Source organism: Maniola jurtina, chromosome 10, assembly GCF_905333055.1.
Source record: "Maniola jurtina chromosome 10, ilManJurt1.1, whole genome shotgun sequence".
NCBI classification, from domain to species: domain Eukaryota; kingdom Metazoa; phylum Arthropoda; class Insecta; order Lepidoptera; family Nymphalidae; genus Maniola; species Maniola jurtina.
This window is the reverse complement of record NC_060038.1, coordinates 3,188,313-3,424,381: the sequence shown is the minus strand read 5'-3', so window position 1 is coordinate 3,424,381 and position 236,069 is coordinate 3,188,313. Positions and strand designations below refer to the sequence as shown.

General features: G+C 36.0%; 1 protein-coding gene and 1 long non-coding RNA gene across 3 annotated transcripts; one reads left to right on the top strand and one right to left on the bottom strand.

The window, feature by feature from the left end:
• The first annotated feature begins 626 nt into the window (after positions 1–626).
• On the top strand, positions 627–235,344 carry LOC123869026 (C3 and PZP-like alpha-2-macroglobulin domain-containing protein 8). Of its 2 annotated transcripts, none has more exons than XM_045911747.1 (25): positions 627–822; positions 86,463–86,566; positions 113,092–113,273; positions 133,318–133,503; positions 142,128–142,253; positions 149,287–149,510; positions 153,419–153,574; positions 177,923–178,051; positions 178,406–178,560; positions 190,468–190,585; positions 192,762–192,901; positions 194,552–194,743; positions 203,307–203,535; positions 210,891–211,041; positions 226,015–226,173; positions 226,843–227,040; positions 227,603–227,828; positions 228,304–228,592; positions 229,043–229,551; positions 229,713–229,858; positions 230,371–230,563; positions 231,029–231,185; positions 231,601–231,752; positions 231,901–232,060; positions 232,344–235,344. In XM_045911747.1, the coding sequence occupies exons 2-25, from the start codon at positions 86,502–86,504 to the stop codon at positions 233,871–233,873; spliced, it is 5,772 nt and encodes a 1,923-aa protein (XP_045767703.1). In that variant the 5' UTR covers positions 627–822; positions 86,463–86,501; the 3' UTR covers positions 233,874–235,344. The 2 variants fall into 2 exon arrangements, with proteins under 2 accessions (XP_045767703.1, XP_045767704.1); XM_045911748.1 differs by lacking the exon at positions 627–822 and adding an exon at positions 42,853–42,871.
• LOC123869032 lies at positions 107,254–108,014 on the bottom strand. The gene is made up of 2 exons (XR_006796805.1): positions 107,757–108,014; positions 107,254–107,463 (listed from the first exon to the last, which is right to left on the bottom strand). It is a non-coding gene; the product is annotated as an uncharacterized LOC123869032 (long non-coding RNA).
• Positions 235,345–236,069: the final 725 nt, after the last annotated feature.

Below are 236,069 nucleotides of genomic sequence, written 5' to 3'. Positions count from 1 at the left end.
GGACTGTTTATCTCCTTCCTATGATTTTAAAGGCTACGGAACTGGAGTGTGCTCTACTTCGAATTTGCGTTTTAAAATATTGCACTTGTGTCTTACAAATGAAATGGTTGCGTATCAAACTTGTACGGATTATTTCATGTTTGCACTTTTCATTCACTCGATAATCTAGTTTATTTCTTAAATTGTGCCACATAATATTATCACGTCTTATAACTAAAAGTAATTTATCCCGGCTCCCCTTAGTCAATAAAGCCAACAATCCTCAAGCAGAAGAAGCCCGGAATAATCTAGCCCAACCTGGAATAGTAATTTAGTTTCATATGAGTCTAGCACAATCTGCTTCAGCCTGATCCAATGGAAACCAATCTGCTCAATCCAACTGAGATCCACTAGATTTTTCTTCTTAGTAGTCAGCTCATCAATATAAAATTATACATGCTCCATTAATTCTGTTTAAAGACATGCGAAAAAAAATTAGAACTTTTACAAATGCAAAAACGAGAAATGTTACGCAACATACGCATTAACTCTACCAAAGCGAAGCATACTCCAGGCAGCACAGCATCGCTTCGATTGGCCGCGGATCCCCGCGTAGCTCGTAGCAACGTGAGGCTGTCGTACGGTAGACCTGCTACGGAGCAGACGTCTACGCCGTAGCGCATCCAGAGACCTTGACACGATTTAGCCCCGCCTGATACGAATTAGCAATCGCGAATTTAGCGTAATTATCAATAAAAATTATGACATTTAGCAATTATGATAAAACTGTAGTTCAATAGTGCTTGTTTTAGTGTTTGTGGACTTTTGCAACCGTGATATAAGGTGAGTGTTATAAAATATTTGTTTTCGCATAAGAAATCGATTAATTATAAGACGGGGTGTCTTCGAGAGGATCTAATTTTATTATACGCAAGTAAAGATTGATTGAACGTATTTGTATGAGTTCCAAAAATATTATTGGTGTCAATTTACTTGATTTCCTCTTATGTCATTCTATAATTTCGTTCCTAATCCACATTACGATATTTTTGTGAATTTATTATTATCAATACAAATAAGAATTTTAGCTACTTTTAATATAATGCATAAATATAGGAAAATAATATGAATTATGTAAGCAAGTCGTATACGATCATAAGGCGAACGTTTGTTAATTTAACCTTTCGTTAACATAACAGTTTTAATGAAGGGAAAAAGTAATGCATAAAATTTCACGGTCAAGTAGTGCACTCATACATGAACATGAATGCAGAATTATTCGTAAACTAGCTGATATCCGTGAATTCATCCGCATGCATTTAAATTTTTAAAATCCCGTGGGATCTCTTAGATTTTCCGGAATAGAAAGTAACCTTTGTATGTATAATGTCATTCTTCAGGTCTTTAGCTACATCAATGCAAACAATCAGGCCAATCCGTTGCTCCGTTGTAGGGAGATTGAAGGAAAACCAACAAACAAACACTCTTTCGCATAATAATTTATATTATTTTACTATAATTTAGATTATTAACTTTCAGAGAAAATATTCATTCGTAGATTACTTTCATATCGAGAAACAATGACTCGCTGCAGTCGTCTCGATGAGGCTAAAGATTTAATTTATTTTATTAAAGGTACATAATTTGTACTTGTAATCTTGTGACGCAAAAGATACAATATTTTAATATTATAATATTTAAAATACAATACAATACAAAAGTTTGAAATACAATATTTTAATATAATATTTGAACAGGTTAAATAAAAAATATACACAGAAAATGTAGCCGCGAACTCTTTCGGAATACGGATTTAACCTTTTGTTAAACATTTGCAAGAGTAATAAAGGAATGCAGCAAAAATGGTAACATATTTAAACATGTACGGAGAGGAATGTTTGTACTAGGAAAAGGGTCAAGGTAAGTTCTGTTTATTGCCGGGATATAGTTTTGAAATGGAGTGTATTTTATGCTAAAATATGCCGTAAGAGGGATCTTTTGTAAGGCTAAACCTCATTTAGAAAATGTAAATTCTAATATTTTTACTGAAGTATAATATTATGACATTATTGTATAGTAATTAGATAAGGCTAGCTTTAAGTTTTATTGTAATATTTTCAATAAAAAAAAAAAGTTCCTTGATGTATGTTATGACATGCTTTATACCCTTGAATGATTATTATACACTTCAATAGTTAACATATACGGAGAGGAATGTTTGCTAGAGGGGAAAATGGTCAAGGTAAATGCTGTTTCCTGCCGGGATGTAGTTTGATAATGAAGTGTGCTTTATGCTAGAATGGACCGAGAGGGGAATCTCTTGTTGAGCTAAACCTCATTTAGAAAATGTATATTGTAATATTGAAGTACATGTATATGTTTTATTGAAGTACATGTATGTCTAACATGCTTTATACACTTCGAAAGATAACAAGTTAGACTAAGCAATATATTGTAGTGGATTCAGGAGGCGCAATATTGTGGCGCGTGGAAGTCCTTACGAGACACCTATGACCAGCAATGGACGTCTATCGATTGTTGATGATGACAATGATGATATTGTAGGGAATAGTTTTTCTTATTACGACTTTTGTCTTTGATTGTGAAAGTCTTTGATTTTTCGGGATAAAAAGAAACCTATATCAGTTTCCAGGTCTTTACTATATCTGTACAAAAAATCACGCTGATCCGTTGCTCCGTTGTGACGCGATTGGAAAATAAACCAACAAACGACCACACTTTCGCATGGCCACATGGGTAGAAATGTTAAGTTCTAATAACCAAACATGAAATTATTATTATCATAATGTAATAATAATGTTGATAGCATAGTTGATATTATGTTATTATGAATTAGGATCTTAAGGAAAATGAAACAACTTTTTTTATACATACGTAAAAGTATCGTCCCGCAAGTTTACGTAATCAGAGAGAGCTGCGTGATCATTTGGAGAAAAACAAAAGGAAATATAGAAGGTCATATCTGGAGAGGAAATTGTTTTTGTAGCGCTCCCAACGTTTCTTATTTCATATGAGCTGTCGGTTCTTGTATAAAGAGTCTCAATAAAGGAAAATATATTCTTAACGACTTGTTTGTCTAATATATCCGAATTTCATATTTCTATGGTGGTATTACGTACATAATATATTTTGGGATATAAAACCATTTATTTATGAGCCTATATTGGTCGTTCACAATATGTTCATATATAATTTGTGTAATATTTATGTGTATGTTTGAATAATCTGCACGCCCGAAGTCCACCAATCCGTGACTGACCAGATGGTGCACTAATTTTTTTATTGTATGATAGGCTTGCGCTTGACGACAATCACACTTTAAAGAAAGCAATGATGAGGTCTAAGTTGGAGCACACTTGCCTTAAAGATGCCTTTTCACTCTTGCCTTGGAGGTATATACGTGGCAGGAAACACGGACGCCGGAAGGGTATATGGCCCAATCAGTTCTCATATCGATACAAGTTCTTAGTAGTGGATCGGCAATGGGTTGAGATGATGATGATGAGTATTATGTTTTCATAGAAAAGAAAGTAGGAATATCAAATTAAAATGTGACTGATAAATCTCTAAGTAATCTAGAAATACTTTCTTTAAAACTAATTTTTTATCTACGTTAAAAAAATGATGTGTGAGGCTGCCAAATTTAAATTCAATGTTTCATAATTTTTCTTCCACTAAAAAGAAGAGGAAAAAAACTTCGTGACCCTTTTAGTTAGAAAAATGGTAGGCAAGTAGCAAATCTTTTATTAAAACCAAACTCCCCGAACGTAAGTCTTTTGACCCAACGTAAAAAATTCACGATCATTCGGGAATAAACTTCGACCGATAAAGATATGGGACTTGCGCGAAAGGCCTTTGTTTGCCCTGACCCTAAGTAAGTTTGTAAGTTTTGTTTTCCTTACCAATTTAGAATAATAATGATGTGTATTTAGTACGCAAACTAAAACTAAAACAGAGCCTCGATAGCTCAACGGTTGAGGAGCGGACTGAATTTCGATGGTCGGCGGTTCAAACCCCACCCGTTGCACTATTGTCGTACCCACTCCTGGCACCAGCTTTACGCTTAATTGGAGGGGAAAGGGAGTATTAGTCATGATTAGCATGGCTAATATTCTTATTTAAAAAAAAATCTACTTAGTTCGTTCAACAGAATTTCACGAACTTTATCAATTGTATATTATATTCTGACTGAACTTATCAAAACGTGAATTCTAATATTTATCAAAATTATGGTACCAATAGTATGGTATCAATCAATACGCATAAAGTAGGCTTGTGAAAAACTTGTTTTTTATACATGCTGCCTCCTGAAACACAGTTTTCACTTCATCAGGAGGCAGGGCCTCACACCAAAGTCTGTAAATAATGTTCTGTTCAGATAATAAAGATTTATTTATTTATTTATTTATTTATAATTTTATACGGTTTTGAAATATGAACTCAAACGCAAAGGCATGCCTCTGAGATAACCGAGGATTGATACTGACAGATTTAGCACCAATGCATCTACTTAAATAAGCTTAAAAAACCATTTCGTTTTCGACTATGTGCTATGTACCTTGGATTATTTCAGACATAATATTGCTCATTGTAACTTTGGAAATTTTTGTCATGTTGAAGGAAAGACCTATCCCCATGCGTTGGTATGATCAGATCCGCAGCAGCGCCGCACTCTAAGACTCTACTAAATAGATCCAGATGGTAGAACATTGCGCGAGAAAAGGTATTTCGTGGCAAGGACCACGACCCTCAGCAATGAGGAATATGATTCAAGGAGAGAGAGAGAATTCGATTTCTATGAATTAACTTTGCTTTTGAATTTGGCTGCTTACTACATCAAACTTTTTTCATACCAAAATTATAGTTCGATAAAACTTGACCCACACCACATCATCTTGATAAATTGAATCAAAATTATCTGCTGAGGTACTTTAATTATCACACTAATATTATAAAGGCGAAAGTTTGTATGTGTGTGTGTGTGTGTGTATGTTTGTTACTCCTTCACGCATAAACTACTAAACCGATTTGGCTGAAATTTGGAATGGAGATAGATAATATCCTGGATTAGCACATAGGCTACTTTTTGTCCCGGAAAATCAAAAAGATCCCACGGGATTTTGAAAAACCTAAATCCTCGCGGGCGAAGTCGCAGGCATCGGCTAGTAATTATTATTAATGGTACATCAGAACATTGCAATGGATGAAAAAATGTGGCGTGAATAAACATGATCGTAATAATTAGTCCCGTGGTTTTTGCTAATAAATTATTGAAAGCTTTGAATTTTAATAAATTAGCGATTCATTAACCAAATCAACTGTTCATGTCTACTTCAATTTTGTAAAATTGAAGTAGACCTGAACATGAAGATGGAGGACTACAATTTTTACCCGACTGCGGCAATGCCAAAAGAAAGGGTTATGATTTTAGCAGTCTATGTATGTGTGTATGTATGTATGTATGTGGGTATGTATGTGGGTATGTATATTTGTATCCAGATTCTTTGTGTTTCACCGTAGCGCCTAAACTACTGGGCTGATTTTGATGAATGAGGTGTCAATCGATTCGTCGTAAAGATCCGGGTGGTGTAAGCTACATTTTATATGAAAAAAACTTGATCTAACGGGTAACATCCGTGAGAAAAGTGGGGGTCTCCAAAAATTTTTTTTGCTATTGTATCGAGTGGGATGTCAAATGAAAGAGGAAAAAAAATTGAGTTCATAATTGTAAATGTACTACAACATCAAAATATACCAAGCGACAGAAAAACAATTTTACTATAATATTTCAGCGTTTATTAAGACGATCGCAGTAGGGTTTTAGTTTTCAACTTTATTTAAAGTATAATAATGTTTGGAGGACTACAATTTTAATGGAATATTTTTAGAACGAGGATATTTGCTACAACGAATTGGACCACGAGAGCATAGTCCTCGTGCTGTAATCAGCTGAAGTACCATAGTGAGCATGAAAAATAAATCGTTAGTAATACGGCACGCCTGACATAGAGCTGCTACGGTTTCCCGTAGCTTGCTTCAATATTACATGCCATGAAACCAAGTTGTATAATACTAAACTAGCTATCCGCTCTGGCTTTCCATGGGTAGCTCATACACAGCGCACGCTTAGAAGCTCTGAAATGGGATGATTATTTTCGAATTAATTCGTAACTCGATGATACCCGCAACTTCGTCCCGTAGATTTAGGTCTTTTAATAATCCCGTGGGAACTCTTTGATTATCCGGGATAAACAACTGCCTATCTCAATTCCGGGATGCAAGTTACCTCTGAACTAAATTTCATCCAAATCGGTTATACTGTTGAGTCGTGAAAAGCTAGCACACAGTCAGACGGGTAGACAGACCGAGAGACGTAGACACACTTTCGCATTTATCATATTAGCAGGTAGGCAGGTAGCTTATTTTCATAAAATGTTCATATATTATAGCATGTAATCTACTTAGATATCCCTCTTTCTATTGATGAAAATCCGTAAAGTAGGTAGTTTCTGAGATTAGTCCTAACAAACACGAACTCAGCACGGTGGCAGACTAATCTATACATATAATAAAATTGTAGAAAAGTGGTGTCTGTACAATCGAAATATATAAAAAAAAAGTAATAGGGGTTGTTATTATATCGATGCCGAACCCGAAATTGTAATTAAATTTTTTTTTTGTCTGTTTGTCTGTGTGTTTGTGCACGCTAATATCAGAAACGGCTTATTCGATTTAGATACGGTTTTCATTAATATATTGTAGTAAGCTTCACTTAACATTTAATGTTTATTTCATGTCAATCGGTTCATAAATAAAAAACTTATGTCAATTTAAAGAATCACGGCGAACATTTTTAACGTACAGAGTACGAACTACACGCCTCGCGCCTGAGCGTCCGTAGCTATATAAAGCGCACTGATTCCACGCGAACGAAGTCGCGGGCACAGCTAGTTTATAATATGTAGTGATGATTAGTAGGTATTTGTCGCTTCTTACACCTTAGTAACATAATCAATCTCTAGTTTCACAATCCCAACCACAGTAGGTATACTAAAATGACTCAAACGAATTATAACTTTTGAGAAACGTTCATGTTAGATAGGTATCTCAAAATTATGAAATACGAACTTAACAAAGCAAATTATTTGAATGAACTGCTGAAAAGTTTAAGTACGATCTCTATGAATGCTTATAATACTTTGCCGGAAAGGCCATTGTGGTCACCGAAATATTACAATGAAATTAGTTTCCATTTTGTTTTAATGAACCGTTAATGTTTGTAGGTGCAAAATAAAATTTATCTTTTTACATGCCAAGATTATATGAACGATCGATGTCTAATTATTCTCTCAAGAGTTAACTGTTAAGAGTAAGCAGTTTTTCCTATTTATTTTAAACAGTAATTTACAGATTTGATGTAGGTGCTTGGATCTTTTTAGGAAACAATTGGCTCAGATTCTGTCTAATAGGCACAAGACTCAACCGTGTGTGAATCGAGTTCTTTCAACGTTAGCGTTATAAAATCTCATACTAAACATATAGAATACTTAAGTGTTTGGAATTACGTTATTTCTACAAAGAAAATGGCGCACATAAAACCTCAGAGACGACTTAGAAACGGCCCTCAAAGGGAACAAAAGCACTTAATTAATCTTTTTTAAGGACATGAAAGCGGATGAAGGAAGTATGCGATGTACTGAGAGCAAAATTGCCGCGAGCGGACCAAGCGGCGCAAAATTATTTCCCAAGAGTGCTTGGTTGTAAGCCTTCTTATTGGGAAACTGCACGAAAGCTGTCATTTACATTGTTAGAGCAGCAAGCGTTTTGATTGGCTGAATTGATGACATTTTTGCTGCAACAGTGCATTTTAGCCAATAGTGAGTAAAAAGTTATAAAGCTTCAGAGGTGATTGTGATCGTTTGTAGCTGTAAAGCTATACCTAATAATAAAATCCCTTACATTTGAGAAAAATTTGACGTATAATTTCTGTCTCCTGTATAACATTTTTTAAATCATTGCATGCAGTACTTGAGAAGAAATCCTAGCACGCTCCCTAATGCTTTCCATACTACTCGTTCTCATATGAATATTAACCAATCAAACTGGATGAAATTTTGGGAAGCGACCCGTGCACCCACCGGCTTTGCCCACTTGTGGGTGCAAGGGAAATTTGTATTTACCACCCACTGCGTTAGGGTTGGAACTAAATATAAAATTATGTCGATATTTATATTATCTATAAATAAATACGAAATAGTTGGCCGCAGGCATGTATTGGTTATTCTCGCTAGCTTTTCTTGTAAATAAGCAAGCTCAAGCTCGTTGTTACAGTTCCATTGACATTTCAATTTCACGACGAAACCAATAGCCAATCGCAAAATGGAAATCGCTAGTGAGAAAATGGAATGAGTAAGTTTTTAAAACTCAGAAAACTAACCTAAGTTTTCGCTTGTGATAACTTTTTCAGTACTAGTGTAACTAATGGTTAAATTGTGAGCGGGATTGCTAAAAGGCTTCATTTTGAGTTAAGGGTCGATTCACATTGATGGAGAGTTGAGGCGAAGCGTCTTTTTTATTTCGGTGAAAAGAGTATTAAGTTATGAAGATTCATAAGATTGAGATTAAATGTCAACAGTCTATGTAAAATTTTAGATTTTCGCTTTGATGGGCTTAGCATCAATGTGAATCGATCATAAGGCCCCATACACACCCAAACGCGAATGCTTCAAAATGTCTCATCAGAGTATCGTGTGAAAACAAAAAGCATATTATGGAGAACTCTTAGACGTGCATCTGAAAGTTCTCCATAAAGGTGTGTAAGTTTGCCAACCATCACTTGCCCAGCTTGTGGAATATGCCTAAGCCCTTCTAATTTTGAGAAGAGACCTGTGTTCAGTAGTGGGCCGGCGATGGGTTGATCATGATGACGTTTCTATTTTTTTTGTCTTTTGTAACTTGGGCCACCGCCGTTTGGAGCGTGTCTTGGTAACAATAGCGCTAGATAGCAAACAATTACTGCGTTTCCGTATACGGACCCTAATCTGGGTCGTCATTTGTACAGCATTATTCTCGTGCTGTAACATAACCGTCGAATTTGCCAGATCAGGGGCTTGGTTTGCCTTTTGTTTGGACGGAGCATTGAGATGATCAATTATGGAGTAGCAAATCTCATACATTACCTAAACGTAAAATAAGCTAACTTGTGATTATACTTGTAATAATTGTAATTGACTATTAGGTATAGTCATGACTATATTATACAAGATTACTATCTTACAAATTCCAATAATTCTATTAAAACCAAAAGAAAACGATTAATTTCCTTATCAATCACTTTTATAGACAAGTATCGGGTTGCAGTTTTAAAACATGTTTGCAAGTGTCGTTTTACCCAGAAGCCGCACCAGTATCTACTTTTATAGTTTATGCCACTACGTGCATGCGTCTCAAATAAAATAATTAAAATACAAAGTGCTTTTAAAATACAAATTGCTTATCTGAAGTTTTATTATATATGCTTGCATTGGAGATTTATCCATACTAATATTATAGATACGAAAGTGTGTCTGTCTGTCTGTTTGTCTATCTGTCTGTCTGTCACCTTTTCACGGCCCAACAGTTTAACCTATTCTGACGAAATTTGGTATAGGGTTAGCTTATATCCCGGGGACGGACATAGGCTACTTTTTATCCTGCAAAATCAAAGAGTTCCCACGGGATTCCTAAAAACCCATTCGCTTAACCGATTTGTATGAAATTTGGTACCAACGTAGCTTCTGTCCTTGTAATTGACATGGGCAACTTTTTATCCCGGAAAATCAAACAGTTCCCACGGGATCTTTAAAAACCTAAATCCACGCGGACGAAGTTGCGGACATTCTCTAGTGCTCTAATAAAAGAGTATCTCGATGGCACAGTATAGTCTGAGAAACGTTACGCTTCTAATGAGTTCCTGCCGGTTCCTGTTCTTTTCAAAGAGGTGCTTAGTAGAGGAGATTATGGGTGTTATCCGTTTACTAATGTATTGAGGAGATGGAGATAAAGTTGAGAGCATACTCAGCTTGATTTATTATTTAGGAGAGGCGATTTTTTTTATTACAATTCGTTTAGACCTAAGGACTTCCTTTTTTAATTTCCTTAGGTAGGTATTGTAAAGGTTATTATAGTTTTTGCTAAAATTCTTTCAACTTATGAAATTCATTGAACCTTTATTCGATGAATGTTAAAAGAAATCAGTTTATAATCTCGATAGTCTTATCAATATATATATTATGAGCGCTGCCTGTTCTGAAGTTTTAAAATATCTTTGCTTAAAAAAATAACTACACGTTTCTTTTCAGGGTTCCGCACCTCAAAATTACAAACGGAACCTTTATAGGATCTTTTTGTTGTCCGTCTGTCTGTCTGACCGCCTGTCCCTTTTTTAGTTTGAGTGGTATACGCTAAAGAAATAGATCAATTGAAATAAATATGTATCAGATTCACAAGAAATTCCTTTTTTGTTGGGTTTTCAGCTGTTGGTCCCTAAGTCAAAAAAATGTGCTTATAAAAATATAAAGCAAAATCACGTTTTAATAATATTTAATTCCTTGCGCAAACAAAGAGCGCCATCAAAAGATTAGGAAAGGAAAGACTGAGCGAGATTTTCAATTTACTAACAATTATGAGAAAGTCATGACTTGCGAGAATGAAATAAGTAGACGGACAGAATGCTTATTTTTCATTCTTAAAAACATTCATATTCTTGCTGAAGTTTTTCTTTCGTGTCCCGATTTTCCATTTGCCTGCTTAAGCTCAAATTAAGTAAAACCTTTTAGGAATAACTTTGTATCGATAAACATGAAACATACCATAATAAGGCCTATAAATGGACTTTCAGTCACGCGCTCCACACGAACGTAGTTTTACTCTCATTTAAATACAAGCAACCAACATTAAAACTACCAGAGCAAAACTTTGAATCGTGTTAGGTAAGTATCGGGCAGTTTGTTGCCTCGGACAGTCGTGATGAAGCTTATTCTAATAGGTATCATTAATACCTATGGAAAAAACCGGCCAAATGCGAGTCAGACTCACACACCGAGGGTTCCGTACTCGGGTATTTTTCCACATTTTGCTCGATAGATCAAAATGTGGCAAAATTAGAATGTACCTACACTCTACAGGTAGAGAGTACCAAGTGAGGTTACATAATATGAAAGGGTTCATATTATGATACCCCATATAGTAACCAAGTGAGGTATTGTATCATATGAAAGGGTTCATATGATACCCCATATAGTTATCTTAGTTTGAAAATTAAAAGTATTAATTGTTCATGAACAAATTTTAATTTGTTTTTGTTATGTAACCACAAATACATGGTTTTCGGTGCTATAAGACTTACCTACCTGCTTGGTGAACACGACTTTAAACACCGCTGACTTCAGGCGATGCACGACCGTGGCATGTGGAGGTCCCTATAATAAACCTATGTCCAGCTGTGGACGTCTGTCGGTTGATAATAATGATGACGATTACTCAAAGGACCGCCGTGGGCATTAAACATAGCCTACTTACATAGTATGTTAGATATGGTAACTTTAGCTACCTAAGTTCCGCTGAAAACTAGGTCTGGTAGAGCTGTGGGTAAATCTTTAGCAAGATAAGGCTGGGGGAAATGACACCAAGAGGGTCGTTAGTAGATACTACAATTAGTTGCCAAGTTACAGGTTACTGGGTCGACTACTTTTACTTGGGCCTTTGGGAGGACTTGGCTACGTGTTTATATTCAGACTACCGCTCATGCTTTGCCTGTCTGAGAATAAAATAGGAATTCAAAATCATACTTCATACTAATATAATGCTAAAGTGTTTTTCTATGTTCGTTTGTCCTTCAATCACGCCGCAACGGTGGAACGGGTCGGCGTGATTTTTTGCATAAGTTTGATTAAGGACCAGAAGAGTGACATTGGCTATATTTTCACGGGGTTTCAAAAACGTAAATCCACGTGGACAAAGTCGCGGGCATCAGCTAGTAATAACATACCTATTTGGTAGCTTATTCAATCAATTACAAACGAAAGAGTCAGTCTAAAGCATGGTATCGACTAGCTGATGCCTTCATTCGTGTCGATTCGGATTTTTAATATCCCATGGGAACACTTGGATTTTGCTGGGATAAAATGAAACAATGAAACCTATGTCACTCTTCAGGTCTTGAAATATACCTATGCAAAAAATCTCATCGTTTCGTTGCTCCGTACTCCATTTGGGCTTTGCCGCAGTCGGATAAAAAGTATCCTATGCCCGTCTTCGTAGCTCATGCGCTTAACAGATTTTGACGAGGTAGCTTATATCCTGGAGACAGACAAAGACTTTTTTATCCTGGAAAATTTAAGAGTGCCTAGGGGATTAAAAAAAGACTAAATCAACGCGAATGAAGTCACTAACATCATCTAGTAATGAGAAAAATATTACAGTGACTAATTCGACAACACATAGACCAGTAAACCTAGAAACTTGAAATTTTGCATTTAGGTTTGTTCTATATAAGTGCTCTAAGAACTTTTTTTAGGAAATTCTAAAGAGATCCTTAAAATATCTAAATCCCTGAGTGGATTTTGCATATAACAGCCAATGTAGTCTTTAATATGGCTAATATTCTTTAAAAATATACTTACTTCATTCTATATAATAGTATAATAGACATCAGAGCATTAAGAAGCAGTGCTCTTTGACTTTGCTCTTCGCATTTTGTTTTGATAAAAATATAAAATTCTCAAAGCAATTCAGGTAGAAATTCTGCTATAAATTCTTATAACCACGCTATGTTAAAGAGCTTCGTCCTTTTTGTTCTGCTATTTGGAAGCAAGAAAGCTTTCTTTGAAACTCTTATCTTATTACTGTATATGATTGAAAAATATTCTTATTGATATACTTATTATACTAACACATTATTTCAGTATATTTCGTCCACGTGGACTTAGGTTTTTAAAATCCCGTGGAAACTCTTTGATTTTTCGCCATAAAAATAGCCTATATTCATACCCACGATGCAAGCAATCTCTTCACCATATTGATGACGTACGCAACTTTGAGCACGTGAATTTAAATGTTGAAAACCTCGTGGAAACTCTTTGATTTTCCGGGACAAAAAGTAGTACAGCCTATGTTTTTCCCCGGGATACAAGCTAACTCTGTTGGCCAATAACGACGTATAGCCCGTGGAAAAGTAGACAGACATACTTTCGTATTTATAATTTTAGTATGGTTATTAGTGTGGATATGGATTATTATTAATTGCTATATGTAACCTGTTTCAAAGGCCAATAATATCCGTAATATACACTCCAGTAGACATATTACCAAGTGAAGCGATTTCCCGCACTAATACGGCCTTGTGAAGAGGGTTGCTCCTTTCATGTTACCCGAGCGTCACCTGTGGGTGGCTAATTGGATTCTTTATATGATAATGTTCTGACGGTGCCCTGTAAATGTACATTATCCATTATAAGTTGACCGTATTCAGATTGTTTATGTTATTGCATATGGATAAAAAAATGCATCAAATAAAAACCAATGAACTTGGACATGACTTTCACAGTTCGAAAGCAATTAAAAATTAATGATCAAATTATTATTTCAGGCATACAATTCATATTATGTATAGTTGAGAAACAATCACTTAAATTATTTAAGTACTTACTAATAGCTTAACTTAATATTATCCTGTAGGTACAGAACAATTAGAAGGATTTTAGAATAAACTATTTCAACATCTTGATGCAAATTGCCACTGAAGAAAGACTTTGTCAAGCCTGCCCTATATAGAGCTTAGGTTTACCTAGCGGGTCTACCTAAACTAGATTAGACACACTGACTAGACTAGACGACTGACTGAATAGTTCGTCTATTCTAGTCTAGACTAGACTAGAACTAGTCTGGTCTAGTCTAGACTGTTCAACTCAAAAAATCTACAGAACACGTCATAAAAAATGTAATAAAAAGTTAGAAGGAATTATCGTGTTTTTAATATAAGTAATTTAAAACACAGTTACTAAAATTTAACTCCTGTATAGACACAGATAATCGAATAAGGCCCATCCATGGGTCAGAAAAAGAGGTGAGGTTTTTGAATTGAAATATTTTTGATCTAGGAATGCGATTTTGTCTTTCTATTGCTCAAGTACCGGTTCACAAAACAGGCTCTACACCTGAGTAAAGTACCTATTCAAATCATAACCCTTTCAGAAGTAGAAAGTGTGATGTGAACATTTCCATTGTATTTAATAATGACAGAGATCATCTTACGTTGGTCGGCAATATGAATGACCCTTCCGCCCGCCTTGATTAAAGCGCCCTTTGTACACCTTTTAATAGAAATAAATACATAATATAACATATTACAGTATAAGAAGCAGTGGATAGTTTTGGCCACAGGGTTTTTGCAGAATCTTTTACAAATACAAATAACATATTTGAGTCACACACATACCTACTTTTGATACTACCTAATAACTAACTGGACCCTAAAAGGGCCCAGTTACTACGATACTAGAGTTACGATACTAGACCCTTTTAGGGTCCAGTTTAAGAAATTAGCTCTAGTATCGCCTAATTTGTGAGTTATAGTCGATAGCTATATAGAGCTAATTTCTTAAACTGGACCCTTTCAAGTAAAGATTTTTATATAAATCTGTGAGGATAATACTACCATTGGCGCAATTAAACTGCCATAAGCCTACTTTGTCGTATTAGTTTACAAATTGCGAAAAACCAAATAAAATTTGATTTTCGCGGGCAGACCCGTGTGGATAGTTATAACTGAGTGCAGTTAAATGTTGCGACAGAGTCAGAGTAAAGGTGTAGAGACCAATCAATTCATTAAAATTCTATTCAACCAATCCCCTCGATCTGAAAACCCTAAACCAACACGATTCTCCAATTTAATATTAACCACGTTCTCACACTTCCACCCCCCTTATACGAACATACACGTGTACGGAATACAAAATTATACGTGACGGAGTTAAAAACTCTTAATTACGGCTAATTACGTTAGATCTTACATTACTTCTTATGATCAACTTGGCATATAGATTACCTTATTCCATCTCTTGTAAGGACTGTAGAAATAACTAAAGGACTGTTGGACTAATACTTGCTTCCCACGGCGCGTGATATTGCGGACGGACGCGGACCAGTCCGCACCAACGTACTATGGGAAGATTATCGTCCGTAATAGCGCAGATACGTCCGTCGCAGTGCGTTCGATCCGTGACGAGACCGTAACTTCAGAATGGCTTTGAATCTCAAGACTTACACAGACTGACACGCATCGTTGGAAGAGCCTTGTGCGCGGTGCTTGGATGTCCGTGGTCGTTGCGTGATAACCCGTAAAATTACGCACCGTGGGAATCAGGCATAAAGGTGTCCACGCACTCGAACTGAACTGCAGTTGAACTGCGCGTCGCGTCAGCGCCCCGCACGATATTCTCTCCAGCCTTAAGAAACCTAAAAACGAGCACTTAATTAAGGTGCATGAGACGGGCCTGCCCGCGAAATTCAAATTTAATTTGGTTTTTGTAAACTAATACGATAAAGTAGGCTTATGGCACTTTAATTGTACCAATGGCAGTATTATCCTCGCAGGTTTATATAAAAATCTTCACTTGAAAGGGTCCAGTTTAAGAAATTAGCTATATTATCGACTAATTTGTGTGTAACTCATGTCAAACTCATTATTTTTACTCGTTCGGCGGAACGAATTCGAGACGTCACATACTCGTAGTTACATAATATAACTATTTCGCGACATCATCTTGTACTACAATATAACAATATTGCGATATCATCTAGTAGGTTCCATAATGTTATAACAATTCAGAACGCGCATAACACAAAGTTTTGAAACACTGACTTCCTAAATAGCGTTCCTCTCAAATTTTCATAGTTCATACTCAAATCTTTATCGCAAACTTCAAAAGATTTGTCATAAAGTAGTAAAGTTAGTTCCCTATTTTCGTCCAGAAATATAGTAAACGGAGTGGAAATAACGACTTTTGTGTAACACGTTGAAGGATATTAAGATAAAAGTTTTAGAGTTCAAGTACGTCTATTAGACACTATTATGTTTCTGAGATGTCGTTATACTTACCTACTTTATTACTGGAAATAAATTTTAAACATTACAAATAACTAGATGATGCCCGCGATTTTGTCCACGTGGCTTTAGTTTTTTAAAAGATCCTCTCTCTTGAAACCCTTCATTTTCTTGAATAAAATTAGCATATGCCTCCAGGAAGCAAGCTATCTCTGTACCAAATAGGTGATGCCTGCGACTTCGTTTTCAGAATCGAGGTGATTTTTTGCACGAGTATATAAATAAAAGACCTGGGCGTCTATTTTTTATCCCGGAAAATCAAAGCAGTCCCACGCAATTTTTGAAAACCTTAATACACGCGGACAAAGTTACGGGAATCAGTTTATAAAAAACTAGCCGATGCCCGCGACTCTGCCCGTGTGGATTTAAGTTTTTCGAAATCCCGTGGGAACTCTTTGATTTTCGGCAATAAAAAGTAGCCTATGTGCTAATCCAGAATATTATCTATCTCCATTCCAAATTTAAGCTAAATCCGTCTAGTAGGTTTTGCGTGAAGGAGTAACAGACATACACACACACACATATACACATACACATAAACTTTATAATATGAGTGTGATGATAAAGCCTTTCCAATTATTTTAAACATACAAAAATGTATATTTCTTTCAAGCAACAAAAAATATGTATTGAAGTTAACTTTTTAAAATAACATTCTCTTTACAAAACCCTTTCACCCTTTATGCGCGAAAAAAATTAATTTCCCTCTTTTGTTTTCACAAAAACTTCCACCAAAGGCAATCCCTTGGGCAACCCCAAAAAAAAAATTGACTTTAAACCAGCCAAATTAAAAGGTGCGTCTATAATTCCTTATAATTAATCCGGACACACGCAGCATCGCTAATTGAAATTGGATGTCCTTTTTGGATTTATTTTTTAAATCAAATGGATTTATGCTGACGGGTCTATAGAAATTCGACGCTATTACTGAAACAAAATTGTTTCGTACGCACAAATTTAAATCATTGGGCTTTATATTTTCGTCATATGGCCTACGCTCTCTCGCAACATATCCTGAATCTCGCTAACGAAGATTTCTCAACGAAGATCTATTTACACATGTTACGACATAGTACAACGTGGACCTGATCCTCAGGCGTGATTATTTTCCAGGAGTATATTTTCCTATTACTCCGGTTGAACGCACAAAACATCGCAAACCTAGACCTAACGGGCAATACGAAGAACGAAAATTTTACTCGCCTCCTAGATACTTTACTTACTTCATAATTTACTTGATGAACTAAACGATGTTCTGTTTAATTTGGTACTAGTCTAATTAGGTTTTTTTTTTTTTTTAAATTATATAGACTAGCGCTTGGCTGCAATCAGACCTGCTAGCAAGTGATGATGCAGCCTAAGATGGAGCGCGCTTGCCTAAGATTGAGATCTAGCATAACAGTCTAATTTAATAGAAAATTATTACAATTTATTCCAAAAAAGAAGCAGTGGAAGAAAAGAATTAATCAGTAGATACATCATGTACAAAAAGAGAAATTGACTTACTGATATTAACGTATAGTTCAAACCTTGACATTTTACACATACATTTTCTATTCGTACTAAGAAATCATTTTCGCAAATTCCATCCGAATGAAGTCGGGACTGATCAGCTAATTTATTATAACGTTTTCTAACATAATTATACAACGTCCCTGACCCTTAGGGTATGATGGTGGGTGTCACGTCAAAACTTTTGTCATTTATAATCCTTATAATCCTCATAGCAAAACCATCAACTAAATATTTTATTTATTTATTTATTTATTCAAAGGTACACACAACAGGTTGTAACTAAAAATGGTCCAAACATAAAAACAAAAGATCCTAATCTAAGTGACAACCCCTAATAGGTGTACACAGCAATACTATACCTAAATAAAATATACATTACACAAGATATACACAGAATTTTTAACATGAAGGCTTAATAAAAATTTACAATAATATTTACAATATAAAGTGGTTACTACATGAGATTAAGTATTTAAATGACAATTTATTTTGATTTTAACGCAGATTTTTGTTGGACGTTTATTGAATAAGACACACTTTTAGAACAATACTAACCCTTGTATTCATTTAATAATATATTTTGTAGTAAATTAAATTATATTTCAATTTTAAATGTTTGTAGTTTTTATTACAGTACCTATAAGAATTTTGGTTTTTATTATTTATTATTTTTTTTATTTTATAAGATAATAAAAATTTATATATACTTATTGAAATATTATGTAAGATGCAAAGTAGGTAGCGGTTTCTTCTTCTAATGTAGCAATATTTCTTTATTTTTAATCTAGAAGTTTGCTATTAAACGGAAAGTTGTACAATATTTTAGTCCGTTTGGATGGAACTCTTGAGCCTAGTTTAAAGAAAAACTTTTCACAAGGAAAATTCAAGATGCAAAAGCTGAAATTAAAAACTTTATTAAGAAAATATTACAATACAACTTAAAGCTAGCCTTATCTAATTACTATACAAATCATGCGTGGGATGGTACCAATAATACTGGCTGCATTTCCACGCTTGACAGCCAGGCTGATCCGTTGCGCAAAAAATGAGCCAGCCCTTCTGTCACCCGATGAGGCTATTAAACGCGGTGAAATGTCTTGTAATTTTTTTCAGCAGAAATTAAACTTTTGTGATACGATATTACCAGTTGTATTAACTAATCTGGACATACCCAGATCCGCTAGTTAAAATTGAATGTTCAAATGGATATACGTGACCGATTGAATCAGATCAATGAGTTTTGATTAGAGGTTGCTAAAATTAATTCGTATTTCAATCATGAATTTAGTAAATGTTTCTACCCTTCAAAACTGACACAGAAATATGCAAATTAGTTTCATAGATGGAGTCATTTTTTTCTCAACCGACATTTGATGCTAAGTAGGCTATATAACGCCTAGGTATCTTATTGATTCACGTCACAGATAGTCTAACATTTGACAGATGTCGATTTTGCATCAAAACCGAGAGCACACTGAGAGTTTCCTCACTCTAGTTCGCTCTGCTCGAGTTCTGTATTATTTAAATAGCCGAACCACTTTGCTACGATGGCGTAGATCCCCGAGAGGGTTTTAAGAAATTTCTCACGAGCGAAGCTGGGATGGTTCAGTTTATTTTTAATAAAATGCGTTTTTTATGAGATTAGCGCTTTCATACAGACATACGGGGTGGACTGATTATTATCCCCCGCCCCAAGAAGTGGGGTGTTATAAGTTTGACGTGTGTATCTGTGTATCTGTCTGTGGCATCGTAGCTTCTAAACGAATGAACCGATTTTAAATTAGTGTTTTTGTTGGAACGGTGGCTTGATCGAGAGTGTTCTTAGCTATAATGGAAGAAAATCTGTTCAGCCGTTTGAAAGTTATCAGCCCTTTTCTAGTTTTATTATAGAGGTTTTTGTGTCGGGGATTTTTCAAATTTTGAGTTAGTAATAAAATGAGTTTTAAATTTATGAGATTAGCGCTTACATACAGACATACATGGCGGACTGATTTTGTACTATGTAATCATCGTAGCATAGCTAGTTAAAATCGGTGTCCCCATGGATTTATTTTTAATCAGTCCGCGACCCATTTCGTTGGATCCAGATTCCTGAAATTAAATTGCGTTTCAGGCAGCAATGGAAACGGTTCGGCTTAAATTTTTTTTTAAATGTTTCGATTTGATATAGTTGTACAATATCGTAGCCGTGATAGCCTAGTAGTTAAGACGTCCTCCTCCTGTTCGGGAGGTCCAGGGTTCGATCCCGGGCACGCACCTCTGAATTTTCGGAGCTATGTGCGTTTTAAGCAATAAAATATCACTTGCTTTATCGGTGCAGTAAAAAATCGTGATGAAACCTGCATTCCTGTATAATTTTTTCAAAGGTGTGTTAAGCCTGCCAAACCGCATTTGGCCAGGATGGGGGACTGTGTCCAAGCCATCATTCTGAGAAAAGACCCATGAGGCTGCCGATGGGTTGATCGTGATGATGATCAACTACCTGCCAGATGTCTGTTATTTATTCGTGGTCATGGTCTTGCGGTCAGGTCATTGATTTATCATTACCGTGAATCAGACTAGGTCACGGAAATGTGTCAAAGTCAAATCATTCATTCAAAGTAGGTAACTACCATTGTTCACTATTTGATTGTCCATTATTGAAATTGTAAGATAATCGTTATTTTTACGTTATTCATTACGTAAACTTAAAACTAAAGCTACGAGGGTTCCGAACGCACCCAGGTCTGAGAAGAACCCACAACGAACTCAGTTTAAACGGAAAGTTACAGGTGCGTGGGTGCCTGCGATCATGCCTCGGACTCCCTGCATAGAAGACCGAAGTCTTATTTACTATCACACTATACACGGGTATACCCCGATTGCCATGACGACCTGTCGCGTACGATATTCTTACTCTGTGACACTATTCTGTCACTATTTGGTGGAATTCTGTTGCTAGACCCAATGACGTGATACATGTCACTTAGTATGGAACACGGCCTCCCGATAGACCGATAAATTTATTCATAGTCACAGTCAGAGACCGCAATTTATTCCCTTATTCGGCAGATCCCGGTCATCCACATTAGCATAACTAAGGGTTCGATACAAAAATTCTCTCCGTCCAATTCCAGTGGGAGTGGTTTAAGTGAGAGGCTATTAGCGGGAAATTGCTTTATTAATATGCAAATTAAGTTTGACGTTTAATTAAGGGTGGAATATAAATAAGAATTTTGTTTGGACAGCTACAATATTGAACGTCTATTTTATGGAAATTTCAGAATTAAATTATTGGTTTCATAAACTTCATTTTGTTTCAAGTTGGATCGAAATACGGCTAGATAGATACATAAATTTAAGTTTTACCACACTTGTGAGATTAAATTACTAAAGAAAACACTTAGAAAGTAAAGAGAATTACTAACGTAAGGAACATTGTAACATTCAATGAAATTTCTTAATTTAATGTAGGACATTTTGTGCCACTTGTGATAGGACTAACCACCGGGCTACTATCACATAAGCATAAAAAGTACAGTTCAGTTTTCAATGGATGTACTAGAATCGAGCAGATGCTCCATGGTTTTGGAGATAAATCACTAAATCACTTACGCTTTTGACTTGGCTGAGATTGAGCTTTTGATATGAAGCCGCTTACGCTTTTGACTTGACCGTGCATGTTTGTGACTCCTTTGACCCCCCAGCTACGAACGGAAGATTTATAGAGGTCACAATCTATTCTTTACAGCATCGAGCTGATCGGCTGCGTATTTATTCACGACCGCCTCTAAATGGGTCACCCGTTCACATTACCCTTGCCCCATCTATACTAATAAATAAAATTGGAGTGTCTGTCTGTAATTTCGAAATAACTACCTCATATTAAGCTCATATGGTTATTTGAACGATACTATAACCGAATCACACGTTTTTAAAATTTTTGTCTGTCTGTCTGTCTGTCTGTTTGAAAAGGCTAATCTTTGGAACGGCTGAACCGATTTTGACGGGATTTTTACAGAGAAGTAGAGGATTGACCAGGGTGTAACATAGGCTACTTTTTTAACCGACTTTCAAAAAGGGAGTTGTGTTTTTCTACCTATGCACACCGAAATCTCCGAGATTTCTGAACCGATTTGCGTCGTTTCTTTTTTAATCGATAGAGGAACTTTGCGACATTGTTTCATAAAAAATTTGGATTCCAACTCCTCAATCCTGATGCTGCAGGGGATCTGACCGATCCACGCGGGCGAAGCTGCGGGCATCAGCTAGTCAATAATAATGTCTGCTTAGCGATGCGGTGCGCGTACCAGTTGGAATCAATTGTGGCTTGCCTTATTTCTGCTAAGATTTGCACCCTCGCGTAATTGATATTCTATGAAAGACGTACGATACCTACGTTTCCTTTTGCTTCGTTTTAGCTTTCATTTTTAACCCCCGGCCCAAAAAGAGGGGTGTTATAAGTTTGACGTGTGTATCTGTGTGTCTGTGTATCTGTGTATCTGTCTGTGGCATCGTAGCGCCTAAACGAATGAACCGATTTTAATTTAGTTTTTTTTGTTTGAAAGGTGGCTTGATCGAGAGTGTTCTTAGCTATAATCTAAAAAAATTGGTTCAGCCGTTTAAGAGTTATCAGCTCTTTTCTAGTTTTCTTGTAGAAAAGAAGGTTAGATAACCGTTAGATTCATAATATTATGTCAATTGACAAATGTCAAGCTGTCAAGATGGACGTTGCCTAAATACATAATTATTTATTTGAAAATGATGTTTTGGAAAACTCAAATACTTTGGATCGTCGGGGGTGTTATAAATTTTTAATTTACACTTGTTATCTAAATTCTTACTATCCACAGCGAAGAAGTTCTCTATATTTTCTTTAAAAAAATATAAATTGGATTTAATGTTCTACGATCCGTTGAAGAATTGACCAAAAAATGTGACTGTCAACATTGACTGTATCAGTTTTTAACCCCCGACCCAAAAAGAGGGATAAGTTTGACGTGTGTATCTGTGTATCTGTCTGTAGCATCGTAGCTACTAAACGAATGAACCGATTTTAATTTAGTTTTTATGTTTGAAAGGTGTCTTGATCGAGAGTGTTCTTAGCTATAAACGAAGAAAATCGGTTCAGCCGTTTGAAAGCTATCAGTTTATTTCCTAGTTTTCTTATATAGGTTTTTGTGTCGGGTGTATTTTAAATTTTGAGTTATTACACAGCATTTTGGCATGTAAAACTCAATAGCATATTATCATTTGGTAGTACATATACCTATGCACTTCCAGTATTTCAATCCAGAATGATCACAAGCCATAACATCAAAGCTTTAGATTAGACTTGATTTACTGCCTTTCGCACTGCTTTTGCTAATTGGTTACCTGTTATGTATCTACAATTTGATACATAATAATTTATCCTTGTTCTGGGCACTTACTTATCAGGAAACCATGGAAGAAAAGTTTCTTATCACATTGTTCCCTATTTTCCTTTGATTAAAGCTTTGATCATTCCCCAATCCCCGTTTCCTGTTTGGTAACTTCAAAGAAACGTTCGCAAAAGCCATTTGGGATGTACGCGGGTGGCCGTGACAGCTAGTTGTATAGTACGAGATCCCCATTAAGGTCGACCTTCACCCATCTGAAAATAAATTAACCAAATGGTTACTACTTAGTGGTTTTTTATATCAATTACTAGCTGACGCCCGCGACTTTGTCCGCGTGGATTTAAGTTTTTCGAAATCCCGTGGGATCTCTTTGGTTTTCCGGGATAAAAAGTAGCTTATGTGCTAATCCAGGATATTATCTATATCCATTCTGAATTTCAGTCAAATCCGTCCAGTGGTTTTTGCATGAAGGAATAACAAACATACACATACACACAAACTTTCGCCTTTATAATATTTAGTGTGATTGTCACCATTTTAAAGTTATTTATTCAAAAAAGGCAGCATGGTACCTTGTGCCGGGCACATAGTTCGATAGACGTTGGGGTCCCAAGGTGCTGAAATGGCGACCTCGTTGGTAGACCCCGCCACTAGGTGGACAGATGAAATCAGACCGGTTGTAGGGAGCAAATGCGCTGGATTCAGGCAGTGTAAGACCGTAGCGTGTGGAAACCCCTACGAGAGACCTGTGTCTAGCAGTGGACATCTATCGGTTGACAATGATGATAATGATTATAGGTATACTTTTGTTTACCTTAGTTTACTTTAAAACAAGTAGCTTCTCGCTGAAATGCGTAAGAGGCGACCAATACGCGGCTATCAGAGCCAACTGACAATGAAATCGTAATACGAGTGAGAAATCTAACTCTAGAATATCTAAAGCGCCGCACAATTCACGTCACTTACGCGTTTCTCCAACAAGATTTCTGCTATTTGCTTATCTTTTTAGCAAACGAAAGAGAAACGGGTTATAGAGTACAATGCTCAAAGCTTGACACCTTAAGCTAATGACATAGTAGTTTCAGAGATTAGCAATGCGTAGTACCTAACTATTTTTGCGCGGAAGCTCCATTTTTCTTTTAGCTTTAATCTATGTCGTTGTTTCCCTTTGTGGTTTAGATAAGACACATCACTCCTTCAGAGAGGAATAATCTTCATATTAAATTCATGTGTTTCACGAAACCACTCTAGATTATTGCCAGCACTGGCGTAGGTATTTTTCCTCCGAAGATTTCTTACAAGCATAAATTTTTTTACCGTCAGTTTCTGGATTTTTTATTGCTGACAGATCGCTCTTAGGCTCGAAGCATATAGGCGTAGGAAACCAAGCTAACTGACGCGTCTTTTCTAAAATGTTTCAAAGTAGGTATACTTACTGAATTTTATCTCCATTATGTAGTGTTATGTAGATAATTTTGTAAAACAAAATAAAAAATGCGCTGGTTGCGCGAGGATTTTTTTCGTAGAAATCTGTACTCAAGTACGGGTATAGAAAAGATGTTCGGAATCAGTGGGTTTAATGTGGAGTGTACAAAGTACTAAGTAGTAAAAGCTTGTTTGAATTAAAAATATTTTTGTTCTGTTTTATTCCTGCTACAGTTAATAAAGTTAAGGTTTAATTTACGTCGGCACGTTTTAGAAACGAAGCGTCGCTTTCTTTTGACTCTCCCGCGATGTGTCTTGAGCCTAATGCAAAAGTCACACACATTGTTGCCTTTTTGTATATTTTATTTAATAAACATACCTGTTTCACAAAAAATAATAAACTTACTCGCTTTTGTTTCCTCGTACAGAATATCTACGTAGAGCAAGTACAAGTTTCGTAACAAAGCGAAATTACGCCATCAAAATTCACTTTGCTTATTCATATCCAATGCATTATGATTTCAGCTCACTAAACTTTGGCTCGAGCGCACGAAACACCGAGTCACTTTGAAGGTATTCCATTAATCTCGACATCGCTGGAATAATTCATACATCCATTAAAATTGCCATGAATACGCGAATGAGCCAATATAAATTAATCAAACATCGCACAATCGTACACGGTGATTGTACGGGTAATAACTGTTTAGTGAAGCTAATGAAATGGCATCATATTAACTATATATTTATAACATTTATAAACAAAAATTTAATGAGGTGTTTCAAATGTTTTGTCTTAGTAGTGCATGTGACGAAATTTGTACGAAAAGAAAGATCATCCCACCATCTCTGGCCATACTTCTGTGCTAAGCATCAGGAAACCGCTGTTCGTCTGATAAAAATTGTTTAATTTTTTTTGTAACCCATTCTTCCTTTACTCTTGCTCTTTTCTTTATAGCTTACACTTTTTCCCCTCCGTTTTTGCTTTCCTCTTCATAGTTAAACATCTGTGGTACAAAGTTGTTTTTGTAGAATGTTGCGTTTCTAAAAGTTTCTTGCTAGCAATTCTCAATAGAAATTGTTTTCCAAACCAAAGGTAGAAGGGCCATAAATTGAAATGTTTTATTTTTGAAGTTTTCTGTTTTCGCAATCTTTGTTTCTCTGGAGAACTGTAAAATTCATAAAAAAATTATTGAAATAACTAATAGTGAATATTAAAGTTGGTACACCTGAGACAGAAAAAGTGCAATAATTTAAAAATTCCCTTAGTAAAACTGCAACGATATTATTATGAAAAATATCAAAAGAGGAGCGGCGTCAGATCTCTAGCGGCCATAATAACAGTATTGTTTACAGTGGACGTGCATTGAACAAAGGGAGAGTGAGCGTTGCTAAACATGCCCCTTGGCACTGTGAAATAAAGGTGGTTGGAAAACTCACGGTTATTCAGTAGACTTGTGGGACTATTAAGGTAGTTTAAATGATAAACGAACTTATCTCTACATGTACAAATAAAAATTATAAAAAAATATTTATACTTCGACTGAAAGACGCTGTCTTTCAAAAAACTTGTAATATTACAGTGTTATACAAACCTAATGCAAAATTCAAATGGATTTTCTTTATTAGGTTTTTATTTACAAAACAAAAATGTCATCCAAACCACTGTAACGAGGCAGGGTGCCCAGAACGCTGGCTGCGTTACCTTGTTGAATGGCCAGACTAATATGCTGACCGAGGTAACTGATAGACCCCGTCACCAGTGGACTCCACGAGACGGGGATTGTAGGTCCTTAAAAAAGGATCTGACATCCTCGCCCCACAAACGTCTCCACTCCAAAAGGCACAAATATTAAAAAAATATTTTCTATATTTTCATATTTGCGCCTCTTGGTCTTTATAATTCAAATTGGGTACCATTGTAAAATTTTTGATTGTCGATTGTGGTAGATAATGTTGAGTAAATCACATCTCAGCTTTGTTGTTAGGATGGTAACTGGTCATGGTCTACACCTTCCATCAAACCAGACCAAAGCTAGTTTAGAAATTAAACTTCCCAAAACGACACTGGTCTTTAAACTGGGCACTTCCCACTCATTCACCAATGTGCCAGGGAAGTCCTTCAAAACAATTAATTTGGTACTCGTATCTTGATACAGAAAACAAAGACGGAAACAAATAATTTGTGCCTCTTCCAAAGACCAGATGGAATATCGACAACATAGTTACGAAAATCAACATACCTACTGAAATACTCATTCGAGTATTATGCAGATATACAATTTCAGGGCGATCTTCGAAAAATACAAGCTATTCTACCAAAGCAAGACCAAACTACAGTTTTTAGTAAGAATATATATAGCAGCAGTTTTACTATTGCGAAATAAATTCGAACTCCCTCCAAGCTTTGGTAAGAAAGCTATAATAAAAATTCACACTTGTATATACATTTGGCAATGGTAAGCTGGCATCGTTTTAGCGAACTTTCTAGATATATGTATTGCAAATTGAAATGGTGCGACCACATTAAACGAATACATGCATGCAGTACAGTATTGACGCAGTATACCCAGATGTATAAATATAATCAACCGCAGACCAAAAACATAATGCTAGTTGGGTTTATGTACATTGTATTATTTTTACCTTCCAATTTGGATTTTAAGTTTATTATTATGCCTGGAATTATTTTGGTTTGAATACTGGTTCAAAGGTTTTTGTGCATTTAACACTTGTAAGATTAGTTTAGTGGTGGCAGTTGAAAAGGTTGTCGCTCCAAATAGTACGGCAAAGAATAACTAAATAATTTTCCAGCTCCAATTTACCTGCAATTTGCTATTTTTGTAATAAATTTATCGTGGCTTCTAGATACATGATGATATTATGGAAATTGCGACTTTGTACTGGAAAGCACAGCAATGACAGATTGCCTACCAGGTTATACAATATCAAACGTGTCGCAAAGAGCCGCTCAATACAAGCGGCGCAAAATCGCGGCAATTGGAAATCCTACATGAAACCTATGTCCAGCAGTCGTTTTACGTCTATTCGTTAGCTGCGATGTTGTGACTTAAGATGTGGTTCAAGATCTCCCTTTATGTGGCCCCAGCTTAACATACTCGAAGATATAGTTGAGGTAATATTACGGTACATTAAGCAGGGTGCAGACATGTTATTGTGAGGTGAATATCATTCCGTTTTATGAGCTGGGAAGCTCGGTGCATTTCATTGCATGTTTCACTTGCTTTGAGAGGTTTATTTTTGAAGAAAAGCCTTTTGTGAAGAAATTCTTTTTGTGTCTAGACTCTTGAATAGTTTCATGATTCGCTTAAAATTTGTAAAGGGTAATTTAGAGAGATGACAAAGAAAATTATTGACATGCTTGGTTCAAAGTTTAAAATAAAGAAAATAACAAGTGAAATCCTCAGCTGAATTTTCGTGAGCTTTTCCCCAGACCAGAGCTTTAATTTTCAGTTAATAAAAATAGTTATCGTTAGCAAAAACGTTCTAAAAGGAAAAATATTATTTTAAAGATCAAAGGAGCTCGAATTGATAATATTATTTCTGACTTAGAATACGATGAACCTGTTTTATGCATCAAACTGAATTTCATTAAACTTAAGAAATTAACTAAACTAGCTGGTACTCACAACTTCGTCCCAATGCATTTAGGGTCCTAAAGTCTAAAAAAATCTAAAAATCCTATTGGAACTGAGAATGCTTTGATTTTTTGAAATATTAAATTATCCTATGACCGTCTCCAGGATACAAGCTATTTCTATTATAAAACTTTAGCGGTGGAGCTTGAAAAGGAAATAGACAGACAGACAACTTTCTAACATATATTATTACAAGCTCATGCCCAGACTTCGTTTGCGTGGATTTAGTTTTTTTAAATCCCGAGGGAACTCTTTTTGATTTTTCGGGATAAAAAGTAGCATAATATGTCATTCTCCAGGTATTTATACATCTATATACATCTAAAAAATTACACGTTGCGGCGTGGTTGAAAGACAAACCAACAAACAAACACACTTTCGCATTTATAATAATACTTGGATTTAGGTTTTAAAAGATCCCGTGGGAACTGTTTGATTTTTCGGGATAAAATGCCTATGTCAATTACAGGGACGCAAGCTACTTCGGTACCAAATTTCATACAAATCGGTTAAGCGGATAGATTGTTAGGAATCCCGTGAGAACTCCTTGATTTTTCGGGATAAAAGTATACAAGCTAACCGGGATATAAGCTAACCCTGTACCGAATTTCGTCAGAATCAGTTAAACTGTTGGGCCGTGAATAGGTAGCAGACAGACAGACAGACAGACACACTTTCACATTTATAATATTAGTATGGATATTATGGAACGGATGTACAGTGAAGTGTAGATGTACCGTACCAAAAGTTTGACAATTTCGTTGAATATTAAACCTTCTTATTCGCAAGCACTAATGGAAATATGAAAGTTAGTGTTTGCCGAGCAATCCATACAAATAACGTAGACCGCTCTACAGAAGTAGTTTGTTCACTTAACTTTGTTTACTTATTAGGGGCTTTTTACATTATTCGGTAGGATCTCGTTTATCCGACATCGTTTAGATATCGTATGATTTAGCGCCAAGATTTGATCGCATCGATCGCACCGAGGAAATTTTGATATCGTCAGCGATTCTTAAACAGCGCAACCGATGCTGCTGACGTCACTCGTATTTTCAGTAATAAAAATGTGCTTCTGGTGGCTCTTGCAGCTTTCGCCATTCTCCCGCTACCTATGGTGTTGCAGGTTACCTTTAGCCTAGGTCAATAATTTTAGATGCACAAGAAACCAAAAGCTTAATTTGCCATAATATTATTAACGTGAAAATTTGTATGTATGGATGGATGTATGGATGTATGGATGTTTAATACTCTTTCACGCTAAAACAACGGGACAGATTTGCCTGGAATTTGGAATGGAGATAGGTTACACTCTGGATTAACACAAAGGCTACTTTTTGTCCCGAAAAATCGATGAATTTCCACGGGATTTTTAAAAACCTATATCCACGGGAAGGAAGTCGCGGGCATCAGATAGTTTGCTATAATCCGCTAACCAGAAAAACCACTCGACATACATTTCGCCCCGACACCGGAGCATCCTCAGGAGATGTAGACCTTACAATTCCTAATTGCTAATTTTTTAGGTGCAACGCCTAGAGATGGAATAGATTGGCTGAGAGGTGGCTGTTTTCTCATCAACATAAAGTAACACGACTGTTAAATAACCATAACCGAGAATCTAGATTTACTTACCTACTTTTTGAGTCAAACTAGGTACGTACCTACTCCGAGATACAATGCCTCACCTAAAAAAATCTTATTCTTATCTTCATCGGTTAACCTTTTACAAGGACGGGTGAAAGGTACCTAATTACAGCCATTTATTACCGATGTTGTATTAGAATCCCATTTCAAACACTCTTGATTACTTCGAAATTTATATTCCCCTTGCGTATATCCTTGTCTCCGGTTTAGCGAGCTTTATAATTTTGCCAGCAACTGAAAATCCAATCGGAATCCCGAATGAACTTTCAGAGAAAAATTTAAAAACATCAGTGTCGAATAAAACATTACTTATTAACTAGCAAGCTATTTCATCGTGGGGGGCCGTTAACATTTTAAAGGAATCCGCAAAACTAGCTGATGCAAAAAGTAGCAAAAGTAGTAAAATGTGTTAATCCAGGGCAAAAGTAGTAAAATTAGGTAAGTAGCAAAAGTAGTAAAATGTGTTAATCTATCTCCATTCCTTTCAGTCAAATTCGTCAAGTAGTTTTTGCATGATTGAGTAACAAACATCCACACTTTCACATTGATAATATTATCAGGATTAGGATTAGGAATTAAGATTTAGGATTAGGATTATAAAAATTTCAATATTTTGTATTGATAAACCCGTTTGAACCATCTATTTGAGGAAATCTTTCCAGAACTCGTGAGTAACAAATGAGGAGGATTATTTCATCGCGTTTATAAAGCTCGTGGAATTATTTTGTAGCAATTAAGCCTTTGAATATATTTTAGACGAAAATGAAAGGAACTCTTGAAAAAACAATAACGAAGCTTTTATGAAAATTACTCACCAAAATTCTACTAAAAGTCAGTAAAATCCTCTCTCGCAAATTGCTTGGTAATAAAAATAATAGCATTTCATGAAATATAATATTAAAACCTACCTCAAAAACTAACAAGTCTTTTAGTAAAGCCTTCAAGATTCTTGCAGGTTACCGACTAGAAGTTAGAGATAAAGAATTAGAATTTATTTTTCAAATAAAATCCATACTAATATTATAAATGCGAAAGTGTGTCTGTCTGTCTGTTTGTCTGTCTGTCTGTCTGTCTGTCTGTCTGTCTGTCTGTCTGTCTGTCTGTCTGTCTGTCTGCTACGTTTTCACGGCCCAACCGCTGAACCGATTTTAATGAAATTTGGTACAGACTTGGAATACATTCCGGGGAAGGACATCCCCGGAACTTCTCCCCGGAATCCAAGGCTACTTTTATCCCGGAAATCAAAGAGTTCCCATGGGATCTAAAAAAATCGAAATCCACGCGGGCGAAGCCGCGGGCATCCCCTAGTAAGTAATATTTATAACATAATGGAAGCACATAGTTCGAAGAACCATAGACGTTGTGGTCCCAATATGCTAGGTGGTAGTTTCATTCATCACTATTCACGCACGGGCAAGCGCAGCGTTGGCAGAATCCTCATTGTTGGACAGTCAATATAGAATAAGTCGGAGCGGCCGCTGGATTCCGGCGGCTCAAGACCGTGCGTCACGTGGAAGTCCCTACAAGGGGCCTGTGCCTAGCTGTAGAAATAAACGACGACGACTTTTTTTTGAGTGCAAATTTCACCGGGTGAATTTAAAATTTCTTCTGAAATAGGAAGGTATGCTAGCTTCCTTTTCTTTGATTTTCTTGGACAAAGAGCAGGTGATGAATTCTTTGATTTTCCAGAGTAAAAAGAAGCCTCTTGTCTCTACGGGATGCAAGCTATCTCTGTACAAAATTTCGTTCAAATCAGTTAAATGGACGGGCTTTTAAAAATCCCGTGGGAACTCTTGGATTTACCGGGACAGAAAGTAGCCTAAGTTCGTCTCGGGGACGCAAGCTATCTTGAACCTATATAAAGAGTGCATTTTCAAGAGCGCGTCACCAGCTATCTCTGAATCTTTGGCAAAATCAGTTATAGTCCGTACCAAATGACTTCTCACGCGCTATTTTAAATCTATGGGTCAAATGTTATGTCAAAAGTACGGTTCAAGGAGTACAATAAGGATTAAAATTTTACTTTTGACATGACATATTTTGATACATAAAGTTAAAATAACGCGTGAGAACTAATTTTTTACTCATTATTAGACGGATGGGCCGTGAAACGGTAATAAACAGGACATTGGACAGGGAGACAGAGGAATGGACATTTATTATCTTTCGCATTTATAATATTAGATGGGTGGAAGAACAAGTAGAGAGTAGAGACACCGGAGCTAAAATTCCCGGGTTCTAACGGCATGGTAACGTCCATTCGCATCAAAGAAGTGTTTCAACTCTTTGAAGATAGGTCTTCCGTGTGTTCAAATTGAATCAAACAAAAATTATGATCCCAGAAGAATTCTAGGAAAGACACAACCGTTTGAATAGGGATTCTGGGCGCGTATACAACAAAGCGTCAACCTTTGCCAATATTCCTCAAAGTTCCAACTATTTGATGAAGTTTGGATGACTCAATTATGGACTAGCGTTTGTTTTCATGTCGTGTGCAATAAGGTTCAAAATTGATTGCATATTTTGATGGAATTGACTCCAGTAACCATTGATAGCCAACTTTAACTGTAAATAAATAAGGTCGGTTTTTCTCTAAACGGGACTGTGAATTTTGTCTTTGACTATTTAATTACCTTGGGAACGCGTTTGAAATATTTGAATGAGTTTGGTTGGATCTGAACACTGAAGGTCTTTCGTCGAGAGCTTTTGAACGTGAGACGAATTTATTTCGTATATTTTTGTTAATTTAGCATAAAGTAGCTACTTTTTCGTCATCATGAATTTCAATTTAAACTAGTTTAAACTATTTGGTTACACAGGTCTCCTCTCAGAATGAGAAGGGGTAAGGCCATAGTCCATCAGGCTGGCTAAGTGTGGATTAGCCGACTCCTGACACCTTTGAGAACTTTATGGAGAACTCCCAGGCATACATGTGTACTCATGATGTTTTCCTTCAGCAAGTGATATTTAATTTCTTAAAATGCACATAGCTTCGAAAAGTTAGATGTGCATGCTAGGGATCGAACCCCCAACCTTTAGAATAGGAAGCGGACGTCTTAACCAACAGGCTAACTAGAGAATAACAAGAGATACTTACAGAAGGAAAAATTGGGCACCCATAGCACTGTGCCTATGCCTTGTACAACACACTAATCGCTTCCAGTTTAGTTTGAAAAAATAGTTTGTGTTCAAAAATATATTACTTGCATTTCCTTTTTCTCATTCTAAAGGAATGCTGCATAGTTATCGAGATAGAATCCGTAGCAATTGTAAAAGAAAGAAATTCTCATTCTCAAGAAAATGGGGGTTTAGCATTGAAAGAACAAAAACGCGTCTATTTCTTGCATGAATACAAACAAACACGGCCAGGTTGTACTTCTAGGTAAAATATCAATAAGGATTTGCTCGAAAACTGAAAAATTTAAATCTGATCCGAGATTGCTTTGGCTTCAATCTAGAAAAATCCATCATACCGGATATGGTATATTTTTATTCTTTTTGCTTTCAAGCTTATGCTGACTGCAGTAGAGTACCTAGTTGATTTTTAGAGTTCCGTACTCGAAGGGTGCCAACGTGACCATCCGTCCGTCCGCCCGTCTGTCTGTCAGCGGACTATACCTCATGTAACCTAATAGGTAGAGAGCTGAACTTTTCACAGATTACCTTCATAACAAAAAATAATAATAAACCAAGATAGCGTAATTCAAAATGGCTGCCATGCAAACCAGAATAAAATAAAAGTACATACGTCCTAGTGTTACATCTTGTAATGGTACGAAATCTTTCGGTCGCAAGTCCAACTCGCACTTGACCGTTTTTTATTTTATTCATATATTATGATGTATTCCAAACTAAAGTACACATCAAAAAATATTAATTAGTAAGCATCGCATTTTAAGGTAATGAACTAACTAAAACTAAATTCTCAAAGGCGTAGCACTAGCTAAAGGACTAGCGTAGGTACGCTCTCAGAAATAGGCAAAGCTAAGTAAAACTGTTGCCAAAACAGATATACCTACATGCAAGGTTGCCGTGTTATGAATATAGAGTTCACACAAGAGTCTAGTTGGAAGTTGTGCTAATTTATTAGCAACGCTGTTAGCCTAACTTCTGAAACATCATAAATGTTCAAATTTGTTAGATTAAAATCAACTTTGCCAAACAAGTTTAGTTTGCCGATTCATCACACAAATGCTGAGTACAGATTCTTGACAAAATTCTAAGAAAGTCAACACGAAATTACTCTAAAGTAGATAACCCATGGATTTGGAATAGCTAGATGCCGTACTATCTTCTACCTAACCCTGCCTATTTTTCCCTACAAATGATGATGTCACGCGAGTCATTGTGATGATCACAACACGCAATCACAAGTTTCAATGTTCCTACATTTGACGCTAGGTAGCCTATGAAGTGCCTAATTTTCTTTGATTTCACGTCACCCATAGCCAAATATTTAACATACCTAGGTATCGTCGATTCAGGGTCAAACTGGGAGTTCCCTCACTCTAACCAATAGGCTTTTTTTAAAGAATATTAGGCATGCTAATCATGACTAGTACTCCCCTTTCCCCTCCAATTAAGATGAAAATAGCGCAAAGGGTGGGGTTTGAACCGCCGACTTTTCGGAATTCAGTCCGCTCCTCAACCGTTGAGCTATCGAGGCTCAAAGACAGGAGATATTGACACGGTTCAAACGGGCCCTCCTAGACGGATAGCTTGCGATATCTTTGACTAGTTACTCCAACTCCGTGAGTTAACTATAAAAAAAAATGAAAACTTAAAGTTAAAATAGAAACCGGTATTGTAAGGTTGTTGAAGAACAAGTTTATCGTGTAAATACAACAATTTTCCGTAATTGTTCAGAAAATGTTGTGTGATTGCCTCGTGATTACGTAACACGTCCCCAAAGAAAGCAAAACTACTGAAGTGAAAAAACAAATGTATCGGAAAAATCTCTACATGTACGGACTAACCTAAATTCTAGGGCAGGGCTTGGATCATGGCGCAATTGCTTAGAAACAGCGATAACTAGAGATCAGAATAAGGTTTCGTATTTTCTCTTTTATTTTGTTGGATTTGCCCCTGGTATTACTTAAGAGGGATCTCTCCGTCCCTCGCACCATACAAACGTAGTTCGTCTCTCATTGGAATACCGGGTGGTTGGTTCCGGTAACGAATATCTATGCCTTTGGTTTTCCAGATTTCCGTTAAAATATTCGGTTTCAAAATTACGCGGTCTGAAAAATTCACATACAAATATTTGAGCCCCTGTAATTTTAAAACTACATTTTTTTAGAAAAACCTAAAATACCACAGGCACATATATAAGTTTCTAGAATATGTCTGCAAAATTTCATGGATTTTGATTGCTTAATATTCATATAAAATTGGGACTACGATTGTATGGAGTAAGTGACGGAGAGAGCCCTGTTAAAGATAGTACGTAATATAAAGATATATATTTAAAGATAAAGTATCACACTTAATATTATAAAGGAGAAAGTTTGTATGTGTGTGTGTGTGTGTATGTTTGTTACTCCTTCACGCAAACACTACTGGACGGATTGGGCTGAAATTTAGAATGGAGATAGATTATACCCTGGATTAGCACATAGGCTACTATTTATCCCGGAAAATCAAAGAGTTCCCACGGGAATTTTAAAAAACTACATCCACGCGAACGAAGTCGCGGGTATCAGCTACTAATATACTAATATGTAATACTTGAGTTAGGTATGCTTCTCTATTGTTGAAGCTTGTTGCAACTAATTATTCTACGGCCATTTTTAAATTTCACAATTTTATCAACATCAAAATTGAAATACCTAGAACTGCTGTTAAAATTGTATCTTTTTATAACTAAGTTTCATTTTGTAAGTAAATATCATTACCAACCAGTTCGTACCTATTCAATTACTCTTATTTTCTAGACCTATCCAGCTCAGCAGCAGTTTTAGCTGCTTTCCTTTTTATAAAAATGTTTGTGCTAATAACTGGAACGAACGAACGCGTGTAAAGTTATGAGGTAAGGAGGAACGAAAATTCTTGTAAGTAAACAGTCACTAATCTAGAATAATGATTCTCATGCAGCACAATCGGCTGACATCACCATATGTATGATAACCACTATTGAGAACTGTACAGAGGGCCTAACATACGCCCCACGAGCACATTTTGTCTACGCATTTTCACGTGTTTATTCATAAAGATAACAGATCTTCTCTCAGAAAGAGAAAGACCAACAAGATTAAATTAAAAATGTATAACACCCCCGACAAGTGAAGGTTACAGTAACTAGAAAAGAACTGATAACTTTCAAACGGGTGAGCCGATTTTCTTGGATTATAGCTAAGAACACTCTTGATCAAGCCACCTTCAAACAAAAAAAAACTAAATTAAAATCGGTTCATTAGTTTAGGAGCTACGATGCCACAGACAGATACACAGATACATAAATAAAACTTATAACACCCCTTTTTTTGGGTAGGGTGTTAATACAATTAGCAATTATCGGCAACGAGACCTTGAAGTGTTTCCAACCAGGCCAACGCGCTCATATAAATTTTCACTTCAAAACTCAATTAGATCTGCTTCAGATTTCCGCTTTCAGCTTTTGCCTCGCATCACACATTTGGCGTTCTATTGTTTGGCAGGGTACAAATCCCTCGAGTAGGCTTACAAGCGATGCATTGTTGCATTCGAGACGCTGCAATTGTAAAGATCGTGAACCTCATGCTTCCGTAGCGAAGCGTTTGTGTGCCATTTAGGTTACTTTATCGTTCAGCCATTGTTGTTATATTATAAGGAAGTTGGGCAATTTGTCACCCGTTTCATTTAAAGCTCTTTAACGGTTTAACAAGATAAAGTTCAATACTAGAATTATTACTCACTTTGTATTAAAAAAGTGTTAGGTTATTTTTAGGGTTTCGTTCCTCAAAAGAAAAAACGGAACCCTTATCACAGTGTTGTCTGTCTGCCTGTCCGTCCGTCCGTCATGTCTGTCAAGAAAACCTATAGGGAATTTCCCGTTGGCAGGTAAATTTGGCAGGTAGGTAGGTCTTATAGTACAAGTAAAGAAATAAATCCGAAAACCGTGAATTTGGGGTTACATCATTAAAAAAATTAAAATTTTCAAAGTCAGATAACTATACCAAGTGAGGTATCATATTATGAAAGGGCTTTACAACATTATTTTAAGGTACATTTTAAAACAGATCTTTATTTATTTTTAGGCATAATAGTTTTTCATTTATCTTGCAAAATCTCGAAAAAAATACCCGCGTACGGAACCCTTTGTGCGCGAGTCCGACTCGCACTTGGCCGGTTTTTTATTTTTAAACATTTTATTTACGGAGGCACCTTATGGTACGCGATAGGTCGAGATGGCAATTGGGGTACGAGGCGGGGGACGCCCCAAACACCCGCATGTCACCCGCTTTTCCCATCGGCATCGGGCGCGTGGTCCGTGCGGATATGCGTTGCGACCCCCAATTGCGATCTCGACCTGTCCCGTACTATACTTATTAGCTTTCATCCATACTAATATTATAAATGCGAAAGTGTGTCTGTCTGTCTGTCTGTCTGCTACGTTTTCACGGCCCAACCGCTGAACCGATTTTGATGAAAGGTACAGACATGGGCTACATCCCGGGGAAGGACATAGGCTACTTTTTATCCCGGAAAATCAAAGAGTTCCTGCGGAATTTAAAAAACCGAAATCCAGGCGGGCGAAGCCGCGGGCATCCCCTAGTTCTGTATAAATATGCCCACAGCCCAATAAACCTCTTTATTGATTAACGAGTAGGTATTTATTTTGATGTGTCAATTCGCATTTATAACATTACTTATTATTGGCTCAATTTAAATCCCGTATCATTGATTCTCTTTTAACCGCTTCGATCAAAGGGAAGGGACCCCAGTAAATCTTTCTTTCTAATAGCACTCGTGCGAACGGATAAATAAATCCTTTATCGTTAGGTCTTTTTATATTGGATGTTGAAAGCAGATTTTATAATGCTCTTATGAAGCTTTTGCGAATAATTAAGTAAGCATACCTTTTATTTTAGAGTTTATTAATCTTTTCGATCTCTTAATCTTTTCCATAAAACGCATCTAATCTAATAATAGCATCAAGAAATGCTCGGAATGCATTCTAGTGCAACTTGCACGTCACGTCGACGTTACCATGACAAAATCTTCACGCCAGTGCCAACAACAACCGTACTTAATTTTTCAACCGTTTTTGTGACAGTTGCAATACAGTGTGATAGCAATCACATTATAATGGCTGAGATCAAGCTAAGAATCACTGTGAGAAAAAACTCAGAAAAAACTTAGCCACGTATTCTTATTACGTGTTTTACTACCAATATTTACATAGAATAGAATAAAATAGAATAGAATAAATTAATATTCAAGTAAACTTTTACAAGTGCTTTTGAATAGTCAAAATAAAATAGGTACCACTGGTTTGGTACCATAATATGAATAGCATCTCGTTATCAACTAGGCACTCAAATCCAAGCCCTTAACATCCACTAGATTGTATAAACAAATCGCTTACGAATATTTCACCGGAAGCAAGCGAGCTTTTCAGAAAAAACAATAAAGGGGCCTCTTCTGAAAATCGCCCTCAAAAGAGCTGGCCCAATTTATAGAAAGCTCTCTCGCAAATTGCCCCGTAATAAAGAATAATAACAACTTTATTAATCCTCTTCGCGCAAGTCGTTCCGCGAGAGCCTTCAACACTCTATTATATTGGTGATTTGAAAAGGACTGACTACCTATTATTTTATATATTTTCGTAAGGGTGCTCCGTAATTTTGTCGACTTTTACAAGCTTGAGAATCAATTAACTCTTCAAGTGCTTCAGGTTTGTCATTTTAAAGTAAAACTTTGTCTTTTTAACCCCCGACCCAAAAAGAGGGGTGTTATAAGTTTGACGTGTGTATCTGTGTATCTGTCTGTGGCATCGTAGCTCCTAAACTATTGAACCGATTTTAATTTAGTTTTTTTTTTGTTTGAAAGGTGGCTTGATCGAGCGTGTTCTTAGCTATCATCCAAGAAAATCGGTTCAGATGTTTGAAAGTTATCAGCTCTTTTCTAGTTACAACCTTCACTTGTCGGGGGTGTTATAAATTTTTAATTTATACTTGTTTTTAGTAGTAGCTAAAGCATTGTTACTTTAATAGTGTGAACATAATGTAAATTGTTTTTACTTAATTAGTTGTGGTTCACCAAAGTCGTCATACTAAGCAATTAATTAATTGATTGTGGTCATATTGTGGTACGAAGCCATAAGCTGCATTATTGTCTGCGGGGATTCTGTTACTTTTTATCTTCTTCTCTTTTATAATATTCTTTGCCTATTCTATTTTTATTATTTGTCTGGTTAGAGCTGAATCAGTATAAAACACTTAATCAGTGTCAGAGGTATATGATAACTTTCTCTTATTACAAGTGTAATTTAAAAATTTATAACACCCCCGACCAGTGAAGGTTACAGTAACTAGAAAAGAGCTGATAACTTTCAAACGGCTGAACCGATTTTCTTGGGTCATAGCTAAGAACACTCTCGATCAAGCAACCTTTCAAACAAAAAAAACTACATTAAAATCGGTTCATTAGTTTAGGAGCTACGATGCCACAGACAGATACATGGATACACACGTCAAACTTATAACACCCCTCGTTTTGGGTCGGGGGTTTAAAATAACTACCTAGTACCGAATAAATTCAATACGAAAGGATCGAACCTTTCAAAATTCAAAAGCACTTGTTAAATAAAATCTACCTATTTGAATAATATAACTATGATATAGAAACTCTATTTAGATAAGATCAAGAAGTGGTTATTAAATATGAACGAATGTTATCCTTATTAGGGTCGAAGGTTTATGTCGGTCTTGAAGACCCCGGATGATACAAAATTGGACGACTTAACCCGACTCACGGGAACGACCGGATTTTACGCTTAAAATAAGTACACCCTTATTTGTCAGGCGCGTATTCTTTTCTGATAGAGCCTAAAGCCTATAAGCCCACCTTAAAATCGAAATCAACCCCAAATCCTTTCCGCTCCAACTTTTTGCCGAACATTCAAATACAGGCGTTCAGGAATAAATCGGATAAGGGTGGATCAATTATGTTCAGGTTCAAAAAGAATAATTTTGTTAAATGACTGTATACTCGTAAATTGGATTCAGATATAACCATACTATTGTTTAATTTTTATTACAAGTGTAAACATTTATAACACCTCCGACAAGTGAAGGTTACAGTAGCTAGAAAAGAGCTGATAACTTTCAAACGGCTGAACCAACTTTCTTGGATTATAGCTAAGAACACTCTCGATCAAGCCACCTTTCAAAGAAAAATAAACTAAATTAGAATCGATTCATTAGTTTAGGAGCTACGATGCCACAGACAAACTTATAACACGCCTCTTTTCGGATCTATTCAATATTAAAGTATTAACAAAAACTGAATACACAAAAGATGTCTGGGTATTACGGCTGAAACAATATTGCACTTCCCCTTTTTTCAATCCACAAAGCTTAACGAATCCTTTAAACCTATAGATTTTTTTCAAGTCAATTGCATTTAAAAGGAATCTGAGTGTAGTTCCAATCATAAGAATAAATAGAGTTTTATTCAAACTCAAACCGGAGGGGCGTCAGTACATTCCATTTTGAACCTTATGTATCATTTAACTCATGAATGCTAAAGGTGAAAATCCAATACATATATTTGGGGCCAACGTTGCCAAGTAATAAACGCAAGGGTGCAGAGCACCTTTAATCAGAGTGTTTCGCTTCAGGAAGGACGGTTGCATAATTCATGATATGGTCGGCCACACAGACCGAAGCATTTGCTGGAAATTCACTCTTATTTTAATTGATATAAGGGTTATTTAAAAAGTGTAGGTGCCGCCATTTACCCTTCATGTTAATGTCAGTTCGTGGAATGAGAATTTTCAAAATATTTACGAAGTTTTGTTTTTGTAAAAAAGACATTTCAATAATAACGTTTGCATTCAGTTCATTTATGCGTAACTTCGTTTATGGTGATTGTTTGTTTATTTCAAGAGAATCTCTGTGTTCTCTGTACTTGGAAAAAAATGGTTTTCAAACGTTCAAGTGTATTGCTATGATATTTATTTGTATTAAAAAAATTGTGACTGGTACAATCTGCTAGTAACATTGAGAAAATACAATTTCGGAAAAATTTAACGGCTTGATGAATAAATATACTTATAAATAATTTAACACCATCCAAGTGACGTCACAAGTAATAATTACGTAAAATGTAATCTTTCAGTATCAGTTCAGCCATTCAGCGTTTTTCCATAATTCAAATTGCTAATACTAAATCACGTTAGGTACGGTCCATTGACAAATTGCCAATATTGTATAGAGTATCAATTCGGTTTATGCAATGTTTATATATATCAGGAGCAATTTATAACCAAATTATGCCAAAGTGTTTCGAACACGAATTCGTAATTACATGCATTATTATTCGCCAACGAATAAACTCCTTGCGTAGACAATAGCTGCTGCATATAAATGAGAATTTTGAACTGAATATTTATAAACATTTTTAGGGTTCAAGAAGAAAAGCGACAACTTTTCTCATTTTTAATTTTACTGGAAACCCCAACAATTTACTGTAGGTACGTATATAAAAAGCTTACTTTCACTAGAACTAATTTTACTATAGGTAAGTATCATCAGTTTTTCGAAAAAAGATGCAGACAGTGTCAGAAAAATATAAAGGTGGGGCAAATCGAAAAACAAGTAGGTACTTATCTACCTAGCTCGTAAATTATTTTTTAGGTTTTGAACTTTAGATTTGCAAAAGAGTATCCTGGCGTTTTTAGTTATGACATAGGTATTTGAGCAATAATGTCGAATTATTAATATAATTTTCTCACACAATAGATTTAGATCAACAAGCAGACCCGCCCTGGTAAAGTAGTACGGAACCATCTAGATGTATTGAACTCGCACTTGACCATTCCTTTTTTCATACACCGTCTGAAATGAAAATCTATTCACCCCTAGCGTGGTGCAGACACAATTATGGCTTTGTCGTAACCCGCGCTTCATACGTTTAAATTGTATGAAATAAAAAGTGAGTGCCAATTTCGTGGGTTAAATGCAAAGACCTTTCCAGATGAGTCCTTCAAGAATTTTCCTACGTGAAAAATTCGTTAATCGGGAGGTTATATCGTTCCTTAAAGCAGAACCGGGCTTACCACATTAATTTGCCGATTCTGCTGTAAATTGATCAAGTGATCAATTCGATTATACGAACATGTAATATATCAATGTATACATGATGTGATGTCATAATTTTTACACGTTATTAATACTTAATGCATGTTAGTTTATAAAAAATAAAAAAATAAATGAACGCTATAATTGCACCTAAGCCACACTTATTTATTGGCAGTTTTTTTGGAGAATTCCTTCGTTAAAAGTGCAATAATTGACCAATCCAAGCTTCACACGGGTAGAATCAAAAATCATACACAGATTTGGTATTCGGTTGTATTTTTCTATTCTATTTTTATTGTGGCTTTTACCTTAGAAGATGGTCAGAAAAGCGTCTGGATATAAAAAAAAAATACCTATTTGCGAGCAATAATTCTACAAAAAATTGTTTTCATGCTAATATGGTGAACTTTAAAAGAAACAATAGCCATATTATTTATTTATTTATTTATTTTATTTTACTTCTAATTGAACGGCAGAGCCACTTACACGAACTAGATGATTAATTATTATACAAATACAAAAAGAATAAATAAATAAAAATAAAAGGTAAAGATATTAGTAAAGATATTATATTATTGAGAAAACAATACTATACCTAATAATATGTTTCTTCCATATTTTAGTATAGTAGGTAGTACATAGCTACTGTTAATTAGGTATGTTTATCTACTCTTTTTGAATTCATAATCAGAATTTTAATGAGATATGAGTGTTTTGTAACATAGCGAATTACCTTGGTATTTACGTAGCTATTTTAATACATACTTGCTAAAGCATACCTCTAATATCTTCATTTTCTGTTTCAGGTACGAGTAAATTCCGCAGCCATTCCCACCAGTGAGCTGCTTTTATTTTACTCTCATTCGTTATTAAATCGCATATTCATTTCATAGTCCTCTCAGTTCGCTAATATTACTCTACTTTACCATATTACTTAGTTAACATACTGTGAATATTTAAACAGCTTAAAACGTAACTTTGTTCAAATAGAAATTTTGCTATTAGTACCCTGTGGTCCTACTACTGGCCTGGTAGTTTGTTTGCATAGAAATTAGCTGATGACCGCTACTTTTTCGGATCTAGATTTTAAAACTTCCGGGGGGTCTCGAAGAATAAAAAGTAACTCAAATTAATAATATTAATATTAAGAATAATAAGTGTCACTCTCAAGGTCTTTAACCATCTATCCAAAAATCACGTGGATTCGTTGTTCCGCTGCGACATGACCTTCGTTCTCTTATCACACTAATATTATAAAGACGAAAGTTTGTATGTGTGTGTGTGTGTGTGTGTGTGTGTATGTTTGTTACTCCTTCACGCAAAAACTACTGGACGGATTTGGCTGAAATTTGGAATGGAGATAGATAATATCCAGGATTAGCACATAGGCTACTTTTTATCCCGGAAAATCAAAGAGTTCCCACGGGATTTCAAAAAACCTACATCCACGCGGACGAAGTCGCGGGCATCATCTAGTATCTTATATACTTACTCTGCAGTGCCACTGTAGCCAGACGTTTCTAATTTTCTGAGAAACAAAATGTGTGGGATAGATTAGTGTAACTTGCAGTAGAGTGCAGAGTAGAGTAGACGCATATCTGATAGGTTTTGCCGTGGGCTATTTTGTTTTTCAGACAATAAGGAAGGTCTGGCGGCATTGGGATCTTGGACCATTGCAGATTTTCTCAAACGTGGGCCACGTTCCATAGCTCGCCTGAGTGATTTTGAATTTGTGGATCAGGACGCTTGTACAGCGCCATAAATTAGGACGCAAAGAACACATTGGCTTATGTACTTACTCAGCAATCCATCCGTAGACATTCAATGGTGGCTCTTAGTTTTCACCATTTTTTTTCTTTAACATTATCTAATGCAATATTTCCACGTAAGTTGTGCATTAAATTGAACAAACTTTGTTTACTCATACACATTGGGCATTTCGCCAAAAGTGTGCATGTGTACCAGTTTGTAATTGTTTAGGAAGTAGCTGAAAATTTATTGCTCAACATTAATTACATTTGGTTTCATTCGTACTAACTTTTTGTTTCATTCAATTTTAGTATGTAGAGACAATGTTGACGACTTTTCTGATGGCTTCAGAACGCACTGGCTCATGCTTAGAGATTGTTGGTCAATGTGTACACGCTACTTCTGAATTACGCCAAGCTCCTATGATGTTTGAATGAAAACCAACCTACAAGACGGCGAACGCTGGCTGGACGCTGAAAATAAAAGCCAAGTCGGCCTGCCTGTACCTACCCTTTTGCAATAATATGTAGGTACTATATACCTAATGCATTAATATGTAGGTACCTATACTAGTTTTCGACATGTTATGTCCTCACAAAAGCTTATTATTTGCATTAGGTAAATAAATAAAACTCACTATGATAACCAAATATTAGTTCTTGAAAATTGGATCCATAAACCAAATCATATCTCATAAATTATTTCAAACTGCTAACAAAATAGATGATAGAACAACAAACACAGAATTTTAATCAAAATAAATATTGTTATGGTATCCATTGCAATTGCACGTTATTCCCAAGTTTCCCCGGGCATATAATATCATAATTGTTGATTGAATCCGTTTTAACATTCCGTACGGTGCAGACGGAACCCTATTGCTAAGCCTCCACTGTCCGTTCAGTCTGACTTGACTGTACTGGTGGTATGTGATGATGTAGTCTGAGATGGAAGCGGGCTAACCTGGGAGGGCTATGCCATTTTTTACTAAGCCCATACCGCTTTGGTTTCTATACACAGCCTCGTACCGGAACGCTATTTTTTTTTAAATTCATTATAGGCAAACGCTTGACAACAATCACACCTGATGGAAAGTGATGATGTGACCTAAGATGGAACGCGTTAGATAGAACATGCTTATTCACTTTTTGTTTTAAAGATACCCGGATCATAATTGGTAGGATCGTTTGGCGGTACGGCTTTGCCGATAGGGTGGTAACTAGCCACGGCCGACGTCGCTCACCAGACCAGACCTGAGATTTAGAAATTTTAAACCCCTGTCGGGAATCGAAGCCTGGACCTCTCACTAATAAGACCACAGCGCTTACCACTGCACTAGTCGGCATTTATAATATTAGTAGTATTGTATCTATCCATTGTAATTACATGCCGTTCCCAGGTGACGCGGTATCCCAGAGCATACATATTTATCGAAACCTTCCCGATTGCCGGGAATATATTTTACGGAAAGCAATACCCCCAGCTGAATTCATAAACAAAGCCTTTTGAAGCCCGATATTGTGCGAGAGTGGAAAATAATAAAGAATCCGGTCAGTATGTGGCCGAACGACAAAATTGTACGTGGCGTCACGTTTTTTGTTATAAAGAGAAAGCCCGTTTTGGGCTTTACTGCGTGACTGGCTTTTGATAAAACAGGATTTAACGGCTACAGATCATGTCACAGCTTCGCAACAACAAAAGCTTCATTTATTTTTAGGGTTCCGTACCTCAAAAGGAAAAACGGAACCCTTATAGGATCACTTTGTTGTTTGTCTGTCCGTCCGTTCGTCCGTCGTGTCTGTCAAGAAACCTATAGGGTACTTCCCGTTGACCTAGAATCATAAAATTTGGTAGGTAGATAGGTCGTATAGCACAAGTACAGGAATAAATCTGAAAACCGGGAATTTGTGGTTACATCATTTAATAAAAGTTTAAATTTGTTTCAATTTTCAAAGTAAGATAACAATACCAATACCAAGTGGGGTATCATATTATGAAAGGGCTATACCTGTACATTCTAAAACAGATTTTTATTTATTTTTATGCTTAATAGTTTTTGATTTATCGTGCAAAATGTTGGAAAAAATACCCGAGTACTGAACCCGCAGTGCGCGAGTCTGACTCGCACTTGGCCGGTTTTTTTATGCAAGCTTAACTTGAAAGCGATCAAGCAGTGATGAGGTCTATATTAGATTGCGGAAGCCTAGGAGATCCCTATGATTCATCATCCTCATTTAATTCAACCTATAACTACTGAGTACGGATATCCTCTCAAAATGAGGATGGGCTAGGCCACAGTCCACCACGCTGCCCAAGATCAAGATCTGTACTGAAGGCATGATTTTGATTTGACAATAGTATTACTATTACTACCTACCACACTTTCTGACGCCCTGACCTATTATTATAACATAATTTGGACTTATCTTGCTACAACTACATATTAAAAGTCCTACCAACAATGCCTACCAAACAGAAAATATCTCATATTTTTGCTGTCAATGCTCAAGGTTTACCTTGTTAAACAGAATTATACAGGCGCATTGTAGTCACTACCAGGACATCATACACACACACACACACACATATTAATTTAACATAGCATGCACTGATTTTTAACAATGTTATATAATATTGTTCTTTTTCTTTTCTTAAGTACCTAATTTTGTAAATCTGGAGGTGGACGTTAACAACTGCAACACAGTTTTGTAACTAACGCAGTTGTTACCGTACTTTACTGTTAAGGCATTGTAGAGTAATAATAGTATAATAGAGTAAAATGTAGAATAAATAATTTTTTTTCAAGATTTTCAAGATTGTACCTAATGTTGACAGCTGCAGTGTGATAATCGTCTTCGCCCCACTAGTTATAAAGAACTGTTAACTGCAAAAAGGGACCGTTTATAAAATCAAATTAAAGTAAAACAATTGCGATTATAATCATAAATCATATTGTGATTAGTAATCAAACCTTGTTAGCCATTTGCTCACCCCTCGTTTTTTAAACTCAAACTGTTTTATGACAGAAACTAAATCCATTATCACACGGCATTAGTTTAATAACACAAAGTTCACAAAAGTGACAACTAATAACAACGCAGAACGCAGGAAGCGTACCGCGTTGTTTTAACGATGTGCGACGTCCCAATTTAAGCACGTATGAACGTGTTTAAATATAAGTAACTATGCCATAATTTTACTTCCCTGGTAGGTACCTTATTTTGGCAACCTCCTTAGTTCTCTGATGAACGCTGTAACTCCGTCATTCATCTCTGAAACTATTTATCAGATCTTCACTTTTCACATGAAACCAAGCCAAGCTTTGTGAAAAAATTTTGATTGAATCGTCAAAGATTTAACGGAGTTATTGACAGAAAATTTCTTTCTCTATCCCGATGAACCCTAATGTTTTCTGGAATAAAAACTATAGGTACTTCTTTTCTTTTCTGGGTTTCTTATAAGTAGGGAGTTCTGAGATCCATTCCCGGACTGAGTTATTTCTGAATTCGCTTAAAAAAATGTCTACTATTGTATCACTAGCATCCAAAACATCGGTTTAACGTTAGGTATGCTTAAAATATATTAGTTAAATTATAATACGTCTGTTTTTGTAATAAAACACACTGATGCGTCACTAGTCATTGCGTTGTTTTGTTTTGAGGTTCAAATTCTATCATCTTTGGTGAGATATACAATTCTAATAAATACTAACCATACAGTAGTATGGGTACAACTTACCTACTGCATTAAATACCCAAGCCTCATAAATCCCGTTTAATGGCAGCGATCACTGTGTTTGAATAATTAATGTTTTATTGTACAAATTAATTCCAGAGATAAGATTGTCTTAGCAATTTTAGTAGCTATCGGCGTAAATCATTAGTACCTCTTGAGTGAGATAAGACTTTTAGTGCCTATAATTTTCTTAAGTAAGTACCTAGGTACCTAATTAAATGAAAGTCCTCGCAATTTTCAGTTTTTTATGAATTTCGGATTTTCACAGCTTTGAGTGAAGTTTCTTAGGGAATATTATTATTAGGGATGGGGATATAACTCATCAAAAGTGAAACGAATTGATAAACGCGCCGATTCGTTCACATATATTTAGCTTTTAAAATCTCGCGGGAACTATTCACAACCCATCCTTTAAACTGATTTTGACGGATACAAAGATAACTTTCATCACGAGGGCAGGCATGAGGCATAGGGTACTTTTTTTCCCGGTAAATCAAATAGGTACCTAATCTCAAAAGTGAACCTAAATCCATCTAAGTGGGACGGAGTGGTGGGTGTTATTTATTTCGTAGATAGATAGCGTCTATCCTGGAGATGAAAAACGTATCCTGTTTTTCGTTTTTCCCCGGAATATCAAAGAGTTCCGTCCGGATTTTTAAAATACCTAAATCCTCGCGGATGAAATCTAGAACATTATCTAATCTATCATTTGCTAAATAAGTAGGTAATAAAATAATATTGTATGCCCGAAGAAAAATTCACAGGCGGTAATAACAACACATTATTAAGTTGTTGAATTAACATTCTAAGCACTAGTACTTAGGATCAAAGAGCCACAGTTTACTTCACATCGGAAAGAACTCTTCACTCAACCGTGGCACGTTTAACTTGTCTTACGTGGTTGAGTTGCATCCGTTCAAAGAGAGTATCTATCAAGTACTTCACACTTCAACTCGTCTCCACGTTCTAGAAAATAAGGACCTGCGTACAGTAAGGATCTTTCTGCTTGCAATCTATACTAATATTATAAAGAGGAAACCTTTGTATTTTTGTATGTTTGTATTGTATAGGCTCAAAAACTACTGGACCGATTTCAAAATTTCTTTTACCATTACTTAGAGGGATTCTTCCGAATCCGTATAGGCTATATTTTATCCCGGAAAATAGATAGGATTTTTCGTGGTAGTGTCCACCCGTGCGAAGCCGGGGCGGGTCGCTAGTTAAAAATATACAGCGTATAAGTAACTTTTAAAACGCTTATATTAGTTTCATTCATTCGTCTGTTACCATTTCGTCGAAATTGGTAGCTTCTTCGCCTACTTCCAACTTTCCAGGTGAGTTTATTTTCATGCGCGTGTGATTTAAATAACAATAGATGATTATTTTACTATTGAATGTTTTTGACGACGGAGATTGAAACTTTCTGATGGCATATAGTATGACAGTTGAATTTGGACTCATTTTGCTTTGTAAATAATTTAAAATACATATCACTCTAATAACACTAATATTATAAAGGCGAAAGTTTGTGTGAATGTGTGTGTGTGTGTATGTTTGTTACTCTTTCACGCAAAAACTACTAGACGGATTTGGCTGAAATTTGAAATGGAGATAGATAATACCCTGGATTAGCACATAGGCTACTTTTTATGCCGGAAAATCAAAAGTTCCCACGGGATTTCAAAAAGCCTTAATCCACGCGGGTGAAGTCGCGGGCATCGGCTAGTTATTAATAATTTCAGGACTGGCAAGATTCGAACCTGCGTCTCTTTTGGGTATCATTTGCTTTATTTTCATGAGTATGCATTACGGATGGAAGGCATATGACAAGGTAGTCGTCTTTGGACATAAATATATTTTTACAAATAAACTGCTCGCTATATCGTGACAAAAATCTTTTCAGTGAAAGAGATCGAGTCACATTGAACGAACTTATTAAGATAAGCGGGGCGAGGATAAAAATAGCTGAATAGATAGCGAAAGAATTAAGGGCCACTGTACTTCTCACAAAGCCTTTTTGGACACTGATTAAGGACAAGAATAAGGAGCAGAATAAAGCAGATTTTATCTTTCACTCCGAATAAAACACAAAAAGCGGATGTATAGTTGTCACAAATTTTTAAGGTTCCGTACGCGAAGGGTGCCAACGGGACCCTGTCCGTCCGCCCATCCGTCTGTCTGTCAGCGGGCTGTATCTCGTGAACCTTAATAGATAGAAAGTTGTAATTATCATAGAATTTATATCACTATTGCCGCTATAACAACAGATAATAAAAAATTCAAAATGGCTGCCATGGAATTTAAAAAGAATTAAAAATTGTTATTTCTTGTACGATAGTACGGAACCCGTCGCGTACGAGTCCGACTCATACTTGACCGATTTTTTTTCTAGTAATCAAAGAAACGATATAGCAATTCCTGTTTGATTTAACAGTAAGAACCATTCTTGTAGGGATACTTCAAGCATGATTCCTTCCATTAAAAGCTGCATGAATCTGAGATTTCTTATCAGGCCCAAAGCCACAACAGCCAAGATACTTTTGACGATTCAAAAGCACTTGTGAAATTTCATTTGAATTAAAAATCTTTCTATTCTATTCTATTCTAAGATAGAACGAAGTTGAGCTTAAAAATAAAGTTTAAAGCTGAGTTATTTAAAAATATCAAGATAATTTTTTCAACACAAGCAAAAATGTATTTTAAACCCACTTCCTCGTATCATATTCAAGCCATCTATCCAAGCTCATCGACACTAGCATGAAAGGCCTCTACAGTTTCCTATCTCTTTGAAGATAGGCCGCGATAATTGCCAATAGCTCGAGGCTAACCCGCCTGGCTAAGTTCTAGTTTGTCATTAAACTGAGCTACATTTATGCAGCTATGTCATACCTATAGGTTTCTAGTTCCTACATAGTCGGTTCTTATACGATTTTTGATTTGGGTGTTTTATTCATTAATTGATGATTGAATGTTTTGTGTCTAGCCCGTCAGGCTTTACTTTTAGTTTGTAGTTAACAGGGCTCTCTCCGTCACTTACTCCATACAATCGTAGTCCCAATTTCATTTGAATATTAAGCAACCAAAGTCCATGAAATTTTGCAGACATATTCGAGAAACTAATATCTGTGTCTGTGGTGTTTTAGATTTTTCTGAAAATATGTAGTTTTAAAATTACAGGGGCTCAAAAATTTGTATGTGAATTTTTAAGACCGCGTAACTTTGAAACCGAATATTTTAACGGAAATCTGACAAACCACAGGCATAGATATTAGTTCCCGGAACGTTTCTACAAAATGCCATTGAGTATGATTGGTTAGTATTCCAATTAGAGACGAACTACGTTTGTACGCAAGTGACGGAGAGACCCCTCTTAAAATGGTTACTTTTGTTATGGAGAGTTTCGCAATATCTTGTTGGTAGTACCTACTTATTTTGCAGCTCTAATTTTTTTGCTGGACTCTCATTAGTATGAATTGAACTGAACACACTCACAAGTAATATGGGGCAAGCTCGTCTCACGAGACTTAGTATGCCATTATTCATGCGTTTGTAATCACACAAATATAATAATATCACCAGAAAATGACTTCAAATTTTCCAAGGAGATGAAAATTCATCAATTCTCTTGCGTAATCAAAATCCAATTAAAGTCCGATATTCATTAAATAATTATAAACAATGCCAATTCCTAAAAACTACGAATTATAAATTAATATTTAACATCATGCATTATTTTGATTTAGTGCTATCATTTTCTTGGATAATTTGAATCGCTTAGTTCACTAAACAATATAAAGGCAACTTTTTGAAAATCATTACAGAAATAATATTCAAAAGGAAACCTATTACCGACTGAAGATGCTTTAATACTCTTTCAGTCCTGAAATTCGGGGTTAAGTTATTTTCATTGAACTTTTGTGTTCAAAGAAACCAAGCGGGTCTCTAGTATAAAAAAATTCCTCAGTAACCTAATTTACCTTCTGTAGCGAGATCTAAGCGCGTCTGTCGAGAGTAAAAGGAAGTGGCTGACAAGCACTTTTCACTTCCACTGCTGAATTAGACCTCTGTCCTATTAAAGGTAAAGAAATTTTGGGAAGTAGGTACCCACTTCGGATTTTCGTAGTAGAACTTTTGACACAGTTTTCCCGATTCAAATACAAATAGGGTAGATTTTTATTACTTAGTTGAAGTTTGAATTTTTTATAGACGTATTGACATTTTTTAAATAGATTTAAAACGAACTAAGGACCTTATAACTATTCCATGAAAGAAAGCCCGTTACTGACTGAAGATCTGGAATTTGGGGTTAAGTTATTTTCATTGAACTTTTGTGTTCAAAGAAACCAAGCGGGTTTCTAGTATAAAAGAATTCCTCAGTAACCTAATTTACCTTCTGTAGCGAGATCTAAGCGCGTCTGTCGAGAGTAAAAGGAAGTGGCTGACAAGCACTTTTCACTTCCACTGCTGAATTAGACCTCTGTCTTATTAAAGGTAAATAAATTTTGGATGTACCTATAAGCATAGTATTAAATGCTTACAGGCAGGAAAGTACTTAGATAGATAGATAGATAGATACATAGAAGTCTTTATTGCACACAAAAACACATGTAAAGGAACACAACACAGAAAGAAGAAAACAGAAAAAACAATTATGTGCAAAGGCGGCCTTATTTCTTAGAGCAATCTCAACCAGGCAACCTTTGCTTATTTAGTTTTACTAGTAACCGATTTTGTACAGAACTTTTGACCCAGTTTTCAGAAATCCAAATAGGGTGGATTTCATATTAATTGAAGTTTGACGCATTTTAACATTTTTCCGACATAAACGAACTAGGGATCTGGGATCTTATAATTTCTAGTAAGTAACTTCTTGTGGGTTAGATAGTCACTAATGTATAAAAACGGACAGCGGAGTTTTAGGAATTAAATCGGTCCCATTTCGGCACTGAATAAGCCATTGCAGGTCGCGTTGCCTGACTGCGCCACTCTGTATTCCACGCCCTCTGCCGGAGCTGGTCCTTCCTTCACACTGCTGCCTGAAGATAAGAGATCTTTATGATTCTTCGGATACGGAACCCTAAAAATGACATCATTCATTTATTTAAATAGAAAGAAAATTAAATAACTCTACCTAGCATAAACAGAAATAAACACATCCGTACAATCGTATAACAATACAATACAACCGGGAAGGGTCTGTTGTTTATTCACTAATTACCATTTCGCTGTTAGCGCAATATGATACAGGATTTCCTAACGACTTCCCCTGTACGATATTATTCTACGTTCAGTTTTGATGCTAATATTGTTGGCGTATCATTAAATTTTCAGCCTCGGTGATATTTAGACTTGATCGCGAGAGATAAGGGTGATGTAATAATGGAATAAGTAATATGGAGATAAAATACGTTATGTTCAAATTACCAAATCGTAGAATATTGTTTTGCGATTAACAGGGCTCTCTCCGTTACTCGTTTCCACTCGTTTCATACAATCGTAGTTCCAATTTCATTTGAATATCAAGCAACCAAAGTCCATGAAATTTTGCAGACATATTCTAGAAACTAATATCTGTGTCTGTGGTGTTTTAGATTTTTCTAAAAATATGTAGTTTTAAACTTACAGGGGCTCAAAGATTTGTATGAAAATTTTTAAGACCGCGTAACTTTGAAACCGAATATTTTAACAGAAATCTGGAAAACCACAGACATAGATATTAGTTTCTAGAATATGTCTGCAAAATTTCATGGACTTTGGTTGCTTAATATTCCAATGAAATCGGAACTACGATTGTATGAAGCGAGTGACGGAGAGAGCCGTAGTAAAAGTAGTGATCAGCTTCCTCGTTTCTTATTCGAACCACTAGGATATGGTCCTAGGTTGGCTATCCTATGACTCTGTCTTAGATTGCATCATCACGTGCCCGCAGGTATGGTTGTAGCTAAGCGCTAATCTACACATTAATAAAAAACCGTCCAAGTGCGAGTCAGACTCGCGCACTGAGGGTTCCGTACTCGGTTATTTTTTCCAACATTTTGCACGATAAATCAAAAACAATTATACATAAAATAAATAAAAATCTGTTTTAGAATGTACAGGTAAAGCGCTTTCATATGATACCCCACTAGGTATAGTTATCTTATTTTGAAAATTGAAACACATTTTAATTTTTTTTAATGATGTAACCACAAATTCGCGGTTTTCAGATTTATTCCAGTACTTGTGCTATAAGACCTACCTACCTGCCCATTTCAGTGGTCAGTTCTTTCTGATCATAAGTTTTTATGATAATCATCAAATATCCGAGGAAAATAAGTTGAACGCAAAAGTTACACAGTAGCGCTCATCAAACCTTTCCAACTCATCTACTTTGACGGTCCCGTGATTTCGTTATGCTGACTTTTCCGATAAACATGTATCAAAGTTGCAAGCATAAAGTATTAGGGTTGACTCACACCTACCAACACATAACATGACAAAGCAAAATCATTCGTATTCATATCTTCCGGCAGGCGGCTAACATCCAAACAATTATCATCATCATCGCCATAGGATTGACGTCCACTACTGGACATAGGTTTCTTGTAGGGACACGTCACGGTCTTACGTGAATCCAGGGGCTCCCTGTGACTTGTTCGATGTCAGCTGTCCATCTAAGTATCTTTTAATGCTGCGAGGTGTGAGGTTGCTATTCAAGAACCTTGAAACCCCCACGTGTTCGAACTATTTTCCTTGCTCATTGCCTCTGGAGCTTCGCTACCTGCTGAGGTCCGCTCCACTGATGCGGAGTTTAAATTTCGAGCACTGTGGTTGGCCAATTCACGGTCCACTCCGCCAAGCACCGCGTCAGTGGAGACGCACCCTAAGTATCGGGAAGTGGCTATACTTGCCCCAGTAACTCCTAACTTTGTTGGCTTGTAGCAATAACTTCATAAAATGCATTAAGCCGTGTGACGTGTACAACGTACGGTTACTAGAAAAGTTTGATACACAGAGGTGATAAAAAAAAAACTAAAAAAAATCGATAAATTGAACTACAACTCATTTTACTACATTTTAATCAAAAGTTTTATTCCTTATACGGTGATTCCATTAACACTCTTTTGTCTAAAGTATATTTGAAAAATATTGGCCTTACGGTGAAACACAACATTACAGCTGTCTGCATAGCACATCTCTTTCGCACAATTTCCTACGCTTTGTCGATGAGAAATGGTTGTCGCAGTGATTATGCTTGAGCTGCAGCTGTTAAATTGTATGTGTGACTTGGCTTAGTATGTATTTTTATACCTCTGACAAACGTATAAATACTGCTCGGTGTAATATGGACAGAACTCTAACCCTTGATCTTATTACTTACTTACAAGTAAAGTAAAGTAAAGGTATAGTTCGCGACAGGACGACATGGCCATCGGGATGAGGACGCCAGACGCTAACCCAGGATGCTAACCCAGTGCAGAATAGCGCGGGTGACGTGCGGGTGTACGGGACCGTCCCCTCACTTCATATCCCAATTGCCATGTCGATCTGTCGCGTACTTCTTAAACCATTAAGTTGTTTATTATTTATTTAATTTTGTAAGGCAAAGTTAAAATCCTATCAAATAAAAGTAAACAATAAACTCTAATAGGAAAAACTGACATAAATTTTGGCTTCAGCAGAAAATATGTGTCAGTTTTTATTCAGACCACATCTAGGAAAAAAAAAATGCCGTTACGTTTATTTTTTCAATATCGCACAACTGTTTTGCGGACGCTACTGGTAGTACTAGAACGGGACTAATTGGGGTTCGTTAGCTACGATTGTTTGCCGCCCGATGGCGAGCGATACATAAAAAGTGCAATCGAAAGCCGTGTTACTACGGCGAACTTTTCGCATTTTTTTAGGGTTGCGTAGTAAGTAAATCGTAAAGTCCGTCTAACCAACATTCTGTCTGTCCGCTCGTCTATCCTGTATGTCTTCTTTCTTTCTTATTTCTCATGTAGGTACTTACACGTAGCCGTCCGTCTATCGCTATGTCACAGCCATTTAAAAAAAATTATAAGAGCTATAAAATTGTAATTTAGCACATTTAAAACCTTTTCTCGATGAAACTTAATTATAACAGCGGACTAGGTTTGCCTGCTTCCATCTTAAACTGCATCTTCACTTATCACCGGGTGAGGGTGCAGTCAAGGACTAACTTGTATCTGTAAAAAAACTATTGGTCAGTAATAGAATGTTTTTTCTACTCGGCATTGTTTCGGAACGCTTTATCGCTTGGCGCTACAGTAAGTTAGTTAAACTAGTAAAGGTTTTATAGACCAGTGAGGGTAGTTTAAAATTTTGTATTTCGCCAAGCCTGATAGTATTATTGAAATAGAACGTCGAAATATTTACTGTCTTGTTTAATGTTCAAGTTCGTCCATAGATCTACAGCTAACGATCCAACCTTCAGAAATAAAGATTAATGATACTGAATGCATGACCAAGGTCCATTTTACTGAAATACTGTGATGTTATTGTATTTTGACACTCGCAGCTCGGCGAAATGTCAAATCTCATACTAACCCTACAGGTTTATGCCAATAATTTTTTTATTTTTTTTATTTTGTAGCTATCCTCACACCTACTGAACAATTATTACAAACATTAAATTATTTACTAAACTATATGTAATACTTATATATTGCCTCAACTAGAAATAAAATCCAAAAATTCTCTTTTTTAATAAAAAGTCCAGAGAGCTCGTAGAAAGGTCGCAAAAACATATTTTGGTTATCTATTTGAACAGCACTGTAGAAATTGCAGGGGTAATGACCATTGATATGCTTGGGAAATGTAAAAAAAAGAATTTTCAGCGCAACTGAAACACGAGTGGGTAACAACTATTGCAATTTTCGTAGAGTTCAATTAATATGAATGTTGTTCTCGTTTTACATACGAGTGCATAATTGCTTTACCTAGTAGTTCAAGGGCCAACTTTCTCTATACATATATGTATTTTGTTTATTTATTAAGAGCATAATATACCAGTTGCCGAATTCGTTCTATGGAATGAAGTAGGTATATTGGCGATTCCAAACAAGACTTTTGATCCGATTTTTGTATCCTTTGTTTATAACTGTATGGTCAGCGTCATGTTTAGTTTGAGAACTTTACTTAACACGATTTTTGCTCAGAACACCTGTTTAATTTTTTACAATAATTAAAACTCTTATCCGATCCAAACCACTTTTAATTAAGACAACTGTAAATTAAGAATTTATAACACCCCCGACAAGTGAAGGTTACAGTAACTAGAAAAGAGCTGATAACTTTCAAACGGCTGAACCGATTTTCTTGGATTATAGCTAAGAACACTCTCGATCAAGCAACTTTTCAAACGAAAAAAAACTGAATTAAAATCAGTTCATTAGTTTAGGAGCTACGATACCACAGACAGATACACAGATACACACGTCAAACTTATAACACCTCTTTTTGGGTCGGGGGTTAAAAAGTAGGTTCAGGGAATTTCTTGAATTCTTGTAATAATTTGACTAGGTAGGTCTGACCACGCGTTACCTAAACCACGTTATTTAGTGTCCAATTTCCTATGAAATAGGAATAGAAGTATTTTTGACGCTTTACATAGCGTTTGTGTATAAAGCCAGTCTCAATATATGAACTAAAATCCCCGTTAGTTGCCACAGTCCGGAGCGCCCGGTCAGCATTTCCGAAGGGCCAATAAATATGGCGACGGAAAATTGGATGAAATCTGCTTATTCGGCGCCCGATCTGATCGGAACCGTAGTTATTACTGGCTTAATATCGCTTCGGTGATTTAAAGTGTGACCTATTTGAATATTTTGTGTCGTACCTATTATTTGAGTTTTATTGGTTTTGGTTATCCTGCAGTCATGATAATAAGTTTTAATCCATCCATACTAATATTATAAATGCGAAAGTGTGTCTGTCTGTCTGTCTGCTACCTTTTCACGGCCCAACAGTTTAACCGATTCTAATGAAATTTTATCCCGGAAAATCAAAGAGTTCCCATGGGATTCCTAAAAACCCATCCGCTTAACCGATTTGTATGAAATTTGGTACCGAGGTAGCTTGCGTCCCTGTAATTGACATTGGCAAGTTTTTGCCCCGGAAAATTAAACAGTTCCCACGGGATCTTTAAAAACCTAAATCCACGCAGATGAAGTCGCGGATTTCCCTAGTAATTCCACGTACACGGACGAAACGTTTTGCGTCATCTTTCTTCATACGCATAGCTTGGAATACTCTTCTGCGATCTGTGTTTCCTAAGAAATTACAATGCGAGTATCTTTAAAACAAGAGTAAATAGGCATCTTCTAGATAAATGTGTCCCATTTTAGGCCACATCATCACTTTCCATCAGGTTTAATTGTGGTCAAGCTTGGCAATTGAATGAAATTAAAAAAATCTAACCTTTTTGGTTTTATAAACTGACTAGCTGACCTGCTAGTCTTTGCTTTTTTTTTAATTACAGACTTGCGCTTGGTTGCAATGACACCTGCTGGCAAGTGATGGTGGCCTAAGATGTAGCACTCTTGCCTAGAAGTTACTTTCTTTTGGAAATAATTTGTTAAAAGAAGTCTAAGATACATAGAAAACTTACATATGAAATCTCGAATATCTAAACCCAGCGGTTTTTGCTGTTCCTACCTACATTGAGTTAATCAGTTTATCCTTACAGAATAAAGAAGAAATATATTTTTTGTGCTGGTTTAACTTTACAATACGCCAATTTAGTTTACTTCTCTTCTCTTCTGTGAAGGGATCATTCAAAATATCTTAATCTGACAAATGTTATTGAAGAGAATGTTTTGTATTTTTGAATTTAGAACGTATTTTCTAATCTCGGTTTGCTATTTTCATCACCATAATCGCAAATCTGCGCAAACACAAGCTCAGTCTGTTTCGTCTAAATTATACCGCCAACGCTCTAAGCCTCAACTAGACTAATACCTAGCGTCTCTGGAGAGATAATCACACGTCTGAGCTGGGTTTACAAACAATACAACATCTCTAGCATTGTAAATATGCAAACATTCTGTAGGTGTGCTATGTGTACATATAGATACCTGGTTTGAGGAAACAAACGCGTCACTGAGTTTGACTTATTTACACTGGAATTCATAGTCAAGATAGGGCTTCTTTAGGGGACCATTCAGACGACATATTGTGTCATATAAACGGATTCAAACAACCGATAAACGCTGGGGTCCCAAGGTACTGGAATGGCAACCTTGTACTGGAAAGCGCAGCGTTTCAAGACTCACCACTAAATGGACAGACGACATTAAACGAGTCTCAGAGTGTTGCTGGCGCAAGACTGGGTAGTGTTGTACGTCGGTTGACGATGAAGATGGTAATAAAAAAATGAAGAAGAAAATTAAAAGCATATTATTATTTATTAATTTTATATATATTATTATATTTGTCTGGTGGAGGCTTCGGCCGTGACTAGTTACCAACCTACCGGCAAAGCCGTGCTGCCAAGCGATTAAGGCCGATTCACACCAATTGCTTATGCAGCACGTATACGTGACACGTGCGTAGTGACGCGCGTAAACCCCTAACAATCCGGATTACGCATACGTCCACGCTTTACGCAAGCGGTGTGCCATATTTCATACAGTTCCATACATTACAACGCAATGGTACGTGCTACGTCTACGCTTACGCAGCCTGTGTGAACGAGCTATTAGCGTTCCAGTATGATGCCGTGTAGAAACCAAAGGGGTATTGGTGTAATAAAAACTGCCATACCCCTTCCAGGTTAGCCCACTTCGATTTTAGACTGCATCATCACTTACCACCAGGTGAGATTGCAGTCAAGAGCTAACTTGTATCTGAATTTAAAAAAGTATTAATATGATAAAAATCGTATATTTGTGCAAAGCAAACTAATATTTTAGGTTTGGGCGACTGGTCAGTAGTCAGCACCATGAATTGAACGCCACGAGGTTTGATTAACCAACAGAGCAATGTTTGTATTTGTACGCCGTAGCCCGGCTGACTTTATGACCGGTATACATAACTAAACCATATAAGGCGGTTTACGGTTACGGAAAATGTAATAATCTTTGTACAGGTGTTATATCACTACTAATATTATAAATGCTAAAGTGTGTTTGTTTCTTTTAACTCACGACCCAAAAAAAGGAGTGTTATAAGTATTTCGTGTCTATCTATCTGTGTGCTAGCTTTTCACGGCTCATCCGTTAAGCCGATTTTGACGAAAGGTTCAGATAGTTTGTATTTCGAGAAAGGACATGCCACTTTTTGGCCCGGAAAATCAAACTGTTCCCACGGGATTTTTAAAAACCTAAGTCCACACTGAAGAAATTGCGGGTACATAATGTCTATTTGGTATAAAGATAGCTTGCAAATGGAAAGAGAAATTTAAAGAAAGAGTTTGTAAAATAATGTTTCCAAAAAGCTTGAGATAAACTTTTCTGCTGTCGTTCCTTGTATAGGGCTAATTGGGCTTCGTTACGTAGAATTGTTTGCCCACTAGCGGCAGGTCGATACATGGCCGAGCGCAATACAAATCCATGTTCGGAGAACTTTACAGAAGATTTTAAAAGTCATACCTATTATATGTACTATAGATTGTATAACATGTAAAAAATTAAAATGTAAAAAAGGACTCTGACATATATCAGAGGAACTCTGTATAAATAATAAAAAAAAAACGGTTATACTCACCTAGTTTCATTGTTGATTAGTTTGAACGGTAAAGAAACCATACCTACTTGTTAGGTCTCCAATACACAATGTTCTAATGCATTGGACGAGTATCGGCTAATGAGTTAATCCTTGCAGCGGATTGTGCCAAGATCTTGCAGTTTTACGTGTGTTCTAATTGATTCATCCCAGTTTTGCTCGAGGGGAATTTTGAAAATTGCCGTGAGGGTAGAATTTCATAAATCCTGCAACACCTACCAACTTCTTTCCGTGAAAAGCTGACAGACAGACAGACAGACATGCACACTTTTGCATAATTATAATATTATTATAAGTATATGAGTATGGACAATTAAAATGAAAACCTTCAAAAATCTGCTATTCGCCGAGTACGTTGGGCTAATGTGTGATGTGATAAAAGCTCTTTACAATAGTATATCTGGCAGTTGGCACACGTTTGACCCAAAAATTATAACGCCAAAAATCGCGTCTACTTCCGATGATCACAAAACTTTTCCGATAAAGGCTTTTATATCTGTACTGTTCGATGGATATAAACCATTTTTATACGTTTAGATATAAAATAAATCTTTGACCAAAACGCCGTCCTCATAAAAGTCGCCGTTACGATCAACCGAAGTTACCTAATGTGTTTTCACGGATCCGACCGTAAACAACGGCCTCATAAATCCTTCCATTTATCCAATATATGACGCCATACAAATATTAATTAAATTATAGTCTCCACTCTATCATAATAATATTATAGCTAATAATTATTATGTCTGACATGGGGTGTGATATCAAAAAGTATCCATTAAAATATCCCTTTAACCCACAGTGGGTATATTTTGTGCTTTAGGCGATTTATACTTTTTTTTCTCTCTCTCGTCTGGCTTTACACTGATTAGCCAATGTCAAGTTTGTAGTTATTTACAAGTTAGGCAAACTATATGTATAAGTATGGACTCAGTCTGTGCCGGCGCCCCTTTAGAGCGCTTCCCAGTCAGTTCCACCACCAATAAACACCAGCAGAAAACAAAAACCGGCCACTTCTGACAAAAAAACACTCCAAAAAGACACAACACGCGCGCCAGCAAACGCCACCACAGACGAAGTCCCAATTTATACTTTCACATTGTTGCCAGTTTTGTTGTACACAACCTCTAAATTAAACTAACAGGTCTGTATCTAGTGCTCTCTTTTTCCACTGCGAGCATTACGAAAAGAAGAACAATAGATTTAGACCTGTCATTTTAATTTAGTTTACAGATAATGAACATCAGAATAAGCCACATAATCTGAACTAGTCTTTACTTTGTCGATTGATTAAGTAGTAACTATAGCCTCGAGAAAAAGATGCAGATAGGTATCTGCATTTTTTCTTTTTTAAACTAAATTTTGAATACACGTGCTCTAAATTTAATAATTGAAAGAAAAACATCAAAATCGAAATCTTACTAATTTTCACAGTTTTATAGAACACGATTTTGTTCGAAATAGCCTTTCTAGCTAACTTAACTCAATATCAGCTGTCGCAATATAAAATGTGTAGCTAAGCCTGCTAATACAAAGTAGATAGAGCACTTTACTTTGTCGTATGACGTCCCATAGCCTGCTGAAATTTATGAGTTGATAAGATCTAGTAAATGGATCGTTGGCACGCCGAGCTGAGAGGTGACGATGTTGCATAAGACGGTGTCAGTTTTATAAAATCATCTCGTAAATCAAGTATTGTATACTTTAATAGTGTAAAATATTACGGTGTTTCTACAAAACTGTGTTTTACGTTAGACATTGTTTAAATCTGTTGGTTTCACCTTTTCTTTCATGTTGTAAATTTTCAGCAACATTGTCTTATATGAAAAATTTTAGGGTTCCGTATCCGAAGGGAGCCTATGGGACCCTATTACTAAGTTTCCGCTGTCCATTCGTCTGTCTGTCAGCGAGCTGTATCTCGTGAACTGTAATAGATATAGAGTTGAAATTTAAAAAAATGTAGTTCTATTACAACAAATAATATAAAAATTAAAATGACCGCCATGAAAGTTAAAAATGTATTTTTTTTTACTTCTCGAGCGATTGTGCGGAACCCTTCACACTGGCAATCATACACTTTCTGATTGATTATTTTATTAGGAAGAATGGATATTCACAACATAACAGACCTATACTATCCATAATAAACAAAATGTAAGATTAACCAGATTGCTATAGCTACCTATCTAAACAACTGAATTTACGACACGATAAAAGTAGCTATTTCCATAATGGATCTCTGTAATGCCATGAAGCCAAATACAGGGTAGATATGTATAATTTACGACCTCGATAATTTGGTGAATGGAAGATTGGATTATATTTCTGTTTGAATGCTGAGCAAAATATTTTTATTTTACAAAATATAAAAGCTCCAGTACAAATAGACCCAATGGGTTTGGTAAGTGTCTGAAAATGCATAAAAACTTCTTGCTAAATTGTGCCAAGAACCTTTGATGTTTGTATGAGAAGTGGGCTAATGCCGGCGTACGGGGATAATGTACGCCAAATGGCTCTGTGAGTCTGTACACGTTGGTGTAGTGTATTGACCGAGTAAGTTGGCTCAATGTGTACTGGGCGCTTAATAATAATTACAATTTTGTTGTTAGATGCTGTCATGTATTTTTTACTCTTACAAAAATTACGCCAGATGAAAAAGAACAGATTTCGACCAATTTTCACGATAGCTCTTCAGAGATAGCTTGCTTCCCGGCAAAGTAATGTACTACTTTTACCGTGGAAAATCAAAGAATTCCTGCAGGATTTTTAAGGTTCTTCCATTTAACCGATTTCCACGTTTGGTTTAGAGATAGCTTGCATTCCGGAGACTGATCCGGGCTACTTTTATCCCAGAAAAACTAAAATCTACGTAGATGAAGTCTATTCTAAGTCTATGAAATTATGAAGATAGGATTCAACTTGAAGTTTAGAAGTTTTAGATTAAGTATGCATGTTGAGTTAGCCTGTGAATAGGTATGCATCGATAGTCTTAAGTTTAAATAAGTTGTCTTATAAAATAATAAGTATATCTTTGTATACTGTTGGTTTTCTATCTAATAAAATAAAAAATGAAACTTGTATGTATTAATAAATATTGAAATTTGACGCAATTGGTTTTTTATTTATTATTCCTAGCACTAGATTTCGTATTGATGTACAAAACCAATCATAATTCGAATAACGCCAGCATCGCATTGGCTACAAGAGAGTCGCGTACACAAATACGTATAAAGCTAATCGCGTTAGTGACTCATTCGCCCGAAGCTCCCCTTGCATAGAGATGTACTTTTACTTCTATCGATAAAAATATCGCTATCGTGAAAACGTATTCGAAATCAAAAGCACATTACTGGAATGAAATCCGTGTGATGTTGGCCGCGGGAGCGCTGAGTTCACAAAATGTTTATAGCTAATCGTAATGATGGCTTGCATAAGGATGTACTTAGATGGATATCGATAAAAATACGTAAAAACATATTTGAAAATATTTGAAATTATTGAAATTTATGAAATTTAATCAGAGTCGGATTATCCACACTAGAGATGGGTACATAAATACAGAGCTAATCATGCCAGTCACTCGTTTGAACTCGATAAAAAAATTGCTTCGTGAAATCGTATGTAAAACAAAAATCACATCTTTCGAATGAAATAAGTACCTGGGTGCGGGTGAGCTGCGTTCAAAAACATAAGGCTAATCGTATTAGAGACTCATTTGCCCGAAACTCTTGTTTAGGGTTCCGTACCTCAAAAGGAAAAACAGAACCCTTATGGATCACTTTGTTGTCTGTCTGTCTGTCTGTCAAGAAACCTATAGGATACTTCCCATTGACCTAGAATCATGAAATTTGGTAGGTAGGTAGGTCTTATAGCACAAATACAGGAATTAATCTGAAAACCGCGAATTTGTGGTCACATCATTTGAAAAATAATTAAAATATGTTTCAATTTTCAAAGTAAGATAACTATACCAAGTGGGGTATCATATGAAAGGGCTTTACCTGTACATTCTAAAACAATTTTCATTTATTTTTATGCATAACAGTCTTTGATTTATCGTGCAAAATGTTTGAAAAAATACCCGAGTACGGAACCCTCAGTGCGCGAGTCTGACTCGCCCTTGGCCGGTTTTTTCACAGGGTTGTGCTATGACAGCTATCGATTAAAATGTAACTACGCAAAAACGTATTTGAAATTGAAAGGACATTAATTATTTTGGATCAAATCAGTGTCACATTAGCCACAATAACGCTGCTTACACAAATACAGAGCTAATCGTATTAGTGACTCATTTTGGACCATCGATCGAAATATAATTACATGAAAATGTGTTTGAAATCGAAAGCATATTATTGGAATGAAATCCGTGTCATACTGGCCGCGAGAGGTGCCGGGAGCGCTGAGTATACAAATACAGGGATAATTATGTTAGTAACTCATTTACCTGAAACTCCTCGTACATAGGAATGTGCTTTGCTGACTATCGATAAAAAAAAAAACACTTTTATGCTATTAATCTAAGATTCATATCCAAATCTTTGAGCCCAAATACTTTAAAGCTACAAATTTTTAGAGGATTCTGGCAAACCGCAGACACTATTTATTTTTAGAACATGTCAATTTTTTTTTCTCTGTAAAATCTGTTTAGTGAAAAATTAACTGTGTTTATAAAATCCTTATTCCTTACCCATATTATAAATGCGAAATTGTGTTTGTGTACTGGTTTGTTTATTTGTCCTTCAATCACGCCACAACAGAGCAAAGGGTTGGCGTGATTTTTGCATGGAGCTGAGAGAAATAGTAGGCTAGTTTTATTCCGGAAATCAAAGAGTTCCCACAGGATTTCAAAATCTAAATCCGCGCAGACAAAGTCGTGGGCATCAACTAGTATTTGATAAAAGGTTTACCTAGTTGCACACTTAACAGAAAAGACTATGATTTTCTCAGCACTCTTCTTTGATTATGTGTGTTATTTGACAAGTGTAAATTAAAAATTTATAACACCCCCGACAAGTGAAGGTTACAGTAACTAGAAATGAGCTGATAACTTTCAAACGGCTAAACCGATTTTGTTGGATTATAGCTAAGAACACTCTCGATCAAGCCACCTTTCAAACAAAAAAAAAACTAAGTTAAAATCGGTTCATTAGTTTAGGAGATACGATGTCACAGACAGATACACAGATACACAGATACATACGTCAAACTTATAACACCCCTCTTTTTGGGTCGGGGGTTAAAAATAGAAAGACGAAAATTTTTCGTAGCCATTCTTTCAGCATACGAACACTATTTATGGTATACTTGTAAAATATCTGATAGATGCAAATGAAGACATTTCGATGCAAATTATTATACTGTTTGCCGAGCCAGGGGAATAGTGTGTAATGTACACGGAGTTAATTATGTTAGAACGCCGCCGCTTTCGGAGTTATGGCGCTAGTGATGTCTGTGGACAGATATATCGATGTATCAAGAATATTTTGAGTTGTTGTTGACATTATAATATTATGTAAATGTAACGACGACAGACTAGAGCCAGAGCGAACTAGAGTGAGGCAGCTCGACCTTGAATCGATATCTTGCAGACTAGATAGCACTAGCGTCGATCTACATATAGTTGTCATTATATCATACACTGATATGGAAACTTGTAATTAGTGAATAATTAACGATTACCCCAGGGGTAGTAAAACAAGTATGTACTTAGTAATTAAAAAAAAATTAAAAACACGACTCTCCAGCCATATTGATTTTTAAAATTATAGCCAATGTCATTCGGGATGATGTAAGCATTCTTTACACATCCAAATCTGTTCAGGCATTTAGAAGTTATAGTGGAACAAAAAGCTCACAATACTTACATACATACCTACATAAACTCAAACTGAAATCATTTTTACAAAGTGGTTATCATTTGATTTCCAACTATGGAATTTGTAACATAGTGATGTAAGGTTTTGGAGAGTGCTAGCAGCCCAATACACCGAATCATATTTTAAGTGTACTTTTGTTTTTAACCCCCGACCCAAAAAGAGGGGTGTTATAAGTTTGACGTGTGTATCTGTGTATCTGTCTGTAGCATCATAGTGCCTAAACTAATGAAACGATTTTAATTTGGTTTTTTTTGTTTGAAAGGTGTTGATCGAGAGTGTTCTTAGCTATAATCCAAGAAAATTGGTTCAGCCGTTCGAAAGTTATCAGCTCTTTTCTAGTTACTGTAACCTTCACTTGTCGGGGGTGGTATAAATTTTTAATTTACACTTGTGATTATAGATAGAAATTGTCATATTATTTACAAATCACTTCGGGCCAATTTTCATGGTGTACTAAAAATAAACAGATTTAACAGGGCTCCTCCGTCACTCGCTTCATACAATTAAGACCGCGTAACTTTGAAACCGAATATTTTAACAGAAATCTGGAAAACCACAGGCCTAGATATTAGTTTTTAGAATATGTCTGCAAAATTTCATGGACTTTGGTTGCTTAATATTCAAATGAAATTGGAACTACGTTTGTATGGAGCAAGTGACGGAGAGACTCCTCTTAACCCCCGACCCAAAAAGAGGGGTGTTATAAGTTTGACGTGTGTATCTGTGTATCTATGCATTGGTGGTTTATTTAAGACAAAGTTTTTACATAATCTTTCTTTCGGAAATCGTTGATTTAATCTATATTCACCACGTACGTAAATCAAATCGCTTCAACCTCAACTCTGAATTAAATTTGAGATCGAGTTTCCGAGTCCGGTAATGTTGCATTAGCTGCTGTCTAGAAGACAAATGGTGTTTGTTCGGAAAATTGACTGGGAATATTCGATTCACGTGCAACCACTTTATGGAAAATATCAGAAGGAATTTTTAGTTTTTTTTTACGATTGGGTACCTACAACAGTCTCTCTTGTAATATTGACCCAGAGGTCACTTGCCATCAAAGATGTGAACATTTATAGCTCGTTCACACAAGCTGCGTAAGCGTAGACGTAGCGCGTACCATTGCGTTGTAATGTATGGAGCTGTATGAAACATGGCACACCGCTCACGTAAAGCGTGGGCGTATGCGTAATCCGGTATGTCAGGGGTTTACACGCGACACTACGCACGTGTCACGCGTACGTGCTTGGTGTGAATCGGCCTTAGGTAAGGTACGCTTACAAAATGAAAGTTTTTAAAGGGTCCCAGCGAGCGTATAATCAAAATCTCGGCATGACGGGCATTCTGAACAAGTGGCAAACTTCACTTGAGGATTTGGAAGCACTTGTAAAAATTATTTGATTCAAAAGTCTTTCTAAATAGCTTATATTTCTATTTCATATCTATACGTATACTTCAGACACTAACGAAATAAATCAAGGAACCTCGATGGTAAATTTAATTTGAGAGCAAGTTTTCGGGTCCGGTAACATTGCATTAGATGTGTCTGGAAGACAAATGGTGTTTGTTCAGCAAATTGACTTACACTCCAATGTTCCTTAACCGAATCCAATTTTAGTGGTGTATTAGTTTGTACAATTCGTCAGTTTATCATACTAGTTAGTTTACTTAGCTAATGAAATGTTCGTTGTGAGATATTGGCACAATTATTTATTACTAACTGATGCCCGCGACTTAGTTTGCGTGGATGTAGGTTTTTTAATAACCCCGTGGGAACTTTTTGCTTTTCCGGGATAAAAATTTGCCTCTGTTGATTTCCGGGATGCAAGTTATCTCTGTACCAAGTTTCAAATAAATCGATCAAACGGTGGGCCTTGAGAATCTCGTGGGAACTCTTGATTTTTCAGGATAAAAACGTCCTTCCCCGGGATGTGAGCTAGCTCTGTACCAAATTCAAAGAAAAAAATGATGAAGTCTAACTTTGAGCGCGCTTGTCTAGAAGATGTCAATTCACTCTTTACAAAAAATCATTTACTTTATCGAAAAAGTGTATTTTACAAAAAAAAAATACACAATCCAAGTAGGTAAATGATCATACATACTGAGCATGGTACCCAAGATGCTGCTGGTGCTATTTTCCCTGAATTGCCAGGCTTAGCCGTTGAACTTAGCTTAGAGTTTCTTGCTGGTTCTTCTCGGTAGGAACGTCATTCCGAACCAGTGGTAAATTATTTGACGATTCAAAAGCACTTGTAAAAGTTTATTTGATTAAAAATCTATTCTATTCTATTCTATTCTTAGCGCTAGCTTTTGAGTTTCCTGATGCGTGGATTAATTTTCAGCTCACAGTTTGAGAACGTTCCGTTGTAATAATATCTTGGTGGGTAATATAAATCGACTTAGGTATAATCTTATAATTTATTCAACCTAAACGGAAATTTAGTGCTTGGTTTGATTTAAAGTTATTTGGAGAGCATGAGTAAATTTATATTACTTCAAACTGGTTATTATGTAGGTAATAGGTATGATAGAGTCACAGAAAGAATTGAATATGTATATATAATAATTGAATATGTATAATACGCGACAGGTCGAGATGGCAATCGGGGTGGTGACGCCCCGCCTCATACCCCGATTGCCAACTCGACCTGTCGCGAACTATAGGTGATAGTATTACAAATTGTTGCTTGGTGCTTGGTGTGTGAATCGGCCTTTAAGAGGGGTCTCTCCGTCACTCGCTTCATACAAACGTAGTTCCAATTTCGTTTGAATATTAAGCAACCAAAGTCCATGAAATTTTGCAGACATATTCTAGAAACTAATATCTATGTCTGTGGTTTTCCAGATTTCTGTTAAAATATTCGGTTTCAAAGTTACGCGGTCTTAAAAATTTACATACAAATCTTTGAGCCCCTGTAATTTTAAAACTACATATTTTTAGAAAAATCTAAAAAACCACAGACACAGGTATTAGTTTCTAGACTATGTCTGCAAAATTTCATGGACTTTGGTTGCTTAATATTCAAATGAAATTGGAACTACGATTTTATGAAGCGAGTGACGGAGAGAGCCCTGTTAAGAACCGATTTTTCAACCGTCAGATAACTTTTATCTGAGGAATAAATTTGACGTATTGACAGATTTCCTATACAAAACTATCACATCCTCAAGTTTATTCCTCAGATAAAAATAATTTGACGATAGAAAATCGGCTAATTGTATTTAAGTGTCGTATCCTTCATGCTGTACTGACGTTGTCATTAAAACGCTTATCACATATCATTTATGTCAAGGCCATTAAATCAGAATGACGATAGAGCAACATTAAAGAAGCTCGTAACAGTAATAATACGATATTACTGACTTAACGTAGACTTGAATTTACGAAGATATCACTTTATTACTGCGGAATCTGAATACCTTACGAATTTAACTTTTCATAAAATTTCTAGGATTATATTTTAAACTTATTCACTTATTCTCTCATTTTTCGTACATTAATTAGCTCATATATTTTTGTGATTCATTCATTTATTTCAGGGTTATACCTACTACACAAAGTTGGTGGAACACTCTCCTGAAACTCTCTCTGACTCTCTGAGTGAAAGAACTCTGATAATATTTCACTATAGAGGTGGGTTCCCAACAAGTCACACCCAATCGTATAACAGTGTGATTCATTGGGAATCTATAGATTTTTTCGCCTATCGAGTCACACCCACAGTAAAGTGTGACTCGTTGGGTCTAATGGGTAAAAGGTACTCGTACTACGTCTGCGCGGTTACAAACTTACGCTTTTCTAGCTGAAGTCTGCGTCTTGGGTCCGCGCGGATACAAGATTTTTAAAGGTCTTTGATTTTCGGGATAAAAAGCATCCGTATCCGTGTCCGTGTTTAAAATGCAAGCTCTCTATGTTCTGTGATGTGCCAATTTTGGTCGAGGTCTGTTAAGCAGTAGCGCTATAAAAAGGCAGAGAAACGGACAGTAAAAAACTGGCCAAGTGCGAGTCAGACTCGCGCACTGAGTGTTCCGTACTCGGGTATTTTTTCCAACATTTTACACGATAAATCAAAAACTGTTATGCATAAAAATAAAAATAAATCTGTTTTAGAATGTACAGGTCAATCCCTTTCATATGATACCCCACTTGGTATAGTTATCTTACTGTGAAAATTGAAACACATTTTAATTTTTTTTTTTAAATGATGTTACAACAAATTCGCGGTTTTCAGATTCATTTCTGTATTTGTGCTATAAGACCTACCTACCTGCCAAATTTCATGATTCTAGGTCAACGGGAAGTAACTTTACCGGTTTCTTGACAGACATGACGGACATACAGACAACGAAGTGATCCTATAAGGGTTCCGGTTTTTCCTTTTGAGGTATGGAACCCTAAAAAATAGGTTATTATTATAATATTCTGAACTGTGAACTGATTTTAGTGTAGTCTACATGTAAGAAAGTCGTAGTCCTTATACTTTCTCCAGTTGAAAATTGCCGTCACGTGGCCGACGGCGTCTCACGTTTGATGTTAGCACTTGGCACGTAGGCCTACATTTAGACCTTTTTAGCTCACTCGCACTTCACCTAAAAACACAGTTTACTAAACGCCACCCTTTCTAGCAGTCAAGATTTAGGGGATGGATATTGAGGCTGGAAGCTTTGTGCATGTTTTAGTGGCGGTGTCTAATACCCTGTCGGTTTATTGTTTTCATTTTTAACCCCCGACCCAAAAAGAGGGGTGTTATAAGTTTGACGTGTGTATCTGTGTATCTGTCTGTGGCATCGTAGCTCCTAAACTAATGAACCGATTTTAATTGAGTTTTTTTGTTTGAAAGGTGGCTTGATCGAGAGTGTTCTTAGCTATAATCCAGAAAATCGGTTCAGCCGTTTGAAAGTTATCAGCTCTTTTCTAGTTACTGTTACCTTCACTTATCGAGGGTGTTATAAATTTTTAATTTACACTTGTTGAACTGTGTACCTAAATAGATAGTAACTATCTGATAAAGGCTGTTTTGAAAACCATCAGAATTCTCCATAGTGTTCTAGAATCTAGAAGGTGTGTGAACTCCGCCAATCCTCACTAGACCTGCGTGGCAAATTGTGGCCTACACCGTTTTCATCCTGAGAGAAAACCCGTTCTTAGTAGTGGGCCGGTGGGTTGATCATGATGAAATATATACTGATGTTGGAATACTATAACGCATTTACTTAAACACCACTGAAACCGAAAATAAGTATACAATAGAATTTCAGTAGTATTTAAAGCTAATCTCTTATTAATCAGATTGCAGAGAGGCATAACTTATCTCTGCCTATAAATCTTGGTTACTGATAAAATACGGCAAAGGGCCACTCCCTTGATAATGCTCTTGTACAACGTCTGTTTTTGATTCATTGTATCTACTGCCTTTGATATAATGGACTAAGGACCAGCGAGTGTCAGAGCTTCGTTGTCCCCAACACAGGGAGGAACGGTTATCGACTATAAAGTTTGGATCATGGTGGCTTAGAGAGATAACAGGTAACAAAGGTGTAAAAAATCTTATTTCAAAGTATAAAGTCAAATTTTTTCATATTTTTAACCCCCGACCCAAAAAGAGGGGTGTTATAAATTTGACGTGTGTATCTGTGTATCTGTCTATGGTATCGTAGTTCCTAAACTAATGAACCGATTTTAATTTAGTTTTTATTGTTTGAAAAGTGGTGAGATCGAGAGTGTTCTTAGCTATAATCCAAGAAAATCGGTTCAGCCGTTTGAAAGTTATCAGCTCTTTTCAAGTTACTGTAACCTTCACTTGTGGGGGACATCGATGGTGGGGGGTGTTACGAATTTTTAATTTACACTTGTCTTCGGAAAAGTATAGAAATCACCTCATGCAATACCAGGCACTTAGTAGGTATATTGGCAATCCCTGCCAGACACCCTTAAATTATCACAATTTATTACACTGTTTATCTTAATAAATTGTTCTTAATCAATGACAATTGACAGCAAATAAAACTCTCATTTACTGTCAAAAGTACTAAGGTAACCTAGGTAAATTAAGTACTAGCAAGTAGGTATAATTTCAAACAATGCTAGTTTGATCCTAATCCTAAAGGTTTTTGTGTGTGTGTGTGTGTGTGTGTGTGTGTCTGTGAAAGATTTCCGTCCAGTTTGTTAAGTAAGTTTAAAAAATAAGAGAGAATTGAATAACCATTGCAATATTTTCAGTCGACTCGAAACGAGCAATCTGAGTGATTTAATTGGCTGTTATTTATTTATTCGTCCGTCATTGTGATTCCACTTCTACCAATAATAAAAATAAAAATCCAAAGAAAACAATATTATTTTATACCTACTTTCGAGTCTAAAGTAGTTTTGTAATCGAAAAATTGCTGGAAGACGATTGCTCAGACTGAAATTGGTTTATTTTGAGATTGTACATTTTTTAGGCTGCTTGGATACAATAGATCTCTGTGACTATGAATGAAATGAAGCTAAAAATTATTTAGATAAAAGTAAGCTCGGAAAATTTTCTAAAGAATGTCATATAAGTTCAGTAATATCATAAAACAAAAGAGTGACAACGGACGACCCTTTGAGGAACTCCGGACAATCTATTAATTTCACTGAAACTCCGACAACCGTCTCATAAAAAATAGCATAGTTCGCTACTGACCCAAAATAAACCGGATATTTTTCCATGAAATTTTTGTACCAACCTTGGACGGCTTGATGGTAGATACCCGCAAATTTACGACTTGATAAAGTTCATCCATTTAAGCTGGATCTTTCAAAATAGGCTGCACAATATTAAAGCCAGTTCACATTTTTCGAATTACTGGTACTGCCCTGTAATGAATAGCGTCGTCGGTCCATTCATTAATAACAATTATTTATAGCTCTACAGTCTACATAGAGATCTATGAGTGCATTGCATTATTGTTCCCCAATAAAACCTCCTCCTTTTAGGATGGAAGAGGCCATGACCTTAAGCAATGGGGATGGTGATGCAAAAAGAACGAGAGATAGGCTTCTTGTAATTGAGTAATATTGTACAGTAGTTACAGAAAGCGATAACGAACGAAAGCGAGAAAGCGATTTGGTGTTGGTTCGTTAAAGACACCTCCGATAGTGGATGCATAATGACTGATGATTAATAAAAGGTTTTCGCCTCTTTACTCCAAAAACTTAGCATTAAGCAACGTTTTTCGGCGTTAGTGCAGAGTCACAAACAAAAGTTCTCCCGGGGTGATTGTGACTCCATCGAGCGTCTTGTAGTGCAAGACAAGTTGGAGGGTACCAGAGGAAGGTCGCTTATATGAAGGATAGATCAAATTAAGAGCAGAGTGTACCAGGCTAAGGCTAAGAAGAAGTAGCGATTGGTTGTGAGGCAAATAACATATTCTATCCTCAAAGACGTCACTTCGTGATGACCACGACAACTTTGCCAAGAGTGTTACGGCAAAGAAGAAGGAGAATAAAAGATTAGTTTGGTGAATTGTGCCAACGGAATAATGTAAACCAGCGTTTAAGCTTGAAGTTATTCGTGGGAAGGCGAGTTGATAGGCCAATTTAATTTGGACGAGGGGAGTTGTCTACTAAACGGATTACCAGATTAAGTATGAGTGACCTCTGACCCGTACGGGTTGACGTGTGATTAGATTTAGCTTGGATTAAATGCGACATTGCTGCTTTAGCGTTTTTTGGTACAGATTTTTCAGCCATTTCACTTTTCTCATCTGTTTTTAGGTTTCTGAACACCAAGGATGCTGACGGGACCCTATTACTAATTCTCCTCTGTCCATCCGTATGTCCGTCCATCTATCTGAAACTGTTTAACTTTTCAAGCCTACCCGCTTTATTTTTCCTAAAAGCTTTATTATGAGTTTGACTTTGTTCGTATGTTGTCATTCCGTTGAAATTGGAAACTTCTGTATTATTGGGTTACTCGTAATTGTCTGTTGTTTAGTTGCCAATAGAAGAGTAGAGTCATTTGGGGTAACTGATCGCAGTGGGTAAGTGAACGCACTGCGTATATCTCCGGAACTAAGGCGACACGCACTGAGTAAAAATATTTATGTTACCTATGGCGACCTGCTTACCGACAGTGAAGGGCTAACTTGCCTTAAAAATATTAAAAATCTATGCTCTATAGAGGAAGTAGGGAAACAGCTAGTGTTAAACAACGAAACATTGTACCAGTCTCTGCCATTAATAATTTTGGCTCACGGGTACCCGAGTCATGGGCTCTGTCAAACGACAGAGCATAAATGTTTGAGTGAGGTCGTTTGGAGCAGAGGCGCTTTTTGCATATTTAAATGTTTTAAACTTGGGACGGGTTGGTGGGAATTCTGATTGTTGCCCCCGGCGCTTTTGGTTATTTCAAGGCTTCGAGGCTTCTACACGACACATTCGAAGCGAAGTGGTGATAGCTTAGTGGTTAAAACATCCGGTTCCTATTCGGGAGGTCGGTGGTTCAATCCGGGATGCGTAGTACCTCTTACTTTTCGAAGTTATGTGCGTTGTAACCACAGATGAGTAAAAATATATCACTTGTTTTAATCGTGAAGGAAAACATCTCGTGAAGAGTTCTCCATAATGTTCTCAAAAGTATGTGATGTCTACCAATCTGCATCTGGTCAGCATGGTAGACTATAACCAACCCTTCTCATTTTGAAAGAAGTGCTTAATAGTGCAATGATGATGACTCGTCACACTCGTCGTTCACAAGGTGATTATCTTCTGGTTTCCATTAGAGGATGGGTTTTACTGTAAATTTTGCTACAATTTCTGCTGGGACTAATGAATCTATGACAAAATCTACGCCAAAACCTGCCAGAGCCTACCTACTAAGGCTGATTTTTCATGGATTTTTCAATCGCCAAATAAACAATTGATCACGTCGATCCGTTGTTATGTTGCCGCGTTAGAGGTCAAACTAACAAACCAACAAACAAATACACTTTTGCATATTTTCCATTTTGGCATATTAGTGGCATTTATTATATTTTATTTTATTTCTAACTTCTTCCAGCCCTTATCCCATGCTACGTGGGCACAACATGTCTTCCTCTTCCACTCTCTTCTGTCATCCATCAACGTATCATCTACCCCTTTTATACGCATATCATCTTTCACCCAATCCATCCACCTGTTCTTTGGTCGTCCTCTTCTCTTTTTTCCTTCCACATGCATATTTAACATTCTTCTAGTGATATGACTCTCTTCCCTCCGCATTACATGCCCATACCATGCCAGCCTTCCCTTCATCTTTCCTACCACTGGTGCTACTTTTAAACTTTCCCTTTTTATTTTATTTCTAAAACAATGGGTGCAAAATCAATAAGTATAACAGACATTTCATAATCAACTAGCTATCCGGAGCCAATCGTAAAATGAGTCGGGAACATAAATTGTACAACAACAATTAACGCCGATGCCCCTCCCTCGCCGTATTTTATCATTGACTAAGATTTATAGGCGGAGATAAATTAAGCTTTTCGTGAAATTAAGATAAAACGGCGGATTTGAGTGGATACTCTGCAAAAACAATCATGAAGTATTTAATCAATAACATTTAAAGAAAAAAAAAATAACAAAAAATAAATTAAATAAGTAATAAAATATATATAAATTAAATAAATAAAAAATAAAATAATAACAAATCAAACGGCACGCATTGTGAGGAGGTTCCTCAGTCTGGAGCCCTGACCACTGGCGGCTTGGGTCCAACCCAGCCCGCTGCTAGTGGGACCCATTTTTATGATCTTAGCACTATAAGATGCAATGAAGTTTGAAGCTTTGATAAACTATAAAGTAACGATAATAGCTAAAAACTTCACTGCAATAGTGTTGTTGGTGACAGTGGGTAGGTACAAAAAACGGCAGCGGTTAGCAGAAAAGAAACCCAGAACAAAAAGAAGAAGAACAGTGATTGCAAGTCACATAAAAGACTTGTTTTAAACACATAATATGCGGTATTTGCGCTCGTCGACAGTGCACAAGTTTTCCTACACACCAGCTGTCAAAGCGGATTCGACCTACTTTAGATTTTATACAACTTTGTTCTAGAACACTGTAGCGAGCTTAGAGCTTTATTTCTATGTACCTATATAAAAAGATAAAATTTTAGTGAGTAATATGAACACGTCAAAAAATAATGTACTTAGTAAAAAATAAAAGACAGAGACTTTCAGTAGTTACATACTAAACTTGATACTAATCACACTATAATATTATAAAGGAGAAAGTTTGTATGTGTGTGTGTGTGTGTGTGTATGTTTGTTACTCTTTCACGCAAAAACTACAGGACGGATTTGGCTGAAATTTGGAATGGAGATAGATAATATCCTGGATTAGCACATAGGCTACTTTTTATCCCGGAAAATCGAAGAGTTCCCACGGGATTTCGAAAAACCTAAATCCACGCGGGCGAAGTCGCGGGCATCGGCTAGTTATAAATAAAAGACAGAGACTTTCAGTAGTTACATATTGATACTAATATTATAAAGGAGAAAGTTTGTATGTGTGTGTGTGTGTGTGTGTGTGTGTGTATGTTTGTTACTCCTTCACGCAAAAACTACTGAACGGATTGGGCTGAAATTTAGAATGGAGATAGATTATACCCTGGATTAGCACATAGGCTACTTTTTATCCCGGAAAATTAAAGAGTTCCCACGGGAATTTAAAAAACCTACATCCACGCGAACGAAGTCGCGGGTATCAGCTAGTGATACATATTCATAAGATAAAAAACCACTAATACCTACCTACCTACTTATTTGAAAAGAAGAGCAATATTTTAGAATTGAATCACAGCAGGAGAAAAAGAAGCGACGTAATGTACTATGGTTTATTAATTAATGCTGAACAGTCAAATGATTTTGAGGATCTCCAACTCAAACAAAACATACCTAGGCTAGGTAGGTTAGGTAGGTACCTAACCTTTCATCTGAGGAAAATAAAACTCTGAGTCTCTTTTTCATTTTTCTTTGCATTACAAAATTTTTATCTGTTTACTTTGTACAGAAAATAATGTTATTTCGATACTAAAGATGTAAAATCCTCTATAGAAAAATATTGGATGTTGAGGTACATTTCTACAAAACTATTTTTCACGAGAAGATTTGGATAAAAGTTTTGAATAGAACACAAATCTCACCCTTTGCAACTAGATCAAAGAAAAATCTTTAGCTATTAATATCAAAGTAAACCCATTTGATAAACCTTTCACTAAAGGACCCTTATGTGAATTGATAACAAGGTGCTAACAGTAGGGTCACTCTTGTATTTAAAGGTTTAGCATCTGAAATAGAAACCTTAGTACGAAATACCTACACGTTTAAAACTTCCATAGTTTTCATAAGGAACCCGAGTACAAAATACACACTGAAGCCTTCCATAGTTTTCATAAGTTTCAATATCACAAGTAGGTACTCATCTCATTTTATTTTGACTTTAGAGTCGTAAGTTCAGAATAAAATGAAACGAATGTTTTAAAATCGTACATTCCGATTTATATTCTACCGATAGTAGGTTGTATACGAATAGTACGCGACAAATCGAGATGGCAATCGGTCTGGACGCCCCGCACATACACATAGCCCCCGCGCTAACCTGGTGCGGGGTTGCACGGGTGAAGTGCGGGTGTTCGGCACGTCCCCACGCTTCATACTTCAATTGCCATCTCGACCTGTCGCGTACTATAATTATCTCTGCCACAGAACTGATAGCTGTTTGGGCAAATGCATTCTGGAGTAGAGACCCCGTACTGGCAAGCGCAGTGTGGGACGGTCTGCTGGGCCAACCTAAGATCGTGGGAATTGGATGGTTGAGGAAGGCGGAGAATCTGTGTGCTAGTGCGTTCTCTAAAGAACCTATGTCCAGCTGTGGACACATTTGGATTTAATTTTATTTAATACTAGCTGACGCCCGCGACTTCGTCCGCGTGGATTTAGGTTTTTCGAAATCCCGTGGGAACTCTTTGGTTTTCCGGGATAAAAAGTAGCCTATATGCTAATCCAGGATATTATCTATCTCCATTCCGAATTTCAGCCAAATCCGTCAAGTAGTTTTTGCGTGAAGGAGTAACAAACGTACACACACACACACACACACACATACAAACTTTCGCCTTTATAATATTAGTGTGATTATGTGTTCATGAAGACGTAAAAATAAAAATAAAAATATAAAACTACAGAAAGCTGTGAATCATATTATTTTGATCTACATTTGCCAGTAGCAATTGAAAACCAATTGAAATAAATCCATTGCTAAGAATTACCGAAGAAAACCACAATTCGCAATTGCAGATAGTTACGTTTTTTTTCTAACAAGTGTCAATTAAAAATTTATAACACCCCGACAAGTGAAGGTTACGGTAACTAGAAAAGAGCTGACAACTTTCAAACGGCTGAACCGATCGATCTTCTTGGATTATAGCTAAAAACACTCTCGATCAAGCCACCTTTCAATCAAAAATACTAAATTCAAATCGGTTTATTAGTTTAGGAGTTACGATCCCACAGACAGATACACAGATACACACGTCTAACTTATAACACCCCTCTTTTTGGGTCGGGGGTTAATAAATAAACCAATTGAGTCCTAAATTTCACCTGTTGTTCACAGCTAAAAGCCTTTACACACGTCGGCAATTTTGCGGGGAGTCGACGTGTGTTTTATGTTCGTGCATCAACAGCTCTGCAAATTGGATTTATGAATTCAAAAGTAAACAGGCTCCGATTGTTTCGCGTCGTATTTTAGTTGCATCTAACTACATACATCAATGTAATAGACCAGCCCGTTTTAAGTTATAATGGGTACTAGTAGTCTTCTTTAATATAAAACACACAAAAAATGTTTCTACCTATGTCTGTTTATAGACTTTGAAAGTGCTCCAAACCGGTTTAATTTGAAAGGCAATAGTGCGAAGATGTTTTTTTACTCAGCTACGATCCGCTACTATATGAAAGAGACTACCTGTCAATGTACCATCAATTATTATTACTCACATTTGGCAAAATAAATAATTTCATTTTATTTCATTTCATTTATTTGATTAGTGTCAGTATATTCATTTGAGTAAGTATATAGGTAACGTTAATAATCTATGTTCGTAGAAGCGGACTGTTCTAGAGCGAATTATGATTGACAGGAGTGCGGAGACCGATGCTCGTTTTTAACCTCCGACCTAAAAAGAAGAGTGTTTGACGTGTGTATCTGTCTGTGGCTTCGTAGCTCCTAAACGAATGAACCGATTTTAATTTAGTTTTTTTGTTTGAAAGGTGGCTTGATCGAGAGTGTTATTAGCTATAATCCAAGAAAATCGGTTCATCCGTTTGAAAGTTATCAGCTCTTTTCTAGTTACTGTAACATTCACGTGTGGGGGTGTTATAAATTTATATCGCTGCGTCTGACGCGCCTTAACCGCACATGAATATGTCGCCATGTATGTAAATGCTCTTAGGTTTGGCCTTCAAAGTACACGTGAGACTGCCCCAACTTTAAGCACCTTTCACACATAAGGGTGCTCTAGATGGGCCCGCATTTGCACGGCGGTTTTTCTTTCACATTAGCGGAACGTGAAAAGGGTTTTTCATTTATACCTATACTTTTCTCTGTTAGACTGGTCGTACATCGTCTAACACATAATAAACTGACTATGACTGACGACTGAACTAGTGTACAGTTTAAAGTGCTGAATCTAGAAACTAGATCCTCACTGTGAAGTTCTAGGTATTCAGTGTTAAATAAAACAAATCTCATTATTCTGCACTGCAAGCCATGGCTACAGGACGTGTACTGAGCTTCGCAGATTTCTCACTTGTGCTGCCGTCAATGGCGGATTTGATACCTTGGCTGCCCTAGGCCTATGGAAGATTGCCAGTCAGTCAGTCAGACAGATAGTCAGTCAACCCCCCCCCCCTCCTATTCCCTGTAAAAAACGAAAAATTTAACGAGCTATAACTATTAAGCAGCTATTTGGCTATAATTCTGTAAGTGATTGAAGCATTCGCGCATTGAAACTATTTATTTCTGTTACTGTAGATAACGACCAGTAGAAGATTTTTTAGGTATTTGAGCAACCGAGTGGTTGAACAAGCTACAGTCTCATTCGTTTGTGTGACAAAATTGAGGCTAAACAGAAAAGTAGGGAGAAGCCAAGCGAGATTTTTGACTTTAGAGTGCGGAGTCAATTACAAAATCGAGTGGAGCAATCAGCCAATGTGCGGTCAGCCTTAATAATAGGTTCAGTGTTTTATTCAGCACTTCTGACCACTACCCCAGGCTATTAGTTTTTATGTGTCTAGACTTTCTATATAACTTTTCACATAACATAGAGACTTTTTGTTGCTTTCCATGAGCTTATACAATAACGCACTCAAAAACTTGGCAAAGAATTCTAGAATTTTGGGCTAGAGTACTTGAGAATTAAAAGCCACCTCAATTTATTTGTATTTATAAACAAACTTAATTAATAACCGATAAGACTCACGTGATTATTTATCTTTAATTAGTGTAAGTACCTACCGTAAAATCAAGGAAATACTATGCTTCAGTCAAGGCTTCAGTATAAAGCTACATTTATATAATTTCTGATCAATTAATTTAGTTACGAACTAAAATGTTTTGTTCATTGAAATTGGCATACACAAGAGTACCTACGCTGGAAGTGTGCCATACAAACCAGTTTTTACCCACTACGGCAAAGCTAAAAGGAAGGGTTATGATTTTAGCAGTCTATGTATTTATGTGTGTATGCATGTGTGTTTGTATCCAGATTTTGTGTGTTCCACCGTAGCGCCTTAACTACCGGGCCGATTTCTATCAATTGATTCGTTGTTATAGTCCGGATGTCATAGGCTACATTTTATACGGTTACAGGGGTCCTAGTCCAGTGTAGTATAGGTCAGTAATTTTGTTCCATTAGGTTATTGTTGAAATTCGCGTACCTACAAACTTTTAATTTATTATTCTGATGAACAAAGTTAGCGGATTAATTTTGAACAATTAATTGAATTAGTAAACAAATTGAACTATAACCATGACTTTACTGAACTACAATTATTATTTCCTACCCTTATATAATAAAGTTTTAAACGCTTTGATAAATTAATTAAATTCCTAAGTCAAAACACTAACATGATAAATAACTTTCCATATTAATTTGAAACAATTAATTGAATTAGGTAACCAATTGAACCAAAACCCGTTACTCATTATAACCACGTTAGTGTGGTTAAAAGCGTTGACCACATATTATAAATTTATTAAAAGATACTTTTTACCTTAATCATTTATAGTTAATGATCTTCTAATGGAATTCCAAAACAGAACAGAATAACTTACCTATAACTGATCAGCATATTTGTTAAAATGTACCGAATGTTATAATTATTTAGAATTCAACTTTGATCATTATATTACATTATATTACATAGATGCAGTACTGACCGGAGGAATATTCATACTATGTAACACTTACTCAATACAGCAATGTTCGAAGTTGTATCATTGTTCATTACAAAAGTGCGTAATGTACCTAACACTTGGCTTGACGCAAATCACCGATGTAACTCAAATTCGAGCGTTGCAAAAAAATACTCCTGATTCTGGTCCTCATAAAAACGATGTATCATAGTGGTTAAGAGATAAGACGTCAGCCTCTTATTTGGGCGATCCGACGTTCAATTCCGGGTACGCACCTAAACTTTTCGGAGTTATGAGCGTTTTAAGCAATGAAATATCACTTGCTTTAACGGTGAACATAGTGAGGAAACATGCATGTTTTCTAGGGTGTGTGAAGTCTGCCAATCTGTACTTGGCCAAAGCCTTCTCATTCTGAGAGGAGACTCGTGCTGACTCAGTAGTGAGCCGGCCATGGTTTGATGATGATGGTGATGATGATCCTGGTCTATTGACCAGTATACGCACTTTTTCGTATGGATTTGAAACAAGAAACAATTAATTGAATTAAGGAACCAATTCAACCAAACCCATTAGTTACCATTACCACGTAAGTGCGGTTTGGGTCGTTAGCGTCAACCACTTCTGTAATTTGCGAACTAAAAGGGTCGACAATTTATGTTCCACCTGTCTTAAACAGCTGAGGGTTGGCCTTACAACTACCCGTATATGGAACTGGCCCGAATGTTAACACCTTTGTCAGGTTACGTAAGGGTGCTTTATTAGGGGAAGGTTTTGTATGATTTTTCTTTACGAATGGAGAACAATTTTATGGTTCCGTACCCAAGAGTCCCAACGGGTCCTTATTAATAAGCTGCCAAGTTCTGTCTGTCTGTATATCTCATGAGCCATTAATAGCCGGTGGCCTAACCCTATCTGTCGTTAATCTTCGAAGACATCTTAACAGAGGGCGCTAACACAAAAAGAATTAACCAAACTCACTAGCCCTAATTCGCACGAGCGTTAAAAAAGCGTTGCTTTAAAACCCGGCGTTGCGTTGACGTGTGAACAGATAATTGGGAATGCATTTGTTTTATTTGAACGCTTTTTTAACAAACGTTAAAAAAGCTCTCGTGCGAATGAGGCCTTAGTTACCATTACTACGTAAGTGCGGCTTATGTCAAAACCGATATATGAAAGCAAATAAATAAATGAAATGAAAATCTAATATCTATTTTTACCTGTTTTTAACCCGTTATCCTAAATCTTCTTAAAATATAATTAGTGAATATTATAACTATGTCTATTATTTACATAATTAGTGATGTAAATAAAACACATAATACTGTACAACTGTATCTGTTTTCCATTAGAATGAACAATTCAAATTAGACAATGGCACAATGGACTCGTTCACCATCCATTGTTCAGACGTTCAATAGATCCAAACTGTTTCCGATTCCCAATGAAGATGACTAAATTTATCTGTCATTTATTTTAAATGAACGTTATTTTACACTCGGGAATACTTAAATGAAATGAAACTTAAATGTAAAAATTAGACTGAGGTAAGACTGTGGTAAGGAAATATATCTTAATATAAAAAAGGAAAAACTGACTGAGACTGATTTATCAACGCACAGCTCAAACTACTGGACGAATCGGGCTAAAATCCGTCATGCAGATAATTATGACAACGTAGACATCCGCTAAGAAAGTATTTTTGAAAATTCAACCCCGACGTCTGTCGGTTGACGATGGATAGATAGAGTAAAATTTTGTAAAATTAAATGTTTAACATGAGTGATGCTCAAATAAAGCTTATTCACCTTATTATTATTCACATAAGCATATCCTAAACACGATGCTCTGTCTATGATTGGTTGTTCATTCAAAATGGTTAACACCCACTGACTTTTTGTCTTTGTCATTTGTATGGGATTATATAACAGAGAGAGCCCTATACTAACTTCTCTCCGAAGAATATATTAAATGGTACAAAATGCCACAAAAGTGTTACTAAAACAACAGTTGTCGCAAGAACACTGACAAATGACGCATATTCTGTAAGTGTCGCGAACGTAATTAACGAAGAGGCCCTCGACATGCTCTCAACTCAATGGTTCTTTGTTGCACATCATTATCATCAAAGCTGACAGTGAATTGTGCTGAGATCTTTTGTGTGTCACTCACTAATAATGTTGTGGCCTATCACTAAGTACCCATCCATATCTGTCTGTCTGTCTGTCTGCTACTTTTTCACGGCCCAACAGTGTAACAGATTCTGATGAAATTTGGTAGGTTGGAAGGGTTCGCTTATATCCCGGGGACGGACATAGGATACTTTTTATCCCGAAAAGTCTAAGAGCTCCCGCGGGATTCGTATGAAAGGTACCAAAGTAGCTTGCGTCCCTATAATCGAAATAGGCAACTCTTATCCTGGAAAATCCAAATCCACGTGGACGAAGTCGCGTGCATCCTCTAGTTTTGTTATAAATGCGAAAGACTGCTTGTTTGTTGGTTTGTCTTTCACTCACGCTGCCATAGAACAACGGATCGGCATGATTTTTTGCATGTCTATATTTAAAGACCTAGAAAAAGACATAGGCTACTTTTTATCCTTGAAAATTAAAGAGTTTCTACGGGATTTTAAAAACTAAATCCACGTGGACTAAGTCGAGGGCATCAATTTGTAAAATATAATTTTATGACAAATTAAAAAGTAGAAACTAATTATTAGATTCCATTTATGTAGGTACTTCTCCATATTGATGATATATATTTACAAAGTATGACACAATCGTAACAGACGCACGTATCTTTCACATTTTTTACTATCGGATATAATACGGCGGTACTTTGCCTCCTTGAACATCCAGATCACGTATCGTATCTCGCAGCGAAATAATATCGGGTCAGCAAATTGCAAACGCGTTGCCACACCGGATTATATTCTGTTTTGTCACTCCAAGTTATATTGCTCTTTCTTATACTTAATTGACTTTATCTCGTGTACTTTATGACTGTCTCGGTTGCGTTAAGTATCTGTGAAGATACTTATTAAGTTTTCTTAAGTATCATCGCAGTTATCAAGCTTTACAACAGCTCGTTCTTTATGAGAGCTGTTAAAAGAGCTGAAACTATTGCTGATTAACCTACTAGATTACCTAAGTAATTAGTTGATTTACAAAATAATGAATCAAATGGCAGGTGAATATTGGTATGACTACTTACTTACCTGGCGTTTTAGTAGTCATACAACCGAAACTTAATAGTACAAACAATTATTTTTAAATTACAACACTGCACGCATTTACAGAAAAAATATACATAAGTGCAGAAATAGAAAGATTTTTTATTCAAATCACACTGTATGTATGTGTATACACATGTATGTGTGTGTGTGTGTGTGTGTGTGTGTGTGTATGTTTGTTACTCTTTCACGCAAAAACTACTAGACGGATTGGGCTGAATTTTAGAATAGAGATAGATTATACCCTGGATTAGCACATAGGCTACTTTTTATCCCGGAAAATCAAAAAGTTCCCACGGGAATTTTAAGAAACCTACATCCACGCGAACGAAGTCGCGGGTATCAGCTAGTAAACTATAAAGGTGCTTTATTCAATCATCAAGCGAATCTACCACTGATGATTTTAGTGTTGAGCTTAATACAATGTTCTTCCTACTGAGAAGAACCAGCAAAAAGCTTGACCATCACATCACACTATCACACTTCACACTAATCACACTTATTATAAAGGCAAAAGTTTGTGTGTATGTATGTGTGTGTATAATATGTTTGTTACTCCTTCACGCGAAAACTACTAGACGGATTTGGCTAAAATTAAAAATGGAGATAGATAATATGCTGGATTAGCACATAGGCTACTTTTTATCCCGGAAAATCAAAGAGTTACCAAGGGATTTTGAAAAACCTAAATCCACGCGGGCGAATTTGCGGGCATCGGCTAGTCAGTAATAAACACCAAATGATTCATTCCTGTGCAAAATTTTTGTAATAACAACAGGTCACCAGGCTCATGTTAAAGTTGTTAACAGTTTTATGCATCATAAAAATAGCTTCCGCGAGGGAAACTATCCCAAAGTTTCCTCATTCAGAAAACTCTCATATTTGCTAACAAGCAATCTTTGAAGGTATCTTTTGAACCTTCATAAGCATAATATAAATCGATGCTATAAAACTATGACCATAAAAGCTTTCAGCGAAAAAGCGTATTTTTAGTGCATGCCGACTTATTTCAATACTGAAATTTTATTCACATCTATGCCTGCCGTAAGCTCTAGTAATTTCATACAATCTGTAATAATAACTTAGCAAACGCTATTCAAAAGTCGTAGTAGGTTAATGTTGTTTTCATAAAGGGTCTGAAATCTCAAACGATGGATAAAATGAAAAGTAAATCTAAACTGTGAAGTTTCCAGGACCTGTTAAACCGTCATAAGTTATATTTAAACTTTAAATGTGGAAAATGGATTATGTCGCAAGTTATCTTGAAGTCCAAGTAATTAGTTTCGAACTCGACCCAAGTTATTAATCAGTAACTAGTCACTAGAACAGAAGCTGTTTAGAACAGTGGAACAGAAAATAAGTTTAACTTGAAAATAGATTTGGCTAGACATTTGAAATTTGAGTTACTTTTTAACCCCCGACCCAAAATAGAGGGGTGTTATAAGTTTGACTTGTGTATCTGTGTATCTGTCTGTGGCATCGTAGCTCTTAAACTAATGAGCCGATTTTAATTTAGTTTTTTGTTTGAAAGGTGGCTTGATCGAGAGTGTTCTTAGCTATAATCCAAGAAAATCGGTTCAGCCGTTAGAAAGCTATCAGCTCTTTTCTAGTTACTGTAACCTTCACTTGTCGGGGGTGTTATACATTTTTAATTTAGAATATAAACAACTTATTCCTTCTTTTCAGATCTGTACAGCACTAAAGAGATGCGCTGACGGAACAAAGATGGCCGCTAGCGTGGTGTTGTTAGCGCTTCACTTCGCCGTCGCAGCTGCCGGGAAGTGTACCACGTAAGTGCTCTTTAATATAAACCGTGCTTTTAGGTCAACATTGTCTAGTGTAAGTTTACACTAGAAATAAGTATAAACATAATATCGAGCCTCAATAGCTCAACCGGTAAAGGAGTGGACTGAAAAACCGAAAGGTCGACGGTTCAAACCCCGCTCGTTGCACTAGTTAGAGAGGAAAGGAGAATATTAGTCATTTAACATGGCTAAAAAAGATAGAAATATCTACACGCATGAAACGTTTTGCGTCTTCATTCCTCATACGCATGGCTAAGGTTTGGAATATTCTTCCGCGATCAGTGTTTCGTACCAAACCGGGTATCTTTAAAACAAGCGTGAATAGGCACCTTCTAGGTAAACGCGTCCCATCTTAGACCACATCATCACTTTCCATCAGGTGTGATTGTGGTCAAGCGCTTACCTATAGAGAATAAAAAAAAACACCCGTAGAGATTGAAATCTTCTTTAATATATAAAACACAAAGAATGTTTCTACATATGTCCGTTATAGACTTTGAAACCATCCGACCGATGCGCCCCAAACCGATTTCATTAGAAAGGTAATAATGCGAAGAGATTTTCTTTAATACAATAGTACACGTCGGGTATCGCGCTGTAGAATACTAGTGGACTGAGAGCAAGCGCGTGCCAGACCTTCGTTATTTTATAAAAGCCGAAAATTTCTCTGCGTATTGTCCCCAACACAGGGAGGAACGATCAGCAACTATGAAGTTTGGATCATGGTGGCTTCGGGAGATAACATGTCATGCATTGCCAGACACTTAGTATCGTGGAAACCCTTTGATTTTGAAAAAAGAATTTCTTACACTACTCTCCCCAAGATGAAAAGCGTAAGTAAAACAAATTTTCGGTCGCATGCGCTCGACCAGTTTTTCATACTAGAACCAAAATTATCTTTCATCATCATCACAATAATAGTCTTACTTCATCCCATGATGTACATGGACCTCGGTTTCTCCAATAAGTACCAACAGCCAATACACCCAGTCTTTACAGTTCTATCAAAACTACAATGATTTTTCTATTATCTCCGACTTGATTTTCAAGTTTTTAAAATTCTTGGCCGCATGCTTCAAGCGCAATGGCATCAATAAGAATTCTATATTTTCTTCCCCTTTCAACGTTGTAAGACAAGATTTCTCGTTAGAATTTATGACGAGACCTTTATATAAAAGGTACTTAGAGAACAAGTAACGTTATCTTTGAAATGTTTGCTATTTGCTGCCGATTTCCAATAACGTTTTGAAAGAAAACAAATCCGAGACTTTGAATGCACTAACCATTTACAGGGCTTAGTTTTGAAAGACAAGTGTAAATTAAAAATCTATAACACCCCCGACAAGTGAAGGTTACAGTAATAACTAGAAAAGAGCTGATAACTTTCAAACGGCTGAACCGATTTTCTTGGATTATAGCTAAGAACACTCTCGATCAAGCCAGCTTACAAACAAAAAAAAAACTAAATTGAAATCGGTTCATTAGTTTAGGAGCTACGATGCCACAGACAGATACACAGATACACAGGTACGCAGATACACAGATACACACGTCAAACTTATAACACCCCTCTTTTTTGCTCGGGGGTTAAAAAGAATAAAATCAATCCGAAATCAAAAAGTTACTACTGAGTAGTTGAGCCTAGGTCTCCTTTTAGTATAAGAAGGTTCTATGCCATAGTCCATTAAGCTAGCTAATGTACATATATACCTACCAGATTTATTATCGTAACAATATTGCAGTACGCTTCTACATAGAGCATACAACACCTATTGTCTGATTTAGTATCCAACACACCACATACATAGGCTTGTGGTATTGGATAAAGGCTGGATGTGCTATTGCTAACAAAAGCTTGGACCACCCTACATTGTCAGACCCAATCAACAGTAACATAGATCTGTCACTCGACTTGGTTGAGTGTGATTATAATCTTGTAAGGACTGGACCACTGATAACTGTGGAATCAATAAATGAAAGAAGGGATAAAAAAAGAATTGTAAAGGTAAATTTATAATGTAAATTTAAAATTTATAACACCCCCGACTAGTGAAAGTTACAGTAACTAAAAAAGAGCTGATAACTTTCAAATTCCCGAACCGATTTTCTTGGATTATAGCTAAGAACACACTCGATCAAGCCACCTTTCAAAGAAAAAAAACTAAATTAAAATCGGTTCATTAGTTTAGGAGCTACGATGCCACAGACAGATAATCAGATACACACGTCAAACTTATACCACCCCTCTTTTTGGATCGGGGGGTAAAAACACGGTTTTATATCGGTTTACATTTGATCCAAAACTGTAGTGTTGTTTGTCTCTGCTATTTAACAGGGCTCTCTCCGTCACACGTTTCATACAATCGTAGTTCCAATTTCATTTGAATATTAAGCAACCAAAGTCCATGAAATTTTGCAGACATATTCTAGAAACTAATATCTGTGTCTGTGGTGTTTTAGATTTTTTTAGAAATATGGTGTTTTAAAATTACAGGGGCTCAAAGATTTGTATGAAAATTTTTAAGACCGCGTAACTTTGAAACCGAATATTTTAACAGAAATCTGGAAAACCACAGACATAGATATTAGTTTCTAGAATATGTCTGCAAAATTTCATGGACGTTGGTTGCTTAATATTCAAATGAAATTGGAACTACGACTGTATGAAACGAGTGACGGAGAGAGCTCTCTTAAAGTTAGTTGCAAATAAATTTTCCTCCGAAAAAAAATATGTAAGGATAATACCTAAAGATTTTAAAAATGCTAGATTTTCATTCAATTTAATTATTAAAGAGAGCTCTCCTTTTTTATCAAAGCAAAAGTAATTATTCGCTCTAGGTATATCATACATTATAGCTATTAATGTTTCTGAAAAAAAAATTAGTCAAAATAACAAAATATTTTTCCGTCCTCGTTATCCGAATTGGGTCACAGGCAAATAAATCTTCAAATTAAAAATATAGTCAAAATGTACTTTTAAATAAATCGAGTATAATACAAATGAAATGCTATGAAGCTTTGTGCTTGGCTTCTTAAATACGAAGTCCGTAGCAATTTAAATTTCCATCAAAGGAAAAGCAGTAAGCGCCCTGACCTTACTTGCTCACAATTGCTCTGTGAAACTCATACATTTAAAGGAAAATCAATAGAGTTAAAAGTTCGCAAGCGACACAAATTCCGGACCACTTGACCTTCTCAAAGAGAAACCACGTTTTAAATATGAAAAGCCTCTTCTATGAGAAAATTCTGGGTTACAGGAGATGGGCATTATTGCTACTTTTGCATCATTTTCATTTGTTAAAATTATTATTTTTCTTCACAGTGATTTCATTAGGACGTGATTTTTCAATTTTCGGATTTGCAATCGTTCGCTGCATTGATTTAATTGGGAATTATGATCAAGATGATTAGCGCTGAAATTTTCCGTGTGGTTTTAACGGAAATTGAATTTTTGCACTTACAGTCGTTTGCTACATTAACTTAACTAGATGTTTTTTCTCTTTTTTTTATTTCGCATACTCTTTAGCGCCTTAGCTCAGGTCAATGACTTTGTAAAGACCTATCTATGTAAAAATTAAGCACAATTAATAGCTTTAGATTTTACTTCGTGATTTTTCACGGTTACTTTAAGTAAGTTGGCAAGTGTTAAATATGAAAGGCTTTAATGTGATTTTTCACTCGCTCCCTGTGAAATGTTCCATCCCTAGTTAACATCAACCAGGGTGAAAGTGAAAATATGTCAAGAGTGAGAGCAGTGAAAACAACTTAACCGCAAAACAACTTTGTAAGACCTTCGCTTCGTTTGGAATACCGTCACTTTCAAATGAATGATGAAAATGTTTGTCATTTCTGCATGATACTTTAAAATTTGCTTTTAACTTTTTATACTTAAATTTTTTTATACTTTTAAACATTTTTTTAGTTCTTTTTAACTTTGAAACTGGATAAGCTTATGCTTTTTTATGCCAAGTTTAAAAAAAGGTTTTTAATTGGACCGTGGGAGCAACACCAGAGCGTTTGGAGGTCTGTATATTGTTAAAAGTATTATGTTTCGTAATTATCATTTAAAGTTTAAATTGAGCTCGGTTACTCAATTTAAAATTTGTTTTTTGCACTCCTTTGTCAAGAACGTACAAATTATTATACCCAAAATTGAAAACCTTTAATAGCCCCAAAAGGAAAGGGGAAAGTTGCAAAATGGAATTCTTAAATTAAATTATTATTGAACTAGCCGATGCCTGCGACTTCGCCCGCGTGGATTTAGGTTTTACAAAATCCCGTGGGAACTCTTTGATTTTCCGGGATAAAAAGTAGCCTATGTGATAATCCAGGATATTATCTATCTTCATTCCAAATTTCAGCCAAATCTGTCAAGTAGTTTTGGTGTGAAGGAGTAACAAACATACACACACACACACATATACACACAAATTTTCGCCTTTATAATATTAGTGCGATGGGCAAGAAGCTTAATTTTTCTAGATAAATGTAGTCAGTACTTAGCTAAAATCTTTTAGTAAAGAAATAGTCTTAGAATAATTGCCGTGCAAAACTTTTTTTTTTTGCTTTCAAGCGAGCATGGTCTAGTATGAATTTCTTCACACACTGTACTTAGATGTTGTACATTATATCTAAACTAGACTAAAATCACAGGTCTAATGTATTGTAAAAATCTTTTATGTATTACTATCCTTGTCATAATGCTTCCTGCGGGAAAGGATAGCACTAGATTTATACCTATCAATTATTTATAGTTTAGTTTAGAGATAGTGTTTGACTGAGTTAGCTGAGGTACTATAATTTTTTCAACAATGTGTGTTCATGGTGTAATATACGAAATTATGCTTGAGACCTGCTTTAATCATTCCTATCGTATTTAGGCAAAACTTTTCCAAAGATTCAAGATTCAAGGAACAACTGAAAATCCATAATTCTAACTCTTAATACTCAAACATCATGTTCCAAAACCTACAAACGCAATATCGGTTGCTATTGCCTCAACATTGGACAACTCTATGGTTTCATTAAGCTATGTAAGGGCGCCCTTAAATTTTATGATCGCTCCGAAACTTCGGCGATAATCATTTTTCAAAGGCCACGGTGTTGTAAAACGACTTGCAAACAATGGGGTTTCCAGAGGGCTAATTTTATTCTGAAAAGTCATTTTCCTAACGATGTCTTAACTTGGCTGCTTGTTCTGGTGATTTGGCAGTTGACTGTACAAGGAATGAGTAGCTATGAGATACTTTAAAAACTTTGTGTTCATTGTCCCAGCTTGCCTTTCTATAATTATCGCTTACCATATTATAAATGCAAAAGTGTGTCTGTTTGTTGGTTGGTTTGTTTGTTTATTGATTTGTTGGTTTGTTCCTTAATCACGTCGCAACCGAGCAACGGATCGGCGTAATTTTATGGGTGATTATAGTTAAATACCTGCACATAGGCTACTTTTTATCCTAGATTATAATTAATCAAACAGTTCTCACGGGATATGAATACCTAAATCCACACGAAAGTACGGGCATCAGCTAGCTAACTATAACTAACCCACCCTGGTTTTGTCCGGGTGGAATTCCCCTAAAATTGGCTGGTAATTTAAATACATATAAATGGAAAAGGTGACTGACTAACTGACTAATTTATCTATCTGAGCGCAGCTCAAACTACTGGACGGATAAGGCTGTATGGCGAGTAGATAAATATTACGACGTAGAAGGGGTTGAATTTTCAAAAATCCTTTCTTAGTGGATAAGAAAGGATTTTTGAAAATTCAACCCCTTAGGGGGTAAAACAGGGGTTTGAAATTTGTGTAGTCGCGGGCATAAGCAGTTTGTGAAATAATTTCTAAATTGTGTCTGGTTTGGTGGCGGCTTCGGCCATGACTAGTTACCATACTACTGGGAAAGCAACCACCAAGTGACTTAGCGTTCCAGTACGTCCAGGTACTAATGAGAGGTCTGAGAGCCCTCGTGCACCTTAGACCGCATCATCATTTCTCACCAGGTGCACACTGCACAGTCAAGGACTAGTTTGTAAAATAAAAATAAGTTTCCTAATTGTTACTAAAGTCGGTTACATATCTTTAAGAATGGTTTCATTTAATTTAACCCCAGATAACTATAAGCACTCTCGTTAAGACAGGTACAATCTTGGGTTGCGTCCAAGTTATTTCAGTTGAAATCCAATTAAATCTGAACTAGTTTTTACCGTCTTGAATTGGGCATTAACATTCTTCGCCAGCTTTTTCTTACAAAATTTTAATCAGATTGCTTACTGAACTGCTAAGTAAAAATTTTAATCCAAAAGATAGTAATTTGATCCACAAATTATGGATTTGACAAAATATACTTAGTATACCTGGGATTACTGAAAAAAAAATTTTTAAATTCATATACAAGTTAGCCTTTGACTGCAATCTCATCTGGTGGTAAGTGATGATGCAGTCTAAGTTGGAAATGGGCCAACCTGGAAGGGGTATAGCAGTTTTTATTAAACCCATACCCCTTTGGTTTCTACACGGCATCGTACCGGAACGCTAAATCGCTTGGCGGCACGGCTCAGCCGGTAGGATAGTAACTAGCCACGGCCGAAGCCTTCCACCAGATCAAACCAGAAATTTTGAAATTATTAAGCTTCAAACCCCTACCGGGAGTTGAACCCGGGACCTCCCACTAATAAGACCACAGCGCTTACCACTGCACCAGGGTGGTATTCAAAATCCTTTCTTAGTGCTTTATGTTATAGAGAGAACCAACATTTAAAAAAAAAAACAAGTTTCTAAATCAGTGGGTTTAGCTTTAGACTGCGTTGTCTGTCAGTCAGTCACTTCACAATCAAATTACGTTTTAGAACGCATGACAGAATTGATGACCAGAACCAGTTATTTAGTTTAAAATACATGGAGTTATTTTAATTAAAAAACTTCCACAAAAAGTAACCGTACAAACGAAATTGTTTATTTAGTTTGGAGAGAAATTCAAATAAGCACAATCGGAGCATAGTGTAGTTGAATATATTTTTTGTGATAATATTTTAGGAGACCTTTACAAGGGTCGGAACATGGCGAACCAAAAAGGATATTAATATATTATACTATTTCAAGAATAACTTTTTGTCTGGGATAGAACATTTAGGACACCACTCGTGTTTTGTTATTGAATTAGCTGTTTGCGTAATAAGCACGTATTATTAGAGGAAGTCTTCCAGTTTTATTCGTTAGGTATTTTGTCTACAGATAGAGGAACTTTTAAAACTACTTGAACTCATTTTAACCCCCGACCCAAAAAAAGGGGTGTTATAAGTTTGACGTGTGTATCTGTGTATCTGTGTGTGGTCCTAAACTAATGAACCGATTTAAATTTAGTTTTTTTTTGTTTGAAAGGTGGCTTGATCGAGAGTGTTCTTAGCTATAATCCAAGAAAATCGGTTCAGCCGTTAGAAAGTTATCAGCTCTTTTCTAGTTACTGTAACCTTCACTTATCGGGGGTGTTATAAATTTTTAATTTACACTTGTTATACTAGCTGATGCCCGGGATCTATCGGCGTGGATTTAGGTTTTTTAAAAATCCCTCGCGAACTCTGATTTTCCGTGATAAAAAATAGCCTATGTTCGTTGGCTGAACGTAAGCTATTTTTTAAAAGGTAACAAACGGACTGAAACAAGTTTTCTTACTGCATTTCCCATATATAAATAAATACTTTTTTTTGTTTGCGCCATAATTAAAACAGCACAAAAACTAGAAACATTTAGAAGAAACAAAGATCACCAAAACTTAATTCTAGCACACAACCTTCCAAGTATTTATCCATAGCCATCTTGTCGAACATCTTACGCAACCCCCGGAAGTCTCTACTGAATCTTTACATGAGCCTTAATACAACCCGCCTGAGGCTCATTACGTCTTAATAAATTATTCATGAGTTTCCCTTCATGGCACAAGTGACCCGAAGTTTCAAGGCCTTTATTGACTTCACTTTCAAGTCATAAATCGTCTTCTGAAAGGAAAAAACTCTATTTAACTTTAAAAATCGGTCAAGTGCGAATCACTCTTGCGTATCTGGGGTTCCGTATCTTGAAAGGATAGATAAGTAGGTACGTGAAGTTGTTTATTTCCAGCTGCAAATGGAAATTTGCCGTCGCAAAATATTTGAAAATGTAACGATTATTAAAAAATCGATCAAGTGTGAGTCAGAGTTCCATACGATGGGTTCCGTACCATCACTCAAGAAATAACACTTATTTTACATGATGATGATGAATCGTGGTAGGTTACCCTTATTTACATTAAAATTTTAATACTAATATCTATGCAGTACGTGATTGTATATAAGTATTTATTTTTAAGTGTTAAATTACCTTTCAAAACGGTAGGCAATAGGTGAAACCAAAAAAATCTTCGTCACAATATTCGAGACCAAATAAATAGCCTTCATGCGATCCCTCGGAAGGGTTGGCGACAATAGAAAAAAAGTTATAGGGGCACTTTAGACCCCTTCGAGGCTGACTCAAAGCAATCGACGAGTTGCTTCAATTAAACAGATGACTTTCTGGAATAAATCGAGTTTCCCCCTTCAGAAGCCTTAGTATGAGTGTAGGTATAACTCGACAACGTTAATAGTGAATTTCTAATGTCCGCTTAGTCAAAGTTGGCTACGGACTACGGACAATAGCAACGTGGAATAGCCAGTGACGGATTAACCCTTAATCAAATTAAGCAATTGCCTAGGGCATCACGTCTGAGGGGGCACCAGAAGAAGCACAAAAAAAATCCGTCCTTAGGGCATCACGTCTCACTCTCACGTCACCAAAAACCACGCCAAAAAAAGTTTCTTATAGGACTAATTTGAAAATTCGCGCGTTTTAAGTTGACATAGAGTCCGACAGAGTCCATAACCCCACTCCCGCTTGCCCACTCGCTGCCCGCTTGTGCATTCGACAATTCGAATGCCTCCGAAATCCGCAAGGCGCATTTCAATAAATAAATAAATTATGCTTTGGTTTTTATTGTTGTCGCACCTACTCCACTTCTAAAGTACGTTACAACTTACATCTCATCATCATCTTATTCTACAAAAAACTAATGTTCTTAGGTGGTAAAGGTTTAAAGACCGATTCTAGTTGACATACGGATAGGGGGGCCCACATGCATGGATTGCTTAGGGCATCAAGTAGTCTTAATCCGTCACTGGGAATAGCTGACTACGTAGAAGCTATTATAGTGGTTTAGTGTATACACCATAATCGATTCACTATCTATTCCTTCACTCTCATAGGAAGACGGGGCAACAGCTGTTACCACAACCTTCTAGCTCCCGAATATCTCTCGATAAGAATCCAATAATTCCTTTCCCCGAGACAAGACTCAAACCTGAAACTTCATGGTCAGCAGACAAATAAACTAGCCACTGTCTAAACCAACCAAGGCAGATGAACTAATATACAGACCAATAACACTATAAGAACACTATAATACCAGAGAAAAATTCATCAAAAACCCCCTTGATCAAAGTTGTACGTATTCAGTATATGTATTTTAATTTGGCAAAGTTTCATCTATTAAGATGAGTAGATGAACTCAAACTGTTAAAGTCGATTTTACTTTGACGTTATCGATATTTCGAGACTCAAATCTGTCAACGTTATTTAAATGTGTAAACCCATACTAAGACTACATACAATAAATAAATCGAGTTTCTCGCCTCGTTCCGAATCTCTGTTCAGAATATCTACAAGTAAATTGTATTAGCCAAAGCAAAAATAATATTATATTTGACTTTGTATTTTTAAATAAAAAACATAAATATAAAAGAAATTGGTCTGCGAAGATCTTGAGAAGTTATAATTGAGATTAAGATGATTGAGACTTGAAAATTATATGAAATAAAAATAAAATAAGACTGAGAAAAAGCGACCAATACTTTTCCATTATTTAATACTAGCCGATGCCCGCGACTTCGCGGATTTAGGTTATTCAAAATACCGTGGGAACTCTTTGATTTTCCGGGATAAAAAGTAGCCTATGTGCTAATCTAGGATATTATCTATCTTCATTCCAAATTTCAGCCAAATCCGTCCAGTAGTTTTTGCGTGAAGGAGTAACAAACATACACACACACACACACATACACACAAACTTTCGCCTTTATAATATTAGTGTGGATTCTAGCGGCAATTATAGGAATACACATTCTGTGAAAATTTCAACTTTCTACCTATACATTTTACAAGATACAGCTCACTGACGGTCAGACGGATGGATGGCCAGGCGTCGTTTGTAGAAAAAACATAACATTAGAAAGTTAGCTTAGCTGAGCTCAGCACAGTGCAGCATAGCTCAATGTTGATTGGTCACCCTTCCTCTCAACACAAAATATACAGTCTTGTCTAAACTAATATTATAAAGAGGAAACCTTTGTATTTTTGTATGTTTGTATTGAATAGGCTCAAAAACTACTGGACCGATTTCAAAATTTCTTTTACCATTACTTAGAGGGATTCTTCCGAATCCGTATAGGCTATATTTTATCCCGGAACACCCGTGCGAAGCCGGGGCGGGTCGCTAGTATTATATACGAGTCAATATCAACAAAATAAATCTTGTCGTTTTCCACTCCAGCTACTAGCTAACAGTCGCTTGTCTTATCTTGAGAAACCACATAGCTAAGTTATTCCAAAGGATTGAAGATCAGTGTCAGGAAGATTTAGCTTGGTAGTGAATATGGCTTAAGTTACTAGTGAGGGAGTTAAGGCTTGGTCAAATAAAACGTGTGGCGGCAACTGGTTTTAACGCGGCTACAAGTTGTGCTACGGCGAATTGTATAAAGGTTTGTCGATGAAAGACTAGACTAGTGGTTAAGAAGTCAGCCGTCTATTACGAGGATCCGGGTTTTGATCCAGGACACGCACCTGCATAAAGGCTTTCATACTGATTTGTGCATGTAGCCCTACTACTTTTGTCGTGCGCCGTGGGGATCGTACTTTGTAGTGGGACATCCATCATAAGTGCATCGCACATCCGCAGATTTCTTAGCGCCATAGTATAACCTAACCATGTGGTGAAGCTGTGGTAGACTAAGGTCAGGGCGCAGCGACCATCTTGATAACCACTCAATTTAAGCTTTAGTTATTTTGGCATGAGGGCGCTGGATTCTCATTCAATTTCAACCGAAAGCCAAGTCTGTATCGGTTGTTTGCGTCGGCTGATATTATTTTCTTCGCAATATCACAAATCGTAACCAAATTCACCAGTCTGGGGCCTGGGCTCACTAAACTTGGTCACATGATCCGAAAAATATAACTACTGCAGTAGTTATATTTTTAGCGCACCCCTTCTATGGTAGGTACTCGTATAACTCTTATCTTGTAAGGTAGAGAGGGAGAAAGATACAATTTTACGCGATAGAAAGAGAGGCGTTTATTGAATTTCACGCAATGCTATGCGAGCTGAATTGCCCTTTATTGCATTGCGTCTAAGAGTCGCTATTAATCATTTAAACATCTTTGCAGATTGATTCTGTACCTGTAAGGCACTATTACGTATTCTGTAGTATTACCGTGCTGCTACCGTCTCGCTTTGTGTTTGTTTAGACCTTAAGATGTGCTTGAGATATGTCAAGCCCGTGATAATGAGATAAAGCTTGGTGTCTCGGGACCTTAAGACGTATCATTAGCTGTGTGATGTCTCCATCGCTCAGGCAAATCGCTGACTTTAAGGAGACGCGTAGGAATTGCGTAGAAATGATAACATAATACAGGGATTCTGTTGGTTATAAAGAATGATATTTAGAGGATAATGTGCGTAAAATACTTATCTTTTCATCATGATTAACCCATCGCCGGCTCACTACCGGCACGGGTCTCCTCACAGAATGAAAAGGGTTAGGCCATAGTCCACCACGTTCTAGCCAATTGTGAATCGACAGACTTCACACACCTTTGAGAACGTTATGGAGAACTTCAGGCGTGCAGATTTCCTCACCCTATTTTTTTTTCAACTTGGTTGTATTATGCTGTTTAGGAGCCAAATAATGTAGGGTCTAATAGACCCTATATATGCATATAGATGATCAAGTAATAAGTACTTGGTAACATTATTAATTAGCAACAAGATTGTTTGAAGCCAACAAAGTGATATGAACCGCAAGTGAGATGAAAGCCTTTGTTTCGACAAAGCTCAATAGAATCGAACTAACAAACAAAGCTCACCTGTGGTCTCTGTACTGTATATCTCATATTGAGATTCCGTGGATGTACCACGATATAGAGATGCTAAATAGGACTTAGTAAGTACTACCATATAAATCGATACTCAATTTCATCTACAAATCAACTGTACGATACAAAAAATCAACTGTACGATATTGTGTCTGTCTGTCTGTCTGCTAATTTTTCACGGATCATCCGTTCGACAAGTTTTGATGGAAGGTACAGAGTTAGTTTAATTACTGGAAGTTTAGGGATTGAATTTTCAAAAAATCTTTCTAAGCGGATATCTACTCGTACGCAGCTATCTGCATGCCTTTCAGCCCGATTAGTTTAGTAAGTAGTTTGAGCTGTGTGTCAATTAGTCAGTTAGTCAGTCAGTCAGCTTTTCCTTTTATACGAGTATATACAAATAGCTTGCATCACGGAATTGGACATGGACTTCCTTTTATACCGAAAAATAAAGAGTGTCCACGGGATTTTCAAACAACTTAAATCTACACCGAGTGGCCGTAACCACCAAAGAGTGGGTAATAGTAGTAATAGAGCCGTGATAGACTAGTGGTTAAGACGTCCGCCTCCTAATCGGGAAATCAAGGGTTCGATCCCAGGTACGTACCTCTAACTTTTCGGACTTATGTGCGTTTTGAGCTATTAAATATAATTTCTATTACCCGTGACTGAAAACGTCGTGAAGAAACCTGCATGTCTGAGAGTTCTCTATAATTTTTTAAAAGGTGTTTCATCCATCCATCCATCAGCCTGTAAGCGTCCACTGCTGGACATAGGCCTTTCCAAGAGCGCGCCACCAAACACGGTCCTCCGCCTTCCTCATCCACCCGCTCCTCGCCACCTTCTTCAGGTCATCGGTCCAGCGGGCTGGAGGTCGTCCCACACTGTGTTTGAAGTCTCCTAATCATACTAGGCCAGCTTGGCGGATTATGGCCTACACCATTCTCATTCAGAGAGGAGACCCGTGCGACGTGGGCCAGCGATGGATTGATCATGATGATGAAATCGATACTGGCGAACAGGAATGATATCGCGGGCATCATCTAATCCATACTAATATTATAAATGCGAAAGTGTGTCTGTCTGTCTGTCTATCTGCTACCTGTTCACGTCCCAACAGTTTAACCGATTCTGACGTGGTACACGGTTAGCTTATATCCCGGGGACGGACATAGGCTACTTTTTAACCCGGAAAATCAAAGAGTTCCCACGGGATTTCCAAAAACCCATCCGCTTGGTAATGTGGTACCGAGGTAGCTTGCGTCCCTGTAATTGAAATAGGCAACTTTTTATCCCGGCAAATCAAACGGATCCCACGGCATCTTTTAAAACCTAAATCCACGTGGACGAAGTCGCGGGCATCCCCTAGTTTTGAATTTTTTTTTTAAATGTATGAAAAAAATCATTTTAAACTTTTTTTGCCGCTTCTATAAAACCTATACGATGGCCATATCGTGTCACCGATAGTCGACACAAGGCTTTGTCACGATTCTGCATTTGCAGAGGGATGCCGACAGCGCAGAATTTCCTAAAACGAGTTCTGACGAAATGCACCCAATATCCAATAAAAATCTGTGAAACTGGATGGTAGGATTTTGAATTCGCTATATGAATTGAAATAAAAAACATACAATAAGGTTTCCGAACTTTATGCGAACATCATTACTTAACTTACCCTGGATATAAAAGCGAAAATGTGTTTGTTTGTCCTTTTATCACGCTGCAACGCAACGTAACAACGGAGAGTGACAAAATCTACTATTTTTATTACACGAAAACAAAAAAAATAACACGGAATTTAAAAAAAGAAATCCACGCAGATGAAGTCGCGGCACCAGCTAATTAGTAATGTTATTGATACAAGAAAAATTCTCATAGCATTCATTTTGGAAACTTGGCTTGAGGCGGAATCTGTATTAAATGTAAATAATTTTTTCTGTATATTTAATTAGATTATAATAGGGCTGACATGTAAATAGGTATAAAAGCCCTTAAATAAATAAAGAAAAAAAAAAGCTAATTTTGTCACTAACAAAATTACATTAGGTAAAACCGAAATCCACGCAGACGAAGTCGCGGGCACCAGCTAGTTAAGAGGGCTCTCTCCGTCACTCGCTTCATACAATCGTAGTTCCAATTCCATTTGAATATTAAGCAACCAAAGTCCATGAAATGTTGCAGACATATTCTAGAAACTAATATCTAACACTAACACTTTGAATATTTAATTATTACTATCATAATAATTCTGTTCTAACAAATAATAAAATTGAACTAGGTAGGTAGGTATGAGGAAAATTCCCACATTAATCTGGCAAGAGCAAGGAATAAATTAGGGTAATTTCCTCAGCCCATATCCGCCGTGCTCTGTACAAGAAAACACTCATTACCGAAATGTGTAATCATTTTAAGAGCTAAGTTTAATGTTCGTGTCTCTGGCTTAGCGGTGCGAGTGTCCTATACATATTTAAACCCTACCGAGCAAGTTTTGCACTTGATTTCTATCAGGTAGGTCACATTTTTCGACGTACATAACTCTGGAAAGTTAGAGATGCATGCCTGGGATCGAATCCTCAACCTCCTGAGTAGGATAAGGAAATTTTAATCATTAGACACTTTACCAGCGTAGCGGACCATGATCGAAGCCCTTCTCATTCCCAAAAAACCCGTTCTCAGTAGTGGGCCGGTGATGAATTAATCACGATGATAATGAATATTTTAATTACCATAATACATGTGCTCTGACAATAAAATTAACTAGTAGGTACCTCGTTGGTACCTACAAGGAAAATTCCCACATTAATCTGGCTAGAGAAATGAATAAATTAGGGTAATTTCGGGATGCAAGCTATGTATGTATGGTTGGCGTGAAAAAGTCAGATAGACAGACATTCTTTCGCATTTATTATATTAAGAATGGATACCTTCCTGAAAATAATAAATTATAATTAGATAATGAGTACCTGAAAATTTTCTAAACGTAATACGTGATAGGTAAGGCCCCAAAAGGAAATTAAATAGTTTACCGTTAACCATGGGTATTTAGGTGCAAACAATCCCAAACCGAATTGAAACCCTCAACGGAAATTCATGAACTAGTTCGCGGTTCAGTAGCAACGATCAAAAGAGGTTATTTGTGATGTTATAATTGTAATGTTACCAATCGTATAATCCTACATAACAATTATAGGCGAAGAGCTTGTTAATGGTTTATGTTCAGTAGTTAAACCGTTTAAAGTTCCATTAATTTAAACAAATGATTAATTAGTATGTTTTTTTGAGGTTATTTGGGATGTGATATTTGTAATGTTACCAATATGTATAATATGATAATTATAGGCAAAGACCTGGATATAAGTTTAATGTTTAAACCGTTTCAAGGGAGTTCAATAATATAAACACAAATTGTTATTTTAATAGGTAATAAGGGTTAGGTACGGCTTTTTCTTAAAAAAAATCACACAGTACTTATATGTACCTAGTTTATAAACAGTTTTGTTTACGAGATCGCATTCCTAACGATAAGGCTGCCTATTGTCATTGAATTATTGTGTAGTGATTTTTCTATTGTACAGTTTTTTCAATACCGCCTATTGACCTTATAGACTGATGTGTAAATTTTATTTAAAAATTAAAAAGGTATGTATATCACCAGATTTTACCGTATATTTGCTTATTATTTTAATTTACTTTAATTTATTTTCAATTATTTTGAAAAGGTAAATAAAATATATGTAACACCACCAGCTCTTATTACTAGGTAAAAGGTATACGTATTGTGGTTTTTTTTTCGATGTATGTATATTTAGTAGGTTAGGAACAATACCAGCAGCCCAAGCACAAATTACTTCTACGACGCTTTCTCGCAGCTTATTCATCGAGATAGGTGACGTGACAGACATAAGCGGTGATAGCCTAGTTGTTAAAAGGGCAGTCTCCTAGTCGGGGCTCCGGGGTTCAATCCCGGGCACGCACTTCTAACTTTTCCGAGTTATAAGTGTTTTAAGCAATTAAAATATATCAATTGCTTGAACGGTGAAGGAAAACATGATGAGTAAACCTGCATGCCCAAAAGAGAGAGTTCTCCATAATGATCTCAAAGGTGTGTGAAGTCTACTAATCCGCATTCGGCTAGCGTAGCACAGACTATGGCCAGACCCTTCCCATTCTGAGAGGACGTTCAGTAGTGAGCCGGCGATGGGTTGATTGTGATGATTCAGAGACAAACCATTCCAAGAGCTGCGAGAGAGATGTGTCGCACTGATCGTGCTCGGTCTGTAAATGGTGTCACGTGGCTGCTACGTGCTTATTATGGATGAAATAAATAAAGCCTATTTATTTTCCGGGATTTGATGTTTTATAGATGCGTTATCCTTTTGACAAATAGGATAAAAGGAAAATTGGCTTTCTCACGTATTTTCGTCCTTAGAAAAAATATGATTTTAGATGGGAATTCACCTTTCCTCGTCTACCTTTTGCGGCTTTTTAGGATAAATGAATTCGTTTACAATCTATTTATTGAAATTGTATACTCATTCCGACTTTTTAGTAGTACTCAACTACTGTGTGATTTTTACTAATAAAGTATGTGTACAAATGGTTAGTTTATTGAAAGTCGATAGGATATAGATCCTAACACTAAAACATGAAGTCAAGTGTAGTCAATAAAATTCTCCCAAACCTGCGGACCACTTGGTTGAGTTGGGAGGGCGCTGGGCCATGAATAATTTATTAAGACGTAATGAGCCGCGGGCGACCATTCAAGCCGACGTACACATTCTGTAGCCTTGGAGAGTTCCTTGAGAAAAGGTTCTTCGGGAAGGCTGAATATATTATGACTTACCTATAATCTTCTATTTTTAGGGTTCCGTACCTCAAAAGGAAAAACGGAACTCTTATAGGATCACTTTGTTGTCTGCCTGTCTGTCCGTCCGTCCGTCGTGGCTGTCAAGAAACCTATAGGGTCCTTCCCGTTGACGTAGAATCATGAAATTTGGCAGGTAGGTAGCTCTTATAGCACAAGTAAAGGAATAAATCCGAAAACTGTGAATTTTTGGTAACATCGTAGATAACTATACTAAGTGGGGTATCATATGAAAGGGCTTTACCTGTACATTCCAAAACAGATTTTAATTTATTTTTACGCATAATAGTTTTTGATTTATCGTGCAAAATGTCGAAAAAAAATACCCGAGTACGGAACCCTCGGTGCGCGAGTCTGACTCGCACTTGGCCGGTTTTTTGTAAGAAGTACACCTATACTATCTAAAATCTTCCTGCTGTTTGTCTACCTAACCGTAAACTTAACTCGTTAGTCTTCCGAGTATTGTTCTATGCATAGTATTTGTACTTTATTTATGTGTGCCGTGTGCGTTTGAATAATCCTATTCTTTGCGTAAATGTATGAACAATCCCTCCTTCGCAAAGTGACAATGTAAGCCGGGTTATGAAATTAGTTTAGTCGCAAAGCCGCTTTGTCTAAAACATTCGCTAAAATACTCGACGAAAAAAGTCAGTTGCAGACTTACAAATGTAGAAATTTATTTAATCCAAGATTAGGCTGGCACTCTCCGAAAATCTTTTTACTAAGAGTGACAGAGTTTTAGTGCGTAGGTAGGTAGATACATTATGCAGATAAAAGGCCATAACTTTTTATTCTCAGCTAATATAAATCCATACTTTATTATTTAGAATGCGAGAGTAGGTAACTCTATTTGCCACCTTTTAAGGCTCCACTGCTGGTTTTGGTGAAATTTGGCCTGTGCCAAATTTCATCAAAACCAGCAGTGCATAGGATATTTAGATCCCGGGAAATCAAAGAGTTTTAACAGTTTTAACGAGTTTTCGTCTAGTGGGGACTTAAATCTTAGCGAGTTCTGATGACCTGGCGCAGTGAGGAGCGCTGTGGTGGGAGGTCCCGTGTTCAATTCCCGGTAGCGGTTTGGAATTTTATAATTTCTAAATCACTATTCTGGCCTGGTGGGAGGTTTCGGCCGAAGCTAGTTACCACCCTACCAGTAAAACCTTGCCGCCAAAGGATTTAGCGTTCCAGAATGATGCCGTGTAGAAACCAAAGGACCAAACCCTTCCAAGTTAACTCTCTGCCATCTTATACTGCATCATTACTTATCACCAGGTGAGATTGCAGTCAAGGCTAACTTGTATCTGAATTTAAAAAAAAGGTTGAAGTTACGAGCATCACATTTATAGCATACAAAGCTTTGCATGCTATATTTCATAATATGTTAAACACTTCTGCCATGAGGCTCCATAATAAACCTCTAAGGCCTTTCCCAATGAGACCTCAACCTAACCCATACAGCCACTTCCCAGAACCCTCTCTATGTTGTCGGCCCATCTTGAAAGAGATCGCCACACACTAAGCTTATTTCCTCGTACGCGGTCTCTACTCCACAATTTTCCAGCTCAAATATTAGGAAACTTAAAATAAATTCAATGTAAACTAGAATCCTTAAAGAAAGCACCTAAGAGCTAAGTGGTTTCCAGCAAATGTACCAGAATCAATCACTTCAATTAATTCCCCGTTTTAAAAGTGGAGTTCTTTCCAATCTAGAGAGCAAAGAACAAATGGGAGTCGCCGGAAATAGTTATGTGAAACGATATCTCAAGTGCGCGGTCACATTATTAGATTGGTATAAGATAAGCTTTTTTAAGTGAGTAATGACACTATTAGTATTTTTGTCCGATATTCATTTTATTCCCGGCAAAATTTGTTATAGTTGCCTTAGATCAGATACTACCAAGGCATCTGAATTCTTTTTTTACGAACAAAATTGTTACGACCGATATCTGAATATATCCGGTCGTAACAATTTTGTTCTTGTAACAGCTAAATATTTAAGCTCGTAAAATAGTACAGATAAAACGTAACAGCTATCTGAGGATAAATAAGATCCTACGGAAGGACAAATCCCCGATCGGATATGTGTCCAATACTCCAATGTTGCAACCCTCATCAAATTGTGACGTTATAGTGTCGTTCGTCTCGCGCATAAAACTGATCGCGTTGACTTATCTACGGCTTGATTTTACTGCTTTTGCCTTTTAAGGTTTCATACGAAAATGGTAAAAAAGACCTCCTGCTTATTTAGGTAACTATCAACTTGCAAGTTGGAATTCTCAAGCTGCCTGAGTTGTTTGAAACAAATTCAATAGTTTAAGTGGAAATTAAAATACTTTAATCGCGAGACTTAATAAAATTCTCGTGACTAAATTAGTTTAACCTGCACTTAATTGTTTTGGGTACTTCTCTGATTTGGCGCAAATCGGAGAAAATAAGAGAATTTTTTAAATTGTGAAAATTGCTGAACTAAACTAAAATATAGGTAAAATTAAAAAGAATGACCAAGTTATATCAAATTGCACCCATGAATTTCAGAGATATATGCATTTGAAATTTTCAGTTACTGAAGGTAATGATTTCTAGTGTGCTGGTAATGATTTTGGTGGAGAAGGCGTTGATGTTTATCTGATGGTAATGAAGCAATATTTCATTTTCAAAAAATAACGTGTTTCTTCATCTTATTAATCAAGTAAACAGAATTAATAACGGAAATATTGCAAACTTTAACAAAAATATTATTCCAGACATATCATCACCTATAAATTTTACTTGAAATGTATAAAATAATCATGCTGCGAGAGCATATTATCACGAAAACAAATGTTTGGTGATAGAACAGTATGAGCGAAAACATGATTATTTTAATTTGCATAGAAATGGTAGACCTGCGATGGGTGTCGTATATAAACATTTTAGTTGATGATAAAGTTAAACCCACCCTTTTGTGGACCCTGAAGTCAAAAAGAATTTGTAAAACGATTTATAGAAAATAACATGTTCGCAGACACATGTCAAGGGAATCATTGCAACATCTTGGGAATGTTAAGACATGCAATGAATACCGCACTATCAGCCTCATGAGTCATGTTCCAAAGATGTTTCTACTTATCAGCTCTTAAGGGATTAGAAATAAATGTGACAACTACTTCAGTGAGAGTCAGTTTGGATTTAGATTTGGTGTTGGAACCTGAGAAGCATTATTTGCTATAAACGTACAAGTCCAAAAATATAGAGACATGCAAACTGATGTATGAATTTCCTTCATTGATTATGAGAAAGCCTTTGACCGTGTACATCAAGTGGTACTTATTCGTCGTTTGCAGTATGTTGAACTCGTTGGCAAGGAAATAAAGATCATTAAGAACCCTTACTGGTGGCAGACTGGGACAGTAATAGTTGAAGTTGAGGAAACAGATGAAGTAGCGGTAGGCCATATGGTATGACAAGGACACATCTTATCTCCGCTTCTGTTCAACTCATACTGAGACGCTATCATCTCAGAAGCATTGGAAAATAAGGAATGGGATGTCAAGGTAAACAAATAAATATAAATAATATTAGATACGCTTATGATACTGTTTTTTTGGCTTCTAGTTCCCAAGATCTTTAGAAAATAATAGATAGCGTTTATAAATGTAGCAGAAAGTCGGGTCTAAGCATGAATCTCTTAAAGACTAAGTTTATGTACAGTATCAAGAAAACCGCAACAAACCTCAATAAGAACTCTCACATGTACAACACTCGAAAGAGTTTCAATGCACAAATATCTTGGTACATGGGTAAATGAAGAATGGGATCCAGATTCTGAAATAAAGACCTGAATTGAAATTGCCCGTGAATTATTCATGAAAATGAAAAAAGTACTGCGCAATAAGCAACTGCTACTGAAAATTACTGCGAGTAAGTTGGGTTCAAAAAATAAAAATGACAAAGATGCATCAGTAAAGATAGAGACCTAATTTTGGCGATCAAATGCAGAAAGGTCGGTTATCTGGGGCATGTTCTCAGACATGACCAGTATCAGTCGTACGCGTACTATCTTTAAGAGGTAATCTGCCATTAATAAAGAAAGGAGTATTAGTCCAATGGAAACGTACATCAGAAAGTATTTTTACTTTTGGTGAATTCCTGGCTTTCCTGGAAACTTCTTCCGTTTTATTTGTTTCAACTGATAGAGTTTCTTGTAAAGGTTTTTTATATAATCCCATCCTCGTCGCCACTGAAATGTACTACAAGAAGTTAATAACCATGGTCATTTCGATACGCCATTTTATTCGAAAACACGTCAAACCGTCGAAACAAAAGCCTAATAATTATTGACATACACCATCGACAATGTATATTACACAAAGCTAGCCCTTGACGTCAATTGTAGAGGTTTTGACAAATAAATAACATCTTTTATTACTATAGGAGTAGTATGTTCACAAGGAGCACATTATTTTTCTGTGGATGATTTTCTTCTAAATCCCTTGTTATCTTAAACAGTATTTTCTCAATCGGCTTACTTCTTTTTATTTTTTTTATATGTTTTTTTAATTTTCACGTATTTTTTTTCTCTGTACTCTTTGTTGTCTTGGAGTCAACAAAGAGTTTTGATTTTCTATTCTTCTTTAGTCTCAAAATAATCCGTAGAGTTAAGTAAGGATGTCTTCCTCACCACTGTTATTTATCTTGCTTATCGACGAAGTTATGCGTCGTGTCACCAATAGTCCGAAAGGGATATCATGGAGCAGTAGGCAACTTGAAGACCTTGACTATGCGGATGACCTTGTTCTCATATCAGATTGACTCGAATACATTAAGTCCAAATCAAAATACCTACAAGACAAAGTTCCTTAACTAGTCTGCCGATTACCACAAAGAAAACAGTGAAGATGAGGATAAGTTCTACTGCTTCAGAAGCATTTTATTTAGAAGACAAACCAATTAAACAGGTGGAGGAGTTCTATAACCTCGGTAGCATCATTTCTCCTAGCGGCGGTGCCAAGGCTGATGTCAATAACTGGATTATAAAAGCTAAAGCTCTCTCTGTTTGAATCGCTTGTAAATTCAGTCTTCTTATACAGGTGTGAAACGTGGAAACAACTATATCGCTAATCCACAGAATTCAGGTTTTCCACAATAAGAGTTTCAATGTTATTCCCCGCATTTTCTGGTCTAACACGATCAGAAATGAGGACTTGTGGTACAAATGCCAGCAACTCCCAGTTAATAAGGAAATAGCTTTGAGGCGATTGTGATTGGTCGGGCATATTTTGCGAAGAGAGGAAGAAAACGTTGCTCAAGCGGCATTTATTGAAACGTGCCTACCTGGCAGCCTGGCGGTCAAATGAGACCTGGTCGAACAACAAACTCCTAGAGGAGGCCCATTGAAGCAGACCTTAAAAGAATGGAATTCTCGTGAAACCATGTCAAAGCAGCAACCAAAGGTAGGGAGACCTAGAAAACAACTGCTGTAGCCCTAATATCCAAGAAGGAATGAAAGGACTCCATCATTCTTCTTTACGTTTCGCATATTTTTCTAGATCTTTCTTTAGTTCTTCGTTTTTGTTTGTTTTTTGTGTTTTTAGCCTGCGCTAAATTTTTTTCGCGCGTTTTTGACTATTTCTTTTCACTATAGTAGTTTCTAAAATCGATATATGATGGTTATTTTTAATATTGAAATACCACGAGGTGCAATAATTTTGAATAGTTATTTCTAAATTGCTTGGAACAATATGGGCTACTAATTCAACTGATAAGTTAAAGAATTACTGAAGATTAATATTTTGTCACGTGATTTAATGTCAAAGGATATGAAGAAAATTACACAATTTTGGAACAACATTATTTCCTGAAAAATTGATCACCTCCTTCAATTCAACATCATTACCTTCAATTTAAAAACGGAAGGAAAATTACGGTAATGATAGAGCGTAAATGAGGTTTTGGCAGTTTTAATTGTCTAACGTCGTATTTTTAAATGCAATATATATGAACATCAAACTACATACTTATGTTGTTATTAGTGCATGAAAGAAGATAAAATTATTAAGAAAAACTAATTATTTGTCCTAAAATGATGTTGAAGGTAAAGAGTGAAAAGTCGTGCCAAACACCAGTTTTGGCACTAAAAGCGTAAATATTTTTTTTTCTACAAGTGCACGGCCACTTTCCGCAACATGCCTAGATAGACTGATTATGGCTTAGTACGGGGCAGGGGAGAACGGAAGGCAATATGTATACTAGAAGGATATTTTGGAGGTGCCATCTCAGTTGCAGGTAATGACTTTTTTTCTGTGCCAAACATTTGTTATTTTTTTATGACGTAATTAAATGATTCGTACGTGTGAAAATGCATTTTAATTGCTTCTCAGGATGTATATATTAATATGTGAAAAACTCGAGCTCGTTTAATACCGTCTTCTTTGAAAATCATAGCGATTTTTCCTGAGACTCCTGTTTTACCCGCAGAAGGAGGTGAGTTTTTAATATCAAAAATATTATTTCTGAAGTAACCTTTGTAGTTACAATTTTGAATTTTGGGGCACCCGTAGCTGAATATACAAGAGTTCTTTTGTAATGCAATTCTCATCTGTAACTTCATTCATTATTTTTTTATTTGACCTGATATGTGATTTGCGCCAAATCTGAGAATCACCGTTTTAATTTGTTACGAATAACACAGCGTTAGTTTTTTAAATAAATGCTTGCCAATATTTATTACAAATTAATTTTAATTACAAAAACCAAAATTCAAAATATTAACTTTTATCCTGAAAAATTGAAGATATGCCGCCACGGTTCTCTAAAAACCTAAATTCATGCAGATGATGCTTTTAAGCCTTACCACTACCGTTCTATCATGCCGGCACAAAATAATAATACAAAAATATGGTAAGTAATACAAATAATAAACAAACGAGGTTATAGCAAAAAAAATACAAATTGATATTCCAAATAAAATATCAATAACTATTAAAAACAGTTCAACATAGGTTCAATATCTAGTTTATACCAGAAGCACAGATACAATTGAAATAAAACGTGACTATGAGAAAATATAACATTATTAAAACTGGCATAAAAAAACAGGTCACAAAACCGGAACAATAAACAAAATTTGTTGACCCAAATACAAACAAAAATAACTAGGTATCCGTAATAACACTACAGTTCAATTTATTTGGGAAGTGGGATTCAATTAAAATAAACCCTGAGCCCTAATTCGCACGAGCGTTAAAAAAGCGTTGCGTTAAAACCCGGCGTTGCGCTGAACATACAAAGTGCGCGTTAAAAAAGCGTTGACGTGTGAACAGATATGTGGGAATGCATTTGTTCTATTTGAATGCTTTTTAAACGGACGTTAAAAAAGCTCTCGTGCGAATGAGGCCTGACAGGTGCAAACTGATACACCGACGAAATCTAGTTTAATTATTGTTATTATTACAATCAAGGTTTTAATATATCTGTTTATATTAAAACCTACAATCAACTACTATACTTAATTACTATTTTGATTTTGTAGCAAAAAAATACGCCAAACAAAGTGCTTCGTAAAAATTGATTTAAAAAATCGAAATTTTAAATCTAGTTTTTATTTCAATAAATAATACATATTTTGAAACAATACTTATTGTAACTAGATGTACAATAATTTCTACATTTCTACAAGACGTGTTTTTGCTTGCCTAGTATTTATACTTACTACCTTAAGTATATACTTATACTTATAGGTAAGATAGGGTTCACTTCTTTTACAACATTACACATAGAAAACTGCAGAGTTTTTAAATGGGTCCCAGATCTCGCATAAAAGTAGACATTCATACTTTATACAAAACTTTGTTTTATCTACATGAAATTTTCCTTGAGATTTTATTTTTAAAAAGACACCATTTTGTTTTAAAGTGTTGGGTCATCATTGTCATCACAACTCATCTCACGCCCACTAAGTACCTACTGAGCTCATATCCTCCCTCAGAATGAGACGGGCTTCTCGGTTTCTGGAGCGAGCTTGGATCAGAATGAAGAAGAAGAGAAGGGTTTGGGCTACAGTTCAACACCCTGGTCGTGTACGGATTGGTAGACCTCACACACCTTCGAAAAGAACTCTCAGACACGCAGATTTTCACACTAAATTTTCTTTCATCGCTAAAGAAAGTGATGTTTAATTGATTAAGTTAAAAGTATGTCCAGGATAAACTCACACACCCAAATAGGAAGTCTTTAGTTTAGATCTATCTATCTACTAGCTATCTAGTGATTAGTGATTAAGATTATTAAACATTGGGTAGCACGACAACCATTTTTTAGTTAAAGTAATGCTTCCTTATACTAAAAGGTATACGGAGGCATTGATCATCAAAAAGTAGGAACTTATAAATAGTTAAATAACAGTAACTAAAAAAAAGCCTTGACAAATAAAATATTTCGCCCGATTTTAAAACCAGGCACGGACGAGCAACTCAAACAGCAGTCATCTATTCCACAGCAGTGTTAGCGGAGCATGGAAGAACGTCAAACAAATTCCGTATTCCATTCACATGAAGGAAATACAATAATTTGAACGTGTCCATACGATTTGTCGCATTGCAGCTGCCTGGAAGTGGATTTTTCAATATTCGTTCACGGAGTTGACTTTTCGTGCTAGTCATTTCGTCGGACGACTTATTCAAGATGGATTTGTTTATTCTGCATTCACTGTTAGCGTAGGTTTTTTTTTTAATGTTCAATATATTACAATAGAACTTAAAGCTAGCCTAGCTAATTAGGTACTATACAAATCATGCCCGCGTGGAATGGTGCCAAGAAAACTGGCTGCATTTTCCCGGATGCCATTTCAATCTGTCGCGCACAATTTATCAACTATGGTCTTAATCATTATGATCATGACCAACTCAAGCCATCGCCGGCTCATTAATGAATCCGGATCCTCTCCGATGGTTTTAGGTCGTAGTCCACCACGCTGACCAAGTGCAGATTGGCAGACAACACAACTTGAAAACCTTATGGAACTTTCAGGCATGCAAGTTTCCTTACGACGTTTTCCTTCACCATGAAATCAAGTGATATTTAATTATTAAAACACACATATTATGTCCAAAAAGTTACAGCTGTGTGCCCGGGATTGAACCCCTGACTTCTTGAAAGGAGGCAGACGTTTAAACCACTAGGCTATCACCGCTTCAAGTTTTTTTTAAATAATAAAATAGCGAGAAAATGAGTAGGCGGGTCACCTGATGTTAAGTGATTACCGCCGCCCATGAACATTTGCAGCACCAGAGGTACAGCCGATGCGTTGCCGGCCTTTGAGGAATTTGTTGATCCGTCCCTTGAATAACCCCACGTTGTAATCTAGTGGGAACACCGCCGTTCTTACACCAACAAATTATTTTGCCAGATAATAATCAAACCAGACATCTTTAAAGGTCATGCTTTTGTTCACAGTGGGTTCTCAGTGGTGGCTCCAGAGGTCGCGGTACCTGGCAAGACAACCGCTGTGCTCGTCACTCTACACGGCAGAGCTGAGGATGGCACCTTGGATCCTCTGAACGTGACCGTAAGACTTGAAACCCAAGACGCTGATAACGATGTCAAACTGCTGACTACTGCTAGCCAAATGATTACGGGTAAGTTTCTTCACTCAGACTAGAGACATTGAGAAATTAAATCAAGAGAAATGATAAAATCGGATCATACAGATCGCACCTTACGTCGCAAGAATAAATTTCTTTCCCATAGGTAGTGGGAAATATGGGATAGAAACCAGACATACTAGTGGGTCAGAATGTCCTTCCTGCCGAGAAAAACCAGCAAGAAACTCGTCGGTTGCTCTTTTCAAAGATTCGATCTACAATATGTATTATGGAGCTCGCTGGAGCGAGCTGCGAGTCAAATTCACGCTCTTTTACCATTCAAATAGTATAATCTTGAGTTGTATAATATGATTTTTCAATAGCATACTTGTAATAGATTTCGAGTCACAACAAACAAGATTATTTAAGCAAAAAATCACACCAAGTATCTGGTATACCCTCATACAACTCTTAGCTTACATTCCAAGTTTACCAATTCCGCAAGTTCGTAAATAAAACTTCCTCAGCCAGATATATCCGGATCTAACAGGAATTATTCCAAGTTCTAAGTATGAGCATGCAGCGTAAAGGTGTTTCCTCCTTGCCTAGCGAGTTATCAGCCCGCGGCAGCTTCGAACTTTCTAGAATATACTACTACTGCAGTTATACTACCAGGCAAAAACTTTTTTAGGGTTCCGTACCTCAAAAGGAAAAACGGGACCCCTAAAGGACCACTTTGTTGTCTGTCTGTCTGTCCGTTTGTCGTGCCTGTTAAGAAAACCTATAGGGTACTTTCTGTTGACCTAGACTTGTTTGGTAGGTAGGTAGACATAGCCTTATACCTTATAGCACAAGTAAAGGAAAAAATCCGAAACCGTGAATTTGTGGTTGTACATCACAAAAAAAATTTGTGTTTCAATTTTCAAAGTAATAATTTAATCAAGTGGGGTATCATATGAACGGGCTTTGCCTGTAGGTACATTCTACATTTTATTTTTTATAAAACTGTGATGAGACTGTGATTTACAGTATATGATAAGCAGTAATGTTACCAGTATACAATAATCCGAATAAGTATAATCAGAAAAAGAAGAATAAGCTGTGTTATAGAATAATCAGAATAAATATCACTTTACGATGTCTCCGGGAATCATAAACGTGTTCCGTTGTCTAGAAAACTTCACCCGTTCTTGTATTCATGACGGAAGTATCTACATTAGAAGTTTTATTGGGGTTCCACAAAACTTTGTGGGTTTAAAATTCTTTATCTCGTGTGTCTTGATGCTTTCTTTGTATTTTAAGAGGGGTCTCTCCGTCACTCGCTCCATACAAACGTAGTTCGTCTCTCATTGGAATACTAACCAATGATACTCAATGGAATTTTGTAGAAACGATCCGGGAACTAATATTTATGACTGTGGTTTTCCAGATTTTCGTTAAAATATATTCGGTTTCAAAGTTACGCGGTCTTAAATATTCACATACAAATCTTTGAGCCCTTGTAGTTTTGAAACTACATATTTTTAGAAAAATCTTAAACACCACAGGCACAGATTTAGTTTCTAAAATATGTCTGCAAAATTTTATGGACTTTGATTGCTTAATATTCAAATGAAATTGGGACTACGATTGTATGGAGTAAATGACGGAGAGAGCCCTGTTAATCCTAAAATTCGTTGAACAAGATTGACACAATATATTTTATATTCTCACTAGATGTGAAAAGAATCTCCTATAGAAAAATATGTCAATACTTATTATATTAAAATGTATAAAATGGAAAATTGTGAAAATATGCTGCACATACTTTCATGAAAAATTTCTCAATCTCAGCTCTGTGATCTCAGCACGCAGATTAGTATGCGATTTTACCAATTTTACATCTCACCAAACGTAACGTTGATAGACTTCGAATGTCAAAACAAAACATAATGAAGTCAGAGCAAAAAAAACACCCCTCTTTTTGGGTCGGGAGTTAAAAATACAGTGGATGGAACGCTTGAAATGGTCATGCAAAATTTTTGGGTATAATGATTTTTATCAAAGTCAATATATTTTAAAGCCAGAGACAGTTAGGTATAGTAAAAATCCCCTTAAGTGTTTTATTGCGTAGATATGACGCGTCTCTTTATTTGTATAGGTACCTAATAGCTGATGCCCGCGACTTCAACCGCGTAGGATTTCTGTTTTTAAATATCCCGTGGCAACTCTTTGATTTTCCGTGATAAAAATTACCTATGTCACTGTCCAGGTGTTTAACTATACAACTAAAAATCACGTCCATGTTTTCGTTGCGACGTGATTGAAGGACAAACCAACAAACCTAACAGCTATACACTGTTAGGTATCTTTTCATGCCCCCCCCCCCCCCCCCCCCCGCCCCCTTGGTACCTAGTTAAATTTTCCTGTTCGTGAATTCAGATCTAATGTTGCAACCTAATGTTCGTCAAAGGAATCAAGTAAGTAACTGTAACTCAAAGTGTTAATAGCTCAAAGCTTTCCTTTCAAAGCCAATCGAAACATGATTTCAAATCCAATTAACTGATAGGTGCCTCCATAAACATCACTTACTCCGACTGTCTCTAATCCTAGTCTAACATTACAAGCTGATTTAATCATGAAACTAGCAGATTACTGTAGTACTCTGTGTTAAAATAATTTAATGAAGGTGATAATTATGAAAGAGCATCAAAAGTGAAGGATATTTAATTAATTACGTACCTAGCACTAGAAGGATGCCCGCAACTTCATCCATGTGAATTTAGGTTTTGAGGAATCCCGTGAGAATTCTTGATTTACCGGGACAAAAACTATCCTATGTCCATCCACGGAAATAAAATAAAAAATCCTTTAAAACCCATAAACAGGTATTTAAAAAAAATGAGTTACAAATTATGAAAATAATGCAATATGAAGAGCTATCATTTAACAAACTTAATGATTTGTAGACCATAATTTTCATAAAATATATTTTCTAAACTTTGAATACAGTAATATTTTTTTTTTAAATATTTTTTTAAAAAAGAATATTAGCCATGTTAAATGACTAATATTCCCCTTTTTCTCTCCAACTAAGCGTCAGGCTTGTGCTAGGAGTAGGTACGATAATAGTGCAACGGGCGGGGTTTGAACCGTCGACCTTTCGGTTTTCAGTCCACTCCTTTACCGGTTGAGCTATTGAGGCTCTATATTGATTGCAGGTTCGTTTTTAAAATACGGACTTATTAATATTAAAAACAAACATATTATGAACAAATTTTTCGTATTCAATTAATCAATCAACATAAAAATCGATAGCTCAGTTAGGTAGGTTATAAAAAGGGTATTTCAAAGATATCGGATCACTTAATTTCATGATTGGAAATCCAATCAACCCGAGGGTATTACGATAAACACCATTTATTTGAAGCCGTTTGATTTGGTTCTGTAAATGGTATTAACATAGGTCTTGTTTGATTTAAATAAGTAAGAATAAATCAGGAGATTGAAGGCTTTATAATTTGGACTAGACAATCATGAAAATCGCAATAATTGTTTTGTGTAGAGTTTATACATCCAATATCTTAATAAATCGAATTGGTTTATTTAGCGGGTATACCCGGCTTGTGGTACTACGCTAAAAAAAAGAATAATGCATTGTTTTTTTTTTTGGTCTAATACCTACCATCTTCGTATTATTGCCTTTCTAATGAAACCGGGGGCACATTGGTTGGATGGTTTTATAGTAGGTATAAAGCGGACATAGATAGAAACAGCTGTGTATCTGTCTGTGGCAAAGTAGCTGCTAAACTAATGAACCGATTTTAATTTTGGTTTTTTTTTTTTTGTTTGAAAGGTGGCTTAATCGAGAGTGTTCTTAGCTATAATCCAAGAAAATCGGTTCAGCCATTTGAAAGTTATCAGGTCTTTTCTAGTTTTTTTATAGAGGTTATTGTGTCGGGGGTTCTTAAATTTTGAGTTATGAACTGTCAAATTACTGATGAGAGAAAGAGACACGTGCCCATGTTGTGACAACCCCTTGAATGAATAAAAAATTAACCCAAGGTTATCCCGCTACAGAATCTTTTTTAAATGTCAGTATTACCAGCAGCGCTAGTAAATTGAAAATCTTTAGTAAACGTTCAATTAATGGAAACCATTTAGCAAATTCGAGAACAGAATCAGTAAATCAAAGTGCTAATAGGTCAAAGCATTTGGTGGTTCCTTTCACAGATACCGTATCGCCCAATGAATCATGATTCGAAATCGGATCAGTTGATAGGTGCCTTGATAGACATCGTTTATTCCGAAGCCCGTTCTCGAATCATCAATTTTGAGTGAGCCTTCCTTTAGAAGTTTATTTCAAGTTTAAATAGAATCGAAATATGATAATCGTAGTTGTAAGCATAATTCGAACTCACGACTACTCATATTTTCAACCCCCGACCCAAAAAGAGGGGTGTTATAAGTTTGACGTGTGTATCTGTGTATCTGTCTGTGCCATCGTAGCTCCTAAACTAATAAACTGATTTTAATTTAGTTTGTTTTTGTTTGAAAGGTGGTTTAATCGAGAGTGTTCTTAGCTATTATCCAAGAAAATCGGTTCAGCCGTTTGAAAGTTATCAGCTCTTTTCTAGTTACTGTAACCTTCACTTGTCGGGGGTGTTATTAATTTTTATTTACACTTGTTAATATAAAGCACTGGTTTTTTCTCGACAAGTTTTTTAACACCTTTTTTTTTCAATTACATTACAGAAAAGATCAAACTAATCTATTTTAGTTTGAAATAGACAATTTTGTTGAAGCAGAGTGAACAATTTACGTGCCAGTCTTTGACGTGGTGTATTTATAAACCAACTTATTCTATAGACTGGCAACGGGCTGCCTGCTATATTGTGAAGCATGTTTAGGTGAAGTTTTAATTATTTCTGTTTATTGTTTTTTCTGTTTTCTTCTCTCTGTGTTGTGTTCCTTTACATGTGTTTTTTGTGCATTAAAGTGTTCTATATATCTATCTATCTATTTCTTTTAATAATGAATTCTAGCCCCATAAACTACCATTAGACAAAACACACATTATTTTATTACTACAGTCCAAGACCCATTGCATTTATTGTTCTCTTATGCTTTCAGTTAAGTAGTATGTAGTTTACATTCGAGCTTCACAGATAATGCCTAAACAAGCGCAAGGAAACGCTTATTTTCAAAAGAGATGATTCTATTTTCTCTGCAGTGTTTCAGTGAGCCTAACGAACCGTTAAGTCGGTGTCAGCTGCTCTTTCCACCATGAAACAAAAATTACATCTCGATGTTAAAGAAAATTTTATTGCTAGAGCTCGTTAGATTTTTTTATACGGTAGGGCTGAGTAAATCTAAATATATGAAACGAAAAGTTGACTGACTGACTGACTGATTTACTGATCTATTAACGCACGGCTCAATCCACTGGATGGATCGGGCTGAAATTTGACACACAGAGAGCTATTATGACGTAGACATCCGCTAAGAAAGAATTTTTGAAAATTCAACCCTTAAGAAGGTAAAATAGGGGTATGAAATTTGTGTAGTCCTCGGAAGAAATCGCGGGCATAAGTTAGTATTATACTCTTGTCTCTGTCGTCATCATGGTAGTTTGTGTCGCTATGCGTAAAGTGTTACTTACACACACAAGTGTTCGAACTTGTCGTCACTTTTTGAAATATAATTTCGTCAGCATTGACTGTCTGCATTTTTATAATGCCTTTGACATAATAAGTAGGTTTGTAATCTCGTTCGTGATACAAGCGTAGTACCAGTTCACTCTAGTAGTGCATAGAGTTTCATCTAATACCGGTTTCCCACGGTGTGTAATATTGCGTGCGAACGTGGACCATCCCACATCGACGCATCATGGAAAGAGCATCGTCCGTGGTAGCTCAGACACGTCGTCATCGTCGTCCGAGTCTTGTGCCGCGGTGCGTGGCTGTACGTGCTATTTGCCGTGCGTAATAATCCGCGGCACCGTGGGAAGCCAGTATTACAACATAAAAATAGAATGTTCCATATTTACTCGGTCGTATCCGACGAGCGTAACGTGTTCACTGAAGAATGTTCCCCTTTACGGCAATATCTAATTTTTCCGTTCCATCTGGTGGAAGGCGCAGCTGACATCGAGCGCGCGGTTCGTTAGGCGCGCTGCAAAGCAAATCGAATCCTTCAGCTAAATGAAATTAGTGAGTACTTGCCACGTAAATTGTTGGAACTAGAATTGGCCACGTTTTTTTAATACGACTATAACAGGGAGGGTTACTTTTGTGTGCGTGTACTTGTGTAGATTCATCGGTCGTCTAAACTGATAATAATATAATGGAATACACAAATTTCAAACTTTTTTAATTTTTTAAATTTAGCGGACGTATCAGTTATAATAGCTATCGGCATGCCAAATTTTAGCCCGATCTGTCCGGTAGTTTGAGATGCCCGTTGATAGATCAGTCAGTAAGTCACTTTTTAACCCCCGTCTAAAAAAGAGAGGTGTTATAAGTTTGACGTGTGTATCTGTCTGTGGCATCGTAGCTCCTAAACTAATGAACCGATTTTAATATAGTTTTTTTTTTGTTTGAAAAAAAAAAATTTTCTAAAATCGAATTAAATCGGTAAAGATATCAGCTCTTTTCTAGTTTTCTTAAATAGAGGTTTTTTGTCGGGGGTTTCTAAATTTTGAGTTATACATATTTAGCAAAACACTGATATCAAGTAATAGATTACTATAAAATTTATTTATCAAAGTATATCTTTATTTGTCGATGTTTAATTTTGTGGCCCACAAAATTCATTATTAAAACTCCAGAGGTACCTTAATATCTAACCTGTCAGAGCAGATTAGTTACCTACGCAAAATCGGTTGAAAGTTTAATAAAAGGTAAACATAGTTTATTTATCATAGAAATCATTTTAATCGACGTGTTATGGAAAGTTTTGTTTGTTTTGTAAACAATTTTCATGATTTATACAGCAGCGGTGCGAAGTTGAAATTAGTTTTGGGTTAACACAGTGTTGTAGGTTGTTTGGTAACGTATGGGGACAAAGTTCTACTTTAAATAAACATGGTTTGATACATATTTTTAGTGTTCCATTTTAAAGAGTAAAAAATGGAACAAAATTTGGAACCACCTCGACATCTTTCTGTCTGTCACAGTAATTTTATTCAGAATTTCCATGTAATATATGTGGGCGTGTGTGTGTGTGTGTGTGTGTGCGTGTGCGTGCGCGTGTGGATAAATGTTCAATTTGCAAAACAAACCTGATTTGCCGAACAGGAAATGTGTCAAACCTGTAACTTTTAAATGACATCACAGTAGTAAAAAATCTGAAAATCCGTCAATCTGCACTTGATCAGCGTGGTAGACTAACCCCCTTCTTATTGTGAGAGGAGACCCGTGCTCAGTAGTGAGCCGGCGATGGGTTGATCATGATGATTGAAAAATAGCAAAGAATCAGCGTGAGCGTTCAGCGTGGAAATTCCGCCTGTATTACCAAAAAACAGTTTTCGCGCAAAAAAAAACAATCCAGCCTCTAATTCTGTTACAATGTATGAATACGAAAACCCGAATATTCCCTATAACAGCAGTTTACGTGCAAGCTTTGTAGATGAATATTTACATGGGAAGGCCAGGATCATGAAAATCTGTAAGTGTACGTTTATAAGTGGCACTTACCCGCATCATTTGCATGCTATTCAAGGGAAAATATGAAAACTCTTTCCCACAATCCAATGGTTTCCCGCTGAAAAATTCCATTGAATGAACTGTAGTTGTTTGTAGTCCGAACAAAGGCAATCTCCTCAGATTTCTATGCAAAAGGTTGTGTACGTAGATACATGCAAAGGTATCGATAACAACGTAGCATCGATAGTTTTGTTATGATATCGTGTTTGGGTGTTTCCGATTGGTATTGCAAGCTTCACTCCTTCATTTATGTCTGTTGTTACATCTATTTGAACCACATTTCACATAAGAATATTTAAATATGTTAAAGGAAAATGTGACTGACTGAATGATCTATCAACGCACAGCTCAAACTACTAGACAGATCATCCGGCTGAAAGGTAGGTATGTAGATAGCGATGACGTAGACTCCACCAAGAAAGGATTTTTGAAAATTTAACCCCTAACGGTGTAAAATAGGGGTTTGAAATTTGTGCAGTCCACGTGGATGAAATCGCGAGTATACCTAAGCTACGGCTAATATAAGGGGTGAAAGCTTGTATGAGAGTTCGTTATTCAAGTTATATCCATGAAAATTGGTATTTGGACTTCTGTTAAAAATTCCAAAATTCTCGGAAATTCCTCTCCCTCTTTGGTTTTCAGAAAATTTACTTGAGCGAAGCCACAGCGGGTCCATTAGTGGAATAATAAAATATCGATGCTTTTGTTTTTGCGAATCCCTATTCGCACGTACAAAATTTTATATGGTATATCGCCTCTTTGTGTTCATGGAAATTTTATGTCGCCTGCCGCCGCGCCGGGAATAATAAGCAGCCAATTTAGAATTTGGTGCCTTTTAAAAGATTTCTCTCTAAATTCCTCTCTTTTTAAGCACACCGGATTATTTTTGATAGGCGGCCGCTTGTGACTGACAACGGCCAACAAAGACTTCTTTATTCGTATTATGCGAACATTAGAGTTTGTGTTTTACATAGACCTTTTCTTTTCGTAAGAACACTTGTTTATTTTTAATCTTCTACGAGTATATACAAGTCGCATTAGATTCGGTAAAATGTTAATAAATATTTGACTGTTTATAAGCTTTGTATTTTTTACATTAAGCTCATACCTCGACTTTAAAGAGTTCCAGAACAACTAATATGAGATAAATATAATATCTATGATATCTATATTGTGATGACAATTAATAATTTATTATTTTAATACAGTGCCATAACTATTAAATATATGTGACAAAACTTGCGTCAATTTTTTTTATTGGTATGTTTGAACCAAATGAATTGAATTGAATTGAAAAAAATTGATAACATAAATCAATTCTAAGTCAAAAATGCTGTTTACCATATTCCACTCAGAGCATCCGTGCAATTTTCAAATGGAACATGTCAATCGGTGAGTTTCTGCATCCGAGCGAATTGAATTGTACATTCCACAAAACATCACACGCTTGTCAATATTTCAAAAACAAATTCAATGGAATGCCGCCTTTTTGCGGTTATTCAATTCTGTCAACGACTCAATTTCTTTTCTTCTGGCATTAAAAAACTATTTCATTTTGATTTTGTTTTGGCTTATCCTTTAATCACGTCGGATCGGACTCGCATACCATTCCGTACCATCGAACAAGAAATAATACTTTTTAATTTGGTTTAATTTTCATGGCGGCTATTTCGAATTTTTTGTATTTGTTGTTATAGCGGCAACAGAAATATACATTATGTCAAACTCTCTACCTATTACGGTTAACGGGTGGACAGACGGGTGGACTGACGGACGGACAGCAGAGTCTTAGAAATGGGGTCCCGTTGGCACCCTTCGGGTACGGAACCGGAAAAGATTTAGATGGTGCATGTTATGAAGAAATGAAAAAAAAAAAGATTTTACTCATTCACAGCACTAGGTATAAGGTTATGCCGTAGGAGTTCTACGTAGCTACTCGAAGCGTGACAACGTGAAATTCCCAGTGAAACTTTTAATTGAATCTACGTGAAGAGTCAATGGATACTTTCCTAATTATTCCGCGCACAACAGATTCGGGACGCTGTCGGGAACACGTGTCGGTGACAAATTGCTTCCTTGATTAAAAATTTAAATAGTGAAATTCTGAAACGACATCGGCCATACAAATTTCCATGGTAGCTTTATTCAGGAACTAGAGTTTTGACTAGTCCAAAGTTTAGAGTTAGTTTTATGTAACGAATGTAACTGTATTTTTTATCTAGAACAAAAACAATTATAATAATTTCTATTTAGAAAAATGAACTTCATATTTGCGCATTTTCGAGGATTCTTACAAAATCTCGCAAATCTTGGGGCTCTAGCAAAAATTTTATAATTTAGGGATACAACGTTTTTCAACACAGTCTTTAAATTAGGTTCATCGATACAATATCATAAATGCACTAAAAGGCAAAAATGTGAAGCTTCTACATATAATAATTACATCGATTATGCATCGATGTAACTAAAGTAACAGAGTATTTTCGTAAAAATACTGATATTCCTAAAATGTCACCGGCGCGGTATTGAGACGTTCGTTAGGACTACGAGTAAATACCCCGATATCACGCTTTGGAAAACTCAATACGGTTCACTGTTCTCGTTAGCCGAAGATTTTCCTTTTTTGCAATATAATAAAAAAAAAACTAAAGCTAGCTTTTTCCCGCTAACAAAAACCTAGGCTAACTCGTTTCCTGCTGGATATCTGACAGCTAGTCTGAAACCGTTTTAGTTTTCTAGTTTATAATATCGAATATGGATATTAATTTTTAGTTTGTATTTCACACTAATATTATAAAGGCGAATGTTTGTATGTGTGTGTGTGTGTGTGTGTGTGTGTGTGTGTGTGTGTGTGTGGACGGATTTGGCTGAAATTCAGAATGTAGATAGATAATATTCTGGATTAGCACATAGGCTACTTTTTATCCCAGAAAATCAAAGAGTTCCCACGGGATTTCGAAAAACCTAAATCCACGCGGACGAAGTCGCGGGCGTCAGCTAGTATCTAAATAAGAATAATACTAAGAAAAAACCGGCCAAGTGCGAGTCAGACTCGCGCACCGAGGGTTCCGTACTCGGATATTTTTTCAACATTTTGCATAATAAATTAAGAGCACGCATAGAAATGAATAAAAAACAGTTTTAGAATATACAGGTAAAGCCATTTCATATGATACCCCACTGGGTATAGTTATCTTACTTTGAAAATTGAAAATACCTACTAATTATATTTTGTTGATGAACAGTTGAACACATTTTTTTTTTGTGATGTAACCACAAATTCACGGTTTTCCAATTTTTTCCTTTACTTGTGCTATAAGACCTACTTAACCTACCCATGATTTAAGGCACATTCTAGGTCAATGGGAAGTATTCTATAGGTTTTCTTGACAGACAGGACAGACGGACAGACAAAATATATACAACAAAGTGATCCTATAAGGGTTCCGTTTTTCTTTTCGAGGTACGGAACCCTAACAATAACTTTACAAAAATTTTAAAATGCAATTTTGTTGATATCCAAGAGCATAACTCCCAAAGTTTCCGAGTGCCATATCCTGGCCGTATCTATCAAATGCACTTCGAGTTTCTACATCGTAGCAAAACACATCAAGAGATCTTGAAAATTTTCTCAATTTTATGAGAGACTACTTTGTTGCTTGTATTGATCAAAGTTTGACAAACTACTTGATATCTTTTAGTTATTGACTAAAAGATATCAAGAGTGATAGAAGAGATAAAATTTACTGTAAGTAATCCAATGGTTTTGTTCTTTTGTTTTTTTTCTTTATATCAAGCTAAGCCACTCTGGCTTCTCTCAAGTGAAACTTTTTGAAAATCGGTGAGGGGAATTTTCAAAAATTTCTTAACACGTACTCTCTTTACCATCTCTTTATAATATGGTCTTAGGCTGAGATCTATAGAGCGCACTTTGCCTTTGCTCAGACTAAAACGACACAGCATTATACCGCTGGCATAAATCTGTCTCGTTTTATCTGAAACTTAAGTCTAAGCAAACTAAAAGTGCGGTCTATAGATTCAACCTTAGTGTAGTAGTATTATAAGAGTTGTATTCCTTACAATTTTGGTAAAAAATAAATCAAACTCTCTTAACAATAATTAAATAAGGGTAATTTAATAAATTAATTTATTACCTTAAGCCTTCTTATTCGAGTGGAGTCACACTTGATTCCTCGCACCGTGACTTGGGAGCGCTTTGGAGAGGCAAGGAAAATTTAATCCAACTGAAAATTAACTGAATTTGCCTTAATTAATTGTTACTTTACCAATTATTGTGAGCGCCGAAAATATTTGAATGTAGCCAGAAAATACGTCGTGTAAAATGTTAATTACAATATTTCGATTTGTTTTAAGACTAGCTGATGCCCACAGCTTCGCCCGCATGGGTTTAGGTTAGATTGAAAAAAATATCTGTAAATTAAGTACATCATATACCTATTGTGTGTAGTTCAGTTATATTAAAGCTACAGTATTCTACAAACACATGTATAGAAGTTAAGCCTCATGAGGATCATTTCAAGCTCTCTTACACAGCTTACAGTGCAACGCTACAGCTTAGTTCCAGTTTAATATTCAAGCTGCACATAATTCAGCAAATTAGTGGCACAAACTGCTTCATTAGGGGACCACATAGGATGAATAGCATCATTTACACCACTTTACAACCGGCTGTTCGCGTTTTCTCGTTTTCAATTTGGTTTCATATAATAAATTGCACTGCATGCTTTCACATGGGCTTTATAGAAGTCCTAGAATCTAGATAGTTTGCCGGAAACTATTCGTGCGTATATGAATAAATCATTTACTCTACTTGGCGTACACAAATATTATGAAGTCTTACAATTACAATTGAAAAGAGCAACCGCCGAGTTTCTTGCTGGTTCTTCTCGGTAGGAACGGCATTCCGAACCAGTGGTAAATTATTTGACGATTCAAAAGCACTTCTAAAAGTTTATTTGAATAAAAATCTATTCTATTCTATTCTATTCTATTCTTACAATCCGCATGTGGCCATTGTGGTGAAGTATGGGCTAAGCCATAGAGAGAGACATTCTTAGATAGAGGAGACTTGTGTCCAGCATTGGTTGAGATGATGAGATAACTGGATTAAATAAAAATCCTTCAAGCACTTTCCGATTTTCGAAACAATCTCTAAAATGTCACCTTATCACAGGAGAAGACAAGCAAAAGCAATAAAACCATGTAACGAAATAGAGAAATTTTTCAATAGAACCCCTTTAAAGTACTCGAACTGGAAGTGCATTTGATAGATACGGCATGGATGAAACTTTTAAAGTTGTTGTCTCGACAATCACGAAGTTTTCCAACTTTTACGAGATATAACTAACATTTCGACGAAATCGGTAGGATATCTGAAGATGAAAAGGAAAACGGAACCATTTCCAGTTCCAGTACGAATTTGCAGTTTTTGACAACATTGACAGATTTTGAATTTCGAATTTGATTTTGACACTAATTTCAGAGTATGCTAATATATTATTTGTTAACAAGTGTAAATTAAAAATTTATAACACCCCCGACATAACATTCCGCGCCTACGATCCAAAGTATCTGAGTTTTCCAAAACATCATTTTCAAATAAATATTATGTATCTAGGCAACGTCCATCTTGACAGCTTGACATTTGTCAATTGACATAATATTATGAACCTAACGGTTATGTAACCTTCTTTTCTACAAGAAAACTAGAAAAGAGCTGATAACTCTTAAACGGCTGCACCAATTTTTTTGGATTATAGCTAAGAACACTCTCGATCAACCCACCTTTCAAACAAAAAAAAAAATATTAAAATCGGTTCATTCGTTTAGGCGCTACGATGCCACAGACAGATACACAGATACACAGATACACAGACACACAGATACACAGATACACAGATACACAGACACACAGATACACAGATACACACGTCAAACTTATAACACCCCTCTTTTTGGGTCGGGGGTTAAAAAGAAGCATCTGAATAATTAATATTATATACATATCTTAAACATAATATAAAGTGAAGACTTAAAACTAGGACACTTGGTTCACATTTTGTAGAGTGCTATCACTTCCACTCTCATGGGTTTTGTAACTTCTCTCTTATTCATCAGCGAGCACGAATTATATTAAACGGCAGTAACATAATAGAACATAAAATGCCTAATGTCTATGGTTATAAATAAATGTGTCAATGTAAACAAATTAGCAATTCAACTGACTCAGGAATCGAACCCGGGATCTCTCAGTTATACGTCAGTAGCTTAATTAACTTAGCTTAGCTGAAACCCTTATGTTAGTGGACGGGTAACAATTAGTAAGATACATCATTGACCATTCGTATAATCAGTACCTACAACAAGCCACTCGTAGGATGTCAGACAGTGGGTATCTTTTTCAACATAATATAGATATTATATAATATATATATAGATTTAAGAGTGAGACTAATTTTAATTTCAGGGTTCCAGGCTCCAGCCTACCCATCTAATTTGAACTTTACTACTTAGATGCTTGTTAACTTATATTTTCGGAGCGGCATAGAATGGCTAAAAGATTACATTACATAAACATGACGACAAAATACAAAGACGTAGGTTATTTTACGTATGCAAGCATTTTGTGAGAGAAAATAAGCGAACTAGTTAGGGTGCTCTTCCACGGAGTGTCGCACGACAAGACAAAATTCTGCCATTATAATAATATATTTATACTTAGAGATGGTCCTTTAAGGGCTGATTTTTTTCCCAATTGCCAAATAAACGTTAACAGACGAATACATATAACGTTGTGATAGATAAAAACTGTCAAAAGGTCAATATATTTTTTATGAAATATGTAGTTATTGGGCGATTGAAAAATCGGCCCTGCTATGAGACCACATAGCACTGCGATCTTCATTTTGGCTATGTTGCAACGAACTTTACAAAGTGAAATATACTACATAAGAAAAGTATGAATTTCCCGACGATATATCACAACACAATACTTATACAAAATTATCACTCGTAAAATGAACAAAAGTTCCTGGGAATATTTCGTTATAATAATAAGCATCGTGACAGCAACTCGTCTCGTGTAGTGGTCCGTGGAAAAACACCCTTACACGGGCATAAGGATACAAGAATTCCAAATTGCAAGGTATACTTTGAGTATATTCTAGATCCCTGAGTAATTGAGTTAAGCGGCTTTAGAAACTTCTTGATAATAAAGGCTTTAGAATAACGAAAGTCTCTTTATACAAAAGAAAATTGCTTGTTTGCTTTTCGCTTAGAGGTATTATTTTCAAATTATCCATAGATGATGCCCGCGGGCTGCTACTTTATCCACGTGGATTAAGGTTTTTAAAATATCTCGTGGAAACTCTTCGATTTTCCGGGATGAAAAAAGCCTATATTCATTTTCGGGTTGCAAGCTATCTCTGTGACTTACGTCAAAATCGGTTAAGCGGATGGCCCCTACTTATCCCATGGAACTCTAATTTTCCGGCTTAAAAAGTGGCCTATGTCCGTCCCCGTGTTTCAACCTATCTCTGTAAGAAATTTTGGGCTATGAAAATCTAGCAGACAGACAGACGGAGAGTCACTTTCGCATTTCGCACATATTGATCGTATAGAATGAAAAACTGTACAGTGAAAGAAAACCATGTTGATTTAGCATTCACAGTTTATTTAAGGGCATTTCAGCATAACAAAGTTACATTCAGTTCAGATAACGTCATTAGATCGTCGTTAAATGGAAAATCTGTTATGAATAAAAACTAATTGCTTTTAAATTGAAATAAGCAAAAGGCTCAAGTATCAAATTAATTGGAATATAGACATCTACACAAATAAAATGAAACTGAATTGTCTGTTTGTGATTTCAAAATAATTATAATATTATCATACCTAGATAGGTAATTACTCGTTACATTTATTTTTAAATTATTTCTTAATCTGTCTGGTCGTTTACCTGAGATAATCTTAAAAACGGCAAATCAGATTTTAATAGGACTCTTAGAAATCTGTAGAAAGCTATACATACAAGGCGTGAGCCCACTCACTTTTTATTTCTGGAAAAAAAAATCATTTCTTACGCAGTTTTGAAAAACAAAGTCGCGTAAAAAATCTTATAGAGAATCTCACTGATTCCAGACTGATCCTCATTATTTAAGTGTTTCACTCTTAAAATAATGAACGAGAAAACTTATTATTTTGACAATACGTTGACTCATTAAATTTAACTTTGCGCTTTGCATATAAAAATTTTGATGAACGGTTTATAATGAATGACAATTATATTTAAATACTACATGCTGTACAACTATTATCTAAATAAGAAATAATTAATTGATCTATAATATAAGTAACAGAATTTTGTTATACTTATTGTTCTTTGTAATATTATTATTACAGTTTGTTATTCAAGGGAACTATATAACCTTTTTATGTCAAACTTACTGACGCTCGCGACTTGGTCCGCGTGGATTTAGGTTTTTCGAAATCTCGCGGGAACTCTTTGATTTTCCGGGATAAAAGTAATCTATGTCCACTATGGAAGCACTCCCTGTATCAAATTTTGTTAAAATCGATTAAAAGGATGGGCCTTGAAAAGGTAACAGGTAGACAGACAGACGCAAGATGATTTTAATAAATATACACCTATAGGTAACCTCGAGGCTCGAAACCACTCTGTTTCTATTTAAATATTATTCTTTTTGAGGTACTCCTAGTAGATTCTTGAATAGATTCATATTATAGATCAATAAAAATTTCTTTAAATTTAGTCATTAAACTGAAAATTTAAGTTTTGAGTCCATTTGAGCAAAAAAGATGTGCCGCTAACTCCCAAGTTGTGTATTGCATATAGATTACTAACTTACCTAATCTACATTTCATATTATATCAAAATCGGATTCGTACTCAATCATCTAAAACCATACAATTATAAAGTCAGGATATCGCACACCCAGAACAACACTGTATTATGTCGAAAAATGTCAAAATCGACTTGTAAATATAATTGAATAGCCGAAAATTTGCCGCGTATACCACGAAGACAGGCGTATTTATATTTACAAAAATGTCCAACAGATGGCACGCTAACTCTCTATTGGTGAAGACGCGCAGCCAGAGTCTTACCGCGAACACAAAACTATTTCGAGTTGCAACTTGTCCACCTAGGGAATAGCACGCAGATTCTTTACGCAACAGTGAATTATTTTGTGATAATACGGTGTTGTTGAATGTGTTATAAAAAATACTCCGAATCATTTAGTTTTAATTCAGTGTTGGTGACTGTGCTTATACAACGTGTTTGATACTATTTCGAAATAGTACTCTGTTGTTGACGAAGGTATGTTAGATTTTTTGTATTATTTCAAAATGGTTCTGTATTGTTCGCAAAAGGTGAAAATCAGTTAAATAATGCACTATTGATGGTAGATATAAATTATGCCCTAATTTTGTTAAAAAATCATTATATATTTTTTTTTATACTTATAATTGTTACTTACATTGTAAATTAAAAGAAATATATTTAAAATTTGTGTTGTTCTTTATTTACAAAAAGATTAATAATTTTGTTTGAGATAATGCACTATTGTTGAATTAATTAAATTTGTTATTGTTATTTGGCAAATGATGAGAGGTCGTGGTCTCCTGTTACTTAAAATGGCAATGGAAGCAACTACAGAAGAAACCGGACCTGTTCAACAAAGCAGCGTGGAAAAGGATGTCGAAAATACAACCGTTGCCGCATCAACCGATGAGACGTCAGCGAAGGCAGCATCAGCCGATAAAGCATCAGATAGGGAGGTACCCGTTTCTATTTTATCTGATCATAGCGATGAAGAAGATTTTATAGATGATTCGGACACGGATCCTACTTTTGTAGTACCTGTTAAAGAAATATCTCGGCCTTTTGTAATCCCTAGGAGATCCCTCTTCTTCTTCCTCGAGCTCCTCGTCAGACTCAAGCTCATCATCGTCAAGCTCCAGCAGCTCAAGTAGTTCATCTGATAATGAATCCAATAGACCGGGTCCATCTACAGCAAATATTCAAGGGAATTCCAATGCTACTCCGACAAACGCACCCTCAACTTTTTCTGCCAGTGACACTGCTCCATCAGTGAGCTACCCCAAGATAAGTAAAAAGAGAATACGAAACCCTGCTGGCTGGAAGTCCAAGATTGCTAAGGCATTACGGAATACAGGAAAAGAGTATGTTTCTTTAACAAATCCTGCAAAACTGATCGCTGGGCGTCAAATCTGTCCACCTTGTGGCGACAAATGCAGGTTGAATTGTAAAACTAAAATAGACGAGATGGTAAGACAAGACATTTTCAAACAGTTTTGGCAACTGGGTGAATTGGAGAGGCAAAGAGAATTAATAGTAAGGCATACACAAGAAATCAAACCGAAATATAGGTACATCACTTCTCAAAAATTGAGGGCTTTGAATTCGTCTTACTATCTTGAAAAAGATAACACAGGATTAGGGTATGTAAAGAGTTGTTTAGGGCTACGCTGAGCATTTGTGACAGGTATATTAAGACGGCCCTTTCAAAGAAAACAGATGGTGGTTTTATGGAATCTGATGCACGTGGGAAGCATGGTAATCACCGCAAAATAGACTCTGAAATAAAAAATAGTGTGACTGATTTCATAAATTTTGTTTTGTTCATAAAATTTTAAACAGTTTTTGTTTTATGTAACTGTTGTTTATTTATTTTTAATTTATAACAGTTTGTGTTACTTATAATTGTTTTGTATCCAACCAACTTTGCCATTAATATTTCTTATTTTTTGATTAACAGAAGATTATTGAAGATTTTTTTTTTGGTTTTTTTTTTGTGATTTACATGTTATAAGGGTCCAAAACGAGTACTAGTTTATGTTCAAAATATAAGTACCTACTGATTTTAGTAAAATGTTGTCTTTTATTTCATTATTAATTGGTATATTCCTAAAAACAAAACAAATGGTTCGTTATTGTTTATTGAATTTGATTAAATAAACAGTAGAATAATAGTGCATTATTTCAGAATCAATCAGTAAAAAGGACGTAACTCAAAATAATTATGTTTTATTTCGCTCAGTCATTCCACAACAGTGAATTAAGTCAAAAAATGCATTATTTTGCATTATTAATGCGTTTACAATCAACTGAACTTGATAATGCTGATACGTATTGGATTCCTTACATGCAATGTGCAGGACATTCGCAATAACTGTCACATAACATGAGATAACGGTTTTTCGTCGATTCTGAAAAATGAGCTATTTAGACTTAGTGCAGTGTTGTTCTGGGTGTGCGATATTATCTATCTCCATTCCGAATTTCAGCCAAATCCGTCCAGTGGTTTTTGCGTGAATGAGTAACAAACATACACACACACATACACACATACTTTCGCCATTATAATATTAGTGTGATGAAGTACGATTAGTATGATACAAATCAAACATCAAAATCATGCGGTGCATGCGATATGCACCACCCACCCTCCCACTTCTAAAGAAGCAAGCCACATTTTGCGTTTTTAAAGGAGTGCTTATATTTCTTGCCGGCTCTTTTCAGTAGAAATTGCTTTCCGAATCGGCGTTAAAGTCTTAACATGGCATAAATGGTACAAATAGTCCTACATGAAAAAATGTTATTTCATTTTATTTCCTGTCAGTGTTTACAATACATGATATACATTTTCGCGTTTACACTATATATCTGGAACTTAAATATCTTCATATTAGTTGGAGATGCTCCAAGAACCTTTATAGTTGGCATCGAAGTATCTAGAACTTATGCTGAGTTTAATGGAGAACAAGTTTTGTTCTATTTAAATTAATATTATTGCGTAGTAAGTTCTGATCATATCAGTATGGAACTTCGTGTATTATACAAGTTCAGCAGCGCTATTATGAATATTGGAAACGTTTACTACTTGTGTAAAAAAAAAAAAAATTAGATACAAGTTAGCCCTTGACTGTAATCCCACCTGGTGGAAGTGAGGATGCAGTCTAAGATGGAAGCGGGCTAACCTGGAAGTGGTATGACAGTTATTAAACCCTTTTCAACACGCCATCGTACCAGAACGCGTAAATCGCTTAGCGGCATGGCATTGCTGGTAGGGTGGTAACTAGCCACGGCCGAAGCCTCCCTGCCTTTCAAGCATGAAAGTTATCAAAATTTTCTCAACAGTGTGTGAAGTCTACACTTGGCCACCACAGTGAATTAATTTAGTTTTTTTTGTTTGAAAGGTGGCTTGATCGAGAGTGTTCTTAGCTATCATCCAAGAAAATCGGTTCAGCCGTTTGAAAGTTATCAGCTTTTTTCTAGTTACTGTAACCTTCACTTGTCGGGGGTGTTATAAATTTTTAATTTACACTTGTATGTATCTTTGTTCCAGGTTACGGCATCATTCCTCTAAAGATACCGTCATCGCCAGCAACTCATTGCACGCTCCATACCTCGGTTGGATGCGTCGGCAATGACGAATGTACCGCAAAGAGTCACAGCGTTATTAGGCTCCTGGGGCCTGTTCGAGATGTGATCGTCCGACCCGCAAGACATCATTACCGACCGGGGGAAACCAGTAAGTGCCTAACCCAAAGTATCTACTTGTCTTTCGTCTATGGATGCGATTACAATGACAAATACACCGCAAAGAGTCACAACGTCATAAGGCTCCTGTGGCCAGTTCGAGATTTGATCATCCGACCAGCAAGACATTATTGCCGACCGGGAGATTATCATTATCATGCGTACACATAATAAATGAAGGTTAAAAACTGCTAAAAAGGCTCAAAATATCTGCTTAAAAAAATCCTAGGCATGAACACAATCCATTAAAAGCTTCAACTTTCAATAAAGAAACATCTTGTTAGTGATAATCAAGAAACTTTTTGAAACTTTTTCAAACGAGCAAATTTTATTAAATAAAATCTGCTTTGACTTTTATTTCTTACGTAAATTATATAGTAGTTTTCCATGATGGATGGATAAAAGGAAAATTTTCTGTGTGTCAAAGAAAGAAAATCGTGGTAAAGAAAAACAAACCTTGGCAAATGCCTACGAGTCCTTACATAATTTTCCTCTCATTAAATTACACCTACTCTATTAGCTCTTGTTTATTTTATTCTCAGGGTCTTACCTTTCATAACAAGCTTTTTTATATAGGGAATATTGTAGTCGTGAAATTATTTTCAAAGAAATTCAAATTCAAATTCAAATTCAAAATGTTTTTATTCAATTAGACTTTTACAAGTTCTTTCGAATCGTCAAAAGCATCTACCACTGGTTCGGAATGCCTTTCCTACCGAGAAGAACCAGCAAGAAACTCGGCGGTTGCTCTTTTCAAAGATTTGATATACAATATTATGCCATGTATAAAAGCAATTGAAGTCCTGCGCATTGCTGGAGCGAATCGAAGTTCAAATCCACGCTTTTTTATCATTTACATAATCTTCGATAGTATAATATGCTTTTCTCAAGAGCATATTTTTAATAGATTTTTTGAACCTGTGTAAAGGCAAGTCCAAAATTGACTGAGGAATTTTGTTATAGAAGATTATACCCATTCCCACAAATGACTTTTGGACCTTCCTGAGACGGAGCGTAGGAGTCGCAAGCCTGTTACGGTGTCTAGTCAGCCTGTTGTGTAGATCGCCAACCTTCTTGTAACTAAGAATATTTTGTCTTACAAAAATTATGTTGTTGTAAATATATTGAGAGGCTACGGTAAGGATACCTATTTCCTTAAATTTTTCTCGAAGTGAATCGCGTGGTTTTAAGTTATAAATTGCGCGTATTGCCCTTTTTTGTAATACAAAAATTCTCCCAATATCTGCCGCTCTACCCCATATTAAGATTCCATAAGACATAATACTATGAAAATAAGCAAAATATACTATCTTTGCGGTCTCCACGTCAGTTAATTGTCGAATCTTTCTAACCGCGTAAGCAGCAGAGCTTAGTTTGCCAGCAAGAGTTGATATATGGGTGCCCCATTGCAGCTTCGCATCTAAGGTTATCCCCAAAAATGTAGTAGTCTCTTCTATTTTCAAAATATCATTATTTATCCTTAAATTAATGTTACTTGTGTTCTTGGTATTGGGCAGTGCGAATTCAATACACTTAGTTTTTTTTGCATTTAAAAGTAGATTATTTACAGTAAACCAGTGAGTTACCTGAGATATGGCACCATTTATATCGTCAAAATTGTCCTTATTTCTATCGACTTTAAAAATCAAAGACGTATCGTCAGCAAATAGTACGATATCGCAAATATTTTGGACTACATATGGTAAATCGTTTATGTATACTAAGAACATGAAAGGACCTAGAATAGAGCCTTGAGGAACACCCATTAGTGAGGCTGATCCGGATGACTTCACATCATTCACACATACTGTTTGAATACGATCACTAAGATAGGACGCAATGAGACCAAGCGCAGTGTCTTTGATTCCATAGTGGCTCAATTTAACTAAAAGAGTCTCGTGCTCAACGCAATCAAATGCCTTGGATAAATCACAGAAAATACCAATGGCATTCTGTGACCCCTCCCACGCATTGAATATATGCTTTAACAGCATTGCGGCCGCGTCGGTTGTTGATCGACCTTTAGTGAAGCCATACTGTTCAGAATGGAGTAGCTTATTAAAATTGAAATGCTGAAGCAGTTGGTTGAGCATGATTTTCTCAAATATCTTGCTCAGTGTTGGCAAAATTGAAATTGGCCTGTAATTGTTTGGGTCATTTTTGCTACCCGATTTAAAAAGTGGTATCAATTTACTACATTTCATGAGATCTGGAAAAGCGCCTGTATCCACAGACTCATTAAAAATTAAGGCTAGATATGGCGCAATAATATCAATAATATTGTTAATTATTTTTACTGATATTCCCCACAGATCTCCGGTTTTTTTGCTTTGTAAAGATTTGAACACTTTAACAATGTCATATGGAGTAACGTATTCAAACCTAAACAACACACCGCATTCAGTGACATTGGCCCTGAGAAGATCATAGGCTTCTGTTGGTGAAGAGCTAAGGGAACTAGTAGTGATGACTGGAATGTTCTGGAAAAAATTCTCAAATGTATTTGCAATTTCAATATTGGAGTCAATAATACGGTTATTAATTTTTAGCTCCAATTTATTGTTATGCACTTTTTGTTTCCCAGTTTCATCCGTGATGATATCCCAAGCTGCTTTAATTTTATTATCAGAATTAATAATTTTTTGCTTTATGCAGAGTGACTTTGCTTGTATGCAAACCTTTTTGAATAATTTTGAATAATTTTTTACATATTCAACAAATGTGGGAGTGTAGTTATATTGTTTTTCTGCATACAAGTCGAACAACTTATTTCTACTTTTATAGATGCCAACAGTAGCCCAGTCACTAAATTTAAGATTTTTAAACAGTTTTTTTTCTACAATTTTAAAGGTAGAATTAAATTGAGAGTTTATGAGATCAAAAAAAGCATTATAGTGTTCATCCGGACCACCCTGAGTAAAGTCAAGTTTAGGTAAAGCAGTTAAAACCTTTAGTTTGAACTGCTCTACCTTTTTAGTGGTTACTGGCCTATACTTTATTAACTTTGTTATGTCTTGATTATCACTGGGAACAGATATCATTTGTCCACAGTGATCGGATCTTAGATTCGTCATGATCGATTTTGCGACAATCTTACAGTCACAGAAAATGTTATCTATACAAGTGGCTGAATTTGCAGTTATCCGTGTTGGTTCATTGAAAATTTTCTGTAAATTAAAGCTTTTAAATAAATTGAGTAATCTGTCAGTAAAAGAAGTGTGAAGCAAAATATCAATATTGAAGTCTCCACAAACTAATATCTTTTTTGATGACCTACATATCCGCCTCAAGGCCTCTTCCATAACGTCCTCAAACAGAACAAAGTCACCTGAGGGGGGTCGGTACACGCAGACGACAATATAGCGCTCCAGCTCAACACAGGACAGCTCAATAGTGCGTTCCAATGAAAGATTAACAATGTCTTTCCGTTCTTTATAATTGATATTGTTGCGGGTTAATATTAAAGACCCTCCGCGTATAGCTTTCTTTCTAGAGAACGCACTTGACAATTGATAATGTTTTAAATTTACTATTAATTGATAACTATTGAGCCAATGCTCAGTGAGGCATAAGATGTCAATATCAAATTTTTTAATAAATAGTTCTATCTCATGTTCTTTGCCAGATAAGCCCTGAATATTTTGGTGTACAAGATTGATTTTACATAGCTTATCTGTTGTCGCACTACTTAGTTTAAAATCTTATTACTGTTTACAGTAGTGTCCATGCAACTATTTGTATCCAAACTATTATAATAGTTTGTATCCAACGTAAAAAAACTGGAATTAGTAGTATTACTAATTAGGTCTATATTATTAGTACAACATGTACCGTTTTCAAAAGAACTCAAGCTAAAAATAGCTGTGTCTTGTATATTACAAGCTACCAAGGTAGCTATTTGTTTCTTATAACTAAGGGGCAAGTACATTGTATCCTTTGTCAGTGAAAATTTTTTTATAAAATTATTCGTGTCTATTATGTGAATATAATCCCTATGGCCAAAACTTAAATTATTAATAAGCATGTTGAGTTTATAGACATACCTATTTTGTGCTGGGGTTAAAGTGCAAGAGTAAGGAAAAGTGCACAATATGAATTTACAACCCGTATTTTCTTGTAGGTCCAATAGGTATGCAAAACTTCTTAAAATTTGTTTTTTTGTTATTTGCATGCTGTCACCTATCAACAAGACAACTGTACTATATTTATCTAAACAGCAGCCTTTTACATTTTCAATTATATATTCATATGGTGCCCCTGGGTTACATATGTTGATCACTGTTTGATGTAATTTATTACTTATTAAATGACCAAAGTCTTTTCCCAATCCATCTGAAACAACAAATGTTTTCCGCTGAGGGCAATGTAACGAGGAACCATTGTTTTCACAGCCTTTTTGTTGTCCTATACACTGACTGTCCACTGGCATTTCGTCCGGAACCTTATTTGAGCACTCACATCTATTGATCAGAGAGTCAAGACGATCTATATTATAATTACTTAAGGCTAACAGCTCATCAGCGGCCAGTATATGCTCACCGACCTGTTTCTGTGACAGCTCGTACTGGGAAGTAACTGTTTTCAAGGAGTTTTCCAGTTTTAGAATCTCCTCATTAAGACTCCGAACGTCAGTTTCATATTGAACTCTCATCTCTTGCAGTGAGGAACAATATGTATTGAGCTTATTTAATAAATCTGAACGTTCTTTTCTAAGCCTAATGTTTTTATTACATAATTTCTGAAATTTTATTAATTTTTTCGTTTTTTTAATTAATTTACCAATTTTGATGTATTTTTTAATTTTTTTGTGACTATTTAAATGGATAGTTTCTGAATGTGGCTTATTATTAGCAGCACAAGGGCTGTCACAGGTCAGGTCAATTGTCAACACAGGTGCTGTTGAGGATGAAGCAAGCAGCTCATCATACAAGTTATTTGTTTTTTGTGTTTCACAACTTGCTATTTGTGACTGAAGGTCACAAATTAACTGTTGAGATTGGCTTAATTCATCCTCTAACATAGATATCTTTCCCAGAGCCTCTTCATAAGTTTGTATGCACTGATTGAACGACCCTACTGCCAACTGAAGTTGGTCGCGCTCCTCTGATAACAAAGTATGAGCGTTGTGCAGGTTTGCAAGTTCAGACTTTAACTGTGAGTTCCTAGCAATAATGATCCTCATCTCAGCTTCACTTTCATCTTGTTCCTTCAGTAGTTGGGTATTTAATTGTTTCAGTGATTTTATTTCGTGTAAAGCATTTTTCAGTTTCTGTTGTTCTTCAAGAGCGGCAGCTTTTCTGGTGAACATAGGAGCCATCTTGTACTATATACCTGAAACACACCAATAGATATATGTAAGTGAAGGAAATGGAAAGTGTTAGGAGTCTAGCAGAGAGAGGATGAGAGACAGCGAGATAACAAAAGTGAGATAAGTTAATAGACTAGGAAGAAAAGTTAAAATTAGTTTCCTGGTATGTTGACTAGGTTTATTACCTATATCATAAAATAAACTAAACAAGTAATTATAATATACTCGCAGTTGCCCGTGATTTCGTCCGCGTACAATTTCTTAATTGCCATGAAATTAGGAAATCCTGCTGTAAAAGCCCATTATTATTGAATTTTTGTAAAATCCTTTCTTATCTGATGCCTGAATTGTCGAAAAAATTTCAAGTAAATTAGCCTATTTTACCATTCTTAACAGTGGAAACTTTAAAAAAAGATATTCTAACTCTTATAACAATTTTAATATCTCTAACTTCAAAAACATAAGATTTTCGTATCAAAGTTTTTAACCCCAGATTATCCGTTAGGGGTAGATTGACAACCTGTCGGCTGCCAATTGGTTAGGATTTAGGATATAATATCACTGAGGGTTTTAGCTACTGTAACATTAAAACAATTCAATAAAAGATGGACAAGTGTAAATTAAAAATTTATAACACCCCCGACGATCCAAAGTATTTGAGTTTTCTAAAACATCATTTTCAAATAAATAATTATGTATTTAGGCAACGTCCATCTTGACAGCTTGACATTTGTCAATTGACATAATATTAAGAACCTAACGGTTATCTAACCTTCTTTTCTACAAGAAAACTAGAAAAGAGCTGATAACTCTTAAACGGCTGAACCAATTTTTTTGGATTATAGCTAAGAACACTCTCGATCAAGCCACCTTTCAAACAAAAAAAACTAAATTAAAATCGGTTCATTCGTTTAGGCGCTACGATGCCACAGATACACAGATACACAGATACACCGATACACAGATACACAGACACACAGATACACAGATACACACGTCAAACTTATAACACCCCTCTTTTTGGGTCGGGGGTTAAAAAACGACCTTGAGATTGGCGAATTAAGTTGTTTAGGTACTTTTCCTCCTGCTTTTAAATTTTTTATTGTAGTAAGCAGGTAAGTACGTGTGGTAATAAGCCAGGATCAAAACTATCAGTATACTACAGACCAATTAAGTAGAATGTTAATTTTGTACCCACTTAAAGAATTAAACTTTTGAGCATGTTCCCGTTGGCGTTGTACCAATTCTAGGCATAACATTAAATTCAAATCGTCGGTATTTTATTCACGTAGTTTTAAGTTCGGATCCAAATGAGGTTTTATTGAACTGTAACTTGCATTAAACGAGTTAACGAGTATGGAAATCCAGTATTGAGGTCTTGAAGTAATGCCAAATTTGTAGAGGCTGCCAACTTGCAACAGCTCTTGAAGTCGAAAAGGTAGCCATTTTAAGTTACTGATTACGATGCAAAAATATATTTTGTATAGTATATCGGCAAACTGCCAGCCAGGCAAATTCATTCTGAATGTTGCGTTTCATTTTTATCATACTTAATAATTGTTTTTGGTATCACTCCATATACTTACGTGTAACTTATAAATGAAATAAAAATAAGTCTTTCTACCGAAATATAGAAGTGCAAATTGTACGTCTAAGTGTCAAATATAAAAAAAAGTGAACCGATTTCAAAAGCACTAAAGCAGGCAATTTTTAAATTATGTACATACTTCAAACCAATTTATGAACTAAAAATCTAAATATTGTAGGTTGTTTTTAATGTCGGCGCCAAATTCGTTTTCTACTTAAGTACCTACTAGTATTTTTCCCCTTTTTGGTTTAGCACCGACTTCAAAAACTTCTTACAACTTAAGTTTTGATTTTTATGTATCGGTTTATAGTAAGTTGGTTTGAAGAATTTTTTCTTAAAGTTGGATATACTTAAATAATACTTTTCAGTGATTTATAAGAAACGAATATAACTGAAAAACTTGTACTGGAAGTTGAAAAATTTTCTCCTGTTGAATATCGATAAAAATTGTCAAGTGATGCCATTAATAAAAATCGAAGCCACAAATCCCGGTGAAGCAGTTGAAAGACAATTTATCTGGCTAAAGCAGTTGCCGGCGTAATGTATGGCCTTTGCCATGTAATTAATTACGAGACGAGTAACCTTCTAACTTGGGCAACAAGGTAAAGTTCTCTGGTACATAACAAGCCTCGCTTAACTTTGCTTTTATGTATCTAGATGTCAAAATTGAGTTTTCGGGACTGAATAATTTCTCTTTCACTTCTATTTAGAACTAACTGATCTACATAGACTTCACTCAGATGGAATTTCCGAAAATATTTTAGTTGGGGTCCACGATACAAAGAAAATCAATTACATTAGGTACTAGCTGATGCCCGCGACTTTATCCGCGTGGATTTACGTTTTTTAAAATCCCACAGGAACTCTTTGATTTTCCGGGATGAAGTGAAATCGTCAAAAAATTTAGATATAACATGTACCTAGTTAGTTCACAAAAGTTATAGTGCTTTTAACTTATGCCCTCGAATATTACATGAAATAAATTATAAATAAAACATGGGGCACGTAATACCATAAATAACCGATAAGCCGCTTATGAAGGAAACGCAAACAACAAAATATATCGAGGATTATAAAATATAGCGTGTATCTTTCATAACTTTTTCATTATAACCACGTTGTGATATCAAAACATTGGAACATTAATGTTTATGGAGCATATATTTATCGCTTTCCGAAAAGCTTTTTAATCTTTTGAATTTGCGATATTCGTTTTTGATTTAGAAAAAAAAAATAAGTGCTTATTGAGTAGAATACATTTTATTTCGAACATCAAAGAATATTCAGGTACAAGTTAGCCCTTTGCTGCAATCTCACCTGGTTAAACCCATACCCCTTTGGTTTCTACACGGCATCGTACTGGAACGCTAAATCACCTGAGAGCATGGCTTTGCCGGTAGGGTGGTAACTAGCCTCGGCCGAAGCCTCCCACCAGACCAGACCAGATAAGTTATAAAATTCCAAACCCCTACAGGGATTCAAACCCGGGACTTCCCACTAATAAGACCCCAGCGCTTACCACTGAGTCAAGGAGGTCGTACATAAATTCACGTGGATGAAGTCCCTGGAAAGGTACATAAGATAGATAGGTACTTTTTATTTCGGAAATCAAAGAGTTAGAAACCTTAATCCACGCAAACTATACGAACATCATCTATTAATACAGTATTATGAACTTGTATTCGTTATTGATACAACTATAGGTATATTTTTGTTACAGTAACGTTTTGGATATTGGCCCTCGACCATGACCTTCGGTTGGTGAGGGATGAGGTCGCCTACATCGCACTTAGCGACCCCGCGGGCACCAAAGTCGCTATATGGGACCAACTTTCCATGGATGAAGGTAATTAAAACGATAAAAGAATTATTAATTTCCCTTGAGGAATAATTTACTGCGCGCTTGCGACTCCTCGACAATGCATTACCCCCGTGCATGGCTGTGACGCCGTCTTTCAATCCGACGTTTTTTCATTTTCATCTTCAAAGTGAGACATTTCCTAGGTAGATTCTATCAAAAACTGACCTGGTAAGTTGTCCTGAGTTGGCGACCAGTGAATAACAGATCGAACTACTAAGGCTGCTTTTCCATGTGCGATTAAGCTAACTAGTGAGCAAAGTCAAAGCGAAGCTACAAAACTATGTGTCTATTTCTACCAAAGCAAAGGAGTGAAATGGGCCAGGTAATTGCTCGTGGAAGTTGCACGATGCGAGCTAAGCGATGCATTACTTTTGCTAGTAGTAAGATAGCGGGGCGCGGAGAGCCGCAGTTTTTATCCTTAGCTCGTATCCTTATCTCGCATCCTCAGCTCGCATCTTCAGCTCGCATGACTCGCTTGAACTAGTATTTTTAAAAACTTAGCTTCATTGAACCTCTTTCCACCAGAGCTAAACTTTGCTATGCAATGAAAATCAAGCAATCCTTTGGTGGATTTGACTTACGTGTCTTAGCAATGTAGCACATGTCGGGTGGAAAGGCAGCTTTATGAACGCCAACTTGATGGCTCGTTGATGCTAAGCTAAAAGTTGGGATTGAGATGGTGTTGGTGTGAAGTTCATTCAATATAGGTGAGGTTTACCTAATAAGTTTGCATGAGGACATACTCATGAATATTAACATATTCTTTCAACAATGTTCTTTAAACTATTCAATTGGTAACAAATCCTCAATCAATATCCTGATTCCTGACTAACCTCTTATTTAAATGAAACATCTAAACGCTACTCAACCTTTAACTTTGGATCAACAAAGCCTTCGGAATGTTTGCCATCTAAAAGCCTTTCTATGTAACATCAGTTGGATCAACTCTGACAGATTCAATTTCCGATTATAAATAGCCTTTCAATCTACCAAACGTTTTTGTGTTCGAATCCTAGAATTTGGAAAAGGAACTCCACTGTTGAATACAGAATTAAAGGAAATAGTATTTTCCCTGATGTTTATCATGAGTATTCGCATTACTTACGGGAATAATTTGAACGCTTTAGGGCCAGTTGCATAACAGGCGGATAAACCTTGACTATCAATAAAAGCAAAATGGCTTGCATAACTCAGGATATGTTAACTGTATAACAAAACTCAACCTTTATTCAAAGACTTGTATAATTAACTTTACTTTTAATTGATCATCAACTTAACCGCCTGTCATGCAACTGGCCCAGAAATCAAAAACTATCATAAATAAAATAAATAAAAATCTGTTTTAGAATGTACAGGTAAAGCCCTTTCATATGATACCCCACTTGGTATAGTTATCTTACTTTGAAAATTGAAACACATTTTAATTTTTTTTAAATGATGTAACCACAAATTCGCGGTTTCAGATTTATTCCTACTTGTGCCAAATTTCATGATTCTAGGTCAACGGGAAGTACCCTATAGGTTTTCTTGACAGACACGACGGACGGACGAACAACAGACGACAACAAAGTTTTCCTCTAAGGGTTCCGTTTTTGCTTTTGAGGTACGGAACCCTAAAAAAGATACCATAAGAAGAAGATTTAACTAAGAAACATTCACAAAACGAAACCATCAAAGACAAATTGTAATCTGAATGAAGCTGGAACTCCATTAAGGCTGGCTCACCGCAAATGAGTGAGACAAGTTTAGGAACTATTCAAAGTAATTGTTCCGTGTCATTGTTGCAGATACCACGGTAGCTTTAGAATGCTTTGAGCTAAACTTAATAAGGAAGTACAATTTGGATAGCGAAATAATTCTCTACAAAGGAATACTAGAGAATAATGATGTTACTACTTACTATCGAAACTATATCGGCTGACATATACAATGCACCTACAGCTTTCAGAACCACTAAGTCAACTACTACAAGAAAGTATTGTATATTACGTAAGAACTCTTTTTCGGGATAAGAAGTAGCCTATGTATTAATTCAGCAGAGTATTTAGCTATCTCTGTTCCAAATTTTATTGTGGAGTGACAAAGCAACAGACATCCAAATCTTTACATTCATATTATTAGCTGAACTTCCCGGATTTCCTAGAATGGATTTTTGAAAAATCGGTGATGGAGTGGAATGTCCCGAAATTCTGAAAGACGTCCATCTTATTTTTTGCTCGGGAGCCCAATATACTAATTAATTTATAGATATAACTTGAAAAATAAGGACTTTCATGCGAACTTGCATCCCTTATTTAATCTCCTTGGAAGTGCAATTTCTAAAAATTCTGAAATGTGTCCACTTAATTTTTAACCAAAAGCCCTAACACCAATTTTAACCCCTTTAAAAATAGAATTTCCAAAAATCGTTTCTTAATGTTTTAAAAACGTTTCGTGAATGTAACTGCTTTACATATTGATTACTCTGGTTTGCATTTATCTATAGGTAATCATTTATCGAAAGTCAAGAAAAGCAGGGACAGTGTCAGCAAATCTGCCGGAAACTCCGTAATTGCAAAGTAACTTTGTAGTTGTTGCCCCTCCTCACGGCAAAGTTACGAGTAATTTCGCAAAGTACTCAATTTCGTCTCGACACTGGGAAGCTGAAAGTTTTTGGGCGCGAATTCCGTATTTGCTAATCTTATTCTGGATTTCGGATATTTTTATTGCCCTTAGGTAAAATAACATCTGGTTTTTGAAAATATTGACGAGGATTCTGGTGTACATAGACCTTGCGTAAATAAAATTTACTTTCAAGGTTAAAAGTAGTAAAATCGTATTTACATTTTGTTTGTAAAAGAGAATTCACAATTTTTGTTTCGGTTAAATTATTATATTATTTTACATAGGTATACAAAATAAACCATTTTGGACTCTTAACATGTTTTTCTGATTTCTGCACCTGTCTATAATAGGTGCTATTTATTCTATCTCTTCTTTAATAATAAAAATCTAAATATAAATATTTTACAAACCCAATTTAGGATTTTAGAAACTATTTACTGAATGCCAACTTAATAAGATCCCAGAACCAAGCCGCTGGGGCAGTCGTGTTCTGGAGTAGAGACCGCGTATCAGCAAGCGCAGTGTGGGACGACCTCCAACCCGCAGGAGTGGATAAAAAGGTGGAGGACCGTATGTAGTGGTGCACTCTTGGGAAGGCCTATGTCCAACAGTGGACGAAAACAGGCTGATTGATTGATTGAACTTAACAAGTGTTTGTCTTGTTTCCCCACAAACAAAAAGTATCATAAAACAACTTATATGATTAGAAATCAATTTCCATAAAGCTAAAAAAACAGTTCTTTTAGAAATAAGTAAGTACTTCCGAGTAATCTATGATATAAGTCAAGTTATAATGGTAGAGGCTTTGCTTCCCCAAAGCTCTCACTAATTGCAAAGTATAACTTTGTTATTGTAACTCATCCTTACAGTGGAAGTTATGACCAAATACTCTATTTTGTTTCCAATATGGAAGCTGAAAGTTGGGCACGGATTTCATATTTTGTTCATTAAATGAACAATATGAGATTTGGGAGTGTTTTATTTGTTTTGTTGACGGAAACACTTTGTTTTGGTATAAGGTAATTTAAGCTTTAAATTTATTATAATAAAGTTTATTTCATCTAGGACAACTTGTGCTACTTATAATATAATATAGATATATTAGGTATGACTATCACCGGTTCTGAAAGCAGATTCTACTGACGAGAGCTAGCAAGAAACTCAACAGTTACTCTTTTTAATCCCCGACCCAAAAAGAGGGGTGTTATAAGTACTTTGACGTGTGTATCTTTGTATCTGTATATCTGTCTGTGGCATCGTAGCTCCTAAACTAATGAACCGATTTTAATTTAGTTTTTTTGTTTGAAAGATGGCTTGATCGAGAGTGTTCTTAGGCTATAATACAAGAAAATTGATTCAGCCGTTTTAAAGTTATCAGCTTCCTTCACTTGTCGGGGGTATTATAAATTTTTAATTTACACTTGTCTTGTTCATATTAACAACTCTTTAATGCTCTCACTATGTACAACAATTGCAAAGATATTTCATATATTATATACGACTAGTCATAGACACCTCTTTAGTAATATCATGTTTTAGTTATTCATAGAAATCGATTTATCTTCAAAAATAAAAATAAATTCATCAATTTTTAAGAAACATAGCATACAACACTTTGTATTCAGAGTCGGTCCTATAAAAGCCTTTCCATGTCATCGGCACGGTAACCCGTGTCAAATTTTGATGGATTGGGTTTGCTTTATATGCCCTGTTGACTTATGACTGACACTGTATTGGAATTTGTCTAGCCTAGCCCTAAAGTTAAAAAATTGGAGGGAAAACTGATGCGGGAGGGATGTTCCATATTTTAGCGGTTCGAATTAGAAACGAGGAGGCAAATCGCTTGCCATACGGCATACCTGGATTCTCCTTTTATGCATAAAGAAGATGAGTTTTGTTTGAGTAACCCAGGGGAAATCTATTCCTGTAAACAATTTCTACTTGGCATTATAATTTGTGAAATCGGTTGGTTTCGCTACTACTTCGGCCAAAGGGTGATAAAGTGGCGATAAATGACAGACCTGCCGGATCAAAGCCAATTTAGAAAAAAAAAACCGAAAGTGAACTTAGAATCGAGGCTGACTCTTGAAAAATCTTGCTGACAAGTTGAAAATCCTTTTCAATACGAATTTGGCTTCCGAAAATTTATGCGCCGATGTTGTGTCGAGGAGTAAAATATTCCCCCGCTTCCGGCATTTGTTTATAAGGTCACAGATTTATCAGAAGGCGTCACGGCGGCGGGACATGGAAATTCTTTTACATGAGCAAAAGGATCAAGTAGATCCGTTCCACCTGATAAGACTGTGGGTCCCCCTGGCGTGTTAACAGGGGAAACCTTTTGGGATACTGTCTCATAACCTGGCCCTAACTAAATTTCTAACGGATTAGTGACGCTTGACATTTTCTTTTTTTAATTTTTTACCCGACTGTGGCAAAGCCAAAAGGAAGGGTTATGATTTTAGCAGTCTATGTAATATGTGGGTGTGTATGTTTGTATCCAGATTCTGTGTGTTCCACGTAGCACCTACACTACTGGACAGATTTTGATGAATGAGGTGTCAATCGATTCGTCGTAAAGGTCCGGGTTACATTTTATACGAAAAAAATTTCTTTTGCTATTGTATCGAGTGGGGTGTCAAATGAAAGAGGAAAAAATTCTGAGTTCATAAATATAAATGTACTACAACATTAAAATATACCAAGCGACAGAAAAACAATTTTACAATATTTCAGCGTTTATTAAGACGATCGCAGTCGGGTTTAATTTTCAACTTTATCTTGTTTAGCACAGATTTTTTCGTATACCCCACTGCAGCAAAGCCAAAAGGGGGTTTTATGATTTTAGTTGTCTATGAATGTATTTTTAGCAGTTTTAAAGTCAAAGATGAATATTTAAGCAGCAGATAGCACATTTTGCACCGCCATGCCATGTCACCATGACTTGGGATTTGATTAATGATATTCACGGACCCTCTTTAAAGTCGCGTGTCATTTTGTCGGGGCAAAAACTTTGAGCCTGCCTGTAAAAGCCAATAGGGTCGAGTGATTTTAAGAAAATGTTAGCGTAGATGTATGTACCCTATTTGGGTTATGAAAATTTTTACCGGATTTTGTATGTTTTTCTCAAATATTTTTACCCGACCACGGCAAAGGCAAAAGGGAAATATATTATTACGAGTTAGTATATGTACATATTTATATTAATCTATTTTCCAATGTAACGCCTAAACTACTAAGCTGATTTTAATGAATGCGGTGCGATGCGGTGCGGTGCGGTGTTAAAACAGATAATAAAAAATTATATTGGCGTATTAATTTATCACTAGCAAAGGTGCATTTTGGCATCTGATGAAAATATAACTGTATCTAAGTACCTATTCCATTTTGATTGCGTGCCTACAAGAAGGCGCCATGCTATTGATTGAACCAATAGAGGTAGATCGCATCTGATTGCTACATGGGCTAGACCTGACCCTGAACACCATATACCTACATAGGTATGTCTCTTTTTTGCCAACTGGCTTTACGGCTCTGTGTTTTGGCCCTTTTGAGCACCAGTATGTCTCTGTCAATATTTTGATTTCTACCCTCAAAATTAAAAATTTCTAACAAGATACTTAGGTCCAAGTTTATTTAACAAAGTATTTGTCTTTAAAACGTACAGTCATCGTTTGTTTTAATATTATATTAATGAATACAGCCTGTGCGCGGCTACTCTTGTTGCGACTCGAGGCTTGATTAATTACATCAGTGAACCCTCTTGGAGGTCATGTGTCATATCCGCAAGCAAAAACTTTGTGAGCGGGCTGCTGCTACTGTCAAGTGATTTGGGCAAAAAGTAGGCCGAAATTCTACTTTTTCTGCCCTACTTCTGTATCACGGTCACAGAGTAATTACTTTCTACCTCGGATATAAAAAGTTACGAAATACGCACCTAGACAAAAAATCGGCGATATAAGTTTGACGTGTGTATCTGTATGTCTGTCTGTGGCATCGTAGCTCCTAAACGAAAGGACCGATTTTAATTTAGTTTTTTTTTTGTTTGAAAGGTGGCTTGGCTTGATCGAAAGTGTTCTTAGCTGTATCCATATATAATGTAATCCAAGAAAATCAGTTCACCCGTTTGAAAGTTATCAGCTCTTTTCTAGTTTTCTTGTAGAGGTTTTTATGTCGGGGGTTTTTAAATTTTGAGTTATCTATCTGTGAGAAGTTATCAAATCAAAATAAACTCATTCCTTCAAAATTATCTCTCTCTGTCGTTTTATTTTTTGCCACTATATAACGGGGTTACTTTTCACTGAGCTACATTAAGCCTTAGAGTTGTCTCAACCCCTCTCATCCTAAGAGACCTGGTCTCAGTAGTGGGCCGGCATAGGTTTAGATGAAGACGATAAATCAATAATTTCTTTAACAGGTGTCCGCAAGCTAAGTGCAATACTAGCGGCTGGAGCTCGCTCAGGCACATGGAGGGTAGAAGCGCACTGCGGTGGCGGTTCCGCACGCGTGGACCTCACTGTGGGAACTGGGCTGGGCAGCACCACCCCTGCTACTCCTGCTGCCGAACAACACTACGTAGAACTGAAGTTTGCTGACAGCATGCGGCGGAGGTACAAGCCTGGACTGCCTTTTGTTGGTCGTGTAAGTACTAAAGTTCTAAATATTTTATTAACGTGAACTTGTACCGCCCATTTTGTTACTATATTACGCTCAAGACATATTGGCGAGGAGTTAAAAAGCAGTGGCGAGAATTTTTTCTACACGCAAGAATGCGTCTCTGTTTTTTGTTTAACACACATTATTTGCACGTTACAAAGTAAAAATAAAGTTCAAAGTGTTTGACTACTAACTTAAACTAACAGAGGACGTGGAGTTTACGTATTTTGGGAGACCCTCTATTTAGTAATAATCACTAGGAATAATAATTTTTTGACATAGGCAAATATCGTATTTTGTTACATTGTAACCGACAGTATTTTAGAAATACACTGCCACAGTATGCCTTGAGCCACAGAATAAAGATACACAGTAATCCGTTTTCGTCTCACTCTCATCTCGCCATAGGGTCCTAACTATGTAGGCCAGTTTGGGTCGCTCCTTTGTACCGCACATATCGATTGCTCTATCAAGACGACTTTATCAAACCTCTGTATGTAATATTATCATATCCTTACTCTCTGCTTGAGCCATACAAACTTACAATTACTACGAATTATTAATTTGCAAAATACCTCTGCCTTTATTATCTCTATCTACTAATCTACTGAGGTATATAGCTTAACATCGTTTAACCTTTAATACCAAAGTTCAGAATAATAGCCTAAGGGACTAATCAAAATAGTCTCGAACAATTTGTAAGTCATGTATAATAATCCGAGCTAATTGAAGTGCCTTGTAATTGGATGCTTCGCGATACTTTGATTTAATTGCTATTGTTTTCAGATTAATTTAGTTACTTATCTAAGTACTTATTGTTAGGTATTTGCTACGTCTTATCAATTAGGCTCAATTTACATACATACAGTATCATCTCGTTCTTCGTGCGAATGTGGAAATGCACCTTTATCATAGTAGAATGTAGATAGAATTATAGTATTTTAAAAAACAAAAGGCTAGTCAGCATAATAAAATAAAAACCTGCCAAGTGCGAGTCAGACTCGCGCACTGAGGGTTCCGTACTCGGATATTTTTTCCAACATTTTGCAAGATAAATCAAAAACTGTTATACATAAAAATAAATAAAAATCTGTTTTAGAATGTAAAGGTAAAGCCCTTTCATATGATACCCCTCTCGGTATAGTTATCTTACTTTGAAAATTAAAACACATTTTAATTTTTTTTCAATGATGTAACCACAAATTCAGGGTTTTCAGATTTATCCCTGTATTTGTGCTGTAAGACCTATCTATCTGCCAAATTTCATTATTCTAGGTCAACGGGAAGTACCTATAGGTTTCTTGACAGACAGACATACAGATAGACAGACAACAAAGTGATCCTATAAGGGTTCCGTTTTTCTTTTTGAGGCACGGAACCCTAAAAATGGCATGATTGATGAGTAAATACTAATTACTTACATGAAGAATTCAGTATCAGTATCAAAGAAGGGTAGACGTTAATTACATGAAGCTCTAAGTAGGTATATAGAAAAGAAACAATGGAAGAACACTCAGATAATAATTAATCAGATAAAAATATAATGTATTATCACGTCTAAGCATTAGACAAGCTCTCCTTGGCGATGAAATCATCAATCATAAGCTCAGTAGCAACATAGGATAGTTATATTACTAACTAACTAGCAGCGATATAAATGTTTCATTAGATGCGGTGTTTCATAGCAACAACATGTTCATATCCACATCCCATGTTGTAATCCACCTTAACACAGTCCATTCCTAACATAGATAAGTCAGAAGATACCATAGATGTTAAGGCTACATACATATACGTACTCAAGATAACGTGAATAATAATAATTTAGAGTTATCACGCAAGTTTAATTTTTAACCACCGATCCAAAAAGGTGAGTGTTATAAGTTTGACGTGTGTATCTGTGTATCTGTCTGTGGCATATAGATTACTATATATATTTTTTTAATTGCGAAAGTTGTAACTAGCCTAATCTAATTACTGTTATAATCGTGGAATGGTGCGATGATGCGTGCAATTGAACTAATTCGATCTAACAACTCTTAAATAAAATTAACCAATTATTGTGAACTGATATAATTTAAGCCAATTAATTATTAGTGAATAGGTCTCTAAAACCTCTTTAGTATCTGCGGTTGAACTGGATTTACGGTAATAGTTTCCAGATCAATTTGAACTAGATTTATTACCATTATTATGTACTATATAATTACTACTATGATGAACTTATTTATGATAATATTGTTACGAGTGTTATGTATTTGGATTAGGTACTGCGAATTAATCCATACTACTATTTATATTATATACTAGACGATGATCAAGATTTGGTCTAGGTAGGTATTTTTTTTTATTCACTATAGGTAAGCGCTTGACCACAATCACACCTGATGGAAAGTGATGATGTGGTCTAAGATGGGACGCGTTTACCTAGAAGGTGCCTATTCACTCTTACGTGGATTTCCTTTTTTTTTTAATTTTGTGGATTTTTTTAATTTCACGGGATGAAAATTAAACTGTGTCAGGCCGCTTACATACGTAAGCTTATGTAAGCAGCTTACGTAAGTAATTGACAACAAAACTAAGATGAATGTACTTATAATTTCGTACGTTAGTTTTGTCGTAAGTTAATCATGTAAGCTACTTAAGTGAGCAAAACTTACAGGTGTATCAGCGGCCTCACCACTTTGCCGGTCAATTGTACGATGAGAGTGAGGGAATAAAAGTGATTATCCATACACTTGCTTTATTGTAGCTAGTATTCTTTAAAGTCAATAGTCAGTCTGAGGCCATACTGGCACCATCGAAAAGCAATAAAAATTGAAATTGACTAAACGTTAGAACGAAAATATAAAACGACCAAATAAGAATTGCTCGCTTTACACATCCATTTGTATTCAGATGGCGCCCCTTTTACTTTGGCATCGCTACAACATAAATTATTGCGATTCCTTTGTCGATATCACTTTGCTTAGAAATTTTACAATAAATAGTGTCGGATCAAAGTTCGATTTCTTACTAACTTCGATCAAGCCAATAAACCAACAAGCAAACACGCTTTTGCATTAATTATATGGGTAGTGATACCTACTAAAACATGACCTGCAGTTCATCTCGTCAAAACGAGCCCAATATTATTTTAGCTAAGGGCTTTATTAAGTCAGTAAGTCCCGACCTGGCTTAACTGCTGACTCGACGAAAGACCCCTTGATATGAAACAGCTGTAATTAAATATTATTATCAGCCAAGATACGCAGTGCCTACCAATCTCATAGGGCTTAATGTGAATTGTTTATTAGACTTGTAGAGTTAATATCCATTTAAGTTTTCTACTCGCATGAAACGTTTTTGCTCAACGTTTCTGATACGAATCGCTAAGGTGTGGAATCCCCTTCCGGCGTACGTGTTTCTTGCCAAGTATAACTTGAATACCTTCAAGGCAAGAGTGAATAGGCATCTTCTAGCCAAGCGCGCTCCAATCTAGACCTCATCTTTGCTCTATTTCTCGGGCTCTGTTTGTGGTCAAACGCAAGCCAATCAGCCAAGCCAATTCAGAAATCTGAATAATAAAAAAGTTATTTGGTAACCAGTCACGGCCGTAGTCCAGACCAGATGGACCAGACCAGACGAGTAACTTAGAATTATAAATTCTGAAACTGCCCCTGTCGGGAATCAAACCCTCTTGCTTATAAAACCGCATCTCTCACCACTGCGCCAAAGGGGTCTTCAAAATAAATATCTAAATTTATTTATGTCTAGGATAACTAGTGTCCTTTATGCTACGTTTGTGACTCTACCACCGGACTTCGGAATGTAGATTCTACTGAAAAGAGCCGGTAAAAGGCTCAGCAGTTGCTCCCAAAACCTCAATACTCACCGCTTGTTATTTTCCATAGGTCGAAGCCATGAGCACGGAGAAACGGGTTCGAGTCCGGGTGAAGCTCTATGACGATAAGACGGATATCTACAGCCAGGATATCGATATGTCTACCGGTGAAGGTGGATTCATCGTACCGACAGTCATGGCTGATGCTCCTTACATCAATTTACAAGTAAGTTTTATTTACAAGTACTAGGATCCATTAGATGATAGGTATTGCTATCTAATGGATCCCAAGCACTTGAGCTGCGTTGTATATGAGTTTGTATGGTACAAAGTGCACTTGAGCGTCACGGCAGGCAACTACGCGACGCGGCGCGGCTTATGAGTTTGTATGAAGCAAGACGCACTTGAGCGATACGGCAGGTAACTCGGCGCCGCGCCGTGTCACGTCGCGCAACGAAGCGCAAATGCGTTTGGACCTTTATAGTTTAAAAACCAGCCAAGTGCGAGTCAGACTCGCGCACTGAGGGTTCCGTACTCGGGTATTTTTCCAACATTTTGCACGATAAATCAAAAACTATTATACATAAAAATAAATAAAAATCTGCCTTAGAATGTACAGGTAAAGCCCTTTCATATGATACCCCATTTGGTATAGTTATCTTATTTTGAAAATTGACACACATTTTAATTTTTTTTTAATGATGTAACCACAAATTCGCGGTTTTCAGATTTATTCCTGTACTTGTGCTATAAGACCTACCTACCTACCAAATTTCATGATTCTAGGGCAACGGGAAGTACCCTATAAATTCCTTGACAGTCACGACGGACGGACGGACGGACGGACGGACGGACGGACAGACAGACAGACAGACAGACAACAAAGTGATCCTATAAGGGTTCCGTTTTTCCGCTTGAATAACTACGGAACCCTACAAACAAATTGTTTTAAAAAACTTGAAACTGATTTTAAAATAACTAATTTTTTAGAACATTTTAGCTACAGAATATCTTAACATAAAAATTATGTCTATCTCTTAAAAATGTAACTGGAAAAGTTACTGTAGATAGCGAATAGAATTCGAAATGAGAGTGGAGAAGGAATGGAGATAATTATTCTTATTCTCGAGCTTTTTATTCTGATTAGTCATGTAAAACGCCGCAACATAACTTAGGCGGAAAATTCCGCCTTTTTGCCTTGCTCAGCCTTTCCACTAAATCTACTAATGGGCTCTCAAGGAATAAGCAAATATACCGACAGACAGACTTTGCATTTTATAATATTCATAAGGATAAAGACTATGCAAAAAGGCCTTTAAGAGATTTTTCGTATAATGGAAAGTTGCGATGGGCATGATTGCTAAATTTAAATAATTTTCATTTGGTGAAATTATAATTTTTCTTTACAATTTCACATGCGATTTTTCACGACAGTTGATTTTTCAATTTTCGCACTAACAATTGTTTCCTACGTTAAACTAACAAGAGTTAATGTTAGATCAATTAAGCGCTGATATTTCGTGGGTTGGTATTCAAGAAAATTTTGGAAATCGCTTTTCGGGAAATGCAGTGAACGAATGTTTGCTACATTAATTGAACTAACTAGATGTTTTCCCTTTATACCATACAGGGATGAGTGTTCTAGCTCGCGCGCTCTTTAGCTTGGGTCGATGACCGTGTGCATTTAAACAATAAAGCGGGAGATAATTGCCTATGTAATAATATTCTGTGATATTTTGCATCAGGCTATTTTAAGTAAGATAGCAATATATGGAAGGACTTTTTACGCGATTTTTCATATGCTATCTGTGAAATGGACCATCTCTATCTAATAGAAAGTGGTTTTGTCCTTATTCGAAAATAGCCGCGAGCAAAAAATATGAAGGCCTGGATAAAAATTCTGTGAAACTAATATTTGTTTTAACTTTTAACTCAACATCGAGAGTTCCTAACTTTTAAGCTTGTTAATGTAGACGCAACAAAGGGCAAATAATAAGAAAAATAATGATGCCATGTTACATAAAGTTAGCTGGACAAGTTATTGCTTTTTTTATCAAAATGGTTTACGTTCGTTAGTGCACTTTTACTTTGAACTCTAGAATCGAACGATATTATATTTTCTAAGTTTTATTGTAATCAAGTTTTCCACTTAGTTGTGACTTATATTATGAGTAGGATAATTAATAGCGAACGACTTTAAATAAGTTGTTGCAAGAAGTTAAGAATATTATTTCATTGTTAAATCAAATGCATATCTCCTCCTAATTAGTTTTAGTTTTTGCTTTCGTTTAAGCAAGCGCCGAATTTCTAGCTGTTTCTCCTTGGTATCAAGAATATTCCGAACCAGTGGTACTTAGATCCATTTGGGGAATCAAAAGCACTATAATTTTATTTTTGAATAAAAAAACATGTATTTCTATTAGATTCGCGGTGCGTATGACGTACTGGTAGGGGTACCTATATCTATTCTAGTAACAAGATAAAGTGGAAAACTAAAACCCGACTGCGATCGTCTAAACGCTGAAATATTATAGTAAAATTGTTTTTCTGTCGCTTGGTATATTTTTATGTTTTAGTACATTTATATTTATGAACTCAAAATTTTCATTTGACCATCCCACTCGATAAAATAGCAAAAAAAATATTTGGAGACCCCCACTTTTTTCATCCGTTAGGTTAATTTATTTCCTATAAAATGTAGCCTATGTTACCCCGACCTTTAGGACGAATCGATTGATACCTCATTCATCAAAATCGGCCCAGTAGTTTAGGCGCTACGGTGGAACACACAGAATCTGGATACAAACATACACACCTACATACATACATACATAGACTGCTAAAATCATAACCCCTCATTTTGGCTTTGCCGCAGTCGGGTAAAAAAATACTTTTACTTCAAATTTACTTCCATCTGCAAATACGCTCTGAACGAGACTGGTCGGTCGGGGCAGACCGGCTTCAGAGCCGATAACTAGTTTGTAAATTATTATGTCAGTAAGCGAAAGATGCCGCCTCGCTGATGGAGCGTCCTATGTACTGTTTTACGCACTGAACGTTTTAGCAAAATACCTTATGGTACACATAAAAGACGAAACTTAACTGAAAACTTATGTAAACGCGTCCCATCTTAGGCCACATCATCACTTTCCATCAGGTGTAATTGTGGTCAAGCGCTTGCCCATAGTGAATAAAAAAAAAACTTACTCGTGTAGGTTCTATCATTCTTTATATTGATCTTTAAATAAATAGACATGTGAGTGGGTCTCGCTCTATTAAGATTCAGTACCTATCTACTTAAATGACCAATTATTATCTTTTATTTAGTTTTGGTCATAGCTTACAAACTACATTATGAATTAGATGCTAGGATATACAGATTAGAGAGCAGGGTGACCTGAATAGGGTCCAGTTTCGACCTTTGAGTACGGAACCCAAAAAAATGTTAATTCACAATATACTTAGTTTATAATTAGATAGGAGATGTTACTTGTTAGCAAGAAATACACAAGTCTAGCAAAGTCTGCGTCCATGCCAGACTAATTTCATTAATCTGCACTGATTGGATTTGCTGAGCTGGCCTTTCAAATCACGTTCATACTTTCGATAAATGTATAAAAGACTACCTACGGTTACCTATTTGTAGTAAACCTTACCTACTACCTAATAACGCGTCGAATCCTCCGAATCTTCGGCGCGCGGGTTTGCGCGAGGTTTCATAAGATTTCATACACAGAATTCTAAAATTCGTTTCGTTCGAGTCGTTCGATGCGTTCGGCTCGGATAAGTGTGCGTTCACTTTTATTCTTTGATTTGACTCACTTCAAATTTTTTTCTAAATTTTTAGACTAGCCCTTGGCTGAAATCAGACCTGATAGCAAGTGATGATGCAGCCTAAGACGGAGCGTGCTTAGAAAGATGCCTATTCACTCTTGACTTGTATCACCGATTTTCAGTTCGCAAAGTTGGAGTGCTGGCTATATCCTGTATTGATGAACTATGTGAGCTTTAAAATAAGGTACTGCAAACAAAAAGTTGCACTAAGAAGACCCTCTTTAGTCTTGAGGGAGGCTTTGATTGCAGCTAGTTTCCAAAAAGCAGCAATGACCCTGTGGTTAAGAAATTTCAGATTACTTCACACAGATTAGCTGTATTCAATTTCTAACGTTTAAAAATGCTACAAAATGTAAAAGGCTTAATATATCTCCAGGCAGAGACTATAAATTTTTGAAAGCGCTCCGATTTTTCTATTGCACTCTAGCAATTAATCTGCTGTATCATCAGTATCGGCGAAAAGAGAAAAAATAGGAAACTGAAGCTTTTCGAGAGCTTTTAAAATTTAATGCTTTATATAAAACCAGAGATATTGGTTGCCAACCGCGACTTTGTATGCATAGAATTTTATTCGTATTGGTTAGCTCAGTAATCAATAGTCTAAAGTCAAACACTAAAGGCACTTTTAACAGGGCTCTCTCCGTCACTCGTTTCATACAATCGTAGTTCCAATTTCATTTGAATATTAAGCAACCAAAGTCCATGAAATTTTGCAGACATATTCTAGAAACTAATATCTGTGTCTGTGGTGTTTTAGATTTTTCTAAAAATAAGTAGTTTTAAAATTACAGGGGCTCAAAGATTTGTATGAAATTTTTTAAGACCGCGTAACTTTGAAACCGAATATTTTAACAGAATTCTGAAAAACAGATCACAGACACAGACAGATATTAGTTTCTAGAATATGTGTGCAAAATTTCATGGACTTTGGTTGCTTAATATTCAAATGAAATTGGAACTACGATTGTATTAAACGAGTGACGGAGAGAGCCCTCTTAAGACTAGCATTTAGTATTATGCTTATACGAGTACAAAAAACGCTGTCAGTAGGAGACATGGTCAACCAACCAACACCTGGAGGTCTATTGAGGTAGACCTTAAAGAGGGACTTACGTGAAACCATGTCAACGGAAAGAAGATATTATGCTCCACCACTAAGTTTCACAGAGAATAAAAACACTCAATAATTATGATCATGTTCCTATTATTTGGTTTTAACATAAAAATGTTAGTTATATTTATTAGTAGGTATCTAACTAGCTGGATTTAGATTTTAAAAATCCCACTATCATCATATTGAGTAGTTAGCGTGGATTTAGGTTTTTGAAAATCCTATTAGGTACCTATTATCATTTAGTGGCACATGCAATAATTAAATTCATTTCATTTCATTTTCCGTGGGAACTCTGATTTTCCAGTATAAAAAAGTAGCCTGTGTCAGTCCCTAGGTCTTCAAATAGGTAATATATCCATGCGAAAAAGCGTACCGATCCATTGCTCCGTTACGGCGTAATTGAAGGACAAACCAATAAGGCAACAAACAAACAAAATTTCTCATCTAGACTAATAAATAAAATTGAAGTGTCTGTCTGTTTGAACGGGCTAATCTTCGGAATGGATGAACCTATTTTGACGGGATTTTTACAGACAAGTAGAGGATTAACCAAGGAGTAACATAGGCTACTTTTTTAACCGACTTAAAAAAATGGAGGAGTTGTGTTTTCTACCTATGCACTGATATCTCTAAGATTTCTGAACCGATTTGCGTAATTTTTTTTAATCGATAGAGGAAATCTGCACCATTGTTCCATAAAAAAATTGGATTCCAACTCCTCAATCCTGATGCTGCAGGGGATCTGACCAATCCACGTGGGCGAAGCTGTGGGCATCATCTAGTCTACAATATTTGTATTCATAGGCTAGTCATAGGTAATTTATGTAAATCTGTACAATTTATTCGGTTCAGATTTTTTTATGATATTTAAATTTAAAAGCCTTTGAAAGGTCATGAACGGGGCGGGGGAAACGATCCGACTTTATCTGAGCATAATTTTTCACGTCAATGGAACTCGGCGCCGCACTGAAAAATGTACGCCGATAAAATACAAAAGGGCGTTTCCTGAAACAGCTACAAAAGAACGCCGAGATGAATAACGATCACAATAATTGTAACAATGCGTTACGGAAGTGGGGCAATCATACCATTTTCCTATTATTAATAACAAGAAATAACTGTTATATCGATGGGAAACGATTTATCATTCATCCTTGTTGAAGACGCGATGAAGATGGGATGATGTTGAGGTTATTACTTTCGCGAAATTCTGAGGCGATTGCCTACTTCACACTAATATTATAAAGGAGAAAGTTTGTATGTATGTGTGTGTGTGTGTACGTTTGTTACTCCTTCACGCAAAAACTACTGGAGGGATTGGGCTGGAATTTAGAATGGAGATAGATTATACCCTGGATTAGCACATAGGCTACTTTTTATCCCGGAAAATCAAATAGTTCCCACGGGAATTTTGAAAACCTACATCCACGCGAACGAAGTCGCGGGTATCAGCTAGTATATGTTTATCAAACACTAAATGATGCCCGTGACTACGTCCGTGAGGCTTAAGGTTTTTTTATCCCGTGGGAACTCTTTGATTTTGTAACTGTAATTTAGTATCGCTAAGTTACTCAATGGGACAAACCTTACAAAATAACGTATTAGGTATATCTGCAGACATCTATAGTGATAAGGGAATGTTGTAGGACAATAATGGACCGGGATAACCGGGAAACTTAGTTATTTCCATCCCGGCTTAGCACTGTAATTGAAGACAATCTCAGACAAGATAAAATTATGTTGAATTTCATGTTTCCCAGGTAATTGGGATGTCCACAATGTACCTGAAGATTTAATTAGCTCAATATTTGCCTTAAAAATGGAAATGGTAATGGGAAAATAGGTATCAATGGATGGGTTCCCTTTATAATGTAGACAAGGAGTAAAGCCGGATAAGACGGATGCAAAGTCACGGATGGTTATAAAAAACTGCTGCAATTTCGGTGCAAGCCCGACCAGTTTCAACAAAGTTTCAACAAAGTTTTAACAAAAGTGCGGCAACCGATGCGCCCCTGACCAAGTGCCTCGGATGGGTCCAAAACTAGTCGGGCATACATCGCCAAAAAAATCACACTTCACACAGGCGCAGCAAATGCTGAGTGGAGTCCATTTTGGCACCACACACCACGCGTCTCATTTCATATTTTATTTATTTTAAGTTATGTTTTTGTTGGTACCAAATAAACAGTTTTTCTTTCTTTCTTTCTTTCTTTCTAATATTATAAAGGCGAAAGTTTGTGTTTGTGAGTGTTGTGTTTGGTGTGAGATAGCGCGGGTGACGTGCGGGACGTCCCCCTGCCTCGTACCCCGATTGCCTATCGTGTACTATAAATATGCAATCCACACCTAGCTGACTTACCTAAACAGGAAATCCCTCCAACTATAATCTAGCTGAAACGAATTACTCCTATGGTCCAACAGGGATTAACCCTAACGTCCCTAAATATCGCCATTTGTATTCTATGTCGATACCTCGATTACAATCCAGGAGTGCTGAAGTTTCACAACTCCCAGGCCCTATTAATGAGGGCGATTTAACTAAATTAGGTTTGAGGCGCAAATGGCCAATTCCGAATGATCTGGACGGGATTGATCCGAACTAAGCACTCTTTGGTGATACGGATCAATGGACGAGATTTGATTCCGAAGTTCGAAATTATTCGATGATTACAGTTTGATGGCATTCGGTTTTAAAATTGAAGTTGCATTTATCAGAAAATTTAAGAAAGTGGGCCGGATACTATAAATTACAGTATCATTTATGTAATACTAAATGATGCCTGCGACTTCGTGCTATTTAAGTATTGAAAAATCCCGTGGGAAAACTCTTTAATTTTCCGAAATAAATAGTCTATGGTCGCCTCCAGGATGCAATATCTCAATGCATGGATGCAATAATGGGAACTTTTTGTTTTTCAGGTTTCCATACCTGAAAAGGAAAAACGGAACCCTTATAGGATCACTTTGTCGATTGTCCGTCTGTCGGTTTTTTCAGGACCAAAAGTAGCTTATCCTTCCCCGGGATGCAAGCTATCTCTGCACCTAATTTCATCAGAAGCTTGAATGGATAGGCCGTGACTGTGAACAGACACACGTTTATAACATGAGGTACGGAGGATATTGTTACCAGGAGAAAATAATTATATAGAAATAGAATAATTAATATTAATATACTTTCAAGAAACATGATAGCAACGTAACATCTCTACTAATTAGCGGTACTTACTACAATACGGTTCGGTGGACGTTCGTTGATAATAATAATACTTAGTCATCACATAGAGCGGCAACGGTTTTTCCGCGTATAAGCTCATAATAATATTGTACGCGCATGTACCTATACGCTTTTGTCATCATCTCGTACGAGCCTGATAGTGTTTTACCTACAGTTCAATGAAATTCCTAAATAATTTTAAATACATATCTATCTATTTCAAATACGTTTTTGCGTAGTTAAATTTTAATCGATAGCTGTCATAGCACAACCCTGTGAAAAAAACGGCCAATTGCGAGTCAGACTCGCGCACCGGGGGTTCCGTACTCGGGTATTTTTTGTATTTTTCCGACATTTTGCACGATAAATCAAAAACTATTATGCTTTAAAATAAATGAAAATCTGTTACAGAATCTACAAGTAAAGCCCTTTCATATGATACCCCACTTGGTATAGTTATTTTACTTTGAAAATTAAAACACTTTTTTTCTGTGATGTAACCACAAATTCACGGTTTTCAGATTTATTCCTTTACTTGTGCTATAAGACCTACCTACCTGCCAAATTTCATGATTCTAGGTCAACGGGAAGTACCCTATAGGTTTTCTTGACACACACGACGGACGGACGCACAGACAGACAGACTACAAAGTGATCCTATAAGGGTTCCATTTTTCTTTTTGAGATACGGAACCCTTAAAAATTGCGGAACTGGCAGGATTCGAACCTGCGTCTTCTGGGTTCGCGCCATTTTTATAGCTACAAGTCTGCATAATACCAGAAGCAATTAATTTATTGAATATTGAAAGTAACAACGTACAATTCACTTAGGAGTATAAAAAAGCTAGGCAAATAACCTATAATATTTCGCAAATATTAAAAACCTGCATTATTATTTTAGTTAAAGCAAACTTTCAGTTATTTATGCGTCATTAATAACTAATTAGAAATATGAAAGCTTATGAAATCTGTTAACACTGTTGAATTCATCGCAATCAACTTTATTTGATCAGCGAAAATGCATCTAGCATTAACGTTTGCAAAATGTTCCATTAAAATAACCGCATGCTTTTTATTAACCCCCGACCCAAAAAGAGGGGTGTTATAGGTAAGTTTGACGTGTGTATCTGTGTATCTGTCTGTGGCATCGTAGCTCCTAAACTAATGAACCGATTTTAATTTAGTTTTTTTTTTTAGTTTGAAAGGTGGTTTGGCTTGATCGAGAGTGTTCTTAGCTATAATATAAATAAACAACTAAGCCCTAAGGGAATAAAATAACTACATCAACTAACACATCCATTTGGTTAGAGTGTATCTTCAACTTCAATTAATGATCCACTGGTCAGACTATACTCTGCAAATTCACTTAATGAATTGATTTTGAACTGAATTTCAGCTTAGCTAACTCTTCGAGACACGCTTCACTTCGCGATGAGTACAAATTGGATCCCGCCGAAACTAAGATGAGGATTAGTATTGGTTTAAGTTAAAGGGAATGTAAAGTTTGAACACATTTTGCAAATAGATAGAGTTTGGTTAGGTTGTTTTAACACCTCCAATGTTTGTGATGAACCAAGTGAACTTGGGACTAACAGACCGAGAATGAGCAAAAACAAGTTCTTGATGACAATATATTAAAGGTATGATAGTGAAACCATGGATTTAGGAAGAGATAATTTATTTTTTTAAATAAGAATATTAGCCATGTTAAATGACTAATATTCCCCTTTCCTCTCCAACTAAGCGTGAGGCTTGTGCTAGGAGTAGGTACGACAATAGTGCAACGGGCGGGGTTTGAACCGTCGACCTTTCGGTTTTCAGTCCACTCCTTTACCGGTTGAGCTATTGAGGCTCTGAAGATTAAGATAATTAAAGAGTTATTACTTCCTGCTGCGCGTGAAATTCCGTTGTATGCAAAACCGCTTAATTTGCTTTTATATGAAATGGGTCTTAATATAAATAAATAATTAATCGCCTGGACTTTGAGCGTGGAATTAATGATATTAAATAGTTCAAATAACAGTCTAAATCTTATTGAATGTCAATAATCCAAGTTGATCGTGTTCAAACAGTCTGGAGTCCGTTCGATAATGGATTTACTTAAAGTGAATAACTACGTTTTCGTTGCCAAAACTGCGTGGGTGCTTCAGTGTTGGCTTGTGATTTGGTCTGATCAGCAAATAACTTGAGAATTGGGAGCTGTTTGCTTTTATTTATGGAAAGAAAATCGTAATAGGTATTTTAGGTATTTTTTGAGGTTTTGGATACTGACTTAGCCGATAACCGATGGGGTAGATGCGTTCTGGAGTGTAGACAGCGTTCACCGGAAAGCGCAGTATGGGATGATCTGTAGTCCACTCGAATGGTGACGGTCTCAAAAAGATAATGGTTGGATGAGGAAGGCAGAGGACTATGTATTCTGGTGCGATCTTCAACAGTTTTATATCCTACATTGGACAAATAGTGAGTGATGGATGGATGAATAGATCATTTAAGGGTTGAGTCCATTATAGACATGATTTGCATTTAATTTCCGACTGTTCTCAGGGACTAAGGTTGAAATCTATAGACCGCACTTTGACTTTGTTTAGACTTAAGTTTCAGTTAAAACGAGACAGATTCATAACAGCGGTATAACGTTGTCTCGTTTTAACAGTGTTTTAAATCTAAGCAAAGTCGAAGTGCATTCTATAGATTTTGCCAAAATTGGTCTATTCTGGTAGGAGACTCCGGCTGCGACTTGCTAGATACTAATTCATAGCAGCCCTCACTATAATGACTGAAGACGCAGTCAAGTGCTTGTCATCAATTTAAATGAATTTTCCTTGTATTAGGGATGATGAAGCATCTTTTAAGAAATGACCTACTTTTCTTAATCCCGTCTTAGCGGCCTTATTTTTAAAAGCCTCCTATTCTCGGGATTTTAGACTCCATTTTGCTACAATTTATTTCTCCGATGGAGCTTAGCGTGAATTCTCTTTGAATTCGTTAATAGATAAATAAGTAAACAAGTTTTATTTTGTTTACTAACCCGCGACCCAAAAAGAGGGGTGTTATAAGTTTGATGTGTGTATCTGTGTATCTGTCTGTGACATGAACCGATTTTAATTTAGTTTTTTTTTTGGAAGGTGGCTTGATCGAGAGTGTTCTTAGCTATAATCCAAGAAAATCGGTTCTGCCGTTTGAAAGTTATCAGCTCCTTTTAGTTACTGTAACCTTCACTTGTCGAGGGTGTTATAAATTTTTAATTTACACTTGTATCATTATTATTCATCATCAATCAAAAATTTCCTCTGCTGGACGTCTCTAGCTCTTGCGCTGCCTGAATTGGCTCTCTGCGTCTCGTTTGATGTCTTCTGTCCACCTAGGTCTTAGTGGCAGTCATTCAACTCTGCGCTTTCTGGCGCATTGGTCACCATTTTTAACCCCCGACCCAAAAAGAGGAGTGTTATAAGTTTGACGTGTGTATCTGTGTATCTGTCTGTGGCATCGTAGCGCCTAAACGAATGAACCGATTTTAATTTACTTTTTTTTGTTTGAAAGGTGGCTTGATCGAGAGTGTTCTTAGCTATAATCCAAAAAAATGGTTCAGCCGTTTAAGAGCTCTTTTCTAGTTTTCTTGTAGAAAAGAAGGTTATATAATCGTTAGGTTCATAATATTATGTCAATTGACAAATGTCAAGCTGTCAAGATAGACAGCTTGACATTTGTCAATTGACATAATATTATACATATATATATATATATATATATATATATATATATATAATAAATACATAATTATTTATTTGAAAATGATGTTTTGGAAAACTCAAATACTTTGGATCGTCGGGGGTGTTAAAAATTTTTAATTTACACTTGTAATATCATTTATTTTAACAGGGCTCTCTCCGTCACTCGTTTCATACAATCGTAGTTCCAATTTCATTTGAATATTAAGCAACCAAAGTGCATGAAATTTTGCAGATATATTCTAGAAACTAATATCTGTGTCTGTGGTGTTTTAGATTTTTCTAAAAATATGTAGTTTTAAAATTACAGGGGCTCAAAGATTTGTATGAAAATTTTTAAGACCGCGTAACTTTGAAACCGAATATTTTAACAGACATCTGGAAAACCACATACATAGATATTAGTTTCTAGAATATGTCTGCAAAATTTCATGGACTTTGGTTGCTTAGTATTCAAATGAAATTGGAACTACGATTGTATGAAACGAGTGACGGAGAGAGCCCTCTTAACGGTAAAGTAAAACATCTTAAAGAAACTCGCATGCCTGAGAGCTCTCCGTAACATTTTCAAAGGTGTGTGAAGTCTGCCAGACTGCACTTGACCAGCGTGGTGGGCTATGACCTAACCCCTTCTCATTCGGAGATAGCAAGGAAACCTGCTTGCCTGAGAGCTCGCCATAACGTTTCAAATAGCTGTCTGCATGCCAAATTTCAGCCCTCACTCTATAATTTCGATGAACTAATGTGCAAAATAAATTTAAAACACGTTGCATAATAATTGATACGTTTTTTGATTGTAATGGACGTAGCTTTAGAATTAAGAGCTGCTTCAACAAGAGTTTACACCAACTTCTGCGAAATAACTCCAAAATTGCTAATGACCATCTTAGAACTGATTTATTAGGAAAATAAAATTATGAGTTAAGTAAATTTGCGTAGCTGCGGATGACTTTATGAGTCGTTTCATAAATTACTAACTGCGGGCTTTCGCTCGTTTAGTTTTTAAAGTTTCGCAGAAAATTAGCACTCAGCGCAAGGTTAACACAAAGTTTGTTTGCAAAATTTGAATAATAGACAGTGCTCATTAGTACTACTGCATCTTATATTTTGTATGAAACATTTTTTGAAGCGAAACTTCTTTCCTTGTGGGATGGGGACCTAACTCGCAACAACGAATAAACGCCGTGACATAGGTAACTTATCTCATTAGCTAAGCAGTGTATTACCTTGTCAATATGCAGAGTGAGCGAGACAAAGTACAAGGTCTAAATATATCAAAATGAAAAGTTACGACTCACTGACTGGCTATTTAACACACAGCCTAAACACTGGATCTATATCGCTGAAATGCATAGATGTTTCTTTGATAATAATGAAGACAAGGACTAGGCAGGATTTTTCGAAATACCTACGAGAGCAAAGCCGCGGGCTTCGACAGCGTCCTAACTCTTAGTCGAAATTTATTTAAGGAATCACAATAAATCTTACTCGAATACACATTTTCTCCAAAACGTGTATATTTTCTTTTAAAATACATTACCTACCTGTTCAAATCAAAATACCTACTGAACATTCCTTCCTTATGTTAACAAAATTAATAAAGGAAATGAATTCGAGTTCCGCAGTGCCGCTTTCCTTGGCTCGAGACCAACAAACGCAATGCAATAGTCCGGGAGCCCGAGGGAAATATATAGGAGGTGCTTGATAAATCTTAAAGTCCGTTACACCCCCATTTGGTCCACCTTCCTAGAGTAACGAAAAGTAGAGCTGCCTACCAGTAGCACCTGTTTTATATGATTAAAATAAGATAATTAAGACGTCGTTCCAATGACAAGTGAATAAAGCGACCAAAATTATATATCTACTAAGTAACACAAGAACTTAAAATAACTCAAAACAAATATTCAAAATAAAAAACCTCAACTGCATCGCTTCCTGGTAGTTTATAACGGTGACAACTATATAGAGAAAAACCTGCATGAAAATTGGTACAGCAGCTCATGAAGATTTTTTTTAAAGACGTACACATACAATCTTTTTGTCTTCCCGTCTTCGCTCTAACACCGTCAAAAGTAAAATTAATAAATGAACCACGTAAACAATAAACCACAGTATAATCAGCTGGTGTCTTAAACTTATCAAGCTCCTCTTCAAAAATTTTCACCAGCTCTTAGAATACAAGGCTTCGTTTCCGCCGCCATTTTGAAAATTCAGTCTTAGTCTTATTGTCCTATACTTTTAGTAAGTACCTATAGGTCGAAAACCTACAATTGTGCTATCTTAACGGAATGTGCTTGTAGACTTACTAGATAACATTTTTTGCTTACTTTAAAAACGAAGTAATAGATATAGAAGATTGGTCTAACATTTTACAATTTTCATGATAGTGTTTTACCTACACTTGATGGAAATTCCTAAATAATTTTTATCACAATTTGCGGAACCGGCATTATTTAGAAAAAAATATTTAGAAATAGTATAACTTCCAAAATCAGGAGGTACTTACTAACTTTAATAGGTACTTACATACTTTTCTATTTTTCTTGAACTGCCTAAAAGATAGGTGTAGAAAGTTATCTGCATCTAGTTACGAATATTGTTATTCGTAATATCTTTTTTTTATCTATAGTAATATTATAAACAGGTGAAGTTTCTAAGTTTGTTTGTAGAAAGTAATCTCTAAAACTACTGAAATGATTTTGAAAATTCTTTGACCAGTAGAAAGCTACATTATTCCTGAGTGACATAAGCTATATTTTATCTTAAAAAAAAATAGAGATCCCTACGAAAACGATAATAGGCTCGTGCGAAGTTGAGGCGGATCACTAGTCATATAATAAGATAACTTGCGACATAATAAAATCTTCATACATACATTCGTTTATATAGTAGAACTTTACAGTATTTCTGCTTCAGTGACATCGAATAAAGAGCAGATTTCACTCGTATAACTGCAATAACGGTATTTTATTGCGACCATGCATAAAGTTTCCAACTTTACATACGCTGGCAATTTCAGCGTGGCAAGTTGTGTCTATAGTTGCGATGCGGAGTTTTAAAGCTTCATATATCTTTTACATCTTTCAATAATTGTTAAAACGTATGTGCGTAGTGAGGAAAAAAACTAAAAGAAAATTTTTACCTATACAAAAACTAACTAAAAATATTCATCCGCGTATGTTTGGGTCTTTTCAAAATCCCGTGGGAACTCTTTGATTTGCCGGTATAAAAGTAATCTATATCCGTTTTGGAAAGTTTCCACTGGGTTTTTGTAAAACCTTAACCCACCCGGACAGTTGCTGGCATCATCTAGATATTTGGTACAGAGGTAGCTTAGATTCCAAGGATCCAAGCTAAGCAAGCTACGTCTTTTATTCATCCAAGGATGGGACGGGCATAAGCTACTTTTTATCTTATTTTTAGCGCGGCAGGGCGGCGCTTTCGAGGGTTAAGTTTTCACTCGTATCATATATTTTTCTTCATTGTAGGTTCGCGGTAACAAGTTCGTATGGGCCGCGTATAGTGCGCCCCTTAGCAGCGAGAAGATACTTATTTGCCTTTTAAGTCACTTAAGGAAAAAACTATTATAACTACATGTATAGTATTTTTAATAGCTTATTGCATTGCTATAGTAAAAGTTGCCAATTATTTATCTGTCTTGAAACTTTTGGTTCATTATCCGATCTGTCGCTAGCTAAACATGTTAATGTCTTCAGTGTATCTATATTACTATCTTTCTGAAATACAAATCCTTTGTGGGAATTGCTACTAAGGGAATATTCAGAACGTCGCCAACTAGTTACGTTGCGGTCTAGCGAACTGTTGCGAGCTGTTTCGCTCAGAAATGTATATTGGAACTAAAATTAATATGATAGAAGTTTACGCTGGTTAGGGTAACAACGAAAATTGATGTAACAATTTCGTTACTCTTACCTAGTTTGTCAGGCTAACGCACATAACACAAGTAAAAGTGCACCAGTGGCGTGCAAAAGTTTCGAAGCTAGGCATTTAGTTAGTTCAATTTGTGACTGTAACTGTGGGCAGAAATGATTAGTAAAAAAATTTAAAAAAACGACTTTAATAACCATAAACACTAAAAAAATAAATTAATTTATTAATGAATATATTAATAATACAAGAGTCAATCTCGTTATATAATACCATTTTTTGGAGTCGGTGCCAATTATTGAAGTCGGTTTTATATTATATTATTTTTATTTCACAATTTTTATTTTTTCATAGTTTTTGCATTGGCTCTGGTTCCACTGTTGGGAAGCTTCGGCCGTGGCTAGTTACCAGCCTATTGGTTAGTTTATGCAAATTAATACGTACTAAATAGTTTTTTTTTTATGAGTCTAAGTACCTACAACAAAGTTGGTAGTAATGTAGGTATTCGCGCTTACAAGAGCTTCTGCTATAAGGAATCCTTTGTGCGAACTGCACACTGGGGAATACTCGGTGCCCATGTTGCTAACTAGTACCTAACGTTGCGGTCTAGCAAACTGTTGCTAGTTGCGTTGTTTTACTCAGAAATGTGTTTTGCAACTAAAATTAATTATAATGATAACTCCCTGGCGCAGTGCTGGCTGTGTGGGGGAACCGAGTAGAAGAACCGAAGTAACCGAAGAAGCTCAACGGGTTGCAAAGTTGAAGTTGCAATGCGCGGGGAACTGCGGAGTGATTCGATCAATGATAACCACCAACCACGCTTATTTGACATTTATTTTTAATCCATTGAAGGTTTTTTATGACAAATCGTTTTAATATCACTCAGTAAAACAGCAATGTAGAACCAACCAATGTCAAATGAGGTCTATGGCTATCATTCATCATTGAACACTGAGTTGTGAATCAGCATGCTGGTTAGAAGAATCAATAGTTGTTGGGATCCCAATATGCTGGAATAGCGACCTAGCAACCAAGCGCAGCGTTAGCAGATCTATGGGGACAGACGATATCAAACGTGTCTGTGGAAGTCTTTACAAGAAACCTATGTTCAGCAATCGTCTATCCATCGACGATCGATGGCAATCTACCCATGAATCTAAATCTGAATCTCGTGCAGGTACTAAAGTAAAAATGCTATGTTTATTATACGTAAAAAGGTGGTACGAATAAGATCTGAAAAAATACTTATACCTACGCATTATATCTCGCAACAGTCTGCAGATTTTAATTTCTGATTCACGCTTAGTTAGAGAAAAGGTCCAGGGATACACGTTAATTATACCAAAAATGTACAGATGAGAAGGCTTTGGCCTTATTTTTAACGGGTGAATAATTAAAAATGATCCCACGTGCCGATTCCCTTTTTCAAATCTCAACTCGTACAAGACTTGAGAAACACTAATTATAATATTATACTAGAGGATGCCCGCGACTTCGTCTGCGTGGATTTAGGTTTTTAAAAATCCCGTGGTAACTGTTTCATTTTCCGAGATAAAAATTTGCCTATGTCAATTACATGGACGCAAGCTACCTCGATACCAAACTTTATTCAAATTGCTTAAGCGGATGGGTTTTTGGGAATCCCGTGGGAACTCTTTGATTTTCCGGAATAAAAAGTAGCTTATGTCCGTCCCCGGGATATAAGCTAACCGCGTACCTTTCGTCAGAATCGGTTAAAATTTTGGGCCGTGAAAAGGTAGCAGACAGACAGACAGACACACTTTCGCATTTATAATATTATTAGTATGGATTGTGAGAGGAATTCTAGTAGCCAAATATGAATCCTCAGCGGGTGATGGAGAGATCTATGAAGAGATCCATAGAGAAACCAGAGTTCCTAACAGATTCAGCTGAAAGAGTTGCGAAGCTGAAATGAGAAGATAGTAGAGTGGTATCATGAGCGAGTAATCTTTACACAAGTGTAAATTAAAAATTTATAACACCCCCGACAAAGGAAGGTTACAGTAACTAGAAAGGAGCTGATAACTTTCAAAAGAATGAACCGATTTTCTTGGATTATAGCTAAGAACACTCTCAATTAAGCCACCTTTCAAACAAAAAAAAATTAAATTAAAATCGGTTCATTAGTTTAGGAGCTACGATGCCACAGGCAGATACACACGTCAAACTTATAACACCCCTCTTTTTGGGTCCGGGGTTAAAACACGATGATGACAACTAGTAACTAGTGCCAGGTCGGACTCACTTGGTCATGTTATCCGAGAAATATACTTATGCCCCATTGACGGCATTCGCTTATCTTTTAAGAGAGAGAGGGATAAGAGATATGAGATTACACGATAGAAACAGAAACGTTTATTAAATTTTTGGATGCAACGCTGCGCGAGCTGAATTGCACTCTATAGCATCGTAACAAGAGTCGCTATTTATTTAAACTTGTTTGCGGAGTGATCCTTCTGTACTTGGAAGGTACTACAGTGGACCCCCGGTAATCCAACAAACGTTTTGCAGGACATTGTCGGACTATCGAATTTGTCGGATTATTGAGTACTGCCTAAGACCCCCTATAGTCCGGATTTTTTCACAAAAGAGTAAGTACCTTGTAATCCGACAAATTACAAATCCAATGATAAGATTCCATATGTCATACATACTCTGAAGTACAAATCATACTTCACTATGTATGTCAAATTTAGTAAATTCAATAATAATAGACATGTCGGATTACAGGGGGTGCCGGATTAGACAGGGGTCGGATTACCGGGGGTCCACTGTATTAAATATTCGGCCCTAATGCGAAGTTTTCAAAATAAGCTAAGTACTTAATCTTTGTCTCACTTTCTTTGTAAATTTCATTAATGTCCTCATCTCCTTCGTAAGTGAAACTCTTAAGTAAGTAAATCTTTAGATCAATCTCATTAGACTGACGACACTTTACAAACTTTAACAAAGTTTACTGTTTTTTAAAAACTTCACCCTCCTCGCGGGATAAGATTTAAGGATAAATAACTCGATTAAAAGCTGTTGTTTGTTAGTATTAAAGTTTTAAAGTTATTTTGTACACAAACTAAAGTTTTGGGTGACTAACGAAATTAAGTATGAACTAAGTAGGTACCACATTTCACTCATAGTAACTTAGAAGCAAAAGTTTTATAAGTAGATCTAATACCTACACGTTGTGACAACGCATAGGTATATCCATAGATATAGGTATTTATTCGGATTTCTGTGGGTATATCAGTCAAACTCAGCTGCTGTGTAAATAATGATATCATCACGATCAAATTTCTTTTGAAGTATTTCATTAAATTGATACCTAGAAGTAAATAATCTAGATAAATAGAAGAGTTATTCAAACAAAAAACCTTATTTTATGGAAATGTTATTATTTCAGTTTGCAGTGTTCCGTCTTGTTCGTAGAGATCGTCGCTCTGAGGTGTAAAAAAAAATTTTAGATTAAATCCCAGACAGGCAATTTAAGGACATAGTAAGGGAACAATAGAAAATCAATGAGCTGTAAGTTATTCCCATTTCCTTCATAATAGCACGAAGGCCGGGAGTTCGAGGAAAAAACAAAGTTCTTTTGAGCCATGGTCAAACACAACGCGAGACCGTGGCATTAAAGATGACATACCTACTGAATGCGTGAATTCAGCGATACCCAACGTTAACGTATCTAATGTAACACTAGTGCTTGTCTGCAATCAGACCTGCTGGCAAGTGCTGATATAGCATAAGATGGAGCGCGCTTGCCTAGAAGATGCCTATTCACTCATGACTTGAAAGTACCGATATTAAAACTGGAGGACGAAATGATTTTTTTTCTGATAACTAGATATTAAATGATATACTATTAAAAACTTAATACACAGAAACGCATTAACTTAATTTTAGATTGTTAATCGTCACGTCAGCTGAAGCGCGTCCGTCGCACGCGTCAATCGCTTTACACGTTGCTGCCGTTGAGCGTTTAGTTTGACCAAGGCTTTAATCCACGAGGAAAATGGTTTAGAAATGTTGATAAGCTTCCCGCTAATGAGCTGCTTAGTGACTTTTTCGACGTCAGCCCTCATCCTATGTTTTAATATTTTTTTCGTAAAAATTTGTTCGTTCAAGATTATTATGTCGTATTAGCAAAATTTTATGAAGCATGGTATATTTTGTTGCTCATAATATCATATCTTTCCTTCAGCAACTTTTTTATTAATAATTCCTTTTTACTTAAAAATAAGATTTGATACGATGGTAAAGGATCGTGAGCTGATGAGTAATGACTACACAGATAACCAATCAAACATCAGTGAGTACCTACATAAGCGTAATTGTAATCATTTTTTTGATGTAACATCCGTCTGGCCGATTTTTTTGTTGTGTTACCCGGGCCTTTACAACGAATCGATTGACACTTCATTCATCAAAATCGGCCCAGTAGTTTAGCCGCTACGGTGGAACACACAGAATCTGGATACATACACACATACATACATACATAGAATACTAAAATCATAACCCTTCCTTTTGGCTTTGCCGTAGTCGGGTAAAAATAGACGTAAGTGTATAACGTTACAGTTTAAGTTACATTACTTTGTATGCTAGAGATATGTGTTTTTGAATAAATTTTTTTCACAGTCTAAAGGCACTTTGAATGCTAGAGAAATGTATTTTTCAAAAATTTCTATTTAATTTACTAAAATAAGATAGTTAAAGGCCTTTGTTCGATAAAAGAGCACTCTTACTTAATTTTCAGTAGTTTTCAGTTAGAATGACAAAAATATTTTCATTTCATCACAAAGAAAGACAGTCCAAACACGCTCCCCGCTAAATCAACAAAATGTGGACGACTTTTAGTTAGAGACGATTGGCTAGGATGCAATTTTGTGCTACGTTTCTTAAATAGATTACAATTTTGTGTCACAGTAGCTAAACGATCGGGGAATGAACTGAAATTCGGAAGTCGAAAGATTTAAAACCCTGAAGAAAATTTTATAACTGTTCGCGGTAAACACAATATTTGGAATAAACCAAAATGGACTTATTAATCGTTTCGGCGAAAACGCTAATATCTAACATAATATTATTTTCATGCTGCTTTTTAGTAACATATTGTTTTTTAGCTACTTAAATAAAACTTTTGATTAGACTATATATATTATTAGTCAGAAAACAGTGCCTGTAGTTAAGTATTATTTATATTGCTCTGAAGTTATTTAACTTTAAAGAAACTATTTTCATTTTATCACAAAGAACTATAACTCAAATAAGCGCACCGTCCGAATGCTAAGCAGAGTCAACAAACTATGGACGTCTTTTTTAAAGGCTTATGCAAACATAACGCGCAGCGGCTGTGCGGCTTGACGGAAACGTATTCAACGTGGCTCCTAATACTAGTACTCCACTAGACGAAAAGAAATTCCGAATCAAAATGTTTGCGTGCTGCAACTCGTTTTTACTTACATTTTGTATCCAGTGTTGTACTTACTCATTTTGATAGCTTCATAGAACACGATTATTGCTTAGAACGTCCCTTTTGTAGATAATAACTTAGTTCAACGACGACAAGGTAGTTGGCGTAGTTTGACAGCTACAATGTGATGATCACAATCGCGTCTCATTGGCGTAGACTCTCTCACTGTTGGCTAAAATGCATTGTTGCAGTAAAATACTATAAATACAGCCAATTAAACAATTGAGATTGTAGCCATGATTGATGTAACTTTTCAGCAATCAGCCAGCCAGCAGTTCTTTATAATACAAATCGTACGCATATGCGGATCAGTGTCACCTGCCATGCAGTTTCTGCCGCGCCGCCATTGTTGTCGCGTTTTATTTGTCCAAGGCTTTATTTTGGGGACGAGTGACCGTCGCCTCGTGCAATTTCGTGCTCCCTTTCCCAACGAGATTTCTTTTGAAGTGGACTTCCAGTAAATTTGGCACCGAATCCGTTTGCGACGAGGTACTACCTACCTATTTACTTTTAGGAAAAGATGGACCGCGCGTTTCTGTTTTGTTCTGTAGCTTTTATATTATTTATTTTATTGTATCATAATTAATAATGATGTTTAAAATATTATTGTATAATAAAAATCCATACTTAATAATATTATTAATGCAATTTCGTGTTTGTCTGTCTGCTACCTTTTCACGGCCCATCTGCTTAACCGATTTTGCCAAAAGGTACAAAGATAGCTTATATCCTGGAGATGGTCATACGAGTAGATTATCCTGGCAAACCAAAGTGTCCTCATAGGATTTTTTTGAAACAAAACCTAATTCCACGCCTACTTACCTATATCTGTCCCCGGGATGCATAGTATCTCTGTTTCATCAAGTTTCATCGAAATCGGTTAAACGGATGTATCGTGAAAAACTAGCAGATAGACATACAGACATACTTTCGCATTTATATTATGGACTAGCCGATGCCCGCGACTTCGTCCGCGTGGATTTAGGTTTTTCGAAATCCCGTGCGAACTCTTTGGTTTTCCGGGATAAAAAGTAGCCTATGTGCTAATCCAGGATATTATCTATCTCCTTTCTAAATTTCAGCCAAATCCGTTCAGTAGTTTTTGCGTGAAGGAGTAACAAAAATACACACACACACACACATACAAACTTTCGCCTTTATAATATTAGTGTGATAATGTTTCTTTTAAATAAGGTTGTGATTAGATAGCTTGAGTGTCTAATATCTACCTATTCACAACCTCATTTATAAAATTTTACTTGATCATGTTTATCAAGCAGGTGCCATTCTTTGTTTTCTTTTTCCTGTAATACCAACTAAAATTATTATTATGTCCAAAAACATACGAGTCATGAATAAAACTGAATCCAGCAAAGATATAAATCAAGCCCCAGAAAAGGTATAAAATGTTATACGCGTACCTACTCTGGAAAAAATAATGTATCGCGAATAAAACAAACCATAAATAATTCTTGCTAGATGTTTCAGCATGATAATTTTTGTAGTTTTACCCTCGCAAAATTTGAACCTTTCAGGATCCTTCAGTCTGTTTCATCGTTGGTCTGCCCTTTAACTGTCTATGCCTACCTACTTATAATCTATAATCTAACAAAGCCTAGCGCCCAACAAGGTCGATGAATCGAATCGCAAGTGATTTGACCAATAATATAATCTACTATGAAATTGTTTCAACGAATGTAATTCTCTCATTTAGAGCAACAGTGACACAACTGCGAAATTGGCCTAATTACAACCAAATTGTCGCCATAACAATATACAATACGTCAGGAGTGAAAATGTCACATTTGTAAGTTCAAAAAACGCCCGCTAGAGTCCTAAAAGACGTTGTTGAAATATTCAATTTTGGCGGGCGATACTAAAATTTGAATGAATAAAAGTAGGATACAAACATCGAAGGATACAACGAAAGTAAAGACTTCATAAGGCTCCCAGAAATAGGATTGTACGAATTCATTTCGTCTTTAGCAAAAGGAAAATATTTGGTGACCTCAAAGCGGAAGGCTCAATAGAGAAGACAGAGCCAATAAACATAAAAATAAAATGTAATAAAACCCCGTATCAGTAAAAAGCACGCGACTCATGGAATAAGGCCGTTTTCTTTTATTATCCGATCCGATATCGGTACCTTTTCAGCATTGATTCGATATGCGGGACTTGAAAACCTTCCTAGTGTTTAATAAATCGTAAAACTGTAGTTAAACACTAGTATTAGAAAGCAGTAAATTACCATTATTCTTCTTTACCAAGTGCAAACTTGTACTATGTAAGGGAAAAGAGCAACCGCCGAGTTTCTTGCTGGTTCTTCTTGGTAGGAAAGGCCGATTTAAAAGAATTTGTAAAAGTCAAATTGAATAAAAATAATTTGAATTTTGAATTTTGAAATAGAAAAGAGTAAGTTGTTCGACTCGGTACAACTTTTTGGATTTCAGTCCAAAGTCTAAGCGCATTTATTATTTATATTATTATTATTTTTATTTCATTATTTATATTACACCTTTTCATAAAATACAGTATGTAGTAAGTTTGTCAATAAATAAAGCAACTCAAAACATTCGTGCCCTATATTTGAGCACATTTTACTTGAAACGACATCGGATCGCGTAATGTTAAAGATTAACACTTCAATATTTACGAGTCCTCCCAAAAGGTTTTCAATAAGTGATAAATAAAGATCTAGTCGGCTAATAAAACCACTACCCCACGCTCATTGCATATTACTATCCTGAATTTCATATAACAAATCAGCTCGGCGGGCGGCGTTGGAATTCGACATTAAAAAACCGTTTTTTTTTTTAAATTTTATCCAAGTATCGTTTAAATATTGACTAGAAAATAACCCTGGAAAAAATAGAGGTTCTTGGGTTGAAAAGATTATAGAATAGGTACTTACCTAATCTATGTAAAATTATTGGACAAATGATTAGCTAAATCAGCAACTCTACCTTCGCTACCTCAGTGTTCAACTACGCCTATCATGTCTTTATAAACTTCTTATTTCCAGCAATAGCTATGCCTTCTAACAGATGGTGTAAAGCATTTTCTAATATTGAAAAAACATGTGGCATCAGCGACAAGAGTCAGCTGCATCAAACACGTCTAAAAATATAGGTGGTGTCAGCAAAGATCGCTGGCGTTACTTCTACTCACGAATTCGACTGAAATCCTCGCGCTGTCTTGCGCCCTTGTGCAGTCTGCTTTACCTAATAGAGACCTTGTACTTATGATAAATTTCTACTTAAATCTCCTTTTTATAAACAAATATTTGAACTGTATCATTTTGTTCATAGGCAGAGCTGGTAGCCGTGGAGGGAAAAGAGATAGAGACCCATTACGTGTTGGCTCGGGAACGCATCCGACGATGGAACTCCACTTCCAAATGCTACCTCCTGGTTGAGAACTTGCCTACGCCTCTACAGGTATTTTTTTTTACCAACCTAGACAATAAAAAAAATTAATAAAACCCATCAGTAGGTATGTCTGTCTGTCTTCTAACTTTTCACGGCCCATCCATTTTACCGATTTTGAAGTGTACAGATAGCTTGTATCCCGGGAACAGACTCCTTTATGACCCTGAAAATCAAAGAGCACCTACGAGATTTTTAAAAGTCCATATTGACAAAATCTACTTGGTACAGGGATATTAAGGTCCTTCCTGTTGACCTAGAACTATGAAATTTGACAGGTAGCAGTATCTTATATCACAATTAAAGGGAAAAATTCGAAAATCGTGAAGTTGTGGTAACATTGGAAAAATATGTTTGTTTATTTAGGCTGGCGGCATAGCAAGCGCGAGCGTCTGGTCGTCATGCGGCTGTCGGCAGCGGCTGCTGGCAGCTGTCACGAGCGGCGGCCGCGCGGTGCACTGGGCTGCGGTGCCGGCACCAAACCCCGCAGACAACACCGATCTGTGTCGATTCAATTATACGTAAGTATTCATCGTTGTGTCTATCTAGGCTGGCGGCATAGCAAGCGCGAGCGTCTGGTCAGCATACTGCTACTGGCAGCGGGTACTGGCAGCTGTCACGAGCGGCGGCCGCGCGGTGCACTGGGCTGCGGTGCCGGCACCAAACCCCGCAGACAACACCGATCTGTGTCGATTCAATTATACGTAAGTATTCATCGTTGTGTCTATCTAGGCTGGCGGCATAGCAAGCGCGAGCGTCTGGTCAGCATACTGCTACTGGCAGCGGGTACTGGCAGCTGTCACGAGCGGCGGCCGCGCGGTGCACTGGGTTCAAGTACATCTTGCAATTAAAAAGAACTTAGAAAACAGTGTGGATCAACGGATTATCCATCAATTTTCCGAGAGATAGTCTTGGGTTGTCTTCCAATACCTATAACAAATTGTGCACGTTATCCTATAAGTTCTCAGTACCTATCATATAAGTACATTATTGTCGTTTACGTCGGGTAAATACATGGTTATAGCCGTAACAATCTATACTTACAATATTGTCATACGAAACAAAAATAAGAAACACTTTATTACAAACACAATAGAAAAATGAACCATCCAAGAATAAACTTGCAGAATAGACACCCCACTCAGTTCCCACGCTCTCCCATCAACACCATAAACAAAAGAGGAATAAATTGTAGCCCGTAAAACTTTACTTTTACAGCGTTCGATAATTAGTCCCTAAAAATTGTATTGCCAGTTTAACGGTCGCATAAAAAGCGAATATAAATAAGCTCCACCGTGGGTAATTAAGAGCATCTTTGAAGAAAAATCCTACCACGTTTTTTCTATTATTGTCATACCAAACGAAACTAAGAAACACTTTTGTATTACAAACACAATAGAAAAATTAACCATCCAAGAATAAACTTGCAAAATAGATATCCCACTTAGTTCCCACGCTCTCCCATCCACATCATAAACAAAAGACGAATAAATTGTAGCCCGTAAAACTTTACTTTTACAGCGTTCGATAATAATATAATTAGTCCCTGAAAATTGCATTGCCAGAGTAACGGTCGCATAAAAAGCGAAGATAAATAAGCTCCACCGTGGGTAATTAAGAGCATCTTTAGAGAAAAATGCCACCACGTTCCTCCAGGAGGAAGCTTTCCCCTAATTGAGATGTAAATTTTATGCTTTGGTAAATTAAATTAAAAGCTGGATTCGTTTTAGTTTTAACCTGTTTGAAAGAGTCTGCTTTAATTGTCCAGCGCTTGCAAATCAGTTTTGTTTTTGATGTTTAAAGATAATCTAATCAACACAAATGACCAACTCAAATTCTCTTACTCAGTTTTAGATTCGATTGTGATAGTACTAGTGGCAGTTTCCTGTGTTTACATGCATTTTCAGACCCATTTTTGATAGATCAAAATATCTGTATGTCAAAATGATGGTTTCCGTAATTTTCCATACTACTTTTGAGTCTCTAATCTCAAGCAGTACACTAAGTGTCTTATACTCTAGCATTAGTACTGTTATGTTTTTAACTACACTGTAATCATTTATGATAACAAGAATCTGGTCATTTCAGTTATAAACCTATTCATAATTTTTTCATTTCATTTATATTCAGTTTATCATCATGTCCGATCCCTGTTCGTAAAAGTCCTAAATTCTGAATCCCCGTTTTACGATGCAACCCTTTCCAATTGTTTTACTTGGGCTTGACAATGCCTGGTCTTATTTCTTTGACAAGAATCTCCAATACCAAGACAATGTCCATTCTAATCGAACAACTACAACAATCTCTCAAGTCTCGGAATGTTTTGCAGCTTCCTTCCCTCCCAATAGGACTTTTGTGTCAAAAAGTTTGGCTTCTATTATCACTTGGAACTGCAGTTCTGAGAGTTGGTTCTTAATACTTCCATTCTTGGGTGAAACAAATATTTTTCTAGAATCAGATTGAATGAAAATGTTAAAGAAACTTTATGTTATAAAAGTCGAAGTTGTATCTTCTATTACATTATGCCAATTTAACTTTTTACTTTAATTGGGTATTTTTTTAATTAGTTATGTAACTTTGTTTTTTTTTATATCAGGATTCAGCGCAAGTTCTGACCATTTATTTTTTCTGCATCAATAAAGATTTTTTTAATTTTTCGATCGAACTTCAATAGGCGTTTAATAGTGAGCGGGTATTAATTGATATCGTCGTTATTTTGTTAGTTTTGTAGTTATTAGTATTGAGAGTAGATTCGACATCATTGGAAACAATTAGTTTCATAAATGTCGTGTTTCAAAAGCTAATACAACATCTGGTGATTTAAAAACGTATTTTTTCTAACCGTATAGGGCTAAAATCTTGTTATTCAAAGGGGCAACAGTGTCAAAGTCTTGGTTTAGTAAACCCATGCTTAGACATTAATGAATGACGGTTATTTGTGTAAGTATTCTAAGTAAAGTAAAATATAAATCGTAAAATCCTGAAAAAAAATGATATTTGGAGGGTAGAATAATCCGATTTGTGCAGGACTCCCAGATATTTCAATGATTTTAAAACACAGAGTAAATGGCTGTGAAAATTTATTTCGTATGCTTTATTCGGAGAATATAATACATTTATGGATGAACCCACTAACGAGGCAGGAAGCGTATAAAAACAAAACGAATGCAATGGTACGTTATGACCCGCGGGAACCATTCATCACACCCATAATCTTGTTTCCGTCCTGACGCGGACGTATTGGACGATGTATTTTGTTTATATGCTCGATGTGATTATTTTTATTGTACTCGTAGTCGGATAAATTGAATTGTCACATATATTTTGAGCCAAAACTGCAAAATTTAATATCTCTAAGTATATTAAACAAATTGATGTCTTTGGCTTGGTACACCGCATTGTTATCCAAATAAGTCCCCGATATTCTAATGAAGGGACTCATGACAGTGAAAATGAGAGCAAAATACTCTGAATTAGGTACTATATTATAAGCACATAGACGCTAAGGTACCAAGGTGTTGGACTAGCGACCTCGCATCGAAAAACGCAGCTTTGGCAGACTCCATACTATGACTAGGTGGACAATCGACATCAAAAGAGCCGCAGGAAGTCACTAGATCGGCAGGGCACAAGACCACAGTGTGACTGACATATGGGCATAGGTCTCTTTGACCTACAAAGGACCTATGCCCATATGTCATCACTGGCAACGCGCTCTGAAGACTTTTTTTTTTTTTCTTTAAATTGGCTTTACTCTGATTAGCCAATGTCAAGTTTGTGATATTTTCGAGTTATTGAATCTATACAAGTATGGACTCCGTCTGCGCCGGCGCCCGCCGACATACGCGCGGCGCCCCTTTAGAGCGCTTCCTAGTCAGTTCCACCACCAAAAAACACCAACTAACACAAAAACCAGCCACTCTTAACAAAAAAAAAAAACACTCCAAACAAGCACAGCACGCGCGCCAGCAGACACCATCACAGACGAAGTCCTCTGAAGACTTTGGTCTTCTAGCATTTCGGACGGACATCTCGATTCTCGAAGCTTCTCGAACGCTGCCCAGCTAAGTTGTATTTGGTGGCTAACCTCTTTCTTGAAATTAGTTTTGTTTTTTTTAATATTCATCATGCTAATCATAACAAATACTCCCCTTTCCCCTCCAATTAAGCGTAAAGCTTGTGCCAGGAGTGGGTACGACAATAGTGCAACAGGTGGGGTTTTGAACCGCCGACCTTTCAGAATTCAGTCCGCTCCTCAACCGTTGAGCTATCGAGGCTATAAACTACCTACTAAGTTACCTACTTATTTACGTTTCTGAGTCAGAGAACTGAAGATTGTGGCTTGCAGCTCAAGCTGTTACGTAAAGTATGCCTGGATTGGACCCCCTTATGCCAATCAGATCTTTCAATCAATGTTTCGTCAATGCTTTGGACATCTATCGATTAATAACGTTGAAGCAGATCTAATTTCAATATTCTCCAACACTGATCCCTATTAGCGCATAATAATTGCATCGTTGCATCTAGTTGACACGGCCGATAAAGTAATTGACCTGGAAATGGTCTTGATCGATTAGCAAATTGCCTTCATGCACTTTATACGAGGGCTTATTGTCACTGATCTAGTTTGCATAGGAGCTAGTTGGACGCTCTAGGATATAAGCTATAGGAATTACAGTACAGTAGATAGGTTTATTGCGTTACGTCTTGTACGTTGCCGCAAGCGTGATGGACTTTGAATGCAAAGTTAGATAGAGAATTATTGATGTTGGTAACAACTTAATCTATACTAGTATTATAGGTAAATTCTAAAATGTGCATGTCTATCTATCTAGCTGTCTGTCCGTCTTTCTGTCTATTTGTTACCTTTTACGGTCCATCCGCTCAAGTGATTTTTCGAAATTTGGTACAGACATCTTATATTCCAATATAATATGATATCGGCTACTTTTTATCTTCGAAACCAAAGAGATTCCACAAGATATTTAAATAACTTTAAATAATAGTTATAAAGAAAAAACCTTAACTATTTATTTTCGCATAATTTCAGGCCGTAGGTCGTAGCTATAAAGATGAACAATAAAGACTTCCTGATTATCGTTTGTAGTATGGAGAATATAAAACTGTTAACAATTAATTTAAAATTAATCCACAATGTCAAGTTAACTGCGCACCTCGCTAATGAATCAATGTAATTCGAGGCCTGCGGGTATCATTTGCTGACATGATACAAATTGTCCAGGGCCCGACGGGACATTGCATATAGTGTGCCATATAAATTATAAATGTTCGGGTTATTCATAACTTTCAGCTATATTAGTTTTGCGTTGCGAAGCTGAAGTGGCAATGGGCACGGCATATAGTTCGAGAAACTAAGTGCGAATCGGACTCGCGCACCGAGGGTTCCGTACTCGGCTATTTTTTAGGGTTCCGTACCTGAAAAGGAAAAACGGAACCCTTATAGGATCACTTTGTTGTCTATCTGTCTGTCCGTCCGTCCGTCCGTCCGTCGTGTCTGTCAAAAAACCTATGGGTTACTTCCCGTTGACCTAGAATCATGAAATTTGGCAGATAGAACCTTATAGCATAAGTACAGGAATAAATCTGAAAACCGTGAATTTGTGGTTAAGTACATCATTAAAAAAAAAATTAAAATATGTTTCAATTTTAAAAGTAAGATAACTATTCCAAGTGGGGTATCATATGAAAGGGCTTTACCTGTACATTCTAAAACAGATATTTATTTTTATGCATAATAGTTTTTAATTTATCGTGCAAAATGTTGGAAAAAATACCCAAGTCGAGTACGGAACCTTCAGTGCGCGAGTCTTACTCGCACTTGGCCGGTTTTTTTGTGTTGCAACATAGTTATATTTTCCTTGGAAACTCTGCTAGTCCTATTTTTCTAGTTGTTTATTAACGATTTAATGAATCTGTGTTACTCGAGTCCTGCGGGTAACATTTGCTGACATCATACAAAATTGTTCTAATTTAAATTTTTTTTAAATGTTCGTGTAATTAAAAACTTGCGGCAATAAATATTTGTTACTGTAACTGTTTTGGCTATAAAAGTGCTGTCCTTTTCCACAGAGAGCATTATGAAATAGATAGCAATAGACGTAGACTTGTCATATTTAGGTTTATGTCAGAGATTGTGACAACAGAATAAGCCACATTCGATATTGGAACTGAGAGGAAAATTTTATAATTTTTAGGTAGTATATCAAGTGTTCAGGTTACTTGGTTAGTAGAAAGCGAATGGTAGAACTACTTCCATACGCAAGGCTCAGCAGTTGTGAAGGGAATTATGAGAGTGAGAGAAGCTTCAATAGCTGAACGGTCGGCGGTTCAAACCCTACCCATTACACTATTTTATTGTACACAAAGCAAAATAAATCGGTTACCCGGCAACACAACGAAGCATTATGTGTGTGCATAACTCGTTTACTTATTATTTTACACCTATCTCTCTTTAATGCATTGTCGGTCTCTTTTCACCATACCTACTTGCAATAATTACAAATTACATATTTCGCTGATTTCCCCAGAGCAGGCACAAGCGTGGGTAAGCGGCAATACTACGCGTATTGCCGCTTACCCACGCTGATAGAATTCGATCATCGAAGCACAATAATGTCAGAGTAAAATGGCCTTAAACTACCTTGAGATAACGTCTAAAATTCACGACTTTAATTTGCAGTGCTGGCTGTAGATATGTGCACGAATTTAAGCTTTAAAACAAGTCAGTTAAGGTCTATTATAGTTATACTTCATCGCTGAAATGTTTCGAGCTCACAAAACAATAATTTTTTTTTTTAAATCTACCCTACCTATTTTATAAATTATTGTCAAATAGAACTTGAACACGCGAATTAATAGATCCTAGTAGAGAATTCATTTATGGTGTGTTGTGTTATTTTTCACACTGAATAACTACTGAACTTCTCACCACAGTGGAACACTTATTTATCTTTGTTTAAAAAGCAGAGATTGTAATTTGAGCGGAATATTTCGATAACCGAAATCGATGATATCGGTAAGTAAACAAATATAACCTACTCGTATTGAAATTATGTTTATGCTTTTTACTTATGTGTATTTAGTATTTTCTAAATATTAGCGTAATGTTTTTAATCCATTTAATACTTTTAATCAGACGCATAACAATATAGTATAACAATGTAACCAATATACTAAATACTAGCCAATGCCCGCGACTTCGTTCCCGTGTATATATGTTATTAAAAATCTCGTGGGAACTCATTCATTTTCTGGGATGAAAAGTAACCTATGTATTAATCCAGGGTATAATCATTTACAGATGAATACCGTGTGCTTGTGGGTCTGTCACTATGGAGAAACGGGGCATGTAGACAATTGTTGACCTGGGCTCAAACCATCAGCTTATAAGATGGAGTCACATCACCACCAAGACATCGTTGCAATGCATAGCGTGGATTCCTTTTTAAAAACCTGGTTGACAGCGACCAAGCACAATGTCGCTCTGCAAACTGTGCGGAACTATTTGCGTGCTGCCGGAATACATTACGAAGAAAATATTACGAATGGTTTGCACCGGGAACATAGACTTTCATTTTGCAATGGAATATATAAACTGTGACTGATGTAATTACATTGTTATTTTTACCAATGAAAAATCTTTTGAGTCGGACAAGGATGGACGTAAAATACAATAATAGAACTACAGGCAAACGATATAAAAGTAACCCAAAACGTAAATAAAACATTACGTTCATACTTGACTGACTTTTAGCATACTTCACATCGGTATTGGTTTTAAATTACTATAGGAGTAATAGGAGTAGATAAAGTATGTCAATTTTTTTTTTCCTCTTTTGTATACCTTCTGTTAACTTGATGTGTTAATTTTTTGACAAGCGTCTTATTTATTTCTTGCTTATTATAATAATTTATGAACTGCACAAAAGACAAATAAATAACTTCTAAAATAAAAAAGTTTTATTATTTTTGTTTTTTCTTGCTTATAATTATATTGTTTGAAAGTATAATAATTTGAACTGTATAAAGAAGACAAAATAAATAATTACAAAAATAAAAAAGCTATCCCCACTAGGATTAGAACTCACGGCATGTTTAAGAACTTCAACACTATTACCACTCGGCCATCAGAACTATGTTAACCAAAGTGAAATTTCCAACCCTATACGACTGGTAAGGTTATCTAGAAGTGTGAGTGAGTGTAGTAAGTGTGAGTGTATCTATTATCGGATAGCATCGCGTCGTATCTTTGTGTGTTATACATACGCACGCATTAGTATGCTCTGTCAAGCGAATGATTTTTCCGAGTGTACCTACTCCTAGCACAAGTTTTACGGTTAGTTAGCGGAACAAGTGTAAATTAAAAATTTATAACACCCCCGACAAAGTACATCATTTTCAAATAAATAATTATGTATCTAGGCAAAATCCATCTTGACAGCTAGACATTTGTCAATTGACATAATATTATTAACCTAACGGTCTGTTACAAAGTAACAAGGAAACTAGAAAAGAGCCACCTTTCAAACAAAAAAACTAAATTAAAATCGGTTCATTCGTTTCGGTGCTACAATGTACACAGACAGATACACACGTCAAACTTATAACACCCCTCTTTTTGGGTCGGGGGTTAAAAAGGGGAACATTAGTCATGCTAAACCAGCTAATATCATTTTTTTAAAGAAAAAGATACCATCACAATATTGTTTGCAATTTTTCACACTTTTAATGTTGAAAGTAGGTACCTAAGTATATTAAAAATGTTTTTTTTTTATTAAAACTGGGAAGTCTCAAGGTCTGGAACAAGGTACAGTGAATTCATAAGACAAGGAACACTGGAAGCCTTCGGGAGCGTTTTATCTTTCAATCCGACCCAAGGAAGATTATTGGGGTTTTATGTAAAAAATTCTTAAAATATAAATGGTAAATGGCGCAACGGTATTTCCAAGAAAAATTGTAATACCAGTGAAATTTCGGCTATTTGTTGTTAAATCGGCAATAGAAATACACATTCGTAAAAATTGTCCTCTCTACCTATTTCGGTAAATGACAGACAGACGGATGGACGGATGGACAGACGGAGAGCGGAACTTTATTATAATAGGTTCCCGTTGACACCCTGCAGGTACTTATGGAGCCCTAATAAACGTATGCCACACAATACGTGAAGGTTATTCAGTGACTTATCGCAGCTTAACCTAACTTCGCCCATTACGGTCTGGGACCGCCTAAAGACGTCTCTTTAACTTAAATTACTTTCGAAGTTAAACGAATAGTTTCATAATAGTCGCATAAATGGATATTTGGATAGTGTAGGGCTTGTACGTTCTTAGTAAATAGTAAAAGTTTGGTACCTACTCACAATAATTGTAATTCATAATGGAGGATAAATCCTACTTAATTTTGAGAAGGTTAAAACTGTTAAAAGGGAAAATCATCCTTTATACTTAAAATCACTCATGAAAAGTGTTGATGCAGTCTAAGATGAAACCTCTAAACGGTTTCTATATAAAGTGTGTACCACTTATGAGAAATAACCCTAGTAGGTAGGTACGTTGCCCAGCGTTTGAATTAAAATTTCATTGAGTTTGATTGATTAATATTCAAATGTGGCAATTAGGTTTAGGGTTTGTATAAAACTGAAATCTCCCACAAAACCAAAATTGGACCAATTTAGAAATTATGATTTCGTAAATTTACCCTGCCAGGAATCGAATCTAGATTTTTCCACTTATCCATAGCACACACTGACTGCACCAAAGGATTCTTTATCTTATTCATAATAATGATGACAAATCAATTTTTGTTTAGATGATTGTGATTGCTGTCTATCATGTGTTCACCTAACAATAAATATCCAATTTTTTCAATCAGTAGGTAAAAAAAAAACTAATTCACCATTCGGTTTTTATTAAAGGTATTCAACAGAGTGCCGGATTGAACTTTCTACTAAGTCAATATCCAACTTTTCGCGCATATTTTAAAAGCAATAAAATACGAAGCGCTTTGTCGCTAGACTGGTTCCGAATTCAATAAATCTCGAAACGATTTACGAGGTTATTAAAAAAAGGGGGATCATTAATACCTACTCGGGATGGGAACGATACGAATAGACTAGGAGATGACTAGCTTTTTAAAAATCCGGTAGAAACTCTTTGATTTTCCGGGATAAAAAGTAGCCTATGTCGCTTTTCAGATTTTTAACTATACTCATGCAAAAAAATCGCGTCGATCCTGGTCGAAACCAACAAACCAATAGACCAACAAACCAACAAACACACTTTTCACATTTTATAATTTCATGGGTAGATAGATAGATAGATAGATAGAAGTCTTTATTGCACACAAAAACACATGTAAAGGAACACAACACAGAAAGAAGAAAACAGAAAAAACAATTGTGTGCAAAGGCGGCTTTATTGCTTAGAGCAATCTCTACCTGGCAACCTTTGCTGATGCCTTTGGGTAGGTGATTGCGAATTTTGCTGTCTCAAAGGACGTGATTCCTATCATTCGCCTAGGTAGCCGAGCTTGCTCCGCCTGGCACTGGGGGAGTACTCTTTGAACAAGTCGTCCACTAACTCTTGCATTATAAATAGTACATACTTGCAACGAGAACGATACTTTGGTCCATTTAATTACACGGTACGGAAGCGGGAATTGAAAATTGAGTGGGCCCAAAGAATAATTACCGCCCTGTAAATTCGATTCAGGTTAATCCCAGGCTATGGGCGCGATTGTGTTTATTGGTGTGTGTAATGAACTTTATTTTTAATGCGGCAAGGCTTCATTTGCACTGATTCCAATTGTATAAAGCAATATCGGTTCTTAGGCCCGGTGTCCACTAGAGCGGAAATGGATGGAGATATGCGAATGAATCGAATTATGCATAAATGACTTAATATTTTTTGCACGTCATCTCTTAATAATCTGATAGAACAATGAGATGAATTTATTATTCATTAAAATAAAAAAACGCTGTGCTTACAAACTCAGCTTTCTGCTGATTTTGAAATCGTCACGTTAAAAATAAAAATAAAAATTCTACTCCTGGTGTGACGGGCGCCCACGTCGTGGTTTCTGTAATTGTGAAATGTATCTACCAAGTTTTTGTCATCGAATACTAGCACGCACGCTATGTATGACAGGTTGAAACGTCGTGTTATATGTATGTGACCATATCATCAAAAAAAATGTACGAAATATTTATGTCTATCAAATGACTGAGTGAAGCTTTTCCGAAACGAAAAACTTTATATTATCAGAAAATTTTGTTTTTCAAAATATTAATCCTGTTCTGGTACATGAATTGTATAACAAAACCGGGTGGTTTGCCACAACAAGCGTGTGACAAGGGCGTATCGGCTGTCGCGTCGTGCCCGCGGTGATATTGCTAACGTTGCCTAACATTGAACAATTCACATTGAACAATTTCACGTCATGTACATTATGTTTTCAAAATATCCTGTTCTGGTAACAAATACATAAATTGTATAACAAGACCAGGTGGTCCTCCACAACAAGCATGTGACAATGTTACGGCTGTCGTGTCGTGATGTTGTTAACGTTGTAGAATTTTGAACAATTCACATCATGAACAGTTTGCATGCCCATTAAAACATTATTGTTCCATATAAATTATAATAGACAACTAAATTATTCGTATTGTTCACATTCTGAAATACCAACCCTGTATGCCCGCGGACCACTTAAGTGGTCCACACACCCACACAATATAAATATATTACTATACCTTATCCGCGGAAAGAAGTTAGCATAGCGCTCTCTGCTACGTAAACCATATCCATACTAATATTACAAATGCGAAAGTATGTCTGTCTGTCTGTGTGCTAGCTTTTCACGGCCCAACAGTTTAACCAATTTTGATGAAATTCGGTGCATTATTTGGCTTACATCCCGGGGTCGGACATAGGCTACTTTTAATCCTGGAAAAACAAATTAGGATTCTTAAAGGTCCATCCGTTTAGCTGGGTAAAGAGGTCGCTTGGGTCCGGGAATTTGACAACTTGGCAACTTTTTATCCCGGAAAAGGAAAGTGTGTCTGTCTGTCTGTCTGCTACCCTTTCGCGGCCCAACAGTTTAACAGATTCTGACGAAATTTGGTGCAGGGTTAGCTTACATCCCGGGGACGGACATAGGCTACTTTTTATCACGGAAAATCAAAAAATTCCCACGGGATTCCTAAAAACCCATCCGCTTAACCGATTTGTATGAAATTTGGTACCGAGGTAGCTTGCGTCCCTGTAATTGACATAGGCATTTTATCATAAAAAAAAAAACAGTTCCCACGGGATCTTTAACACCTAAGTCCACGCGCACGAAGTCGCGGGCATCCTCTAGTGTACAATATAGCTTTTCCCCAATAAACTTTCCCCATTCCCCCGCAGGTTCCCCGTGACAGCTGACATGGCGCCGGTCAGCTCGCTGCTCGTGTATTACGTCACGGAGGCCGGCGAGCCTGTCAGTGACGTTGCCAGCTTCCACGTGCGACTGCTGCATAAGGAGGTGAGCTTTATTAATATAGAAATAGAGTCCACTATTGATTATTACCTTGTGAGGTTCTGATGTTAGTTTTTTAGGGTTCCGTACCCAAAGGGTAAAAACGGAGCCTTATTAATGTCACTCTGCTGCCTGTCTGTCTGTCCGTCTGTCTGTCCGCGTATCACAGGTCTGTAGCTCGTAGACCAAATTAGTTACAAACCTGAAATTTTCGTATTTAGTGTAAAACGTTGACCCAAAACCAAATATTGATTTAGAAATTCAATTCAATCATCTTTCAGGAGGCTCCTATAAATGAAAAAGGAGCCGGAATTTTTTTTTTCTACCCCTGCATGGGGTATCATTGTTTAGACCTCATTGAGTACCATAAAAAAAAGGAAATATTTTTTCTGTATTTTATTGTAGTTGCAAAATTTTCGTTCAACAAGTTAGTAGGAAATAGTTTTTTATTCTAAAACTTTTTGCTTTCCAACTGAGTGGACAGGTAATTCTGTTCCTAATTACCTGCACTATAATTAGTAATTACCCTCTCAACGTGAATAGGTCGAGTGAACCCTAATCCCATTTAGCTGTTACGTCGGGCGATACTACGAATATTATGTTAATTTTATTCTAATGGACATCCTAGTATTAGGACCTAGTATAGGGCATATTTCGTGTAGGTAGGTAAGTATATTATTAGGAATATTTGCACTGAATTTTCCTGATATAGCATGAATGTCTTATAAGTGGGAAATCCCGGGTTCAATTCCCGGCTAGAGTAATTTGAGAATACCTATATAATTGTTAAATTGGTTCATCTTTGGTTTTGTGGGAGGTTTGGGCCGTAGCTAGAATAGATTAGGGGTATTTATAGGTATAGTAAAACTTCACCTTTTTATAAATCCATAAGCTTACATCGTGAGATCACAATTACGGCTAACTTGTATAAAGATAAAGATAAAATTTTGGTTCTACAACAAAATATATAACATAAACATAACAAAACATATTGACTTAGGTAAAGTATAATTAATTATTAAAAAGTCATAGTTAAAATATACGACTGCCCTGCCAAAAAATAAACAAAAAAGTAAAAAAATCAGATTTAAATGTTACTGTATTGAATTTTCTTCGAAAAATTTATAGTCACTGTGGTGTTAGTGTCACTCGGGGTGATGAAAGGATTCTAAAAATATCCCATGTTTCCAAATCCGTTAAGGCATTTAAGGGTTAAAATGAAATAAAGAAACTCACATACATACATACATGCATGCACCCTGAAATCCTTTAGGTCCTGAGTACTCCTGTTTTTGGTTAGTCATATAAAAATCAGAGTTAATACTAAAGCGGACCAATAAATAATTACTTTATGAACGAATGAATTGTAAACGTTTTTATTTGTCGAAAAGGCTACGCCCCTCGTAATTGTAGGTACACGTAAACTAATTGTTCTAATTGCGAGAGGCGGCGATTAAATATAAAATTTGTCAGAGCAAAAGGTCCTCCGAAATAAGCCTGCTAGAGATGCTATTAGTGCTAATTAAAAGGGACGTCGCGATTAATTTACGTTGCTACGTTTTATTTATTCTTTAGTTGGGTATTCGTGTTTTTGGAACATTAAACTTAATTATTACATGATTATTTTTAACCCCCGACCCAAAAAGAGGGGCGTTATAAGTTTGACGTGTGTATCTGTGTATCTGTCTGTGGTATCGTGGCTCCTAAACTAATAAACCGATTTTAATTTAGGTTTTTTGTTTGAAAGGTGGCTTGTTCGAGAGTGTTCCTAGCTATACTTAACCCAAGAAAATCGGTTCAGCCGTTTGAAAGTTATCAGCTCTTTTCTAGTTACTGTATCCTTCACTTGTCGGGGGTGTTAAAAATTACACTTTAAAATTTACACTTGTCTATAGCAATAGTAGCGCCTTGTATGCCCATAGAAGACTTTGCCCGCAAACTGCTTTCAAGCAATAATGCGAAGATGGTTTTAGACCACTAAAACAACGTATTAGACACATTTTTTTTTAGCGTAGTGTATTAGCACACATCGGGTATCCGCTAGTTTGTAAATAAATTACAATTATAAGTTCATTATTACAATATTGAAATTTTATATGCGGTCAAAGCATAGGTAAACATAAAATATGGTCAAACCTTCCAGTAAAAAGGAGTACCTAATTTTTTTTTTGTTTTTGTTCAGGTAGCAGTAGCGGTAGAGGAGAGACGTTGGTGGTACCCGCGAGCAGCCCTTCAGCTAAGAGTGCTGGCCCCGACCGACTCACTGATGTGCCTGATCGGCGCACGCGCACCGCCCGACACACGTTTTGATGTTCATCAGACGTAAGAACCTTTTTTTTTGCTGGAGAAAATGCACTTAGATCAGAATTTCTCCAGAGCTAAATAAACTTGTTTTTTTTTTAATTTATTTTAAGACACAAAAAAAATCTTCATAGACTATATCTCGCTAAACTGCGCCGCATGTTTCTACTTTTTATTTCCTTCGCCGTAAAAGGCTTACTAATTAAATTGTTAAGACCTTTTATAGAACTCCAATGTCCCTGCTCAATTATTATTTTTTCCATAACATGCATAGTAATATTATTTACCACCTCACCACATTTTATATTTGTAAGAAAAACACCCCTATCAATCTGTGTGAGAGTATTCTGGTACTGATTAATGACAAGCTTTTGCGAGGTAGGGGCATGATTCACAGCAAGCTGATACCAGATCAATATATTATACAGCTTCCAGGTTTACCTACTAATAGCATTATATTAGTACACAAAGGTATCTCACTATCGTCTCTGAGTTAGCGAGAAATTCCACAATATGTCCCATACCGACATAATATATTGTTGGCATGTAAAGTGAAAAGTAGAAGTATTCCATTCCAAAAAATCTCTATATTTATTAGAAGTAAGTTAAGCCTAGTGGCTAAGAAGTCCATCTTCTATTCGGAAGGTCGGTGGTTCGATCCGGGGCATGCATCTCTAATTTTTTGAAGTCCTTCTCATTCTAAGAGGACACCCGTTCTCCGTAGTGAGCCAGCGATGTGTTGATCAAGAAGATGATCAATAAGAAGAAGATGATAATATATTATTTTGAATTATACCTACCTATTTTTCTTTCATTCACAAAGAAGTCGAGCTGAAATTAAAATACAATTCATCATACAGTCGGTTTACCAGAACTCAATTTACCCGGATATTGCTATTATCCCATATGTCCCGGGACACGCCTGATCGAACTCCTTTTATGTTATTGACAAAAGACTTATTGCGGTAGAGTTGTGTCATATAAAGACGCTTCCACGCTTTTCCAACTGTAGTTCAAATTAAGAGATTTTTTTCAAACGTTTTGTCCTGTCGTCGACACCCGACACCATTATTAGGGGCAAATATTTCATAGAGAATTTTTTATCATGTTTTGTCTGAAATTTTTAGTGAAAAGTTACATCAATACAGCAGTTCTGATGTAAGTAACTTTTGCATTTGTGGTTGACTGTTGAGTGTTAAGTTTTTAAAGTAGGTACATTATAGTGCCCAGCAAACAACTTGAACCTGAAGTGGCGAAGTGGGAGAAAGTTGGTGAATCCAGGAAGCAAAAGTAGACTTATCAATTACTAATTGCATTCTCTCGACTACTGATGAAGCATTTTCTTTGATTGAAGGCTATTTATTCACCAGCCAATTATGTCGGTGTTCAAGTTGTTTACCGGGCCCTATACTCGGCTGAAAAAATTACAGATTGAACTTTATAAAATGATAATCTGTAGCTTCGGATTCATAAAGAGATTTGTCTAACTTGTCAGTCTCAATAACAGAGACAACGCTCATCGAAATCGAAGCTGTCTCTTTCTGAAGTTCGATAAATACCGGGGTATACCGGGTATATTGTAAGTAAATAATAAAGGGCTTATAAAATGGTCTATGTATGTATGTATGGTTATACATTATATGGATCGTAATGGTGAACTTTTTGCTGCAGACCAGCAGAGCATGAAGAGCAGCCAGGCCCGGAGTTCGTATCAGCAGGTGTATCACTATTCGTCGGAGGAGGCGCCTGCGGGGGTGGCGTGCTGTACAGACAACGGAGCGCGCCCGCGTCGCATGCGCCCGCGCACCTCGTGCCGCCGGCTTCACACGACCGACTGTGGATGTGGAAGTGCTTTAACTATACGTGAGTACTGAGTATTCCATTTTGCTTGAGTACAAACATAACAAAGAAAACGTTCAAGTGCGAGTCGGAGTCGCACACGAAGAGTTCCGTACCATCGTATACCTTTATGTAGAACCCAGCCAGTTAATAACGGTCTGCGCCATCTATATGTAATTTAGTGAATTAAATTCCAGGAACTAACTAAGGTACTTAAATACTTAGGGCGTAGAGGATTTACCACACACTATCAAATATCAAAGTAAATTGCACGGTTTTTTTTTTTTAAATTCAAATGCATTCAGAACGAAGAATGCTACATAGATTTCTGAGCCAAAATGCTGAAGTGATGAAGTTAGTGTTGCAGAAGTATAGGGATAGGTTTGAATAATAGACACTTTCCATTTTCTCTTCACTGTATTTTTGAACATAGTTTTCGCTTACAATTATTATTTCTCAATACCCGTCTTTGTTCGACTCCTTCGCTATTTTAAATCAGTTTTACAGATATATTTTTAAGGTAGGTAGGTACTAGTTTTCGGGAAGCTATTTGACAAATTACCATAGAGGTAAACCATAGTGATGCAATAGACAATTAACGTAACAATTATATCAGCTAAATGTAAAATACGACACAATATGTATTGATCTAAATAGTTAATAACTAAATGTGATTTATAATCCATTCCCGCCAATTATTTATAAATAATAGTAATTAATCTGATATAGGTCTAGATGTCTATGACTCATGATATAAGGCAGCATCTTGAGGTAGTTGTTAACACTCGGCCATCCTGGAAAGGCCGTGCCCCACGGCCCGCTGATAACAACCCGGCTTTCGCATCATCGGCCACCTGGCAAAACAAAAACACCGAACAGTAATATGCACTTAAGAGGTTACCTAAAAAACGCTTGGTCAATCTGTTTCGCCACCATGTGATCAACATTAAAAGGCTAAATAATAATAGTGTCTCACTTAGTCAACCATGGTCATGTAGACATTCATAATTTAAATTAGAAATATGTACATAATATGATATAATATTCTATAGATTCATTTTAGTTATTACCTACTTTATGTTAAAATTGTTATTGATTTTCTTCTTTTTTTTTAATGATTTGCTATAAGATTTAGGTATTCAATAAAAATAACTTTTGATTACCAGTGGGTATGTGATTAATATTGACGAAATATAAGTAACAGATTTCATTGTAGCTTCCTACTATCCAAAATTGTAGGTACTTAAATGACTATCAAGATAAGTTCTATACAGCTGACGTCATGACTCATGAGACAATTTTATTAAGAAGTTAAAATTGGTTTAGAATTATGATTGGCTCAGCACTTTCTAGTTGCTTATCGTGGTGCACGGGAAAAGTTAGGTATCAAATTGTAACATCTCGCAGGTTCGGTGGTATCTTTCGAGGTCGCTAACATAATATTATTATCATGTTAGTAATTAGGTAAGTAACTGACTTTCGATGCTTTAGCGTTTTCTATTATAAAGATGAATTTGCCACGGTGATGACACCTATAAACCTGGAAAGCAAAACAGTGTCCATATTTATACGAAATTTCATTTCTAGCCCTTTTTCTTTTAATCCGTACTAAACGTTTATTGAATTTCATACTCATTTTTCTCTAAGGTATATGTAATTTTCAATTACTTGATATTTTTATAATTGTGAATATATACCTAGATTTTAACAGGTTGGCAGAGGGTTTTGTTTTAGCAGAGTTTATTTTTGGTACTTTCAAATTATGTCGTACATACGTAGTTTAAAACTATATTTTTCCCATTTTGAATAAATCATGCATAATAAATTTTTATCATTGAAAGGTCACACAGATATTATAAAAGGTATATCTAAGTAGTAAATAGACCCGTGGCGTAGGTCACACAGACCGTTTGCGTAGGTCACACAGACTCGTTGTGTAGGTCACACAGACTCGTTGCGTAGGTCACTCAGACTCGTTGCACAGGTCACACAGACTCGTCGCTTGGGTCACACAGGCTCATTATGTAGGTTTTATAGACTATTTATGCAGGTATCCCAGATTATTTGCGTAGGTGACAGAGTGCGTCGAATAAGTAGCTCATTCAGATTCGTTGCATAGGTGATGCAGTCTTCTTTGTGATTTCATACGGATTATTCATAGGAAGATCTCACAGATATATTCTAGGGGTACGCCACAAAGTAGGTACAGACATTGTACTTAAAATGCATTTTTTTTTGCTCAGAAGGTGAATTTCTATGAGGAATAAGGAACAGAATAAAGCATAAGTACAAAAGAACAAATCTTATTTCCACAAGAAACAAGAAACAGGATTGATACAAAATAAGGCATCTAGGAGAGCAATTTCGAAAATGAAAGGATGTCTTTTAGCACTATTTGAGAATTTATAAAGTTACCGAGGTTCGGGATAGTCGGCAAATATTATCATGTCTCAGTTTATTATATTAGATACCAGAATGCAAACAAAAGGAATTTCTTATTTTATACAACACTATTACTACATTAATGGGCCATCCATGTCAAAAGTTAATTAGTAATTAATTAGGGCATATAGAGCTTTAGACATAAATTTAGAAAGTATTTTATTTTATTCATGACTTTTGTATTTTTGAAACATACTATATTTACTGAAGACAACCATACTGTTGGTCCGACGACATCACCAAGCTTGCGGGGAAAACTTGAAGGAAGCTCACCCAGCATTCAGAAGAATGGCGTGTACGTAAGGAGACCTACTTATGTCTAACAATGGATAAATAAGGGCTAACAAGAAGAGGAAGTTACTTTGTTTCGAAAGTTACCTAGACATTTCGTTACGGGTCACTCAGACTTTTCGATACCAAAGTCGCTCAGGTGTTTCGCTACAGAGGTTATTTAGACGTCCTGTCAGGGAATTCACTCAGACGTTTCGTTACGGAAGTCACGCAGATGTTTCATTAGGGAAGTCATTCAGACATTCAGATAGGGAAGTCACTCCGATGTTTCGTTACGGAAGTCACGCAGACGTTTCATTAGGGAAGTCATTCAGATATCCAGATAGGGAAGTCACACAGACGTTCCGTTAGGGAAGTCACTCAGACATTCAGATAGGGAAGTCACTCAGATGTTTCGTTACGGAAGTCACACAGACGTTCCGTTAGGGAAGTCACTCAGACATTCAGATAGGGAAGTCACTCAGATGTTTCGTTACGGAAGTCACACAGACGTTCCGTTAGGGAAGTCACTCAGACATTCAGATAGGGAAGTCACTCAGATGTTTCGTTACTGAAGTCACACAGACGTTCTGTTAGGGAAGTCACTTATTTCTTTAAGTGAAGATACTCAGAAATATCTTTAGCGATGACATTCGGACATTATCTTGATGTTATTCAGCATTTACTGGTTTAGTAATATCATAAGATTTTCTTTCGATTCAAAATTAATAACTGTTGTTTTAGTAGGTTATCGATATACGATATTATCTAGGTTATATATTCTATAATCTGTGTACTTATAGTATTATGTATTTTATTTAATCTATTAATAGCACTTAAAAAAATGTTTTATCTAGGTTATATATTCTATAATCTGTGTACCTATAGTATTATGTATTTTATGTAATCTATTAATAGCACTTAAAAAAAATGTTTTTGCATATAAAGTTAAAGATAAAGAAATCTCATAAAGAATCTTAAATTAAGCGCTGCCAGCTTAATTTTCCGCATCAGACTTTTATCAATTGCATTAATTGTCGTCAGCTTAGTAATTTATTATATTTGTTAATTTTAATATGTAATAGTGAAATAATAATTAATACTTGTATTTATTTAGTTTTATCGTTCTTCTTGCTAACTACCCACCATAATATTAAGTTTACTTGGCACAATAAATTGCAAATGTTGTGTACACTTATCATTGATATTCATATCAGTGTATGTTATAGTGCGTAAGTATTTAATAAATGTAGAATATGTATATTTTAAGTGTTTCTTATTAAATAAATCAATAAGTTAAATTTTATGCTTGGACGTTACGACGTCCTAGCTCGTTAACGGCAAAATAAGGCCATAATGTCACAATCGCAATCACCTTTAATTGGTCAACGCTCACTCACTTCCGGCTATGTGAATGCATTGTTGAGATAAGAATACCAATCACAGCGATTGAGATTGTAATAATGATTGATACAGTCTTTCAGCAATCGAACAAATTGTCTTCCTATAATTCGTAAAATAAAATAAAATAAACCTATCATACTGTTACTTATAAACTTTTGACCTTTACATAATCCTATTATTGAATTTCATGTACTATACTAGCCAATAGTTAACGTAGTTTGGTACAATAGTCTCTCTTTTTTTTTTTTTTTTTTTTTTTTTTTTTTTTTTTTTTTTTTTTTTTTTTTTTTTTTTTTTTTTTTTATTTGCTAGAATATGGTATAATATACAAGTACATTGGTCTTAAACATCTTTAGCATAAGTACTCATTTTTATTATATATGATTTGTCAAAAACAAATAAAATAAAACTAGTAGCTCAGTTTGTTGTAGGCTCTACCTAGCCTAGGCGCGTTTGGAATCCTTGCTTAATTTTGAATTTATGCAATTAATTGACACCATTACATCATTACCTTATAAATTCAATTGACGATCAAAGTGTTCCCAATTGTATAAATGATTTGTTTTTAACTATGAAAATAGTAGGTATACATTTATCTAAAAAAAAAAAAAAAAAGTTCAGTACATACTGGCACTATCAAAAATTAAGTTTCTTTTAGTTTCTTAAGTTAATTTAGGTTAATCTGGCTCTATTTTCTGGTCTTTCTGGTTAGGTATCACCTAGTAATCTCTATTATAATTAATTTTATAAATTTAATTATGTACGTTAAGATTATTTGGCTGAAAGTATTGCTGTTTCCTTACTTTCATTGGGTTTGTCATACAGTCTTTAATTTGCATAATTCACACAGACTTATTTATATAGATATTTGGGAAGTCATCCACCCGTTAGCATGAATAGGTCACACAGTCACTAAAGTTAGCTAAGGATTAAATTATTAACATATTATTATCCTCACATTTTAAAGTACCACGCTGAACTGATAGCCATCGCTAGTTGCGGTTTATCCTAACAAATCAGAGTAATTACATTTAGACATGAGCCTTTAATTTTTGGTCTAGTACAGAGTCTGCTACATCACCTACGTTCATAAGTTGTATACCTACATATTTCAATGCTGTTAAGACCTCCAGAGATGAAACAGCTTAAATTATTTTGTCACAAGTTAGAATATTACTGACTATTAGAAACTACTCATTTATTTCAATAGTAAAAGATGTTATGGAAAAGCGGGGCTGTCTGCCACAAGTACTAGTAGCAAATCTAGACACTTACTGGGATGGTCCCAATTTCTATGTGTTCTCTGTAAAATTTGTTTTAACGAAATAAATATTTTTGTATTTTGTATTTGTATATACTTTATTAATCAGCACACTGGGCTATGGCGATAGAGGCGGTTGTCAGAATTTTTGTGATTCAATTCATTCCACAGGATTAGCGGTGTTTGGAGTACCTACTTAATAACGGCGTATACAGGTTATTTAATTTGTAAATAATAATCTCACAAAAAAATTTGATTCGATGATATACCTAAAATTATTAATTTATCTAACGAAGGTAGTTTGACAAAATCGATATTTCACTCATTCAATGCCATACGATCTGTTGCTAAGTGAAATGGCCTACATCACAGAGATCACAATTAAGTAGATAGGTATATTTTTTTTTTTCTGTTATAACACACGCATGCACTTTTTTTTTCATAATCTGCTAAGTGATTGTATGTATGCGCACCCAAAACCTCCTTTATGATGAAAACTTTAGATAATTATGGTATTATCAAATCATTTGAAAAATTTACTTCCAGTATAAATGTGGGCAGGCAAATATTCTATCTGCACTAATGTTAATATTTTGAGAGGCATTTGCATATGCTCAGAAAATTGATGGATAGAGTGAATATACCTGAAACGACTCACCGGGTGCGGGTATGCTCGATTTTGTTGCTATGGCGACACAGGAGGACGAGTGGCGGCTGGCACGGTGCGGCAAGTAGTGGCTGGCACGGTGCGACGAGTGGCAGCTGGCACGGCGCGGCGAGTAGCAGCTGGCACGGCGCGGCGAGTGGCGGCTAGCATGGTGCGGCGAGTGGTGGCTATCCCGTCAGTAGATTACAGCTGCGCTTCTTGTCCCCGCGTGGCGAAGACGTAGTAAAGTTTTATTCCCCTTTTCTTCATCTTGAAGCCTGCGCCGAAGTAGTAGATTCTTCTACAATTTTTCGATGATGATAAGTAGGTACCCTCAATAAAGTAAGTAGGGCTTCTGGTATTGGTAGACCGTAATTTTGCTCGTCGGTATTTCAACTTCAAGTCCCCTGATATTATAATACACAGGACAGTCCTCGGGTCGCATCTTGAAGATGAGTTTGCGTCGATATAGGCCCATGATGTTATTTTCTAAGAGAGGCGTGGTGTCTTCAGAAGAGAAGAAAAAAAAATTTCTTTTCACGTTCTTCAATGTTCTGCTCTCTTCTCTTCTTGTGATCCCACTTCTGACTGTTGCAGAAGTATAGGGATAGGTTTGAATAATAGACACTTTCCATTTTCTCTTCACTGTATTTTTGAACATAGTTTTCGCTTACAATTATTATTTCTCAATACCCGTCTTTGTTCGACTCCTTCGCTATTTTAAATCAGTTTTACAGATATATTTTTAAGGTAGGTAGGTACTAGTTTTCGGGAAGCTATTTGACAAATTACCATAGAGGTAAACCATAGTGATGCAATAGACAATTAACGTAACAATTATATCAGCTAAATGTAAAATACGACACAATATGTATTGATCTAAATAGTTAATAACTAAATGTGATTTATAATCCATTCCCGCCAATTATTTATAAATAATAGTAATTAATCTGATATAGGTCTAGATGTCTATGACTCATGATATAAGGCAGCATCTTGAGGTAGTTGTTAACATTAGTCTTATTTAAAGAACCGATCGCATTAAATACAATCAAGGTCTAAAGAAAACACAGGCTTAAAATGCCCGCTGGGTATCGCCCACTCAAATTTTTTTGAAAGTCGAGTAATATTACTTCAGTCATGATAAATCCTTAACATTCAACTCCGTTACCGCAATCCTGTAATAATATTTATACCCTCAAGCAACATATTGAACGCGCACCTGACAAAGGGAATAATATAATAAATAAAATATACAAGTTGCTCCCATAAATCTACAACCTGCCAACTCATCTGTTGGTTGTAAGTTATGCGGTACCGAATGACAAACTACGTTGTTCGACCAGGAATGTTTTCATTGGGCAAATGTTGGAGCAAATGAAAAAGCCATGTGACGTCTGATGGAATTATGGTCCATTGGAAAATTGCTGGACATTACACACTTGGACCGGTTGAAGGAAAGCTACTCGTAAGCTGGATGTGACAGTACAATGCGCAATGAAAAGTAAAATCAAAGACAAGTTCATTTTGGCAACAAATAAACAAGATATAAATGTAAAAGTGTGTTTGTTTGTTGGTTTGTTGATTCGTCCTTCAATCACGTCGCAACGGAGCAACGGATTGACGTGATTTTTAGTGACGCTTCTTTTTATCCCAGAAAAGCAATGACTATCTTCGGGATTTCTAAAAATCTAAATCCACTCGAATGAATTCACAGGTATCGCCTAGTAAAGGTACCCACGCACTCGAACTGAACTGCAACTGAACTGCGTGTCGCGTCAGCGCCCCGCACGATATTCTCTCCAGCCGCGACGCGCGTACCGCGTAGCGCGTCACTGCCGCGCGTCGCAGTGACGCGCTACGCGGTACGCGCATTTATTTTTATTGAATGAAACCGTTCTATATTCAAATAGTTATTCTTACAACAATGGTTTAAGTTTTTTACAAGCACATGCATTTATAAAAATCTATTGAGTCAATCAAATAATGATCATAAGCAAGAAGCAACAGAAATATTTTTTAATCAAATCAATTTTGATAAGTGCTATTGAATCGTCAAATATACAGGATACTTTCCCTAGCGAAGGATGATGAAGTTTAATTAAAAAATAATAACAAAATTAAAAATGTCTGAATATAACGTTAATATTATCACGTCAACCGATAAACCATAATCGCGCCAGTTAATAACTTCTTGTTAATTAAAATATTCCATAATAAGCGCTCTTTACCACGATACAAAATGGAGTCGACAACGAAATAGTTCGCCAAAAATGCATTTTCAATATTGCGTTCATTATTTCGACCATGTCAGTTAAACCCATCAAATTGGTTTGCGGATATTGTTTTTCGATAAAATCATTTCATTGTTCACTTTAATTATCATACAGTAACTGGTTCGGGCTTGTTACATGCATGTACGAAATTAACGTAATTCGTGTACAACGATTTCAGTGATCCCTTAATTATTGAGCCTGATAGCTCGTTACTTGAAAATTAATAAGCTGGCGTGAAGGTAGTTTAGGATTTCTATAAAGTATTATCTTCATTTCCTTTGTCCACAGAACCCAACTATCAACAGATGGCGTGACAATTGCAGCACCTTCGGAAGCTGGACGCTGGTCTCTATGGGCTCTGTCTCTTTCTAACCGTGGTCTGCGGTTCTCTGCGCCAAGAACTATAAACGTCTTTCGACCAATACAGCTGGATTTCTCCCTTCCACCAGCTTTGAAGGTTGGAGAAACGGTAGAAGTCGATGTAAAGATCACCAATAACATCAATAATTGCATGGATGTAAGTATTACATTTTCGCATTGTTTTTAATTTTATGCTAGTCCTTCCAGACATAGGCTGGTTTGTTCAAAATCAAAATGTTCTGTTCTTTAAAAACAAATAAGGTTGCCCTACCATATTCAATTTTCTTTAATATAGCGTCAGTCACTCAGGATGATGTAAGAATTTTAACGATATCCCATACCTACAACCGAATCTGTTCAGACATTTGAAAGTTACGATGGAATAATAGTAGTTTATGAAATGGTTGCATAATAATTGCACAGATTTATGTAGAGTTTCATACACTACTTTATCTAAACTCATATTATCTTAAACTCCACACTATAAAATCTTGGTGACATAATATGTTATCAAGAAAAGCTTATCATTATCATAAAAAATATGGAGATAATGAGATACTAAATAAATGGGAGTAAAATACAGCTTTTCATTTTTCAGTATCATTTATACATTCATTTTACCCAGTGACTTAGTATATTTGTGTGCGTTTCTCCTATTCTGATCTACTTATGTATATCTGTATTTCTCTTTCTATATCTTTTAGTATCTAACCTTACTTACTTATCTTGTAGTAAGGGAACTGATTCCACGGAAAATTCGATATATATCATCTTATTTTGTTTTACTTCTTACAATTTTAAATTAATATTTGAAGCACATGGAAGAATCTTGTTGTACTTGTAACGCAATAAATAGTATTTATTCGGAGCTTCCTCAATAAATGTAATCTTATATTATTTCCTAGCTGGTAACCTGGTATTGTATTTGCGAATTCATTTATTTGTACAATCCAACTGCCTTGCATCCGTATTGCAATTCAAATCTTATACCCTTTTACACAAAGTTTATAACAGCTCGCAATACGAGTATTGAGTCACAGATAATTATTATCTGGTGTTTCTGCGCCACCTTATGTAGGTGTATTTGATAAACGAAATTGGGTTAGGGGTATAATTTAATATGTGAAGGTGCCAGAATTATTATCTAGATCACAATCACAAAACGTTTACAGTACAGTGACGCGTGGAAGACAATTAGAGCAGAGCCTCTATTCTCTGTACCTATAACCAAAATTCGTTGATTTGTTATTTGTAAATTAAAACATATTTTCGTGCGATTACAAACTTATATCTGCAGTTAGAGATATTTTGAACAAAAAAAGAAATTACACGTACCTGTAACTTCTTTTTCAAGGCACGACACTCTCGATGCACGAGTTGGACTCGCAGTTTGACTGATTTTTAACCCCCGACCCAAAAAGAGTGGTGTTATAAGTTTGACGTGTGTACCTGTGTATCTGTCTGTGGCATCGTAGCGCCTAAACGAATGAACCGATTCTAATTTACTTTTTTTTGTTTGAAAGGTGGCTTGATCGAGAGTGTTCTTAGCTATAATCCAAAAAAATTGGTTCAGCCGTTTAAAAGTTATCAGCTCTTTTCTAGTTACTGTAACCTTCACATGTCGGGGGTGTTATAAATTTTTAATTTACACTTGTTTTCATCCAAGCTTTATATCTGATTTGCAAAGAAACTTGACGATACAACCCTTAAATATTTTTTCATACAAAGCTGTGTGAGTTTCGATCGTACCCATTTGTTTCTTCCTAAGCACCCAAAAGGAAGTCAAATTCAAGCAATCGCACGGATGTAAAATAAATGCTGCCAACGTATATTTCAAAGCGACTGTGGCTATTTGTTTGCAAACAGCGACAGCCATCGAGTAAATGAGGATTTCAAACGGAAGCCTTTGCCAAATAGTCCGTCAGAAACTCCTTTTTGGTGTGGACGTACATCCTGCACGAAACTCCCCGTTTACGTAGCTGCTTTGGATAACTGTTCATTAGATGTTTGATTCAAGTTTCCCCAACCATTAAAACAAACTAATTTTAACCTAATACCCAATATATAAATAAAATAGAACCCAACTAAGGTCTAAATATTTTGAGCAAATAACATTGTTCGATGAATGATGAGTCAGGATCACAGTTTTACGATCAGGATCGTTCAAAAAAGATAGCACTTAAAACAACACACTTAAAAAAACTTTAAATTCGACGATGACAAAGGACTTCAAAGAAATTAACTTGAATTAACTTTCCGTGTTTTGTTTTTATTAAAAATTATCATCATCATCAAGTGAAAGACGCCCACTCCTGGACTTAGGTCTCTTTTAGGGATTTCTACGCGCCACGATCAATCCATTTTGATAACGATAAAGGAGTCTAGTTAGCTTTTCATTCATGAGCTTTCCTCGCTCAAACCGTCTGTTTGTAAGTACAATGTGAAATACTCGATAGATCTTTTAGAGGTTTCAATTTTGCCAAAGCAGAATCGGTACCTAATCAAACACACCTGTGAACTAGTATGCACTATCATTTTCGGAATGTCTCTCCCGGGAATAGATGAAATTTCAGCAGCTATATGGTATTTGAACTAAAGTCCGTTCTAAACTTTGGTCAGGAGTCAGCTGTTTCGGGTGCTATAACACCTAGCAAGTTCTATGTCAGTGACTAGTTTTTATATGTCCTATCTACCTAAGCTGTTAGTATAACGAGTATATGATCCTTCTGAGTCTCTTGTATTTATAGTTTATACCATCTTTCAATTTCTAAATCACTTTAAGGATTACTTTTTATTATTCCAAAGATAACATTTTTTGGAATTCGGTTTGTACGATTGGTGAATCCATCCGTGAGTAATATTTGAAAAGTTTTCCCGCGATAGCGTCCTCTTGGACTAGAGTTTTCTTTTCAATTTCGCAGGGATCTTTTGTTTTCTCCGAAAGAATGAAGGCTATTATTTATTTAAAGTACTCATCGTATTATTTATTTAAAGTACTCATCGTATTATTTATTTAAAGTACTCATCGTATTATTTATTTAAAGTACTCATCGTATTATTTATTTAAAGTACTCATCGTAAATCAATCAACCGCATCGTTTCAATACAGTAGGACCTCAAGTTTCTAAAATTACATTTGATGGCACCAAAATCTTCATGTTACAGTGTATCCTATCCCAATATTTAAAATGCATTCAAGAGTGTACGTGCGTAGTGATTTGTTTGGGAACGGCGTCGTCCATCGAATCCCAATAGGGGATTTCCATCGAGATCACACGCCAAATAGACCGTTAGACAATGTGTCCGGGGAAACTGTTTGCTATTCTATTAGAGTTACAGTGGACACTGTCACCAGGATTAAATGCTGCCAAACTTTTAGAGGGATGTAAGGTTTTTGTAAATCAATTATGGATTAAAAGATTGGAACTTTTTTTAATACTTAGTTGCCTTTTTACCTTTATCTAACTTGTTTGATCTTTTTAGTTGTCTATTTAAACATCTTTATTGTTAACAAAACAGGATACACTTAAAAAAACAAACGGCGACTTTATAATTTTTTATGTAGCTTGCTGGTTGTTTTTTGAATATGGTATTTTTATGGTAAATTTTTCATGTGGAATATGACGTGTAAGAAAAAAAAAAGTTCTCCTTCATTTCAATTCGTTTCTTTAGTGGTAACATTAGATGTAAATAAACTTGACTATTTGTGAAATTCGTTTTCCAAATTGCTTTCGCAATAGGTTTTCTAATTAAGTATAATAAAATAGGTAACCTACTTCGAAATTTAAAAAAAAAACGTTCACAACACGAGCAGATATACTCCAGAAACATCGTCAAAAATTTTCATTAGAGATACAAATAAACTGACTATTTGTGAAATTCGTTTTCCAAATTGCTTTCGCAACTTTCGCAATACTCTTAAGCAGTTTCTTTTAGTATCTAATTAAGAAGAAAGAGTTCGTTCATTTGCGAGATGACAAAACGTAGGAACACAGAGTTGATAAAAGTTTTAATTTCACGAAACAAGAGCGAATTGTAATCAAGCGGACTCGTGCACTAGTTTGCACTGCCGTAGTCGAAATGTCTCTCTGGAGGGTAGACTAAAATTTCAACAGCTATAAAGCACACACTAACTTCCGAAGTTTGTTCAGGACTCAGGTGTTCCTGCTAACCAGTATCTAGTAGTGCTATATGACTTTAGACTTCGGACGTGACTCTACGTTTAAAAAGTTTATGTTGGTATTGAGGAAGTGTTTGATGTTAAAAGTTGCGATGCGACTATTGATTAATGTTCCTTATCGTTCTACTGGGTAATAGCTTGTATAGTTTGACTATAGCTTGTGCTTATTAGTATCTGTAATAAGCACAAGCTCATGCTTTAGTTAGGGGTGAAGGAGACTTAAAAGAATAGGTACACATTGAATTAAGAATCTCTACCATTCTTGGTAAAGGATATGTCCATACTAATTCCTAAGTTTCCATACTAATGTTATGGAATGATATACCTAATTAATGCAAAAGTGTATCTTTTCACGGCTACATTTAACCAAAATAAAAAACCGTTTTGACAAAATTCGGTACTTAGAATTATTAGCTTGGACACAGAATACATTTACTGATACCAGAACATCAAGGAGTACCATCAAGACATCAGGATTGTTAGAAAATCTAAATCCACGCGAGTTTCTTGCTGGTTCTTCACGGTAGGAAAAGCATTCCGAACCAGTGGTAGATGCTTTTAGTGATTCAAAAGAACTTGTTAAAGTCTAATTGAATAAAAATATTTTGAATTTGAATTTGATGCCAGCTTCTTAGTTTTCTAAATTCATAACAGCAGAAACAGATTGCCTTACATGTTCAACATACAAGGTTTAGTTTGAAATGCTTGCCAAGGTCTAGAAATTTTTGATTTTGCATGCAAGTTCCTCATTAGGTATCAAAGACTTTCACTAAGAAAGGATACAGAGAATTTTTTACAGGATCAATAAAAAAACTTTCCACGTGGATGGAGGTGCGGTAAAAAGTTGTTTATAATACACAATAGTGATCATATTCGTAACTAGAAGGTATGGACCGCTCCAGGACTTCGTCTGTGTCGGTGTTAGCTGGCGGGCGTGCTCTGCCTTTTTGGAGTGTTTTTTTTTTTGTTAAAACTGACTGGAAAGCGCTCTAAGGGGATGCCGTGCGTGTGTCGGCGAGCGCCGGCAAAGACGGGGTGCATACTTGTATAGTTTAACTAACTTGTTACAAATAACACCAAACTTTACATTGGCTAATCTTTGTAAAGCCAGACGAGAGAGAAACAAAACAACTAGAAGGTAAAGTAAGATACAACTGACAACGGAACATGATATAGGCCTGTGAGTTTAGAGTAATATGATTCGGTTAGGGTCTGATCTCCCCTAGTAGCAAATATTTGTATTTGACACGGTCTGCCGGATATTAACAAAGGGATTCGCTGTAACCAAACATACATTAAAATAATGTGAAGGATAATATTGTCTGGCTCTCAGAATAGTTTCTCCTTTTATATACAGGCTAGATAATATGCGTCACCTTATCCATTTCCTCATCAAATTTTTTTTAAACTGTGGGAAGTTAGATTTTCCGGGATCAAACGTAGCATTCAACAAGTGTAAATTAAAAATTTATAACACCCCCGACAAGTGAAGGTTACAGTAATAACTAGAAAAGAGCTGATAACTTTCAAACGGCTGAACCGATTTTCTTGGATTATAGCTAAAAACACTCTCGATCAAGCCACCTTTCAAACAAAAAAAAACCAAATTAAAATCAGTTCATTAGTTTAGGAGCTACGATGCCACAGACAGATACACAGATACACACGTCAAACTCATAACACCCCTCTTTTTGGGTCGGGGGTTAAAAATACTTGTAAAAGTTTAATTTAATTTAATAAATTTTGATTTAAATTTTTTGAGCGTCTATCTTTGGGAGACAAGCCATTGCTGTACCTAAATTGGTGAAAGTTGGTTAGTGGCCAATTGCGCTATAAAAAGGTAATAGATAGACCGATAGACAGACACATTTTCATTCAGAAACATTAGTTTGGACTGAATAAGCCTAAACCTGGCATGCTAAAATGTAGAGATAATAAGACTCAAGTAACAAAAAATTATAGTAGTACTTACATACAAAATATAATCATATATTTCTAACATATGGATAATAATATTGTATCCGAGCATGAACACAAGTTCTATCTTAACCTGGATATTGCTTACGATTAATGAACAATTATACTCAATTCAGTGAATCGTGTAGTCGCTTCAATATCTACTAGTCATATCTACGATCCTCTAGGGATACTTTCTCGGAATTAGCTCAGAGAGTTATAGGATCCAGGCCATATTATCACCGACATGCCAGCTTCAACTATCAACGGGATACCTCGAAGATGCCTCAAAGCTATTTGAATTATCGGGTTTATACTATATTTGCTTACCTATAGATTCTAGCGGATCGAAGCTTTACGTTAGGTACTCACTAATAAATTCAATTATTGAATAATTTTGATATGAGTAATTACTATCGAAAGATCTTTTGCTATCAGCCAAAACAAATAAAGGTTGATTCACACCACGTACACGTAACACGTGCGTAGTGACGCGCGTGAATCCGTAGACATAACTGCACACATTACGTCTACGCGAACGTTCACGCCATGCAAGCAGTATGACATGTCTTATACAGTCACATACCTTACAACGAAATGGTACGCGCTACGTCTACGCTTACGCAGCTTGTGTGAACGTGCTGTAATACTAATCAGTCCATCTGCAATCTTTCGATAAGTTATTTAGCAAAGTTGTCATTAATTGTCAAAAAGTCCATACAATTTTTGACAAGCAACGTTGCAAGTAACATCCGGTTGAACACAATGTATTTAAATTATGCTTAATCAAAATGTTCTCTGAATGATCTGGTTTCGAAATTTGTGTGCGTACTTTAGCGCCATTATCATGCTTTATCTAGCGACTAGCCGATCCCGCGACTTCGCCCGCGTGGATTTAGGTTTTTCGAAATCCCGTGGGAACTGTTTGATTTTCTGGGATAAAAAGTAGCCTATGTGCTAATCCAGAATATTATCTATCTCCATTCCAAATTTCAGTTAAATCCGTCCAGCAGTTTTTGCGTGAAGGAGTAACAAACATACACACACACACACACACACACACATACACAAAATCTTTCGCCTTTATAATATTAGTGTCATAGTGTGAAGTGTGTTTAGCACCTTTACCTTAGGTATGTTCTTAGCGCTCGCATTATGAGTCACTTCTCTATTGAGTCTTTTATTTCATAGATTACTTAGGATGCTACAAATTCCAATTATCAAATCTTTGAAAAGAGCAACCGCCGAATTTCTTGCTGGTTCTTGTCGGTAGGAAAGGCATGCTGAACCAGTGGTAGATGCTTTTGACGATTCAAAAATACTTGTAAGTTTAATTGAATAAAAATATTTTGAATTTTGAATTATTTATTTTTCAGGTAACCGCTCTTTTGGCTCTTAGTGCAGGCGCAGCATTTGCAAGTACCGGTGCTCTGTATGTCACTGAACGTTTGAGACTTGGACCTCGGGGAGGGACGCAATTAGTCGTGCGTGTGGCTGTCAATACTCCTGGGAGGAAGAACATTACTGGTAAGAATAAATCTTGATGCTTTTAAACTAACTTTAGCTAAAGCGGAATTTACATTACGAAATTAGGGGCACGAAATTAGTTTCACGACATTAATTTCACTATCGATTGCACGTGTAAACGTCTTATTTCGTAACGAAATGCATGTTTACACGTGCAATTAATAGTGAAATAAATGTCATGAAACTAATTTCATGCTACTAATTTCGTAATGTAAATTTTGCTCAAGTGGGATGGTGCCAATTAATATTGGCTGCAACAGACAGGCTGATTTTTTGGGATGCGAGCTGTTACCGGAAGAGACAAGATAAAGAAAGATTTGAAGTTTGGTTCCTGAGGACTAGCATTGAAATTATTTCTGCAAAGAAAACTAATCTTTTTAATCTGCTAGGGTACCTACATAATATTTTAAACCTCATGAACAGAATGATGACCTAGAAAAAATCCTGTATGCGTGCGTCGACTTATACACAAACTGAAGTGGATTAAAATGACATTTTTCTTTGTATGTCCAAAGATGTTGTATCTTTGCAGTTTGCATACTTTAAACTACACGTTATGGAATAACCGCAACATGGTAACTAAAATCCCATAGTTGTGCCTATGAAATTGTACATGAAACGTATTGTTTAAAATGTCCAAATAATCTTATAACTAAGTAATGTATATTTTTTAACTATTTTCGAAAAACACAAAAGGTTTCTCTTCCACGCCACAACAAAGATAATCCTTACTCCAGAAGAGTTTCTAACTTAAATTAAAGCTAAGACAAAGCCTGAAAAATTATTCGCTATCCTCACCCGAGCAATCTTTGAAGCAAAATATTTTAATGAAGTTCAAGATCCGAATTCTTGGCATCAGCTCGCGTCGCTCCTAATTGTTGAATCAAAACCTCCCAATGCCTTACAAAATACTCGCGTAACAAAAGAATTTCTAGCTGCCTGTGTAATTATGAAGTAAGATGAGGTGCTGAGTTAGCTTTATTAACTCGTAAATTGTGATATTTTTCTTATTCTTACTAAGCTTTTGATTGTAACTAAGAGCTTAAGCTATAAAATGGTATATTTTGGTGTGGTATAGTTTGGTATATGGTAATATTTTAAAGATACAAATAGATTAAGATTTCACCGATCTACCTAACGGTTTTATGGGAGTAGTATTTGTAAATTACATATGTCCAAATAAAATAATTATGTAATGATTAAGCAACTCTTTCCAAAAAAACGAAAAGTTCTACTTCACAACAGAGATAATCCTTCTCCAGAAGATTTCCTAACTTAAATTAAAGCAAAGACAAAGCCCGAATAATTATTCGCGATTTTCACCCGAGCAATCTTTGAAGCAAAATATTTTAATGAAGTTCACGATCCGAATTCTTGGCATCAGCTCGCGTCGCTCCTAATTGTTAAATCAAAAGCTCCCAAACTTTATGCCTTACAAAATGCTCGCGTAACAAAAGAATTTCTAGCTGCCTGTGTAATTATGAAGTAAGATGAGGTGCTGAGTTAGCTTTATTAACTCGTAAATTGTGATATTTTTCTAAAATGGAAATTCAAGGATACAAATTAATTAAGATTTCACCGATCTACCTAACAGTTTTATGGGAAATGGGAAAAAGTTTTATGGGTATTTGTAAATTATGTCCAAATAAAATAATTATGTATACTTAATTATAATAAAATAATAAATATTAAAATAATGATTAAGCAACTCCTTCCAAAAAACGAAAATTTCTACTTCACAACAGAGATAATCCTTCTCCAGAAGATTTCCTAACTTAAATTAAAGCAAAGACAAAGCCCGAATAATTATTCGCGATCTTCACCCGAGCAATCTTTGAAGCAAAATATTTTAATGAAGTTCACGATCCGAATTCTTGGCATCAGCTCGCGTCGCTCCTAATTGTTAAATCAAAAGCTCCCAAACTTTATGCCTTACAAAATGCTCGCGTAACAAAAGAATTTCTAGCTGCCTGTGTAATTATGAAATGAGACGAGGTGCTGAATAAGCGTTATTAACTCTTAACAGGGCTCTCTCCGTCACTCGTTTCCACTCGTTTCATACAATCGTAGTTTCAATTTCATTTGAATATTAAGCAACCAAAGTCCATGAAATTTTGCAGACATATTCTAGAAACTAATATCTGTGTCTGTGGTGTTTTAGATTTTTCTAAAAATATGTAGTTTTAAAATTACAGGGGCTCAAAGATTTGTATGAAAATTTTTAAGACCGCGTAACTTTGAAACCGAATATTTTAACAGAAATCTGGAAAACCACAGACATAGATATTAGTTTCTAGAATATGTCTGAAAAGTTTCATGGACTTTGGTTGCTTAATATTCAAATGAAATTGGAACTACGATTGTATAAAACGAGTGACGGAGAGAGCCCTCTTAAATTGTGATATTTTTCTTCTTCTTGTAAAGCTTTTGATTGTAACCAAGAGCTCAAACTGCCATTTCAAGGATATGTAAATATTGCCTATTACCTATACTGCCTAACACCATGCAAATTGCTTTCGATTCGATTAAAGTTTGCGTATTTTACCCGACTGCAGCAAAGCCAAAAGGAAGGGTTATGATTTTAGCAGTCTATGTATGTATGTACCTATGTATGTGTGTATGTTTGTATCCAAATTCTGTGTGTTCCACCGTAGCGCCTAAACTACTGGGCCGATTTTGATGAATGAGGTGTCAATCGATTCGTCGTAAAGGTCCGGGTGATATAGGCTACATTTTCTACAAAAAAATGACCTAACGGATGTTACATGAAAAAAGTGGGGGTCTCCAAAATTTTTTTTGCTACTGTATCGAGTGGGATGTCAAATGAAAGAGGAGAAAATTCGGAGTTCATAAATATAAATGTAGGTACTACAGCATTAAAATATACCAAGCGTCAGAAAAACTATTTTAGTATAATATTTAGCGTTTATTAAGACGACCGATGTCGAGTTTTAGTTTTCAACTTTATCTTGTTATCAGAATGTAATCCTCAATAGAAAGCCCTATGAAAATATTTTGAAACTAAGTAAAAATGTTCCCACAAAAATAGCTCAGGTTGTACAAAATCTCGTTTCACAACACGGTAGCGTTTCCGCAAGCGATTGTACTCTTTATTGGATAAACTTCTTGTAACTTGTGAAGCAATTTTTCTCATATATTTGTTAGTGGAAAATATCCTGCCAAGATCGAGTTTATATTGTCAACAGCTTGATGTGAAGTCGTAGTCTCTTGGAGTTGCTTCTTCTATTACGACGCCATTACGAAGCATTGTGTCCAGATATGGACATATTATAGGAAACACTCGAGAATTTCTAAAGACTTTCCAACTATGGAGTTTAAACGTTTTAAAAATAATCTATTGTTATTTTATCATCATCATCATCATCGCGTGCCTTCTTCGAAACTAAGTTTAGCGATCATCATTCGAAAAGCTTCTCTATTTAAAGCCGCCTCTTTCAACTTTGGGTGACTAAGCCCTGTCCACCCCCTTATATCGTCCAACTATTATTATTTATTTATTGGATTTGGATAAATGTGTTTATGTTAATCACCATAATTTTGGTGTCGCGAAAGTTATTATGATTTCGACCGAGAATGAATAGCTCATCGACATTTAGTATTATAAATATTTTGTATTATTAAAAAGTTTATATGTATAGAAAGAACTGCCTTGCTTTCATAAAGTATAGCAATAAATAAATTGTTCGCCAAAATTAATTTCTTTCTTTCAAATCCCGTTCCTAGTTTTTTTTTCCTAGTTTAATAAGTTGTTTTCCTATCTTTGAATATGTACCACATGAACCACAGGGTTTTTGTCACAGTAGGTATATATTTAAGTAATCTAGGTATATTATGTAAAAGTCTAATAGTATAGATTATAATAGATATTATAGATCTAATTTATGGAACCCAATATCTGAAATTAACATTTAAACGGAACACGTCAGCACAATCCCGTTTAATGACGTAATTCCGTGAATTATGCAAATGACAGCCACTATCACAATGGATTGCGGTGTTGGGAGGATGTCCATCAACACGCGAATTTAAATTTTGGTTTACTATACTTACTAATAGTACAGAATACGAACTATACATACAGCTAAGCGAGTGAGTGTCGCTTTCCCCGTCAATTTATCATCGCCTACTGGTTGATAATAACCTGCATCAATCATTATTACAATCGGAACTGTTGTGATAGGCTAAATGTACGGTACTTTTGTTGCAACAATGCATTGTAGCCAATGTAGCCCACTGCATGGTGCAGAATCGCCATTTAATCACCTTGGTCTCTTCCATAGGCGTTTCGTAAGGACCTTCCATTTAAAGGTCGTAGCTCATTTCCAAGACACCGTTCCCACACAACACGAGACTTGAAGCGCATGGTAAACGACACGTCAACCTTCGAGTGGCGTTTCTTGCAATTGTAAGTTTTCACTGTGAAATGTATGTACAGAGTACGACTTTAAGCATATTGCGGGGGGGGGGGAATAAATCCGGGGAAAACCGCTGTCCATATTGTGTCAATGAAAGGCATGTACGATGACAGCTAACTTTTATTGATAAATACCAAAATACCCACAAGAGTAGGTATGTAAATTCTTTTACCGTGCTGGAGCCGTATCCTGTAAGTAAGCTACGACCTTAAGTAAGTTGTGCCTACTCAACACAGTGATTGAAGTAAGTACAATAATTTGATAAATAATAGCTTTATCAAATTACTGCACTTACTTCAATCGTAATGATGACAATGAATGATGACAATATCTTACTTCTTCCGATGTTCGTATGAAACTGTAGATACTTTGTAGCAATATAACCTCGTATTGGCACTTGCACTATTTCTCTCCTTACAAACTTCTAACTGTGTCAAAAACTTCCTCCTGTAAGCTTGGCCCATATTAATTATCTATAAAACATAGTTGGCGCCACTCAAATCATAACATCATATTAGAAGGCGTCATTGATTGGCTGAAGTTGTTCAACATCTGATCGATAAACGTACTGTATATAAAATTCTTATAGTTTTTAGTTGATGAATTGTAGCATAATAAAGGATAATATTTGTAATCAATATATAAGATGAAAACATCTTTATTACTTAGATGATTTGTGAAACGAGCTTGATGATTTGTATATTAGTCACTAAGTTTATTCATTGTACAATTTGGATTGGCCGATAACGATAAGATAAAAAGGGGAGTGGCTAATAAACGTGGAGAGGTTACCTGTAAGAGTGGTTTTAAAACGACGACATTCAAAAATATACTAACGTAAGAGGAACAACATTTATTTGACACAAATGTAAAAGTTAATAAATTTAAATATGAAATAAAAGTGTAATAATTTATCATAAAGATTGTGTTTGTGATTTCGTCAGACCTTACCCAAAAGGTCAGAAGTGGGATATCAAGAAAATATAATATTTTCTTGTCACGCTCACGACTCAGAGAAACAAGTGGAAATATACAGAGGAACGAGAAAGAAGTGGAGGTCTAGTAGACCACAGACATTTTGGAGCACAAGGCCAATATTTGGGCCTCAATATATCAAAGTACCTAGTCATGGCATCAAAGGATTTCTGGATAAACGGGTAGGATCTTTCCATGATTTTATTTTTATTGATACGTATTAATGGTAATTTTTTTTTTATTTGTGTGGGTTTTCGTTTTGTTTGTTCTACATTTAGTTATCATTTTGTTAGAAAGCTTTGCTCCGAGTTGGAATGGAAATTATATAACGTTATGATACCTAGAATTACCCACATGTTTATAATTCATCTTGTATATTGGTTATACAAATGCGATCGACCTTCAAATTGTGGTTTAAATAACATTGAGGTATTTAGAAGGCTTATTTTACAATGAAAAATGAAAAATGTTTATTTACAAAATACAGTCTTGTACAATTTTCCTGTGTCTGTGTGGTGGTACCCGCACTAGGTTATCCTGTATCGTGGGTACAATGGAATAGATAGTGAACATAGTGTTAAACAATATAAAAAGTGTGGTTTACTTAATGATGGGCGTTATTGTTACTTTTAAATAGTTTTCAGGATGTATCTACTATGTCCTGCCGGGGTTTTATTTCTCATTAAATGATTTCACAGGTGAATATCTCACGGAACGTGGTATTTCAATCTTCACACTTGTAATCGTGTGCCGAATTAGTTTGGTTAAGAGTTACGATAGGGATTTATTTTCACATAGTGGTTTTGTTTTACGGAAGGTAGGTTCTGGATTTAGGTTCAATCGTTTGCTGCACTCATTGTATAGATAGATGTTTTCCTTTTTCTAGCACACAGTGACGCGATATTATCACACAGCACTCATTGGGCATCTTGAATGTTGTTTTGTGAAATTATTATTTTTTGTAAACCGCTTTGGGATAAGGTAGAAAAAGTTACATGAAATAGCTTTTCGTTTTACGCCTGCCAGTGAAATAATCCGTCTCTACTTGTAATGGTTACTAAGTGATTGGGGATATAAAATGTTAATTGATAAAAATGAAGGTGATCCGTTGTAATAAAGTAATAGTGACCAGGGTTAATAAATTGAGCATTTTGAGAAATATAAATCCTAAAATGGGTGTAAAAGTAGGTTTATCTTATCTGGTTATTCTTTAACTAAATTTAAAATTATGGTAGGTAGGTAGTCAGATAGTTTTAAAATACGGGGTGCATAAATAAGTGTTTTTTTTTTACAAAAGTGAGGAGAAATGTTTTCATTTATCTATTTTTACCACTTGAAACGCGTAATGTTTGAGTTTCAAACATAACTTTGCTGATAACAGCTCACCATGAACAACCCATGGCCGGCCCACTACTGAGCAACAAGTGTCTCCTCACAGAATGAGAAGGGTTTAGGCCGTAGTCTACCACGCTAGATAACAGCTAATTTACTTTTAATACTGGCACAATAATTTGAGTACTACGAGTAGCAGGTAGGTATAGTATATGGGCAGCGGGGTTTTTTTTTTTTTGTTTACCTGTATTCACGCAATTAACTGTGTACTGCCGCATTTAAATGCAATATGATTTTGTTTTTATTGGATTAACATCGCTTGGCGGGTTAAATTCCTGGCAAATGTTCTATTAAAATTAGAGTAAGTTTTTTTTTAATGGTAATATACCTACAGTACTGCCCTTAGGGCAGGGCGCGATTATAAGTACCTACTACCAAAATACTATTTTCTTTGTTGTACGAAAGAAATTTTAGGCAAATATCTTTGCACTACGCTCGCGTTTGTGGCATGACATTATCCCAGAAATATATTTAAAAAAATTTTCACGCTCGCTTGACTCGCTTCGCGATAGTTCAGTTTCGATATGCATTTAGTTAACGAAACTCTCAGGAAACCACGTTTGTTGTGCTCTCGAAATTGATCAGTCTGTTTGATAAAATCGAAATGCGGTGCCTTATAAATTTCGCTTAGGAGCGCCGGTAGTATCTCATGATAATATGAATAGTGATCATAATTTTTTTTTTTAGGCTGATTAAGCATTGAAGGTTTTTCGGCTGGTCTGGCATTTCGCCTGATTTTATGTTTTTGCTTATTTAGCGCGTTCAGGAAAGCTTTGACAACGTTTTATAACATGAGTATATATATATTTTTTTGTTTTAGTTACCGAAACAGAAAAAAAAAGCATTAAAGATGTGGGACCGAGGGATAAATCTAGTGTGATTTTTGGTTGGATTATGAAGTTGTAGTTAGGGTATTTAAAATAGAAAGATTTCAATTGTAGGAAATGATGTAAAACATGTTGAGGATAAGTTGTGTAATAAAGTCGATAATTCACTTGTTGGATGTCACGCGATCTCATTGCGAGGAGGAATCTTTTTCTTGTCTCTGTTTTTATAAATACGGTGTTCTGACGGGTTTTTTATTTACGTCTCGGATTATTGAATACTTTCGGTGTTTGATTGGACGGTTAGAGGTTGTAAAAGCAATCGCCCTCTAATTAAAACATTTATTTAGGCATTAGTTCAATTTGGATTAAATCTCGCGAAAAGCCACGGTGGCTGTCTCTCGCGCGTCTTGGAAAGACATTCCTAATGCCTGTTTTTCTGAGGGAGGGATGCATTATCAAGTGAGATGAGCTGCAATGTTTGCGGCTGACTATTTTGGAAAATTTGCAATCGTGGCAAGTGGAGTAAAGTTTGACTAAGCTATTTAATGAACAAAGTATATAATGGATTTGGTGAATGGTTATATTATATAACATTTTGATAAATGGATGAATTTGAAGAGTGTATGTATGTGGTTGATGCACATTTGTTTCATAATTTTACTTAAGTTATAAAGTATTACATTTGGTGAGTAGTTATTTATATTTGGTAGGGTAGGTTTGATAAACAGGTAGTTATCTTGATTAATAAGTGAGTTATCATTTTATAAATGCGTACTTTAATGTTTGATGAACTGGTATACTTGATAAATGTGCATATTTTCATACTTCAAAGACAAGTTGTACCTATTAGTTTCTTCAAGCTTTTAGTTGCTGATAATTATATTAACATTCTTTAGAGCGCATGTCCTATGGACGAAATCGTTTATACATACTTTCACTGTTTGAAATGTTACAATCATAAAGATATAGTTATGACTAGAGGGGGTCATAGCTTGTTGCCGCTCTTGTACATCCATGTGTCAACTAGGTATTGTTATCTCAGTATATTTCAGGGAACCTCCGTTCGGGTGAAAGCGATAGCTGTTGGATAAATGCTTGTTGGGTTATCAGAAGACCGTGTAGTCTTCGATGAGGTTACTTGTAAATATTATAGCGAAATAGTAAGTTTAAAAATAGAATGAGGCTAAACTAAAAAAATGAGACAAAGATAAAAATAATAACTTAAAGCATTGAAACAGCATAAAGTGAAATAGTAACTTACAAACTATACATACATATTTACGAATTATGTAGATAGATATAGTATTACTGGATTATGTATATCAAATAAGAATACTGTCAGCTCATGTTTTGTTTTCGGCGTGGTAATTTTACGCTTAAAACTCATAAGAGATATCATGAGGTTCGCTTTCTGTAAAAGTTATTAGCTTTAACAGTTAATTGATTTATTACATTATTTATTTATTATACACTCAACAAGTAAAAGTATTTTGTTTTGACAAAATCCAAAGAAGTACCTATTGGATTAATAAGGCAAGGTACGAAGCATTGGCTGGATTTTACAACATTTAAAGTTTCCTGTTCATTTTTATCATTGAGTTAATTTGAGGCGGAAGGATCCTCTGGAAAAATTTTAAGATTAAGTTATTAGTAAGAAAGTATATTTTGATTAGGTTAGTTTAAAATGTACAGCCGGTAATTTAAAAAAAATATATATATTTAATTTTACATAATAGGTGAAGCTGGTTGATGCACCAAAAATCGAATTATCATAGGAATTTAATTAAGCTAACATTTTTATTTATTATCAACTTCAAATATACAGTAGCAAACTGATTAGTTGGAATACATGCAGTGATTGGAATATTTAAGTTCCGATAGAAGAATCTATATCGTGGCTTGTTCCTTTATGGACAAGAATATTTTTTTTTGACTCGTGGGACCACTTACACAAAATATCAACGTTCGGTTTGGAGGTCTTCCATGGCTATTCCTACAGTTCCATGAGGTATTGAAGAGGTTAACACTTTGTCGCTCATCACATCAACCAGCACGGCATTTGGGTATGATGGATGGATGTAGATAGGTACACATTTGATGGGGGGGGGGTTTAGTGGTTTGTATCAATAGGAACCAGGGGTTGAATGAGGAAGGCTGAGGACAGTACGTGTGGTGCTTACTAGGGAAGGTTTATGTTCAACAGTGACCTTATGATGATGACGATGTAGATGACGATGATGATGATGATGGACGTACGAGGACGAATCTTTTACGAAACGAATAAAGGAAAATCGAACAGATGCGGGTCATTACGGTTAACATATAAAATAATGTATAAGGTACCTACTTTCTTCTAATCTTTATGATCGATCAGCTTGTGATAGAGATCTTGATGTCGTAGAGAATAGAGATGTATCGAACGGAATATTTATTTCATTTTTTTTCCTGCTATTATGTTGATATCGCTTTTCTCTATGAAAAGGAATTAATGATAAACTAATAGGTATCATTCGGCGGCGAGTCGCGACTGTGTCGTTCCCAGGGTCGAATTTGGTAGTTCTGCTTATGTTACTCGAAACGACAAAGTACGCCATATGGTGCATATTATGGCTAAAATAAAATATATAAGTATCATGTGAAATTATAAATCAAAGATTCTTTTTGCATGTAGATATTATATGGTTAAGAGGCACAAGTGACGCAACTACTGTACCCTGGCGTTTGTTTAACATTGTCCATTAGTACTTCAGAATGTGGATTTTGCTAGGAAAAAAAAAAAAAAAAAAAAAACAATAGGTAATTGTAAGAAATATGGGAAGCGTAATCTGCATTAAAAGAAAAAGTTTGAATTGGAAGCAACCAGGCATAGGATTTTCATACATCCGTAATCACGTTCCTTTCAACTCTCTAACTATCACGGTTCACGATACGCCGTTCACGGTTCAGGCCGTGACGCACGTGCAGACGGACAGACGGACGGAGAGCAGAGGTTTAGAAAATAGGGTCTCGTAGGCACCCTTCGAGGGGTACGGAACTGGAGAAAACTAAATTATAATAATGATAATAGGTTTTCTAGGTTACCAAGTAAAATTACTTCTCTTAGGTCGGATTGTATTATGATGGATGCTTATGAAACAAAATTAAATGAACGGTCTACTCAAAGTGTTTTATGTTTGCAGGATCCAAGGATGTTGGAAATGAATAAATGAGGAAAAGAAAGACCCAAAACTAGGTATGGGTCAGGGACACAAAGTCCCAAGGAAGGAAAGCCCCGAGGTTACGGGCTATGGACAAAAAGTCCTATAGGAGGAAGGAGGTAGACCCTAGGATAAGGGTCATTAAAAATTTGGATCTGGAGGGAAAGAACCCTAGGATAAGGGTCATTAAAAATTTGGATCTGGAGGGAAATAAGGACAATCACATATGTATCCCGGTAGAAGAGAGACGCGCCAAGGCTCGGAATCCGCGATTTTCCAATAAGAAGGGAAGAAGAAAATATGTGCGTAAAACTATTGCGTTGAAAGTGTATGAAAATGTTTTGTGATTTAAATCGAGAACTGGCGGCGATTAACTTTAAGTTTAGAGAGTTTATTTTATCAAAAGGACAAGAAGTTCACTTACACATATTCATATTAAGAATCGCTCCCGATTCTAAATATAAATATAGAAGAAAACATAATCTTTAAAGGTATGGTGACTATACAATAATATAAAAAGTCAAAACACGTTATATTCGTTAACAAACTATACCTACATCTAGCTAAGATATCTATGGTGTTTGACACTGTTTGATTAAACTTTAAACTTTGTAAAAGATTTTTCCTCCAGTATGAGTTTCGGCAAGTACATTATGTAGTAGAGCTAGGTAGTTTACATACCATAATTAGTCCTAGCTTTATGTAATTGTAGCATAATAGGTATGTTCGTTTTGTGTACCATATTTATGAGATTTAGCTTTAAAGTGATGCGTGTATGTACGGACTTTAATAGTATTTTCCTAACAAATAGACATATTTTGAATTTGTATAATTGACTTATATAATATAGTTCATCAGTTTTCTTATATAATTCTTTAGTGGGAAGGAGAGTCTAGTTGGAACAGAACTTTTAACAATTTATTTTGAGATACTTGAAACCCTTTAAAGTAGTTTTTAGTAATTAGTTTTACATGCTCATCCCCAAATCTCTATTGAGTGTTCCTGTAAAATATTGGCTTGTGAGTTATAATTGATGCTTCGGACTTTATGCATATACCTACCTTCTTTGATTAAATTGAGGCCTCCTTTAGTTGCTACTGGTCTCGCAATTTTTGATATCTTTATGATTTTTGAAAAATTATTTATAAATTTAGAGTGTCTGCATCTTTTTATTTTAATATTAGCGGAAGAGAACAGAAAAATGAATTTTAGATTAAAGGCTAAATTTGAGTGCTACTGTAGACTGGCAGGTAAAGTTGCGAGGGTAAATAGTTTGGAATTGAATTGAGTTTATCTGCTATTTTCTAATTATATCGGATGGAAAGGGGTGCTGCGAGTGCTCTAAAATTAAGTTGCAATCATAATCAATACCAATGTATCAATAAAACTGTATATTCCTTCTAGTTAAGTTAGCAAGAATATTAATTTAATTAATTACTATCTTAATTTTTTTTTTGTTTTGTTGAACTAAGTCTTTGTCATTTTGGTTGTGAAGTTTACATGTTACTTAAGTTTTAATTTTTTTTTAAAAGCGATGAGACTCGCTTAAAACAGGATGGCCGAGCTGTAAGCTTGGCCCATATTAATTATCTATAAAACATAGTTGGCGCCACTCAAATCATAACATCATATTAGAAGGCGTCATTGATTGGCTGAAGTTGTTCAACATCTGATCGATAAACGTACTGTATATAAAATTCTTATAGTTTTTAGTTGATGAATTGTAGCATAATAAAGGATAATATTTGTAATCAATATATAAGATGAAAACATCTTTATTACTTAGATGATTTGTGAAACGAGCTTGATGATTTGTATATTAGTCACTAAGTTTATTCATTGTACAATTTGGATTGGCCGATAACGATAAGATAAAAAGGGGAGTGGCTAATAAACGTGGAGAGGTTACCTGTAAGAGTGGTTTTAAAACGACGACATTCAAAAATATACTAACGTAAGAGGAACAACATTTATTTGACACAAATGTAAAAGTTAATAAATTTAAATATGAAATAAAAGTGTAATAATTTATCATAAAGATTGTGTTTGTGATTTCGTCAGACCTTACCCAAAACTCCTCTCTTCGAATTTATTGTGGTTCTTCGCTTTACTTTATTCTCACACCCGCAGCAACAAATTTTCAAAAGACGTCTTAACTTTGAGACGGTGCACAATTTTTTGCTAGTTTGCAATTACTGTCTTTTTGCTGAGAATCCCGTAGTAGGTAAACCTGGTTAGAAATAAGGCATGTTAAGTAAAATAGGCTAAATTGTCCTTTGCAAACTAATTCCACAGTATTATGAGAGACACAATAGTCCGACGCCATTGACCTCGTGGTAAGTGACGACTACGATGACCTTTCAAGCTAGTTCTTTTTAGGGTTCCGTACCTCAAAAGGAAAAACGGAATCCTTATAGGATCACTTTGTTGTCTGTCTGTCTGTCCGTGCGTCTTGTCTATCAAATAACCTATAGGCTACATTTCGTTGACCTAAAATTATGAAATTTGACAGGCAGGTAGGTAGGCACAAGGAAATGAATAAATCCGAAACCCATGAATTTGTGGTTACATCATTAAAAAAAATTAAAAATGTGTTTAAATTTTCATAGTAAGATAACTGTATCAAGTGGGGTATCATATTAAAGGGCTTTACCTATACATTTTAAAACAGATGCGTAATAGTTTATGATTTATCGAGCAAAATGACAAAAAAATACTCGAGTACGGAACCCTCGGTGCGCGAGTCCGACTCACACTTGGCCGGTTTTTTTAATTATATCCATCTACCATTCTGAAATGACTCTCTAAAATGATTCACATGGGGTTTTCAGTCACGTTGTTGAATGAGATTTGGTGTAGGTAAGATTTAGCAATCCTTTGCACTGTGGGCATCGGTGTCTGTGGGTAGGAGGAACCCTTTTAAAAAGGCTGGTTAGAATTCAAAATATTATACTTACTTGCTAAGTTGAAAGTTATGCTGCAATATTTCTTGTTCAACGTTAAGTAAGTTAGCTAGGTACTTTGTTTACTTGTAGGTTGGAGCCGTTCTCACATAACCACGTTTTACGACTCGTGATGCTATAAACACTTGCCGCCTGTATTATATTAAAGAAAATAGTGTGCCATGTTACTTTACTTCAACACAGCAGTAAAGTTACATTTTTAGCAGGGCTTGTTTATTATTTTATCTCTTTGATGTTGGTTAAGATTTTTGTATGAGTAGTGTGGCTTTGTTAATCATCAGCATCATTATTTTACCCACATAAGCCTTCCGAAAGAGCGCCACCAAATTCAATCCTCAGCCTTCCTCATCCAATCACTTCTCGCCACCGTTTATATCAAATCGTTAGTTCATCGTACTGCAGAGTAGCCTCAATAGGTAGGTACTATATGCTTATAATATTATGTACATACGCGATCTCGACTCTGAAACTTTCCGGTTCCAAAGGCTCCCATGACATCGTTTGCACCTTTGCACCTTGGTTTGCATTTTGCATATTAAGTAGATCTCTTTATTTCGTATCTTATCCATCAGAGGAACCTCATACACAAGCTCCTAACACACCTCCAAAGCTCTGTGACTCTAAATTAGTGGATCGAGACAGTTCTTTAAGTGATGACGCAAATATCAGTCGATTGGGTTTTGGGAGTGTACCCCATTTTTATCCCAAAAACCCAACAATACATAATTTAACTAACGTAAGTGGTCACCGCGACGAATGAGGACTTCAGGTTAAGGGCTGGAATTCAAATAGCTAAACCAATTTCGTAAACATAATGGGTTTATGTGACGCGATTCGCTAACTCAGTGTGTAACGCTGAGTGATAGCCACCGATCTCATTTGACATTTATTTTTAATTAATTGAAGGTTATCTACGAAAAGTTATTCTAGTATCACTCAGTAAAGCAGCAATGTAGAACCAACCAATGTGAAATGGGCACAGTGGCTATCATTCATTGTTATACACTGAATTAGCAAGTCGACCTGATGCTCCTTGTTTTGTTGCAATTTAAATGCCAAAGAACATCTCTATTGCTGCTTAACAGCCATGCATCTTTAAGGATGAAATGTGTATTTCCCATCGATGTATTTCCCCATTTCTGTTTAGCTTCACGTGTTAGAACGCTCCCTATTTGTGTTTCAGTGGAGGTAACCGGATACAGCGCGGATAACTGCTCGGTGTCGTATACGTCTTTCAACAACGAGACTCTAGTCGGCTCTGTCATCCGATCCGCCAGCGTGTTGGTGCTCCCCGAGGGACTGCATAGGAGTGACACGCAGAGTGCATACTTTTGTGCTAACGGTTAGTAATATTATATGGAAAGATTATTTCCTTCGTCTTTTACTTTTTACTTATTCTTCAACTACGCTAAGTTGCTCTTTTTTGATTAAAAAAACTGAACCTCGTCTTGCAAACTCAAAGTGGTGGTTTAATTTTTGCAAACTACGCCATCTAAAAATTAGCATAGCAAAGAGAAAGTTTATAATTTCAAAAGAAAAGGCTAGATAGGTATAAGCTTAAAAAGCTAGCAAGTCCAAGATTTACATTCCGATCGAGTGCCTTAATTAAATTAGGCAATTTAGTAGGTTTTGCAAATACCAGCGTCATTGATGAATTTCCTCTAATTCATCTTTCTTTGCATGTGCCTTACTTGGCTAAGTAAGTGATTTCACTGTTCTTATTTCACTCCACTTCCTTATGTTTCAAAGCCATACTTTTTCATCATCCTACCGCTCTTTTTACTGCGAGTTTCCTCATCATGATTGCCTGTATCAGATAGCATTCGTGTTGTGTGTGCTTTTTGGTTTTGACTTCTAACTAACTCAGTGTTATTCTTTTTCTGAATACACTCGTAGATAACAAAGAAAATTGTAGATAAAAAAAAGTTATCATGGCCTATTATTTTTTATTAAACTTAGCTTTGTTGAAATCAATTCCATGTATCCTAAAACTTAGTTTACCATATTTCAGAGCATCTCGCGGTCTCATCCCGTGGCTCATGGGAGTGGCAATGGGTGGCTGCACCGCGAAACCGAGCGGGGCTGGTGTTGGAGCTGCGGGCTCAAGGAGCTGCCCATGTTGCCCTGTCTGCTATACGAGAACCTTCAGATGACATGTACCGAGTTGTTTTTGAGAGGACTCGTGTTTGGATTGCTAAGGGAAAACATGGTAAGAAAAGCAGGGTTTCGGTTTTTTGACTGCATTTAAGTTAGGTGTAAGCCTGCTGCTAGAGCTGTGGGCTCAAGGACCTGCACATCTTCTTCTCTCTGGGCTGGTTTTCGCACTTAAAATGTCTTCTTGTCTGCTACACGGGATCCTTCGGATGACATGTATCGAGTTGTTTTTGAGAGAACTCGTGTATGGATCTATAGATCCAGAGTAGTCATCGTGCTTTACACCTGTGAAGTGAACCTACTCCTTGTAAACTTATGATAAACTAGCTGATACCCGTGACTTCGTTCGCGTGGATATAGGTTTTTTAAAATTCTCGTGGGAACTCTTTGATTTTCCGGGACAAAAAGTAGCCTATGTGCTAATTCAGGGTATAATCTATCTCCATTCTAAATTTCAGCCCAATCTGTCCAGTAGTTTTTGCGTGAAGGAGTAACAAACATACACACACACACACACACACACACACACACACATACAATTTCTCCTTTATAATATTAGTGTGATTGATCACGTATTGACTAAATTATGATTAACAAACGAATCTATTTGCTTATAGGCTACGATGTCCATCTAGCGAGTGCAGAGCAAACAGAAAGTGACGAGGAATGTGCTGGTGCTAACGCCTGGTGTGCGTGGTGGGTATGGTGGGAAGGAGGACGATTGTCGGTCGGTCGCGGTGCCTCTCCATCTGAACGAAGACTGCTGGTGTGGCCACTGACGTCCGATATGAGGATCAAATACGTTGGATTTAGTGCACTGTGGGGAGATAAGGCTGATTTCAGGTAAATGAACTCAATAAATGATGGTTTGAGTGGTTAGTAATTAGCTGTGGTGGATGTGGTGAGTGTGGTGGGAAAGAGGACATCTGTCAATGTATGTCAGTCGTGGCACCGATCGTTCTGAACGAAGACTGCTGGTGTGGCCACTGACGTCATATGAGGATCAAATACTTTGGATTTAGTGCACTGTAATAAGGCTGATTTTAAGTAAATGAACTCGATAAATGAGTGCTAAAGCTAGTTTTCATAATTCATATTATATGTTAAAACACGCGAGCAAAGCCACCTGCAAGGGCACACCATACACGAAAATAAACAAAAATAAAAATGGAAAGATTTTTTTTTTATTCAAATAAAAATTTTACAAGCGCTTTCGAATCGTCATTTAAATCTACCACTGCACTGGTTCGAAATACCTTTCCAACCGAGAAGAACCAGCAAAGCGTTGATCTTCATCAATTAAATATTCCTCTTTCAGAATATGGAACTTCAACGAGGAAGCTGGTTTCTCTCAAGTTCTGGAACTGGGACTTCCTCACGGCGTAGTCCCTGGCTCCGCGAGTGGAACACTTCTAGTCTCCGGTGGTCTTCACCTGCCGCTATACAGCCTTCAAACAGACTCCTCTGACCAATGGGCAGATGTGTGGAGAGATTCCCAGCTATCAGCCGCTTCAGCTAGTTTGGCTCCTTTGTTGGCTTTGGAGCATATTCCGCATTTGGTTGACGAGAATGAACGGGAGAGGATTTTGAAGAAGTTGCCAGAACAGGTGATTGTTTTAAATTTACTAATAAATCATTTATGTCTAGTTGCGTGAAATGTGCTTGAAAGTATGCTATGGTTACCGATAAACTTTGGCTGCCAATAAAAGCAAAGTAAGTTGCACAAATTTATTATTATTGCCATCTCCATAGTTAAGATTAAAGAAAAATTTTAGGTTTTAAGTTAAAAAAAAACCCTGCAATCCATTTTGCTTTCACTAAAGGTCAAAGTTTAACCGTAAACGTAACGTAACGTTAACCGTTTGTCATACAACTGGATCTTGAATTGATCTCATAATTTAGTAAAATAAAGGTAGAAGAAAACAAAATTCACTCAAAGTTACTCCTGAGTGATGATCTATCTTATCTTCAAATACAGCAAAACATAAACATTCACTTTAATGTTAAGAATTGCAGAAAATGGACCTATTGTCTTAATCATTGTTTATTTTTTAAAGGTCCAAATTCTCCTCTCGTTCCGCAAAAGCGATAATTCATTTAGTGACCATCCCGCTGTAAGCAGTCACTTATCAACGATCAAGATCCTGGAAATTCTTAACAAAATACAATCATACTATCCGGTCGATCCAAATCTACTACAATCTATCAAACATTGGATACAATCAAGACAAAATCCTGATGGATCTTTTACCCCGCTATCGGCCGATAAAGAAGTTGATTACTATCCGGTTGAAATCAAAAAAACTAACAGTTCTGAAAAAGAATTTGATGTAAACGAATATTACTATTATGATAAAGATGGGAATATGACTGAAGAAGAAGTAGAGTGGGAGAGAACGGTTGAAGTAACTGCTGAAACTTTGGTAGCGTTGTTGGAGGTTGGAGTTGAAAATCAATTGGATGCAGATATAGCAAAGAAAGCTCAAACCTATTTGGAGAAAAATCTGTTTAACCTTACTTCGCCAGCTGCCCTAGCTGCAACTGTATTGGGCCTTGTCTTAGCCAGGTATTTTTTACACTAATGTCAGGTTTTACCAGGCTTCATATAATTAGAAACGATTTAAATGTGGCATTTTGTTTTTATGGCAATTAAAATTCTAATCTTTCAAAGGATATATTAGATATTTAAAATTAAATTGGTCAGATATGGTTTTAATTTTATTACAGGAGTCCTATCGTACCAGAAGCATTAGTGATCCTCAGAAATGCATCAACAACTGAAGAAGGAGAATTTGGATGGCCAGCGCCGAGGAAGGATGCTGCAGACTGGCTTTTAGAAGAAACTTCGAGGAATATTAAAACTACTTCTTACGGTAAATATCTACAAAGGAAACCAGGTCAATTTTATTTTATAATTATTGATTTGATTGATATCAGAAGAATACTATTTGCGTATACAGATTTAACAAAAACTACCAGCCGCATATCCATCTGTCTGTCTGTCTGTCTGCTACGTTTTCACGGCCCAACCGCTGAACCGATTTTGATGAAATTTGGTACAGACTTGAGATACATCCCGGAGAAGGATATAGGCTACTTTTTATCCCGGAAAATCAAAGAGTTCCTACGGGATTTCAAAAAACCGAACTCCACGCGGGTGAAGCCGCGGGCATCCTCTAGTGACTACATAAATCTGGAATAGCACCGGTGTTTGCAACTTGAAGTCTATGTCAACAGAGCCAGCCAGAGCATATACAATGACCAGCCAACCCTTTCTCCCTTGAACTAGATCACAAATCTTTTAATTCGTTGATATTTGAGATAAGGTAACTTACTGGTGCCAATAAAATCTATAAAGTGATTAGTGAGTGCGTTTTATTTGCAGAAGCAGTAACAATGGAACAATACGTGGCCGGAGTCAGGGTTCTGCTAGCAGCGTGTGCGAGAGGAGCTCTAGCAGAAGGAGAAGCGGCAGCGAGGTTCCTATACTATCGAGCTTCGACCCTGCAGCGGCATCCAAGCCTCGCTTACAGCGCTACTAAAGCGGCCGCGCAGTATGCCGCATTGGCTCATGATAGGTGAGTTTTTTTAATATAAATGATGAACAAATAAACAGGCCTGATGTTAAGTGATCGCTGCCCATGAAAATTTACAGCACCAGAAGACCGCCAAAAAGCTGCCGAGGTTTCAGGAATTTGTTGACCCGGCAATCCGTACGATTCGTTGAAAATATGTTTCCTCTTGGTTTTTTAAATGATAAAATATCTGATATAATTGCATCATTTTCACGGGTCAAGTCATGACAGGAATGAGAACGCTTAAGTAGACTACCATCACGCTAGCCAATTACAAATTTTTAGACTTCACACACCTTTGAGACATAATGGGTAACTCTCAGGTTTTCTCACGATGTTTTCCTTTACAGTCAAAGCAAGTGATATTTAATTGCTTGTATGGAACCCTGACCCTCAAATAAAAGGCTGAAGTACTAACCACTAGGCTATCGCGGTTTTCTTTTATAATTGCATAAAACTTTATTTCAGGCATCGAGCTCTCACAGTGTCTCTTGCAACAGCAGGAATGGAACTAACAGATACGCTAGAACTTCGCGCAAAAACTCCGCCCAGGCCTTTGCAACTGCCTGGTTTGCCGACCAAAGTCTTTGTTTACGCTACTGGTGCTGGATGCGCTACTGTACAGGTACATATCTCTAAAAACCAGCCATATACGAGTCAGACTCGCGCACCGAGGTTTCCGTACTCGCGTATTCTTTCCAACATTTTGTACGATAAATCAAAAACTATTATGTATAAAAATAAAGAAAAATCTGTTGTAGAATGACCAGGTAAAGCCCTTTCATATGATACCCCACTTGGTATAGTTATCTTACTTTGAAAATACTAATTATTTATTCATGAACACATTTAATTATTTTTTTTGTGATGCAATCTCCAATTCACGGTTCTACCTCCCAAATTTCATGATTCTAGGTCAACACTTATTGGGAAGTGAATTGAATCCACGCTCTCCTCATTAATATTGATAATAATAACCATGACCAAAAGCTTGTCGTAGTCTAATTCGTGTAGTGTGTAAACGCATATTTTCGTTACAGGGAACCATATCTTATTCAACTTACACGCCAAAACCAGCAAACGCACTACTCAGTATCCGAGCTGGAATCATTGAAGAGATTCGCCCAGAGAGGAGCAGCATCGAGGACTTGCAAGGAAACTTGCCTACCCTAATCATTAAAACATGCTTCAAGTAAGTAACAGATACCTATTTACAGTTGCTAATTTCATCCATTTTAACGATAAAGATACGAAAAGCCAAAAGATTTACTAGTCAGTGATATAAATATTTTGTACCTGTACCAATTGGGTTTATGTAAATTATTTCTATTTTATTTTAGGTGGAAAGGCAAAGAGCGGTCTGGTATACTGCGTCTAGAATCATCACTCTTCTCGGGCTATGAACTGCATTCAGTCAACCCGGTTGTATTAGATGGTGCTACGTTCGCCGATTTACATTATGGCTCTCGTGGCGAATCCGTTTGGTTTGTTTTTACTAATGTAAGTATCAAGTGTCTTTAGTAATTCGAATATTAAGCTTATCAAACCGTTGAGTAGGTACGCGTCGTATTCCTTATTGCTGGCGGTTCGTCCGTCGTTACATTCCATAAACTATGCTCAGTATTTTATGATAACACTAGATTTGTATAGTGAAAGGGTTTAATTGAGTGGTCGTTTTTACATCTCCCGGGATTTCTCCATATCCCTGAGGGATATGGCCAAATCCCGGTTTATGCCATTCCTTGTGACATTATTTTAAACACTGTCTACATTTTGTTAACAGATAAGCTCCACCTGTCCAGTTTGCGTGACCTACGAGGCAAGATCGAGATTCGTTATAACAAGTCTTCGACCAGCATTTGCTAAAATCTACCCTTCGAGCAGACCCGACTTAGCCGTAGAAACATTTTTCCATGCGAGACCTGGTAGTCCTTTACTCCGAGGTATCACTGATGATGATTTTATTACTTGGTTCGATAAAACTCAACTCGCCAGTCTAAATTCTAGAGCAAGTATCGATAATATCTGTGAGTGTGGTCGCATTTGCAGCAGAGATTATGAATTTCGAAAAGACTATGAAAAGATACATAGTGTCAATAATACTAGCAGTGAAATTAACAAAATGGATGACTGGGTAAGTACAGAGCCTACGACACAATTTGTCTCACAGAGTACTGTAGCTATCGCAGAAGATCCGATTACTGAAACTGTAACAGAAACTTCACCTTCTACTATTGAATTAATTGCTGTAACATCAAATATTATTTCAACCAGCGTTTCTTCAAATAGCGTTAGCTCTACCAATTCAAATATTTCGACGGATAATTTCACTAAACGTGTTGACGATCCTATTATAATTCCAACTATGACATACTTTAATAATACTGAAAATCAGGAAACCAGCAATGAAATAAAACCAATAATTCCAAATGTTAATGGAGAACTAATAGTTCAAAAATTGCCTTCAGTTGCAAACTATCCAAAGAAACCAGAATTGCGAAAGAAACTACTGCCTCGACGAAAAGGTACACTTAAAGCTACTTATGGAGATAAACACGAAAGATTTTTTGATAAGTTAAAACCTTTGGATGACAATATGAACATTACAAATAAAAAAACAAACATTTCACGTCTAAATAAAATAATTGACAAAAAAAATATGCAAGAAATAATTAACATCAGCACAACAAATCCACCTATCTTTACAACTCAGAAGTTTGATCCTACTGAGAAAAAAGAAATATTATTTAGTACAACTTTAAACAATGTAGAGAAGGAAATAAGGCATACCACCAAACCAATTTTTATTAGTACTCAACCAGAAACAACCGCAGTACCTCACAACATAGCAGCTATCACAAAGAGCAATATCAAAACAGTTCATTACAGGACAAAGAAACCTAAACCAAAAACTCAGATAAAGAAGCCAATTGTATTTCACAATCAAAGCTATGACAAGCATAATGATGATAATAAAACAGTGAAACCAGAAGTGATAATTAATAAGACAAAAACAAGAGCTATTTTAACTGAACAATATATAGCAAAACCGCTTAAATCTATCAACAAAGAAATTCACAAAATACCATCTACACCGATTTCTGAAACTTCAAAATCTCTTAATAACCATCCAAAGCCTGACATTGCTCCTGAAAATAGGGGAGGTTTTGAAATATTAGACAAAAATAACATTTGGGAACTACTCAAAGAAGGCCCAGATCCGAACACATCCAAAATCGATGATAAAGTTCAGGTTCACAATAGATTAACCGATGTGTCAAATTTAACACAAAACAGTAATCGCTCTTTATAAACTCTGTTGTTATATAATGTTTAAGGCACAAAGACTTCAGCATATTTTTATAATACTCACTCCCATTATTTCAATGAAATGTTAATACTTTATAAATTTTCCGTAAAAATAACTCATGTCAAATTCCTAGAGCACATTCATTGTTGATTGTTAGATCGGTAATGTTGCACTAATTGTTCATACTTGTTTAGGATAATCAAATGTAAATAATGGAGTGTATTGTGTAATATTTGAAATGATAAACTTAATGTTAAAGATAATGTGCTGTGACTATTTCGATGTGTGTCTTGCTGTATCATTAAGTACTAGAAGCCTGATTTGAAAGCAATGTAATAAAAATGAAAAGATTGCCAAATAATTAGCTTACATTTTTCATTTTGCATTAGTTCAGACTTCAGATGGACTTCCTTGTTTGTAATAAAATTTATAAATTATAATAAAAATACATTAGAATCAGCTAGAGTCGCCAAATTAGTAACTTATGGAATCATCTTGAATTCTATAATGTACCTACTTTTAAGATTTAGTTTAAAAATATCTACATTTCTATTATAAGATATCGGCGTAAGTCCAATGGTTGTAAAAATATTAAATTTTAGCATAGATGATGTAAGATACAATTTGTAAATATTTTCAAGTTGCCAAGCCCGAATACCTACTAATTATGATAGTTTTTCTAGTCCTATGTCTTCTTAGATCATATTCGTATTAACCCTCTAGTGATTATGAAACGTAGATCTTAGCATAATAATTATGCGATGCCCCAGAATTTCCATCCGTCTAATCTATTCTTCTGTATCTATTGTATGTAACGTAGAACTTCTGTAGTCGTTCTTAGATGTTTTGTGTTTTATTTATTAGAAATTAGAATATCTGTTTCTAGTATTATATCTACAATACATTCTACGTTAAACTTGTAGAAACTACTATTCAATTATATTTATAATATCCATCTTCTAGAGTATATATTTCTAAAGTGCTCGCTACTTTTAACTTGTTTTTTATCTTAGATTTTCATGAAGAATTACTATTATGTCATTTACCTATTTCTCGAATATAATAGCATACCTTTTATTTTAATATCATGATAAAGAATATTCTGTCATTTCTATTAGATAAGTACTAATCTAAATTCAAAAATTGTTCTTCAGTTATTACCAATTTTTTACCATTGAAATACAATGTAGGTACGGCTTGTATTTTTTGATGTAGTAATTTAAATAGATATAAGTGTAATTTTAAGCTAGTTTATAATCTGCGTATAAATGTACGGTTGTATGAAAATAGGTGCTTGAGCGGAGGATTCTCGTCAATTTCGATGTAAAATAAAATACAGTTTGATGACATATTGTATCAAAGTATAGTTTTAAATTTTTAATTAATTTCTGTGCTTACTCGTAAGCTAGTCACTTATTTAATAATACCTCGATGTACTGACACAGATTAAATAGAATGGATAAAGGATAACACAGACTGAGCGTTTTATTTATTGAAACCATCTTCTAAATGCGTAGACTCAGATGCAAAAGTTGAACAGAAATCTAACTGAAGATTGTCAGTTTAGGATAGCAAATTTTGTTCAACTGAATTATTCTGTTACCTTAACTCATCACCGACACACTACTGAGCACGGATCACCTCTCGAGTGAAAAAATTGTAAGTACTTAGATTATCACACTGGCCAAGTGAGAATTGGCAGACTTCAGATACCTACTATTGGTGAGAAATCTCTGGTGAGAAATCTCCATCATGCAGGTTTCCTCACAATATTTTCTTTCACCGTTAAAATTAGAGTTGTGTGCCCGGGCATTCGAACCCTGGTCTTCCAAATAGATGGCTGAAGTCTTAACCACTTCCTCTTCAAAAAACCGGCCAAGTGCGAGTCAGACTCGCGCACCGAGGATTCCGTACTCGGGTATTTTGTCCGACATTTTGCACGATAAGTCAAAAACTATTATGCATAAAAATAAATAAAAATCTGTTTTTGAATGTACAGGTAAAGCCCTTTCATAATATGATACGCCACGTCTTGTTTATAGTTATCTTACTTTGAATGTTGAAACACATTTTAATTTTTTTTTTTTTTCGTGATGTAATCATAAAACAGTTTTCGGAATTATTCCTTTACTTGTGCTATAAGGCCTACCTACCTGCCTTTCATGATAAGAATCATCATGAAATTTTGCATCAAAAAAA

Excerpts from the sequence above, each read along its gene's own strand:
- LOC123869026 (XM_045911747.1), top strand. The coding sequence starts at position 86,502 with ATGGCCGCTAGCGTGGTGTTGTTAGCGCTTCACTTCGCCGTCGCAGCT. Across the intron at positions 153,575-177,922 it reads CTCCTTACATCAATTTACAA|GCAGAGCTGGTAGCCGTGGA; the intron begins GTAAGTTTTATT and ends TTTTGTTCATAG. Across the intron at positions 231,753-231,900 it reads ATCATTAAAACATGCTTCAA|GTGGAAAGGCAAAGAGCGGT; the intron begins GTAAGTAACAGA and ends ATTTTATTTTAG.